The sequence below is a fragment of the Chrysemys picta genome, chromosome 23 (genome assembly GCF_011386835.1).
Source record: "Chrysemys picta bellii isolate R12L10 chromosome 23, ASM1138683v2, whole genome shotgun sequence".
Classification (NCBI taxonomy): Eukaryota; Metazoa; Chordata; order Testudines; family Emydidae; genus Chrysemys; species Chrysemys picta.
Genome location: NC_088813.1, coordinates 13245022 through 13453449, shown reverse-complemented (window position 1 = coordinate 13453449; position 208428 = coordinate 13245022). Strand labels below are relative to the sequence as shown.

Below are 208428 nucleotides of genomic sequence, written 5' to 3'. Positions count from 1 at the left end.
CTCACAATGTGGAGTGTCTTCTTAAAGGCCCAGGTTCTGGAATCATGCTATTGCATGATAATTTCAACTTTAATTTTTAAAGTACATTTCTAGCCCTCGTGCTTGCAGAGAAAAGCTTGAAAACGTGAAGCAAGGGATCCCTAAAGACCCAAAAGGCAAGAAAAGGGACCTAACATTTAATATATATATATATATATAAACCTCATGATTTTGAAAACAATCTCTCAATTTGTTATGGGCCAAGTTAATTATTTTTTCAATATTTGGGGTTGACAACACAGGGCTAATAATAAAAACATAAGAGGGGAAATCTATAAATAAGGGCATATGTGAAGTGAAATAAGGGTATATCTTTTTAATTTCAGTAGAAGGGGAGGACTTTTTGGAAGGACTAAATAAAAAGCTCTCATAGTGCTTTTTATCAGGAGATTTTAAAGGAGGTCAGTATCATTATTTCCACTTTAAAAATGAGGAAATGGAAGCTCAGAGATGTACAAGTGACTTATCTAAAGTCTCCTAGTAGAGTCAGAAATAGAACCTCTGCATTTCCTGAGTGCTAGTCTAGTATGTACACCTCTAGACCACATGTTTTTAGCTGCAGCTAGTCTGCTTTTTAAAATTGGGATTAAGGGCAGAGTATCGTCTGTGTCTATCCAACGTAGTGTTTTCTATAATGTTCATCTCTGTCACATCTAAGTGGAAAGGGGAAAGTATTGACTAGGGTTGGATATAGTCCATTTATGTCTTGCTGCCGTAGAGAGAACTAAGAAAATAATCAGGAGACAGGAAACATCCAAGATTTAGGAATCAGATTAAAGTCTCAATTTGAACCTTATTTCTCAAATTCTGTAATTGTCTGGATTTTAGGGTGTTCCATTCTATTCATAGATTATCAGGGTTGGAAGGGACCTCAGGAGGTCATCTAGTCCAACCCCCCCTGCTCAAAGCAGGACCAATCCCCAGACAGCTTTTTACCCCAGTTCCCTAAATGGCCCCTCAAGGATTGAGCTCACAATGCTGGGTTTAGCAGGCCACTGTTCAAACCACTGAGCTATCCCTCCCCGAAAAAAATTCATCTGATAATAGATTGCTCTGACTTGTAGACAAAATTTTTTATTCCTAGGTGTATTTACTTCCCTCAGATGTAGTATGTAGGGACACACAAACTTTAAAAAAACAGAGGCTTATGGATAATTTGCATAAAGTGGAGCCGCTAACAGTTTTTCGGCTCTCTCCTAGATGCAGTATGGAGACCTCAAATGTCTGATGCAGCACCTCATTAAAGAACATCTTGAAGCACTGCATGGTGGGGCCTCTAGTCTCTGCAGTGTAGTGCTGCACTATTTAAAAACTGCTTGGACTAACATGCAGCATTGCATACTGAGACCTAAAATATGTATGTGACCCATCTGTCTGTATTATATGAGCCATTACACACATTGAATCTATTTCCCCATGTTAAGTATCCTCACACCCACCTTCTTGTCAAACTGTCTGAAATGGGCCATCTTGATTATCACTACAAAAGTTTTTTTTTCTCCTGCTGATAAAAGCTTATCTAAATAATTAGCCTCTTAGAGTTGGTAGGGCAACTCCCACCTTTTCATGTTCTCTCTCTCTCTCTATATATATCTCCTTATTATATGTTCCATTCTATGCATCCAATGAAGTGGGCTGTAGCCCATGAAAGCCTATGCTCAAATAAATTTGTTAGTCTCTAAGGTGCCACAAGTACTCCTGTTCTTTTTGAGGATTCAGACTAACACGGCTGCTACTCTGAAACCTATTATAGATGAGTGGTTGTTCATTGCATATTCCTCCTTGGTGCACCTTAGCCAGTACATAACACAATATTACTCCTTATCATGGATCCACAGGATCCGTGCTACACTCCCAGTTTTGGAAGAGGGTCTTGGAGGAATCCCTGTGATCTGCGAGACCCCTAGGGGTCTCACTTGTTTCCCAGGGTAGGCCATGCATCCTTACCATCTCCTGAGACGGAACTTCTGGGGCTTCATCACTCCTGCTACACACTGAGTTCTGTTCAGCAAGTCCAACTGAGACAGGGTCCTGATAGAGACTTTTACTCTCTTCAGGGATTAGTGCACCTTATCAAGTAATTACACTGACACTAACAGCATTTTCAATACAGTAGGGTTTATTAGTCAACTGGAACACAGCACAGGAAGTCCTTAGGTTATCATACAGAAATTAAGATTAAAACATTCTGGTCAGCCCAGAGCACCAGTCAAGCAGTAGTGAAACCCATTTTCAGATTCTCTGTCTCTGACTTCATTCCTCAGTTCCCAGGTAACAGCGCTCCAAGCTTCTTCCAGAAGCCAACTCTTATGTCCCCACCTCACACCTCCCAGCCCTTTGTTCTCCAGTTTGGGTCTCTGCTCAGTTTCTCTGCTGAGAGGCAGGGACATCCTCCTCCATCTGGGTCATTCGTTGCTCGGTGTCAATGTCCTGGTGCGTGGGCTTTTCATTGTTTCCTGGATTTTCCATTCTCTGCCAGTCCTTTTTAATGACATTCATCTAGTCCACTGTGTGACACACACACACAGACACAGCTATGTCTTAGGCTATGTCTACACTATCATTTCTGTTGATATAATTTATATCGCTCATGGGTGTGAATAAGCCACCCCCCAAGCAACATAAGTTACACTGACATAAGCGCCAGTGTAGACAGGGCTATGTCAGCAGAAGAGCTTCTCCGACCAACATAGCTACTGCTGCTCGTTGTGGGTGGATTAAGTTGATGGGAGAGCTGTCTCCCATTGGCTTACAGTGGCATGGGTGCAGCTGTAAGCTCTCTAGTGTAGCCATAGCCTTAGCCTTCCCTGAGAGCAAACACAGTCCTTTCCCCCCATGGCCTCCACAGTATCACCTGCGGGATGGGGTGCAATCGCTGATCCCACTATCCAGGATGACCCCAACTAATGCATGCACATGGGGCTAGAACCTGACAGTCATAGAATATCAGGGTTGGAAGGGACCTCAGGAGGTATCTAGTCCAACCCCCTGCTCAAAGCAGGACCAATTCCCAACTAAATCATCCCAGCCAGGGCTTTGTGGAGTCTGTGGTGTCTGTATGCAAGTGGCCACTGACTGGTTACTGGCCCTTTAAGCAGACCTGGGCGAGGAACAGGGTCCATGCCGCCCTACGTTGGAAAATGGCGGCTCCCAGGGGAACTTCAGCAGCACCTTCGCCACCCACGTGATCGGAGAGCGCGCTCGCCGCCCTCTGGGCCCGCCCACCCGAGGTCGCCTCGGCGCTATGATTGGCAGCGGGGGCCCGGCAGCGGGTTGTGATTGGCGGCTGATGGCGCGAAGGGCGCGCGGCGCTGGAGCCGCACGCAGGGGGCAGGAAACAATAGAGCGGCGGCTGGCGGGGACGGAGGGAGGCGAGGAGCCGGCTGGCCGCACCGCCTGCACCGACGCCATGGCGGACAAGGAGGGTAGGCGAGAGCGCGGAGCCGACGCCCAGGCCCCGGCCGGCCTGGGGCCCTTCCCGCCTCTCTGGGGCGGAGGCCGCTCGGCCCCTTCCCCGGCCTGTGGCGAGCCTGCGCCGGGGGGAGGGGCCCTGCTCCCGGTCCTGGGGAGCTGCTCCGGGTCCCCCCCCCCCCTCCGCGCCCCGCCCGCCGTGTCTTCCACGGAGCCGGTCCCCTGGTGCGAGGCCGCCCTCCCCGGAAGGGCTGGGGGTGGGGCCACGCTCCCAGGCTGGCTGCTGTGGAGGCGGCCCCTGGGTCTGGGGGGCGGGGTCCGTCCGGGGGGGGGGGGGGGGTCAGGCTGCGGGCCCCTGTCCCTCGGAGGCACGAGCGGGCGTGTCCGCTGGGGGGGGCGCCTGCCCCCGTAGGGCGCCTTGTCTGGGGGCTCTCGGAGGTGCCCGTCTGGGGTTCGCCGCCGCCCTCGTACGGTCACTGCCGAGGTCCTGTCCCCGGGGATGTCAGGCCCTTCCGCACGCTCGGCGCCCTGCCCTCCCTCAACTGCTTCCCAGGGGCTGGGGGTGTCCAGGGGTGGGAGGGATTTCTTCCCTAGCCGCCTGCTCCTGTTTTCTGCCCGCATGGGAGCTGATTCTCTGGGGCGTGTTGGTCCATTGAAGAACTTCCTGCCATCTGCTTACAGGGGTTTATCATTTGTGATTCCCCAAATCGCCCTTATCTACTCGTTTAACCCTCAAGGCCCCCCCCCTCCCCAAACTCCTCTTCTACACAAATGGAAATACCTTTGCTCAGTCTGGATTCTAACCGTGTCTTTACTGCTGCATTTTCATAAGATTCCTGGGTTGCTCAAACCTAGCTAGTATGAAAGGAGGGAGATTTTGTTTTTAATGTTCAATGAAAACATATGAGAGAAAAATGCTATTCTAAATGGCAGAAAGCTTTGTGTTATTTTTAAAGCAATTTTTAGTGAAGGGTGAGTTGGTAAGCCAAGATTCAACTCACCTGTCACACAAGGAGATGCACAGGAATCTATTGGCTGACTTAGGGCTACATAGCCTTATTGGGGATATTTCTAGTATGAACTGAGCCTAGGCACTGCTCCTTCCTATTCCAGGCATATTTCATCTTTATTGCTTTCTACATCTGTGAGATGATGAATCTTTATGTATTGGTTCTGGGTTAGCCTTCTTTATCTGAAGAGAGGTGATTGCATGTGCTGCAGGGGATTTTTAATCCCATAGTTGTCTTTTCAGTAGAAGTACAGTCTATGTATCAGTAGCGTGACAGTGTAAGGCAGACAGCTAGTTGTTAAATGCCCACTCATTGTCTTGTTGCCAGCTTATAAATGTACTTGTCCATATTAATTTTGTGCATTTTTAAAAAAAAACTTTAGCAGCCTTTGATGATGCGGTGGAGGAGCGTGTGATCAATGAGGAATATAAAATTTGGAAAAAGAACACTCCTTTCCTGTATGATCTGGTAATGACCCATGCTCTGGAGTGGCCCAGCTTGACTGCTCAGTGGCTTCCTGATGTAACAAGGTAAATTGAGCCTCTTATTTTGAAGGAGGAGGGAGAAGGCAACAGAAGAACAAATTTGCTATCACATCTCATATTGCTGTGAGACTGTATAATTGCTGTCTTCCATGACCAGCTGTTTGTGCTCTTGCCTTATCAGTAGTGAGTTGAGGACTGTTATGGCGTGCAGAATGTTACTAATACCTCTGCTCCCCCTTTTTGAGTTAGAAACGAGCTTCTGACTGACATTTTTTTGCCTATATTCAAAATATTCTGTTGTTTTCTGCTCTTCCCCCTCCCCCCTACACCAGACAAAAGCTTCAGAGTAAAAGTAAACAGTTTACATATGTCCATTGCCTGCTTCCTTGTCTGCACACAACCACTGTCATCCCCTAAATTTCTGAGCCAATTTATTTTCCATCTGCTGCCTGCAGAAAGTGCTAATGAGCTTCAAGGTTTTTACTCCACTAGAAGCTCCTTGGGGGTATATCGGGGACACTATAGAGGGGCAAAGAAAACTAGTAGGCTTTGGTGCTGTGAGGACTCAGTATAGGATCTGGAAGCAACCTTGTTTGGAGTGAGGGGATTTCCTATCTGAGTAGGAGGGCAGGGACAATACTAAAATGAGTGGGTGGTTGTGTTGTTTATGATTTTGTTTTGTAAGGGATAACTTCCAGGCAATGGCTCATTCTGATGAACTGGTTACAGCTGGATCTCTCTCCCTTGATTCCTCATGTAGTAATTTGATTTTGTTGTAGACCCGAAGGCAAAGATTTCAGTATTCACCGACTAGTCCTGGGGACCCACACTTCAGATGAACAAAACCATCTTGTGATAGCCAGTGTTCAGCTGCCCAATGATGATGCACAGTTTGATGCTTCACACTATGATAGTGAGAAAGGAGGTAAGAGACAAATGAGATGAACAAAGTGGAGTTCTAACATTTTTCTCACTAGCTCTTGGCCTTTTCTTAGCTTTGGGTTCGTAAAGTACAGATATAAAATTAAAAACTCTTATACTATTTAATCATCAGGAAAGGATTCAGCTTCTCTTTCATGGATTTCTACACAGTACCTCTGTAATCCATATGCTACGCTGAATAAAATTTAATTTTTACTTACAAGAAAAAAGGGTTACATTTTACTAACAGTGATGAAAAGAAAGGGGGAAAGGTTTACTGCAAAATGGTGGGGTACAACTGTATATCCATTATGAGATGACTGAATTCTACAGGTTGTCTTTTACAGTGCATAAAGTATTCCTTTGTAGTGACTGTTTTCTTAACCTGGTGAAAGGGTCCTTTTCCCCTGCCCCAGAGGGGGTGTAATGTTTCAAATGTTCTCTTCAGTTTGAATCCTGCTGTCAATATTTGTGCCAGCCCCTTCAGAATAGAAAGGATGATTGTACTTTATCCAGTTAAATAGTCAAATACTTCGGGTTTGGATCGCATGTTTTCTGCAGCCTTGTTTGGCTGCCAGTGTGCCTACTTGTTATAAGGAATGGCTATTTTAGTCAGTTTAATCAATTGTTCTACATGACATAGAAAATTCCCAATCCCGTTGTTTGCTGTGCACTTTCTTGCTAGAAGCCAGGATTGTGCAATTGGCATTTTGATCTTTGGACTTCTCAGTATTGATCATGAACAGGATTCTATCTAATAAAATACTTTATTTTAGAATTTGTTTTCCAGAAATGTCAAATCTCAGTAATGCTGCTGCTTTTCTCCTTGGTATCTTAATACTTTTTGTTTTTCATGATGGGGGGGTGAATCACAATAAAATTGCAAGAAGTATTCAAATAATTGAGATGGGAAGTCTGTAGAAATCTCTTCACCCCAAAACCTTTAATCATGGTCCCAAAATGGTTTTCGTTTTAATGTAATGACTTTCACATTAGTGCCTCTTTCAAGGAATATGCCGCACAATACTTGCTCTCAATTTCATATTCAGATGCTAAACACAGCTTCAAAAAGGCTATCATTGAATTTTTTTTAGTCATCTGACTTTTTCTATAACCCTGATATACTTGTTACTTCTCATTCTTCCACATGAGGCAGTATGGTCTATTGAACTGAGCACTAGACTAGAAGCCAAGAACGATTGACCTAATCCTAGCTGTGGCAGTAATGAATGCCTTGTCTAAAGGCCCATGGCAAGGCCTCATTTTGTGGCCTTGGGCAGGTTGCTTAATATAACCTTTCTACCTCAGTTCCACTCTGTAAAACAGAAATCTGTTTTCTATTATTGTCCATTTATCTTCTATTTTAAGCATATTTTTATTAGTTGTAAATGAGAGGAGCATGAACAAGAACTTTGTTTAATTGATTACAAGAACATTGACAAGGAATGTGAACTTTTTTAGTTATTTTTAATGTCCCAGTACTGTAAAGTAAATTCATCACAAAAGAAAACCTTGCCATTTTACTGAGAGTTTCCTATCAACTGAACTATCAATTCACTAAAACTTATCTAAAAATTTTAAAATTTCTCTGAAAGTCTCATTTCTTACATTCATGGGCCAGATTCCAATGTGGTTTCATTATCATTCAGAAATGGAAGAGAAATCTACTGTGAATCCACTCATAGGAGTAGGTAGATTGATGCCAACACTGTGGAAGAGAGGTCAGGAACTCTGTCCAGGGATTCTGTCACTCTGACACCTTTCTCATCTCTGGTCCCTGCTGCCAGATCAATGGTGGTAGGTTCTATTCTCTTTCCTAGACTTGGGTTGCCTGCCAGATTTTTCCTACAAGGTCCTGTATCATCTTCAGGGAGCCTTGGGGGTAGGCTGAAGGCTGTATTGGTCCTGGCTGCAGAGGCAGGCTGAACTGTTGAACAAAATTGTGCTGTAGCTCCAGGCCTTAAAGGACAGTATTATGCTTTGTTAAACAAAGTTTGGTACCATCTAACTGGGCAAGACTCGAACTGTGTTGTGTTTAGGAACAGATGTGTTCTAATCGATCTCCCAACATACATGACCTATTTGTAGAACAGAGGCTCTTTTAAAACTTAGTCTTGCATCTTTACCAGTAATACGTTTGTCGTGAGTTTCTTAGCTGAAATAATTAGCAGAAGGTTTTAGTAATAAACTGTCTTGGGGGGGAGGGGGAGGGTTGGGAGCTAGTTAGAGCCCTGATGTGTGGATGTAACAACAACAAATATATTTCAAAATGCAGTATTTGAAAATCAGCTTCTCCTGGCTTATTTTTTGTGATTATTGCTTCAGAACGATGTATTGTCCTGTAATCCATGTGGCTATTTCTCTGGCCTTGTTGAGTCCTTGTATTCTGATTTGAATGACATGCTCAGTTCACTATTAACAGCTATCTGTTCCTTATTTCCAGAGTTTGGAGGCTTTGGATCTGTTAGTGGGAAAATCGAAATTGAAATAAAGATCAACCATGAAGGAGAAGTGAACAGAGCACGCTACATGCCCCAAAATCCATGCATCATTGCCACGAAGACTCCATCCAGCGATGTCCTGGTCTTTGACTACACCAAACACCCCTCTAAACCAGGTGTCTGTAGCTCTGTCTCTTACCATAGCTGAGCAAAGTTGAGCAAAATTCTAGTGGATAGGCCTTATGAGTCTTTTTTTGGGGGCGGGGGGGAGAAACAGCCCAATAGAAGCTTAAGGGTTTTTGTGGGATACATCTTAGAATTAAAACTAAGTTAAAAACGACTTTTGTTTCTTGCGTAGAAGATTTCTCCAAGGAACTAGTTGATGTGTGCCACCAGTGGCTGCCTCATTGCATTCTCTGTCATGCCTTGTTTAGAATCTAATTTTTAAATATTTATGTATTGGCTGAGTGCGGCACCACTAGCAGTTCCTCACTATAAGGCAGTATTGGGAATTCACCTGTTGTGGTAATGGAAGATGCTCAGTGGCCAGTTTTGTTTGCTAGGTGGCTGAGCTGCTGTCCTGGCTAACAGCAATGTAAAATTATCAGCAAACAGCCTAGGCAAAGTGGGGAGGAGTCGCCTTAAAAACTAGTTTGGGGCTCTCTTAGGAGAAGCAGAGGAAGATCATTGCTAATTACAAAATGAGTGGGTTTTGGGAACTTAATTGAAAACAGACCCTACTAATGCAGTAAGGAGAATGATCAGAATAGTAATTCTCCTGTGGGAATCCTGTTTAAAATGTGAAAGCAAAGCTTGAGAAAGCACCATAGAACTCTTGTCATCGTGCTTCATGATGGGCTTGCATTAGTGGAGTTGTTAGGAACTGAAGTTTTCTGACATTACCTTTGCAGACCCTTCTGGAGAATGTAACCCTGATCTGCGTCTTCGTGGACACCAAAAGGAAGGCTATGGACTATCATGGAATCCAAATCTGAGTGGGCATTTGCTTAGTGCTTCTGATGATCATGTGAGTATTGTATTGTAAATATATGTAAAATGCCAACTGTGCTTTAGTTGATTAACTATCGCTTTTTGGGGGGTGGGTGGGGGGAGGTGAGGAGAGTTCCTCTATCTTAAAGATACACTTTTTCTTTAAGACCATCTGCTTGTGGGATATTAGTGCTGTTCCGAAGGAAGGCAAAGTGGTGGATGCAAAGACCATCTTTACAGGGCATACAGCAGTAGTGGAAGATGTATCTTGGCACCTGCTCCACGAATCTCTTTTTGGATCTGTTGCTGATGATCAGAAGCTCATGATGTAAGTGGGTAGTATCTTTATTTGTAAAGTTGGGGACGTTCCCCCTTTCTCGTGACATTGGACAAGAAAAATTTATATCCCATCACGGTCCCTCTCTTTGTAGTTGGGACACCCGGTCAAACAACACCTCCAAACCTAGTCACTCTGTGGATGCTCACACAGCTGAAGTGAACTGCCTCTCTTTCAATCCTTATAGTGAGTTTATTCTGGCTACAGGATCAGCTGATAAGGTATGGTCTGTCTTGAATGTGGACAGATGACATCCCTTAAGCTCATGTTCACACAACTATATATTGCTAACTCTGCTAAAAGTAACTCTTGCCTTAATTTTATTTTTCCATCTTCCTGAATAGACGGTTGCTTTATGGGATCTGAGAAACCTAAAACTGAAGCTGCACTCCTTTGAATCTCATAAAGATGAAATATTTCAGGTACAGTAAAATGGTATCTTTTTTTTATGGAATTTCTTTGATTTTTTGTTTCCTGCAGTTGAGGCCTCCGAGACACTAACACCCTGCACAATGTTAAAATTAGTCCATTTAATTCCTTTCCTTCCACTGTTTTTCATACTAAGAATATTTGCATTAAAAACTCGTGGTGGTTTTTAGCTCATCTTTGTGATTCTCCCCACAGTAACTAGTTGCAGTGAGGAGCTCCATAATAGTGAGCCCTCTAAATGTGGGAGAATACCAAACCCTTAAGGGAGTTAATAAAATGATTGGGAGAATGGAACAGGTTAGATGAGAGGTAGCTTTAATGGCCATTCCTCATTATCACTAGAAGAGTGAAATTAAATTATTCATGGTGGTAGACAGAAACAAGGCAGTGTGCTGAAATGACTGCAGCATGTTCATCATCTGGATTTGTCCCTCAAGGAAAGCTGCACCTTCATAGAGTACAAACTGGTGACCAATAATGGGGATCTTCAGGATCAGCTAGAGACAGGGAGCAATTGGGAAAGCAGGACCCCTTTTTAGACAGACTAACATCTTCAGCATCAGAAGAGATGGCAGGTGAAGCTAATTGTCCAAGAGCAGCAAAATGGAAGACTGATTTGAAAGAAAAGAATATGCAGGGGTTTGTTGGGTAAGATGATTATCATTGAGAACTATAACTGCTTCTAAATAGAACACTTGATGGCTTTTACATGCAGTGTTGGAAGATATGTGCTTAGAACCCTACTCTCTTCCCTCGATCTCTGGCCCAGCTGCTGGATTCAGTAGTATTCCCAGGAATAGTTTGTTTTCCAGTTGGAGGCAGTAACTCTAGTATTTGGGCTGGTATAAACCGGATTGTGGGATTTATTCCTTTTCCCTCTGTTCTGCTTTTTTTTTGTGCTCCATGTAATCTTGCCTCCTATTTCACGAGTGCATGGTTTATTGTGTAAGTGTAACCCTTGGAGGATGCAGTGCTTTTCAGTAAGCATCCCACATGAGAAGGAAGATTGGGTGTTGCAGCTCCTTGGAGTCTGAGCACATCACCTCATTCATGCTTTAGGCATGCAGTCACGAGCCTCTCTTCCATGTAAAAGCATTTCAATGGAAAATTCATATTTTGAATTGATGCATTTACATCTCGAAGCTGGAAAACTGCATTCATGAGATAAAGCAGATGTCGCTCCACTAACTGTCTCACGCATCGCTTCTTAAGATTCATCTCCTTTCTGGTGTGCTTCTATTTGTGCAGGTTCAGTGGTCTCCTCATAATGAAACTATTTTGGCCTCCAGTGGTACTGACCGCAGGCTAAATGTCTGGGACTTGAGGTAAGTCCTAAACTGACAATGTTATCTGCTATTGTCTTTCCTGAATCAATTCCCTTGTGTCCTGTGAAAAATCTGCTTACATTTTGCTCTTGTTTCTACTACAGTAAAATTGGAGAAGAACAGTCCCCTGAAGATGCAGAGGATGGCCCACCGGAGCTGTTGGTAAGTTTCCCAAACCATAACACTGGATCTGACCTGCTCTCCATCTCTGCACTGTAGATCTGAATGCTGTCTCTTTTTTTTTTTTTTTTTTCTTTCCCCCAATACTAGTTTATTCATGGTGGTCACACTGCAAAGATATCTGATTTCTCCTGGAATCCCAATGAACCCTGGGTAATTTGTTCTGTATCAGAAGACAATATTATGCAAGTCTGGCAAATGGTAAGCTTCTTTGTGGTTTGTGTGTGCAGGAGTGTGTGTTGTTTGGTGGCTGTGTGGGGAAATGACACTGTCTCAGATCTATTGAGCAAAGTAGAATTCCCTGCTCTGATACAGACTTATTGTGCAGCCTTGGCCAAGGCCGCATGGAAATACTGAAGTTGGTTTAGGTTTTGTTTGATTTACAAACATTAAAGAAACTACTTCATGTCTCTCAATTCCAAAAATAAACATTCCCTTCCAGTATTTGTAACCCACACATTATATTAGTGTGTGAGAGCCAAAGGAGAAGTTGAAAACTGGTCATTGTCCAAAGTGAGTGAAATGCTTACAAATGGTAAAATAGAATAAATGGGGCTGGGGAAATTAATTTTATATTGTTTTACATAACACCAGTTAGAAGCATAGGAAAAGAAACTGGTGTTTAAGTGACTTATACGCTGACAGTTACTTTTTTTACCTCCTGTTTATCTACCCACAAATGGGTGGAATATCCACTTTGCAGGGGCTTTGGTATGATAGTGTTGAAGTGCTTTGAGATCTTCTGAAAGGCACTTACTGAGTGTAGAGTATGTGTGCTTTAAAAAAAAAAGATTATTTTCCATATATTTAATTTTCTTTAAAATACAGTGGGATTCTCCATGATCTTCACTTACAGTTAATACACAATTAGGGACCTGCCTCCTTATGTACAAACTACAGTCTTTATAATGAGCCTTTAAGGAAATACTGTGGAAAACATGACCATTATGAGACAGTTCAGTTGTATTTATAGTAACACTTCTGTAAATGCTAAATGGCCTTGAGGGATCTAGGGTGAGAGCTCAGTATGTGGAGATGAGCAACTGCTAAAACTGCAGTCCTTGGGAGTGTTCCGATTGAATCCCTTTAACTTGGATGAATGTTGTCCTGTTAAGTGTTTCTCCAATTCTCCATCCCCTATATCTGTCTTGCAGGCTGAGAACATATATAATGATGAAGACCCTGAAGGAAGTGTGGATCCAGAAGGTCAAGGGTCCTAGATGACTGACCTTTTACTGTTTTTAGTCCTCTTTCCCTCTCTTCCCTTCCAGCCCTGATATTGATTTAACACTGGTTTTGAGACACACATAGACTTTGTGTTCAGCCTTCCTTATGTAGATACCATCAACAATGCTTTTAACTCCAACAGTGAGGACTCTAACTTAAGGGCTTGGCCCAACTGAGCTGGTACTATGCTATAGCTCCTTGTTTAAATTTCCTACAAAGGCTTTGTGTGTATCGAGGGGGCCTAAGATGCCTTCATGAAGTGGAAAAAACCTCACTTTTTTTCCCCCCCCATTCTGCTTAAATGCTAAAGCTGCAGGTTTTCTGGCTAACTTTAACCAAGGTTTGGAGCCACCTAAGTGTGTGCCTGAGATGATGCGGTTCAGATGTTGCAAGGGGTTTTAATCTGTGAGCAGTTAAGTGGAGAGTGGAATCTCTTGTCCTCTGTTTGGTAAAACTCAGACTATCGGGATCCTTTTAGTCTGTGTGCCAGTATTTTCAAGTGCAGATTCTGACTTCAACCAGAACTAGAGTTCTTTCCTTAATTCTGGGTTTTCACTTTCTCTTCCCCCATCCCTCCCCTTCTGGTGGGCAACGCAGAATTTTGGATACAGTAGCTATTCCTGCAGATCACTATTCACCACCCATCTAGTTTGCTCTATTGTGTGTTCTTGAGCTGTGTTTTCATATTATATTTTCTTTCCTTTCTGTGAAATGGTTTTTAAAACTTGGGACCACCAAGTTGTAAAGTTGTATGTTTTTACCTGACTGATGTACCACAGATGGCATGCCCAGTAATCTGAAAACACCATTGATAGCTGGTATATGTAAAACAAAATATTAACTAAATGTGGATGACCTACTTTTTTTAGGAGTTAGTCCTTGACCACTAACTTCTGCACATCTCCCACTAGGGTGACCTGTTCCACCAGTAGGCTGTTACTCTCCATGACTAATTATGTGTAAGTGCTTCAAATGGAATAAATTGTTTTTCTACATAAATGGTGTACTGCTTTGATTTTTTGGCGAAGCTTATCTTCAGGAAAAGTGCATTCTCAAGGCAAAATTGTACCTCTTAGAATAGAGGTGCTTTCTGAGCAGTAGTATGTGGAGGTATACCCTCTAGGAGGTGCTTTAAAAGGTGTGACGTGCAAATGCTGCCAGGAGAATGCTGGTGTGTAGGAGGCAGGACCATGGCTTCTCCTCCACATCAACCTCTGGGGCTATTAGCATTGGCAGCAGTACCACATAGCATCTTCTGTGACCCCTTCAGCCAAAACGTGGCTGTGGTGATAGGGGAGGAATGAAGGGTGCTCTTGCCCATTCCTTCTAGAGTATATGTACAGAGCTATCCATAATTTAGCCTTTAGAAAGTTCTTCTGTTCACACCCTCTCAAGGACAAAGTTCTAATGGCGTGGCAGCGGTGGGCGGGGAGAGTCCAAAATCTTGATATCCATGAGGTCAAAAAATACAATTCAAGGTTACGTAGCATGGATTGCCTTTCTATATAAGGCTTTGTGGCTCTGATTCATTCAACATAAGGTAAAGTTTGGCTTTCAAGAAGTTGAGCAGACTGAGGTGTAATTCTGAAAAGGGGTTACTGTAGAGTCTGAATCTCGCCAGGTGCTTTGAGTGGGGCTGTGTTTACACTACAGATGCTGTGGTGCTGCTGCAGTGCCATGGTGTAGATACTTGCTACAGTGATGGAAGGGGGTTCTCTATGGCTGTAGTTAATTCACCCCTCCAACAGGCAGTAACTAGGTTGATAGAATAATTCTTCTGTTGACCAAACTGTGTCTACAGTGGGGCTTATAGGTGTAGTTGAGCCACCTTTAGGAGTGAATGTTTCACACCATTGCACAACATAGGTCAGCCTAAATTTTAGGTGTAGACCAGGCCTGGGTCTTAAACCCCCTACCGATTGTTAATAGGCTGTTAGCATGTAGACCTATGATGAACATTAAGGTGTGAACAAAACAGCTGTAAATTTGATTTGATCACATGAGCATGTTGCACTTTCCATGAGGCAGAATGTGCTTTGGGATATACAAGCAGCCTTTAAAACCTGAATCCTTATTTTCAAGGTGAAATTTTTATATAAAGTGGAAACCACTTATATGGGAACTCAGTTTATGGACCCTACTAGAACATGTCACAATACAGCAGTCATCTTTTGGGTTACAAAAGAAACAATCCTGTTTACCGTGCAACAACAGTAGTCCTTTGAAGTATGTTGTTTGAAACAAACAAAAAATTGGCTTTCTATATGATCCTTTCTGTGCAGGCTTATACGATCTACCTGCAAAGCAAGATCAGATATACTTTCCAAACACACAGCAAAACCTACATCTATCGTTCCTCTTTATAGGTTCGTTGTTTAGTGCAAGTGTACTCTTCTGTGCTCTCCTAGAGGACAGCAGCTTCATTCTTTCTACCATGCTAGAAGATCAACAGAGCAGCACCTCAAGAAATATAAACAAGCAAATGATTGTCTAGTAGTCCTGATTTTAAATAGCTGCTATGCATTATTTAGGAGGGGGTGAGCAGGGAGAGGGAAATGTAAGTGTCCACTGCGGATACCTCAGTCCTTCACATTGAGCGCCTCTGCATTTATTTTTTGACAGAATAAGGAAAGTCCATAAGTCAGTCTTGATCGACTTTTTCTGAGTTGCAAAGATGACCATAGATTTCTAAGCAGCCCCTGCAAGGGAATAAAGTAAATTTAGGCCACCAATTCTATGAAATAATGATCTGGAGAGTTACGGGAGGCGGACTTTATTTATGAAGAACATCCTAGTGCTGCAAGATGTGCAGGAATAGCACTGGATAGCAACCAGGTTGGCTGACTAAGCATGTAGAACTGTGAGATTTGCCTCTAGAATGCAGATCAACTTATCCTTAGCACAGAGTTTGACAAATGAAGAACTACTGCTATGGCAGAGAGAGGAAGGGTGTTGACATGCAGGCCACAGACAAAGGAGTAAACAACACACACTTTCAAATTTGGGTACCCACTTTTAGGTTTCTTATTTAGATGTCTCAAGCCATATTAAGTGGCCTAACTTTTAGTGGTGAACACCTGCGGCATGTGTAAGTATCCAGGAATTCTGACTATTGGGCAACTTTTATTTAGGTGCAAATACGGATTTTAGAGTCCAAAACTGACCATTCACATTTGAAAATGTTGGCCTTTGAAACCTGTGATTTAGAATAATCTGGCCTACATCTGTAGTGTCCTAAAGCAGGGGTTCTCAGACTTTTGTACTGGTGACCCCTTTCACACAGCAAGCCTCTGAGTATGACCCCCCCCCCCCTTATACATTAAAACACTTTTTTATATATTTAACACCATTATAAATGCTGGAGCCAAAGCAGGGTTTGGGGTGGAGGCTGACAGCTTGCGACCCCCCCCCCATGTAATAACCCCACGACCCCCTGAGGGGTCCCAACCCCCAGTTTGAGAAACCCTGTCCTAAAGTCTTTGCTACCTGATACCCATTCAGAAGGGTGGATAAAACTAACTCTTTGGCAGTCTTGGGAGAGGGACTAGAGATGAAATGGGCTAGGAGACTGAATTTCTCCCTCTTAAGGAAGGGGCGATTCCCTACTAATTGTTTTGAGGGAAGCATATCATCTCTCTCTGGAGTGAGGGACTATTTTCTGAAACTGTACAAAAGGAAAAAGTGTGGGGAAATGAATGCTACAGTAAAAAGAAAAATTACTAAACACCTCCAGAACCTGTACAGCCCAAGGAAGGGGTAAGATGCCCTGAAGTGCAAACTTTGATTTGCATCAGACCAATCATCGGTCTCGCTTCTCAATGTATTTTTGTTTGAAATTCTTGGCGTTGTGGAGCATTCCCATATCATGATGAGGCGTCCCCAGGAAAAATTAGCAGTAGTGGTATCTTGGCTAGAAGGGGAATTTTCCCCTTTGCTTGTGGTGATGGAGAATATCCACAGGTGCATTTCCCAAACTTTTCCAAAACTGGGGCCTTCTTCAAGAAAATTGTGCCCCCACTTCAATCCTTTTGTGTTGCTAAAGGTCTATCCATTTTAATTTCTATCCGTCTCATCCTGCTCTCTGGTAAATACTTATGAGTGCCAATCCCACCCTTTTCTGGCTGACACTAATGGAATTGTGCCTAGTTTGCACGGTAAGTGCTTTCCATCAAAATAGTACTGCTCTGGCCCCCTGCTTGTATAGGAACTAGGAGCCTTAGGCTCCTACTCAACCAACGTCTAAGGCTGCCCTTGAAAACTACTGAAAACAAGAGAAATAAACTGACTTGTAAATAGATAGCGCCTGGTGCAGGCTGGTCCTCAGCTCTTCCAATTCTTGGTTCTTACGGTGCTGAAGTTGGACCTCGTTTTTCAGTTCCCGTAGCCTCTCTTCCATCTCTTCCACCTGTTCCTGTGGACAAAGAAAATGTCAGATGTGTAACTCTTGAAACAGTGCCTGGGAGATGAAGGTTAACCAGCTCTTAGTGTTGTCTACATGGGGAGGAGTGGGAGGAAGACGATTTGCCCTGCTTGCAGCCATCAGTATAGCAGATCTGCCTGTTTACATTATGGGTTTGCACCATTGCAGCTATACTGGTGGCTAGCCCCACCCATTGATTAATTCCCTGGTATAGATAAGGAACCTAGTTTGCCAAGGGAGGAAGTTCTGCTCTTGGCTGAATGTGCTAATGCATGCTCGGTTGGCTCATCTGTACGTATGGGATGTTTCTCAGCTCCTAGTGCCTCAAGAAGCGATAACTGAAGTGTAATACAAACAGGAAAATTGTGTTTCAGAGAGATCTAATCTATATTTTTATCTTCATGTAAAATTGCCAGGAGGTAAAGAGGAAATTAATGGGGAAAGTACACCCTGAGTTCTTGTGTGCTGTGGAAATAGGGGGGAGATCTGAATCAATTTTCAGCAAACCCTGTCCATTCAGAGCGCTGAATGGGAAGAGAAATCTAAAATGAAAAGTTGATGTAAGACCATAAGCTGATCTGGACATAGATGGCTTGACCTCTTCATACAGCGCCTGCTGCATCTGTTACCTTCCTGCATGATCAGGGGAACTTGCCAAAAGCTTTTCAACAGTAGCGTTCAGAAAGGGTATAGGGATTGAAATCCAAGTCCAGTTTTAGAAGCCACTGACTGCCTTGGCTTGCTTTAACTTAGCTGAAAAGCTGTGGAGTGAAATGGGGATAAATGTGGTGGATCATCTTCACCTAAATGCACTCTGTAGGTATTTAATTGCTTTCCCTTTCACTACAAAATGGGGGAGAAATGCTTAACATTGGACATTTCTCTTGTCTTTATAGATAACCTCTGGCAAGGGAGGCAGCCCAACCCTGTGGCAGAGTATGAGAGACTGTTACTATTAATGCAGGAGGAAGTCAGCCAGACAGTGCTTTCACTGGGACCCAAAATGTTAGGGAAACAGCTGAACCAGGGCATTCAGAAAGGCTTTTACTTTTAAAGGAGCACCAACTTCATTTACTAGATAGCATAGACTCTATTAATAGCTGTGTTAAGAAAAGCAGAGAGAACAATTACTGAAAACAGTCTGCCATTATAGGCCTTGACTGTACATTCTCCCCTTTGAATTCTGTGGGTTCAGGTTTGGTCTCAAAAAGCATATTCTAGAAATAGAAAAAACTAGGGAAAGTGTTTAAAGACAGGGAAAGAATTTCTATAGGAAGAGAGATTAGAGCTGGACTATTATGTTTTAGAGAGGAGGTGAATGTGATAGAGGTATAGAAAAAGGGTCCGCTAGGGGGCTTCTGTTTATCCTCTGTCATAATACAAGAACAAGATAAAGGAAATGTAGCAGATTTTAAAATGGAAAAGGAAACTTACACAACTCCTTGAACTGTAGAACTCGCTGCTAAAAGAGAACGTGGCAAAGATTCAGAGAAGGAGTACTCATTTATCTGATTTATTAGAGCATAAGCTTTCGTGGACTACAGCCCACTTCTTCGGATGCATATAGAATGGAACATATATTGAGGAGATATATATACACATATACAGAGAATTCTATATGCATCCAAAGAAGTGGGCTGTAGTCCACGAAAGCTTATGCTCTAATAAATTTGTTAGTCTCTAAGGTGCCACAAGTACTCCTGTTCTTCTTTTTGCGGATACAGACTAACACGGCTGCTACTCTGAAACCTGTCATTTATCTGAGTAATATCTGCCATTACACCAACTGGGATAAAAAAATGTATAAGAGGCCTAAACCTTCACGTTTCAGGGCATAAACCAACCACTAGCTGCACTTGCTTAGAAAGAAATTCCCTCTCCTTTCCATCCTCTGAGCAGGCTATGGCATAAGTAGCCATGATGAAGGTTTAAAACTTTCTTTGAAGCTTCTGATGTTAGCCAGTGGAGGACACAGGATACCAGATTGGATGGACCATTGGTCTAATGCAGTATGGGAATTTGTAGAAAAATCATTTCTCTTTCTAGGGGGGAAAATAGCCCTACTTGAAACAATAGAGGGAGGTCTACAGCTCTTCCCATCAACATCAGTAGTTTGGTAATAACAGTGTATTTGGTTTAGGCATTTGTAATGGTGCCAAACATTTTCACAACTGGTGCTTTGTGTTACTCAAATCAGCTGCTAGTAAAGGCTTAAATTTTCAAGATAATATTTGACATCCACTCCCTGGCTTTGCCAATGATGCACCAGAGAGGACAATTCCAATGTGTCTTACACAGCAGTCTGAAGCTCCCCAAGTTAGCAGCCCAGTGTCCTGCCAACAAGGTGACAAGATAAATAACAGGCATAAACCATTTAAGACTTTATAAACTAACCAGCACCTGGAACTAATCCCAGAAGCAGACAGTACTCTGAACACTAGTGTCGTCGCAGAAGCTCGCTCGGTATAAGAGAAGCTGCTGTATTCAGCACAAAGTGAAGCTATTAGGTGCTTCTCGGGTAGCCCCAAGCAGAAATGTGATGTGCTGCAAGTTGGACTCTTTGGATACATCTCTCCTTCTCTCTCTCTCTTTGTTTATGAGGTGCTTATCTCTGTGGTATTTGAACATGCATGTCTCTAAGGCAGAAATAAATCTGCAGAGGTGTGTGTATTACATACCTGTTAAGCTAGTGTGTCTGTATATTGGATATGCAGTGTTGTTGTAGTCCTGTTGGTCCCACTTTATGCCTGTGTATCCAGTATACAGAGACATGTTCTCCAGGGACAAATCTAAATAGAGAGAGGGCCAGATCCTCCGGTGGTGCTAATTGGTGTCGCTTCATTGAAGTCAATGGAGTTTCACTGAATTATACAGAGGATCTGTTTCATTGTGTCTCATAGGTCAGTCAAAGCTTAGAGGCTTTTCAAAAAACAAAAACCTTTTAGCAGGACTTGTATTTGACATCCGATTTAAATGCAAATACATAAGACAACTGCTGCAGGTATAAAAATCAACAATGTTGGCACTACACTGCTTCACGGGCTTTAAACTAACGCCTTGACAATGAACATGCATGTGATAAGCTCATGTTGTTGCGCTTTAGGCCCTTAATTAAGATTTGCTTTTAAAGTAACGAAGCTAAAGTTATTGCTGCTCCACTGTGTTTCATACAGTGTGCGAGGTAGGGACTGGCTTTGTTATTTGGAGCGGTTATCTAGGTGCCTCACGTTTGAAGAGGAGATCAGTAACCGATCTGGTTAACCTAGAAGAATATTTCCTTTGGCTGTCCATGGTGGTGAATCTCTAGCAATATCGCCTAGTGTCCTCTTTATTTCTAACCTCTCTTTTCTGCCTACCTAGCAGCTCCCATTGCTTTGCCTTGCCTCCATCAAGGAGAGGGACATCTGTCGTTTCTGGGCTACTAAATGTATCAGCAAGTAGAAGATGTCTGACTTCCTATTACCCCTGTTATTCCCTGCCATCTTTTCCCTTGGCTCTGAGTGCAGTGTCTTCTATAGCCTAGTTTCCACAGGTTTCAGAGTAAGATTCCCAACTCTTGTGTGTAAGGTACTTGTCTAGCACCAATCACTGTAGTATGCTGTTACTGAATCCAGGAGCCAGACCACCTACATGGAAGCAGCAGAGACTAGGCCTAGACTAGAATGGTGTTTAAGCTATTTTATAGGCCCGTAAAACGTACCCTGTACTGGAGAACTTCTTCGTCCCGTTTTTGCTTCATGAGCATGATCTGTTCTTCCAGATTTCTGTTCTGCAGCCGTAGCCTGCTGGCCTCTCCCTGCAGGGGTCTCAGTGTCTCCTTCAGCCCCTGAATCTCTCCCTGTGTTTGTTGCAAAGCCTTAGCACTGGCTTCTCGCCTTTCTAAAAGGCACACGAGCTGCGGCTCATAGTGTTTCTCCAGGCCCTGGCGGCTCTCTGCCACAAAGCTCTCGAACTCCATGGAAAGCCTTCGGCTCTCCTGCAAGTAATGGCTATCCCCCCGGTACTGGGGCATCTCCAGACGCTGCCTGAACTGTTCCTTCTGCTTTTCACAAGTCTCTCTCAGCTGCGATATTTCCTCGGAAAGCTGGCTGACCCTGGTTTCCAGTTCAGCCCGATAGACCTCAAACTGGGCCATGTCACGCCGTCTGGTTTCCAGCTGGTACTGGCAAGCCACACACTCTCTGGTCACCTTGAATAGCTTCTGCTTGACTTGTCGGATCTCATTTCTCAGATTGTCCCGCTCCAGCTCCACCTTGGCCTGCAGTCTGTAGGCTGCCAGTATCTCCTCATGAGCTTGTCTGATTTCTTGAAGGGCAGGTTCCCGGAGCAGCGTGAGTTCCTGGATGAGGCTGTCCCTCTCCTCCTCCAGCTGCTCCACTGCCTCAATGCATTCCTGGAAATGCTCTCCCAGCTCCTCAATGCTCAGAGTCTGGGGTTCTGCAACATCTAAGTCCAAGGGAGCATCTGCGCCATCCACATGCTGCTCCAAGGGTGCGCCTTTGTTGTTCAGCTCCAGAGGGGCATTTGTGACATCCATACGTAGCTCCAAGGGGGCATGTGCAACTTCAGGCTCCAACAGGGCATCTGTAGCGTCTCCCTCGAGCTCTAAGCATGTACCTGCATCGTCCACGTGCAGCTCCAAAGGGGGTTCTGAATCTGCCATCAGGTCCCTGGAAATGAGAGATGAAGCGTGAATCAGAACAACATTCACTGAGAGTTTCCACCTTCCCTTTCCCTCGCCGAAGGGTTAAGGAATGGTTCCTCAAGCGGGTTCCCCTGAACCAGGAACATTAATGGTATGTCAAGCTAGCACCTGCTTCTGCTGCAGGGCCCCATCTCTGCTGCTCTTAGCTGCCTTTGCACACGTAAGACACCCTTCCTGTCCTTTACAAGAGACCATGCTCTCAAACGCACAAGCCGCTTCAAGCATGAAGGCTACAGTATTGGTTGGAATTGATGCATTGTGCATGGTCTTACACCAAGTTTGCCCTTAAAAAAATCGAAGAGGTTTAACAAATAAAAAGTGCCATTGGCTCGGATGGACGGGGAAGAAGAGATGTGTAGTAGTAATTTGAAAACCAGCTACAGTTCCAGTGGTACCCAGCCTCCCAGAACTGTAGAGCCACTTCATCCAGTGGAACTGCAGGGCGTTACAGAATAAACAGCCCAGGACAATACATTGCGAAGTTGCACTACCATGATTGGTCAGGTAGTAAAACTTCACTAATGATGCAAACCGTTATCCCATGGCAGGATGTGACCAGTGAGTGACTCTGCTGAAACCCTGGCACATAGACACTATGGGGACTGTTGCATTGTAAATACCAGGGTAGATGTATCCTTTTGTTTCCTGGCTGCTGGTAGTAAGACTGTTTCTGATCACTCCTTGTTGCCTCATAGGAAATAGACCAAATGGTCCTGATCTAGTTACTCATTGTTTCTTCACACTGTCTTGCGCCACAAGCACAGAGGATCCTACTGGAATGTCTGTGGGCATATGTACCCCGAGACCAACACTCGGCTACACTTTTTTGTTTGCATGAGTGAAGGTGTTTGCTGCTAGAGGTTGGGTGTGGAAACACATCTCTATTTTTCTGCTGTAGTTGGTACATGAGCTGGTAGCTAGATGCTGTAGGGATGGGTGCATTAAACATGCCTAGATTCATATTATTGCTTGTCAAACTGTATTTCTGTCAGGCTACGTCTACACTAGAAACTTCAAAGTGCTGCTGCGGGAGCGCTCCCACGGCAGCGCTTTGAAGTGTGAGCGTGGTCACACGCGAGCACTGGGCGAGAGCTCTCCCAGCGCTCCTGGCAATCCACCTCCATGAGGGGAATAACTCCGAGCTCTGGGAGCATGGCTCCCAGTGCTCGGAGCCTGTCCACACGAGCGCTTTAAAGCGCTCAAGCTTGCTGCGCTCAGGGGGGTGATTTTTCACCTCCCCGAGCCAGCAAGTTAGCGCGCTGTACAATGTAAGTGTAGACAAGCCTTGGTTAGGACGCTGAGGTGCTGCCGTACTACAAAATAATAATAATAGATGTGTCTTCCTGCCTCTCCCGTGTGCTGTGACTGGAATATATGTGCTAAGTCTGTATCTCTTTTATTTTTAGGAGAGAATTTACTACTCCGAATGATAGAAAGTCAAATGAAAGGCTTTTACTAGGTGCTGTTGCACCGAGAGCTTGTCTACAAAATGTCAGGCAGACAGCAATTCATACTGCCAAGTTATAGATTTTTTTTTCATTAAAACCTGCCTGGTTTTCTGCCATGCTGACACAGCCTCCGAGGGAGGGAATGTGCTGATCGAGTACATCCAGGCTCTCCAAGATGGCTGAGGATGGAATACAACATTTAACAGAGTGGAGAAGCTTCAGCTTTCCCAGGTGGGATTCTTAACTCGCCTCCGCAGCTGTGATCATTCATCCACTACAATCTATGTAAGTCCCTAATACATGTTATTGTTACAAAATGCTTCAGTCATATCTAGTCTAAACACGTGCTTTGGGGTCCTGAGGAGAGAATGATCTATTGCAAAAAGGCGTTTACATTGTCTTTTTTTTTTTAATACACCCTAGAATAGGTTCAGTGGGGAAGCTGCAACCACACCCAATTTGTAGTAGAGTTAGAGAGGAAGAAAGCATGCTCGCTGCCAGCATGGATCTGAGCTAACGTCTAGTCACCTAGAAATAAATTTGCGTAGGCTGGCACCATAACAGCGCTCCCCTCTGTTCGCTAAAACAGTTCTAAGATGAGAGAGAACAGATTATTTTCACGGATACGCTCCCTCTTTCCAAATAAGGCAGTTTTCTGAAATCATGACACATCCCTAGCCTCAGAAGCAGGGCGAGTGTCTCTTATTTCCTAAGGGAGAAGGGGAAAGATCATGAAAAGGTGAGGACAAAAGCAGAGCCCCTTTTCAGCTGGTACCATCAAATTTTTGGCTAATTGAACCTCTTGGTGCTCATCTGCATGTGTGGGACTAAAATCAGGAAATAACCCCTGCCGCACCTGTCCTGCTGTTACAGGATTTAATCCTGAAACTGATCAACTGCCTAAGACCACACACTGCAGTCCCACCCTTCCAGATCTGGGTTTAGAGATTCACACCCACTCACCATGCCACCCCTCTTCTCTCTCTCACACACTTACTTTTTTTTCCAGTTCACACAAGGAATCTCTTACCTGGCACGTAACATCCCTTCCTTATGGTCCCGTGCTGAAGTACAATACATTCTTCAGCACAGACTAGAATGGCTGGTAGTCTGACCTGCATGAATCGACTAAGGCAAACTCCTGGCAGATCTTGTAACCTTTTCAAATGAATGAAGCTGCTGCCTGCAGGAGCCCTGCTGCCCTACATTCTGAGCAGAGCTGCTGGACTTTCTGGGTTAATCCCAGCAAGAAGGGTGAAAGTGGCTCTGCTCAGGGAAGACCCCTCCACTTTTGCCCCCTTTACCCCATCTGGTCCCCGACGAGGGAAAAAGCACAGCCCCAATTTGCAATTGTTAGCTCTCACCTTTCTCTCCAGGAGCCCAGTTCCTCGTGTTCTGGACTGGACGTGGGTGTAGCATGGGAGTGTGTATTTGCTATTAATAAAGTGTTAGAAACCAGAGCCCCCTGGCCTCCAAGCAGCAATCTCCCTTTCTTTGCCTGGGAGCCAGCTGCAATGCCAGCTGCAGGCTGATCCCTCCCAGCGTGGTCAGGGAGGAGGAGGAGGGCGGAGAAAGGGAAAACTGGCTCCTTGCTCCAGATCATTTTTAGCAGGCGGCAAGTTACAGCAAATGAGGTTGGGTCCTTCCGGAAGTCGAAGGCAGGTTATGGGCCAGGACTCGGGAGCCTGGATCTAAAACATGCCCATCCTGGGAGGCATTTGCCAGGGAAGGTGGTGGCTGGAGTTACCCTGTTCGAGACTGAGCACAAGCTCTGGGTTGCTGTGCTCCTTTGATTTTGAGAAGGATTTTGAAGGGATGGTTTTCTTTGTGCAGCCTTAAGCCCGCCCCTTCCCTGCCCTTATTGGGCCCTCTTCCCTGACTGGCACAATGCCCTTACCATTCCCGGTCCAGCCATGGGGATACTTGCACAGAGAGGCAGCTGTCTGGTGAGCAGTCCATGGGAAAGCAGACAGAGTGGAATGGGTGGGATCAGTTGGAGGGTGGGGCGTAAGGGTTTGCGATGTTCGTTCTGAGTTCTTGGCCTGTGATTACCTTTAGTTAATTGAAATAGAAAATACTACAGAATTTACAAAAAAAAAAAAAAAAAAAAAAAGCAAATCACTTAAAAATACTTGAGATTAAATGGACTTTAGGGATGGGGCACTGCCCACTGCTGTGGCTAGGATACCGATCTGCGAGTCAGGCTCCTGGCTTCTACTCCTCCGTCTGCCCCAGACTCACTAGTTGAGCTAGAGCTAATCACTTTGGGTGAAATTTTCAAAAGCACCTAAATGATTTAGGAGCCTAAATTCCACTGACGTTCAGTGAGATGTGGGTCCCTAAATTCCTTGTGACGATGAGGCTATGTCTACACTACAGGCACAGCTACGGCACTGCCGCTCTGACACTGTGGTACAGTAGTCTAGAAGGAGGGATGGAAGGAGTGTAGTTAATCCAGCCCCTCAAGAGGTGGTAGCTAGGCAGTTTTTACACCGGGGCTTAGGCTGGGTTAACTACATCTCTGAGTGTGAATTTTTCACACCCCTGACCGATGTATCTAGTTGATCTAAGTTTTAGGCCTAGACCAGGTCTTAGACTTAGACTGTAGCCAGGTGTTAGTTAGGTTGACCCAGCTACGTCACTCGAGGATGTGAAAAATTTATACCTCTGAGCAACGTAGTTAAGCCGACCTAACACCAGGTGCAGACAGCATTACATCGACAGAAGAATTCTTCCATCAACCTAGCTACTGCCTCTCCGGGACGGGGATTAACTACGGCAATGGAGATCCCCTCCTGTTGCTGTGGTGGTGTCTGCATCAAAGTGGTGCAGCTGCAGTGTTCCTAGTGAAGACATAGCCTGTGTCTGCACTACAGACTTCTGCCAGCATAGCTCTGTTGGTCAGGAGTCTGAGATTCCCTGACTGACTGAGCTGTGTTGGCAAAAGTTTGTAGTGTGCATGCAGCTATACTAGTAAAATGATACTTTTATTGGGTTAGCTTGTTTTGCTCATGGGCGAGTGGATTTACCACACTGGTACAAAGCACAGTATAGCTGTGTCCACACTAGGTCTTCGCTGGGATAGCTTTGCTGGTATAGGATACTTGTATTCCTATACTGGTAAAGTGCTCCTAGTCTAGACATAATCTTAAACTCCTAAGTCACTTACACACTTCTGAAATTTCTATCCTTTACCTTTGTGTGCCTCTGTCCCCATGTGTAAACGGAATTAGAATAATGACCTTGGTAAAGCATTTTGAGATCTGCAGTTGAAAAGTGAATATATAAGTGCCAGGTGCTCTTATTATTAGGAATAATTAAATTATCTCTCTTTTGCCACTGCACTTCAGTCTTCCCCTCTCAGCTGGCACAAGACGGAGCTCAGTTGAGCTTCACTAATAAACCTGCCCACCCCTGCAGTGCTGCTCTGACAGTAACATTCTCCCTGTCCTTTGCAATGAGATGGGGCTGTGTTGTTTCAAGACTGCACCCTTTCAAATATATTCCCATTTATTAACATTTAATACCGATATACAAATGTGCTCCACTCATGCTTCGTCTCCTCTGAAATGTGGCTATTGTGAGTGTAATGCAGAGAGTGCAGAGGGGAGATGAGCCAAGCTGTGACCACCAGGTTCTGCTGCTGCCAATGCCCTTTCCTTTCCAGTGGTGGTAAATCTTAGCCTCAGTCCCTAACCTGGCAGCTGTCTCTCTCCCCCTCCAAGTTCTCAGGGCAGCCTTCGCCTTGTTCAATATACCAGCTGCAGAAAGTTCAGAAATGGAAGAAGATGCCAGCTACCTGCTAATGGTGATTACATAACCCTGTGATGATGATCTTCCCAGCATAAAGGACTGCAGTATAAAACCATCAATAAAGGAGTGGAAAGACATAAAACTATAGATGTATAAAGATTGTCACAAGGTAGAAGTAACCCCAGGAAGGAGATCTCTCATACAGTCAAGTCTATCAGAGGCCGGAGTTTACCCTTTGCATTTGCAGCCCCGACAAGTCTCGGAGTTTCTGCTTTTTTGGATTAATTTTAAGACCTTTTTAAAGACTCTCCCTCTTGCAATGAAGGGCTTTGTTGTGTTTCAGTGAGATGTTCACAGCCTCACAAATGACTTCTCGACACCTCCTTCACTGAGATTGTCAGGTCTTGACAACCCTGCGTTCCTATTGTACTGATAGGCCCTGCGATCTGCGCGCCTTTACATTAAAAAAATACAAATAATCTGTCAATCCAGCAATAATCTCTGGTGGGAACTAAACTAGACCTTACCTTTGCTGTAGCAGCCCTGTTCGTGCCCGGTCCTCGGCATCCTCCCGGGCAGTTACGGGCTGGCTCTGCTTATCTACCTACGGATTGCCAAGCAACACCCACCACTCTCTTGAAACATTCATAAATGTCAACGTAGTCCCAAACGTCAGCTTCCCCAGTCTTGCTAATCCTCCCTGGGCCAAACACTAGTGCAAGGATCAGGTTACCCATCCCTTGTTTGCCTTCAGGTTTCTAAGTTCCAGTGAAATCAGGGCTAAATCGGGCTTGCCAATATAAGCACTGAAGGAAACACAGCTTTCAGTGACAAATATTTTTGTTAAAAAAGATACTTTTTTCAGTACAGTCCACACTCCTCCTCCTCTTCTCCTCTCCCTCCCCCCCAGCTCCCCTATTTGTGGAGTGCCTTTTGACTCAATAGCATAGGAATGCTATTAACTTGAACAAGTTGTGTGTGTGTGTGAGTATAAATATATAACTGTCCAAAGCTGCCAGGGGGACAAAACCTGTGGGTCATGTGCGCTGGGTAGAAAAAGCCTTGTATGGGATGAAATTAAAAAAAGGTTACTTCTGAAGTGCCAACTTTACACCTCTTTCTGATTTATCCATTAAATATTTCAGGGGAGGGAGGAATGTGAAAAAGTTCAGCTGTGCTTTCCTTCTGGACTGGGTGAGTTTGCAGCTCGTCTCCTGTTGGGGATCTGTTTGTGAGTACAGCTAGGCAACAGTCAGCTAGGGTGTCATCAGGAGAGGAAGGGGCATTACATTTGATAGGCCCAGGGCTGCTAATACAATGCAGCTTGTTACAGCAAGTCCAGAGAAGAGAGCTCGGCAACATTGTGACCCCTCATAGCTGCAGAGAAATGATATCCCTTTTTGGATTTGGTTAAGCACGACTCCCCACATCTACTTCTCTTTGGTTAATTCAGGTCTGAAGGTTGGATGGATTCCTGTTTGTATGGGGCAATCTGAAAAAACGCTTGTGTGTGTGTGTGTGTGTGTGTGTGAACTAAAATAGTCTGTACTTTGCTCCTGTAAACAGCACCAGTGAAGGCTTATCAGGAACACTGCTAAAACCATGAAGGAGAAAAGAAAACATAGGAGCATATTGCAAAAACTAAATGTTCCTGCTTTTTTAAAAAACTGCAATGTCCCTGATTGTCCCTCTTGTTCTCTTGGGGTTACAGATTTTTCTGCTTTGAACCTGATGACCTACTAAAAATAGCTAAGCACCACAGAGCACAAAAGTAATACTGAGTTCACTCTCTCTCTGTCTGTCCCCCTCCCACTTTGCTGGGGTTCACGTTTTTTCCTTGGAATTATGCCTTTTTTCCCCCCTCTCCCTCTTCAAAAATTTCACATCTTCTCCAAATCCAATATCTGGGTAGTGGGTTTAATAAATGTTAGAATAGAGGAACATGGTTCTAGGCTCCTGGGTTCTGGACCCAGCTTTGCTACTGACTCACTGAAAGATCTTGAGTAAAGCATTTAACTGTCTGTATCTCAGTTTTTACCCATCTTTGTAATGGGGATAATACTTACCCCCACAGAAGTGTTAAGAGGTTTAATCAGTGTCTCCTCTTTTCTCCCTGGTGGGACCATTTATCTCACATGGTAAATACTATCCATATAAAGACATTCTGCCTAAGTTCTTTTCCATTGTCCTCCTTTCTTAGCTTAAGTTCATGTCCTCTGTCTGCTTCTTGTCTCTGACACTAACTTGAACAATTTTGCAGCACATAGCCTGTCTAGTCCCCACAGAATTTCATACTCCTCAGTGAGTTCTCCTCTAATGGCCTATCCTGCTCTCATTGGAGTTTCCCCATAGATTTAAATGGGAGCAGGATGGCTTTCTTTCACAAAAAATGCAGAGCTTTAAAGATCCCCTGTCAGCCATTGCCCTTCTCTCTGAATTGTCTCAATTTCTATGCTCTGCTTTCCCCAGTGTATCCAGAGGGGCAGAGAGTTTTACATGAGAGGCCTGGGTAATCCCTCAGGCAGGGATAGGATCATTTCCCCATCCCTGTATGTAACCTAGCATTTCTTTCGTTCTTTTACTGCATTCGCAGCCACTCCTGATTCTTCTGCTCCTCAGTGTTTTCTAGCATATCATCTTGAGGATCGGTTTATTCCCTTCCTTCCATTGTATGTCCCTAGCACCATTGCCGTGTTTGTTTCTATATTGAATAAGATCATCCGTAGTGTCCAGACCATTCTGAATTTTACTGAACTCTGCCTTTCTACTGAAAGCTCCCTTCCTCCCTCCCAGCCTTAACATCAGCAAATTCCACCAGCCAACTGCACTTTCCTTCTTCCAGGTCGTTAAAAAAAATTGATCCTTATTTACTAATCTCTGTGGCTCTGCACTAGCTAGCTGCCTCCATTCCCAACTGCTTCCCTGTGCTTCAGCTGTATGTGTTTGATAGCTAAACCTGTTCCTAATGATCTCAAGCAGAGATGCTCATTAACTAACTGTATGAATTAGTCTTTTGCAAGGTGCTGTCTCCAGAAATGGCCTAAACATTCCGGGAAAAGATGTCCACGGCTTCCTCCTCTCAACTCTTCCACCTTCCTTTTCAGACCTCACTCTCGGATCTCACTTTCTGAATTAATGTGGCCTGTTCTTATCCTATTAGTCCTTTCCTTGTCATGCCATTTGCTGAACTCAAATTCACTTTTCACTTTTGTGCATTTTCCTTCCACTTCCTTAATTCCATTCTGCCACCCTGTCCAATCCTCCTCTAGATCTCACAAAGAGACTCTTTAAAAGCTCTTGACGCTTTTATTGCTAGCTGGGACCCACCATCCTTTGGACGTAGCAATTCTGTCTGTGAAAACTTTCCGATTCTCCTCTGTGTCTTTCCTTCCATTGCTTCCTCTCGCTATCTTCAGCACATCCTGCATTCCTCACTATTATTATTTATTGCATTCTGGCTGAAACCACCATGTGCTAGGTGCTGTTCACTTGCACAGGAATATCCAGGGCATGATTCTCAGCTACAGCATTCCTAAACTGGGGACAGTGTAACTGACACTCAAATCCATACTCCCTGCCCCACACAGAATCATAGAATCTCAGGGTTGGACGGGACCTCAGGAGGTATCTAGTCCAACCCCCTGCTCAAAGCAGGACCAATCCCCAACTAAATCATCCCAGCCAGGGCTTTGTCAAGCCTGATCTTAAAAACCACTAAGGAAGGAGATTCCACCACCTCCCTAGGTAACCCATCCCAGTGCTTCACCATCCTCCTAGTGAAAAAGTTTTTCCTAAGATCCAACCTAAACCTCCCCCACTGCAACTTGAGACACAGCTCACAGTCTCTGCTGCAGTTTGCTCATGTTTGTGTTCCCCAGACTTTAGACCGCCTAACTTCATTGCTTAGGCCTGCAGCATTGCCATCTCCAGGGCATCCTGGCAGAATTTTGTCCGGGGCAGGAGCCAGTTACCTGGTGATGCAACCCTCCTAGCAAATTGGAGCCCTCTTTTTGGCTGTAACCCCACTTGCCTACCTTGCGGAGGAAGAACAACCAATAAAAGCTGCTGTGGGCAGTGCACTCTTTCTCACCCTGGCTTGGAAAGGCTGCAGTGGGGTCCCCTCCCCACTTCCAGGCAGGAGGGGGGCCAGCTCTAGGGGGTCTTCACCTCCCTCTGCACCTGGCCCTGTGCTACAGCTCTTCATTCCTTCTTCCCCTCCAGAGAGAAATGCTGAGCACAGGGGCAAAGGGAGGTGAGGAGCCCCTAGACTTACCCCACCCCACTGCAACCCCCCTAGGCCAGAGGGTGGGGTGAGGAATCCAGGAGGAGCAGAGATGAATCTTGGGGGTGGAGGGGCTGATCTGCTGGGTGGGGCCTGGGGTACAGGATTGATTGCTGGGCAGGGGACAGACAGACATGGGGGAGAGAGTTCTTGTAGCAGTGGCCAAATTATCTTAACCAATACATTTGGAAGTGTTGGCAATACTGATTGTCACACATAGACACCAGGTGCGGGGAGGGTGGGGGGATTCCAAAATCAAAAGACTGAAAAGAAACAGTATATCTATATTTTTTTAAATTGAGTTTTTTGAGGTGTGACTCATGATTTTTGATCTCTTGAGGTTGGCAACACTGGGCCTGTGGATTGTCGCTGACTCCTCATCCACATTGCTAGTAGTTCCTGGGTTGGGCTGGGCTGGGCTCGAAACGAGCACTTAGGATTTTTTAATCTGATTCTGTGGGGAAAATGTGAATCTTTGCTCCAGCCCTGCGTATATTTCCACGGAAGGCAGCACTCCATGGGAAGGATTGCTAAAAGGCTCTTTTGCATGATATCCAGGCTCCTGCATCTTTCTCCATGGGGATTTCCCCTTCTATGTCCCTGAACAAAAAGGCCCTCCACAGGTAGATCTTTCTGCCTTGGCAATGCTTGATGTAGTGTGTCATGGCAATGCAGGGGGACAGGAGTGAATTGATTTACTGTACTGGGATGTTCTGCAGCAGTTTAAGTTCATCCCTTTGGCCGCCAGAGGCCGCCCTGAATGCGAGTTACATTTGTGATTTGCCTGGACAGGAGGCAGGATTAAATATTACTCAGACTTCCAAGGGGGAGGGGCAGTGCTGGGCCTTGAGCCGTCTTATTTTCCAGTTAAAAATTACATAGGTTTGAGCTAATCACTGATAAATTAACTTCAGTTTCCCCTGCAGCTCTGCTCCCGCTGAGTGACACGCACTGTACTGCTCCCACCTGTTCCAGACCACTGGGCTCAACACAGCCATAAATCCCTAAGTGCTACCAGACATCGTCCGGACTCCCTTTCAGTCCTGACGGTGTTACATTCCAAGTGCCTAGCAGTTGTGGCAGGGATTTTCCAAACCAATGGGCCTTATCCCGCCCTCTGGCCATCTACAGGAGTCACTAGGAGTAAGGAACCGTAGAACTAGATTCCCTACTTCCCACCCCTCGGACAAACAGGCACTGCTAGGTACTAAGTGGGATTCTTGGGGGGTGCAGCGTGGCGTAATGCATATTCTAGAATCAGGACTACTGGGTTCTAGCTATCTACCTTATGGGTTTCTACAGCATTCATCGCCACAGTATCCATCCAGCTTGGCCACTGAACTGCTGTGTGACCTTGGGTGAGTTACTTCTGCTCTCTGTGCCTCGGTTTCCCCGTATATAACACAGAGATGGTTGAACTGCAAGTGCTTTGGTATCCTTGGATGCAAGGTGCTGTCGATGTGCAATGCGGCATTATTACTAGGAGAGAATGCCCCATCTGCTGAATTACCTACAGCAGCCATGGCTTGGCTCAGACAGCTACTCTCCTCCCACCCGCTTTCTTCTTCACTGACTCCTGCAGTGACACAACTGCTTTGTTGCATCTCCTCAGTCCTTCGGGGGGGGGGGAGGTGAGGAGGGGGCGGAATCTGGCTGAGATTTGATCAGAGCAGATGTCTGTAAACAACCAAATTACAACAAGCAGTTGGTCTGCAGCAGCACGTGCCTGAGGTATCCAAATGCTGTGCCGTGGTGCTGTCTGGAGAGCTCTGATCGGGAGTCTGGAAGGGCTGGCATTATCACCCTGCTTTGGTGATTTTTTGTCACCCCTCCACCTTCTGCTTTCTGTTGGTTCCTGCCCACAGAGTTAGTGTAACTGGAGGGTTAGCCACAGAAAACCAACAGTTCCAGCTTAGACATTGACACCCACATCCTAGCTGGAAGGGGAGAGAGGATGGGAGCAGGGTGGCAGATGTGACGATCACAATCCAGGTTTCAGAGGGGTATTCGGGTTAGTCTGTATCAGCAGAAACAACGAGGAGTCCTTGTGGCACCTTAGAGACTAACACATGTATTTGGGCATCAGCTTTCGTGGGCTAGAGCCCACTTCATCAGATGCACGGAGTGGAAAATACAGGAGCAGGTATAAATACAGGAAAGGATGGGGGTTGCTTTACCAAGTGTGAGGTCAGTCTAACGAGATAAATCACTTGACAGCAGGATACCAAGGGAGGAAAAATAACTTTTGAAGTGATAAGAGAGTGGCCCATTACAGACAGTTGACAAGAAGGTGTGAGTAACAGTAGGGAGAAATTAGTATTGGGGAAATTAGGTTTAGGTTTTGTAATGACCCAACCACTGCCAGTCTTTATTCAGGCCTAATCTGATGGTATCCAGTTTGCAAATTAATTCCAGTTGTGCAGCTTCAGGATGGAGTCTGTTTTTGAAGTTTTGTTGTTGAAGAATTGTCACTTTTAGGTCTGTTATTGAGTGACCAGAAAGATTGAAGTGTTCTCCTACTGGTTTTTGAATGTTATGATTCCTGACGTCAGACACCCCAAGGGGAGAAGAGGGGATCTGATCGTTATGAGTTATGTATACAGACTGTGGTTATGAACTTGGGGTAGATGGATTGGGGGAGACTCTGGAGTGGAAAGGCTGTTAGGATCACCCTGTCAGGAGTGACGAGGCTGGTGGAAGCCAGGGTGGGCCTGTTGGCTTGCTACTGGTGTCAGGGCTCTGAGCCATAGCATCAAGGCACCCAAAGTTACAAGGCAGGCGATTGCAGAACCCCTTACTGGTCTGGGTGATCCCCAAAATGTTACATGGGGCAAAGAGGCATTTTTATAGGTTCACGGGCGAAGCAGGGTTTCTGAGGACAGAGTACATTGAAAGCTGTCACATCTCATCAATTCCCTGAGTAAAAAAGCTTGTGAGTATGTTGTATTCAAGGCTTTATACTCCAGTAATAGCCTCTCTCAGCTGGAGAGAGAAAGGATGGCTCAGTGGTTAGGGTACTAGCCTGGGACTCAGAAGACCCTCATGACCTTGGGCAAGTAATTTAGGGCCAGATCTTCAAAGGTATTTAGGCATTTAGGTCCCAAGTTAGTCACCTAAATACCTTCAAGGATCTGTGCCCTAGGCTGATCTGCATTACAAAGTTTGCAAACAATGTCATGCCCTCTGTGATGTAATTAAGATGACCTGATCCCTGGTACAGACACCACTAGGTTGACAGAAGAAGTCTTCCTCAACCTAGATACCTTCTCTCAAGGCGGATTTATTACAGCGATGGAGGAACCCCTATACTACAGCGCTAAAACTGCACCACTGTAGCATTTCTAGTGTAGTCTTTTTGGGTCTCCCTTTCCCATCTGTACAATGGCGATAACAGCACTGCCCTACCTCACAGGAGTGTGGGGAGGATAAATACATCAAAGAGTGTGAGGTGCTCAGATACTATGGTGACAGATGCCAGAAAAGTACTTTAGCTAGTTAGAGGCATGACAGGAAGGGGCCAGAGCACTGGCTCTAAGGTATGTCTACACTTGTAAATTATGCCAGAATAACTTTGTCAGTTGGCGGGTGATTTTTACCTATTTAGTTATACCAGTAAAATCCCTAGTGTAGACACAATTATACTGGTATAAAAGTTATGCTGGTATAACTTATTCTGCCTCCGGAATTGAAATAAGCTAGATCGGTATAACTGCATCCACACTAGGTGGGGTTTGCCACTTTACCTCTACCAGTGTAGTTAAAGCAGTCCATCTTTTACTGCAGATAGAGCGTAAGGGATGTCACCGCGCTTCCGATCCTATTCTTCTACATCAAAAGTTCTGGCCGTAGGGGGTTCCCAGCTCCCCCAGGAGGAGTCACTCTGCAAAATGGTGTCGCTTCTCGCAGCAAGAAGCTGCAAGAGCAAAGGTGCCCCCAGCTAATCCCACCCCAGCCTTCTGTGGCAGCTGTCACTATATAGATCTATGCAGGAATGCAGGCTGGGGGGGGCTCTAGCTACCTCAGACTCCGCTTCTCCCTGCCGGAGTTAATGTAGGGAGTACTGTCAAAGGTGCTGGCTGTGGGGAGAACACATTCCCAGCCTCTGCTCTACCCCTCTTGATTAGGATTGATCTGTCTCCACTGAAATGTCATCCTAAACCCTGATGAAGTAGTAATGGAGAGAGAAGGCTTGAACATAATCTGTGAGAAAGCAAGGAACGGGTTAAGCTGGGGAAAGATTTATACGATAGGCAAAGCAAATATCCCAGAGAGGATGGGCTGTGGCTGTTGGCAGGGCCTGGCCAGGTCCAAAGGGGAAAAGCTTTCTGAGAGCAGATCAGGATCAAGACACTCTCCTCTTTGAAGACAGCTGGGGTGGGGCTCCGGAGAGGAAGGAGAAACTTACAATTTCACCAGCTTCCAAACATTACTTTCAGCCTTATTATTATTTATTATTTTATGTATTATGGTCGCTTCTGGAGCCTTAGTCGTGGGCTAGGGCCCCACTGTGCTGTACAAACACAGAACAAAGAGACAGTCCCTGTTGCTGCTTGTGGACACTGCAGGAATGCAGCTTCCACTGCTCTGGGATATTTGCTTTTCATATCTTCCTGCCTGGCACTGCCAGGGCACTACTGCCAGGAAGCTTGCAGCCCAGATGTCCTGCCTGGCACTGCTGGGCGGAAGCTGGTGTGTTGGCTGGAACTGTTAGAAAGCAGGCACTGCTGGAGCATAACCAGCCAGTTCAAATAAGCAGCTAGAGGCAGTGGTCTCCTCTGCACAGCAGGTTCCCTTTAACAGCAGCATGAATCTTTAGGCTCTGCTACTCTTGAATAACAGACAAGCATCCCAAGCTCTGCCCTCCTGACTCCTTGGCCTGGCATGTCACATCAGCCTCCCTACACAGGCGGTTCTTGCATTTTCAGTTCATTTCAGGCTCCATCCAGGGCACGTCACGCTCAGAGTTAAGAAACACCTGGCCAAGTGTTGCCATGTGGGCAGGCTGAACATTCCCTGTTCCTTTTGGGGGTGGGGGTGGCAGCTGGAATTCTACCTTCCCTGCACTTGCTTTCAAACCTGTCCTAAAATCCCTTCAGAAGAAGGCAGCCTGGTAGGCATGAAGGTTTCCGGCAGCTGGATGAGCGAGCGGTTGGAGGAGGAAGTGCGTGAAGTGATAGCTATTCGTTTGGAATCTTTCAAGGCCAGAGAGAGCGCATGCTGGCACCGACCCGGCGGGAAACTGGGAGCAGTCTGGGGAGGAGTCTGGCAGAGCTCAGCCACCTGGCAGAGAGGCAGCAGCTGGATACAGAGGCATCAAACCGTCAACCTAGGTTGGCTAGTTTATTCTGGAACAGGGAGCCATAATTCTCTTGCCACAGACTGACACTGTCCCTGCAGGGCTCTTGTAACCGGGGAAATCACTGTAGTACTAAACTGGCAATGACTGTATATGGGTCCCCATGCTCCATTTGGTTATTGCAGGGAGTCTCAGACTCTCTGGTCTGTGGGGTAAACTTGGGCAAGTCAGTTTCCTTCCCTGTGCCTCAGTTTCCTCATCTGTAAAAGGGGGTAATTATGCTGACTTCCTTTTTCAAGCATGTTGGGATCGATGTATAACTGGGTTAAGTAAAGAACTAGATAAGCTCATGGAGGACACCATCAATGGCTATTAGCCAAGATGGTCAGGGAAGTAACGCCATGTTCTGACTGCCCCGTAACATGTGACTGCCAGAAACTGGGCCTGGATGACAGGGGATGGATCACTGGATAAAGTGCCCTATTCTGTTCATTCCCTCTGAAGCATCTGGCACCAGCCACTGTCAGAGACAGGATACTGGCCTAGACGAACCATTGGTCTGACCCAGTATGGCTGTTCTTATGTAATGGATGGGAACTGCTTTATAAGAGATTCATTCTCAATCATCTGGACCCTTCCTATTTGCCAGTGCCTGGCTTTCCTTCCTGTCATGATCACCAGCCCCCCACCTCTCTTCCCTATTTGTGATCATGCAAGTCCTGCCCCCCTCCGTTCAGCATCTCACATCCTCCTTTGCTATTCATTATTGCCTGCTCCTACCTCTGCTCCCATTTGCCATCAGCTGGCCTTCACCTCCCTTCCCATTCAATCCCATCATAACCTCCTCATTCTGTCCCCCCTACTAGTGCTTTATGGCCCTGACCTGTGAGAAAGGAGATGGGGGTGCAGGCCCAGGCCTTTAGAGAGGGAATGAGACAGTCTGCTCCTTCTACAGGGAAGCTCTCCTTTAACCAGGCCTTCTTCTTCCCCAGTGAGCTCTTGTTTGAATAGTGCTCTGCAGGATTTCCCATTGGGCTGGACACTGTCTGTAACGCAACATGCCGGATGGGTTTAGAACTGCTACACTAAAGACCTCTTCCAGCAGGGGGAGCTGTCAGAGGATGGTATTTGAATACTGGTGGGAGGTGCTCACCGCTACACCAATCTCATCACTTTCCAGAAGGAGGCACTGTAGGGGGATGGTGTAGGAGCTCGAGCTATTGGAGAGCGGGCAGTGGCTCCCGTCCTAGCAGCAGGATCCCTCTAGGAAATGGTGCAGGCAGAGTGTGGTGGGTTCCACAGACTATGGCCGTTGGTGGGAGTGGGAAGCATCCAACAAAGACCAAGAAAAGAGACGGAGGTGGGGGGAAGAGAGTGTCCTCTCCTTCTACTGCGCAGAAAAGAAAACGGATGAGGTGTTCCCGAGGGCTCTTCAATGAAGTGTCCATTTGGGGCAGACGCTGCAGCGCTGACACAGCGGAGTGTGAGCCCTTTGCTTGCAAATACTTTCTGTCTTTAGCAACCGGGACATGTCCTCAGACAGTACTTGAAAACACAGGCCTTTCCCCGGACCCTGGGACATCCCAGCACCTCGGCAGGGTGGTTTTCATTTTAAAGGGCTCCTGCTTAGCAGTGCTTATGGGATGAGGGGAAACTGGGGAAGCAGAGTGGAGTCCTTTGCTTGCAGGAAACTCATTTCTACTCCTGACTGTCAGCCAGGCAGCTGGTACTACAGGAAGGCTTGTCGCAACCTGAGAACAGGGATGTCAGGGGTCTGATCCAGCCTCTCTCCAGTGCTCTGCATAGTCTGTGCCGTATTTGTGGTGCACCTTGTGCTTTGTGACACGTAAGAAGGGAACATTACTACCCCAAGGAGCTTACAATCGTTCTCACACTGCAGCTTCTTCTCCGGATGCCCATGGACATCACGTAAAGCTAAACTGCTGTCAGGGCAGTTTTTGGGACCAGGCTGCTAGTGGAGAGAGATTTCAGGAACGGGGCACCCCTGGACTTTGTCCGCTGCAGCAGCTCTCGCTTTGCTGAGGTTTGCTCTGACGCTGAGAGGGGAGAAAGATCCTTTTGCCAATCCTGACTCAATGCTGAGAAAAGACCAGTCAGCTAAATGGCTTCCCCCCGGGAATAACAACTCGGCACTTGGTATCAGCATGCCTGAGTGCATGACAGCTCCAGTGCTGGACACTTGTGTGTATGGATGTGTGAGCCCATGTCCTCCATTACTGTGTGTCTGTTTGTGTGTGTGAGAGAGAGAGAGCGCCCCTGACTCTGCCTGGGGTGCCTTGACCGTGGGTCACTTGTGTTTGTCTGGCACAGACTCAGTGTGTGATATTGACACTGTAGGTGGGAGGCCCTGTCTGTGTGTCTCCTTGCCTTGTGTGTGCCCTTTGTGTGTCGCTGTGGATCTCCTTGGCCATCTCTGTGTGTTTCCCTGTGCACCTCCCTGACTCTGTGTGAGTGTCTGTTTCCTACTTCTAGTTCAATGTGTTTCCTTGGTTCGCCGTGTGCTTTCCTGACTGATTCTGTGCATCTCCTTGACTGTGTATGTGTGTCTCCCTGACTGTATCTTTCTTGCTTCTCTGTGACCCGTCCCTATGTGTCTCCCTGCCTCTGTGTGTGTGTGTGTGTGTGTTTCCATGACACTCAGCCTGTGTTTCCATGACTGTTTGTGCGTCTCTGACTGTATGTGTGCATCTGGGCGTTTCCCTAGCTCTGGCTGTGTGTGTGGCCGCCTCTTTTCCTGCACTGATACCCGAGGTCTCCCAAGATCTCCTGGGGGAGTAGCTGAGTGATATGACTCAAATAGTGCAGCCCTTGTTCTTAATTCCAGGGTGTGGCCCTCATTTGCTCCTTTGTTCTCATTCTGTGTGTATTTCTCTTGGCATGAGAGTGACTTTGCTCTCCCAGTGCAATGCAATATCGCAACATCCGCTCTGCTGGCGAGGAAGCAAAGAGGAATGGAACAGTCCCAGCAAAGCCTTTAGCTGCTCACTGCTCTGTTCCAGACTCTTGTCTGGTACCCACCTTCTCTCCCCTGTTGTTACAGCCCCATTCCCATCCCCACATATGACCCTCTCTCCTGTTGCCTGCATCATCCTGATTTGCAGAGATTGGCCTATATGATCTATGACCCCTACCCCTGTACCAGTGTTGCCTTCTTCTGGTTGGCCCAGACATTACCTCCTGTGTTTAAAACAAACCCTTACAATTGCTACAGCTCTCAGCGTGGGCAGCCTGTCCCGGCCCTGCCCCTTTTGCCTGAGGCCCCACCCCCATCCCCCACTGGAGCCCAGAGTTCCCATCCCCCCCCGGCCACTAGTCCCCCCACCCCAGCCCCGAGCCCCGGAGCATCGGTCAGGTGAGTGGCATGGCTCCAGCCACCCCCCCTAGCCCCGGCTACAGGGAAAGAGTGCCCCTGGAGGCAGGAGGGGGCCTTGGGGCGGAGTGTGGGTGGGGCCACGCATGGCTGTTTGGGGAGGCTTAGCCACCCCTGGCCTGCAACTAGGGTGACAAATCGGGACGGGGGTGGGGGTAATAGGAGCCTATATAAGAAAAAGACCCAAAAATCAGGACTGTCCCTATAAAATCGGGACATCTGGTCACTCTACCTGTGACACCCTCTGCCCATGGCTCCCAGTATCTCACCTATCCTAGAGGCTACACTTCCGCTCACTGATCTGCAGGAGAGGAAAGTCCGAGGGTTCAGGAGAAAGTTTTTATAAAAGTCTCCATTTTAGAAAATCCATAGGGTTTGTTCCCATCACTCCCATCACCCCTTCCCCAGGGATTCTAGTGAGAGGGTGTGGCCAACCTTGTGTGAGCTTGTGGTAGGCATGAATCTTTAAAGACACCTTTTGTACATGTTCCAACATGTAAGTACCCATTGATGCTGAGTTCCGGCACTGATGGGTGCGCTGTGAACGAACACGGACGGATAGGCACGATTCGAAAGGAGGCAGTTTGCACATGTAGAACTCGTACGTACTAGAACTAGTTAATTCGTTTCAACTCTTTAACCCCCCCCAGGCAATCCCTGTACAAAGCAATATGGGCCAGGCTGATTCCTGGTGTAATTCCATTGCCTTCATTGTTACATCAGGGATGAATTGAGTCCAATATATTAAGGCTGTGCCGTGAGGAGGCAGCACACTGGCTCCTTACCTAATGCACCAAAATGAACCCTCGGGGGGCCCTTGCTGGGGGTGGAGGGTTTGTCTGAAGCATCACCTTGCCTGGATTTGTTGCTTCATGTCACAGACTCATCCTTATCTCATGGGTGTCATCCCATCCCTCTGTGCATGCGATGGGCATAATCGTGTTGTTGATTTGCTTTAATTTCATGCGATTTGCAGGAAGGGAATGTAAATGCAGTGTTGGGATGATGGGAGGTAATCACAGGAGCTGCAGCCCTCCCTGATTGCTCTAGAAAGGGGCCGGGGCAGGCTAACCAGACTAAGATAGGAAGGTATTTGGGCACCTCTGAGCAGAGCAAACCCTTTCCCAGGAAGCTTAGAACCAGCTGAGGTTAATTCATTGAGCAGGGCAGTGGTTATGTTCTAGGAGACAAGGGAGTGTGTTGTTTCCACGCTGCTCAGTCAGTGTAGCCCAGGGCTGAGGGGAACGCCTTGTCCTAGACTGAGTGAGAAGGCTGCGCAGCTCCCCTGTTCTTTCACCCCAGGACTCCTTTGTGAGGAGTGGGCCTTGTGGTTACAGCCTCGGCTTGGGAAGCGGGAACAGAGGTTCTGTTCCCAGCTCTGCCCCTCGCTCACTGCATGACCCTGGGCAAGTCATTTCCCAGCTCCGTGCCTCAGTTTCCCCATCTGTGAATAAGGGTGATGCTTGCCTCCCTCACTGGAGGGGTTGTTTGGGATTAAATCAGTAATGCCAGTAATAGACTTTGGGACCCCCCAACTGAAAGGGGTAAATAGGATTAATTGTGGTGAGGGCTGCACCAATGGTCCTTGTGTCTGCACCCTCTATAGCAGGTTGGGAGGACAGTTGTGTCCATGTTCACTCATGGGCATCTCCACCCCCCTGTGGCAATGTAGCCTGATGTGGATATTAAGGGGCCACGCTCTGGCTCCCCCACTGTGGTGCTGCTCCAGTGACTTGGAGCTGCCACCCCCCAGAGGAGCTCGCTCTCCACATTTAATCATAGAATTCATTCCCAGCAGCTGTTCTGAATTATGCCAAAAATCCAGAGGAGTCCTGTTGCCACTGGCTGGGCGAGTTGTTTGTAGCGGGTCTGCAGGAGGCTTCCTCTCCTGTCCTGGGGGTCTGGCATTCAACCCTTCACTAAAGAGACTTGCAACCCTGTTCAAAACATCCAGGGCTGTTTGTGCGATGTGGGAATCAGATCAAGAGCTCTCAGGCAGGCGCCTGGACGGAGAGACCGAGCGGATGGAGACACCAGGAGAAAGCTAGTGAGACTGGGGGGAGGAGGAGGAGGAAGGAGAAGAGGAGAAAATAGACTAAAAACTCATCTGGCCGTGGTGGTGGGGGGTGAAAGATGAAAGGGAAGAGGCCAAGGCTGCCAACCACCCACTATTTCCCATGTTCCTGAAGGAGCTTGGAACTTGTCTTTGTGCAGACAATAGAGTGACTGTGGGGAATGAGGCACCCGGAGCTGGGGCCCGCAGGGTGGTTACAATCGCTGGCAGTTTTTAGCTTCTCCCAGTTGCCTAGGCCCTTTCTGTCGGCCCTACTGGCTTAAAGGGAAGGGTGAAAAAGAGAAAAGCGGCTTTCTCATGACAGCAGTTGTCCCGTGGGAGAGTTGCCCCATGGGAGAGTGGGGGCTCAAGGTTAGGGTTACGGGGAGAGCTTCAGAGGAGGATAAAGGGGGCTCTGGGGTTTAAAGGGGCAGAGACAGCCCCCTGCCTGGGTGAGACAGGAGGGCTCGGGGGTGAGAATCACAGCATCAGCCCCTTCCCAGAGTAAAACAGGGGGATCTGGGGTTGAGAGGAGCAGAGCCAGCCCCCTCCCTCCTTGGAGGAGTAAATAAAATTTCCTATTGCTGCATTTGCCCAGCCTTCCTTCAGCCAAATCACCCTCCACCTCCACCTGCAGCGAGCTGTACTGGGAACCACCCCCACCTCCACGTGGCTGGACTGGGAAGCTCTTTCCAAGTTAGTGGCTGACGGAGAGAGCGAGCTATGAGATGACTCCAGGGGGGAACCCTAAGAGCACTGGGGCTAGGGCTAGGTGGGAGCCCACTTTGCAGCTCCTCTAGCCTGTTCTAGCTCCGTCTCGGCAAAGTGGAGGAGCGAAATCTGGCGTGAAGGGTTGGAGCCAGGTTTTTCTCCAAGAAAGGCAAAAAAGCTGCAGCAGGGAGAGGCTGACCCCCGACTGGTGCTAGAGTGGCAGCATGGTCCATTGGGTAGGACACTGGGTTGGGACTTAGGAGACCTGGGTTCTGTTCCTAACTCTGCTATTGACCTGCTGGGTAACCCTGTGGCAAGTCTCTTCTCCCATCCTTTGTCTATTTATGCTCTAAGCTCTTTGAGGTATAGACTCTCTCTCCCTCTCTATCTACACAGCACCGAACACAATGGGATGCTGATCTCAGCTGGGGGCCTCTCAGTGCTACTGTTATACAAATAATGATAATAGCCATCGTGGCTACACCACAGAACTCCTGTGTCTTCTGGGTGGGGGTCTGCTCACGCCGAGGCTCGGCAGAGCAAGCCCTGTTCCTTTCCCTTGTGCCACGAAGTATCCTCCAGACAATCCCTTTGCTTATGTCGGTGGCACTGATGCTCCGACTTCCCACTGCTTCCTTGTCCTGATGGCTCCACACACTTCTCAGAAGCAGGTTCAGGCACCAAACAGCGAAAGCCAAGCTGTGTTGTGAGGATGCTCCCAGTCCTGCAGAAAGAAGAGGCTGCAGGAGGCTGGGAATTGGCAATGTTTGACCCCCAAACACGTGGGAGAGAAACTTACCTCCTGTTTTAATTCTTATAGTTTTGCTTCAAAGCTGGGATGTCCAAAAATCAGCTACGGCCATGCACACGAGTTGAACTTCTATTCAGTGGATGACATTAAAGCTGGTAGGTCCAAAATCAAAAGGATGTGTTTTTTTTTTCCCTTTATTTCTCCCTGCAGAGTCTGTGTCATGTTCAGATCCTTTTGCAAAACGTTTGTCAGTGCTCTTTTGTCTAAAGCAGCCAAAACCTCAGTGCAATCTCTGGTACTACAACCCCAAGACCAGCCCTACAATAATAAATGTGAGCATGTGTGTGTGTGGCCCAGCAATCATGTACACCCCTACACTCATAAACACGTGTGTGCGTGCAGCTCAGCACGCATGAGCAACCCTACATGAACAAACTGCTGAAGACAGAGCCCAGCCCTTGATGATAACCCCACATTATTGACAACCCACTGTGCTCATGAGACGTGTGCATGGATGGAGCTAGCAAAGAGCTTTCAGGGTCATGCTGCTGAGGGGAAGTTTGTAACAACAATGCGCTGATTCTAAAATTATGAGCTGTCTTTTGACAATGTCCTCCTAATTGCCATTCAGTATTAATATTCACAGACACATTTCCCAAAGCTTTCTGATCCCTCCTCATCACTGCAGCTGCCTGTCTTTTGTATTGCAACTTGTGGTTTGCAGGAGTTTCAGACACGCTCACAGTTCCTTCCAAGGGCTCATGGGAGGGTCATTTGCATAAGCCATGTCCCAATGGCTGACCAGCTCCTGGCTGAAACCAAGTACTGCCTGATCAACACACCCCAGTCCTGATTCAGGTAGGGACTTCAATGCATTCTTAACTTTAAGCATGCAACTAAGTTCCATTGAAGACACCAGGGCATATGCCTTCAATGCTTAGGTGCTATCCTGGATAGGCATGTGTTCCTGCATCGGGGCCAGGCTGCACAGATGTCCACGTGGGCTGAATGACAGCAAGCCGGGGGCAGGTGCTAGGCAGCCCTGCTGCTTTGTCCGTCGTTCGGGAGCTGCACCTTCACCTAATTCAAACTCTCACGATTAGGCTGCAGACAACTTTACAAAGTGTAAACATGTGATGTGTCAACAATAGCGTGTTATCAAATCCCATGCCCATCAGATCCTTTAGCATCTAGATACTATAGTGATGGGCACACAGGAAATGCCTTAGACCAGTGGTTTTCAACCTGTGGTCTGCAGCCCCCTGAGGGTCCACAGACTATGTTTAAGGGGTCTGCGAAAGGATATCGTTACCATAGAACAGTGGTTTTCAACCTGGGGTCCACAGGCTATGTCTGAGATTTCCAAAGGGATCTGCAAATGAAAAAAGGTTGAAAACTCTGCCTTAGACGGACAGACAGCCCTACTAAAATGTCATGTACTTTTCTGTGTTTCCTGCCCCTTCTTTACTGACTTACAAGCTATTTGTGTGTAAACAGAAGCTGTGTCCTCTCTAATCTGCTCCCTTGGCCTGAACGATTCATGCAGCGATGATGCTATTCAGCAGCTGTGACAATACAATCACTTACCCGGCTATAAAGTGGGGCATCAGCAGCCCTGGCCCGCATATCACTGAATGGAGCAGTCTGATTAGAAAGGAAAAGGCTGCTGTTCACGCACTTACATCCTGGTGCAATCACTAGAGATGGGGAAGGAAATAAAACATTTAGCATTGATATGGTGCTTCTCATCCAGCGCTCCCAAAGCACCTTACCAGAGAGGGGCCATGTCATTATCCCTGTTTTACAAAGGAGCACAGACAATGCACATGGCAATTGAATGAGATGTTTTTCAAATGTTCTTTTCTAAAACATCTTTCTAAATTGCAAACTTTTATCTATCATTCCAAACCCCTGATGAATCCCTCCCTGTATGTTCATCACGAGTTACAGTGTGTTTGCTTTTTGAGCATTGTAATAAAAAAACCTGTTCTGCGCTTAGCGTGATTACGTAGGGATCTCGGCTAGTGTGCCTGGTGCTGTACAAAACCCAATGAAAGACACTGTCCCTGCCATAAGGGCCTTATGTCTCGCATAGACCACATACAACTTTCCTGAAACAAGAACGAGAGGCCACGATTCTTCGTTAGTCTGTCCCTGAACTGAGCACAGGAATAGAAAGTGGGGGTGGGTGAGGCAAAGGGGGCTTTAACTCTCCTTTACAATCCCTGTGTTTTTTATTTTTATAATGGAGATATCCATCTCCTAGAACTGGAAGGGACCTTGAAAGGTCATCGAGTCCAGCCCCCTGCCTTCACTAGCAGGACCAAGTACTGATTTTGCCCCAGATCCCTAAGTGGCCCCCTCAAGGACTGAACTCACAACGCTGTGGAGCCACTTGGGGACCATGCATCTTCCTCTGTATTTAGGGTCTTATGGGCCTTGGGAAGTCGAGAATAGCTGTAGCGCAGTGTGCTCCGCTTACCCCCGCCCTTCCTGACACCCCTGGGGCTGGGAGCTGGGCTAGCAAACAGCTGCTCCAGATGTTCCATGCTGGTGGCAGTGTTGCCACCATGAATCTCACGCAATTTGATGTTTGCCTTAAGGCCCCTGCTATTGGAGTGAGGTGAGTACATGAGTCGCAGCCTCCATTTAAAAAATAAACAGTAAGTTTCTAGTCCCTGTGGTCGCAGAGAAAAGCTTGAAAGTGTGACCCCAAGTGTGGCCTAAGGCCTCCAACACCAGAAGGCAAAAGGAAAAGAATTTATTATTTACCTGCTCTCAAAAACCCTCCTGAATTTGAAGTTAATCACATGATTTTGGTGGGGGCCTGACTCATGATTTTGGAATGCTTGGGAAAAACCCATTCAGATCAGAAGTTAGAATGGCCTTGGGGCAGCTCCAGTTTGTGCCAGCTGTTAATGACTCACAAAGGGCTGTTAGATCAGATGGGGCTCACCAGAGAGAGCAGCAGTGGTCTAAGCACTCCCCCTCCCTGTCCCCACTCCCCAACCCCGATATTAGTTTGGCCCTACTGCGGTGTGGAGTCCCTTTCACTGGGAATATTCCATTCCTGCCCCCGTTAGTGTCTCTGTGCCTTGCAGCATGGAGAATCGTCACCGGAGTTTGTAAAGCTTGCCCCAAGTGACAGTGGTTCTGTAGTACTAAGCTGACACATCTGTGATTGCTTAGTCAGGGGTAATCAATTCTTTTTTTGTCAAGGTCCAAGTTTCTTGGTCAAGGTATAGTCAAAGTTCCAGACTCCAGAGAAAATAATACAAAAATAGTAACAATAAAGATGATAATAAGTAAATAAAAAGATTTTGTGGTCTGTTCAAAAGCATCTGGCAGTCTAGATTTGGTTCCCGACCTACCTCTTGACTACCCCGGGCTTAGATTGTCAGTTCTTGGGGGAGGATCCGTCTTTTTGTTTTGTGTCTGTACTGCACCTAGCACAATGGGGTTCTGGCACTAATGCAGTACACTTAATAAATAATCTGTGACCGACTGAAAATGGAGTTTTTGGCCCTAATAAATTATACTGATTAATTGATTAGCATAAATTATTTAACTTCCATGCTCCTGTGAAGAATTATTGTTTCCATGTAACAAATGGGTAAACTGAGGCACGGCGCGAGTAAGTGGCTTATCCAAATCAGGGACAGAATTGAGAATAGAATCCAGGGATCCGACACCCAGGCCTCCTTGCTCTAACCATTAGACATTTCCCTTCCCAAACAGTTGCAATGATTCATGGATAGTCTGGGCTCAGCTAACATGGTCTCTGCGGGGCCTGAGTGCTTGCCTAAAAGGCTCTTGGCTAGGTTTTTCCATCTCTTGGGGCCACTGTGTTAGAGCAGATGCACAGACTGGACTGCTCCCGTCACTGCCAGGTTCCTTTCAGCAAAAAGTTTGTTCTCACAGCAGGCACAGAAGTGTCAGAAACACCTCTCAGGCTCTGGAAGTGGCCATGTCACTTTTGTTCCAGCCGGCACACCCAGCTGTGAAGGAGCCCAGAGCTAGCGCCTGTCTGGGCAGGACACAGATCAAGTTACACTTTCCACACACAGCTGGGTGAAGAGAGAAATACAGGTAAAAATTAACAGGAACCTTGGAGTGGATTCTTTCCAACTCCTGGGACTCTGTGAGTTACAGCTGCAAGGTGTTTGCTGTGACCTAGGAGATGAAAAGCTGAGGTGTCCTGAGCAGGTTAGTTAGGTGTGACTGCACAGGTCAGAGGGCAAGAACAACTGTGCCTTCTGATCTGAACAAGGCCCTTGTAATGCAGCCTCAGTGCAGGTTACAAAGAAGATGTTACTGGGTATTAATGAGGCTGAGATAGACAGAGGAGAGACAGGGCCCAGGGAGGATGGCCTCGCCGGTGTCCACATGAGGGAGGAAACCAGAGGCACAGAGAGTTCAGCATCTGAATGGGATTCATTTGAGGGTGGGCTGTTCTAAAAGCACATATTTAAAGGGGGAGCATCTAGACAGATGGAGGAGAGGGACTGCAAGACCAGATCTGGCTCATGCTATGGCCTCTTTTTGCCACCCTGGAGAAATCCATAGCTGCCCAGCTAATGTGGGGACAGGGGACAGTGAGGGGAGTGGTCAGAGCACTGCTGCTCTCTGGTGATTCCCATATGATCTAACAGCCCATTGGGGGCCATTACCAGCTGGCATAAGTTAGAGCTGCCCCGAGGCTGCTCTAACTCGTACAGGGGGATGAATTGGCCCCAGTGTCAGAGGAAGGGTATAAAGGTGACATAGTGACTTTTGCACCCCCATCCTGGCCAAGCACAGCTCAGCTGGACCTGTGGCCCAAGGGCACACACTCCCCACCCTGGACACTGGTTTAGCCTCCTATTTTTGCATTAATCAGGGAAATTTTGCGGAGCCAACTTCCACGGCAGTTGGCTCCCCCTGTTGGGAGTCTCAGAAGTGAGGCCAGGGGCAGGACTGCATAAGCCCCACGGGCTAAGTATACTGATTGAATAATGTTTGGGAAGCGAAGGGAGCCTGCGTGTGCTCTACGTGTTCTGTTGATAGAGGCCTTAGGCCAAATTTTTAAAGGTACCTAAGTGCCTGAAGATGCGGATAGGCAGCTACTGAGAATTACGAAAGCACCTGAGCAGGTTGGGCAAACTAATGGGAGTTAGGCACCGAGGTGCATTTTAAAATCCCTGCAGATGCTCACCTGCATCTTTAGATGCCTACATACCTTCAAAAATCTCACCCCTCGAGGTTCCAGAGCTGTCAGACCAGTATGAAATTCAGCTGCACATGCACAAAATGAAGACATTCAAATTCTGCCCATTGTTCCTATTCCTGTTGCTGCCGTTTCATTTTTGTCTCTTCACTAGCAAAGCTCTACTTGATTTGAAGATGATCCTTACCAGAGGGAGGAAATAACAGGAGCATTCAAGCTTCTGCAACGACCAGACCTGTCTCTTATTCCTGACGTAACATCTCAGATCAGCCAACACGTCAGAGGGCAACGTTCTCTGTTTAAAAATTGACCATAAGGCTCAAAGTACAATCCAGAAATGAAACCTCTCTTTGTCCAAATGTTTCATGGAAATTCTTACTCAGCAAATATCTCCTCTCAACCTTAATCTCTGCGGCTATGAGATTAGTGATTGGCAGGCAAGATCAGCGTTAATTTTGGGGCACTGGCTCTATGATAGGAAAGGAAATAGGGTCCAGTGGTTGGGGATCTAGTCTGGGAGTTGAGTCCCAGCTTCAGTGTTTATTCCACCTTACTCTCTATAACCTTGGGCAGATCACTCAGTCTCGCTGTGCTTTGGGGCCTCATCTTTAAAATGGGGATAATAATACTGTGGGTCTTGTGAAGATAAAGCCATTAAAGATTGCGAGGGGCTCAGAGACTGGGATAATGAGGGCCATAGTAGTACCTAAAATAGGTAATATAATGGGGGAAAGGAGCGTTAGAGGAAATGAGGGAACAAAACCCAGCAAAAAGCATCTGAACTTCATCTGTCTTAAGGTTTTCTATTGCCCCCCATCCCCCAATCACTATAGCTTCTTAAATGCTGCATAGGTCTTTTGGACCTGCACTGCAACAACTATAGTAAACTTCAGAGGATTCTGCTCTTTGCCTGTCCCAAGGTTAAGGACAGTTGGCTTGGGTGTGTCTGGAGTTTTAATAAGAGAGAAAACTTGCTGTTGTTGTGAGAAACCTGTGTCATTGAGGATCCTGCAATGTGTTTTGATGTCCTCTGATAGCTCAATCCATGGTCAAGCCCCCAGGGACAAGAATGCTTTTGCTTTTCCCCTCACACTCCTTGTCCTGGGTTTCGTCAGCTGCTTTGTCCCAGATGAAGTACTTTGGTCTTGGATGGCGATTTGGTCATTGATGTAGCTGGGTTCTGACCCACTGACGGTTTTGTAAATCAGACTCATTGCCTTGAACTGTCAGCAGAAACTGATTGGGAGCCAGTAGGGGGGGATTGGTGCACAGGGGTGATGTGCTGTCAGGGGCTGGTCTCACTGAGGGGTCGGGCTGCTGTATTCCGCACAAACTGGAGCCTATGCATTGCTTCCACTTTCAGCCCCAGATAGAGTAAGTTACAGAAATCCAGTCGGGGTAATAAATGCATGGATCATTGGGGAGGCCAGAAGATCCTCCTCTGAGGGGAAGGGCAATGTCCCCGCAAGCTGCCACTGGAAGGTTTTCCTTGACATTGTCACTGCCTGGTCAACCAGGGTTAGTGATGAGTCCAGCAGGACTTCAAGGCTTTGCACCACTGTAATAAATAGGGGGCAGATGCCTTTAGTGGGAGGGGAGGTCAGTGTCCTGACTCATGCCAGGAAACATTTTCCCCTCCCAACCAGCGTCACTTTGGTCTTGCTTGAGTTGAGTTTGAGCCAGCTTCTTTTTTTCCAGACACTGATCTCCTCTAGGCACTCTGACACCCTTGCAATGGTCTTGGCTGCATCTGCAGAAAATGAGTTACACAGCTGGGTATCATGAGTGCATTGCTGGCAGTGGAACCCACAGCATCACACCACCTCTCCAGCCGCGGCTTGTAAATACTGCAAATGACTAGGCAGGATAATCCTCATGGGACTCTGCAGGGCAGGGCTTTTGGGGAAGAACTGCGGTTGCCCCCCCCCCCACTCTCTGGGTCCTCTTGTAGTGTTGTGCTGACTACTCCAGCAGTAGAAGGTGGTCAGCAGTACCTATAGATCACTCCTCTAACCAGTGCCACGACTATAAAAGGAGACTGTTGAGTAGGACATTAACAATAGACTAGCTTGGGGGAGGGGAGAGGGGGGAGAGCCAAGCTGACCCTTGTGGAAAGGCCTGAGCAAAGTTAATACACCTTTACAGCACTTGGTCTCTTGCACAGCAATGAACAGCACTAATCACAGGGCTGGGTACAATTATTATAATATGGGATTCAGGCCATAACTATAAAATAAGACTGACGTAAGGGCTGCAGTTACTACATGGGCATTTTTGTCACCCTCTAGAAATCATCCCAGAAAGGGTGTTTTCATCCCTCATTTCCCTCCCTAGCACATCTAATGGGATAGATTTCCCTGCAGGCTAATGGTTATTCTCTTGCCTCTCTTTTCATAATTATTTGGACAACGCCCCATAACTGAGTGCAAAGATATTTTCAAACTGGTTCAGTTGCCACTTGAGGAGGGGAAAGAGGTGAAAAATACGATCACTTTGTGGAAGGCTCATGACTCATTAGCAGCCGGCAGCACAAAGTATAAAAAAAAAAAAAAAAAAAAAAAGCCCTAATTAGGGATTAGCTTTTCCCCTGCAAAGTTCAGTTATTTTTAAATTGGTCACATGCACTTTTCCTGACAAACACCACGTTTGTTCTGCTTGTATACCCCAGATCTGTGCAAGGTGGGGTTGGTGGAGCTTGTTCCCATGGGCCCACAGCAAAAGCTTTGCAGGTCGAGTTCCTCACAGCTGCTTCTCTCAGATGTGAATTTCACATATAATCATTGTTTCCTTTGGGACTGGGCTGCTCTTGGAGGGGCCAGGTTAGCCAGGAAATCCATCCTTCTGGAGCCATGTTGCAGTCCTAGGGGAATAGTGATGACTATGTCAAGGTTGCCACTCATACCACAGTAGTTAAGGTGGAACAAATTGCAACTGTTGCAGGGGTCAGTAACTAGGCCACAGACCTTTTGGTGTAAGGGAAGGAGAGATGAAAGGGGATGGGTGCAGTATTAGACCCTACTGAAGGGTGAGGGTAAAGACACCATAGCCCCTAGATAACATTAAACATACCATGGAGTAAACAGGCAAGCTGAGGAAAGGGCCAAAACCAGGAGCAATCGGAAAATATAGTTTACTTCAGTCATAGTTTAGATCTAAGTAAAGAAGTTTAAGAGGAGGGACGGTGTGGATGAAAGAAAATTGAAGTTTGGGGAATCAGAGCCCTGCTCATGGGGAAATCCAGGCTACACAGTATCCACATTTCCAGTCCAGAAGCCTTTTTGTTTATTTGTTAAGCAGCAGCAAGACACTCAGCATTGTACAAATCACAGAATATGCACCCTAAGAACGGACCATGTGAATGAAATAGATACAGTAAACAGATATGTGGATAGAAAATTTGTGTCCACATCCGATCAGCAATGTGCAAAAATGGTCCGCGGCTATCTACAGCTTTGCAGGGCTCTACAAACACGTACTAGGAAGCCCATAGGAGACAGGGGCTAGTTTCCAGAGACTGAGGTTTAAAATCCTTCTAGCCATTTCTAGAAGTTGGCAAAAAGTCATCCGTCTTTAGGCAGAGCGTTTTGAGCCTCTAAGAAAGGTTGCATTTTAAAGAGCAATCAGGCAGCCTACACAGTTAGAAAATACATCTGCACAATAACTTAAAACATGGGTAACTTGTTTGTCACATAGCACTGTAACACAGAAAATTAGCTTCTGCTTTCTTGCAAGGTTTGTAGCCCACCCCTTTGTTTTAACACAATAATATTGCAAGCGGCAGGCTGACAGGATGTATGGCTAGCCATTACAATGCATCATGTCAAAGATCTGCCAACTAATAGCTCTGACAAGATGCATAACAGCTCCTTCAGTGGCTTTAGGATGCATCATTAGGAGATGAATGGAATCTTGAGAGCAGAGGATGATTCAAGCTATCCTTCTGGCTCGCACACACAACACTCATACTGCAGCTATTTTGGCAGCCTGCTTTGACATTCCCCTTCCCCTAAAGGTTCTGTGTCTGTCTGGGAATGTTTGTGTTTCTCAGGCATAGGTGGATGCATGAGAGTTGTAAATTCGTCTGGGATTAAACACTATCTCCAGTAGCTTTGGATCCACTCACTTATAATTCTGACAGACATACACGAAGTATCAGAGTGTAGCCGGGTTAGTCTGTATCAGCAAAAAGAATGAGGAGTCCTTGGGGCACCTTAGAGACTAACAAATTTATTTGGGCATACGCTTTCATGGGCTAAAACCCACTTCATCATATGCATGCAGTGGGAAATACAGTAGGAAGATTGTGTGTATACACACACACACACACACACACACACACAGAGAGAACATGAAAAAATAGGGGTTGCCATACCAACTCTAAAAAGAATAATCAATTAAGGTAGGCTATTATCAGCAGGAGAAAAAAAAACTTTTGTCGTGATAATCAGGATGGCCCATTTCAAACATTTGACAAGAAGGTGTGAGTAACAGTAGAGGAAAAATTAGCATGGGGAAATAATAAATTTGTTAGTCTCTAAGGTGCCACAAGTACTCCTGTTCTTTTTGCGGATACAGACTGACACGGCTGCTATTCTGAAACCTGTCGGTTTTTAGTTTGTATAATGACCCATCCACTCCCAGTCTAAACTCTGCTCTGCTAGGTGTGGGCTTTTTGCACCTGACAGGCAGAACTTTTCTTCTCAAATTGTATCTTACATTTACTTGTTTTATAAATACAGACTAATAAAACTGCATCAAACAATTAAAGACCCAATATCTTTTTATTTTCCAATTGAGACTTATAAACAACAAGCCGGAGCTTGACACAAGGCATTTACTAGGAATGAATGACCAACAGAGGGTTAATGACCCTGGTCACATCCAGGCTATCAGTTCCCCAATTATGCTCAGGAAGTGTCCCCTTGATTAGCTTTGTCATCATTCATGAAACAATAAGACTGTGCTTTGCTTCCAGGATACATCAAGTTTCAGGACTTCAGTTCAAAGCACCACTGTGGTACCAGGCTACCTGCAATAAAAGGGGAAAAGAACAGTCATGAAATTGGAAGTAATCTCTCCCTTCTCATTCCGTTGCACTGACTTTATATTATTGTATATAACTTGCACCTCTTCTGAAGATCCTGTAAAGCCCTGAAAGGTGAGTGGTGAAGCTTAAAATGTTTTTACTTACCATTTTTCAGATAGTGAAACTGAGGCACGGACTTGCCCATGATCACACAAGAATTCAGGAGTGCTGATATCCCCATTGGCAGCAGATTAGATGGAACTCCCAATCTCTTGCTTTAACCATTAGACTATACTCCTGTCCAAGACCTCAGTAGTAGAACCTAGGAGTCCTAACCCCCAGTCCTCCAGATATAAGCTCATAGTGCCAGCTCTAACCAATAGACCCCACACTCACTTCCATTTTAAATGCTGTGACTGCTGGGGTTTTAGATTTAAAAAACTGACCAAACCCACCATGGCTAGAATAGGAGATTCGTTTTTTTACAAGGGATGCTGGAAATGCCCCCAGGCTCCCATGTGATGGGGCTCAGGAGCCAATTTTAATAAAATGCAAAGGGAAAGGTTCAATAAAAAGCGATAATTCTTTCGTTTAAAGATGACCCCGTAATCTCAATGCAGACACCCCCTCCTCCAAACACACACCAGGGCAAGCGCGTGGGGGAGGCAGAGGGGAAGGGAGAAAGCTGGGGGGGGGGGAATTACCCATCCTGCCCAGAGCCAGGCACTGCATCCTGCTGGTGTAATCCTCGCCCCACCGCTCCCCTCTAATCAGACAGTCACAATGGGGCCTCTCTCTCTCCAGCCTGCTCCCGGGCTCGGAGCCTCCGCAGAGCCAGGGGTGGTTGGCTCGGAAGCACGGTGCCCCTCCCCAGCCTGGAGGAGGAGATAACCCCCCCCCCCATTTTAACCTGCCCCCTGCTGCCCCCCACAATACAGCCCTCCTCTGGCCCACGCACCTCCCCTTCCTCAGGGGCAGCTCAGCTTCCTAGCCCCACACTCCCTACCCTCGGGGTCAGCCCCCTTCCTCCGCTAGGCATCTCCCCGAGGCCCTCCCACCGACCTATTCCGCCTAGGCCGCCGCCGGGGCTCCTACCTGCCGCCGCGCTCCCTGGCAGCGGGCCGGGATGGGTAGCTCAGCCCGGGCCCCTCTCCGGTGCGCCCTGCGCGGGCTAGGGAGCGCACTCTGCGGAGCGTTCGCGGAGCCCCGGGCCGGGGCCGGGCAGCCGGGGAGGCGGAGTGAGGGGCCGGGGGCAGAGCCTCTCCACACCCCAGCGCGCTCGGCAGGCCCCGCCCGCTCCACACACGCCCGCCCGCCCGTCCGGGAGAAACTTTCCCCGGCTGCTTCCTTGGCGCCTTGTGCAGCCGGGCGCAGAGCGGACCCGGAGCAGAACAGCCCCGGGGGGACGGGGAGCCTGGGCTGGGGCGCACGGGGAAGGGGGAACGCGGGGGGTGTCCCGGGGCAGGTGAGGGGGGCCCGGAGCCCTGGGCGCAGGGGAGAGGCGGGAGCCTGGCGGGCTGGGGCGCACGGGAGAGGAGGCTCCGGCGTGGGGCACGGGAGACTGGGAGGGGAGGCGCTTCACCCCACCCCGGATGGGGAGCTCGCGTCCTGCGGTGGCTCCCCCGGGCGGAGCGTAGCCGAGGCGAGCTCTCCCCGTGAAGCGGGGCTTTCGGCGACCCACCCTCCCCTGCCCGGAGATGTCCGGGAGGCGCTCGCAGGAGGCACCTGCGGCGGCTGAGGACACCTGGCTCCCCGCCGGCGGACAGGAAAAAGGGGACGTGCCTTCCGCGCAGGGGCCCCCGAGGAAGAAGAAGCCCAAGTCTGGCTCCTCCAGCCTGCGCTGGGCTTTCAGCTGGCTTCGGGGCAAGAGGAAGAAGAAGAAGAGCAGCGGCTCCAACGCCCACCATGGGGCGCCCCCAGCGGAGGGGGAGGCGCCCTCTAAGGGAAAGAAGCAGGAGGAGCGAGCCAAGAAGGGCAAAGGTAGGGCAGGGGCTGCCCCTGGAGGAGTGGGTGCCTGGGCATTGGGAAAGGGGCTGTTTGCTGGCTGGGTCTCTCCTCCCTCCCCTTCATGCCACCGAGACTTTCCCCTCTGCCCCCTGCGCTGGTGTGTGGCCAGCCTTGAGGAGCCCTGCGAGGGGACTAGCTGCTCGTTGCCCTCGCTCGTGTTATGGCTACTGCAGCAGGCCCGTTCCGGTTCCCTGTAATCGGGAATGCCAGGCGCCCTGTGTAATCTCATTCCTCCCCTAAGGGATGTTGCCGGTTCACTGGGTCTGTTCTCTCTCTGCTGAGTCAGAAGGTCACATAGACTGGAAGAAACCTGGAGCAAATCCAGATTCCTCCTCCTCAGCATGGTGTTCGCGGGAGTTGGGCTGCTCCAGGTGTGGCCTCTTGCTGGCGGCCTACTGCCAACATCCCCAGCCAGGCCGAGGTGCTGGCCTTGGTGACCTGGATGTAATTCCTCCCCACTACTTCAGGGTGGCGGTAGGGGCTGCTCTGCTGCTGGAGGCAGGCCTTCAAAGCCTGGATGTAAGATCATAGCTGAAAATGGCAAAGGCCTGTTAGATCAACAACTCCACCCTTCTGCAGGGCAGGATACGATCCCTCAGAGAGGGCACAGCTATCAAACCCATGCTATGCTCATACCCTCCACTGCTCCAGTGTGTGATGTTATGGGGTGCCATGCTACGAGGAGCTCAGCCCTTCATCCCAGGATTATACACCCGATTCCAGCCCTCACTGCTAGGTGATGCTGTGTTGCTGGAGGTGCTGTTCTTCTTAACATGGCCTTTCTCCATTTGCATATGGCCCAGTATACATGTAGTAAGAGCGAAGTACTGCTCGAGGTGTTGTCCCTTCTAATCTGGAGGTATTCTGCCAGTTCTGGGATGTGGTGTTAGGGACCCTATGTATGCTAGTGTCTCCGCCCACCTGTTAGGACATCAAAATGAAGTCTCTTCTGCCTGGCGTTTTGGAAAAGGGGATCTAGATTCCTGTGGTAATCCATCCAGAGGCGTGCCTCACACCATGATTCATTGTCCAGTATTACTGCCCTGGCTCCCTCGCTGGGCATTAATTAGTTTAATTTGCAGGTATCCATAATGTGGGGAGTTGCTGTTTTTATCAACACTCAGTTGCTCTTTTACTGGTCTGTCAGTTATTGCTTTCAAGAGCACACAGAGAGCTGTGCTAAGAGGGGACAGCCATGGAAATGCAAGTTGCTCTTTCAAAGAGATCTTTGGAAGGTGGCTGAGTTTTCACCTAACAGTCTCATAAGAACAGGTTTCAGAGTAGCAGCTGTGTTAGTCTGTATCCGCAAAAAGAAGAACAGGAGTACTTATATGCATCCGAAGAAGTGGGCTGTAGTCCACGAAAGCTTATGCTCTAATAAATTTGTTAGTCTCTAAGGTGCCACAAGTATTCCTAGTCTCATAAGATGCTACCAGCACGTCCCGTCAGACATGTCTGGCTGCAGCTTTCCCCTCATGCTAGGTGCTCAGATTCCAGGCTGATGGGCAAAGCATAAGAACCTGAATATAATAGTCCACCCAGTGTGATATTCCTCACTGCGGTGCCCCACCAATACTGGCATCAATTCCATTCCTAATTTTCAAAACAGGGCCTATACAACCAGTCATTGCCAGAGTTGGGATCAGAACATAAGAGACCCTGGCTCTCATTTTACTAGACATGCACCTTTCTTATGGACACTGGCCGTGTGTTGTTAATGCCAGCTAGGAGTCCAGCATTATGCTTCCAACATCACTGGCCAGCTCTTTGACAAGTGTAAACTGGATATCTGCTCTGTGCCCACTCAAACTGCTTTAAATGCCCCACTTCCCGAGACCTGTAAACTAGCTGCATGCCTTGCTCTGCTCTGCTATGAGTATGAAACCATCTCCCTTTTGCGTGGGAGGCTGCAGGCCGTGTATGTGTGTGCCATGGAGCATGTACACCGGGCTTAGAGTTCCTTGCCATGTTTCCGTAGTGCAGCCATTTCTTGGTGTGACGGGGAGAGAGGTGTGGATTGGTAGAAACAACATGCATATGAAATGATTGCAGTTTGCGTGCCCGATTCAATCACTTTGTCTGTTCTAATAACATGCTCGCTTCCAAAATGCAAAACATGAAGGGACCACACCCTGTTTAACCCTTCCTATCCCAGCTGCTTTGCCATTTGCATTCTAATGATGTGGCCATGAAGGCAGCATGGACCAGGGGACTAAGCACTGGGCTGCAAGGTAGGAAGCCCGGTCCATTACTGACTTCTTATGTGACCTTGGGCATGTCACGGTGTGTGTTTCAATGTCGTAGTCCTCTGTAAAATGAGGGGAGTAAACACTTCCCTACGTCACTGAGGGGCTGCTGTGCAGATTCTTCAATAATGTTTGGGCAGCGCTTTGAAGATGGAAAGAGTGACAGCTATCAAAGTGCTAAGTTATTGATTAGTTTCTTATGTGCACTGGAGTCAGGTAACACTCAGCTGCCACTGCCTGAAATACTGACTGGTATGGAGGCTAGGTCTGCCTTTAGCTGATGACAGGGGTGGACCTATCAGTAATATGTTTTGCCTGAGCCTGTGAATTTTCCAGTTACCAAGCAGGAGGCGACAGGCCAGGACTGATGGAGGAACAGTCTGGAGTTAGGCAGGTCTGGGTTGGCCTCTAGGGTTCTGATTGTACAGGTTGCTGGTGGTGTCTGCTGATCTTTTTATATTTCTCTGGTTTGGGGAGGTACTTCAGGCCCTTCCAAAGATCAGCCTGGAATCCTGGGAAGTACCATGTCCTGCAGCAGAAATGCAACCCAGGGTTGTGACTCTTCATCTTTGCCTCGCATGCCCTTGCCCATTATGAAGACTTAGATTTGGTTATGGAAGGGGTGGCTGGGATGCATGTGGAAACATTTCCTCCTGTGTCCACGCTGGGGTAAGAGCCCTTCTCCCCTGGGGAGGGGGTGCAGACATAGGTTAGAAAATGGCAGGAGTGTACAGGGTCTGAAGAGTGAACAAATCATTCCAGTGAAGTCAAGGGGAGGCATGGGTCAGGGCTGGGTCAGGATCTAGTTCCCCTGAGCTTTGGTCTCTGTTCAGGATTTGGGTGTAAACTAGGGCTGGGTGACTGAGCACTGAAATAACCAGAATGTAAAAATGGAGGAAGTCCCATAATGGAGAACTCAGTGATCCGTCTAGTCAAATATTCTGACTCTGACTGGCCAGTACCAGCTGAGCTGCGTCAGAGAAAGGTGAAATTAATTCTGCAGTAGGCAGTTCTTGGATCACCGACCCATGGGGAAGCTTTCTTCCTTTCCCCCCCATGAGTCAGAGGTGGCCTTGTGCCTTGAAGTAGGTGGGTATTAGATCCCTTCCAAAAGTGGTGTTTTTTTTTTAAATCCTCTCTTTTGTATCCCTGGATGTTCTAATTATCCATCAAAACGTCCAAACTTTAACCAAAAAAAGAAAGAATCCTGCTAAGCTCTTGGCTGCTATGATACCTTGTTGCAAGGAGCTCACAAGCTAACTCTGTGTTGCATGAAAGGTATTTCCTTCTGCTGGTTTGAAACTTGCAACCCTGGTGTGTTTGACTCCCTGGCTTGAGGTACCTTCTTCCCCTATTCTCCTCTGACTGCTGCTGTTTTATTGCTTTACCAGCTCAGGCCTTGTGCTATGGGAGCCCCTCCCTGTCCCTACAAAGTACTATTACCCCTACTGTTACTTTTAAACAGCAAAATCTTCCATACAGCTGCTTGGCCAAGTTCCTCTCTCCTGTTTATTCAAAGAAATAAATCTTATCACTGAAATCTCTGTTGGCACCTGGAGAATGGAAGGGTACAGTGAGTCTAGTTAACCCGTAAGGGTTACTACAGTATTAGAAGGATACAATCTAGTGAAGGGGACTCCATCACCACGCTTCTGTCTGAAAATAATTTACCTACTGTTGTTACAAATAACGACTAAGATCACGGGAAATGAGACGAACCAATCATATTTCTTTTTATTCAGTTTGTTGATCCCATCTAATCTATCTATCTTAGGTACTTATATGGCCTCCGTTACTGTGGCGTTTGAGCATTTCAGTCTTTCATGTGTTCGTCTGCACAACACTGCTGTGTGGTAGGACAGTGTTGTTATCCCCAGTTTTGAGCTGGGGAGCTGAAGCATGGAGAAATGAAGTGACAAGATATCTATGATGAAGCAAGGAATTGCCCTCAAGTGCCACGCTAGTGTCCGAACCACTGAACCCTTGTGCATTTGACTGTACTTTGGGTGTAGTCAGAGTCACTGTTTCCTGTGGGTAGTCAGTAACAGAGGGTCCTGTGGCACCTTTAAGACTAACAGAAGTATAGGGAGCATAAGCTTTCGTGGGTAAGAACCTCACTTCTTCAGATGCAAGTAATGGAAATTTCCAGAGGCAGGTATAAATCAGTATGGAGATAACGAGGTTAGCTCAATCAGGGAGGGTGAGTTGCTCTGCTAGCAGTTGAGGTGTGAACGCCAAGGGAGGAGAAACTGCTTCTGTAGTTGGATAGCCATTCACAGTCTTTGTTTAATCCTGATCTGATGGTGTCAAATTTGCAAATGAACTGGAGCTCAGCAGTTTCTCTTTGGAGTCTGGTCCTGAAGTTTTTTTGCTGTAAGATGGCTACCTTTACATCTGCTATTGTGTGGCCAGGGAGGTTGAAGTGTTCTCCTACAGGTTTTTGTATATTGCCATTCCTGATATCTGGATTGTGTCCATTTATCCTCTTGCGTAGTGACTGTCCAGTTTGGCCAATGTACATAGCAGAGGGGCATTGCTGGCATATGATGGCATATATAACATTGGTGGACGTGCAGGTGAATGAGCCGGTGATGTTGTAGCTGATCTGGTTAGGTCCTGTGATGGTGTTGCTGGTGGTTGTGGGTAGTCAGTTTCTCCAGGGGTTGTGTGGGGGTTTTCACTTGGGGACGAGAAAGAAGAAAAGCATTTAAAAAAAAAGTTGTGATTGCAAATCCACCCCAATAGTTAAGGTGTCCCTTTAACACTTTAGTACCGCTGTGAAAGTGCATGTGCACCAGCACCACATTTTAGGAGGACCATTTGACTAGAACGTCATTGAGGAATGATGTCCTAGTGCTTTTGCCCCATCTTTTGGGGGGTTGATATAGGTTTCACAATATTACTTCTGAAGGGTTTTAAGAATGAAGGAGTTGATGTTCCAAACATTTTCAGTTACTAATTTTTTTGTATTAATTTGGCCCAACAGCATATAGACTCCTCACTGTGTTGTTAAAAATAAAATACTAAATACACTCAATGAGAGAGAGCTTGTTGGAAATTACATATGATTTGGTTTGTTGTTTGCCATGGTGAGCCAATGTAACCTAATTATATTGGAGGATCCCTGGTGCAGGGTTGTGATATAGCAGAAGTGATGCTGTTATCCCTGTGCTGGAGATTCCTGGGTGCTAGACTACCATATATCAGTGAAGATGCAGTTGTGAGTTGCTATAATATAATCGAGACATTCTAGTTCTCTGTAGATGCAGCAGTTGTATCCTAGTGCTAAGGGTTCAGAGTTCTGCAGCCATGTGGACATTCCTGCATGCTGCCTCGGAGTCTCTCATTCAGGGGAATTGTTTCGGTGTATTTGGTAATGAACTTGTTAATCTGCAGAGAGCAAAGAGTGACATTTCAGAAAATCTGAACAACAGGAATCCACTGGCTGGTCTGAGCTGGAAACTGTAAGCTTCTCTGCTGAACAAAGAGAGGTGTGTCTGCCAGCCACAGCCATTCCACCTGGAGACAACTGGAAGAATTACTCTTGCAAATAATGTTCCATAAGATCCGATAAAACTATTTTGCTGGAGTCGGGTTTCTCTTCATAAGGACGGTTTTATTTCATAAGACAATATGATCATTGACTATGACTCCAGCACCGAAAGAAACAGAAACCTCTGAAAGGTGAAGAGCCGAGCAAACTGTCTACCTGCCAAACTGGAGTTCATGCCGTTGGGTTTTGTGTGTCTGCTGCTACAGGTGATGAGCACCTGAACACCTCAGCTGGAGCAGGGGGGAACCCACCTCTTTGGGTGCTAGTTCTGCCATCAGTCATAGCAACACACACACATAAACCTGGGGGCCTGGATTGGGGCTTTGCAGGACATGAGTGGAAACCCTTCTGGTTATTTTTTTCTGTTAAAGGTTTGGGATCTTAAACATTTTTTGTGTTACCTTTTTTCCTTCTGAGTTCCATTTCCCCTTTAAGAGATCATCCTAGTAGCCCAGATCATGCTCTGTGTCTGTTCATTTGCATATCGAGGGTAGAAAATTGTAGGGCTGGCTTTTCTGCTCCTTCTGCCCAGAGAGAAGGGTCCCATCACTGTAGGACTTTGACTCATTGGTATAATGGGGCAAAAGCTAGGCTACAATGACTGTGGAGATTGTGACCTTTCTCTGCACAGTAAGGAGGAGAGCCCTATAGGTTGAGGGACTAGTACTAAAACCTCAAATTGTGCACTTTGATGCAGAGTTTTGGACTGGAAAGGTGCCAGATTGGCAGCCCTGGGAACTGAAGATGTTTGTTTAGCCACAGAACAGGTCTGGCCTAGGCTTGGTGGGGCGAGCTTTCCTGCTCGTTGCCCAATCAGTGGGCTTCAGTTCTGACTGGAAGGAAACAGCTGTGGGGGTGAAGAGGGCAGCTCAATCTCCAATTCTCCGTGAGGCCTTTGGCCATCCTCCAGGGTGCCCAGTTGGTGTCAGGTCTGTGATATGGACGCTTACAGGAACTGGACTGAGACCATCAACTCATCTCACGTAGGCCACTAAACTGCCATCAGCAGGGAACTACTGGCCGCTAGGGCCCCAAGCTGTGTTCGAACTGGTCACCGAGTGGTGAAAGGCTCTCACCACCAACCCCCGAACCATTTGGTTCCCTGGATGAATAACTAGGGGGTTTCTTCCACAGCACATGCTAGAGGCAGAAAGGCCCCGGGCGCTGCATCCCCATCCTTGCTGTCACCTGGTTTTGTAGCAATGTGAGTGTGCTTCCTTGATGTGAATGACATGGTGGGAGAGGCTGTGATGCTTCCGGGCTGCCGGAGTGTGTTCTGAGAGGACTCTAGAGTGCAATGTGGTCAAATCGGAGTCCAGAAGGCAGAGATGGACGTGGCCAGCGGCAGCTAGTGTGCAGACGTGACTGTGCTGGGGGCTTTGCCGTGGATCTTGTGACAGGGTCTGTTCCAGTGCAAACAGTAAGCAGTTGGGTAATGAGCTGCTCTCAGTGGGTAGGTAGGTGGTGGGGCTCCTGGCTGATCTGGATTATAACGAAGAGTGACACTCATACACTAAATAGAAGGGGCCATAGAGGCAGCAAGGTCTGAAACTAGTGAGGTCAGCAGCTCCCTGGGCTCAGCAGATTGTCTGTATGTGGCATCTAAACCAAGCCAACCCAGGGGCCCCACTGTCCTTAATCCCAGCCAACACAGACTCAGTCCAGCGCCGAGGCTTCCGCACCCCTGCGGGGCCTTCTGTGCCTCAGAGCTTTATGTGCAGGTCCTGAGCCTCGTGGACATGCCCATGCCCATACCCTGATCACTGGGATCAGAGGCAGTGACGTCTGGGTGCTGTGCAGTGTCGGAGCCAAGGGCTCGGGGTCCTGGGGGAGCACATGTTCCTGGTCTGGGCACTGACGGGTTTCTGTCTTGGGGGCAGGAAGGGAAGATTCAGGCTGTATCCAGACCAGCTGGTCCTTTTCATGGCAAGAGAGGAGCAAATGTGTCATGTGGAAAATCTGTTGCATGCAACGTCCTTTTTGCACTCTGCTATGGAGTGCCCTACTCTGTCATGCGGAGGAGAGGGGGGAGTCTGGAGTGGAGAGGTTCCTTTCTTTTGCCACAGTGAAGCCACTGCGTGAGGACACCTCCTTTACTGGGGTCAGATCCTGCGAACCTGCAGGGGAGAGGCTGCGGCCAGGGCAGCCCTTTCCGTCCTTTCGTCGTGGAGATTCAAGAATGCGGTGCAAGCATGTGACTCTAGCCTGAGCGCCCCCTCCCCAGCTGGTGTGACCTTGCAATCTGGTGAGAAGTCTGTGTTGTAAACTAGGGTGTAGTGAGCAAAGGGATCACAGAGGCTGAGCTGTTGCCCACCAATCCTCTCACATCCCCAGCATCTTCCAAGGCAGAACTGCCACCAGACAGACTGACATTTTGGGTGCAGCTGCTGTTAGTTATTTGTATTACAGCAGCAACACCTAGAGGTCCCGGCCCCATGGTGCTAGGTCCTTGCCCCATAGAACTTTCAGTCTAAGCTGTGTGTGGAAGAAAGGAGGAGGAATCCTCTCCATTGAACTGTGGGGAGCTGAAGGCTCAGAGATGGTGATTTTCCCAAGGTCGCACAGTGTGTCTGTGGCAGATTTGGGAATTTAACCTACAGCCCCTGATTCCCAGGCCTGTGCCTTAGCCACAAAGCCGCCCTTCCTCCTTAGCAGAATGTTTGATTAATCACATAAACATTGTCCTTAGGGAGTGCATCTTGTGTGCCCATGACTCTGACCAGCTGACCCCTCCCTGCCCTGACACCATCTCATTTTCAAATTCAAAGAAGAGGAGAAAGCTACATTTCAGCCAGGCCTTGAATCTGACATGCTGCTTTTCTGGATTAGTACCCTTCACAATCTCCTGTCTCAGGGCTTCTCTGCAGAGAGGTTACCCCGGGTTAACTCTTGAATCGGTTCATTCAAACCAGTGCAGCTGTGTGTGTGGACACTCTTATTGCACTGTCAACCTAGTTCACATTGTTTTAATTTGCACCACTGGATGACACGAGCCAGGCAGGCGGCGATGTAAGTGTCCGTGCACAAAGTGACATCCATTTAATCTGTCTCAAATCCCCCCTCGATTTGTATTGCTGTAGCTTCATGTGAAGAGCGGGCTGTGGAGGGCAAGTGGGCTGTATGTGTGCTCTCCTAGATGGGAGTCTGTATTGAGACCTGTTTGCCTGTCTTGGGTACTTATGTGGTCCCCATCTCCATAGTATCTGAGTGCCTCACGGCCTTTAATGTATTTATCATCTCAGCCCTCCTGTGTGCCCATTGTACAGATGGGGAACTGAGGCACAGAAAGACTAAGTGACTTGCTTTCAAGGACCCTTCCGCTATCGCCCTCACCTGGCTCTGCTGCTGCTTCTGCTAGAGCGGTGAGGGTGGGCTGGATGGGTGTGTGATTGCCGGAGCGGTGACCCCACCCTGGCTGATGGGGGTGAGGGGACGTTCATGGGGAACGGTCCCAGCTGTAATGTGAGCCTGGGGGCTGTGCTGCACACCGGTGGGGGCAGGATCCCCAGGAGCCACCTCGTTGCGGGCCCACCGAATCCTAAAGCCAATCCTGCCCATCACCCACTTTGTATCCCACTCCCTGGCAGAGCCATGGATTCTACAACCAACCTGACGGGGAGGGGGCGGGGTGTGGGCAGAGAGAGAGAAGGCAGCAGAGCTGCAGGGGCAGAGAGAGGGAGGGTGAGAGAGGACAACCCATCCCAGCTATTCTCCTGGAGGCCCCTCCTCTGTGTCAGCCGTGATTGGCTCCGGGGCTGAGGGAGAGCACAGCCTGTGGAAAGCTGAGGGCTTGACGGTCGCTGGAGGGATGGGAACCGGAGCTGAGCGCCGGCTCTCTGGAGCTGGAAGCAGGCCAAGGTGAAGCCTGTTTGGTGCAGTCATGTAGCACCCCGTGCTTCCTCCACCCAGGAGAGGGGGAGGGAAAGTGCCGCTTGCACACTCTGGCACCATGGGCAACATGCACCACAAGAGGAACCCCCCGCATGCCAAGGTCAGGTCCTTCTGGCATTTTGGCCGCACAGGGAAGCTGAAGACAGGTAGGCGCCTGAAGCAGGGGCCCAGCCAGGGTGTGGGTGGGAGAGGGCGGGACTCTGTCGATGGCAGCTCCAGCAGGGCTGGTATGGCTCACGCACAGTACAACAGTATTCTGCAGTCACGAGCCACAGCCTGTTGCTGGCAGGATGGGCGCTCAGGCTCTGGGGCTGGCACTTTGGGCACAGTCCCTCCTATGTGCCCAGAAAGTTTGTGCCCATGCCCTTGTACCCAAGATTGGGCTGCTGTGGGTAGGCGGCGGTGTCTGTATTGCTGCTGTGCGATGTGGGGGCTTCGTGCAGGTACCCAAGGATTCTTTTAGCAAGGCTGGAAGGAGCCTGGGTGGGTCTGAGGTTCCCGGAGCTCTGCAATCTGCCACGGTTACTGGGGGCTGGGTCTCGGAGCGCTGGAGCTGAAAAGATCCTAATCTGCTTTGGGACTGGTGAAATTCTCACCGTGTTCTCTCCCAGAGACCCGGGCTTTTCAGCATTGTCAGTGCAATTAACATCCACCGAGTTAGTTACCGATTTGTTTTTCTCTCTTCTCAGCTAGTCGATGGCCCCAGTGGTTAGGGCCGGCGGTAGGGAGCCAAAACTCCTGGGTTGTATTCCCACCTTTGCCATTACCTTGCTATGTGGTCTTGAGCAAGTTCCTTTCCTCTCTCTGTGCCTCAGTTTCCCTATTTGTAAAACTGCACCGGGTTTAATGACTGTCTGCAAAGTGTCTTGAGATCCTTGTATGAAAGTGACTTGCTGTGAATGGGCTGTTTACAGGCACAATGTTCTTACCTGGACTTTTCATTCTCCCTGGTTAAGCACAATATTGATTTCCATTTTTGTTCTCCCAATGTCTCTGTCCAGCCCACACCATGAGAAGTGGGGAGGGAAAGGAGTGGATTTTCCTTTGATTTATGCTTTCCCCCTCGTTCCATGCTGGGAAGACACCTCCACTGCAGGAGGCTGCAATATAAAGGCAGAAAGTAAAACTCAGAACAATACCCCGTTATTGTTGGCTGGCTGTGGGGGGTACAAATTCCACTGCTTTCTCTGCTCTGGTTCCGTGGATTCAGAGTGTGAAAAGTTTAAGAACTCCAGAAGTGAGGGCAGGGGTGGTGAATGGGCCATCTCCCTCCTTGCTGGATTTGGGTATCAGGGGAGACAGGGGCTTGATTCCTTGCCAGTTGAACATGTGTTTCAGAGGTACCAGACCTCCTAGGGTACCCCCTCCCCCACGAAGATTCCCCCATCAGTTCAGTAGCTGAACTGGAGCAAGCTGGAAATCTATGAAATTAAAGTTCTTGTGATAGTTTTGTCCTGGTTCAGCCACTGAAACTGGCCCATCCTTTTAGATGTTGCTACATTTGCAATTGTTCCCTCAGCCCTGTGTGTGTGTGTGTGTGTGTATGTGTGTAAGTAACAGGGGAATGGGGTGGGGGTCAGTCTGTGCTTGAGTAGGAATCTAGGCTGGAAATCAGAAGATGATTTCTAACCATCAGAAAAGGGAATCATGGGGGGTAAACCAATGGGAGTCGTGGGGGGCAAACAACCTGACTAGTTTTAAGGAGGAGCATGATAAGGTTATGAACAGGATGACATGATGGAGTTGCTTGAGGTGGCAGGGGACTGGGCTTGAAGGCGTGGGAGGTCCCTCCCAGTCCTATGTTCCTGGGTTTGGCAAAAGCCCCCAGAAGTGGGGCCCTCTTGTCTAACGGATCAGGGTGGGTTTAGCCAGGAAACCTGGCTTCTTGTGCTGCTTCTGACGCTGCCTCGCTGTGAGAGACCTCACTCCTCCTCTTTGCCCCAGAGTTTCCCCATTGTGGTACAATGCTGTGAGAGCTCTGCATAGAGAAGTGCCATGCACATGCAGAGTCTGAGAGTTGGGCTTTATCCCCCTTCTAATGATCACCGAAACAGGGAGACTCCCCACTGGGAAAGACCATCTGGCCCGAACAGACCTGTGTGTGGGGACTGACAAACTGAGCTCCTCTCCTACTTGCTGCTTTTTACATTTCATACCCAAGTACGATCCAAGCAAATGAGCAATAATATCCAATGCCTGCAATATACCAGTGCAGCCCCAGCCTCCTGGAGGCCAGTGAGTGAGACCTGGCTTGGAAGGACCCTCTGGGAGCTGCCCTGAATCCCAAATTGTGTGCTTTGTGAGAGCAAAGCGGTCCCCCCTTTCAGCGTGTGCACTTCTCTGCACACTCTGATCCATTAGACAAGAGCGCCCCACTTCTGGGGGCTTTTGCCAAACCCAGGAACATAGGACTGGGAGGGACCTCCCACGCCTTCAAGCCCAGTCCCCTGCCACCTCAAGCAACTCCATCATGTCATCCTGTTCATAACCTTATTATGCTCCTCCTTAAAACTAGTCAGGTTGTTTGCCCCCCACGACTCCCATTGGGAGGTTGTTCCAGAACCTCCCTTTTCTGATGGTTAGAAACCTTCTGCTTGGGGCATTTTAAAATTAGATTCGTTCAAACATCAGAGCAGTGATTCTTGGGACCAGTCCTGTATTGGCTGAGGAGAGGGAAGAGGGCATAGATGGGATCTAATATGTCTTTTCCATCTGTCATTTCTCTGCTTCTCTCAGAGGATCAGGTTCTCCCATGCACAGCTCTGGTTGCTCAGAGAGCACCAGTTGTACCCTACAAAGTCTTTGTAGGGAGAGAGTTTGGATTCTCCCATGCACATAAACACTCCCCAAGATGTATCCAGAAGGGGAGTGTGTCTCCTATTGGCCATGTGGGTGAATTTTCTAGCCAGTGCCTGGGTGTGTTACCCTGCCCTGCTCACACCTGAATGCTTTGCTGGTTCAGACAGTGTGTTTTGGGGGGAGACACGGATGATAAGGGGGCTCCTGCTGATAGGCCCTGCTGGAATCACACACTGTCTGACAACACTTGATCCCCCTGCTTCGTTCTTTCTTTACTGTCAGCATGTTGCACAGGTGTGGCTGGAATGGGCTAACTAGACTGTCCGCAAGGTAAACATGCACTGGGCCCGGATTCAAAATCTTCAGCGTAGGCTTAGGGAGTGACCAAACAAAGCAAAACTACTCACTGGGCATGGCTTAAAGGTGACCTGCAAAGGGCTCAGAAAGAATGGGGCAGTGCCCTTCCCTGCTGCTTTGTGGGGGAGAACGAAGACTTGTGAGGTTTTTGGCTTGTACCTTAGAAATATCAGGAAGGTCAAGTCAGGTTTAGCAGGGGCACCTCTGGGCGGCCTCAGGGATGTTAATCTGGAGCCTTAACTCCTTAATTGAAGGGGGAGGGTTGTTGAATCTGTAACAAAGGCTGCCTTTATCCAAACCATTAATTATTTGTTGAAGTTAAATGGGTATTAACCAAAGCAAACAACCCCCAAAGAGTCTGTTTGGGAATGCCTTCGCCCTCGACTGTCATTCATAAAGAAGCAAAAAAAGAGCAGAAGCCCCAGCGTTGTTTCTCTTTGGAGCTCACCTTGAAGGAGAGCAGAGAGGGGCCAGGAGCCACCTGGGGGAGCAAAGGCAGGCCGGAGGAATAACAGTTCTTAGCACTTGCTCACATCATAGAGCAGTGACTCAGTAACCCTCAAACTCACAGGGGAGACAAGTTGGTGTCTTGCAGATGGGGAAACTGACAGAGAGATCAAGTGAGTGGCCCAAGGTCATACAGGGAGTCAGTGGCAGAGCCAGGATTGGACTCCAGGAATTGCTGGTGTTGTGCATTGGCCTCTAGATTGTGAGTTCTCAAATAGCTTCCCTTCTTTATGGCTGCTTGGGGACCCCCAAAACTATCTTCTGTTATAAGACAGGGTTACACCATGGAAGAGGTTGAGAAGCACCACTCTAAACTACACTGACTAACAGTATGGATACTCTTCTGCGTCAGTCTGTTTTCAGCCTAGCTGGGCTGTATTTCCATTGTCCTGTATTTCTCTTCTGAGAGGCTGCAAGCCAGATCTCGCAGTAACATGCAAAAGTGGAGGGTTACCCGTTGGTAAGGGGACATATCTTGTGGGGTGATTTCTATTCTGAGTGGCTAGAAGTAGGTGTAAAGTCATAGATTGTAAAGCCAGAAGGGCCATATGACTTCCCTGAACTAATTTCAGTTGAAATAGAGCATCCCATCTTGATTTAAAAATTCCCAGTGATGGAGAATCCACCACGACCCCTGGGAAGTTGTTCAATGACCCTCGCTGATCAATTAAAATTTTTAACAATTGAAGTGCAGCCCCTCTCATGTGCTTTAGCTTCGTCCCTCCTGTGAGCTGCTTTCTCTGCTTTACCCCTCTCATCTGGCCCCGCAAGGTGGAAGAGCTTGTTTACCTGAGAAGGTTTTTTCAGTATGTGCTTTTCTGCTGTAACTTTATAGATGTAACTCTCCCAAAAGAGGGGGCACCCATGCCACTTTGTTTATGCTGGTTTAAGCCATTTCCCCTGTGAATCGTTGCATCCACACAGCCCTGATTATTTTTCGAAATAACGGCACAACATTCTGCACAGAGCCTATGGTGCAATGTTCCTCCCCTACGCTCTGTGCATTCTGGGTTTTTTTCCTCGCAGTGCACTGTGGGATACTACCAGAATCCATTGGCATTCTGGGACTTGGGGATCAAACTAACACATCCCCAGCACTGACTCTAAGACCCATTCACCAATCGGTCACTCACACCATCTGAATTTGCCTGGATCTGCCACATCTCAGTTTCCACTTGCCATTGTAACTCCTCAGTGCAGGCTGCAGGGGGAATTTTGCGAGGCTGGGACTGGCTGTGGGATGATCCCACAAAGCTTTGCAATGAGGAAGGATTGTGGCAAACTCTTTCTGTGCCAGGGCTGCCCTCCTCGTCCAGTGTTGGAGGTGAGGGTTAGCCCATGATTAGGTCTTTGTAGGTAACTGACTTGGGGGAGTGCCTGGTGCAGACAGCAGTGCGGAGTTGCCCGGGGCTGTTGGCTGGGATCATCCAGAATAGTGAATGCAGAGTGAAGTTGAGTGGTACTGGACTGGTCAAGTGGTGCGGACAGGTTTATGGGTACCGGGAGTGGGTTCCAGTTTTCCCATTAGTATGGGAGGATCTGGAAATCAGAGTTGCGAGGCATAAAACAGGTCTAGGGGAGTGGAGGCAAGAACTTGGCCAGCTGGTGTGAGACTTGGGGAAGGCAGGGAGAGGAGTGTCTGGGCCTTGCAGTCTGGGGCCTGGGGGTGGGTATGGGGAGGGTGGTTGGACCTGGCTGTATGGGGTGGGTCGTCAGGCCTTCCTGGGAGAAAACTTTCTGCCCCTCTTGGATCTCTCTTGCCTGGCTTGGGACCTTCATTATTTCTTGGTGACGGTGTGGGGCAGAGGGCTGTGATGTGCACCCAACCCCTCTCCAAGTGAGCAGCAGTTGTTGGAGGGGCACTGTACCGGAATAGTCTTGGGGGAGTCGTGAGGGGAGAGACCAACTCACATGGGAACGTCCACCACCAACCTTGGCCCCCTCACTCCCCTAGGATATGAAGGCTGACCAATTTCCAGGCAGAGCCCTTCCCTCATTGGATTCAAGTTCTTCCTAGCTGGATCCCTGGGCCTGGAACATGAGTCTGGTGGGCGATGTCACCTTGCTACCTTCCTCGCTGAGAATATCAGACATGCTCCCCCGGGGGGGCTCTGTGCGATGCGTCTAGGGGAGCCAGCTCCTCTGCTGTTGCCTAGGTGCTAGGGTGATGGGCACTCCATGAATGTCTGGCTGAGATCCTGCTGGGCATGGGGGAAAGTGTGCACGAACAGGCTTTCACTTAGCTGGTGCAGCAGGACCGCGAACACGAGCTTTTCTGCTGGCATCCCTTTGGGTCACCATAAAGGAGGCGCTCGCTGTTACAGTGATGGGGACATTACAAATGCAGGGATGAGAGGAGAAGGAGAGTGAACAGGGGTAGGGAGGGAGAGAGGAAGAAGAGGGGGAAGGGCATTGGGCAGAAGGTGCTGAGAAAACATAGAATGAGTTCTGTTTGTTCTCTGCCCCGGCTCCATGGGAACGGAACAGAGGCCACGAAGCGAAAGAATTTGCATTGTGTTGCTTCAGCATTTTGCAGTGCGTGTGGCTGGGATCAATAGGCTGGGGGCAGGGTGTGTTTGGGGAGCGGCACGAGGAAGACCCAGAGGGAGCAGGCCAGGTTGCAGAGGCACCCTCTCTCCTTCTGCAGAGGGAGGGTGCGGTCTCTGGGGCCAGGGATTCTGCCCTGTTGAGGAGCAGTGGACACACACCGGTGTGGGGCACTACATGAGTGCAGAGGGTGGATTCCTCCCTTCCCTGGATAGGGGGTTAAACACATTCTCTGTTTGTGTGGTCAGGGAATTCCTTCCCCCCCCCAGCCCCATTCGTGGTCTTTCAATGTGGGCAGGGAGGTGGATCTGGGTTTCAGTTACCAGGCTGGCTAATGATCACTGAAGATTGGACCAGTAGCCGAATAAATTGGAGAGAATCTTCCCCTCAACATTAAATGTCTAAACGGTCTTCCATTCCGCTAGCCCTGTACCTCTGCCATTCTCCCCCTCCCCCAACCTTGTGCTTCGCTCCCTCTTTGGCTCAGCCTTTTCTCCTTCCTTCGGGCAGGGAGGGTGTTTGGGACAGGACGTTCCCATCATCTCCCCCTCTTCTCATTCCCCACCCCATAGCTTGTGCATGGCAGGAGACCTGGACACTGCTCCCTCCACGGTTACGGCTGCAGATATTTCAGCTGCGCTGGCAAATGCTGAGTGGTTCTCACTCCCCAAGGCTCACAGCCCCTGTGAGTCTGTGGACAGAGGGTCCAAATTCAGTCCCCAATCCATGCAGCTGCTGCACCAACCAATGCAGCTCCCACTCCCCTCTTGCACTTTGGTGCATCCCTCCTCCTTTCCATGGATTTTCTTCTCTCTTCACCACCTTTCCTCTCCTGATTTCTCTCTCTCCTCCTCCTCGCCCTTCCTCCCTCCTCCCCTTCTGGTTTCCTTCTCTCCCCCTGGATGGATACCAGCGCTGCCTGCTCCTGGACACGGCGCTTGTGATGCCACGCCGGGGCCAGAAGGAAGCTGTTGGGAGAAGCTAGTCAGTTTCACTTTGCTGTGTGCCAATGCTCAGGGCAGGGGAGGCTCAGGCCCTGCTGTGCAGCCCGGGGCAGAAGCAGCAAAGGCTGCTCGTACATTTGCGGCTGCCATGAACGCTTCCCCAGCAGGGCATCTATTTCCCTCTGATCCCCACGGGCAGGGGCAACCGCAGGGGAATTCCTACAACGGAGGGAAAAGTGGGCAGGAGATGGGGTCACTCAAGATGAGGATGAGGCTGAATCAGAAGCCCAGAATGCTCCCGCTCCCTCCCAGGAGATGGGGGCAGGGCATCCCTTTGGGTTGATTCCTTGGGCTGTACCTGCCCTGCCGGTCACCTGGAACCTGATCCTTCTCTCCCCCACCTGACACCATGTTTGTTGTTGGACGCTGTGTTCTCATAACCCAGCCCCACCCCGGGCTGGCCATACCCAACAAGTTACAAACTCTTATGTCTCCCTGGAAACAACCCCCCTCCCCTGCCCATGCTGGATCAAACTCTGCCCACCCTGCCCTGGGATGAATCCCACTCCTCGCCCCACAGGGTTTGCGGCCCCTTATCCCCTTGCTCCCTCCGGAAGGGCCTTTGCAGTCCTTGAACTCCATGGAGACCAGAGTTCTTTATCTCGTCTTTATCAGCAGGGGCACGCCAGGTGCTCACTGAGTCATGGCAGCGGAACGTGGCCTGTGGCCAAACTGCACCCAGCAGAAACAAGACGGCCAGTGGAGCCAACTGCCGCTGGGTCGCCGCTGTCACCGGCGCTGGGTTCGCGTTCACACCGCTTCCTTCTTGGCACCATCCACAGCTGAGCCTTCCCCCCCCCACAGCACGGCAGACTCTGGAGGAATGGCCCAATGCTGAGGGCAGCCGGTGATTGCCCCACGATGCTTGTTGGGGTCCCCGGTGTTTAAAATAGTCTGAAAGAACTGGATCATCTGTTGTCATCTGGGAGGAGCAGCTTTGGTCAGACAGCGCTGTGGAGTGTGCCCCTCAGCGACCTGGCTCGATGGTTCATTATTTTGTTTGCCAGGTCTGTGACCCCTTGTGACCCTTCCCCCACACATTTGGGGCAGTGTCCTGAACCCTGCTGGGTGGAGACAGCTGAGCATGTGAAGCAGGTAGCTAGTAACTCTGCTTTGTAAAAGCAAGTGAACAGATTGACCGTCACAGCTTAGTGGGTTCAGTCTGTTTCCCGTAGGGAACCAACATCAGCGTCTGATGAAGTGGGCATTCACCCACGAAAGCTCATGCTCCCAATACTTCTGTTAGTCTTAAAGGTGCCACAGGACCCTCTGTTGCTTTCAACATCAGATTGGACACTGCAGTCTGTGTAGAGAGGCCTGGGCTGAATGGGTCACAGAGACAGAACCATCCTCTCCCTCCCTCGCCTCCTGGGTAGGTAATTCAGCTGCAGCCGCTGTGTGGCTGGAGGAGTTCAGTCTGTAGGGCTGCCCGGTCCAACCCCTTTCATCAGCACAGAAGTAATTTTCTTCAAAATGGCTCAGCCCAGTGGCTGGATCTGTGTTCCCTGGAGGCTACGCTGCCTTCAAAAATCCCCCAGGCTGCAGAGTTTGGAGAAATGAGGTGGATTCCTGCCACCACGACCCCAGTAGCCCACGCCAGCAGCTTCTCCGTTATCCAGGGGGCTGTTCAGTGTTGCCCTTTGGTAGCCCACACTAAGGAGGAGCTATGTGATGCTTATGGTCAGATCCTTTCCTAGCCTTGGAGAGGGAGGGCATGGTGCTTCCTGGGTCGGATGTTTGTGAGGGGACCGTCCTATGGTCTGGGTCTAGAAGGCCAGATGCTTACGGGCCCGCCTCTGAATGGTTTATTGAGGAAGCCAGCCCAGATGTAGTGATTCTTTCTAGCCTAGCCAGCTGTGTTCACACAGCCAGGTGCACTAAGTCAGTGAGAGACAATCGCAGAATCTGGGCTGGGTCTGTGGATAAACCGCAACTCGATAAGAGGGGGCCCAACCCTCAACCGCCGCGGAATGTGTTTGTCATGATAGGTACAGGTGCTCCCTCTGGGCACTAGAATCCTGGGGCTCGCCTTGGGGAGACGCCTGGCCTGCCGCACTGGGTGACCAGGACCTCGGCCAACAATGGCTAAAACCACTTCTCCTCCCCCATACCAACTCATGCTCTTGGGATAGATCTGCAGAGATGGTAATGATGAATGGGGCTCCTCTCGCAGTAGAGCCATCTCCAGGATTTAGCTCTGACAGGCTGGGTCCTGCCCAGGGGGCACCTCCTCCTTCTTTCCAGAGAGGGGTGGGAGGGGACTCCCCATTTAACAGCTTCACAAAGCTTCTCCTGTGGGAAGCCCTGTGGTGGAAGCAGCCCCTCTGCGCTGTGCCTGGCAGCTCCCCATTGCTAGCCTCCCTCACTTCCTCCCTCTGCTTTGCTCCCACTTCCTGTCCTACCACCAGCTGGTTCCATAAGGAGAAATGGGTTGAGACTAGGGTTGCCATCCTTCTGGGATTGTCTTGCAGTCTCCCGGAATTAACGATTAATCTTTAATTAAAGCTGATGTCATGTGATGAAACCTCCAGGAATATGTCCAACCAAAATTGGCAACCCTAGTAGAGACAGCCTGTTCTTGCACTTCTCCACTGTCTCTGTCCTATCTCTCTCTTGCTGGCAGGGACAGCAGCCAGCTGCTGCAATGGTGAAGGTTCTTGTTCTCCACTGGGAGAAGGCTAGAGCCTGGGTGAAGCTGCCGAGGAGGGCTGTAAAGCTGGCATCATAGGTCTTGTTCCTCTTGGGTAAGAGAGAGCAGGAGCCACCACCTCAAATAATAATCTCCCCCCCCCCCCCCCCCCAACTCTGCAATATCTGACCCAGTGTGAGAACATGTGGGATGGGGTTGATGTGCCTATAGCAGGGCCTTTTGTGTGGCAGGACATATGTGATAAGCATGTGGGCACGGGCGCATGTGTGAAGGGCAGCAGGGTGTGCAAGGAGGTGAGTGATGGCGTCCTGATTGCATATTGGCTCAATGCATAGGGAGCACATGTGGTTGCTGCTGGCTGCATGGTAAAGTACCTGCACACGGAAGGATGTGCTCGGTCATGTGCTCATGTCAGTAATCTGCCTCCCTCCCTCCCTGTGAGAATCAGGATCAGGAAATCAAATAGCTGAGGTTTCACATTAGTATTTGATATTTACAGAGCAGCTTTAATTCCTCCAAATGGAATATGACTTGTCTCACCTGGAGCTGAAATCCAGCCAGCTGTGGCAGTGAAATGCAGTGTGCTGCAGCACTTCAGAAGTTTAGGACAGGAAGTGAAGAAGAACAATGCATCCAATTGAAAATGAAACAGGGATATAGGTAGGCAGTGGGCATTAGCCTTGGTGTGTTGGCCACATGTACCTCACCCCTAGAAAAAAGTATTATGGAATCTCTCCTATCTCCGGGGCTCATGACCTCGTCAGCACCTCCAGCAACACAGCATCCTCTGGCACCATGCTGGTGCCTTGGTTCAATCCTGACTCAGCATGTGCAACACCCTGGGTTTTCCTTGGCCGTCTCAGCCCCATCTGTGCTCTGACCTGAGCCGACCCTGTACAGCTCTTGACAAGATCCCAGTCTGAAGTGGTCTGCTTGCTGATTGCCACCTCTTCAGTCTCCTTATGCCTGCACCGCTCTGCTCTCCAGGGCCTGGGCTCCTCCTGCTTGGTTCTGGCTCCAGAGGAAATCTGTATTTACCTTAAAACCTGTTAGGTGGCTTTTCTCAGGAGGGCAGGCAGAGGCCCGGGGCAGAGGGGTGGGGATTGTTAGGAGGAGGAGGAATGAGGCTGAGGTTATTGATGGAATGGAACAGCTATATCAGGGGAGCAGAGACCAAGATTTTACAGCTGTTCTAAACCCAGTGCTGGAGTGATGAAGAATGTGGAGTGATGCCCTAAATCTGAAAGGCTGAGTCGTTGTGTTACTGCAGGTGCTCCGTCTTCCCTTGGGGCCTGATCCCGACTCCCACTGGAGCTTTGCCTCAGTAAGGACTGTTGGATCAGGCCCTGGAGTTACACTTAGAACATAAGAATGGCCAGACTGGGTGTGACCAAAGGTCCATCCAGCCCAGTCCTGTCTACCGACCGTGGTCAATGCCAGGTGTCCCAGAGGGAGTGAATCTAACAGGTAATGATCAATTGATCTCTCTCCTGCCATCCATCTCCACCCTCTGACAAACAGAGGCTAGGGACACCATTCCTTACTCATCCTGGCTAATAGCCATTAATGGACTTAACCTCCATGAATTTATCCAGTTCTCTTTTAAACCCTGTTCTAGTCCTGGCCTTCACAAGCTCCTCAGGCTTCTGTGCCTCAACATTTCCTGCTTTTAATGTGCGTTGATGCCAGGCCTTATGTGGAGACCGTAGAGCTGGCCGAAGTCATTACTGCTTATTGGTGCTGTGGTCATGGACTTATTTTATTCAGCATGTAATTAATTGGTGGAAGTTCGCCGTACAATGTAGAAATACTCACAGGGAGGACAGCATTGTCTAGTGGCCAGAGCATGCAACTGGACTTCAGGAAACCAGGCTTCTGACGTTTGTGTCACTTCGAGCAAGTGACTTAGCATCTCCGTTCTTGTCTCCACCTCGTTCAGTAAATTGGGTATAATAATGTGACTACATACTTCTCAGATGTGTTGTGAAGATTGATCCCTAAATATTAGTAAAGTGCTTTTAGAGCTTTCCAGGGGAGCTGGCAGAGAATTGCTAAATATTGTGATAAGAATGACATCTGCAGTTGGATGAAATTCCAAGGGGCCACCAATCCTCAGGCTTCAGGGCACATGTTGCTCACTAACTGGGGTCAGGAAGGAATTTTCTCTGATGAGCCAGTATTGCACAAAAAGGTGTGTTCCCTTCTTTTAAAGCAGCTAGTACAAGCCATTGCTGGAGGCAGGTTGCTAGACCGGATGGACCACCAGTCTTTTCCAATATAGTAATTCCTATAGTGGATTGCATCAAGGCTTATTCCTTTGTGGATCTTTGCCTGGTTACAATCTAGTGGGCCAAGGCTGTAGCTTTCCATGTGTGCAGGAGGAACTGCTTGGAGAAAACAAAATACCCAGGTTGTTTTTCCACTTAGGGGCCATTTCCAGAGCGGGTGTATGTGTTGCAATAGCTTTATATTTCCCTCTGCATGTTGAATCCTAATTGGGGTTAGAAATGGGAACCTGGATTATTTATTCCTTGTTAGAAGATTTCCTGGGCTGAGGTGTGGGGCTCTGAACCTCTCAGCCCAGCGAGGTGTTTAAGACAGGTTGCAACCCCTGGAAAATAATGGGTTTGGAAAGGGACTGCCAATAGTCTCTGTAACTGCAAGGGGTGCTGCTGCTACGCCATCAGAAATATTGTTGCACTTTTCCTCTGGCCTTGAAAGAGCTTGTTGCTGTTGTGTGCCAGAGGGATGCACATCCGGATACAAGACTCACAGAACAACAAGGGCTTGGATTTCAGACAACTTCCTTTAGCAAATAGAAGAGAATGTTTAAAAAGGGGGAAAAATGTGTTTGTCATTCATCCCCTTAGTTCTGATACTGGGCTAAGCCTTGTGCTCCTAACCTAGGAACCTGGCTCCTTACTTGGTTTTTACTCTTGTTGAAGCCTAAGTAGGAACGGAGTAAAAACTGGCTAAGCATGGCAGGACTGGGCCACAGGCAGGATGGATTTGATTTAAATCACTAGTCAGGAAGACTTGATTTAATGATGGATTTCTACATAAAAGTGCATTCTTGTTGATTGTTATAACCTTAATACGTATTCCTCACAACTCAGAGATAGATGTAGGTTTCATTTTTAGAAGGTACACACTATACATTTTAAAAGTGATTTATTTTGAAAACTTTTCAGATTAGTTTTACAGCTATATCAGAAAATGAATGATTGTTTGGTTATTTCATTTACCAAGGTAATTGAAGCAGATATTTATGAACTCATTGGGAGGTGAACTAGCTCCAATTCAACAGGTTAATCATTAATTGGAGGATTTTCTTGCCATGCTGTACTAGGAGGAGAACATCACCAGACAGACATTAAAATTCTTTTATTTAACTAAAACAACAACGTTATGTATTCTGAATTGTTTCTTTAACAGCAAACATATAATATTTTAACAAAACAAGCATATGAATTTTTGAATTTAGTTAAACATTCAAGTTTTTTAATATCAGGTTTGTTTTTGTTAAAATTGTTATAATTAAAATAGTTAAATGAAATATTAAAAACAAACAAACCCAAAATTAAATCGACTGTGTCAGTCAGGTCAACATGAGAAACTTAAAATATTGGCTTCTGCAGCTAAGTCAGTCGTCTTCACCTTCACTTTCCTGTTTGTTCATAATCTGGAAAAGAAAAACAAGCTTTCCTGCTTTTTCAGGTCCCAAACCATTTCTCAGTTTGGAATGAATTAGTCCAAAGGAAGAAAATATTCTTTCTACACTGGCAGAAGAAGCTACTGCTGTTTAAAGTGAGATTATCACTTCAACAGTCTCTGAATCCAAGTGCTTAAGTGACTTCCACCAGTTCACTGGTGTGATTTTCTTTAAAACATCATCAGTAAACATATATTTCTTGAATGGTTCTTATTCCCAAACTGGGTCTCTTTTACGCCTGCTGCCATTATAGGTTTTCCCTTCTAGTGAGAGAATGGAATGGTAGATCTCAAATCAATGAAGGCTACACTCAGAAAGATCTCAAGACTTGTTGAATATGCTGCTCAGTTTCACTTTTGTTTCTACTGCCTGTCCCTCCCTTCTCACATTTTTTTCCAGACTTCTTCTCCTTGTCCAGATCTATTCCGCCCCCAACAATCTTCTATTCATTGAACTTTCTGAAACTTTGCACTTTTAGAAAGAGGTAAGGGATTGACTATGTGTACACAAATTTGCAGAGGGACAATAGGGTTGACGTCTGTTATTTCTCACCTCTATATATTTATTTATTTTAAAACATTTTTGCTGTTAACAAGCATGTTATCTCTGGAGACACAAATCCACAGTTTGAGAACTGCAAAACTAAGCATCTCTGATGGTATCTTCTAGACTGAGCACTGAGTCCCATTGGGTAGATAGAAAGATTAACCTAAATAATCTATACAGAAGCCTGTGGAACCCCATAAAATTGGGTCCCTAATCCATGAATTATTGGAACTCATTTACAAAACTTTCTTAAACATGACATGAATATATTGTCTCATACTATAGAATTAGATTTTATAATCCCTATTCCATGATGAGATATCTTTGAGCTATAATGTATAGGGTTACCATATCTCATAAATAAAAAAAGAGGACCCTCCATGGGCCCTGGCCCCGCCCATTTCCCCACCCCTAGCCCCGCCCCAGCCCTGCCCCTTCCCCGCCCTAACTCCGCCCCCTCCTCCCTCCCACTCCCAGCCAGGGGGAAAGGGCTGCCCCAGCGCTACCGGCTTCAGGGTTTGCCGGGCAGCCCCCAGACCCTGCGCCCCCAGCCGGCGCTTCCCCAGCGCAGCTGGAGCCCGGGAGGGGAAGCGTCCAGCCGGGGGCGCAGGGTCTGGAGGCTGCCCGGCAAACCGTGAAGCCGGTAGCGCTCGGGCTTTGGGCAGCCCCTATGCCTCCGGACCCTGCGCCCCCAGCCGGGCACTTCCCCTCCCGGGCTCCGGCAGCGCAGGGTCCGGAGGCACGGGGGCTGCCCAAAGCCGGTAGCGCTCGGGCAGCCCGGCTCTTAAACAGAGCCGAAGAGTCAGGGAGGAGCAGAGCTGCCATTTTCCTGGACATGTTCGGCTTTTTGGCAATTCCCCCGGACGGGGGTTTGACTGCCGAAAAGCCGGACATGTCCGGGAAAAAGAGGACGTATGGTAACCCTAATAATGTATCTTAATTAAAACTATCTTTAGATAGGTTTTTTCCTCAAAAAGAATGTTATAAAAAAAATCCGATTTAAATAAAAAAAAAAGTATTGATTTTTATCCACCCTGGCCACAGGTCATTGTAAAATAGCCTCCTTCACTGCCCATTGCAGCCAATGGGATCTGAGAGCGGTCAGTGCCTCTGCGTATTAGGCCCTAGATGTCTCCAGTGGACACTCAAAATTAGCAGTTTTTGAACATTTAAGCCTAAGTGAAGTGAGGCGGCAGGTAATAGAACCCAGGAGTCCTGGCTCCCAGGCCTGTCCTGTGCTCCAGCCATTAGACCACCTTGCTAGATAAGGATATGAAAATCTTTTCAAGTAAGTGATGTCCTTCTGAAGGTTGCCTTGGAGTGCCCGGTGTGTGCTGTAGAGGAGAAGGTGTGTTTGGGTGAGGCGGTGAGCAGGGGCAGGTAGAGAAGCGAAGGTGTGACGGGTGAGGAAGTGGAGGCGCTCTCGGGGGCGGCTGGCCTGTGCTATCCCAGAGTATGACTCGTGGGTGAGTGGATCACCCCTAGAGGAGATGACGTGGACAGGTGAGAGGTGAGCAGACTCAGCGTGTGTGTTGCCTGAAAGAATCCGCGTCATTCCCAGTGTGGAAGGAGCTTGTTAGGGCAGCTAACTCTGCCTAAGCCACCTAACTGGTTATTTAACCGGCTCTAATGAGAGGCACAATGCTGGGAGCTTAATCTTTGTGCAGTGTGGGCCCTTCCTAGCCAGCAAGTGCCGTGCGAGGAGCCATGAGGATGAAGCTCCCAGAGCCCCCTCAGTCTCCTTGGAGCCTCTGGCCTTTGGTCCACTTCTGGTCGTGGGACCTGCCTTGCGGCTGCGCCCAGTGCAGAAGGGAGGAGAGGGTTTCACACAAGATTGCTTGAGCTGCTTCGAAACAGGGTCTTGGACAAACACGGGGGGTCGGATGCCCCGGTGGCACGGTTTCAAGTCTCAGCAGGGGTGTCTCCACCCTTCTCCTGCTAGAAATAGGTGGAGTCCCAGACCGTTTGCTCTGAGACATTTAACAACTCAGGTCAGATCCCATGGTGTTTATCCATGGCCAGAATCTGCCCCCTCCACCACTGCCGCACAGCATGCCTTCCACTAGCCCTCCAGCTGGCTGCCTCCTCTACCCAAGAAGTGGCTGCATTTTGGTGTGCTATATAGGCTAAGGGCTTTGGGATCCCCCTCGTAATGTAAAATACACGTCTACGGGGATGTTCAGAGAAGCACTTGCAAACTTGAGCTAATTAGCTTTCCAGCCGCCCTATGTAAATGCACATGGCTTGGGACCAAATGCTGTCTGAGAAGAGCTAGAGGAATGGAAGACCCCAGAAGCAGCTGCATTTCAGGGGTGGGTGGAATTATTCCTGTTGTTGGTACAATCAGTAAAGTGCATTCTGTCTGAGAAGAGCTAGAGGAATGGAAGACTCTTCTCTTCCTCCCGTCACCATTTTGAGAGAGAGAGACCTGGGTTGTGATGGGAGCACCAGCTTTGCCCTTTGCCAGGAAACGGCTTGGAGCACTGGAGCAGGTGGCAGCACAAGTTCCAGGCCCTAAACAGGGACTTGCTCACCTTGCCTCTGTTGTAACTTGTGAAAGATCCTCAAAAGATGCTACAGTATGCCTGGAGGGAAATGATGATATCCCCATTTTACAGAAGGGGAAACTGAGGTACAGAGGGTGACGTCTCCAAGACCAGGTGGCGGGTCAGTATGTGAGCTGGAAATAGAGGAAATTGCATGGAGCAGGGTTTTGCTGAAAGCCCTGCTCTAAGACACTCTTTATTGGAGCTATTCCTTTACTCTTGTAGCAAACACCTCCAGTGTAGCCCCTAGGCCAGTTAGACAGCACATTTCTCGAGAGGATTTCTACTTCTCTAGCTTTATTCAGATTTACAGCTGGGTTTTCTGCAGGATCCAAAGGGGATCACCAATTCAGTTGCAGCAAGGAGGCTGCAGGAGGAAGACAGAGACAGACAAATGCACACACCCTGGCTGGGTGTACATGTGAGCACATCTGCATGCTCTTGGTCGGTGTCCTGATGCATGCTGCAGAAACAAGCCCACGAGGGATTGTGTGTGAGCAACAGCCTATCTGGAGACCCTGCAGGTTGCATGCAGCATCTCACGTCCTGGACTGAGATTGAAGGGAGAGACCTGGTTGTGTGTGGCGAGCCCCAAGGCTCCCAGGACTGAGCATTGCAGAGAAAGATAAACTGGCTTTTCCTCTCCTTTAATCTCTCTGCTCCTTGCTGCTCCCCATCTCCACCCCCTTTGACTAGCTTCCCCCACAACCCCTGCTTCTCATTTTTCTCCTGTGAGTCAGTGGGGGTGGAAGGGGGCTGACTGAACTGGGTGTTTCCCTGCCTCCTGCTGCAGGATCCTTTGCAGAGGGAGCAGGCAAGTTGAGGCATTGCTGTGGAGATGATTGAAATGGATGTTTGCAGGCTCCTCCAAAAGCCGAGTGCACAGAGAGCTCTGGCCTGAAACGCAGAGTGTGGGGCTGCCTTGCTGAAGAAACACCCAGCGAGCCCTTGTGTTTAGTTAGTCCTGAGCTAGTAGCACCGTCCCAAGATAGGCAAACTCCGGGCAGGCAACTGCCGGCTTCCACCATGCAGCTGTGGGACTGGGTGGAGCGAGCCCCTCCCTGAGCAGTGCCTGCTCCTGACTCCGCACCCTTTGCTGCTCCAGACCTGGCCCCTCACCGTTCTGCAGAGGCTCCTAACCTGCACCTACTTCAGTCTTGGATCCCTCCTGCAGCCGCAGCTCTGCCAATGGCCCTCAGTTTTGATCAGCACCTTCTCCTGTTACTGCCCTGCTCCTCCCAGCGCCCTGCCAGGGCGCTTCAGTTCTGACCTGCAGCCCCCGTCTGTCCTGGCTCTGGGTCTCTCTGGAGCAGATCCTGCCAAGCCCCAACTCTCTCTCTTGTGAGCTTAGGCTCCTGGAAGTGAAAGGCTGGGATGCTCCGTCCCCAGGGGTGATCAGCAGAGACCTGGAGAGGTCTCTTCATCCTGCTGTGTGGGGTGCACCCCCTAAACCCCGCTGCTGTTGGCCTGGGTCTGCAGTGGCTAGAATCCATGGCACCCTTTTGCTTTACTCCATGCCTGGTAGGTAGCTGCTGTGTGCTGTGTGGTACTGGCAGGTAGGGAGCTGGAATGCAGCTGCCTCTGCCCCAGTCGGAGTGAACAGAGCAGAGTGAGGTTGATGTGTTTGGGTCAGGCCCCACGATGCTGGCGGCTGTCTGCTCTGTGTCCGCACCAATTGATTTGCACTGAATAGCAACTCGGCTGCAGATCCGGCTGTGTCTCATTGTGACAACATGGCACTGAGTAGTGTTGGGCACCCCCCGTCAGTGGGGCCATCTGGACGCCTCTCAAACCAACCTGCAGCCTCTGCTCTGCGCTTTCTTAGCCTAGGCCTGTGCCACAAGGGAGAAATGGCCGGGAAATAGAATTTCCTCTATATTCTTCAGTGAACTTTGCGTTCAGGAATTGCTTAGGGTTAGAGTCAGTGCAGGGCTCCTGGCAGGCATTTGGATGCCTGAGTGGCACATGCACATGGTACTGTCCTGCTGCTGTCGTTGTGCATTCTGTGTAGCTATGAAAATCAAATTCCCCCTACCATTTCAACTTGATACAGGATTCTTCTTTACTTCAGGCCCTAAACTGTATTGTTGTGTTACTGTGAGCTGTGGACCAGCTGCCATGCTCCACCCCAGAAGCAGCTGCATTTCAGGGGTGGGTGGAATTATTCCTGTTGTTGGTACAATCAGTAAAGTGCATTCTGTCTGAGAAGAGCTAGAGGAATGGAACACTCTTCTCTTTCTCCCGTCAGCAGTCCAAACCAATCATTTCTGTGTGATCTCTTCCCAGCTGTTGAGGGGATTTAGGCAAAATTTCCCTCCTTTAATATTTTGGGTTATTTTATGAAATAACCTCTTTTTTAAAACAATACTTAAGATTTCCCCAGTTTTTCTGATGCTGTACTCCTGGGCAAAGCCTTAGTTAACACGAAGGTAGGGTTGAGAATGTATTAACCTGAGTGTTACGTTTTCCAAACACAAAGACCAAATGCAGACTTTCAGCCTGAATATCTTTTGTTTTAGATGAAGCATAACCCCGAACAAGAAAGAACAAAAGTAAAAGCCTCCAGGAGAGAGCCCAATGTGTGTGTGCGCCTTTGTGACAATCTGCACTGGACTGAACACAAAATGGCTGCCTGCCACAGTAGAGTCCTTAGAGATGTAAAGGTGCAGCTCGGGTGGGTGCATGGGCACGGTGGGCTCTGTGGCCTGCAGATGGGTGAATGGCGATGTTTGGGGCCTGTATGGGCAGCTGAGATCTAAGAAGTTGGAATCTCTTGAATCTTTAAGTTTGGGCCTGCACTTCCGTTGGTTGAGAAGCGAGAGCCAAAGTCCCAGGTTAGGAGGGAATATTAGGGTTTGTGGCTGGGTCTATCAGAGTTGTTGCAAAGTTGGCTTTTAAAACCAGCTTATTGGTGCTCTCTTCTCTGGAGAAAACCACCGTGGGGAGGGTGTAGAGTGCTTCTATCTCTTTACTTTGGGGTGGGGCCAGATCCCAAAGTCCTTCTCAAGCCAAGCTCTTGCTGCAGTCTGTAGTTGTTTGCCTGAGCTAATGGCCTCTGGATCCACTCCAGGAGGCTGTGCCCGAGATACCTCCCAGCATGGGGAGGCCAAGGTTTCCTCATCCAGAAGGATTTCTCTTTCTGCTCCTTCGCTTCCAGTCTGGGAGCTCATGCGAACCAGACACATGGTTCTCTGAACTGGACCTTACTTAGTGTATCCAGCGGTGTGTACTGGCTGGGATGAGCAAATCCAGGGCAATTCACCAAGGACATATGGAGAGTGAGATGTCAGTTACATCTGGACATGTTGCTACCAGCACAGGCTGCAGCTGGATTAAATTCCTCAGCTGTGAAAATCAGCAGCTTCCACTAAAGGCTCAGACTTCTGTCTGTCTGTCTGTCTTCCCTTTCAGCTGAGTTTGTGCTGTCTTGCTGGTCCATTTCCTAGGTGAGCCCAAGCCCGTGTGGGTATTGCAGAGGGGGGATTCTACCCTGCAGTATTTCTAGCTGTGCTGTACGTAAATACAGGGCGCTGGTAGGGCCATGCCTACAACCCTTGTTTTTTCTGGGAATGGAGTACTGGGGGTTGTAGAAAGGGCAGCTGTGGCCGTATTAGACTCTAGCAGCCACGTAAGGTACCGAGAGAGAACCAGAAACCCATGCTTTGAGCATCCCCTGTCCAACAAGATGTCAACCCAAGGGCCTGACCTTTTGTGGTTATTAGCGATCTCATGGCTCTGCGTATGAGGAAAGGGGCGTTGGCGCCGGTGTCCTGGCCACATGACAATTTGGATAATTATATCCTGCCTGCGCAATTTCAAGTGGCTACAGACCTCTCCTTCGCTTCCTGCCCTAAGCTGCTGCCGGTCACTTGCCTGTAGCTGCCATGCTCCACTCTAGAGTTGGCTGCGTTCCCGAGATCAGGGATGGGATTCCTGCGACGTGTGTCGAGTAACGTTTGCAAAGCGCTATGGATCCCTGGGCGTGCATGGGGCTGCCTAAACTTAAGATCAATGTCCATGGTCTGTGTATGTGCATGGAGGAATATCCTTCTAGGAGCTACAGACCCGATTCAACACAGCACTTCCGGGCATTCCCCTGAATCAGACGGAACTGCTCGGGTGAGCATGTGCTTAAGTGCCTTGCTGGACTGGGGGGCCTATGTGGGAGAGCGAGAGGTGGTAAACATGGGGATGGGTTTGTGAGTCATGCAGCTCCTTCCTCCCGTAGCAAGGGAGAGTAGGTTGGACCCTAAAGTGGAACGTGTTCTCTGTGCCGCTGACACAGTGGGCTGTGGTTGTCAAAGTTGCTCCCCGGCGTGGCAGCCAGCCGGTGAGCTTGGTTTTCCCGTTCAGTCGGTGCAGGGCGAGCGGAACTCTTCCGCTGTGGCTCAATGGGACGGGAGGCCCTTTTCCCAAGCAGGGATGCCCTTCTGCTTCCCTGCAGCACTGGATGGGACCCGGGGCAGCATCTCCTTTGGCAGCAATGCCCGCTGTTCGCCGTGGCTGACGTGATGACTCATGATGTGTTGCAACAGCAGCATAAGGAGAGGAGCAGGGCAGCGTTCAACGCCGCACGTGGCTCCTCGCTTTGTGCATTATCAGCCCTTTTAATTATAGTGCATTCCACTTGGGCTGTGAAAACAACCCGCAGCTAATGCCGTCCCTTTGTGTAAGTGTTCATTTAGCAGGGCCTGATCCTGCACACGCTGACGTTCGAGGGTGTCCGGCTTTTGGCTTTGACAGGAGCGGGGCGGAGGGATAGTGAGCTCAGAGAGAGGGAAACTTGTTGGAGAGCGCAATGCAATGTACCAGCACCAGCGTGGGTTCTGCCTAGAAGTTGGGGACGTTTTTCTATGCAAGATGCCGCTTGGCTGGGGGTAGCTCCGGCTGTGTGTTTGCTGGTGGCATGCACAATGTGCAAGGTGCTGTCCATATGGGAGGGAAACACAGTCCCTGCCCCACAGAGCGGCAAAGCTAAGGGCTGTGTGGGAGGGGAGAGCTGCCTGTTCACACTGTCCACCTACACATGGATTCCGGTGCAAAGCTCCGCATCTGCTTTGGGTAACTCCTTTCAGTCTGCAGCGGTGTCTCACTGGGGTAATTAAATGGCACACGCCAGAGAGCGTGTTTGGACTCAGGAACCGGCAGGGGTGGGGAAATGGGAGGTGTTGGAGGGTCTTCTCCCTGGAGGGGAAGCGAAGTGAGAGTTTGGGGAATCTCCTCCCACAGAAAAAAATATTTGGAAACTGCCTGCCGCTTGGTGCAAAGCATCGTCATGAACCAGAGATCAGACACCTTCTGGCTGGGGTGGTTTAGGAAGATCCAAAGAGGCCAGGGGTGAGCCCCAGCAAAGGCAGGGAAATCTATCCCTCCTACCCCACTTTGAACACTGCCAAGGGAGAACCCAGCCGCCCCCGTGCACTGAGCTGAGTGCATCCTGATGCTCTGCAGGAGATGCCAGTGCTCTGTTCTCGTTGGCCGTCCGCATTCCCATTACAGCTTGGGTGGAAATCAAAAGAATTCCCCACGCTTTCCAAGGGATCAGCCCTTTCTTGAGCTCTGTAATCATCCCGCTCCGCTCCCCTCCCCGGTCACTGCCCGCCACCTGCGTCTGACAAGGGCTGTGCCGCAGAAGGTGCTGTCCCCAAGACAGAATGGCGTTTTTGCATGTTTGAAAATAACCAAGCTTTACTAGAGTGTGTGTGGGAGGGAGGACAACTGGAATGTGTGTTGGCATGGACCTTTCAGTTAAAACTATCGTTTCGCAGGGAGTTCCATTTTCTGGGGATGTGCCGTTAATAACAATAATGCACAGCTCTTATAGCGCTGTTCATCAGCAGATCTCCAAGGGCTTTACAAAGGAGGTCAGTGTCATTATCCCCACTTTCCTGATGGGGAAACCAAGGCACAGAGAGGGGAAGTGACATGCCCATGGTCAGCCAGCAGACCAGTGGCAGAGCCAAGAATAGAACCCAGGTCTCTTGGGTCCCAGCTCTATCCACTAGGGTACATTGCCTGTCCCACTAGGCCTCAGAGGCGCTTTAGATTCAGATTCACTTGGAAGGACAGGGAATTAAACCCGTAAACAGGAGTGAAGCCCTTGTAGTAATAGTAGTGTGATGCGCTGGCTTATTTGCGCATGCCATTGTCTTCTAGTAGTGGATGTAATTCAAAGTGCTCCGCTGTGTGTCATAGCCCTGTACTGTGAACAGCTGATGGAGATTCTTTAGCTCATTGTAGGGGCCTGGTTTCCATTGGCATGAGGTTCCCAGTGGCCATGGTGTGTACCATATTGACAACACGTTCCTAGGGAACGTGAATTTGCTGATACTTGGCACTTTACATTGTGTGACCATCAGTCAATCCCACTGCCCCGGGGGTCACTGATTACTGTCATCACCTCCCATTTTACACATGGGAAACCAAGGCACAGAGTGGTTAGGTGACTTGCCCAAGGTCGTGCTGCAGGTTGGCAGCAGAGCCAGGGGTAGGACTCGGGAACCTGACCCTGATTCCCTGCCCCATTCTCAAACCACTAGCTAATGCTGCCTCTCTCGTTACCCCGCTATGTGAGCTAACCCCAAGGCAATGGGGATCCCCACCACCTGGGTAACAGGTGTCTCTTCCTACCTTGGCCCAGTGCCTTCTGGGTGAAGTTTCAGCTCCATCCCCCGCTCCTGATAACTTCGGAGCACGTCCTTCGCTCCCTACAGTGTGATCCTGCTGGAGCACGAGCTGTATGTTGGACATATGGGGTCATCACGCAGACTAGGCTCTGGCTGGAAGATAGTGCTGGGTCGAGGCAGAGTGAAGCAGCCACGTGGTTAATGTAGCTACCTCAAGGACACATGCTCCTGGCAAGGATCCAGCTTGTCTGATGCGGTCAACCTCTGTCCTTCCTCCGAACACTGAACAGGACGGAGCCATCGGTGAGACGTGTACAAACAGCCCCATGTGCTCCCGGTCGGGGACGTGTGCCTGACCCATCTGGCAGTGCTGAGGAATCCCACAGGAGCACGTCTGTAAGGTCTGCAGGGAAGGCCCTCTGAGCCCTGCGTCTAAGGGCTGGGGGCAGCAGGGAGCGGTCACCCCAGGGTGCAGAGACAACTTACGTACCAGGACTTACAAAATGAGCCTCCGAACTGGGGCTGAGGATGACTCTAGTGGGATCGGAGCTGAAGCCTGTGCAGGGTGGGGCTGTGGGGTACCCCGGGGGAGAGAAGGGGCACACAGAGCCCTCTGCTCCCTTCCTGCCCTGGGCTCCTCTCCCACCCCGTAGTCCCCCATCCCTGGTGCCTGGCCCTCCGGCCCCCTCCTCCTCAGCGCTCTCTGATCCCAGCTGCCTGGTGTCCTCCCCGCACCCTGTCAGGCATTGTTTCCCCCCGGATGAGGGACACTGCAAGGGAGAATTAGCAGACTCCCCTTCTGTCTCTCCGCACTGCAGCTGCAGCCAGCCTCTTGCACTTTTCCTTGGGTTGTGCCACAGACCCGGCCCGGACCTCCCCGCATGCCAGATGGTGCTGGCCTGCCCTTCCCGGGGATCCTCTCTCCAGAGTCCTGATGAATATTCAGCAGTGAGAGGCAGAGGTTCAGCTCCTCAGAAGAGCAGGAGCGGTAGGGGGAGGGCCATGCCAGCCAGCAGGAATGAACTGTGATGCCCATGGAATGGGAGGGGAGCAGAGCTTGAGAGGAAGGGACCCCAGTGCTGGAGAGGGACCGAGATGAATGCTGACAAGTGAGGGGCATGCACCGTTGTAGGGGGGAGGTGTGGGGAGTGTGGTCTGGATTGGTTGCCAAGACCTCTGGGTTCTATTCCTGGCTCTGCCAGGCTCCGTGTCACTCCCTGGGCAAGTTACAGCCCCTTGCTATGCCTCAGTTTCCCCTTCTGGAAAATGAGGATAATCCTGATCTGCCTCTCAGGGGGCTGTGAGGCTCAGGCCAGGTCCACACGAGAAATGTTTGCTGATCTAGTCGTGTCAGCTGGGCGGTGGCTGGTTTTTGTATGGCATTTCTAAACTGTCCAAGATCCCAGGGCAGGCGCAGTTCTACTGGCACAAAAGTGCTTTGGTGGATACAGATTATGTCGCTCAGGGAACCAGTATAAACTATACCAGCAGAAGCACGCTTTTGCCGGTATAATCTGTGTCTTCACTTGGAGAGCTTACCAGTATAACCCTGCCAGCAAAGCTTTCTAGTGTAGCCCTGGCCTTAGCGCCACGTGTGTCTGTGTTAGTGACCCTTCGCACTTCCCTACCACTTTGCAAGCCTTCATTAGTTCTGAGAGGAGACAGGTCAGCATCAATTTCCAGATGGGGAAACTGAGGCACAACGTGGGGCTGTGGCTCACCCAGGGTCCCAGGGAGTGAGTGGCAGAGCCAGGAATAGTCGAGTCACTCAACAGGCTCCCCCCTGCATAGGTGTTTCTGTAGTACCCACGGGGTCTGCGACCCACAGGGGTTTGGCGGGGGGATGGTTATCAGACCGTCGGGCTGCTAGCTGGTTGATGCTAATTCCCCAGCTCCCTCTCCCCCCCGAGCCTTCCAGACTCCCTGGCCAGTGCGTTCATGGGTCGTGCCCTCCCTGGAGTACCGCTGGTCACTTGGGTGGGACAGACCCCGGGTGACAGGAGTGGGGGTGGAGGGATGTCCTGCTCAGCTGGGTGATGAGGTCTCTTGCACACACCCCTCCCCAGTCAAAGAGAAGTCAGCCCCGTATCCGAAGGGATGTTGCTCTGCAGACTCGGCACATGGGGAGGGAGCTGCCTGGGCCACTCTCCTCCCTCCTGAGCTAGTCGGTTAGATCTGCTTTGGGGTCGCTTTTCTGTATGGTCCCCCTCCCTCAGCGGTATCCGAGAACTGGGGGGAGGGGATGATCGTGCCAACCAGGGTGAAACTGCCTAGTGCTCTGGGAACAACCGTCCATCTCCCTGCTGACTGCGTGTGTGTGTCCGTCCGTCCGTCTGTCCGAGCCTGGGGATAGTTACTCCTGAACTGTCTCTGCCTCATCGCCCTGGTCTGTCCCAAAGGCTCGCCCTTAGTCCAGGAAAAGCCCCTGCTACCCCGGACGCCAGAGTGGAAGTTCCAGCTGAAAATCTGCTAGCTCCTGACAGCTGCCAACTCGGGTTTGGGAGAGAGCAACAGGTCTGCTCCCTCCAGCAGGGCCCAGCGAAAGGGCTCACTGGAATTTCCACGTGCACAGGCCGACGGCTCCCCGGGGTTTCCCAGGCTGGCTCCCTCTTGCCTTTGCCCTGCGGCCCATACAGGCTGTATCGCTCCAGGCAGCTGCTCTGGATTTCGTTTCCTGGAAGCCGGGCGGGTGGGAAGCGTTTGCTGAACTCTTCCCGCTCTGGATGCAGCATCTGTGCTCGGGGCCAGACACTGGGCCTGGGGGAGTGCAGGGGAGGGGCTGCTTTTCTTTTTCAATGAATGGACTGTGCAGTTGGAACAGCTGGGGGCTGGTATTCACTCCCCTGCTGGCCTCCAAGGAGATGCAGAGACCCAGGGAGATGAGATCCCTCCCCCCACTGCGCCCCGCTCCTCTCCCTGTCCTTGAGTTCACACTTCTCCAGCCCCGCTCTCTGTATGGAGGCTGCTGCACCAGCAGCGTCTCTGTGCGGCTGGTTTTGTGCATCTTCCTGCCGGATCCCGAGGCACAGATGAGCGTGAAGGAGAGAGGCAGCAGAAAGCGCCGGGGATGCTGAATGCTGGGGGGCAGCTGGATAAAGGCAACAGCCTGAGCTGGGACCCTGGTGTGGCAGGAGTTCTTGGCTGCATAGCCCCATCTCCGGAGGGTCCCTTGGCGCCAGAGCCTACCTGCCGCTGGGATGGTGGTTTTCCTTGGCAGAAACCTCCCCTCCCTCCTGACTCTGTTTAAGAAGAAAGGTGAGTACAGCCTTGGTGGGACGATCCCTTGTCCTTCTGCATCCCTGGCCACTGGCGACCTCCAAGCATGAAGCCTCCCTGCCCCCCTTGTGTTGTAGGGCTGGGCTGGCTCCCCGGCGTGGTGCGAGAAGGATCCCATTCTAGCTGGCTGCCTCTCTGGGTCGGGTAGGGAAAGGTCACCCCAGCAGCGGCTGCTCTTGTTAGGAAGTTAACGGAATAAACCAGGGAGCTGCTTCCTGCCTGAAGATGACTCGCAGAGTGTTCCCGGGCTGGGGGAGTGATGGTGTTGAACTCACAGCAGTAAAGGGCTTGGTTGGGGTTTGCACGGTCCTATGGGGGTGGACCGGGGTCCTGGATGAAGGCATTGGCCCTGGTGGGGTGTGAGAGAGAGCTCCTGGGTCCCATAAACTGGGTTGTGTGTGCTTTGTGGTCCCCACCCCAACTTATCCTGGACGCTTTGGCCCTGCTGTTTCTGCCCATGTCCGACCCTGCGGCTGGCTGGCTGCAGATGCTGCCTGGCTGGGAGACAATCTCTTTTTCTGTGCGGCTTAGCAGGGTGGAATCCTGTCTATTGTCCTGTGTCCTTTCCCCATTGTGCAGATCTGGAGCTGCTGCAACAGTCGGTATTTCATCTGCCTGGCTTTTAATCTGAGTGCATCCATGGGGGGTGTGCAGCAGTGGCAGAGATGCTGTGGAGGAGGGGTGGTTCTCTAGCTATTTGGGCTAGAGGCCCTGTGTGTGTGTGTGTGGCCTGCCGACTGGGCGATTGGCAAAGAAGGCCCTGGGAAGTGTGTGCAGGGGGACGGTCGGTGCCTCTGGGGTGATTCCACGGCCTCTGTCTGCTACTCATCCTCTCCCGTCCTTGCTTCAGCACAAAGTTGTTTTTCTCTCCACTGCTGCAGGGCAGCTAGACTGAGATGAGCTGTAATGGGCAGGAAACATAGGCTGAAGGCGGGGAGCCTGCCGAGCTAACTCTGCACCCGCCTATCTCCCAGGGTGGACAGTGGGAAGCGTGACCCCCCCCCCACAGAACTCATCCAGGAGATCCTGGAGCCCCGGGGCAGCTGGTGAGAGCCAGCTACTGATGCCTCCGTCCACTGAGCAGCTGTGTGCACGGAGGCTGTTCTGAGCTGAGAACCTAGCGTGCTACCACAAGGAAAGGGATGATTTCACTGGAATGGGGTAGGAATGCCCAATAGATAAAGGAGGGGACTGGAAGTTAGGAGATCTGGGTTCTGCTCCCGGCTCGACTGGGTGCGCCAGTCGCAGCCTCCCTCTGTGCCTCAGTTTCCCTATTTTAAAAAACTGGGTAAATACTTCCCTGCCTCACAGGGGGATTGTGGGGATCAGTTAATTCCTGTGTTTGAGGGCTTTGAGACACTTGGTTGGAGTGCTGTAAGGGGGGTAAATGCTGAGGTGGGAGGAGAATCTTCTGCTTTATTTACTTGTTTCGCTTCAGACTCCCACCCCCTCCCCTGCCACTTATCTCCTTTGCTGGTGGCAAACCTGCGTCCAATGTACCAACTCGCTTTCCCTGGACAGAGATGCTGGTAGACGGATGGGCCCAGGGTCTGCACCCCCAGCTTTGTCCTTCTCAGGCAAGGGAGGATGAAACCTCCCCTGTGTGGGCAGCGCTTGGGAAACCTGTCTCCACTGTATCGATCCGTTGCTAAGCTGAGAGAAGGCAGGTGGGGTGAGCTGTTCCAGGGCAGCCTGGGGTTGGCATGTAGAAGGCTTCAGTGCACTAGTAACTAGTGAAGTGGGGCAATAGCCTGGGCTAAGAACCAGCCTGGACTCCTGGGTTCTTTTTCCAGCTCTGCCACTGATTGGCTGGGACACCTCATTCAGAGATGAATTGATTCCAAGGCCAGAAGGGACCATGAGATCATGTTGTCTGACCCCCTGCGGAGAACAGGCCAGAGAACTTCCCCCAGGTCCCCCTACGTTGGGCCTTGTAACCTGTGTTTGACCAGAGCATCTCTTCCAAAAAGAGAGTTTTGCTCTGAAGATGACATCGGGGCAAGTCCCTTCACCTCTCTGTGGCTTGGGATAATAATCCTCCCCTCCCTCTGACAGGGTCTGAGGGTGAACTATGGTTCGAAGGTATAAGTGCTACCTGCCTGGAGAGAAGAGGTGCAAAGCTCAGGGAAAGTGTGAGATCGTGGACAGAAAGGGGAATGTGGGAGGAAGGCCTCGTGGAATGGGAAGGAGAGAGCCAGTTCGGAAGGTGTGTGGCTGGGGTGGGATCTGATCTCCAACCACAGAGTTTGGTAGGTCCCAGTTATTGTCCTGGTCATCAACCCTTTCCCTCCTTCATCTCGGCTGGCTGTGAGAAGCCCAGGGAGAATACGCTGAAGCCAGTGCTTCCTCCTTCTTGCTGGTCTGTGGGCAGAAGAAATGAATGCAAATTTCTGGTGTGGATAAGTAAAGCCTTGTCTATGCACACAAGTTGTACTGCTGTAGCCATAGTGGGATAGTTACAGCAATACCAGCCCTCTAGGGTGGATGGAGATCTACTGGTATAAAGGTGCTTTTACCGTGTACCGGTCCCTTCCTGTACGGGAATAGCTATACTGGTAAAATTGGGCTTGCACTGGTATAACTACTGATAGAAAATCACACCCCTAACCGACAGTTATACTGGTACAAAATCTGTGTAGCCCCGGCAAAGCAAGTAATGCCCAGTGACGAGAGCAGGGGGTTGGGACTCAAAGCCCCTAGGCTCTGTTCCTGGCTCTTCCACTGACTCACTGTGTGACTCTGGGCAAGTGATTTGTGCCTCAGTTTCCCCATCTGTGAAATGGGGATAATTATCTGGGAATAAATCTCACTGTAGCCAGTTAGTGACAACTTTGAATCCTGTACTAAACCCTGCAGCTGCTCAGAACTTCACAGAGACCGTGGGGATAGAAAATTGGTCCTCCTGTTTCATTTCAAATCCACAGGCCACTGCCACTTGAATGTAAGGAGATTCTCTTTTAGTTATTATCCACATAGGGGCTATGACTCAGTTGAGCTATTCTGATTCCACCTAGTGGAAGACAATGATGCCCCCAAAAGCTAGTTTATTACAATATATAGCAACTTCATGGGGAAGAGAGGCAATTATGATGCTTAATTAGAGTTTGTAATGTGCTTTGAGATCCTCAGATGAAAGGGGCTGTATAATAAGGACAACGTATTAGTCATTTATTGGCTCGAAGTTGGGCTATAAATAGCACGTCAGTACTATTATTAGGGATGTATTTAAGGGCCTGACTGTTTCTCAAGGTATTTTGATCACTAGGGCAGCAATAAATCAGCCGGCAATTACCCTCTCGCTCTGAGATTATGCCAAACAGCCCCCTGGTCCCATCCTGCAAGGCACTGGGCACCCTCTGCTCCCATTGGGTTAGGATTGGCTCCTTAGTCCCTGAGGTGAAGTTGGAGGCGTTGGGGCTCTGTGGAGGGCTCTCCCCTGGGCTGGTGTGGCCTGTCCCTTTAAGCTGCCCTGAACTGCTGGCTCATTTGGTCTGTGTGCAAGGTGCACGGATATTTCTGGTATCAGTCATGTGATACACCCTGGGGAGCTTTCACTTATTCAGTGCATTCATTTTAAAGGCACAGGACCCTCTTCCGAAAGAGCGGAGTCAGACCTGCAGCCTCCCGCTGCCAAAGCCAGGGGCTGGAGGGGAAGGTATTAGATCACCTCTGCCAGTGCAGGGCTGTAAGAGGAGCTGACTGGGAAGGGTTCTGCTGCAATGGAGACAGGAAATGCAAAAGCCCTGGACTCGCCTAGCTGGCTTGTTGATTCCTGCTAGCATCGCAGAGTCAGAAACGCCAGGCCGTGGGGATACAGACTCCAGCAGAGGGGACGCCAAGGGGATGGTTCCTAGAGCAGAGACTGCGGCCAGGTCCACACTATAAACGTACATCGGTATAAGGACGTCGCTCAGAGGTGTGAAAAATCCACCCCCCGAAGCACCGCCCTTTTACCGACCTAACCCCCGGTGTGGGCAGCGCAAGGGCGATGGGAGGGCTTCTCCCGTCGGCATAGCTACCGCCTCTCCCGTCGGCATAGCTACCGCCTCTCCCGTCGGCATAGCTACCGCCTCTCCCGTCGGCATAGCTACTGCACCATAGTAGTGTCTTCACTAACATGCAGCAGCGGCAGCTTTTTAAGTGTAGACCTGCCCTGAGCACTGACCTTCCCCAGCAGGGCCAGGCCTTCAGCTGTCTAGCTTTGCCCCTAGCTTCGTCAGGGAAAGCTAGTTAACCCCGGCCTTGCCCCCCAAGGGTGATGGAGATCCTCCTAATGCTTAGGAAGGACGGTCCAGTGACCAGGGCACCGAGCAGGCACTTGGGAGAGCTGGAGTCAGTTCCCGGCTCTGCCACAAGTTGCTGTATGATGCACTGGATCCACCCTGGGCCTCAGCTCCTGTCTGTACGGAATGGGATGGCCCCTCCCTACCTGCGGCTCGCATGGCGCGATGGGCACTGGGTAGAGCCCTGGGGCTGAAGCAGGAGTCGTTGGCATCCCACTGGTGTGGCCGGGGGGATGTGTGAGCAGGACCAGGTGGGAGCGAGAGAGCCAAAGCTGCCAGTGAGTCCAGGGAACTCACGCGTGCTGCTTCCCCAGAAGTCCTCCGGTGTCCCCCCGTTGCACACCTGCTTCTGTTCAGGCTCCCCCCCACTTTCTGTGATGCACTCTCCCCTCCCACCCCCCAAACACCTGCTATCTGTGCAAGCTGTTGATGGGAACCATGCAACCAAGGGGAATTTCCCACGGCCTTTAGCAGGGCTGGAAGCCAGTCGCCCAGCGCTGCCCTTCACCCTTTCTGAGCCTCATGCAGCCTAAACGATAATGCATCAGTCCCCCCCTGTACCCAGCTGGGCCCGGTGCCCCCTCCCCCACGCGCCGGGGCACCAGGATTCCTGCAGGCCAGGTGGCTGCACTGCTCTGCTTCCATCTCGCTGACAGAGTCAGTCAGCCCGGAGCGAGGATAGGAGCAAATATTTGTCCCTCGCGATGCTGGCCGGGAAGCTGTGAGTGTGAGGGCTGCTCCGCACTGGTTGGGGGAGGGAGGGAGCCCAGGCCTGGAGCTGCCTCTTGCTGTCTCCTCCCCATCCCACTGGAGGGCGCCAGGAGCCCCCACGGCAGGGGCTGGGATGTGGGGGTGCTAGGCTGATTCCTTCTGCCTTCCCAGGCTCTGCCAAGGCTGAGAACAACAAGAGGCTGAATGTCCAGTACAAGGCGGGAGAGGAGCGGCCCGACAATGTCTTCTTCCCCAGCAGCCGCCCGCCGCACCTGGAAGAGCTGCACAACCAGGCTCAGGCAGGACTCAAATCTCTGCAGCACCAAGGTACGCACCGTCCCAGGGGGCTGCTTGTCCACTCCCAGTACTCTGCACCTGCTTCCCCCTGAGCATGCACCCAGGGGAGAGGGTCTCCCAGGGGGTGGGGCAGGCCTGGTGCTCCCTGAGGATACAAATGGGGCACATGTCTTGGTGGGAGGCGAGCGTCAGAGGAGGCAGCCCTGGTGCAGCCCACACACTGAAGGGGAGGAAACGCCAAAGCAGGAGGGGGTCACATAAATCTGACACTCTTTTCCCCCCCCCCTCGAATCTCACTCTCTCACACAGGCCCAGTATGTATGTTCCACCAGCCTGCACCCACCCACGCTGCCCCTGCTCGTCGGTCGGACAGGCAGGGGGCTGTGGGTGGGCTGTTTGTGTCTGACCAGAGGTCCAGTTACTGTGGGGCTGGCAGAGAAGGTGGAGTGGTTGCGGCGGGGTGTGTGTGGGGGAGGGGGGTGTATTGATCTGCAGGACACACAGGGCCAGCATCACCTGCTGTCCCCCAGCCCTGCTCTGGGCTGCTCCGTTCCTGCGCCCCCGGGCCATGGCCTCCAAGCACAGCGGTTCTGCCAGCCCGCAGTTTGATGGGACTCCTCCTCTCTTACATTTTCCTTAGGGATTTTTTTCCATCTTTCCTCTTCCAGAAAAACAAAAACAGACCAGAAGCGGCTGGGACCACGGAGACAGCAACAGCATCCAGGTGGGTGACTGCCCTCACCCCTGCCTCTCTGGGCTAGGGTGCTGGCTGGCATGCCGCGCACTCTGCTGAGGCACATGGCAGTCATTGCCCCTGCAGTGGGGCAGGTACAGCGTTGGGCGGTGAATGTTCCTGGCTGCTCCCCAGCCCCCAGCATGGGGAAGGCCTGGGCATCCCCGAGACGTTCTCTCTCGGGCGCCTTCCCGCTCACGCTGGATCTGAAGGAGCATCCTGGCAAGCAGCTTCTCGGGGCGATGGCCGGGGAAGGGAAACCCTGGGGGAACACGAGGAGCTGAGAGATGCAATCAGATGCTGTGACGCTAAGAAGCAGCAGGACGTAGGAGCGGATTGGGCTGAGTCAGGGCCATGTGGTTCTTAGGTGGCTCTGCGGCGGATCAGGGAGAACGGAGCCCGGTGCTGCTGATTGTGCTGGGGAAAGGCAGGCCCTGCAAACAAGCAGCCGCATGGAGCTGGTGTCCTGGCGCATGGTATTCCCTTCACTGCAGTTATTCCCTTCGGTTTATCTTGGCAGTAACGAGCGGTGGGGAGGGCCTGCCCAACTGTGACCCACTCGGCTCATGTCCACAGTCCCTCCCCCGTCTCTAACAGCCAAGAAATGCTGACCCCTTTAGCCAAAGCTTGGTTTCGGCCAGTCTCTGGGCCTCTGGCCCTCCTCCGCCCACGCCCTTCTCTCCCCTAGAGCACTGGGTGTATTTGCTCAAACAGCTAACTGTCTGGTTTTTTGCCTCTGTAACTCAGTAGGGCAGACAAAGCCACCAGGGAAGGCAAACCCGAGACCTGAGACCTCTGTCCTACACAGTACCTCATCTAGAGCCCTGTGGGGCAGGTTCTGAACTCCTCAGTATCAAATGTTAGAGAATTCAGAGAAGAGCAGCAACTGTGATTCATAGGCTGGCGTGGTTCATCTAAATGTATCCAGCTGGGCTGAGGCTAAGCGGAGGATACACTCGAATGCTTGCTATGCCTTGTGAGACAGGGATTATCATCTCTGCTTTGCAAAATGGGGAAACGGAGGCAGAAAGCAGCTAAGTGACTTGGCCAAGGCCACCCAACAAGTCACTGGGGATGGAGCCCAGATCTCGTGACTCCCAGTCCAGTGCTTGAACCACAAGACTATTCGTGTTGGCTGCAGACACCCCAGCTGCAGACCATTGATTCGGTGGCCATAATATCAAGCAAGGAAACTGTAGGTTGGATGTCAGGACGGATTCCCCACTGATAGGGTCTGATGGGCTTTGAAACGGTCTCTCAAGGGAATATGGGGGAGCCCCAGAGCTGGCGCTGTTGAAAATGAGACTGGCCAAAGCTCTAGCAAAGGAGTAGAGCAGCGCCAGGCCGCAAGCGAGCAGCCTTAATGCTTGTGAGTGTGTAGACGGGGGGAGGGAGGAGGCACAGAGGAGAGGTGGGGAAGATGGGCAGTGTGGTGGTTTTCAGAGAGAGGCAGCAGAAATAAACTGCAGGGTATTGCTGGCAAACGCAGCTGCCCATTTGTCGGCTACGATTTTGTGCTGCTGTTTCACCCAGGGAGGGGGCTCTGGGGTCCCGCTGCAGCAAATCGCAGTCCCACCACTGTGCGATTGTTTGCATCCTTCCCAGTGCCCTTCCTAATCATCTACAGGCCGCTCCCTCATTCCCATCGGGCATGTTCGAGCGGCGCTCCCTCCCTTGGGGAGAATGAGATGAAATCCTGGTAGCGCAGGGCATGTGTAGACACATGCAGTGGTGCAGAGGGCTGCGTGGAACCCTCATGCTGGTTCACACCAGGGTTACGCCGGTTTGGCTGCACTCGCTTGGGAGCCAGATTAAATTCAGCCGCAATCCGTGCATCCCCAGTCAGACAACTGCAGCTGGCCACTCGCTGAGAAGGGTACGTGAAGTAGGCAGCGCCATCTGGTGCCAGGTCAGGTCACTGCTGGGCATTCATTCCCTCTGGCTGGGTCTCCTGTCAAGGGGGCCCAGAGGCTGGCTGAACACGCCTTAGGACAGGGGGCTTTCCCGCCTGCACTCTCCGGCCCCGTTTCCTAGTTGAGGGGGTTCTGCCTGCATGCAGATGGGGCTGGGCCTCCGAGAAGTTTTATGTCTTCAAAGTGTGGAGCTGTTGAGTTGCTTTCTGGCTGAGAAGGGACCCCGTTGGGGGACTCTGACACTGGGGAGCGGCTTGCAGACGGAGGGAGGCATCTGTCCCTATAGGGCTCGGGACTTCTTTGAACCCGTTCTCCTCCCCACGCAGTCTTCCCACACCTCTGCGGAGGACGATGAGATTTCCTTCCGAAGCAGGACCCAGTCATGCACGACAGAGAATGCCTCCGAGGACGCCCTCTCTATCCGCTCAGAGATGATCCAGAGGAAAGGTACCAGCCGCGGGCGGGATGGGAGTTTTGGGGAGGGTGAGCCATCTGGACGGCGTGAGAATCCAGCCGAGCTGTGTGAGCTGGGGTTTGAGTGGCCTGAGGACTGCTGGGTGATTCCACAAGGGACATCAAGCCTGTCCTTTGGGCCAGAGCTTGCAGCTGAGATGGGGGGAGGGACTGTTCCGGGGTTAGGGCGGGGAGGGGTAAGTACTCTTCCAAGCTCTGCCCAGGGCAGCTGCCGCTCACAATAGATGGTGCAGATGCTCACGCAGCTATCAGGGCTCCGCTGGTCGTCCTGAGCCTGGCTCCCCCGCACTGGGGCTGGATTGTGCTCTAGGGCAGGGGCAGGGAGAACTCCTGGCAGAGTGACAGTGGAACGGTGGGCGAGGCAGTGGGAGATCATTTCCCTGGTCGCTTTGCCAAGGTTTACCAGGCCTCGGTTTCCACAGGCATTCCTTTGTTAGCCCCCACGGCTACTGGGTGTTGATTCCATCCAAAGCATCAATATAAGCATATACGGCCTTATATTCGATACCCAGCTACAGTCCAGTTGTAAGCATTGCCCAAAAGCCGGTTCAGACCTGGGAGACGCCTTCCCATCATGGCATGGCTCCAGAGGGGTAAGGAAAGCTCTGACTAGCAGCCCTAGAACACGGGACATTTTGTGCTCTGTAACAAACAAGCGACGGCATTGCTGGTTATTGGACCTTCACTAAACTCAACTGTAGCAGCTGAGAGCTGCACTCTGCTTTCTCCAAGGTTTCCTTATCTCACTTTGCTGTGTTTTCCCCTAGCTACTGGACTAAGCATTTTCTACCAATTACTCAGTGCACCTGGTGCCCAATTACCCATGTTTTCTTTATTTCTAGTGCTTGGCCCAACCCTTAAATAAGATAACTGGTATTTCCAGGGTCGCTACAAGTTTACCACAAACAGTTCCCCTTTCTCATGGTCTCGGTCTGGGGCCTCTCACTCACGGTAAAATCCAACCTCCATTTAAAACCATCGTTTACTTAGGTCTGATGCGGCTGGTCCCCGTTTGCCAGCCTGGGACTTTATTTCATCTTAACTGCATTTCAGGTTCCACCTTCCGGCCTCACGACTCCTTCCCCAAATCCTCAGAGAAGGCAGGGAAGAGAAGGAAGGAGAGGAGGACAACGGTTCTGGGCATCCCCCAGCATGTCCAGAAGGAGCTGGGTAAGGAGGGCAGATGGGCCTTGCTGGAGGGAGAGCTCAGGGACAGCAGCCGCTCCGTGTGCACGAGTGAGCCAGAGTTCTCGCCCTGCTCAGAGATCGGCTCCGGGCTCAGGCTAGGAGCTGGCTTGTTCCTGGAGGTCCCCGTGCCACCCCTTTAGCCGTGGAGTGTCCAAGGGGCAGTGGGGAGGCGTCAGAGCGTAAGGCAAAAGGGACCACCAGAGCCCCCGGTCTGACCTCCTGTGTAGCAGAGGCCGTCACCCCACCCAGCCACTTCACACCCTGACAGCCAGACTCAGACCATGGTATTACAGCCCTCAGGAGTCTGATCTACTGGGTGTCACAGGGAGAGAACAGGCAGGACTGAGCTGCACTGAGGCCCCGGCCATGGCCAGCGTTGATTTAAGTGAGCCCTGCCAGCCCCTAGTAAGCCCTGTCTGCAATCAGCGAGGGCTGCCTGCCCGCCAGGATCGGTTTATAATGATACTGGATTTTGCTCCTATCCACCCTCAGGTCTGAGAAACAGTCACGAGCCGAGGAAACGCCCTGGCAGCGTTTCCCCCAGAGATGGCCCCAGGCCGGCTGGGAGCCCCCACAGCCCGGCATCCCTGCCCGTGGTGAATGGCGGCGAGGCCGACGGTGACATGATCCATGTCCCCACCATCAATGGAAACCTGCAGCCCCCGCCGGCCCCCAAGGGCGGCGCCCGTGTATCCCTGCAAGCCCTGGAGGAGGCAGAGTCAGACGCAGCCATCCAGAGGCACATCAACCGTGTCTACTACGATGACTCGCTGCTGGGGAGGAGGACGGCAGCCAAGCTGTCTCCCTTGCTGAGGCCGAAGTCACTGGCTGTGCCGGGCATGACCACCAACCCCAGCCCTCCCCCGGAAATGCTGGGCCCGGTTATGTCCATTTCCCCCCAGGCCACCTACATGTCCAAGATCATTCCCAACGCCGTCCTGCCCCCCATGGTGGACGTCATCGCGCTGAGCAGGAGCAGCGTGCGGACGCTGAGCCGCTGCAGCCTGGTTTCCTCCAGCCCGGCCTCAGTCCGCTCCCTCGCCCGCTTCTCGGAGCCCAGTGCCCGCAGCCGGGAGCACTCCTCCTCCAGCGACAACTGGAGCCACTCCCAGTCCACGGAGACCATCGTGTCCGACAGCTCCACTATCTCCTCGCAGGGCGGCTCCGACAGCAGGAAGGGGGAGGCCGGGCCACCCAGCGAGGCGGATACGGCAGGCCGGTCCGACACAGACCAGCTCAGCGTCTACAGTGCGGTGAGCTGCACCAACTCCTGTTCCAAGGCCAGGCCTGTCTACACGGCCCACGGCCTGCTGGCAGTGGGGCCGGGGGGCAGCAGCGGCAGGGCCTCACCAGCGTACAGCACCAGCAGCATGGCGGACGGCTCGGACACCGTGAGCGTGAGGAGCGACCGCTCTTCCACACGCAGCGTATCCCTCAGGAAGATGAAGAAGCCGCCGGCGCCCCCCAGGAGGACCCACTCCCTGCACCAAAAGGCTCAGCAGAGGCAGCAGGTGGTGGGCGAGGGGGGACAGAAAGTCCTGGGCCTGCCCCCTAAGCCAGATCCCAGACACCAGCGTGAGCCGTGGACGCCGCGCCTGGAGAATCAGAGCCCCCTGGCCGAGGACGAGGTTTTCTCGCCCTGCTCGCTGAGCGAGACGAGCAGCATCCGCTCCGACAGCCTGGCCTACTCGGCCGACGCCAGCTCCCCCGACGTGTCCCAGTGCAGTCCGGTGCCGGGGGAGAAGCTCCGTAGGGAGGTGGAGGGGGTGGCCGTCATCCTCAGGGAGCAGCAGGCCACCCCCAGGCAGAGCTCCCCCGAGGGATTCAAGCGCACCATGTCGCCCTCCAGTGGCTACTCGAGTCAGAGCGGCACCCCCACCCTCCCCACCAAAGGGCTTGGCCCTCACGCCTCATCTCCAGGAAAGAGGAGGCCCCAGCCAAAGAAACCGGAGAGGGTCTGCTCGCTGCAGTCTCCTGCGCTGTCCATCTCCTCCTCACTGACATCCTTATCTTCCTCCACCTCCGACCCAGCCCCTGCAGAGACCGTGGCACCCCCAGCTGGCCCGGCCCTTTCCTGGCAGAGTAGAATGGACAGGTTTATTATTCCTCCTCACCCCAAGGTGCCGGCCCCTATCTCCCCCCCGCCCACCAAGCCCCGGCAGGCAGCGCCTTCTGCCAGCCCCGCTGTCTCCTCCCCTGCCCCAAGCACGGCCAGCCAGAAGTCCAGCAGCAGGTCACCCCCTCCATCTCCTCCACCTCCCTACCATCCTCCTCCACCACCAGTGAAAAAGGCTGAGACAAGTCCAGAAGCCCCCCACTCAGAGACTACCCGGGAGGCGCCTCAGGACCCTTCGTGGCCCCCACCTCCTCCCCCAGCGCTGGACGAACAGGATCTGTCCATGGCGGACTTCCCTCCCCCAGACGAGGCCGGCTTCTCCACCCTGCCGGAGCCGCTCCCAGTCACCGGAACCGCAGTGTCTTCTTCCGTTGCAGCCCAGCCAGTGCCCGCGGGCTCAGAGCAGCCAACCAGCCCCAAAGCAGCACCCACAGGGGATGGTCCAGGGGCAGCCTCGCTCGCATTCTCCGCCAAAGTCTCCTCAAGGACTCAGCAGCAACAGGGCCCCTTGGCTGGGTCAACACTGCCAGCTCCCGCCGCGGAGTTGCCCACACCCCCCGCCATGCCCCCATCAGCCCCGCCTCCCGCACCTGCAGCTCCAGCCCCGCCCACAACTCTCCAGCCTCAAGCAAGCCTTAAGAAGACAGTGAATGGCTCCCGGCTGGATCCTAAGAAGGAGCCTGTCTCTCGCAGTAAGAGCAACCCCACGCCAAAGGAGGATGCAAACCTCCCCATCGTCACTCCCTCCCTGCTGCAGATGGTGCGCCTGCGCTCGGTCAACGTGGATGGGCATGCGCCGGCCGGCCCGGGCAAGCAGCCGCCTGGCCAGAACGGACAGGGCGCCGATGGCGTAGGGAAGCAGCCTCAGCAGGTCCCCCAGAAACCCATCCGCAAGTCCCTGTCCCTGCGGCAGTCCCCTTCTTCCAAAGACACCGTGCCTTTGAACCAGCTGCAAAATGCCGTACGGCTGAAGACTTCCCCCTTGTCCTCCAGAGACGCCCCGACCTCCAGACTGGCGGACTGGACCAACGGCAACAAGCTGACTCTCCCAGGCCACGCGGCCTCTAGCTCGGAGCCCACCGCTGGGGATGCCAAGGACGGCCAGGTGTCCCCCATCCACAAATCACCTGCCTCCACCGCCAGCTTCATCTTCGCCAAGAGCTCCAAGAAGCTGGTCATAGAGACCCCATCTTCCCCAGAGGCCCAGGCCGACCTGAAGAGGAACTTGGTAGCTGAGCTGATGAATTTTGCCGGGCAGCGCTCTACAGTCCCAACAATGTCCCAGCAGGGCCAGGTGCTCCCTGGCAAGCCACAAGCACAGAGGAAGTCCAGCAAGGTCCCACCTCCCATAGCCAGGAAGCCTTCGCTTGGCATGGGGCAGCCTCCGTCACCTATGAGCCCAAAGTCGCAGGGGGAGGAAGTGCTGAACTGTTCCCTACCAGACTGTAAAGCAAAGGCTCCCTCGGCAGAAGAGAACAGGACTAAGAGTGAACTGTCTGTGAACGCGGCCCCCCAAGCCGACAGCAGCAGAGCCGGGCACCTGGCAGGCCCAGAGACTCCCCCTGCATAAGGTACAGAGGGATGGAGGGGGGGAGGTAGTTCCCGATAGAAAACACAGGGTGTAACAGGGTACTGTAGGTGCCAGTGCACCCCACTCCTGACCTGCAGCCCTTCCCTACTGCAGCCCTGCCAGTGCACCCCACTCCTGACCTGCAGCCCCCCCCCTTGCAGCTCTGCCAATGCACTCCAGTCCTAACCTACAGGCCCCGCCGCCCCCCACTGCAGCTCTCCTCGGGCATAACTCTTCCACTGCCCTGCACTCACCCTGCCTCTACCCAGGAGCGGCGCCAGGATTTTTGCCGCCCTAGGTGGCAGCGCTGCTCCTCTAAGCATTCAGGGGGCCTGGGGTCTTCGGTGGCGGGGGTCCTTCCGCTCCGCATCTTTGGGGCACTTCGGCGGTGGGTCCTGGAGCAAGTGAAGGACCCGCCGCCGAATTTCCACCAAAGATCCGGAGTGGAAGGACCCCCCGCCGCCGAATTTCCGCCGAGGGTGGCAAAATGCCACCCCCCAAATTCTGCCGCCCTAGGCGACCGCCTCTAGTCACCTAGTGGAAGCACCAGCCCTGTCTCTACCGGCGGAAACAGGGCTAGAAGACAGACACAGGATGATGACGGAACCCTCTAAAGAACAGCTCAGTGCTAGGCAGGGATGGTGGGGAGAATTGTGACTCTGACCTGTCTCCTGCTGCCTGAATCAAAGGGAGACGAGGAACAAACGTAGCCCTGTTAGGATCCCCACTAGCGCTGGCTGTTTGGCCTAGTTTGACCCCATCCCTCTGTCTAAACACCAGTCAGTCCAGAAACAACCTGGCTCAAAGCTGCTCGGAAAAGGCTGATGTGCTGGGAGGTAACTCCGCCTCTTGGGGCGTTAAACCGTGGCTGGAGGGTTTGCACAAGCCCAGGCTGTATCAGTTCAGGCTCTACAGCTTTAGAAACCAGCAGTGAGTGTCAGGTGATGGCTGACACCAAGATCGAACCAGGGCCTTCCAGAGCTACCAGCATGGGCGAGTGCCCCCAGCTCTGTAACAGGCTCAGCCACGGGGTGCCTGTAACGCACACTGCCTGGTGGGTCAGCTATTACCGTGCCGGGCTCAGGATAATCTAACGGGAATCGCTCTCCTGTTCCTGCAGACAAACGGGAAGAGACAGCCTGAAGGATGAAGCTGCGTGCTTGTGCCCCGACCTACAGGAATACAAATCTCTCTCAGGGACCTGAGCAGGTGAAAGGATGAGCGTGGAGCTGGCACGACTGACTGAGTAAAAGGAAGCAAACAGCCTTAGCCTCTGATGGCCTTGATGATATTTATGCAAAAACTGGTGTTGGTTTCACTTTCTTCAATAATACAGCTTTATTTTGCATTTAAAAACAAACAAACCACCGAAGCCCAGTCCTGGAGTCCGGCGCCTTGCCCTTCACCTGTTGGATTTGCCGGTTGTGTTTGTGCAGGAGGGAAGGCTGCAGAGAAGCCGCTGCGAGGAATGTGGGGCGGTGTTCTTATAAGACCACGCTGCACCACCTGAAGCACGGCCTCTTGGCCGGGACGGGGGGCAGCCTGGGTGGGGAGAAGACCTGGCTGTGGGCTTGTTTTTCTACAGCGTGGAGGATTGGCTCTATTCTGTACACCTGAGACGGTACAAAATCAAAGCACTTCTTACAAAGAAGCTGAAGGCGCGTCCCGAATGCTATGGACTTCATGGCTGACGCATGGCTGGCTGGCCAAGGAGTTCCTCTGCCGGCTTTGCTGCATGGGCTCTTCTCTCGGGTTCCAGGACACGCACCGTGCAGTGCTAGATATGCCCCTGACTGGCTTTGGAAAGGCACAGCACCAGGCCTGAGGCACATGGAGGCTGGCAGCAGCTTGGCCTAGGTGCAGTAAAGGCCTCTGTCTTGCTGGGTGCCCGCCCCGGGCTCAAGGACCACTTCAGTGACAATGTGCAGGGGGGTGAGTCTGTGCTGAATAGGCCCTGGCTGCGAGTGGAGGGGAAATGGGGCCCAGGCTGCTAACGACCTCAGAGCTGTTACAGCAGACAAGTCAGGTAGCCCAGGCCAAGCCCCCTCCTGCGTCAGGCTGCCTGCTGTCCCCTCTCTCTCTAGGGCTGTTACAGGACAGTGGGCATGTGAGGCCATGATGCGTGAGCCAGGCCGCCTGTGCTCGGGAGTGGGGGCTCCCCACCTCTACTGCTCTGGCAGGGGAGGTGTTCATTCCCTGGGGCCCGTGGTAGTGCGTAAGCACCACAAGGGACTGCCCCCTGCCAGACAAGCCTCCTGCCCCCCCCCTGCAGCTGGGCAAAGGAGCTACCCGAAGGCAGTACTGGGACCCTGCCTGATGGGCTCTACTGGCAGGGCAGTCCCTTGGTGGTGCTGGGCTCTGAGAACAGGGGAGGGGAAGGCCAGCAAGGGCTCCTTGGGAAGTTCTTTTTGAGGGCAGGGAGAAGCAGGGCTTAGGAGGATCCCTCGGCCAGTCCTGGGGGTGCTGAACAAGTCAGGCTCACGCTGCCTCATGTTACATGCTGCTGCGGCCCAAGCTACAGTGTTACTAGCCGAGGAGCTGGAAAGGGATTTACAGCCACCTACCCTGTTTCCCCGAAAATAAGACATCCTCCGAAAATAAGGCCTACTTACAGTTTTGCCTCTCGTTGTAATATAAGGCATCCCCCCGATAATAAGACCTCCCCAATAATAAGGCATCCACCGATAATAAGGCATTTTTCATTTCTGAAAAATAAGACATCCCCTGAAAATAAGACCTAGCGCATCTTTGGGAGCAAAAATTAATATAAGACACTGTCTTATTTTCGGGGAAACAGGGTAGCAGCCAAGCAAGCGGTTAATCGGGCCGGCAGCCTGCAGTGCCCCTGCCTCAGGGCCCAGCAAAGTGGCTATTAGCCACAAGTGGCCCCTGAGGTGAGCGTTCAGCCCCTTTTTCTTTGGCCTGTTTGAAAGCACAAGCCCCAAGCCGCTGCCCTGTGAGTCCGGGGTGCTAGGCAGGAATCAGTCACTGCCTGTGCTTACCCTTGAGCTGCAACCAGCCAGGATCTGCCTGGGACAGGAGGAAGGGCTTCCCCCCACCTTGCCAGCCTTCTGGATCCCAGGGAGGAGAATCTGGACTCTGAGGCCAGGCCATAGGGGTCGCTCCAAGCTCCATAACCTCCCCCCTGAGAGATTCCACTCCCCTCATGCTCTGTAATTTCAGAGCTGTGCCCTCATCCCAGCCAGGCCCTGTGTGTACACAGACAGCCCGTGGGAGGGAGGAGAGGTGAGACGCTTTTCAGATGCCCTGTAGCAGGGAATGACACTGGATGCAGCATTAAATGAGACCAAAAGCCTGAGTTTTACATTCATCCCTGGTCCCTAGAGCCAGGCACCTTGATTTCTCTTTCTTTAAACGTGGGGTCATGCTTTGATTTCCTTGATTGTAAAAACCGTCTGCCTTGAGAAGATGCAGAGTAACCGTTACAAGCTCTGTGTCTTTGGTTAAAGATGATGATTGAAACTGGCTGTCTCCTTTGCTTCTTGGCTAACAGCTGGGGGTTTCCCTCCTCCAGGATGGCTGGAGTGATAACAGTGAGGCCCCCTCTTTACACAACTCCCCCCAAAGCCTGGAACAGATGAGTCACCCGGATAGACACAAGCTGTTTAGTTTTTCACCCTACCGAGGGAGAAGTGCCAGAACCTCACTGGAGCCTACTAGGGCCTCAGCCATTGCTTTTACATGGAAGGAGCCCAGATACCCCACTGCAGCATGGCAGCGTAAACCCAGAGAGATCAGAGGGATGTTTAACCTCACCTGAGGCAGGGATCAACCAGCTGGCAGGAGACAACTGCCTTGCCCCTCCCAGCTGTCCAAGGGGTTAACCCTCTCACTGCTGAAACCTGTTCACAGATGGACAAATTGCCCACTCCATGCTCATTCGGGAGGTGTTGCGGCCATTCACACGGCTACCCCTTCTGCTCTGCACTGGGTAAGAGACCTTAAGATCCAAGGGTTGTCATGCCGCTGTGACCATGCGGAAGAAGGAGCAGGCTCTAGCGTCTCCCCAGGCAAACAAACAAACCCACTCAGGGCTCAGGAACAGGCTCTAGGCCTGAAAGGTAGTACCAGGGGAGGGGAGCCTGGGGAAGGTCAGTGAGTGCTACAGGACAGGTGTCTACAGCACTAAGACACCAGCTCAGCTGGCAACATCTGCCTTGCAGCTGAGCTGAGCTATGGTTCAGCAGAGGGAAAGAAGTGGCTAGAACTCCCCTCCTCCTCTAGAGGCAGGCCCCTTCCTGGCCTGGCACCTTCACCCAGCTCTACACGCAGGAGTGAGGCTGGCAGGGGTGCTCAGCGCAGTTAATCCTGCCCGCACGTTCTAAGATCCGGTTGTTGGCTCCAGCGAGACAGTCCCATCCCCCAATCACACACGCCTCGGTCAGTTTCACACTTTATTGGGGTTTTTAACAAGGAGGGATGATTTCATATTCAACACCTGCAGCTCCATGGGCTGAGCTCCACGAGCCTGTCCCTGGGCTTGCAGAGCAGCCATGAGTGTCTGGAGAGCCTTGCGTGCCCTCCATAGGCCCAGCCCCCTCGGCTTCGCAGTTCAAGCCCCTCACAGAGCACGTGGGGGGGCTGAGGCAGATATAGGGTGACTGTATTTACACAGGATGTCATGCAGTCCCTGTTACGAACGACACAGGTTTGAATGACCATTCTTCCCTGAAATACTTGCATTTAAAATAAGCAAAGCTTTCCAACAGCGGCAGCTTCCAGCCGGCTTGAGTGCAACCTTCAAAGCCGCTGGAATCCACCCACAGAAAGTCAGGGGAAATAGGTGACAGCCTGTACTGGTACAAATCACAACTTCACCCCGGCTTCGGACACTTCAGGAGAGCTGCATGTAGGAGGACTCACAGGGGAAAACAGACAACAGGTTGCAGTCCTCGCTCCTGCTGGGGGCTTAGGAGCTACATGGTCCCCCTGAGTCATGCTTGGCCTTCTCCAGAGATCAGCTGGGTGGGAACAGGTCAATGGCAGCTTGAAGGGAAACCGGCTGCTTCTGGAGGCGGGTTCTCCACCAAATCTGCCCAAGGTCAGTTGCAAGGTGTGTACCATCTACTGCATTTCGCACATTCAGCCTCGAGCCCCAGGTGCTTTGGGCTGAATCTCCCTCACTTAGAGGCATGCTGCAGTGGGGTGAGCGTGGCCCTGCGGCGATCGTGGTGGAGGTTGGGGGAACAGAACCCAAAATGGAGCAGTGGATGGCAACAGGTGAGGAGAGGACAAGGTGGACGGGCTGGCACTTGTTAACTGATGTTCCCGCCCTTCAGTGTTTTACACGAGACATTCCCCAGTCTGGTCATGAAATTCTTCTGCTTCCACTGGGCGACAAAGTCCTCCGAGATCCGGAAGTCAGTCTGGGGAGAGGCAGGTGGGGTGACGTGTCAGACTGGCTAGCCGGGGTGACGTGTCAGACTGGCTAGCCAATGCCTGTTCACCATAATCACACCTGCAGCACATGGCCTTGGGGCTAGGTATCCTTGTTTGAGGCCCTCACCACCTCCCAAATCCCTTGGCACAGGCACACTGCTCCTGGCAGGCCTTCCTGGGGCCTGCCAGCTAAAGGTCTAACAGGGAATGCTGCCATGTAACTCACATTAAGGGCAAAGGGGGCCCTTAACCCTCACTATAGGCACCAATGGTGAAGCAAAGTGGGGGCACAGGCAGACCCTGCTGTAACACCGCTCTCCCGCTGTTTTCACCAGATGATCCCCGAGTGCTTTCCAAGCAATGCGAGTAGCCTCCTAACCTCCCTACAAGATATCCCGCTCCTCATTTTACATTGGGGAAACTGAGGTACACAGCTGGAATGTGACTTGCCCAAAGCCATGCAGCAAGTAAGTGGCAGAGCAGAAAACAGAACCCAGGAGTCCTGACTCCCACTCGCCCTCTCTGACCACTGGACACTGCCCTTAAGTGGTGACAGCCTGCCAGCTGCTAGGTAACAAGACCCCACTGAGATGGACTGGGTCTACACAGGTCTCTGCCAATAGCTGCCTTCTTGGCCTACCCAGGGAGTACAATCACCCCAGCCCCACTGCCAGTTAACTGACAGCTGGCAGATGCCTGGCTAGCCAGTGTTGTGCCAGCTGTGTTCATCTGCTCCCCAGGCAGGGGGGATAGAGCACAGGACTGGAAATTCCAGTTCTAGGCTCTGCTCTGCCCTCTGTGTGACCTCACGTGAGTCACTTTCACGCAGTGTGCCTCAGTCTCCCCACCTGGAAAGAGGGGCGACATCCCCATCTCACACAGGGGCCATAGAGCACTTTGAGAGCCTGAAGCCGTGACAGGGCTGGTGTAGGCTCTGACTGTAGAGATGGGCCCTGGCCCCAGCAACAGCCAGTCCCATCGTGGGCAAGAAGCTTCCCCCTCTTACCTGCAACTTCTCGAAGACTCTCTTCTTGGGTTTGAGCTCGTCGTCAGGCTGCCCGCTCTCGTAGCCTTCCACGTAGACACGCTCCCCTGGGCAGGAGCCTGCCGGCGGGTCCAGGGGCTCCACCTGACGGGGCTCCCCCAAGCTGCGGAGAAACACAGAGAGAGGGGGAGGGAGTGACCAGCTAGGACCTCAAAGAAGGGGCCTGTCCTAATCCTCCCCCCAGGTAGGAGAGCAAAAAGCCAGGGATCAACAGGCAGCCTGGATGTTGTGAGTGGTGATGGGGGACTAGGCTGTATTCTCCCCTCCTGCCCCAGATGGGAAACAAGCTGAAATCCAGCCTCATCACCCCTGCTATCCCTGCCCCCTGCACGCCCTCACCTGGAAGCACACAGCAGCATGCCCTGGGACTCCACTCCCCTCATCTTCTGGGGCTTCAGGTTGCACAGCAGCACCACCATCCTGTCCTGCAGCTGCTCCTTCGGCACGAACTGCACCAGGCCGCTGATCACCGTCCGGGGCTCGGGCTCACCCACGTCAATCTTCTCCAGGTACAGGCTGTCGGCATCAGGGTGCTGCCAATGCAAATGCCAATGCAGGTACAGCTGAGAAGCTGGGAACGGTCATCCCTCGGGAAGGGGGGCTGAGAGCACACATGGGCAGGAAGGCACCCATGCGATTTACATACGCACTCCAAGCGAGTGCTTGAGTCACTCCATGAGGAAACAAGCCCCCCAGAGCAGCCTCCACTTCTGGATGATTCAAATCCTCGCCCCCATTGCTCTTCACTGGCTGCCTCCCTCCTCATCTCAGGCTAGGAGGAGGCAACTGACAGTGCCAAGAGGGAGAATTTCCCCGGGGGCAATTTCCTCGATAGCTGCTCACCAGCAAATGAGATTAACAGGAGAATGTAACAACTAGCTCATCTAGTCCAGGACCTTAACAGGGACTGACTGCCTTTGGGGATAAGTCCCCTCTCTACAATACTATCCCACTAATGAAAAGTTTTGGGGAGCAGCGAATTTCTTCCTGACCCCAGCAGGTGATCACTCGAGGCACTGAAACATCATGATCACTGGCCCCGGTAATTTGCTTTGGTTAGTCCTGTGCTGTGTGACTGCAGTGATGTTTTCATTCGTTAAAGCATCTGATCTTTTTGTTTAAACTAAAGTTATTCGCCTCAAAGTCTTGCAGAAGTGAGTTCCACAGGTTAGCCTTGCTGTGTTAATAGTACAGAGCTGTTTAAAGGAAAGCGTGCCGTCTGGTGGCAGCTCTCACCCCCCACACCATCTTTGCTCAAACACTCCTCCAATTCAGACACAGCAGTGATCATTTCTAGATCCCCACCCGCCTCGCTCAGCTGAGCTGCAGAGCATGACCACCACTAACGAAAGGTAAGGCCCATTTCCCAGCACCTGGTGAGCTCATTAAGCCTTGATAATTAAACAGCTCTGTGGAGAAAAACTGTTGTCTAATATGTTACCAAACCACTGCCTCCTATTCTGGTACCAAGCAGCCCAGAGACGCCATTTTGGGGTCAGGGCTCCTGGTGGACAGGACCCAGTTACTAATCTCATTGCTTCCCAAGCCTAGTTCCTCCTGTATGGGGACTTCCCAGGCACAGGACTCTCAGAAACCTCAGGGAAGAATTGCTCCAAGGTGCTGCTCCTGCAAAGCAAGCCTAGAGCTAAGCATGCAGAGAGACCCAACCCTTTCTGACAAGCTTGGAAGGATTTACTTTCCTTGCAAACCACTGTCTGTCCCCCCCCCTTTCTTTGCCATCCCTGCTCTCCCATCACAGGATCCTTGTTAAAGCACCAGTACCTTTTCCACGCTGATCACTTTGCCAACACGGATGTCCAGCTGGGATGGGACCACGACCTCAGGGTTTGAATTCTTGGTGGAGTTTTTCACTGAAGCCTCTGCAAAAGAAAGAGAGAGTGAGTGAAACCAGCCTGCCCTGAGAAGAGTCGTGCCCAGCCACGAGTGAAGGTGCATTTGTGGAAGGGGTGCAGGGACTAGGAGAACCTGAACTCTGTCCAGACAAGGGTCACTGTCGCTGGTTTGCCGGAAGCAACCAATTCATACACAAATCAAGCAAATTGCAGCCACCCTCATCTCTAATACAGCCTGTGCAGACCACAGATCCCAGCATGCACTGTTCCAGCTTGACTACAGCGCCAATAGAAATGGAGCACTGCATGCTGGGATCTGTAGTTTCTGGGGTAGGCACATGGCCCATAGGCCACTCATAGAATCATAGAATATCAGGGTTGGAAGGGACCTCAGGAGGTCATCTAGTCCAACCCCCTGCTCAAAGTAGGACCAATCCTCAGACAGATTTTTACACCAGTTCCCTAAACGGCCCCCTCAAGGATTGAACTCACAACCCTGGGTTTAGCAGGCCCATGCTCAAACCACTGAGCTATCCCTCCCATCAGCCCTCATTGCTGGGGGCAATCCAAGTCAGATGTGACAGATGCTGGCCAAAGAGAGGCAGGAAGAAGAGGTGTATCAGGCAGCGAGGCCAAGGCCCGTATCACCCAGACTCTGAGCCACCTGTGGACATCGCTGGCAGAATTCAAGTTCCAGAATTTCTTCTGTTTGTTCTTAGCCCCACCGGGAGGACTCATCTCCCTGGCCCAGGCCTTCGTAACAAGATTCCCCTCCCTTGGAAGCTCATGGCATGCGCTTACTGGCTTTAGACAGGTCAGGATACGCCGCACTGGTCAATTTCTTAAGTTCTGGGGTGTTGAACTTCTCTCTGATGGGGTCGAGCAGCTTGTTCAGAGCCACTTCCACCGAGCTCTTCAGGTCCCCCGGGTGCACGACCTGCCACGTGAATAAAGAAAAGGGTTTGTGGAGGAGATTTTCTCTGGGGCACGGGGAGAAGTGGACTGGAAGGGAGGAGCAGTTTCGTATGACTGTGCCCATTTAGACAAATACGTCACTGAAAGCTGTTAGGTGGGGCAGCCACAGTGACTTATGCTGAGAGAGGCTGGGTCACTAGCTGGATGGGAGACCCGCCCCCCAGAGGAATAGCTGGAAGCTGCAGGATATGGGGTGGTGTCTCAGCCATGCTCGCCTGTGAGTCAGTGCCGCACCCAATGCTCGTTTGTGGTGCTAGGAGGCGCTGTGGCACTGGAAATGTAAAACTGAAATCCTCACCATTGTAGTTAGAGATCTCATGGCATTTTCCCCTCCGCTGCCAGCAAAGAGCAGAGACATTACCCCATCACCCTGGTCAAATTCCAGCTTTGCTAATGACATTCCATCTCCCTCAAACTTCCCCGAGGCTTAAACCGGAAACAGATTCTTCTCCACTTGTTATCCTAAATTCTTGGGCAGAGTTGCTCTGCGCTGTTGAACAGCCAACGTTTTCCCACCCAGAGATGGCTGCATTTCCCTGGGGGTGATCTGTGTATTGCTAAATTTGTAGGGTTCATAGAGATGAAAGGCACGGCCAGAAATGGAAGATCATTAACAACTAGATCTACAGACTGAGGATACTGCACCAGCCACTGATTGTCTGGCTGCTCCTGGGCGTATCTGACTCACACCATCATGGCACCTGCGCTCACTGGGCCAGAATCTGCCCTTACTGATGCCCCACATGTAAGTCTGTAGGGTTGCATGGGGCAAGAGATCAACACTGACCCCACTACTCAAAGCCTGTGGCAGAGGAAACAGCATGGGCCTCTCTGCATGCTCCAGGGGGGTTTCCATGCACACAGCAGTGTGGGCATGAGGGAGGTGGATAGCGAACCCCCGCCCCACGTTACCTCAGTCGCAAAGTCCTTTTCCAGCTCTTCGTAAGTCGTGTAGGTTTTGTTTCCTCCCCATTTTGCGTCTCTCAATATCACAAACTCTGTGACACAAGCCGGGTTTAGAGGGTCAGATTAACCAAGATGAAGACAAATCGCTGAAGCACTGTCCCCACTGGCAACTCTAATAACCCCCACTCCAAACTACCACCACTGCCTCCCCCTCCCCCAACAACTGATGAGGGGTATCGCAGCAGGGACCAGAAAAGGGCATGTCATTGCTATGAGTGGACGGTGTCTCCTTTCTGGCTCTGGGAGAGGTGGAGGCAGTGCCAGGTTCTTGGTGCCTTGCATTAGGATGCAGAGAAACACATGCTCGCTTTCCTGCCTCTTGCCTACATTTAAGCAGCCGTCGCCCAGCAAAGGCTCCTGATGAAAGACACCCCCCCCAACCTCTCCAGGGCATGGAGACAGTCACCTGACTTCAGTGGGAAGAGGACGTGCTTGATGAACGACAGAATGCCGTTGTTCTCCACGTTCCCCGGCTCACAAAATGCCTTCTTCAGTTTCTTCTTTACGTCCTCCTTCCGATCCAGAAGGTCGATCTTCGATTCCTAGGATGTGGGAGGAGAAGAGGAGACCTGTGAGCTGAAACCAGAAGCAGGCAGTGCAGCCACTCAGGATCCTGCTCTAATTTAGTATCACCCTGGACGCAGAGGAGTTTTACTTTAGCCCAGTTGTAGGGTTCAGCGCTCCATAGCCAAGCTACCTGCAATGAAACTGAGGGCACCTGTCTCTGTTCTGGGGCTCTCAGCATCTTTCCCTACCTCCGCCCTAGGAGAGGCAGGGTGTGCTGGAGTTGGGACCACCTCTCTCAAGCTACCAACAACAGTAAGAAGAGAGGAGGGCTCCTTTCTCAGCCAGTGGAGTTCCAGGACTTCGCCTACCAGCCCCAAAGGGTTAGACTCCTCGCCCTGCAGGATTGCTGCATAGACTGATGCGGTTCATCAACCTACCTCTTCCGAAGAGCTCATCTTGGTGCCGGTCAGCCCCGGAACCATCGGGTTCATCAAATGGAGGCGCTTGGTATAGCCCAAGGAGGGCAGGTACTAGAGAAGGAAAAGGAGTTAAAAGTCTTTAAGCATCCTCATCTGAGGAGCAGCTTTCACCATCACTCCCCAGTGCCTTCTTCCTCCCTAGCATCTGGGCTCAAGACATCCCCCAATGCAGAAAACTGGGCTCAAAACATATTGCTGAATCCCAAGCCCCTCTGCTTGGAGGAGGCTCCATTCTTCAGGCAGCCCAGACCCACTCCCAGCACACACCAGTGGGCAAACTGCAGGGGGCAGCGAGCGACAGCCACCACCAGGTGCTGAGAGGGGAAGGAGAAGCCGTGTCACTGTCACCCCTGCATGGGGCAGGGCCCGAGCAGCAAACATTGACCTGGCAGTGCAGCCCCGCGAACAGCTACAGCAGCAGCCACAGTGCACCGACGGGCAGCAGCAGGACCCTGAAGAGAGGTCTGGGTGACCTCACAGATACTCTGCGTAAAGCAACGCTGCCATCCAGCTGCAGGCAGAGTTCAAACACAGAGACCTGGAACCAGCCGCCTGGGGGAGCCTCTTGCATTTCTCCCCAGTTCTAACCTTTTCTGCAAAGGTGAAAATCTTCCTCTGATCCACTCCTCCAAACTGAGCATCAACCTTCAAGTACTCCTCATCCAGGGCCTGTGGGGAGAACATACCCACGAGCGTGACGCTGCAGCACGAGGACTCCCACACCCCAGCTGACAACAGACTTTCAGCGTTCACCCCCTAGAAATCCACCCAGCTCTCAGGGCTGGGAATCCAACACCCATCCTGGCTACCTAGGGATATTGTGCAACTGGTACAAACACCAGTGAAAACAACCAACCAAACCTCCACCATATCCATGCACTGCACCGACACCAGGTGAAGTCCTCGAGATTTGGGCTGCACATCAGATACTCATGCTGATTCGCGTGAAAGAAAATCTGCCCTAATCAGCAGTAGGGGGAGGGGGATTGTGATCAGCCTGGCGCATACATTGCAGCCTTCCAGGGGACGGGGATGTGTTCCAGCAGGGTGGCTGCCACCCTCCCCGAAGGTACCTGCAGTCCTGGGTAGAGCAGACCGCTCAGCAAGGGATGCTCCACTTGCTTCACCACCTCCGCTCCAGCTTTCTTGGCATCGTGCTGGGTGACTAGCGAGGAGAGCCTGTAGACGTCCAGCGTGTATTCCCTGGGGGGAGAGAACAGGTCAATACTGCTGCTGAAGCCAGACAAATGGAAGCTTCAAACCTTCCTCTGCTATAGCCACCGCACGCAAAGGGGGACACTGGTGGGAACGGAGAGAAGTCGGGCATGTGGCTATCTTACGCCCCGCCCCCCTCCCCTCCTTTCCTGATGACATGCTCAGAACAGACAGATCCCCCAGCTGGTTCAATATCCCACTTGTCTCCCCCACCCCCGGATTCCTTTGTGGAGCTGGTCAGCACGTGAGATAGCCGAGGCTCCCTCCTTCCATGCCACTTGTGCCCTCTCCTTCGTAGTAGCCATCAAATCCCACCGCCAGGCAATAGAGGGAACACTCCCTGTGAGAGGAGCAGGCTCCCGCAAGCTCACTTGCTGAGCTGGTAGTCAGTGCCCCGGATGAATTTCAGCTTGTCGAGAGGCACGCCGATGCTCTCCAGCATGGCCTTGATCACGGTCTCGTAGTATTGCGTGCGCAACTCCAGCAGCTCCCACGGCGCCTTCATGTTGTCTAGGTACGCGTGGAGGTCAGCGAACAGGATCGTCACCTGGCACAGAACGGGAGGGGGAGTTGGGCACGTCACGCTGGGTGTTACACAGATAAGAGGCGTTACGGTTCCTTTCTGCCACCCAGCATGGAGTTGAAGGTATCCCATGCTCCTGACCTCTTTGGGTCTGAAGCTCCCCTTCTCTCCCTTTGGCCTCCCCAAGATCTCAGCATCTAGAGTAGAGCAGGTACCTCACATCCAGCCTTCAGGAAGTCTGCAATCTTGGACATTGGTACGAAGTAAGCTACGTGAGGCTTGCCGGTCGTGGCTGTCCCCCAGTACACCTTCAGATCTCGCTCTTTCAGGATGGGCATCAGCTTATCCTCCCCGAGAACCTCCTGCAAGGAAACCAGAGGCTGCATGTTACACAGCACAACAGACTCAGTATGCCTACTGACCCAGCAGAGACCACGACAGTCATGGGAGAAGGAAAGCAATACACTGGGCTTGTATCTCCAGGAGAGGAAGGATGGTGTCGTGGTCAATTTAGGGGCTCGTCCGGGATCACTCGACCTCCCACTGGACCGGAGGACCGTGGACCGCTTCCACTCCGATCCCAGGCGCCAGGTAAGAGACCCTTGTCTCTATTTGGGCTTCGGTGGGGAGCTGCCCATAGGCTCTGGGTTCAGGTAAGGGCGCGCTGTGATCCGAACCTTTTAAGGCTAGACTCATTTGCCTGACGCCTGTTCGTTTTGTGTGTGTCCGTTCTGTAACTTGTCTGTTTAATTTCTTGCATCATGCTGCGCTCTATCATTGTTTACTTAGGCTATAAATTGGGGCGGGGGGGCATAGGGGACTGTCTGTTTTGTGGTGTGTACACGAGGGTCTTAGACCCAACGGTTTCCTTGGAACAGCCTCGGTGAAATTACTGGGACATCCGTCTGGCAGTTAAACACTTCTAGAGTGCCAGCCCAGTATACAAACAAGTTTCGGATGACAGGAGATTATTCAGGCAGGAACAGAGGCTGAATAGGCTGGGTGGTCTCTCTGGGACATAAAGGAAACCATCACTGACTCCAGAACTGAGTGGCCCGAGGACTAGGGGTAAACAACTGAAAGGGAGACATTTAATGCCTTCTCCCTATGTCCGGGCATAGCTCACTATCCTATTAAGGGGGAGGCTGTGCACGGACAGCGTGAGAGAGTGTAGATTGAGGTTTCTGGTCTCGATAAGAGCAAGAAGTACACCAAGCTCCTATGCTTTGCCTTTATAGCTTTCTACTTTGTCTTAGTCAGCTTTGTGGCTCTCACCCTTTGGGGAGTGGTTCCCCCAGAAGGTGAAGGACAGGCTGCTGAGGAACCCCGGGAAAGTGGACCCCATAGTGAGTAAGGGGGCGGAATCCACTCCCTGGAGCCTACTGCGTGAGGGCGGAGTCCAGGGAATACCGGAGCAGCCGAAGGGGTTGGCAGGGCTCCCACCAGCAATAGGCTGTGTGGCCGGGTAGGACTGTTATAGCAAAGATCCCGAATTAGGTGTGCGTGTGATTGTGGGTTGTAAGAGGTCCCCATCCTTTCCTGTCCGTTAAGTGACGATTGCGTCCCTCCTTGCTCCGAGAGCAAGGAGGCCCCGGGAAACCGCCCACGTACTCCTGGACAGTAGAGTAACCCATCCCGTTCTCTTGAAGGCGGGCCGGTGCTCTCTGCCCGAGGAGGGGTGTGCGGGGACCAAGCCTTTCCTAACCTGTGTGACTGACCTGCGGCCGAAACCTTTCCCCAAATCTTCCTCTTGGAGCCTGGACTTGCGTATGGAGTGGGCTCCCTCCCCTTGCTCAGAGAGAGGGGGAATCCCTGAAAATCGCCCGTCGTGCCGGAGGCAATAGAGTATCCTACCCTGTTCCTTTACAGGGCGGGCTGGTGCTCTTTGCAGGAAGGGGTGTGTGCGAGGACCTCCCTTACAAACCTCCCCATTGGTGTGAATGTTGAGAAGCTAGCCTCACCTGAGAATTGAGAGGGGCTTGGGAATTGGCCTCGCCTAAATGAGGAGGCCTGGGCTTACTGCAGTGCTCTAGTGTTGTTGTGTTGTTTCACCATTCTTTGTGTATAATAGCAATTGCTTTGTTAAATAATTAATCCTTTCCTACAAGGGGGGTTAGCCAATAAAAGCCCACCCTCCTTGCTGAATTGGTAGTAAAAGTATGCCTGTGCCCATGGAGAAAGAAAAAAAAGAAAAGAAAAGAAAAAAAAAGAAAGCAAGATTGGGCCCAAACGGGCAGGCAACCGCAGTTTAAGAAAGTTAAAAGAAAGAAAGTAAGAAGTTAACTCTCTAATTACTGGTGGAAATTAAGCAGTGAAATGATGTATAAATGTTAAAAGAAAAAATTCTTGGTTTCTTTGCAGCCATTCCTTTGGGAGTGTCTGTAAATAATCCAGGCAAGAGGTTATATAGGTAAAATCATTTGACTATAAAAAAGTTAGTTGAATTTGTAAAAAAAAAAAAAAAAAAAAAAAAAAAAAACCACACTCCTGGTGTGTATATTTTTTGTTTTATAAGTTTAAAATAAATTAATGTTGTTTTGGGGTTATAAAACAAACAAACAAACAAAAAAACACTTTTGCCAAACAAAGTAAACTAGTGTTGTTTAGTTTTGGTATTTAGCATTTAATCCTTAAAGCCTTAAAGTAACTTAATGCTTTACAAAATTTAAATAAACCAAAGTTGTGGCTGCAGCAGGGTAGTCAAAGCCAGGAGAATGGAAGATTTTAAATCTGTTTTGGTAACAAATAGCAAATAAAAGCGAATATCAACTAAAAAGCCACAAATTGTTCTTGAAGTGTTGCTGGGTACACCTTATCCCCTGATCACCTTTGGCGCTCCCTGGACGGTTGCGCTTCAGGTGCTCTGGCCCTATTTGCTCATGTGCATCACCGGATGATCGTGCACCATTGATTGCTGCAGTTAAATAGGACTTTTCCTCTGTGGCCCAGCACTACTGCCAGCCACATAATGATTAGGCAGGCAGCACTTTTCCCTCTTCGGGAACTTTTTCTAAATATTTGGATTAGTTTTATTCAAACGTTTCAATGTTATAATTGTAAGTCTGTGTTAGTTTTAGTGATGTATTTTCTTGTAAAAAGGGCAAATGCAAAAACTGTTGTAAAACTTTTGCTTAAGGATTTTGTATCACACTCTGGCATATCTGGACTGATTATAAAAGAGCTGTGTGCAGCTTCACAGATCCAGTATGGCCAAATGCCCTTTAAAGGCCACTCCCAATCAAAAAACCAGATTCAGCCCTCATAACGTTTTTACCAGGGCACCCAATGCAACTACCGGCAGTGCCCTGCTGGCCCTGGCTCAAATAAACAGTCATGTAATAAATTACACAATAGTCAGGCACTAACAAAATGTGTTAGGTCTTTTTATATACAGCATCCTGCCACTCACTGAAACCAGAAGATTGGGTCTACATAAAGGTCCATCAGCAAAGAACTGCCCTGGCCCCATGCTAAGGGACTCTTATCAAGCCCTGTTAATTATCAACACGGCTGTAAAGTACTGAGAATTGACTACCCGCCCATGTTTCTCACTGAAACGGCTCTTCAACTGATTGGTCTATCTTTCCTTCTCCTCCTTCCGGACAACAGAGGTGAAGGAAGGGGGAAAGGTTACCAGCTTTTTGCCTTGTCCTTCACTTCTGGGTGGAAGGCTGGTGACCTCTCCTTTGTCCACTGACAAATCCACTAAGCCTTTGGATCTTGCTAAGAAAACAACTTCTCCACCTGAGGCCATAATAAAGCCTCCAACCAAGCAAGGTGATTGTGCTAGTAACCCCTCCCTTGCAGCCTCATTGCCGGACAGCTAAGTGAACTAAGACTACGAAATCTCGAAGAAGAGCTTGCGGAAGCTAGCCAAAACTACCTGAAGATAAAACTTTTAATATTCCTCAGCCTCTCCTCCTTAACAAACTTGGGGTGGGGAGGGAAAAAGTAATATTTTTCTAAATCTTGGCCAATCAGTAGCCTCCGATTTAGCCTGTACCATCAATATACCCCTACTCTAACATGACTGCCTCCTAGCCCATCGTTATAATCCCCACTCTCCAGCTACTCCCCCTCATATCTTCTCCAATTCCCATACAAATCTGTCTGGCCGTGGCCTCAGAAAAATTCAGGTCTCAGACCAACAAATGTGGTATAGCGCAGCCTACCGACGGGATTATCGCTTCCAATGGTGGATTGTGCTAAATGCTACTATGGGAACCACTACTCTCTCATTTCCCCTCTCTGCCTTCCAAATAACTACTCAATACCCCAATTGTACCCAGGGAACGGCCATTCGGTTAGCCCGGCTTGTGCAGTGGGAAAGTTTCCACTGAGGGAAAAGAGTCGTAGTAGAAGGGGTCTTGCATGGTCTAACTGGAGCAGCTGCTATCTGAACAATAAACAAGGCCCAAGACCACGAACAACGCCTGAAAAATTTGAAAAGGGCATCAGGCCTCCTTGCTAAGGCAGGGTTAACCAGCACCCACTCAAATATAAAACCCTCCATGCCCTGTCAGGACTGGGAACCACAACCCAAACCCTCTTAACAAAATTAATAAACACCCTCGTTTTAATAGGAAAAAACACTGGTTGGGATTCAGCTTGCAGCCAAATGCAGGATTTCTTTAATGTCTCTTAGCAAAAACGTGGAGCAATGTCCTCAGTCAGCGTTGGCCCAAAGCCCTTAACACCACTGCAGGAGTGCCACCCGAGCTGTGGAAATGAGGCATACGTGAACGTTATCAGGATGGGCCTGTAACTCCTTAACATGCTCCTTCCAAGCTTCGGGACCTCTTAATGGCACCTGGGCCCCAGTGCACTTACTTATGCCTGGACCCTGGGTGGGTGTCTATGGGACTGGGTTATCAGCCGGCAGGTATGGGAAGTCAAGCCACCCCACGGACCTAGCCGTTTTATCACCACTCCCCATGGTTTCGCTGCTCAACACGTCTGGGTGGGAATCAGAACCTTGTGTCGTTGTGGCCCTTGAAACCCCCCCAGTTATTTTGTCCCTGTAAGTTACACCCTGGGGAATTATTGAACATTTTTAATACAGTTTGTTAAAAAGGAGATGCTATAGGTAAGGACCCAAAAGAAAAATTGCTATTTAATAAAAAGGATGGTTGCGCCCTGCCATCAAATCCCCACATCCCTCTCCCCTTTCACCTTAACTTGACCACTGCACAAGGTAGCCGCTTTATCACATGGCCTGCTAATCCCCAAATCTCTGTATCCCTCCACCCAGTCGTCCCTCTTACCTTATTAAGTCTAAATGCTGCACTATGGCCGCTTTAGCAAATTACAATAATGATACCTACATGGCATCAGAGGAGGGAAATTGTGGGGAAATAGAACTGGGGGGCCTTCCTTTTAATAACCAAAGTGATTCTAAAGGCCCAAATTCAGACCCTCTGACAGAGCTCTGTTATGCTGACTGCCTTTACACAGAGCAGCACAGGCCTGGGCCTGAACAAGTTGTACAATTCCCTGCCAAACTCAGTCAAGGGTTGTGACCAGAGGAGGGAGGGGGAGTGAACAATGCAAGAGACCTCTGCACATAATAACCGCATGTTTATGAAATATAATAACCGCATGACTGAAGAAATTGATTTTGCAAAAAAGCAAGCTTCTCCTGCAGTTCCAGCTATCTGCAAAATCAGCCAATCATAGATCTTCCCTGAGCGTCCTGTGTTAACCCCCTATGCCAATAACCGTAAAACCCCGAAAAAATAATGTGTACCCCGACGAGAAATACCCCTAAACTGGTGCCAAGTAACACCCTTAACGGAAAAAACACCAAAAGGCCCTTACCTAATAGGCACCCAATTCTCGTAAAATAATAAGGAAGGTGCCGGGAATAGGGAGGCAGGTCCCAACTTTAATTTTTCCATGACGTATGATTTTTCCACGGTGCCTGCGGTTTGACGGAATAAAGCAGCCTGCAAGCTGCTGCTAGGTGTGTCAGTCTTCGGACTGCACCCCAGTGCACTGGTATGTGTGTCAATAAACTGGCCTCAGGCTTGAGTCTGTAAACTAAAATCAATGTATGGGTGTCTTTGACCACGACAATGGTCATCTGGTTAGAACTCTGGATCAGAGGATCTAGGTTTTATACCTGGCTCTCTCTAGCCTTGGGTGAGTTGTTCAGTTTCTCTGTGCCTCAGTTTCCCCTCTCCAGAATGGGGACAATGATCTTTATCGATCTCACTGAGCTGCTGAGTTGATAAATCCATTAGTGACTGTGAGGCCCTTGATGAGCATTATGGAAGAGCCAAGAGACAAAGAAAAACCTCTGCAAGGCAGCTCAGTATTCTCCCTATACTGCGGCTGGGGAAATGGAGGCACAAAGAGGTTAAGGGGCTTCCCAAGATCACAGTACGGCAGAGGTAGGAACCACGCCAAGAAGCACGGTTACAACAGAAACTCCACAACCGTCTAGGGAGGGGTGCACAAGGGGCACCCCAATCCTCAGGACACTTCTTAGATCGGGGGCTTTCCGGGGCAGGGACTGGCTTTGTGTCTGTACAGCCCCTGGTGCAGTGGGGTCCTGGGCACTACCGCAACACAAGTAATACTAATTAGATAAGTAGAGCAAAGTACGTATCCCTTTGTATTTCTCGTCTCAGTAACTGGGCAGAGAAGGGCCCCACCCCACAAGTACCTGTAGGTTCCGGGTGATCAGGTGGCATTTCTCTCTCGGGGTCAGCTCACCCCCCATCGCGTCAGCCTTTGACCAGTCAAGCCGTTACAAACTGTAATTAAACAGAAGACACGTCACGGGAGGGAGGGGAACCCTCCTGATAGTCATAGGGGGAGGACTCCTGTTGTGGTTTCCAGTACAGCCAGGGCACAGATCCCACTGCCCCTGCACACAGGGAGAGGCACACACCCTGCTGGCCTTGTGTAGTGGGAGGGGAAGCTGTGTGGGGCTCACCCCCCTTGCTGGTCTCTTGGCACAGCTCACTAGAGGGAATGGGCATGGCACCCACCCTGGGGCGGTTCAGACTCTGTTAAATATCTATAACTACCCTATAACCCTGGCAGAGAGGCATCTCTCCCCCCTCACAGACTGGGGGCAGGCAGGGCTGGGTAGTGGGGCACAGAGACTTTCACTCCCCAGCCACCGGTTTGAACCCATAGATTCCAAGGTCATCTAGTCTGACCCCCGGGTACAGTACAGGCCATAGAACTTCCCTAAAATCATACCTAGAGCAGAGCTTTTAGAAACCCCCCCCAATCTTGGTTTAAAAATTTGTCAGCGATGGTGAATCCATCACGACCCTGGGTGAAATGTTCCAATGGCTAATGACTCTCACTGTTAACAATTTACACCTTATTTCCAGTCTGAATTTGTCTAGCTCCAACTTCTAGCCATTGGATCATGTTAGACTGAAGAGCCCATTATTAAACATTTGTTCCCCATGTAGATAATTACAGACTGTGATCAAGTCTTCCCATAACCTGCTCTTTGTTAAGCGAAGTAGATGGAGCTCCTTGAGTCTATCACTACAAGGCAGATTTTCCAATCCTTTAATCGTTCTTGTGGCTCTTTTCTGAACCTTCTCCAATTTATCAACATCCTTCTTGAATTGCGGACCCCAGACCTGGGCGCAGGATTCCAGCAGCGGTCACACCAGTGCCAAATACAGATGCAAAATAACCCCTCCACTCCTACTTGAGAGTCCCCCGTTTATGCATCCCAGGATTGCATCAGCTCTTTTGGCCACAGCTTCAGGCTGGGAGCTCATATCCAGCTGATTATCCACCATGACCCTCAAATCTCTTTCAGAGTCACTGCTTCCTGGGATAGAGTTTCCCATCCTGGAATGTGGCCTACATTCTTTGTTCCTAGATATAGACATTTACATTTAGCTGCATTAAAACGCACATTGTTTGCTTGTGCCCAGTTTACCAAGCGACCCGGATTGCTCTGAATCAGTGACCTGCCCTCTTCATTATTTACCGCTCCCCCAATGTGTGTGTCGTTTCATTGATAATGTTAACTAGCATAAGGCCAAGAACCAATCCCTGAAGGACCCTACTGGAAACACACCCCCTTGATGATGATTCCCTGTTTATAATTACATTTTGAAACCTATCACAGTTAGCCAGTTTTTACTCCATTTAATGTGTGCCACGCTAACTTTATATCATTCTAGGTTTTTTAATTCAAAATATTGTAGGGTGCCAAGTCAAACACCTTACAGAAGTCTAAGTATCCTGCGTCAACATTATTACCTTTGTCAACCAAACTTGTAATCTCATTAAAAAAAGATATCAAGTTACTTTGACAGGCTCTATTTTCCATAAATCCATTGCTGATTTACATTAATTACATGACTCACTCAATAAAGAATTAAAGGAGAGTAATGTGTCAGCGACTCCATTACCTTGCCCAGGATCAAGGTCAGGCTGACAAGCCTACAATTACCCAGGTCATCCCATTTACCCTTTTTAAAAACTGGCACAACATTAGATTTCTTCCCGTCTTCTGGAACTTCCCCAATGCCCCAAGACTTATTAAAAATCAACATGAACAGTCCAGGGAGAGCCTCCGGAAGCTCTTGGATGCAAGATATCTGGACATGCAGATTTAAAAGTGTCTATCCTCCACCGAAACTAATGGAATGCAAAGAGTGTTAGCATCACCAGATGATGAGAGTATAAGCATCTGTTTCTCTCTCCCCCGCCCCCCAACTACAGAACAGGAATGTTTATTGCCTTTTCTGCATTATTATTGAGAATTCTACCATTTCCATCCAGTAATGGACCAATACCATTGTCAGGATTCTTTTTGTTCCTAATATATTTTAAAAACTTCTCCTTATTGTCCTTAACTTGGCTAGTCATAGATTTCTCCTTGTATCCCTTTACTTTCCTAATCAATTTTGTACAGTTCCCAACTTCTGAATTATATTCATTACTATCAACTTCCCCTTTCTTCTATTTTTTTTTTTTTTACACCTGCCTTTACTTCCCCTCTAAACCAGGTTTTTGCTCTTAACCCACTATGGCCTTCTTTCTAGATTATGGATTTTTGGACATCTAGTAAGGTCTTCTTATATGATTCCCAATTATCATTCACTTTTTTTCTGATTAAATTCTTCCTTACAGCTGATTTGGCTCATAACTGTTTTCAGCTTTGTGATATTGGTCCTATTAAAGTACCAATTATATATATTCCTGGTCTGGACTTTATTCTATTTGCACATTATACATGTGATCAAGTCAAGATTGCTTGTACTTAAGCCACCATTACTTTTTAGTTCTGTGATCAGAACTAAATCTGTTCACAGCTTTATCTGGTGTGGTCAGATGTTTGGCTACGTGTGTGTTCTCTCTGTGTGCTGCCCCAGCCGGCACAGCAGACCTCGAGCGAACCACCCAATGACCACAAGATCTGTTAATATTTACGAAGGTGCCAGGCCAGGTTTATTGTTGACAAAGCGCAGTAATAGCACCTGGCAGACGCTACAAGGATACTAAGACATGTATGCCCATGACAATGGGCACAGCTCAGTCAATGGCAGGACTTTCCATTCCCCCCTCGGCTGGCCAGAGATACTCCTTCTGAGATAAATCTTTATACCCTGATATAAACAGGTTACGTACTGTCATCCTGATCTTATCTTTTAGGAGGGGTCAGTGTGTTCCTGTTATCCTTGGGGAATGTTTTTGTACCATCCTTGATATCGGGATGTTCTGGTACTGCGTGATATCGGAATGTGTTTGTCTGAGTACTCTGTGACTATCACTTTTTAGGAATGTGTATTTCTGCAATATCAGCCCTGTTCTTGCCAGATTCTGTGAACGGTCTTGCCTGACACCAGGCCTCTGATACAAGGGCGTATGTTTCTACTACCTCTGGTAAAGCAAGATCTAATAAAGAATTCCTCTGTATTGGCTTCAACACTTCTTCAGTTATTAAACTGTCATATATAGTTTTTAGAAATTCCAATGATGCTTTAATACTGGTAGAATGAGACCAGCCCATATGTCACTCAAACTGAAATCCCCCATGATCACACAGCTTTTCCCCCCCCACTACACATTATAGATATGGGCTGTCCTCCTGTTCCCTTGGGCTATTTGGTGGTCTGTAGCAAACATCAACTAATATCCCACATCGTGCTTTATCTGTTAGAACACTGACCCATGAGCATTTAAAATCATTTTCTTCCGAGTTACCAGGGTCCCGGAAACAGCTGATGCCATTTTTGACAGGGAGTGCCCCTCCCTTTCCAGCCTTCCTAAATAGGTTACCACCATGGAAACCAAACATGCCAGTAACCTGAATCATCGCTCCAGATGTTCAGTAACACCACCTACAGTAATTCCAATGCCTTGTGTTTGTCACCCAGGCTTAGGGTGACCAGATGTCCCAATTTTATAGGGACATTCCTGATTTTGGGGTTTTTTTCTTATATAGGCACTTATTACCCCCCCCCCCCCGCCAGTCCCGATATTTCACACTTGCTGTCTGGTCACCCTATCCAGGCTCCTAACATTGGAGGAGGGGGGGCATTATTTCTTCCCTTCCTGTCCTGTAGCTCCTTGATCAATGTTGCTCTCACCATATCAACGCTGTGCGGAGTGCTCCTCTCTTCCCTCCTACTCCCACCCCCCTTCTGCTATTACCTCAACGCCCCCCTGACAGCTCCCGCCAGCCTGTCCCCGCGGGGGCTGGTCCCGTCCCCACTACTCAGCCCCTCCCCCCAGAGAAGGGGCCACAGCCCCCCACCCCCCGCCGGCGGGGCAGGGCCTGGCGGGAGAGGAGCAGCAGGGCCGGCCCCACGGGGGGGCTGGCCAGGCCGCTACGCGCGGGAAGGGGTAGGCCGGGGGGGGGGGCGGGGAGGGCAGACCCCCCCCCCACGGGCGGGGGGCGCTAGGGAGGTGGGGGGGCTTGAACAGCCCCGGTGTAACCCCCCCGCCCTTACCGTGACCCGACCCGCTGCTCACCGGCGAGGCGCCCCCGCTGCCCTTCTCCAGTCGCCGGCGCCGGGTTGCATCAGCTTCGCGCTGCGACTCAAGCGCCCCGGCCGGACACCGCTTCCGCTGCGGGGACAGGGCGGCGAGTCAAGCCCAGAGCGCGTCGATTGGGGGGCGTGGCCTCGCGGCGGGCGGGGGCGGAGCCTGTGATGCCCTTCCCACCTCCCGACCAGGAGCTCGCGTTAGTTAGTCGCGACTCGAGCCCCGGGGTCGCGTCTGGATTGGCGGCGGGTGAGTGAGTCTCCCCCGAGTGGGGGCAGAGCGAGCGAGTTCTGACGGGGGGGGGGCCCTGCCCCCAACTGCCCCTGTCCCCCACGTGGGCTGAGACGGGGGGGCCCTGACTCCAACTGCCCCTGCCCCCCCCCCCCACGTGGGCTGAGACGGGGCTCCCTGCCCCCAACTCCCCTGCCCCCCCCACGTGGGCTGAGACGGGGGGGCCCTGACTCCAACTGCCCCTGCCCCCCCCCGTGGGCTGTGACCCCAACTGCCCCCCCGGTGGGCTGAGACGGGGGGCCCTGACTCCAACTGCCCCTCCCTCCGGGTGGGCTGTGACTGGGCAGGGTCCTGACCCCAATTCTCCCCCCCCCCCCCCCAGTGGGCTGTGACTGGGCAGGGTCCTGACCCCAATTCTCCCCCCCCCCCCCAGTGGGCTGTGACTGGGCAGGGTCCTGACCCCAATTCCCCCCCCCCCCCCCAGTGGGCTGTGACTGGGCAGGGTCCTGACCCCAATTCCCCCCCCCCCCCGGTGGGCTGTGACTGGGCAGGGTCCTGACCCCAATTCCCCCCCCCCCCCCCAGTGGGCTGTGACTGGGCAGGGTCCTGACCCCAACTGCCTACCTTCCCCTGCCCGCCCCCCCTCCCTTGGTGGGCTGTGACTGGTTCCAGGAGGTGGAGGAGCCTATGGCTTAACCCCGAAAGAGAGTGGACCCCCCAAGAAGGGCTGTCGCACTGAAGGGGTTCCTCCCAGGGACTGTGGGGAGCTGAGAGAGCACAGGCCTGTGAGTCCGGGACCACTTGGGAACAGCGTGGAGATGGTGTATGGCCATCTCCTGAAGAAGCAACAAAGAGTCTGGTGGCACCTTATAGACTAACAGATTTATTGGAGCATAAGCTTTCGTGGGTGAATACCCGCTTCATCAGACGCATGTAATGGAAATTTCCAGAGGCAGGTATAAATATGCAGACAAGAGTCAGTCTGGAGGTGAGCTCAATCAGGGAGGGTGAGGCCCTCTTCTAGCAGTTGAGGTGTGAACTTTGGTGTTCACACCTCAACTGCTAGAAGAGGGCCTCACCCTCCCTGATTGAACTAACCTCGTTCTCTGCAGACTGACTCTTGCCTGCATATTTATTTATATATTTATACCTGCCTCTGGAAATTTCCATTACATGCGTCTGACGAGTGGGCATTCACCCACGAAAGCTTATGTTCCAATACATCTGTTAGTCTATAAGGTGCCACAGGACTCTTAGTCTGGATCTGTAAAAAGCAACAAACATGGCTACCCCTCTGATACTTGACTCCTTAAGGACATTGTAGAGCTGTGCAGAGAGAGGGGCCAGGCAGCTGGAAGCGAGTTCCTCTGGGCTGGCTTGAGGCACAGGGGGAGGGCCAGAGCCCTGGCTCTGGGCTCCCCTCCCCCCAAGATGGACTTGGCTGAATGTCACTGATTTCTGTGCTAACAAGTTCTGTTCTACACTGTGTTTCTGTCGACTAATAAACCTTCTGTGTTATCGGCTGGCTGAGAGTCACGTCTGACTGCAGAGTTGGGGTGCTGGGCCCTCTGGCTTCCTGCAGGAGTGGGCTGTGACCGGGGGGCCCTGACCCCAGCTGGCCCTCCCAGGTTGGATGTGATGAGGGTTCCCGATCACAACTGCCCCCTCCAGATGGGCTGTAATGGGGGAGAAAGGGGGTCCTGACCCCTTGTCCCCTACTGAGGTGAACTTTGGGTGGGAGGGTGCAGCCAAGAATAATACATATTAAGTATATTTAAGTTATAGTCTGAAATATAAATATTAATTAATGTTGGGTCACGGGGCCTACAAGTTGAGGCCTGTCACATTTTCTTAGCCATATTAGTCCTCAGGCCTTAGGAGGGTTGGCGTAAGTAGGTGACCCAGGAATAACCCTGTACCAGTGAAATTACAAGGTTACTGTAAAGAATGTGCCAGTGGGGGGTGATAGGGAAAATATACCACAGTGTACTTGTCTAGACCGTGAGGCACCCAATTGTAACATCATGAGAAATTCTGCAGGTTACCATGGGAACTAGTTTACAGAGATGCATAATGAGAGTAAGGGGAACTAAGGGATAGCCAATGAGAAATGAGGTGCCCCTAAATTAGTGGGATGTGGAAGTATGGATGAGGAAAAAGGGGTTGGAACCCTTATGCATATGTATGAGCCTTCGTGTGTGTAAGCATAAAAGGTGAGCCAAAGAAGAGGCGAGACGCTAGGATGGCAACCACTGGTGGTGGTGGTAGTAGTTGCTAGTCATAGGGCTAAACACTTCACACTTTTTCTCTGCCTGTTGTATTTTAGTGTTTGTGGGATTGTTCATTTGCTTAGTGGACTTGTTAATGAAGGGACTTGTAATAAATTGCAGTTGTTTCTTATGTGCTTCTAGCATCATTTATTCTAATGATACTCATGATAATATTCCTGATGCTGTAGCCCTCAGGAGACCAAACCTTCATTGACCATTGTGGTCTAAGTGATTGATTAATATAAATTGATTAACCACCAGTCCATTAATAAGGCTACAAGATGCCCTGCCCACTCCCCAGTCAGATCCCACCTCTAAAGGGCTCTGACTGGGGCGGTACTGCCTCCTGGTACTCCCTCTCCCTTCCTGATTGCCCCCAAATGCCCATTTCTTTAGGGTCTGGCTTGAAGGAAGACTCCTCTCCCTCTACCTTGTAAGTGGGGAGTTGCCCCTCACAGCAGAGATTGCCTGTGAGGATGGGAAGCACTGCCCACCTAAGTAGGTAGGTGATCAACCCACTGGTGCCCTCCTCCAGTGGGGTGTTATCCATCAAGTGTGGTTCGGCCTCTGGCACCAACTGCCACATACACTTAGAGAGGAAGGGGGGTAGAGAGCTGAACATTCTTCTGAATTCCCTGCCTAATGAGAGAGCCCCCAAAATGGAGTAGCAGAGGAATTTCCCCATCCCCTGATATTAGTGTAGGCGATACAGATTTCCCTTTAAAGGGGTGAAGAGGGAGCTGGGGTGGGAGATGTACAAGCCAACAATTGCCTAGTTATCCCAGCACTGGAAGTGAGTGGAAACTGGTTGTGTGCGTGGGGGGAGGTGTCCTTTTTTGTGAATTTCTGCGTAAGAAATGGATTCGGTAATGTAAGAGAGAGGTGTTCCCTTGGGTGGACTCTAGAAACAGGAAATAAACATGAATGTGATATGTATACCTTGAGGCTGCCTTTAGAAATGAGAATAAAGCTGGCAGAAGGAGAGGTGGAAAACCAGGTATTTCATGGGAAGAAGTCAGAGGAAAGGCTCAACAAAAATGAGTGATGACGAAGTAGGTGCTGTTCAGGTGAAAGGAAAACTAAAAAGGGAGAAGATGTAGTCTATAAAATGTGCTAGGTTAAAAAATAAGTAGAAATTAGGCTAAATATGGAGGAGTATGAAAAATAGAGCTTGTTAGTGTGAGTAAAAGTTAGAGATAAGTTGGAGATAGTAAGATGGGGAAAATGGAAAGTAGCAAGGACATGACCTAGGGTTATGTTGTGGTTATAACTGATTTTAGCAGCCATTTTTAATGGGTGTTTTTGAGACTTTGGAATGTTTTGTTAAAATGCTATCTATACTGATAGCATGGGAAGGAAATTGGTGCAGGTATTTATTTAAATAATCTGTAATGTAAAGAGCATACCAGAGGCAAGGCTGGTCCTTTGTCTCATACCAGGTTATCAAGGAAGGGTGTGAGTAAAATAATCAAAAGCTTTATAGTGTATAATATCTCATGTATCTCTAGAACAATGTCATTGCCTTTGTAACTCTGATTATTTTACCATTTGATTACTGTTTGATTACTATTCCATTTATCGCAATAAAAATCTTTAAAGCTACATTTGTCTCAGTGTGAGCGTCCTTGTCGTACATCCCAAGTGTCCTTGCAAACTCTGTGTAGCCTGACTCTGGGACAAGAACCTTATTGTCTTCTGATCAGATTAATTGGTGAGCCTATAACCCATATTATCTAAAATAAGAGTATTACTTCCTTAAATCAGGCAACATTGTCTACCATCCATCTTGGGCACTGAGAAACCTGGACCATCAGACTCATTTGGCATGCCAGAGGCAGGGCTGGTCCTTTGTCTTTCACCACCAGGTCTTAAGGAAGGGCGTAAGTATGCGAATCAAGAATGATATCGCAGATATCCCCCATACTGGATTATTCCTGTTTGATTACGTGGCTCAGAGCTTTTCTGGCTTTATTACTGATCCTAATAAAAATCACTGCTTTGCTTTGACCTCCGTGTGAGTGTCTTGGCTATACCCCTTGAGATTCCTGACAAGAAATTGAACTCATTGGTTTTAGTTCCGTGTAGCCTGATTCTGGGACAAGAACCTTAGTACTTCTGATCAACTGAACAAGTATTATTACCTATTAATAGGATCAGGTAACATTATAATATTATATTTAACCTTTTTGTTTGTCTGTTTTCTTATTTAAAAATGGTATAATGCTATCTCACTGGAGAGGGAGGAAAGGTTTGAGGCTTCATTCAATATGCAAACTGCTCTATGATCCTTGAATGAAAGAAGCTATGAAAACATACAATATTTCTTTATGCAGTCTTTTGAGGGGTGTCTTATACTGATTCATGTCAACAGCTTCAAAGAAAACAGCATGCAGTGGTCACTGTGTTCATGATTTAGACTCTATTAGTGCTGGCTAATATAGCTGTAGAAATTAGACCTCTGACTTGTGAGCCCTCTCGATGTGGGGGATTGCTCATTAGCATGTCTGGCTTACTGGTTCTAATTCTCTAGCTGACGTTTGAGTAGCTTGAGCAGACTCACTCTGTTAGAACCTTTAATAACGTTTATTTAAGTCAGAATAGCCAGGAGTGAAGGCCATGGAAGCCAGGTATCTTCAGACATTGGGCCACTTGCTCCAAGGGTGGATGCTGATAGGCTCTTCCCTTGCTGCTGCGTCAGGAAGGACTAAATTTAAGAGAAACAACAGAGGCAAAATATGTACGACACTTTTCTTTAAAGGTGAGGCAGCAGAATGCCCTAGATTTCAAAGTGACTAGTATTTCTAAAGTGGATCAGTCACAGGACAAGTGTAAGCTATCTTGGACCAAGTGAAAATCCAGCACCTCACTTGCCCAGGGAGGAGAGGTGTACATCTCTCTTTCCAGAGAAGGACAGAGGGGACTGAGAAGGAAGTTGCTGAGAGACATTCTTTTAGTTCACTTATGTTGTTTTCTCTTTGCAGGCAAGTGGGATCCATCCTGTGACTGACTGACTTTCTGGAAGAGTGAAGCATGTTATAGGCTGATTAGAGGCTCAGCAAACACTGGTACCTGTTCTGCCCTGGCTTCTAGTGACCAAGCAGAAGCAGCGAGGTCACTTAATATAGAGACCAACGGCCTCATGGAAGACAGCTCTCCGCATTCCTTTGGGCTTGGTGTATATCATAATCATAAAGTGACTCTTGTTAACGATACAATCCCCAGGACTAAAAGGCCCTTAGACTTGCTAGAGGAGGATGAGCCCCTGCAATCAGATGCTAAGAAACGGCGCCACTTGAGTCATTATTGTAGCACTCCATGTCCATCCAAGAAACTATCACTGTGCTCCCCAGACTCTGCCTGCTTCCTGGGCTCCTCTGGTTGTCTGGATGATACTGAGCTGGAGAACATTGTCATCCGAGTTAGTCTTCCAGAAGACAGTGTGGTAGCCCTTTCTGTGAATACAGCCCGATGTTTTGATGATAGTGAGCCCGATGACTCTTTGCTGGAACCCTCAGATGATGAACAAGGGAACTCTCCCTTCAATTACACTGAGGAAGAGTGTAGGGAAATGTTAGCAGATGATTGCTTAGGAGATGACCAGAACTCCACTGGAGAGAGTGCTTTAGTGAATCAAGAGGTATGGGGACAAAGTGAGAAGGAAGTGAGTAGCAACTGTAATTTGGCATCAGTCCCCCCGGAAGGCACAGAGACATCATTCAGGACCATAGATGAGTTAGTAAGTAACGAGTCTCTATCTCAGACTGGCTCTTCAGTTAATCCTGGATATTTTCAAATTCTTGAGGATGAAACAGCTAATTCTGAGGGTGAAGAATGCTTGAATGTGGACTGCTTGAAATCAAATCAAGTCACTTGTACACTTGACTGTGATCTTCAGGGGCCTCTAAATCTTTCCCCAACTGATGCAGATTCAATAGATCCGCCAAAGGGGGATGATGGCTTGGAGGAAACTGGTGAGAAAGCTTCACAAGTAATAAGAGATGACCATCTACAAAATGCAAGCAAACAAAGTATAGAGTATGATGAAATCAGTTCTAATAGCTTGGTTGTTGAAGAGTCCCTTGAGTGCCTGGCTTCTAAAGAGCACCACAGTGGGGGCCTGGATAGTGTGGAAAAGCTGCCATCAGAAATCAAAGAGTCATCTCCCTTCTCTGATGCACACATTAAAACTTCTACATACTGTCCTGACCCTGCCTGTGGTCAAAGTAAGGACAAAGTGGAGAATCCAGCACCTGTACTGCTACTGCATTCGGAAACCTCTAATGTCGTCTTAAATCAGGACCCTTCCAGAGGAACAGACAATGGATTATCAGGGACCTTTGGCTCCCAAAAGGAAGATTTGAGCCAGCAATCCACATCTGTTGAAGAATCGTCAGACAATCTTAAAGTAACAACACACACCTCTGTCTCTTTACTCTTATAAAGCAGCCTTGGCTAAGTATTTTTAAAAGTATTTTGTTTAAAAGTGAAATGTTTATCTTTCAACAAAGCCATAAGCGTGTGAAGCAGACCAAATGGACAGTAGGGTGGATGGGTCAGACATGTTTTTATTTAAACATTATAATTCAGTTGTCGGTAGCGCTATCAGGGTGCATACATGGGTTTGCAGCCTTGCACAGTAAGTAAGCTTTTCTAGAGGAAAATAATGCATCTTAATGGACACAGGAGTGTCTTTTTGTCAGGCTAATCCTCTTTCTCCTCCTCCTCTCCAGTTAAACTCTGTAGTGTTAGACCAGAACTGTGGGGAAGACCGTACCTGTGGGAAGAAGCTAGGCAAAGTCATTCCCGTGCCACAGGTGGAAGAAAGGTAACATGTTCTGCATACTTTAGCTCAGCAGTGCTCACACCGGACTGTGAAGCACTTGCTGGGGATCTAGAGAGCTGGCTGCTCACGTGGTAATACACGTCTCATTTCCACTTGCTAAATTGCAAGTAAATTTATGTAATGCCCTGTTAGGTAACATTTTCCATGTAAGCGATTGCTGTAGTTGTCACAAGGGTTACTTGTGAATGGGAGGGGAGGTGATCCAAGCTGTCCTGAGTCTGTGAGGGCATGTCTGAGACACTATTAGGATGTAGTTCATATTATGAATGTGTGAGAACCCCTGGTGTGGTCACTGTTCCCCTTTATCCCTGTGGTTTCCAGCAGATGGCAGCAACAATACAGCCGACCAAAGATAGGGAAGCATGTTAATTGTCAAAGCGGGCAGCATGCAGTGCTGTTGTAGCCCTGTCGGTCCCAGGATATTAGAGACAAGGTGGGCGAGAGAATATTTTTTTATTTAGCAGAGTTGGTCCAATAAAAAGATATTACCTCACCCACCTTGTCTCTTTAAAGCAGGCAGTCTGTGAGATGGGGAAAGATGCTGACATGATCTTCTCTTACTCCTAGATTTGCTACTCCCTTCCCTCCACCTGCTTCAGCTCTGAGTCTCACTCCAATCAGACTTTGTGGTGATTCCTGCCATTGTCATTCCTCAACTTTCCATATTTTCACTGCTCAGGGACAAGCATCCCCTCCTCCCACAGGCTGAGAGCAGACTCGTCAGCTATCCTGCTCCTAGGAGTGGCTTGCCAGATCTCCTTCTTACAACTAGTGTGTCCAAAAGAATAGTGCTATAAGGAACTTCTGTCTGTATTCACCACACAGGGAATCATGGTGCTGTTTGTTACATGGAGCCTTGCTTGACAGGTGCTTCAGAAAAATTAACTTTCTTTTTCTTTTTTTAAAGACCAAAACAACGGATATGCATTTCTGAAGCAGAACTTGAGCAAAAGAAGCATATTTATATCCAATGTGTGCGTGCCCATGTAAAGAATTCCACGGATCCTACACCAGGTAACCTACAGGAAGGATTGGGATGGGGTGTTGGGAAGAGGGGAAGGCACAGACCAAATCAAAAGGGCCAAATTTTGTTAGTTTGCATTCAGCAAAGTTGTTTCAGATATTATAATTTTTTAGGCAGCAATAAGAATGTCGCCTGCTCCACTTATGGAGACTATGGGGTCCAATCAGTGTTCCCTCTAATTTTTCCCACGGATGTGCAGAATTTTATGTGCACTGATATGGAGGTGATGTGTGACACATCATCTCCATATTGGTGCACATAACAAAATTCATGTGGCGGGGGTGGGGCTGTGGGGTTTGGAGTGTGGGAGGGGCTCAGTGCTGGGGCAGAGGGTTGGGGTGCGGGGTGTGTGGGAGGGGTCCAGCTGGGGGTGCAGGCTCAGGGGTGGGGCCGGGGATGAGGGGTTTGGGGTGCAGGCTGCCCTGGGGCTACGGTAGGGAGAGAGACTCCTCCCAGCCCTCTCTCCCCACAGCAGCACTTGGGCTGGGGGGAGAGGCGCCCCTCCTCGCCGTGGCAGATCCGAGGCTGGGGCCTCAAGCCCTGGCGCCTCTCCCCCAGCTGTGGCAGATCCAGGTTGGGGCTGGGGGAGAGGCATCTCTTCCCCTGAGCTCCTGCACGGTGCTTAATAGGCCACTGCATGGCCGCGCAGCTTAGAGGGAATTTAGGGTCCAATATGTAACCACCCCTGCTTTGGGACTACCTCAGAAGCAGTTTCTCTGCCTGTAATAGCTGGGATAGACAAGGAGTTTGAGGCACATGCTGAAAGTTGTGTGGTAAATGCAGGTACACTGTCAAAAATTGGCACTTTGGGCAGTGAGGGCATTGCACTTATAAATTGGCCATAAAATGCAAAATGAGAGAGGTAGACCTGGGCTCTTGTCTCTGGTGGTGCTTAGGATGGGAGGCCATTCTTTCCAGCCGGCAGCATAGAACTTAAAATTGTGAAACCTTTAACTTCCGTGTCAAGTAGTAAGACTTGAAATTCCTGCTAATACCTTCCAGGCCTCTTAGGCTGTGCCCCTCTCAGATCAATCCTACAAAAGCTCTTGCTGACAGAGGTTCAAGGAGAATCTCCACATAAAGAGCAAACATAATATTAGATGAAGAGCCACACCTGAAGGAATTGTGGGTGGAACTGAGAAACTCGGAGGTTAAAGATGGCCCTAGCGGCTTACAAAGATGGCCTCCAACTGTGTTCATTTGTCAGGCTTTTCACGGGTTTGGTAACTGTCCTTTCTTGAGAGTTTCAAGAAACTGACAGTTGTGCCGCTGCTCACATGGAGACGCCGCTTCTCTGGGCAGTGCAAACAGCTGCATAGCCACGGGGCTGCTTTCCAGTCTATGAATATAGCATAAGTAATGCAGAGGGGACTATGCGAGGAAAGCTAATTACGACCCGTTTTCTCCTCCTTTCAAATTAAAAATGCGAGGCATATGTTCTGAGTTGGAGCAAATCAGGCAGGGGCCTGGTGAACGAGGCTGGCGGGTGAAATGGAAGATCCGTTTCACTGAGGAAGAACGTTATGTGTGATCTTTTTGCTTCTTAGTGGAAATGTCTATTGTTCCCAATAACTTTAGGCTTGGAATGTAGCGTGACAGGTAGGAGGGTTTTTTCCAGTTGGGTCACATAAAAAGCTTCTCAGTTGATTGGGTTTAATTCTGAGTGGTGCCTTTCTCCATGCACCTATTATCCCCGTGAGAATTTATAATCCAACCCTGTCAAGGAGCCACCAGCACACGTATTATAGCTGTGAGTAATTCTTCCAGGAATCTAGGCCAGAAAGCCCACCAGCTCTGTGCCTGTCCACTGCCCCTTGCTGGGAAGGGGTAACAAAACAGGTGACTGAAAGTAATACCTCGTTATGCCACCACTTTGGTTAGCCTTTTTTTTGTATTGTAGGCTGTCACTTGACTTGGGTAGCATAGCATTTAACTTCATTTTCACACTCTTCTGCATAATCTCCCCCACACTTCTCTGTGGTAGCATATCCCGTATCATTCGTATGTTGCCTGTTTTGATTGTAAGCTAGTTTGGGGCAGGGACCTTGTCTTTTTACCTGTCTGTATAGCACCTAGCACAATATTATACAAATACAACTTTTCTATGCTCATGTTGGTGGCTTTTGTGGGCTAAACCACTTAAAGGTAACAGCTGCACTAACTGCCAACCATTCAGTCTTTATGGATATTGGATAGTTTGGAAGGAGTCCATTTTCTGAGCGAACTTTCCCCTGTCTGGCAAAGTGAACTGACCCAGGGCAGAATAAACCTGTGGCTTTGGGTGTATGCATATCCTCCAAGAAGTAGGGAATAGAATATTTCCGATGAAATAGATTTGTTTCCAGCTTCCCACATGAATCTAAATGCTGCAGAGGCTGTGTTCTAGCGGATGTAAAATTGCGATGTGATTTGAACATCTGTTTCCAAATGACTGGTTGAAACGGTCCATAATTGACCACAAAGAAATTTGCCAGCTGACCGCTAGCTTAGTATTCAAACTTCATATTGCTCTTCATTCAACCATAAATAGAATCAAATCCTTCTTGATGAGAGCCTCGTGGATTCTGTTTGGTCCAGAATCATTTGTCACTAGTGATGAGGCTCCCTATTTTCATAACCGGAAGTGACTGTTATTGTGGCTCTTGGCATTGAATGTTCACCCAGTATTGTTACTTCGTCTTGGTCTAGGAGAGAGAGAATACAGAATAGCTGAGAACCCCTATTTTTTTTTTTTAAGGGCAGGTGAAGAACAAATTTAGTGGGGAGTTTTTTCCTCTCCCTCTATATATCCTTCTCTTGCTTTTTGCAACATTGTTCACTAAATGTGCCTTTGCAGGATATTGACATCATAATTGTGCATATTGAATAGTGCTTGCACCACCTGCAGCGCAGACAACTTTCATGGCATCATGTGGACTCTCTTCAGACTTGTGAGCTGTTTGGTACCTGGAAAGCAATACTAGCTCTTCCAATTGGGTATCTAATAGCTTCTTTCCTTAAGAGCTCCTCTGCTAATAAAACTGTACCAGGAGTTCTGTCCAAGGGCAGATTGACACAGCATGTTAGATATACAGGGCTGCCTCCACTTGGAGGTGATCTGTTTATCTCCTCTCTAGAAATGCATAATTTGCATTGTAATGCCTCCCAACTCGATCATGCCATTGGCAGCCTGGCAAAGACGTGATGAAGCTGGATCCTCTGGGGCAGAGAGAGAGGAGGCAACTTGTGAAGTGCCACAGGGAACTGTGAAGACCTGCTTTTATTTAATACCTTTAATTTATGAAGGTTAACTATCTTTATTAAATAAAGTGTTGCAGACAAGGAGGATTAAGTAATCCAAGGGACCTAAGGGCAGAGGTTAAGTGGGTTCTTCTGATTTCCCTGATGCTCTTGGATATAAAGTATGGGGGAGTGGCCTTCTAGGGAGAGCATCTATGGTGTGGGCTGAGCTTTCCTGAAGGAGGAATCCTAATCACAACCACATCTGGGAAGAAGGCTTGAACTGGTTCTTTCAAACAACAAAACCCCACCCAAACCCATAATAAATTCAGATCCTGGGAAGGGGGATGAGTTTGGACTTGTATGGGGTCTGTTTGTACAGCAGGTTGGGAAAAGTGCCTGCTCACAATGAGACTTAGATGGTGTTTGGGGTAGGGGAAGCTTCTGGGAGTCAGTGTTCAATGGTAGCATCACCTCCATCCCTCCTCTCCCCTCCCCCAAGCCAATGCCAGTGTGAAAGCAGAGGCTTCTCTAGTGGGAAGCCAAATGCAACAAATAAGGGGGCGGGATGGATAGATATATATATTATTTTTAAAGGGAAGTTTAAGACTAGTGACCAGACTTTCAAAAGAGCTCAACACCCAGAAGCTCCCATTGAGAACAGTTGGAGATTCTTGGTATCTAAATGAGAGCTCGGCTCTTACAAAAATCTGAAAGTAAATGTATATCTTCTCCCTGTCTTGCTATTCTGGGGGGATGGGAATATATCTGTGGGCGAAGGAAAATAACTCCGTGGTCAGGGAACAGACCTGGGAGTTGAGATCCAAGTTTTATTCTTGACTCTCATGCAGACTGACCATGGCAAGTCACTTCATCTCTGTGCCTCCCTTCCCCTTTCTCCGTCTGTAGATAGTGATAACAATTTTTATTGTTGAGATCATTGGATTAAATAGTGCTAGAAGCGCCAAGTATTTGAAGAGTCCAAAAATTCCAAGGAGACCAGATGCTGCTAAAGAGGTGCAAGGGATTATTTCTACTGTACAGCATTGGTTCTCCACTGTGATCTAAGAACCATTGGTAGTCTGGAGAATTGCCAAGTTATATGGTGTTGGCTCTCATTTTCAGCGGCTAAAAGCAGCTACAAATCTTAATGTTACTCTTCTAGGGAAACAATTGCTGTGGTTGCCAATGGAAAGGGAAGTAGCTTATGTTTTTGTAAATGGGTGGGAGAAATGTCCATAAAACATCTTAAAATGTGCTCCACGCTATGACACTTTTGAGATGCTCTGCTGTAGGGAAAAACCCTGCACTGGCCCTGAGGGAGTGAGGGATGGACGGAAGAACCTTATGGAAAAGATCAATCACCAAGTTCTGTCTTATAAATAAAACTGCGGTCCTGATTCTGACCTTTTCTTCTGGCTTTACATCACGCTGGGGTAAAGCAGATGGGAAGCCAGCTGAACAGACTATTGCATTCCCCTAATCTGTGGCTGGTGTGCAGAAGACTTAACAGCTCTACACCAGTCTTCTGTTACTGCCCCAATGTACTAGGGCTTTCGACGGGTAGGGAGATCTGGCCAGAGTGCCTCTGCGCTCTGTCCCCAGCAGCTGAGAAGAGAAAACAGATCTAAGTTACATCAGCCCTACTGGCACAAGGTTTGGGGTTGGGGGATGGCATAAAGCTGGCATGACTGAAATTGTCAGGTGCCCTGGTGTAGAAAAAGTAAGAACTTGTGGGAAGTTGCTAAAGATAGATAAACTGGAAGAAACCACAACTCTTCCAGTGACTTCTAATCTAAATGGATTGAAAGGATGAGTTGCCGTCTGGACTGAACAGTTCTGCAACATGTTCGTAGTGGGTATCTGCATGTTGTTAGCCCTCTTGATGCTTTGCGTTTCTCCCTAAACAGTAATGGCTGAACACAGACCGTGGACTTTCAAATAGTCATCTTTAGGAAGTGTGCTGTAAAACTGAATGGCCTCTTGTCAGACTCTGAACTGGTCACTTCAGACAGAAACTGATGCTCCAGTGGGTGAAGGAGAGGTGCGGCCAGTCTACATAGATGCACTCAGTAGGCAGTCACTTCCTGTGGAATGAAGAAGTGTCTCACGTAGAACCACTCCTAGTGTTAGCAACATGACTTCAGTAGCAAGATGGAAGAATACCTGCATTCATGTTGGTTGAGGAGGGGCACTGTTTTCTGTTGGTAGCAACATCGTAACAATGGACTTCTGCTGTAGTGTGCATCACAAGTAGTGTGCAGTATGGAGTCTCAGCCTGCATTACCAGATACTGAAGTGAGGAGTGGGCAAGAGTATAAGCATTGCAGATATGATCTGAGCTATTTTGTGACCTGGACACAAAGACTCATGTATCTTGCCAAACCATCCGTTGCATTTTCTTGCCAAGGATTCATGGTGTGAGGCCTTTGGAGAACTACTGTATCTACTGAAAGGGCTTGTTCTGTGCAGTAGGTAACACTGCTGTATGATAATGTTACATCCTTTTCAGATGTAAGTGATTGTGGACAAGGATGTCTCTTGCTACACTCTGATTATAGACATGGGCAAATGGATCCTTGCAGTGGGCCGTCACTGCAGTGAGGAGCTGAGTCTGCTACTTGGAAAGCATCATAGCAAGTAATATCCTACTCATGTCAGTAGCAGGTGTCTGCTTCCAGGGAAATGTTGCATAAGTGTCCCTGAAAATGGACATGTGTAGACCTCTTGTCTTTCTGGTAGACTCTGTTTGTCCCTTGGTGTAAGATCTGTCTTGAGGACCAGGAGCAACATTAAGAGCTGAGGCCAGAGTTCCCATGCTGCTGCTGTCTTTTTTCCAGCCTCACGTAGCATGCTTGATCTCCCATTAACTACTTACTTTGCTGAATTGCAGATGCATTAAATGAGTTGTACGCTCTGATGAATAAGGTTGCCAGCAGGGAGTACCGAACCCAGGACCGCAGATGGCAACATCCATCAGACCTCACCATGAGGTATGGTATCAAATGTTTGTAAGGAGGGAAGGGAGCAGAGGAAAGCCCCTTTTACAATGGAAAATGAAACCGACTATACAAAGTAACTTGTTCAGGACCTTATTTCTGTTGGAGGTGTTTTGTTTTGTCTTTTTTTTTAATTCACTGTAAGAATATGAAGTAGCTAAGGCCTGAACACTGACCTTTGTTTGAAATTGTTATAACTTGAGAAGGAAGGTCTCCTGGATTCTAAATATCTATTCAGAATGTAATGCTCACCAAAAGTGCCTGGCTGACACTGTTGGAAACAAAGCTTCAAGCCAAATCAAGGTGACAGCACAAGTGTCTGGTAACACTGTTTCTGTGTTATCTTGCCAGTGTAACACTTACTTTGAATTTTGTCCTCCCTAGAGGAGTTCTCTTCCCTCCTCCCCCCCCCCCCCCCCCCCCCCCCCATCTCCAACTCTTCAGAGAGGCTCCTAACACAGGAGCGAGTTGTGATGGTGACCTGTAATATGGACACCAGTCTTTGAGGACTGAAACTGCCAGGCCACGTTGCTGTTTTAGGCCTGTTTAATCACGATAACTTGTGTTGAACCACTGTTGTAGAACTGAAAAGCTGTTGGTGTGAATTTCCGGAGGCAGACAGATGCTCCTTCTCCTAAATAACTATATTGATAGTTAATTTTTTTGTAAGCGTGACCCCCACCCAGTGTCTCATGGTTCCCCAGATGGCTCTGCAGTTAATAAATATTATTTCCTAGCTATGTTGATATATCTGCCCAGACCAAATGAAAAGACTCAAGAGAAGCCAACTCTGCTATGTGCAGAAGGGGGAAGGCAGCATCTGACAGCTAATATGGAAAAGCTTTGTTTTCCTGCATCTGAAAGTGTGTTGCAAACAAGTTAACGAAAATGGAATTGGGTTGTGGGAATTTTTTTGGTTTGTTTTATTTTAAGCCATTGTAGGAAGTATTTTTGAGGGTTTTTGTTTGAACAAAGCCAGCAGTTTTTTCAGAATGTGCTAGAGCCAAGAAATGGCAATATTTGCATGACAACAGCTCCTTCTGTGGGAATTTACTTCTCATTTAACTGTCATGAACTGAGCAACCTTCAGACTTCTCTGGCAGGCCATGGAGAGACCGATCTCGGCAAGGAGGGTAACAGAAAGCACTAGATAATGCTCCTAGAAGGACTCTTCTTGTACTCTACTACTGTACTTACCATGGCAGCATGGCAAGATAATTTTATTTTAAAAATTTTGGCAATAGAAAAGTGTCTGCAGACTGCAAGTGCCATGGGACAAGGGAAGGCGTTTGCAAAATAGCCACTGTTCCTGCTGCTCTTGTATGCATGCTCCTACACACCATATTTGCCTTAATTATTCTGTTACCTTTATTCCCCTTCTGTTCTTGCAGAAAATACCCAAGGTTCTCCAAGAAACCCACCCAAAAGTGCAGCCTTAAGCAATGGGTGAGCCGGAACTTGGCCCACCACCGTCGCTTCCGGGACATTCCTGACCACTTCCAGCGTAGCTCTGTCACAGCATCCTCCAATGTCTGAGCTACTCGTTACTGAGGGAGTGTGCTCTGTTTTTTCTCCATTTAATGTTAGTTTTTAATTGTCCTGTAGCTTAGCTGTTTGTCTCTTGATTGTTTGATCTATGGATTGTTCTGTTTTTTAATAAGGCCAGTTTGAGGATTTTGCGTGTCTTTATTTTGGAGACCTTCAGAACCTCCTTTTAAATACAGGTTAAATATGTGATCTGTTCGGTACAGGTAACTCTTTGTAGCATTTCTTATCAGTATTTTCCTTTGAAACAAAAGCAAGCTTTCCAGAGAGCAGCTGACAAGCAAAGGTATCCCCACTCTGCAAAAGGAAGTCACGCCTAACAAGAAATCTAATGGATATACTGTTCAGTTACAGGAGATGGATGATGCAATTTAGAATGGAAATCTTTTTGCCAGAGCCTGAGCTCAGAACAAAGCTTTTAAGTTTTTTTAGAGCAACTGCTAGGTTCCCTTTGGACACCATTCATGTTGGAATTAGCTGTGTGGTCGGTGTCCTTTTTATGAAGGTTGACAAAGGCAGTGTTCTGGGTTGACACGTCAAGTTGGCATAAATTAAGAGGCAATTGGAGAACAGCCTGTTTTTCCCCATTCCTCAAATTTACGTGCCTCCCTTGTTTGTCATCTTCAGTTATAGCTTTTCTTTGTAAAACGTTACATGTAGATTTGCACTTTGTTGATAGTGTTTATAAATAATTTGCACTTTCTAAATGTCTCTTGTTTTTGATGCTACCGTGTGTGTGTGTGTGTGTGTGTGTGTGTGTGAGCAGACCCTTTCCTGTCCCCTGCCCTTTCTTGCAATGTAGTTTCCTACCCATGTTTTAGGAATAACAGCAACTGTAACTAAATGAGCCAACGTGCTCTAGTTGGAGAGCTGGTCTGATGCTCTGAAGTGAAGACAGTAGAGAGATCGGAACCAACAGCAAGGAGAGAACTTGTAGCTTCCGCCATATATTGACTAGCAGCCTTGATGTGAATGCTTCCTTAGTCACTTACCTATTTTCTGGTGAGTCCATACCAGCTCTTCTGCCCGCGGCCTTTCTTGGACCCCATCAACAGTTAAGTGGGTGTGTTCTGGTCTCGTGTCCCCTTACGATAAACAAATTCTTCAAGGAGGCTTTTTATTTTTTTTAAAGGGCATGTTAACCAAGATAGCCTGGGTCACTGCAGTGAAGAAAGCTGAAGCTTTCATGACCACCCTATCTAGCAAGTGCCGGAACAAAGGGCTGCTGGACTGGCACCTCCCTTCCTTGTAGGATGAGGCGAAGTGAACGATTAACAACGGCCTCCTTACCTGCTCTTGGCTCATCAGTTATCTCCGTGTAAATAGCAGATTTGCTTATTGCTTTGCATGGTGTAGTTCTAACCTAGTCCCTGGGGCAGAACACCACCACATTGTAAAATCGACAAGTGAAAAATGAAGATCATTTATTGAACTGAATACATTTATTATTTCCATCTAGGTATTTATAGAAATTTAAAGTGACACGTATCTCATACAAACTACTTCAGGGACTTTAAAAAGCTTAACAAACAAATGTGGAGCAGCTGGCAGAGCAGCTCTCTGTGCCTCAGGAGTAGGACTTCATATTGCCTTATTTGTTGTCTCAGTATGGTATACGGGGACTAAGGAGGGGCCCGGGCTTAGCTAGCATCACTTATCGCCATTCCTCCACAAAAGACCTGTCTTGTAGTAGCTGTGGATTGAGGAATGGGACTTATTCCATAATTTGTCAGTTGTGTGGTAGTAAGTACATACGTAGGAATCCCATTGTCACTAGGCACTCCCCGTAGTTCTCTGTAGCTTTGGCAGCTTAACTAGGAGGAGGAGGAAAAGTAGTTCCTTGTAGCTAAAATCAACTTCCCTGAGAAGGAGCAACTCAACCACTGCAATGTTAGATTCTCTCAGTGGACTCTCTAGCCTCAAACACATACTCAAACTGCCTTTAAACCTCCACCTATGCTTGCTCTTCTTGTTCTTGCTAGTTACTTACCCCTCTAAACAAAAACTCGACTGTTGTGTGAGTGGGTGGGGAGACCATCCTTTTATAAAACTCCTAATGGAAGAGATCACCTCAAATATGCAAGAGTACACTTCTGTTCCACATCCCTTAACCCATGTTTGTCCAGCCATGAGTGTTTGCTTCAAGCAGGTTTTCTTTCTTTTAGTTACATGGAAGATGCTGAATGAAAACTAGAATTTGTGAATACATTTTAAATGAGAAAATATCAGTGTAATCCGTGGTAGCTTTGTGTGTTACAGTAGTTCTTTTCTACTGTATTAAAGGACCATTAAGCACAGGCTGTATAACTGTTTCACCTAAATGCTCTATGTAAAGCATTTACAAAGCAATCCATCAACAATGGGTGACAAAATGTTTCTTGAGTACAGTACATGGAGTAATAGCAACATGGAGTCAACTTCACGCCCTGATTTTCTCTGGCAGCTGACAGGAAAAATGACAAGAGCGAAGCATTGAACAAGTCGGAACCATTTGGCAAATCTCACAAGGGCTCTCCCCTTTTATCAGATTTTCTCGTGGCAGCTTTGGCTAATGTAATTTTAAAAAATAGCCCTGTGCCCAGGTTTTCTTTTTCAGTGTCTCTCTGTGTTCATGTACTATATTTTACCCTTGTGTCGCACCTTTCAATTTTGGATCTCTAGGAGCTTAACAGTTTACTCACCTTAGTAATCATTGTTTTATAAGTGCAGTGACTGTGGCACAGAGAGGTTGTCACACCGTGAGTCAACAGTGGAGCTCGGAATGGGACCTAGGGTTGCCTGACTCCTAGCCCCCTGCTCTAACTTCTATATACTGCATTTGTTAATGAAAGAGACCATTTTGCCTGCCAGTCCCAGGAAGGCTATTATAAGGGTGTGTCAATTTGCCACTAGTCTGTAAATGCTGAGGTGGGTGTGTGCCCAATTTTTAAGGCTATGTCAACGGCTGAAATACGCATCTTTTAGAAAACCTCTCCAATCAGAAGTATCCCAAAACCAAAATAGCATCTCTTGTGATTTTAGCACTCTAAATCCTACTTGTTGGGAGCCTTGCATAGAATGGGAAAGTAATATCACTTGGCAGCTACTGATTGGGGAGGCGAGATTGTTAGCACCATTCTTACAGTGGCCATTGTCTTGTAAGCCGGTGAGTCCCAGGTATTTATTTGGCTGTGCATCTCGAAAGGGAGTTATTTGTGCATGGTCCTAAAAGACATCCCTGTGCTGAGGATTTTGTCGCTAAAGCCTACCTGTTCCTATTACTTGTATAATAAAGAAGGGGCAGGGGCTCTCGGATTAATCTTTTTCTAGGGTGTTTGGAAAAGAAAGCAAGAGGAAGTAGTGTCCATAGTAATACGAGTTAAATTGCAGAGCGCATTCCCTTTGCAAAGGCACGTCCGCTAATACTACTTCCCCCAAAAGGCTAAGAAGTAGCGTTGGGTTAGCCGATGTTGTTGGAGTCAGGCTGAGACTGGCACAGCTGGGATGCTTCCGCCCCATCTCAACAAGTGATTGATAGTCACTAACAATCAGCCATGGCACTTCAGAGCTGGGGCAGGGGGTGGGAAGGACCTAAGCCGTTCTGTTAGACAGTGGATGATTAGATGCTGTGCTCTTTTATGCGTAAAGATTTCCAAAAAGATTTTTCATGCTAGCCCTCTTAGGTTTCATGTTTCTCTTGTAAAGCAGCTATTAAACTATACACAGCAGTCAGGAGACTATTTATATTAGCCTTTTCTTAAAGCAGTGATTCTATTACCAGTTAGCCATGCTGAGAACATGAAATGGCTCTGAACAAGAAACACACTGCAAGGTCTTTCACTTGAGAAGATGGTGGTGTCTGTACAGTATGTGCTGTGTCTAGGGCTGGCTCTGCTGGGCTGGAGAAGAGTAGGTGGATGTGGGGACTTCCTTCTGAATCTGTGTTTTGTGATCTTAATGTTTCTCCCACATGCACTGGAGCTGCCACAGGGCAGCTTTGCATTTTCTACAGACTCCAGGTTCACAGACAGTCTTATTGCTAAAGATTTCATTCTTCAACATAACTGTACATACTGTACCTCAGAGGTGCTGCAAGGGCAGAAAAAGAGAGATTGTATATGTAATGCTCATGGCAGGACAAATTACATATTCACTTCTGGAATATAGGTAGGGACCTTATTACTGTCTATTTCCACTGTGGTAGTGCCCAGTAGCCTCAATGAGGATTGGAGTAGTCCATTGTGCTAGCCCTCCCCCCCCCCCCCCGCCCCAAAAGATCTGAGCCCTGTGATTAAATGTTTTACAACTTCAATTCTAGTAAGAGTATTCACCATTGTGTTGCACTCTTAATAGCAAAAGCAAGACAATAATGACCCCAAAAGCTAACTAACTACAAGTTCTATCCGTTCTCTTCTCTCTCAGCAGTTGATCGGAGCTTCCTGCCAAATCTTTTTGGCTGCAGTGTAATTTTAAAAGGACAGGCATAAAATGTGCACTAGAACCTGACGTAAAAGTTGATAAATTCCCTCCTTTAACCACTCACTTCCCTATAGTTTAAAAGTCAAGGGAATCTGATCTGATTTAAGGGCACGTACTGTAATGTCAGTTACAGCAGCTGAGAAAGGGGTATTGTTGATATAAATACATTGTTTAACAATTGGTTGCATCAAGTGAGTTTCTCCTTATCAGTTTAAAAGGACAGTGATATGCTGAAAAGTGTAAAATGGCATCACGAGGTTCCGTCATTGTGTGTCTCTGTGGCTCCACATCAGACTCATTCAGCTTGAAAGGAAAAAGATGGCTGTTCTAGTTGCCAGCCCTGTGACTCCATCTGGGATCCGAAATTCAAGCTGTGCCTTTCCTGGCTCTGTCGCTAATTATAAAGGTTCTGCAGTTGGAACTTAGTTAAACAGAACTGATGGTGATGCCTGAGCCAGAATGGAGTCCAGCTCACTTTCTCATAGGTGGGTGGGCTAAGAGAACTAAACAGTAAGGAAATGCTTATTTTAGTCTGTATGGTCAGTGGATATGACTGAATTCACAGCAGGGGGAGAGCCATGGAGAAAGTAGATGACTTTTTAATATCGTGATTTTGTCGATCAGAATGTTGCTTTAACAAACAAGGAAAATTCACCACATGTAGATAGTTTGCCTGTCTGTTAGTGGTCTCTATACAGGCAAATCGATGATAGTTTAGGACATTGTGATAGTAAGCCTTATTGCAAATCTGGAGGAAATTACTTACGGCACAACACGCAGAATAAACTCCATTCCCTCTGTCTGCTAGGAACTGAAATCTGACGATACATACAAGTGCCCACATCGTATATATCTGAAATGCGTGTGCTGCTGTGATATACACTTTTGAATGACTTGACCTTTAATATCTTAGGCAAATACTAGAATTAACAATCTGTTTCTCCCCATTCACATCTCCTCCAGGAAGTTACCAGCAGCTGAGATTCTACAAACACTTTCAGGCATGTAGGTGTGTTCTCCTCTAATTCACTGTCTGTTTAAAATGCATAAATGTTCTAATTTTTCTTAAAGGAATGAGGGAACCGAGTTTGTGCTGTTTCTTAGCGTATGGGGGAAGTCACTGAGAAGTTGATGGCAGTTACGGTTGTGAATTGGAAGGACGCCCTGCATTGAAGTGTTTATTCCACATCGCCCTCTGTGGTACAGTTTCACGGAACCTCATGTGGGGGAATATATTGACTAAATTAGTGCCTATAAGCACAGGGTTATTGTGCTTTTAAGAAATAAAGCAAGTGGTGCTTAACTTTAGACATACGCTGGCCCGGAGGTAGTTTTCTCTTATTCCTTTATTGTGCACTTCGACTATGCATAGTTGGTTCCTGGAAATCAGTTGAATTAGTCTCCAGCGACTGCACACCATCCGCAGAGCCATTTGGATGTTTGTTTTGTTTTTTATGTTTAGTGGAAAATCACTTATTGCGGGGCTCTTTAGAATCCCTTCACTCTAGTGCACGCCGGCTTGCTCCTTAGTATACCGCAAAAACAACACTTTGCAAGCAAAATCACACTGGAAAATCTGCGCATCCTTTAAGTGATTGCAGATCATACACTTCTTTTTTGTTTAATGCTTGTTTGTTTCTTAATGCAATGTCTTTCCTGATTAAGAGTAAAATTTTCAATAGTGCCTGAGTGACTTAGATGCCTACATTCCATTTTCAACAGTGACAAGTGCTTAGGAGCCTAAATTACATTGAATGAGACTTGGGCTTCTAAGCCCCTAAGTTGCTTTTGAAAATGGGTAAAATTTTCAAAAGGGCCTATATGTCTGTCTCTCTCTCTCTCTCTCTCCCCCTTCCTTATGTAGCACCTCTTTAGATAAAGTATATTCTTATTAAATCCTTTCGGTTGATAGATGTTTTCAGGAACTGCATTAAGAGAGTCAGCTGCATTGGATAGCTTGGAATTCCTTTCTGGTACGAGTGGATTTGCTTCCTAGCCTACATTTGTTTTTCTCGCTAATAGCATTATTACCTTACCTTTAAAGCCTGCAGTTATGGAGCATAATGATACACTCCTTTTGCCAGCTGCCATATCATGGCTTGAATACTTAACTGTGAACAAGCATCTATGCCTCACATTTTAATTTCTCCATCTCTTAAAGAACAACAAGTGCATCACTGTTGGAATAGAAATAGCTTAAAAACCTGTCACTAGGAAACAATAACAATTACTTTCAAAAATGGGGAATGTTCTCTGCATTCCCAGAAACATTTTTTGTATAAAAAAACATCACCCTGATAAATTACCCAGGCTGAATTTCCGCAGCAGCAGCTAGGTTAGAGTTTAGGGCCTTATTTGCTTGTCTGCACTAAGATTATGACAGAACATCTCTTATCATTTTGCACATGCCATACCATCTGTTCTAAGTCTTCCTTTATAGGTAGGCGATGGATTCTGAATGACGTTTCTTTCTCATAAGATGCGTACTAAGCCTGAGACATTCCCGTAGACATCTACTGACTAAGTGGCTCTACTTACGTTGTAGCTTCTTGCTCACCTTAGCCCACAGCCTAATCAAAGTTAACCCCCCATTGAACCTTTACTGCTGCCTGCAACCAGGGAGAGGGAGAAAACCGCTAAACTCATGATCCCTCAGATCTGGGTAGAAGGTCCCCACCTTCTATTTCATGCATTTTGCCCCAGTGTAGGCCAAGAGGAATCATCCCTAAACTCAGGTATTTACAAGGAAAGATGTGCCTTGAATCTTTTATTGTACATTAAAAAGTGGTTATTGCTCCAACTGTATCAGAGGTATTGACCTCTCCCTCGTGGTGGTGGGGAGTAGCTTTTGGCTAAGGATCCAATTTAGAAAACTATGGGTGGGGCTGGCCCCCTCCCTGAAACTGGCAGTGGGGAAGCCCTTGTTTATAAAATGCCTCTGCATGCAAACCTCCCAGTGCCTTTCTCTTGGACTGATTACTTGAGAAAGGCTAATGGATATCAAAGGGGAAAGAGGTCTAAACTCAGTGACTACCAAGCTGTTTCTTTGCAGTGGCTTTTGAATCATTGTCTTGCCTGAATGCAAATTTGTTTGCAATGGGAGGATTTAAATCCGATTTGGGCCAACCCATCTTAATATTTGATGGAATGAGTAGGATCCCATGTTATCCCCCAGCATGTATGGAATGGCCTTGTAGAGTAATTAAACAAATACATATAAAAGCCTGCTGGCAAAGCTCTGATAGTAAATCTCTTCCATTTGATGACCTCTCACCTACCAGCCTCAAAACATTGCAAGTCACAGGGAACTTGTCAACTTATGAACATAAAACAGTTATTAAACTAGAGGAGACTCCTCCCTTCCCTCCCCACATTTCTGGAGGAGTTAGGAAGGACTCTTAACAAACACCTGGCAATACAGGGTCAAGATGAATAGTGGAGACACGAAGTGGAAGAAGAACCAGATCCACTCACTGGAACCCCAGTAAAAGAAGTATCTAGTTAAGGAGTGTCCTTGGCCATCATTGGGCAGGGATCCCTTGGAAGTGAATGGGATAGCTGTCAGCACTAGAAACCTAGTATCCTTGCATAGCAACCATTATCATCATGACTTTGTTTTTTGTTTTTTTCCCCCCACTAACTGGCTACATTTTGTAAGGCCCATTTGTTACACTACAGGTGGAATCAGTCAGGCCCAGTCGTAAATATCATAAAGAAATGGTCCAAGTTCTCCTGGAACCAAAACAACGGTTGGCTTCTTGTCTCTGTTGGTCTGTGCCCCACAGTGTTTTGAATTCCACCCTGCTTACCTAAGGTGGATTACAGCATTGGAGAATAGGAGAGATGGCAAAAATAGAGACAAGTGCTGCAGATCTCAACTGGAGAGCAGCCGGCAAAGTGGTGACCATCCAGATGGAAACTGTAATGTGCCTTTGTTAAAAACAAACATACAAAAAAATCCCACCTGCAAAACGTATTACACGCCACACATGAGTGCTATGGAGTGAGATTAGAGTACACCGCAGCCACCATCCTTTTCTCTGCCACTGTCTAGTGTTTCTTTCTCGTTTCTCTGAAGAGAAGTGGCAAATGCAGCCTGAGCCCATGTTGATGCTGTCAACACGCGGCGACCGTGAAGCAAAATACAATGAAATTGTGTGATCTCCAAAGAGAGGCAAATCGCTCCAGGAGAGAGAGGCGGCGGGAGGGTGGAAGATGAGTCTGTTGGGATTTGTTGCAGCCTGGGTGAATTGTGAGTCCGATACAGAATCGCCTGAGGCATCGGTTTCACAGAAGCTTTTCCTTCTCAGACAGTGACTTATGTGGGGTTTTTTTTTTTTCAGGGTTTTTTCTCTCTCTCCAGTTGTCTTTTGCAGAGCAAGGGCAAGGAGATTTATGCCAGAACTTGACAACCAGTAGGTCTCTCCAAACCGCTCCAACAGTATTTCACTTCCCCAGTCATCAGGGCTCAGAAGCAGAGAGGGAGAGCGAGAAATGGAGTCCATCTAGCGGATGGCAGGCTGTCATGCTTCGATGATATTCACTGAAGGCTTGTTTTTTGGAAACTAGGAGAGGGGGAAAAGAGGGAGAAATGTAGAGCTTGTTAAGGAAAAGCCATCAGAGATTTGTTCCATGCAGTGGTGAATTTGTAAATGGTCCTGTCGCCTGCTGCATAATGAAAATGGGGTGGTGCTGGTGTTAACACTGGCTATAACTGCTGGGCAAAGAAACACTCTGAGTACTTGACTCTGGACTTTAGAGGCCCAATTTATTATCAGCCTGCACCTGGTGCAACTGTTTACACCAGTGCAAAATGCTATAATTCTGCTTTCTTAGCATTTCCTCCCACTGTGCACAAAGGTAATTGATTACACAAGGGGTAGAACAATGATAAACTGGCCCCTAGTAATCCAGGGGTATGTTATGGTGATGGTGTGACTTAGTATCATGAGCATTGTTTCTGAAATACATAGACTGCCTGGAACCTCAAATTCAGATACGCCAGTGTTACTCCAGCAAATGGAGATCAGAATTTTATCCTATTTCTTTGGGCAGCCTGTTGCCCAGTTATGGTGCACAACCCACCCAGGGAAAGCCAAGGGTTCACAACTGCAAAATCCACACAGGCTAGTTGGGTCTACTGCTTGCTCAATGTTGCTGGGGCAAATGTTTGATCCCAAGGGATTGTGGGTGGCTACGGAAGGATTGTGAAACATAGAGCTAAGGCTGTCACTCTGTCGTAAATTGCCCCTGCACTGGGCAGGATGAAGGAACAGTGACAGGAGTAATGCCAACAACAGCAGAGTTAACAAAATATTGAGCACCTTTTCTTAAACTGTACCAGTTCATCACCAAGAAAGGCAGTCTGCCAGAGCTGGAAATAAAGCGTCATCAAAATTCGTAGAGCCAAGGGGACAGAAAGTGTTAGGCAGCTTGGCTGCATCCCTAGCCCTTTCCTTCTCTCTCTGGAATTAAACACGGAGCTGCTGCTCACTTTCCAAACCATGGGTATCCCCACCAATCATCCTGGAGATCCAGGACTATAGAAATTAAAGTAGAGGGAAGCATTTGAATCTGGAAGAAAGTGGCATATTTGAACTGGCAGCTCACAGAGAGAGCCCTGCTATTGTTTTGTTAAGCCCTGATCCTGCAAGTTACTGGCTGTGGAGGGATTCCTCTGCCCACACAGAACCCCACTGATTTCAGTATTGCTCTGTGTGAGCCCCGCACAGTCAGTTGCGGGATCCGAGCCTTGACCTGTTGCTTGTTGAGTTATCCTCAGTCTCTAGGCTTTGCCCATGCCATATTAACTGATCCTGGTGAGGTTCTGCATAACCTGTTTCAAAGAATTAGCAGGAACAGCTTCTTTTGACACAGGCCTCTTCATATTGTGATGTAAAATCTAAGTCTCGTTTTCAACAGTGGTGCCAATAAATATAAATATGTAAGCTTTCAGATTTGATTATATCTCATGGGAAATCAGGGTTGTGCTTAGTGCTGGGTGAATAGTTAAAAGAAAAATAAAATTTTTAATTATTTGTATTGCGGTAGTGCCTACGAGCTATGGATCAGGACCCCACTGTGCAAGGTGCTGTACAAACACAACAAAAAGACAGTCCTGCTGTGCTAAAATTCTCTTAAAATTCCAATTCTTGTTGGCTGTGTTCAAGCCACTTCTGCATCCACTTTCTGACGACATCCTAGCAAGTGTCTTTATTGCCAGAAATGTTCATGGGATGGCTGTTGTAGAAGATTTGTGCAGAGTTTTGAATTCGTAACCATCCATATTCACGTCTCACAGCTGCTTCTACAGAGTTTCACCCATCCAATGAGGGAATAGGGAATGTCTCATGTGACCCATGTGCCTAATCAGAAGTAACTAACACAGCTTGAACTCTGAATGCTCACAATGAACTCCTCAAAAATGAGCAGGAATGGGAATTAGTGAATAATTTCAAATAATGAATGAATGAAAGACAATTAGGATCAGCTCCTGAACAATTTGGAAACAGGAAAAAAAAGTTAAATTAATTGAATAAATGATTTGGTGCAAATTACTTGCCCAGCTCTAGTTACATTATAGATGTCATTTGCCACAACATATCTTAAACCTTATAGCAGCTCCTTCTCTTAAACAGCTGATAAGCTGTTATCTGAGAACAGCCATAACATCCCCTCTGCCACTAGCATTCTGACCTGTAATCGCTGCTGTGGGGTTCGGAACATAGCAGTTTTGGCTTCCCCCTTTCTGATTATAGTCCATCACCCAAATACAGCACTTTTCATCCAAAGATCTCAAAATGCTTTACAAATGCGGGTTGATATTATTACCCTAATTTCACTGAGGGGGAAACTGAGGCACGGAGATTAAGTGATTTGGCCAAGGCCACCTAGTGAGTGCTAGAGTTGGGAATGAAACCCAGGATCCTGACTTGCAGTTGTACTTTCAAGCCATGCTGTTTCCCTTGTCAGGGGGGCCCCACTTCTACACATTGGCCCAATAGAGAGAATGTTATAGCTGGGATCCTTAACAGAAGGTTGGTTTTCAGGTTAATTCGGCGGAAGCCCAGCGGGAAATTGATTGGCTGCCTCATCCCCCACTGTGTGCCGACAGCGTCTTACCTTGCTGCGCAGGAGCCCTCCGCTCTGGTGCTCCGGAGTGCTGCTCTCAGACGCACTCTTGGCTTTCTCCTTGTTGTTATTTGGTTCGTTATCTTTGATGATGTCATACTGCCTGCAAAACAGGGCGATCACTCCTAACAGGAAAAAGTGTTAGAGGTCACATGAATGAGCCAGGGCTTTGGAACCTGCAGTGATCAGAGCCCATTCGCCTGCTGCTGTGCGCCTTGTGGCAGAGACCTCAGCAGCATTGACACCAAGTCCCAAAGATCCTTTTCTAATCCGACGCGGCGGGCTCTGGCTGCTTCCTTCACAGTGCCAAATTCCACTCTCACCCAGTCAGACAAGGTCAGGAGATTACTCGTCCTCCCATTTCCCTTTCATTAAACAGGACAAATGTTTTAAGCTTCCCATTTGGATAGCCGTTTACACGGACCATGGCAGGAGGTTTAGTGGGACCTTTGCTTTGCAAGCACAGGGGCATCTGGGAATTCCCATTAGTTGGAAATGCGCCCTCAAAGCTTTCTTTTTCTGAAGCAAAGAGCGGTGCAGTTGAGCTGGAGGTTGTGATGAATGACCTGTGTCTGCCTGCTGATGAAACAAACCAGGGTCTCCTGCTCAGCAGGACAAGATCTGCAAATTTATGACAGCTACAGCAGGACGAGCTGCCAGCGGAAATGTCCTCCCACACATTTAGGGGTGTGGAGAACAAAGCAGGGGCAGCCATGACAAATGAAGAGAGTGAACATGTCTTTCACAGCGGCTTTTGTGTTATGTTCTGACCAAATAACCACCTTTCTACCTGCCGGTTTCCAACGCAAAGTAACAGAGGTGGCAGGAAGGGCAACGGATAAGGTCGTTGCTTCTTGCCTACTGGAAAAGGATCCAACTCACATAACAATAATACTCTGAATGTATATAGAGTTTTCCATCTGTCAGTCACAAAGCACTTAACAGTGATAGGTGTTGTTATGGGAGTTGTCGCCAGGTAGTGCTGTTATACAAGTTCTTTCTTGCATGCAAGTAAATTGTCAGCCGTGAGAAGATGGTTGCATAAAAGTATCATCGTCCTCATTTTCAGATGAGAGATGCAGGCAAAGTGAGCAAAGCCAGTACTAGAACCCGGGTCTTGACACCAAATCATGCCCCCTGCACTGGTCATCAGAGAAGCTTAGTGTAGAAAGTGAACATGTATGTACATTCAGATGAACTGTAGTTCCCATTCACCAATAATTCCACACTTGAGTCTCAGATGGCTCTGCCACAGGGCTCGGAAAAGTCATGGTCAGAATGAAACTTTGTAAATAGTTCATCCGCTCCAGTGAGATTTTCTTTACCCACCCACGTTTGGTAAATGGCAGTCGTTTGTCTAGAAGGGGAATTTACAAGCCTCTTTCAGGATGTTGGACAATTCTGTGCTCACATTATGAGTTGAGTTTCGGAAGATGAAGCTTAATTACTTGTCTAGATTAACCCTTTTTAGCTACCTCGTTTAATTATTTTACCCCCCAAATGATTTTTACAGGGTAGGAGATTTAGCTCTTCATGTGCAGAGACAGTAACTTCTTTATCTAACTATTTTAAAGGATCAGGGATTGGAGACAGTGACTGGAACCCAATCTAACCCTGTGGAAAGCAGGTACCAATGCATGGTGAACTCAAGATTTTTCCAGTGGTAAAAAATTATCTATGACTCTTATCTGGTTGCTGCTAGTCCCTCTGGATTCACTTACAGTTGGAAAGAATCCGGGGGAACAAGACAGGACACCATTAAGCCCCCTGCCCTTTTATTTAAACTATTAACCACCAAAATTTGTTGTCAGATCTCAGATTTGTGACTGGATTTCATCTCCTCCTATCTCGGGGGCGGGGAAGGGGAATCCCATCTCAGCTGAGTTTAGCATAAATGGGCCAGATCCTCTGCTGGTGTAAATTTGACCCCAGCTGCACTGAAGTCAGCAATTTACACCGCAGAGATTTAAGCCCACTGTCTCTTGAGGACACGATTTAACCCTTCAAACCCTATCAATCTTCAGGGCTTTATTAATAAATAAGAAACTACACGCGCACACAAAATTATGAGAATGTTAAGGTGGTTAGTCTTACAAAAGCCAGGCAACGATCCGGATCCTGCTCAAGTCGTGCAAAGGGGCTGTAAAGTCAGCAATCAGTCGAGGATTCCCCCAGCATGAGGAAATCCAAGGGTGGCACAGAACTGACATAGCAGACTATGCCACCCCCTTTTCCAGCTACGGGCATAGGGAGCATGTTGATGGCATGGCTAGGGGGAAGGGGTTTCAGCTCTCACGATCCCTGACTGAATGGAGCTCAAGCACAGCTGAAGAATGAACCCATTGTCCAGAATCCCTATTTCATAGGGAAAGTCTCCAGCCTTCAACAGTTAAGGGACAGAACTATCACACATTGCTCTAACACCTGAGCAAAAGGGAGACACGTTTTACCCTCTCCTGTGAGCCCCCTGGCATGTTCTTGAAAGAGAGCTGGGGATTGTCCCCTCAACCACACAGCTCTAGCTTTGGTTGGCTTCTTTCCAACCGTCGCAGTTTTTCTGCACACACAATGTACGTAGACTGTTCCTATGCTCAGGACAATGGGAGTAAATACCAACTGTATTTCGTGGGTTATATAAGCTACTTTACCGTAAATGTCCTTGCATGCCAGTTCCCTTGTTTCACCTGAAATATCTTCCCCCAACCAATGTGACTGTGTGGCTCACGAGTAAAACATCGTGCTGTTTCATGAATGTTTTATGTTGCAGCAGCAGCAGAAGCAGCTGCTGAACGGAGGCCAGAGGAAGCTGGCGCTCTATACAGAAAACAAACGAGCACAAACTTTCTTTTCCATTCACTCATGGCAGCCTGAGCCCAACCTGGGCAAGCCATAGTGCTGGCGGCTGATCAGAGGAGTAAGGGTGCACTCTCCTTATACATTTGCGAGATTAAAACAGATGGGCCTGCTCCTCCTCTGGTATAAACCGATGTAGCTCAAAGGGGTGATGCCAGTTTACACCAGGAGAAGATCTGATCTCAAACTCATCATGGGGAATTCTTTGCTTTCCTGAGCTCCCTGGGTGGTTTATTTCTTTTTTTAAATTGTATGGAAGGATTTTGATGCCAGGGTGGAGTTTGCAGATGACACTAAGCTGGGGGGAGAGGTAGATATGCTGGAGGGAAGGGACAGGGTCCAGAGTGACCTAGACAAATTGGAGGATTTAGCCAAAAGAAAGCTGATGAGGTTCAACAAGGACAAGTGTGGAGTCGTGCACTTAGGACAGAAGAATCCCATGCAACGCTACAGGCTGGGGACCGACTGGCTAAGCAGCAGTTCTTCAGAAAAGGACCTGAGGATTACAGTGGATGAGAAGCTGGATATGAGTCAAGAGTGTGCACTTGTTGCCAAGAAGGCCAATGGCATATTGGGCTGCATTAGTAGGAGCATTGCCAGCAGATCGAGGGAAGTGATTATTCCCCTCTATTTAGCACTGATGAGGCCACATCTAGAGTATTGCATTCCAGTTTTGGGCCCTCCACTACAGGAAGGGTGGGGACAAATTGGAGACAGTCCAGCGGAGGGCAGTGAAAATGATTAGGGGGCTGGGGCACATGATTTATGAGGAGAGGATGAGGGAACTGGGCTTATTTAGTCTGCAGGAGAGAAGAGTGAGGGGGGATTTGATAGCAGCCTTCAACTACCTGAAAGGGGGTTCCAAAGAGGATGGAGCTCAGCTGTTCTCAGAGGTACCAGATGACAGAACAAGGATCAATGGTCTCAAGTTGCAGTGGGGGAGGTCCAGGTTGGATATTAGGAAAAACTATTTCAGTAGGAGGGTGGTGAAGCACTGGAATGGGTTACCTAGGGAGGTGGTGGAATCTCCATCCTTAGAGGTTTTTAAGGCGCGGCTTGACAAAGCCCTGGCTGGGATGATTTAGTTGGGATTGGTCATGCTTTGAGCAGGGGGTTGGACTAGATGACCTCCTGAGGTGTCTTCCAACTCTAATCTTCTATGATTTATTGACCCACCTGTTAGCGGCCCCTTCCAAGCCTCTATTGTCTAAGGAAATCCCGTGGGCAATCCTACTGCAAAGTGCTCCAGGATTGAAAAAGTGCAGAGGGGATCTTTGCTCCATCCTGCCACAGCACCAAGCGCTCTTCAGCCACAGCTGTGGGTCTGACCCTCCAGTATTACCGTTTAAATCAGATGGGCCCCGAACCTGTAGCCCTGATGCAGCAAAGCTCCCATTGAATCAATGGGATTTTTGGTTGCATGAGGTCTGCAAGATCAAGCCACGATTTTCAAAAATGGGTTTAGGTTCCTAAGTCCACGTTTAGGTAAAACACATGGCTGGGCTTTAAAAAGTGCTGTGCACTCAGCAGCTACATTTGGCATTTAGCTCGCTTGTCGTTGCTACAAATTTACCCTTTTCCTCCCTTGCCCTTGGCCTGTCCCACCCATAGGTTCATACGTTTTAAGACCAGAAGGGACCATTAAATCATCTAATTTAGGCTGATGTCACTGGAGCGCTGTAGTGTGACTCTCTCTCTCTCTCTCTCTCACACACACACACTCTCTCTCTCTCTCTCTCTCCCCCCCCCTTTCCATAGCCTCATCGATAATAGTACAGAGTTGACCAGTTTTGCTCTCAGATGTGTGGGAAATTTGCCCTGTAAACAATTCTTTTTATTCTTATACCAGATTTTAAAAGGATTCAGGTTCATTCCTGACCTGATATTTTATGTTTGAATGTTCCAGATCATTTGTTCTTTTAACAGTTCAATCATTGTACTAGATCTCAAACGTGGGGTTTAGTAAATATAGAATGACGGATGCTTGAGAGTGAGACAGGAGGCTGTAACTCACTCTTGATTTGTGATGTTTGTCTTTAGAATATTGCCACACCTCTTCAGAAGAATTATTGGCTTGTGTGTGACCTGCAGGCATGTAATGGGCCAGATATAGTGACAGTGGCACACTTCAATTGGGCTGCGTTATGTTAATGAAACAGAAGGGGCTGGATTCTGGTGTGGGGTTAAGGGGATTACCATCAATTTTTTTTCTGGAAGGATTGAGAATGTAGGATTTGCCGCAGCAGATCAGACAATTGATTCATTAAGTGCATTATACTACCTCCTGCTGTACTAAATGAGACTACTTCAGCCAGTCCAGTATCCTGCCTCCAGCAGTCGCCATTACCTGATGCTACAGAGGAAGGTGAAATGCACTTCTATCCAAATGTGCAATGCTGTATACAGGGGGCCGGGGTAGGGATTACTCTGCATATCTCTTCCTGGCCATCATGGGTGTATATTCTCACACACATACACCCACACACATGACTCTGGGACATTACATGCCTTCGTCAGAGGGACTGCTACCAACCTGCCCACATGAATAACACCACGACAATGATGAGAATTTCCCCAGCTCGCAGCTGTTGGTTCTTCCCCATCTCCTTCATCGTCACCTCATCTGCACAGGGGAGAGAGAGACAATGAGTTCCATTTGTGCCATGAGTTCAGTCAGACTCTGCCTGCTCCTTTCACATGCTCCTTCCCCTCCCCCCAAACTCACCGATATTTAGTGAGCAAAACTGGGTGGCTGCAGATCTGAAAACCCCTTGGAAGATTTGGAAATATAACCCCCAACTGACCACATTAAAATCTCTCACTGGACACCCGGTGAACTATGTGCCCCAGCTTGGACGGTGAGTGCACAAGGTTCAAAAGTAGCATGAATTGTTCAGAGTCATCACGCCTCAGTCAGCTGTTAGCATCCCCGTTCCTTTCTCTCTCCGTTGGAGTTTTCTGCGCACCCATCACTGGAGTATCTCCACACTGTGTATTCTAGCCATCGCATCACTATTCTGGGCAGAATTCCTGCCCGCCCAGCTCAGGATTTATGCCCTGTAGTAGGCAGGGTCGGCATAATCTTTTTCAGCAGAGCTGCGGGATGCAGGAATGAGTAGTACCTCTTCACAAGCCGTAATGGACAGCCCTGGCCTCGAAGGACCAAGAAGATTGCAGTTCAGATCTCCCGGGAAGCAAACAATGCTCTTCTCAGTCTTTTCAGATGAACAGCAATTCACTATTGACAGGCTCTGAATCATTTCAGCAGAAAGAGTCAAGAACTCACAGCATCCTAGGAACCGTGGATGAGAACCCTGCAATACAATCTGGCCTAACCTAATCATCTAGTAACCCTTTAGAACCTGGACTCCTGCTCCTCCCTGACCCCTGTTCATTAGGGCGCCTTGCTGCTGCAGAACATCTCTTTGACTTGCCTTGGCACCATCTGATTTTGGCTGGATGTCTGCTCAGAAGGGACAAATTAAAAAGCACTTCCCTGACTGGCAGTAGCTGATTTGGCAGAAACATTTCAGCTTTTAAAAAAGCAGGATATCCATTGGTGTCTCTTAGAATCCAAGTGCAGGGAGGTTTCGTGAGTCTCCCACAGCCTCATCTTAATGCTGCTGCAGCATCCCTGGCATGGATCCCCAGGAGTTCTGTCCCAAACTGCGTGCAGAGTCGGACCAAGGCACTCTTCATTTGCTAGGCTGATTGGCATGCTCCTGCCGGACACTAGTCCTGAGAACAGTCCTCATTCCCTCTGCCTCTAAGCTGCCCCCTGAGGAAAGAGCAATGGAGATTCAGGTGCTGGCAGCACTAGTGGCTGGGGGTCTAGGCATTAGTTTACTGAAACAGGCCGGTCTTGCTGTGGTTAATGTGATATACAAAAGTCACATTACCAGCAAGGATTCTTGTGTCCTTACCATTAGGGAGTACCCCAGTCTGGACACTAGTATGGTCTCAGACTGCAGTCTGAGATGTGTAGCTGGTATGCGTTAGATTCCGTTACACTCATTTAAACTCTCTTAGTGCTGCTTATCCCACTTACTGGTGTGAGTTTAAGGGAGTCTAGGCTGCGGGAACTGGCTTGCCCAGCAGCTGGAAGATGCAATAAGAAAGTAGGGACGGCCTCCTTTAATTTACACATCCGTATTCCGCCCTGTCAGTTGCTTTCCATGCTGCACACCTCACTGCTGGCTTCTTGACATGAGTTACACCAGCTTAGCCTCTCTGAGATGCATTCACACTCAGGTAGACCCAGTGCATTGACTCAGAGGTGATGTAAGGGGGGGGGGTGAATTGCACACCAGTGGGAGGGGCTGAGTCTGAAGGAACATAAATTGGTGTAACATGCACATTTAGGGAGCCAACTGAAGGTATAACATTGCCATCACTCCCCGTAGGCTCAGTCTCACCTCAGAATTTGGCCTTTCAGGTATAGGGGACTGAATGGCCTGAGGCAGTGGGATGAAAGAAGGAGGATTTTCCCGCTACATCCCGGTTTCCAATCTGACCCTTGTTAGTTTCCTCTAGAACACCCCACCCCAGTCATGGGGAGAGAGTGAGAGATCAGCAGAAGCTGCCAGTGACTTCAGGGGGCAGGTGAGGCCAGGAGCAGTCCTGCGGCTGACCCCATCATGTCATCTTCAGGCACTTTCACTAACACGGGCACCCGTGAATTGTTCGGTTTTTTGTTTGTTCCCCAGCATTTGTGCAGCGTCTGAATAAACAATGAGGGCCAGGTCCTCCACTGGTGAAAACTGGCATAGCTCCAAGTCAGCTGAGTCACACCAACGTTCACCGGCTGAGGATTAGGCCGAGATCTCATCTCTGTATTGGTGTTTTTCACTGACGTTCCATTTTTGCCTCAGGGAGCTGAACCTACCAGAGATCAGGTCTTGTCACAGTATTTCCACCATCCGAGAACTCCCAACGCCTGAGCCTTAGCCTGGGTCTCATAAACGTTTCTATGGGCCAGTAACAAACACCCATGGAGAATGTAAACAGAAATTCTAGAACCTGTGTGTAACATGCAGGCTAAGAGCGTCCCAGGACACTACACACTTGGCCGACGTGTTACGTCTGCACATCCCCCATGCCCAGGCCTGTGTGTAGTTACACGGGTCTGAGCCCACTGACTACAATGGGACTGCATCAAGGAATTTAGTCCTGCCTGCATTTAGCTCGGCTGGTCTTATTTTTGAATGCAACAGGCACTGTTTCCCACTTTGCTAGGCAACACTGCCCTGCCTCTGGAGCAGCCCATGGGGCCATGCAAGAACTCGCCCACACTTGCCTTTATTCTTTGAAGCCAGCTTCTCGGCTTCCCTGGGGGTCTTGAAGAGGACGGGTTCACTGGCTGGACTCTGGCCCTGGATGCTGATGGACTGGACGTGCACAATGTACTCGGTGTCCTCCTCCAGGTCCCAGAGGGCGCACGAGCGGGTGGTGGTGTTCACCTCTTGGATAAAGCGCAGCATCCGCACATCCTTCTTCTGCAAGCCCAAGGCAGGAAAGCACAGGAGCTCAGAGGTGACGGACGCCTTGCTACATAGACGCGTTCCACTGCTCCCCAGGGCCCCTGACAGCACCTTAGTGCTGCCATTTAAAGTCCCCCTAGCCTGTGCGTAGGAGGAAAGACATGTGCCCTAATCTGATCACAGGCTTCTCAAGCAGTGAGAGCAGCTACAGCTGCTTTTATGCAAGCGGGTGCAGGTGACAGCCACTCGCTCATCCAACTTGCCAGAAACAGTGGGCCCAGCCCTCCGCCCACTGACATCACTGACACAAGTGTAACTCCACTGACTTCAATGGAGACACTCCTGATTGATACTGGCCCAGTACTTGTAGCAGGTGACCTGGTAAAGGCTTGGTGGAGGGGGCTGGTTCCATTTCCCCTGAGGTTCAGAGCCAGTTGGATGAATGGTTCAGACTCTGGATGCTCTAGTATTTATCCGTACCCTAAGGGCACGGGCGTGCAAGGCCCATATCACCTGGTAACACGCGCCATCTCCCAGGAGCTCGCTCACTAGCTTGAGCTTGTACAACGTCACGTCGGAGCCGAAGCCACAAATTCCACTCAAAGCATCCGGAGCTTCTGGGCGAAATCCATCCTGTGCAGAGCCCAGCACAAGGCTTCTAGTGTCCCCGGCTCCTCGGAGATGTCGTGGTGCCGATGTTTTGTGCTGGCCTCTGCACGGGTGAATCTCATCCTCTATGAATGAAATGGCAACCTCCCAGTGCTGGCTTTAAAGAGATGTGCTCTCATCTTCCCCAGGGAGAAGCTTCTCATTGTTCTAGCCCTGTTGTCACTTACCCACTGGGCAGAGCTATTGCTGACATTTGGGGCTGATGCTAGCCCTGTCAGGTTGCATTTTCTGCCTAGTCACCTTTGGGCCCTGGAAGCGTGAAGGCATTAAATCGTTCTGGCCTGCTCCTTCTCTCACTGAAGTCAGCAGCAAAACTCCCAGGGACATGCCTGGGAGCAGCCTCAGGCCCTGAGCCGATTTGTGTGCAGAGCTATAACTGCTTTCCCTGCCATGAGATGTAACTAAGAGCTGGGTGGGGCGTGAGGTGGAGATGGATAGGGGAGTCCTTCAAACTCGCCCTTCTCCAGTCTCCCGAACCACTGAATCCCCTAAGGGCATTTCGCCGATGGATCAATTCCCCTGCTCAGCCCCTTTGCTGTGAAGACCATGAGTTGCTTTGCACGGTCACCCCTGTTCCTGGGGGTAATCACCCTGGTTGATGCTAACTTGTCTACTCCCCTGTCAGTGTGTAGTTCTTCTCTGTCCCCAGGATTATACATTTGGGGCATGTCCTAAATCCAAACCCACGGAAATGGGTTAAGGTGAAGGAAGAGGCTGATTCTGTATCAGAGCTCTGCAAGAGCCTGGTGAGAGCTGTAGGCAGTGCGGGCTGCACCATTATAAATCCAGAGTTTGCCCTTTCTTCCCTGCTCCTAAGGCCCAAAGCAGGTGGGGTAGAGCTGAGGGGGACCCAGCACATGTGGAGAGGAGGGGGGCCATATGGTGAGGATACCTGCTGGGAGATTGCAAATCCAATAACAACTTCATCCTCCAGAACATCCCAGGTCACAACAGCCGAGTTGGCCTTCAGATGTTTGACTGTGACATTGACTGGGGCGGATGGGCTGTCTGCAAGGAGACAAAACACAAGCTTTATGGCAAAGTCACTGATGCAGGCAGGAGACAGGGAAGGAGCTAGAGAGGAGGAGCAGTCGATTCCTGTAGGGCATCAGACATGGTTTCCTGCAATAAGAGGAAACAGGATTTAACCCAGGTCAGCCACTGCCCCTCAGCTAGGGGAGTTTGGGGGCTGCAGATGCCTTGCACCTGTGTAGTGGCTCCAGGTGTGTGGAACTTTGAGACATAGACACACCATGTTTTTGGGGGCCGTTAAATTCTCCAGCCCCCTTGGATGATTTAGAGTGGCATTAAACCTGCATGTAAAATATTTAACCCTTTAGACACTGCATCCCAAACTCACGCTGATAAAGCTTTTACGCCACACAACGCCATCACGTGCTCTTCATCTAGCTAGTCTATCACACGCACCCCTGCTTTCTCCGTGAGAGCTTGCCCGGACTGCAGTGAGAGTGAAAAGCAAACAGCACCCTGCCTGGGTACTCAGCGTGTCGCCGAGGGTGGTGCTGGTGCCCTAGTTAACGCCCTGGGGGATTTGAAACCCACATGCAGTGAAGAGGGGGATGTTTCTTTTATTTTTATTTCCCTGCTGCTTTGAAATGCTGATGCTTTACAAGCCCCCTGGTGGTGCCACAAGGCCAGGGTGGGCAGAAGTTAGGTCTCCTATGATTTATTTATTTTAAATGGCCACATTTATAAGGCTGATGAGCAGACAGTTGACAGGCTGACTGATCAGAGCTCTTCAAAGTGAGGGACTGGCTGAACTTCCAACCAACCCTTCTGGCTTCGAACGAACAGGAAAGCAATGACCCTGTGCCCCCTTCCAAACAACACTCTCTGTCAAGCCTGGGAGCGTCCATTGCCAGCGGGTGTGATCATGCTCCAAAAGCTCCAGGAATCAGTAACGAGGCAATTAGGAATGGGAGGGTCTAGACAAGGCATCGGGCCTGGATGGGTTCCAGACCACAGTCCTTCAGGAAGCAAAAAAGGACAATAAGAAAGTCCCTGGCCCAGATTGTTGGAATCTCACAAAAGGCTGGGCAGGGGCTTGACATGGAGCAGTAACTAATGATCGGTGGCTCAAAGAGTTTGCAGAGGGAAGATCCTTTATTGGATCAGGTCAGCATCAATCAGAAATTGTTGCCATCTGTTCCGTGGCCCAGGTGAAACGCATTTGTGATCCCAGCAGCAAAAAAAAATCCCTTTCATTATGGTCAGTAAATGAGCCCCTGGTTGGCAGCCTCATCAGAGAGGCCAAGGACAGGATGGGCCATTGGCCAGTGCTCCTTTCTCACCCCTAGCCCAGTCCCTTCTGGACTCGGCTGAGGCAGCAAGAGAGGACTTTGGTCTCCAGGGATGTCAGTCCAGCACTTTCCTCTATTACTTAAACCCCCTTTAAAAACCCAATTGCAAATCAGAGTAGGGTCTTATTTTAGTAAGGGGCAGTTTGCAGAGCTTCATACAGGGAAGGTCTGTGAGTCATGCCTGATGAATGTGCTAGAATGTGTTGAGGCTATGACTGAGCTGAGAGGTGGGGGCAAGGGGGGGTGCAGCAGACAAAACAGGCTCTGATTGCAGCATGGTAATGGTGCTTTGAGCGAGGTGTCTACCCCCTTCTGATCTACAGCCATGCAGCTAAATCCCTGCCCGTTGTGCTTTCCCAGATGTTGTTGAGAGAGGCTACCACAGCATGGGGTGATTTATACCGCCTGGGATTGGGAAGGTTATTGAAACAATCGAATTACAGAGAAACAGAGTGTGTGGGTAAAAGAGCATTCAGGATGGGGAGAAGGAATATGTGGGCGGCACCAACACTGGCATCTGAATCCAGCAGGGATATTAATGACCTTGAGGAAAGGATAATATCAAAAATGCCTAAATTTTCTGATGACATAAAACGTGGGGGAGGTGGGAAGAGCCAGCAGATACGGAGAAGGAGCGCAAACACCTTCAACATTAGTAGGTTAAATAAGGCTGCGAGATTGACACGTGATAGTGAAGTGCACTGCAAGGTTGCAGCCCGAATGTTTCCACAGAGATGGGAGCCTATAAAGCAGGAGTCACAATGCAGACCAGGAGAGAGAGCTGGTGGGGAGGGGGATTAAGGATACTTCACTACCTCCAGCTGCACAATAGAAACCCCAAGAGATGGATGGTAAAGGGAGATGCACTAAAATCAAACGCAATGGGCTCGAGTCTGTTCTCCTTTTACCCCACTGTAAATCAGGAAGCACGCCTGAAATCAATGGAGTTAATCCAGGATAAGAGTGATGTGAGAGGAGAATTAGACCCAGCATTTGCAGAAATGTGAAGCGAGGCAAGTAAGTTCTCCACGGACAGAGCTGAGTGAATAATTTGCAACGAAGGTCCTGGAAGATCCAGGATGAGATTGGGACTCCCTTGAATCCATTTGCTGTTTGGATTTATTCCGTGAACTAACTTACTCTCTGGGTCGATCACACTTTCTTTGGAATTCCAGTTGCGTTGTGATTAGATAGATGAGATCCAGTTTCTGGTCTCTGAGTGGCTGTGTGTGAGCATTTTCAGCACAAATGCTTAGGTGGACACATAAATGTTGAATTCCCTGATACCGTGCGTGCAGCTCTGAATTTTGCTTTCTGAGAATGCTTATGTCAGTAAAACTCAAACCGTTACCAGAAAGTGACCCCAGAGGCAGAGGGGGTAATGTTCGTCTGAACTGATTTCAACATGCAGGCAGGATATCTGGGGAACATTCCATGCAACAGTCACCCAGCACTCCCCAGGCACATTAATTCCCGATGCACTAGGGAGGGCTGCATCAGCCTTTTAGTCAATAATAGACCATATGTTCCAGGGTTTGTGATTTAGCTATTTAACTTCATTCCAACTCATAGACCATAACCCCACCGGAGCAAATTCCTTTCTCAAAACTGAAAGAGCATCTGTTTGGCGGAGTTTGAGTTAGCGACATGCATGCACATGAAAAGCTGTTCTCCTTTTTGTGCAGGGGAACTCACGGCCCCATTTGTTTGGTTAAAATAAAATCATGCCGGTTTCTCACAGGCAATGGCTGCTGTGAAACAAACCATGATCACTCTTTTGTTTCTTCCAGCAGGGAGCTTTCACAAGGTGGACCCTAGCCCTGCATCCCCCAGGCGCTGTGTGTCATAGCCATACCTCACACCTGCATATTCTGGGCCCTTTTGGAGAACGCAGGGCATAGCCTTCTCCACGCAGCAAGGAGGCACAAGCCGTGAAGATTACCATGAATATGCTCTTTGCCTCTCATTAAATGCTCTGCTGATTATTAAGCAGCTTTTTTTCTTTAAAGAGAGAGAAAACATTTATGGCTTTGGACTGATTTGTCGCTGGCCTCTCATCTTACCCGGTGTCAGGAGCAGGAGGCCTGTAGGATGGGAAGCTCCCTACCTGCCTGTTAGGTTGCTGTTGCACAGGGGTTGATATCACAGCCCTTGCTGGTGTCAACCAATAATCACCCAGCACATCTATTCGTTGGGGAGATTGACTAAAAACTACACCATGAATAGTATGTAGAGTACCCTGCCAATCCATACCCAGTGCTAGAGTGGTACCCAACCTATGCCTACTAGCTCATATCTATCTATGGATCTGTACCTAGAGGTACTCCTATGCCTAACCAATATCTGATCTATACCTAATACCCTATATATCATCACTATCGGATCTATATTCAATACCCTATGTACAGTATACCCAATATAGTACCTGACCTATATCTGATTGACTATGCCTACCTCGTATCAGAGGGGTAGCCGTGTTAGTCTGAATCTGTAAAAAGCAACAGAGGGTCCTGTGGCACCTTTGAGACTAACAAAGTATGTTAGTATGAAGTATGCTCCCTATACTTCTGTTAGTCTCAAAGGTGCCACAGGACCCTCTGTTGCTTTATACCTACCTCATACCTCCTATCTAGCATATCTGATCTATATTCAATGTCATCTCTATATATTATGCAATATGTATATTTAGTGCTAGGTACAGTATACAGTATATAATCTGTACTTAATAGCTTATGGCTCTCTAATACTTTAACTGAACCTAATGCCCTATTTATAAATGATACAGTGGAGCCGATACAAGAGACCATCCTTGTCAGCCAGCATCTTGCCTTTAGAGTCTGGCCTAGAGTAGCCTTGGATACTGTGAGTGTAGTTCTGCTCTATCAAACTGATTTTTCTTGGTCCCCTGGATAGTTGCTTAAGAAAGGTACCAGACCCACCCAAAGCCCTGTGCCTGCTGCCCATGTAAGCTGAGAGCTCAATCAGGTATCCACTTCTGGCCTGGCCTCAGCTACAGGTCTCCCAGACACTCTTCTGTCTTCTCTCTGCCCTAAGAGGGGAGATGTCTTATGCCTACTTCAGCACAAGTTCCTGAAGGATTTCCCCCTCAGAGTCTGATCCCTTTGTCTTCAGCTTGGATCAGTTTCCATTCCATCTCAACCCATGCACTGCGATGCAACAGCAGCTTTCTGCAGTGTCACCCCCTCCTTAATGCCTGCTAAATTTCCTTGAGCCTAGGGTGACCAGACAGCAAATGTGAAAAATCAGGACAGGGGTGGGGGGTAATAGGAGCCTATATAAGAAAAAGACCCAAAAATCAGGACTGTCTCTATAAAATCGGGACATCTGGTCACCCTACTTGAGCCCTGGCTGCTAAAGTCTGGGGTTTCCAACAGCTCCCAAGTGACTTAGAAGCACAAGTCTCACTGTAAATCAATGGTAGCTGCATTCCTACGCTGCTTTTGAAAATCCAACCTTCCACTAGCTTCCTTGCAAGGGAGACACCAGGCACTTTTTGACCAAAGATCAGATGTGGTATGTTGGACTCTTTAGATGCTGGGTAAGAAATGTACAAAATAAGAATTGCGCTCTAGCCAGAAGACACAGGGGTTCATTTCTTAAAGCTCACACTTGCTTTCTGTAACGGGAGTTTTTGGAATAGGGATGTCTGCTTTTGGGAATTCCTAGCCTTCCTACAAGAGTCACAAAAGCGGTGTGAATTCCCAAGAGTTCACACGCTGTGCAGTACTAGCCTCTCTAAGGGAAGGCAGGTTCAAACTGTTTACCGGCTCCTATGGGATCCACCCGGAGAAGGGAATAGGCCCCAACACAGTTAATAAACTAATCAGTCCCTTACTGTTCCTTGGATAGTATGTAGGTATTTCATTCCCATTGCACAGATGGACAAACTGAGGCAGACATTAAATGAGGTGCCCAAGGACACAAGGAGAGTCAGTGTTAGGGGCTCACTTTGCTCAGGAATTCCTGGCTCCTCTGCTTGAACCACAACTCTTGCTGTTGCAGATCTTTCTTTGGAAGCCACTCACAGTTAGCGATGCCCCCTGTTTAGCAGTGAGCCTTTATTGTGCAGTTGAGAGTACAAGCGAATTTCGTGTCCCCTTGCCATGCAAGCTGCAGGAAGAAGTAATTAAACAATGGACGTGAGGATCTGTGGTACTATCACATCCTTTGAGGTCACTTCCACTGGCTGAGTCATCTGTTCAGAAGGTGGGTACAGTATTGGCACCCCTTTCTAAGTTTAGTCTCCCCTGGTTTGGGGTGCAAAGGTGAGAAACCTCCCAAGCAATCTGTTTGCTTTGATCTCAGCTCCTTCCGAAGCTGCAACCAGGTCTGTGACTGTACGTGAAAGCAGATAGAGTAGAGTGAACTCTCTTCCCACTCTAACATGGCTTGCACGGGGACCACGGGTAATTTCTGAGTTGCTTCGTTCCTATTCAGCAGGCAGCTCCTTTACGGCTGTGAAAGACTTAGGCCTCCGGCAAGAGCGCCAGGAACCTAAGCCACAGCCAAGGCTCTGAAATGGATCAATCTTTCCCATCACTACCTGGTCCCTTCATTGCATCCTTGAGCCCAAGCAGGACCTACCAGCTGCATATCCTTTCCTAGGGGAAGCGGTAAATGTCAGGATTAAATCACCCTGGCTTTTTGTTCCCTCTGCCATGACCTTTACGGCAGAAGCAAGTGGCATAAGAACATGACCTGCAGGGGAAGGAGCTGTTGTTAAATCTTCTGAACAATGTTCTCTCCAAGGCACTGAAGCACACCCCCTCTCCCTTCGAGGGCTGTGGGGGTCCTTTCTCTCCAAAGTGGAGAGATGTGTGTGAAAGGAATTGCTTTAGTTCCATCTCAGAGCCCTTTCTTTGCTCTCACAGTGGGATTTTCTTCAGCAGGTATAATTGCTTGTCAACTTTATGGGGTATTTAGCAAGGGCTGAAGCAGTCGTCAGCTTTCTGGAGTGTTTTAATGATGGAAGCCTGCAGGGGAGTGGGAGGGAGCATGGACCCGTCCACCACAGCCATTCAGGCTCTGAGTCACATGAGAGAAATGAAATCAGACAGTTTCAAAGAACAAAAAGCCCAACTGGTGATTCTTTAGTGCTAGAAAGGAGTCAGTTATTTCCTGCAAACCACCCACCCCCTGACAAAATGCTACAGTCATGGTCCAAACTCCACAGCCCCCACTCACCAACTCCATGGGGAGCCGTGAGTATATGTGAAGGCATTGGACCAGATTCTCAGTTAGGACTAGGTCATTTTGTGCCATTCAGGCAGCACAAAGGAGCTGGATTCTGGCCATAACTGGCCAGATGAGAATTGCACTGGTGGGAGGAGCTGGCGGAGCTGATCTTCAGCTGGTGTATAAGTTAGAGTAGCTTCTTAGCTGCAGTAACTCACCGCAGGGCTGCCATACACCACCCCCAGTCCCTGATGCCCCCCAATCTCCTGAACTGAGTGGCTCTCAGTCGCAGGAGACACTCTTCCCCAGCATCTGGCTTGCAGAGTGCAATCAAGCAGATCCTTCTTTGAAGTGAGCATTGATAATGACTGAAGGATTGGGCCCTAGCCTAATGTTTCAGATCGTTATGCTCCAGTATTTGTTTAACCTGATTAAATCCTAGAGACGGAAAGAAATGGGGATGGTCTGGGTTTTAGTTTTGCAATCCGAGGGCCAGATCCGGGGGCCAATTTAATCCAGAGTCCACACACTCAGCATGTTTCGGGTAAAAAGTTCTGGTTTATGGCCCCTCTCTGTCTGCGGCTATGTATCATGAGAGAAATGTTCTTAGCAAGCTGGAGAGTGTAATAAACTACTTGCTCTTTTACATTTAGAGACCAGGGGACAAATAATCACGAGAGCCAAGACACCGATACAGAACAAGCTGATTATAGTGGTAGAATTACCAGCCCTTACTGATACACAAGTGACTCCACTGCCCTTTAATATTTACATGGTTGGAAAGGAATAGCATGTCTCTAATTAACTCCATATCTCACTTTTTTAATAACATGCACAGGGTCAGTTTCCATATTTTAGCAGTTGGATGCCAGCCCCGGATTCACTAGACTCCAAACTGCAGCAACTCCTCTTTGATTAGGTTAGGCCTCAGCTGGAGGACTGTGTCCAATTTTGGTCACCAATGTATAGAAAGGATGCAGAGAAACTGGAAAGGCTCCAGAGGCGAGCAACAAAGATGATCAGAGGGATGGAACACAAGCCATATGAGCAAAGGCTAAAGGAACTGGGTACGTTTAGTTTGGAAAAGAGGAGATTGAGGGGGGACATGACAACGGTCTTCAAATACTTGAATGGCTGCCATAAAAAAGATGGAGAAAAGTTGTTCTCTCTTGCAACAGAGGGCAGGACAAGAGGCAGTGGGTTCAAACAACAGAATAGCACAGGGGTGGGCAACCTACAGCCCGCAAACCGCGTCTGGCCCGTCAGACCTTTTAATCCGGCCCTCGAGCTGCTGCCGGGGAGCGGGGTCAGAGGCTTGCCCCGCTCCGCCTGCCCAGCACTCCGCAGCCCCCAACTCACAGTTCCTCGAGGAGCACCATCTTCCCGCATGCAGAGCCAACAGTGCAGGCGCAACCGGCACCGCTTACCCATACTTCACCGCGCTATTTCCGGGATCAGAACCCCGCCCCTACGCAGCAGTACTCCCAATCCCCGAAGCGCCAGCCTCCTTGCGCCAACCTCCACCCAATGATCAAGGCCAGCAGCATCGCAGGATACAGCCCCTAATCGGAACCGCGAGCTCCTTCATCGACCAATTCCTGAGGCACCGCTCCTCCGAGAGACTCGCCTCATTCCTCATCAGCCTGTCATCACAGCCCGGACCCTCCCAGTCTCCTACGGCCCCTTCCCTTGAGACTCTCAACCGCCCGGGACCGCACCCGTCCCAGCTAGGGTGCCTCCGCCCTTGGCGCTGCCTGGTAGGGCTGCCTTGGTGTCACTGCTGGTAGGGCCCCTACGAGTCCCCGGTACGGCCCCTGTAGAGCCCCACCCCTCATGCCACACCCCATGAGTCCCCCTCCCCCCACCTCGGTAATTTCATGAGCATTCATGGCCTGCCTGCCATACAATTTCCATACCCAGATGTGGCCCTCGGGCCAAAAAGTTTGCCCACCCCAGCACAGCAGATTTAGATTAAATCTCAGGAAAAGCTTCCTAACTGTAAGAACAATAGGACAGTGGAACAGACGCCTCGGGAGGTGGTGGAAGCTCCTTCACTGGAGGTTTTCAAAAGGAGGCTGGAGCCATCTGTCTTGGAGGGTTTAGACACAACAAATCCTGCATCTTGGCAGGGGGTTAGACTAGATGACCCAACCATTACTGTCCCTTCTAACTCTATGATTCTATGATTTCCTTCTGTTTGGGGTGGATGCAGGTTATTGGCTCTGAAGACCTTTTCCTTTTTAGTAGTAGAGTCATAGAATATCAGGGTTGGAAGGGACCTCAGGAGGTCATCTAGTCCAACCCCCTACTCAAAGCAGGACCAATCCCCAGACAGATTTGTGCCAGCCACGTTAACCATTTTCATATTAAATTGGGTGTTTTCTTCCAATTAATTGATTCAAACTCTCCGTTCCAGAAGGTCAGTGCTATTTGGCAAAAGAGGTTAATTTGCACAGTCTACATCTGTGCTAGTCCAAAGCACATGCAGTGGTTTATGGGATCAGAATGGTCTCCTCTCTAACCCAGGGAAAAAAACCTCCACCCATTCTTATTCCTTGCCCAGAGAAACCATTGTCCTTCCTGTGTAAACTCCCTGACCAGCTGCCACTGCAGAGGAAACTCAGCATCCAGGAGATTTGTCAGCTGAAAATAAGAGCATTTGACAGGCAGGGAGTGTTGACTAATACAGTTACCCGATAGAATACAAGTCCGTGAGAAAAAGGATCTGGATTCTATTCTAGCTCTGCCTCTGAAGTATGGTGTCCTGGGGCAAACCACGTGGGGCTAGAGTTTCACATGCTCAGCACCCATGTTTGCATCCAGATTTTCAGAAGAGATCTGCTCCCCCCTAGGCACCTGAATAAAGACCAGATTTTTAGCTGTGCAGCGCTCCCAGCAGCCCACATTGTGCCATTTATGGCCAGGTTTTTCCAAAGAGAGCAGCACCCAATATGCTGAGCTCTTCTGAAAATCTGTCCCCAGTCGTGGGGATGCTGAGCCCTGCGGAACATTCTGACTGTGAACTTCTGTGTGCTTCTGTTTCCCCATCTGTAAAATGGGGATAATCCACCGGCCTCCCAAGGGGGTTGTGCCTAAAGATTATTTGAAATCCACTATAGAAGGGCAAAGACTTACATGACAAACCTGAAAGCTTGTGCTCTAATGTAGTGTTTGGCTACTGTTGCTTCTTTCACATACTTGTTTGCCCCCATAAGAGCTAGTTAGGTTTGTTGGTTTGTTTTTTAATATACCTGTGATAGAAGATTTGTATCTTAGCACTTAAGATACAAATCACCCGGCGAGCATAGCAAACGCTCTGTGCTGCTACTGCACAACAAAGAATGGAAGTACTACAAGGCTGAGGTGTTCAAAGATACCTAGGGGATTTGGATACCCGGTCTCATTCATTTGAATGGGAAATCCTGATTCCTTAGGCAGCTTTGAAAAGCTCAGCCTCAGGGTTCAAGTTGTCCGTTTGTGGTATATTCTCTCAAAGCATCTGCATAATTCCCAAGAAAGATCCCACCCTGCATTCCTTGCGCACCTAACTTGACTTTGGTAGTAGCTCCGAGTCAGCAAGCCATGCAGAATTGCCCTAAAATGGACACCACATGCAGTACTTATACAGATGAGTTTGTCCAGCAACTAGCACAAGGGGGCCCTGGCCCATGCCCGGGGCTCCTAAGTGCTACTGCAATACAAATCATAAATAACAAACAAACAAATAAATAAATAATAGTAATTCCCAGATCACTGTAAGTGAACTAACCTAATCAACTAACATTTACAGCTAAACTGGACAAGGCACTAAAAGATGCATTATAGGGAACATTGCTGCCCTGATCCTCAAAGCTGTGGACTGGGGCGGGGGGGCGGTCATAGGATTTCTCTGCCTCTGGCTTCTATTCTTTCAGCTTTGATTTGCTAAGAAGTAGCCAACTGGCATTTTTCAGCACATTTTCATGACGTCACAATTCAGTGTTCCATCACAACAACACTGAGCAGTTATGCAAATGGCACAGTCCGCTGGCCAATCACTTGTACGAACAATAACCAGCCCTGGGAAGTAGGTAAGACTTACGATTGTGGTTTGACAGATGGAGAAATAAAGACACAGACAGGTTAAATGATTAGCCCAAGACCACACAGGGTATGTCTATACTGCAATTAAACACCCACGGCTGGCCCATGTGGGCTGACGGGACTTGGACTGCAGGGCTATAAAATTGCAGTGTAGACATTCGGGGTTGAGCTGAAGCCCAAGCTCTGGAACCCTCCCCCCTTGTACCTACACAATGAATGGTTATGCTGCAGCTACTTGATGTCAGTATCTGATGCATGATAGGGATCTTTTCTATATAGATCTGAAACAGGTTTGTTCCACTATCAGACACTCAGAGCTTCACTAAGCATATAAAATTTGCATGCTTCGGTTCTCAGTAAATGTATTCTTTTAACTGAATTATTCTTGTGTCAGGCATTAATTTGGCTTCTGGGTACTTCATGAAATAGGAGATTCTTACTTGACAACCAGTAGTAAAAGTACTGGGTCAAATTCAGCACCAAAGTGGGTGCAACTCCATTGAAGGTGCTTATGCAAGCAGTGATAGTGTGTGTGTGTGTGTGTGTGTGTGTGTGTGTGTGTGTGTGTGTGTGTGTGTGTGTGTGTGTGTGTGTGTAAGAGGGGTTAATATGGGTGTGAACGGCGCCTGTCCATCTGTGGAATGAATCCCCATTTGTCACATGTATGTTCTCATAAAGAGGTGGTGCTTGGAACATATGAAAACCTTGGCTGCTTCGGATAATATGTTCCCTGCTTAGAGGCTGAGGTTAGAAATCTCGGCACTTCAGTTAAATCTCATTCATGCCAAATGTAGAAATCAATAGAGTGCTTATGGAGTCCATCAGTTGGCCAGGAAACGCCAAGGCAGCAATGAGATGGGGGCAGGCTCAGGTGGGTCGCTTTGCCATCTGTAATCTGACATGTCAGACTGCCAACCGCTTTCTAGTGCATTCCTCCTTTCACTGCTCACTTCAGGTTCTGATAATGGGCCTGACCCTGCAAGGTGCTGCGTGCCCTCGGCTCCCATTGGCTTCAGCGGGAGTTCGGAGTGCTCAGCACCTCACAGGATCGGGGCTGGTTACCAAGATCCACACCTGCCCTCAGCTGCATCTCTTCTGCCCCCTTGTAGTCAGTGGGGCTGCATGGGCAGACAAAAGCTCTTAGGAATAGCTAAAGGACGCTATAAGTGTCTGGGGATGTTGAGAACACTGAGCTGCCTTGAAGCAGGAAGAGAGCCCAGAATCCAGCCAGATGTTCTTTGACAGGGGAAGTGGATGGCAAAGAGAGCCTGACGCCCTGAATTTACAGGACTGGGGGCCCTGTCCAGCTCCCATTGAAGTCAATGAAAGTTTTGCTATTGACTTCAGTAGGAGCAGGCCCTTAGTTATGCTGCAGGGTGGCTCTGTGTAGCCCTCTGAGAAGTGCTGTATCTTTCCCCTCTGCCTCCTAGGGATAAACCGGACTTGAAATGCACTGTGTATAGCAGATGGCAGGAGAGCTGTTTGCACTGGGAAGTTGTAATGGCCTTGGCCTATTTTGAAGTCTTTTATCATCTTTGCATAGCATCCCCCTGTTGCTCCGGCAGTCCATAATGGCAGCCCTGTGACTCCATGTTCTGCACAGCTCACTTCCCTCTTTCATTACCTCTGAGTGATGAGGAACGGGCCGATGGCAGCTCAGGGACTAACAGGCCAGGCAGAGCAGACCATTCAGGTTCAAAGCTGAGTGCTGGTATGAAGCTAAAGCATATTTCAGACCCACTAAATGACTTAAATATTTTCTCAGTGATCCCCCTGTGCAGACAGCTATTGAAATTAGTTGGAGGGCTTTGCTAATGCAATTGCTGGCCTGAACCTGACAGCTGTCCAACAGCATTACAGTTCAGAGACTATTTTACACATCCACCTTTTCCTTTCAATTCTATTCCTCTTTTCCAGTCATCTCTGCAGTTCTCCTCTTGCTGTAGCTTTCTGATCATACAACAAAATAGACCTGATTTGCAGAATGCCACATGCAAAGAATCCCCTACACAGACATACCTATGTGTGCATTACAGGGCCCCTGCCCCAGGCCATGCCACACTATGCTTGATTGCTACATTAGTAGGGGATGTTTGCAATACTATTCTCCAGTCCTTTGCCATGAAAGAGTGTTTTTAAATTGTCTGCGTGAACCTGGACCCCAAGGACAGGTTCTTTTTGTGTCCACATCCATTGGCAGGGCCTGGCATTGGCATTGCCATGAAGCCATTCCCAAAGGATTGTGCCAACCAGTTCCTGCCCATGTGAGGGGGTGAGGTATTTATACTAATTCAGAGAAACAAAATCCCTGTAATTTAACAAACGTCTCTCTTTTTTCACACAGGCATGCACACCCACACCCACCTCTTTCTCTTTGCTGAAGCACACATAGGATTTCACAGGGGATGTATTTTCTGAGGAGTGTTAGAATCCATCGGCTCACCTGACCGAGTAAACTCCGAACCCATTAATAAATATATGAACGCTCTACCTTTCTCTCACACCTTTCATCTGAGGATCTCAAAGCACTTTGCAGACAGTAATAGGTTTATCTTTAGGAGTCTCCTGTGAGACAAGGAAATGGCATCATCTCCATTTTACAGATGGAGAAGCCAAGGCTGGGGAGGAAGGATGATCTTGTGGTTATGGCTTGGGAAACGGAGGTTCAATTCCGAGCTGTCACAGACTCTCTGTGTGACCTTGGGTAAATCTCTTCATCTCTTTGTGGCCTCGGTTCCATTTCTGCAAAATGAGGATGGTGTGAGAACAAACCCAATAATGTCTGTGAAGGGCTCAGATACTGTGAGGACAGGGGCCATATCAATAGACGTCACAGAGGTGAAGTTAGTTGCTCAAGGTCAGAAAGCTGAAAATAGAACCCAGATCTCCTGCTTTCCTGGTCTGTGCTTTAACCACGAGATCATGCTGCTATCTTCATATACCTACCCCCTCTTCCAGTGACTCCTAGGCACTTTACAATACACAAAACAATGACAACAACAGACACAGTTAAAACAAACAAGCCAAAAAAAAATTACGACAGGACAAAACCCCTTGTTTATTCCCAGTTGGCTGACTCAGTTGGCTCTAGGATAAGAAGAAGGAGAGGAGATTGTCCCAGTTTACAAGAAACTGGGAAGGATATTTCAATTGCAAATGTCTTCATTGTGCTGTGTGTATTTTCCCCATTGTTTCATTCTCTTAGGAATATTTTTAATAAATCCCACCATGTCTCCCAGCCTCTAATTTGCAAAGTGGTAACTTCAGGATTTCAGTGTCTTCTGGCAACATGAACAATGGCCAAGGACAATTGTATCAAAACCAAAGGCACATTTTTGAGGTCACTTCTGTCCCAGCACAAATAGGACAAGGACACTCAGAACTACAGCCACTAACCAGTCTGGATCGGATACAGGAATTTTCACTTCCTGGAACTGGACGTCACCAATAAATGTGTACAGAATACTGGAGTGCAAGATCTTCTTGCAATCCACATTTTGTAAATCAAGGCAGCTGGTTTGCCAAAGCCATATTACCTGCAATGTAATGAGTGAGTGCGACAGTCCTTTGTATGAGTACATAGAATCCTTTGATTGTGTCTGGACTTGTAACGATTCTTTTAAAATGTAACTGTGTGGTGTGTGGGCCGTACATATGAGGGTCCAGAGCAAAATGACACCTACAGGCCTGTTTATGGGGTGAAAACACAGAGAAAGCTCTGCAGAGAAGGGGGGCATATCTGAGGACACATCAGCCCTTTTAAAAAAATTAGAACTAATTATGTGGTGACCTCTTCCTTTCAGAAAGCTTCTTCCTCCACACCCCAAACAAAACAGCCACTAAAAGCACTTCAGATAATAGGGGCCTGGTTATTATGTGGTCAAGGCACAATGTACCGCAGCAAGTAGCCAAAACAGCTTTTCTCATTCTCTTAAAGCCCATACGGCTTCCAGGAGCGGGGTGTCTTCAGGGCTCCTTGAATAGGCTGGTAGGTGTAGAGGGGAAGGAGCTACAGTTAACAGAGCATGACATGAACAAGGTGGACCTGGTTTTACCGTTTCGGTTGTGGTTCAGGCTGTTAATTGGAGACGGCACCTTTCTTAGGGGAGATAACACTCTCCGCCGTGGCAGTGTCCTCACTAGTGAGTGTCCAAAGAATGGGTCCGACGTTCTGCACTTCTCTTATGACTGCTTCATGCCACATGGTTATTACTCTGACCTACATTGTCAAGAGACTAGTGACTTTGGGTGCCCAGTTGGAGACACGTTAAAGGGCCCTGCTTTTCAGAAGGCAGGTGTTCAGCACGTGACTAAAAACCAGGCTCCTTTATGGGGTCACAAGTTGGGCCTCTAAAATCACTAGCCCTTACTTGGCTGGGGCGGGGGAGGAGTCAGAGTCAGTGATAAATGAAAACTGTTTCCCATTCACACAGATATAGTCCTTGATCTCTAGTGCTCAGAGTAGCCCACACAGCATACCTCCTGCCCTCGCACACAGGATCCACACACCCCCCCTGCAGACTCTGGACACGGCTTCATTTTCTCCTATGTTATTATTAAATCATCTTTTTAGTGAGTCTACCCAGCATCCCCTCCCCTCCAGCCCCAACCCTCTTCCCCCCACCCCCGCCCAGGCCCCTCTTTCTCTCTCCAGGTTGGCAGGAGAAGGCCAGGAGTTGTTAGCTTGCCTGCGCTGCGTGTGCAAAGCAGTGAAGTTACACTTCAGTGACCTGGACCTGTCCCCAACTCCCATTCCAGGACACTGAGTCACGGCACCAACAGTGTCTCTCAAATGTGTTAACGCCCAGGAGGACCCTGGAGAACCCAGCACCCACTGGAAGTTTATGAGCATCTCTCTGCCGGGAAATGACACCTGCTTGGGGGGAAGAGCTTTACAAAGGGCGCGGGGGCTTTGCAATTTCCAGCATGCAGAGAGAAAAGCAGGAGACTCCGATGAGCCCCGCTAACCCCCCCAGGCTCCCCGCCAGGTATTGTCTGCTCCTTACCTGCCTCCACGAGGAACAGGCTGGCATAGCTAAAATAAAACAACAGGGCTGCGTTGATGTAGATGAAAAAGTGATCCATCCTCCAGAGCGGGTGCATCCTGCATCCCTGTGCCGACGGCTCAGGCCCCGGGCTCCAGCGGCCGCGCAGGGGGGACAGACCCTGCCGCACCGGTTCAGGGGGGGCAGCGGGAGCCCAGCGCCTCTTCCCGCAGACAGGGACCCGGCGCGGGCATCTCAGGACCGCGGACAGTTCCCCGGCGCTGCGGCTCCACGATCCATCGCTCCGCCCGGGGCGGGAGGGGGCTGCCTCGCTGCTCCGCCGCTCAGGGCTGGCTCCTGTCCTCCGGCTCCCGGGGCAGGGCGGCGGGGCGGCGGCCGGGCTGCGGGGAGGGAAGAGCGGAGGGGCTGAGCTCCATGGGGCTGCTACGCGCCGCGAGCCGCTGCTGCAGCGGGGGGACGTGCCCCGGCCGCCAGCTCCATTCATGGGAAAAGGCTCCCCCCCAACCCGCTCCCAGCCCCGTCAGCGCGTCATCAGCAACCTGCATGCCCCTCCCAGCCGCTGCTCGGACCCCCCGGCCAGCTCCGGGGGACCCGCTGCCCCTGCCCCGCAGCCGCCCCCCTCCCCCCAGTCTCGGAGGCAGGAACCAGAAACAGCCTGGGCAAAAGATGAAGAGCCCCCCCCCCCGAGCTCGCAGCCCGGCCCTCCGTGGGCTCGCAGCCTGGCCCCCCTCCGGGCTCGCAGCCCGGCCTCCCGTGGGCTCGCAGCCCGGCCTCCCGTGGGCTCGCAGCCCCCCCCTCGCCCCCGGGCTCGCAGCCCGGCCTCCCGTGGGCTCGCAGCCTGGCCCCCCTCCGGGCTCGCAGCCCCCCCCCGCCCCCGGGCTCGCAGCCCGGCCTCCCGTGGGCTCGCAGCCAGGGCCCCCCTCTGGGCTCGGAGCCCAGCCCCCCTATGGGCTCGCAGCCCGCCCTCCCCAGGCTCGCAGCCCGGCCCCCCTCTGGGCTCGCAGCCCGCCGTCCCCCGAGCTCGCAGCCCGGCCCCCCTCTGGGCTCGCAGCCCGCCGTCCCCCGGGCTCGCAGCCTGGCCCCGCTCTGGGCTTGCAGCCCGACGTCCCCCGGGCTCGCAGCCCGGCCCCCCTCTGGGCTTGCAGCCCGCCGTCCCCCGGGCTCGCAGCCCGGCCCCCCTCTGGGCTCGCAGCCCGCCCTCCCCAGGCTCGCAGCCCGGCCCCCCTCTGGGCTTGCAGCCCGCCGTCCCCCGGGCTCGCAGCCCGGCCCCGCTCTGGGCTTGCAGCCCGCCGTCCCCCGGGCTCGCAGCCCGGCCCCCCGCAGGGCAATGCGATGGGAGCGAGCCGGAGTAATCACTTGTGTAATCACAGCCCTGCACAACCCGGGGATTAACCCCGCGGCGCTGGCTGCTTCCCAGCCTCCTCCCCAGGCTGCACCTAATTCTGGGGCTGGGGGCCCAGCGCGATGCTCCAGTCCAAGAAAGGTCAGTGTTCAGAGGGTCTGGAAAATTCTCCGGAAGGCTCCCGCTACTAACTGTGGTGTGTGGCTTAATCAGAGGACTGGAGGGTAGCTAATGTAACAGGGTTTTTTTAAAAAGCCTCCGGAGGATTCTGACAATGACAGACCAGCCTAACTTCATTACCAGGCAAATTGGTTGGAACTATAAAGAACAGAATGGCCAGACACATAGATGAACATGGTATGTTGGGGAAAAGTTCCCATGGCTTGTGTAAAGGGAAATCATACCTCACCAATCTATTAGAATTCTTTGAGGAGGTCAACAAGCATGTGGACAAGGGTGAACCAATGAATACAGTGTACGTGGACTTTCAGAAAGCCTTTGGCAAGGTCCCTCAGTTAATGAGATATAAAAACCAAGGTCCTAACTAAGAAGAGGGGGGTTAATCCTGCTGTCCTGGCCAAATTCAGTTTGGGGTCACTACCTTCTGTCTCCTTAAACTTTCCCCTGCAGTGTCATTCAGGTGGGATATCCATTTCCCATCTTAAACTGCTGTGCCTAGTTAAGCAGATGTAGTGTTTCATCCCAGGGGTAGTTGCATTTAAGAGGTGGGTAAGGTGACCCCGGCCTATGGTTTGGAATGCAGTAAGAATGATTATGGATTTACCTCTACTATTTCCTGGTCTTCTCCCCTTTTCTGAGGACAGTTGGTGCAATCCGAATTTGTAATGAGGGAAATAATCAATTGCTGAGTCCCCTCCACCTGAATTTAGCCCAGAAAACTGTGACTCTACCAGAAATGTCTGGGCTTATGAAAACTTTATGATGACTATTCTCGCCACCCCAGCAGCAAAATCCTGCAGCACAATCAAGAATAACGCCAGCAAACTCTCCGTAAAGTAAACATAACCTTCCCCCAGCAGATGCCTAAAGCCATGGTCCAGAGCAGGGGAGTGGAACATCTACCTGAGAACTGCAAGTGAAGATGGACCAGCTGGTCTTTCTTTCCCTCCCCTGTTGGCCAGAAGAAGTAGAATTGTTTAGCCAGCTCCCAGCTGGCGTGTAAGCTCGACGTACTCTTCTCCTTGTGCTTTGGGGGATTGTTTGTGAGGGTACTGGGGAGATGGCTGGGTGCAGAATCAGCTATGGAGCTGAGCTGAGTAAATCAAATGGATACCATCCCCCACCACCACACACACACTGGCATGACTGTGCCAGTCCTTCTCGCGGGCTTCATTTCACATATCATTTATTTCATGTACCATGGTCCTGTGGACTGGGCACCGGACTAGGAATCTTCTATTTCAAACTCTGCCATTCACCTGCTGCGTGAACTTGGGCAAGTCACTCCCTCTCTGTGTGCCTCTGTTGCTCCTCCCACCCTTTGTCTTCTTGCCTGTTCAGACAGTAAGCCCTTTGGGGCAGGGGATGTCTCTTACTCTGTGTATGTACAGCACCTAGCACAATGGGGCCCCAATCTCGATTCAGGCCTCTGGGCACTACTCTCACCCAAATAACAATAATGAATTCCAAATCCATTCCTGGTGAAACTCCACAGACTCCAGCAGAGTTACACCAGAATTGCATTTGGCCTATTGCGGCACAAGTTGTTGCAATGGGATTTTCTGGTTTGCTCCTGTGCCCCCAATGGTTAGCTATAAGGTGCCCTAGCACCTAGGGACGATTGGCGCGCAGTGGTGGTGACACTTTATTATCAAGGATTAATTTAGCCAATACAATTAGCTGGGCTCTAAATTCAGAGCTTACGAGTATTAGATGCGACACTAGAATTAAATGTGCATTTAGGTTAATGAAGCTGGCAGCGTTCTGATTTATGGTAACTAGTTGACGGGAGCAGAGGCAATTTTCCAAACTTGTATAGAGCCTGTCAGCAATATGTCACTGAATAGGCAGACCCAGCGCTTGGCAGTTATGGCAGGTACTGTAGCAACCTCAGGAGGTTGACAAAAATGAATCCTTCAGACTCTGTTAATCTCATATGCTGAGCCCAGCTGAAGACAAGATTTACAGCCTGTAGCAGCAGGCATCCTAGAAAGAGGAGCAGACGTTCTGTTCATATTCATGTGGACCTGCAGGCTTTCAGACCCCGGCGTAACGTTGTCATGCCTGTGTGGGCAAGTGGTTATAAGTGGGGTGGTCAACACATGGTCTAACGCTGCTTATGGAGTTACCCAAAGTAGCCCTCTGGCCAGATTAATTTTCAGTGCAGAGTGGCAGCTTGCAGAGACTACAGGTCCCACCATGCAATGCTCCATCTTGGGCAGAAGCCAGACTGCACTGCATGCTGGGACTTGCAGGTTCTGTGGACCACATCTCTGGACAGCTGCAATCAGCGGCTTTCTATCTGTCTGTCTAAGGTAGGTATATATAGCACCAGTCACTACAATATCTTGACACTGTTGCAAATTAAATGTGGCTCTCAGGCTCCTGGCAAGTTGTCAGTCTAGACCTCTCTGTTAGATAAAGTTCACGTTATGGGCCAGTAGCTCTTCTCAGTTACACCCGTGCAATGGAGTTCCCCAGTGACAAGCAAACTGGGCCCTAAGAAAGCAGGTGTGCCACGGTCTCTGCTGCTTTCCTCCCTCTGCAGCCTTTCAGACTGGAGGTGAGAATTGCACTAGGGACTACATGTCTGGGAAAGATGCTACAAATAGCACTGTATTGCAATTCACCGTATTGGATTCGTATTTGTTATTTGTAATGAAATAGCATCTAGATTGGGCACATTATGCTCGACACTATACATGCACTTAGTAAGTGACAGTCCCTGCTTCAAAGAGCTTACAGTCTCCAGAGAGAAAAGGGAAAGTTATCCACTTCCTACAGATGGGAAACCAAAGCACAGAGAGATTAAGTGATTTGCACAAAGTCTCTGGCAGAGCCAGGAAACAAACCCAGATCTCCTATCCCAGGCCATCGGACCATCCTTCCTCAACTTTAAATGATTATTTCCAATGCCTACTCCAAGCTTTGAGTCTGCATTCATTCACTAGCGCTGTACCCCGACAATCAGCAACACTCACACCCCCTCCTCCTTTGGGAGCTGGGTTCTGCATGGGCGAGTCTCTCTCCACCTGGTAGGTTTGTGAAGGATCATATCCCAGAAGAGCCTTTAATCGCTGCAAGGAAACGTATCTCCCTCCACACACTCCTGTCTGATTCACAGCTGTGCAGAGGTGCTCGGCGCCTTTCAGAAGCTCTGAGACTGATTGTGCTGCAATTACGCCTTTCATCTCCTGGCTGATAACAGATTAAACGTTCAGTGCTCCAGACAAAGAGAAGGCATTAAGGAAAGCAAGGAAGGGATGGCGGAAGAGAGTGAATGAATGTAAGACATGTCTGAGGGTCAATTTCTGACGGTGCTCCACTCAGTCTGGATGTGCTATATGTCCATTGTTACTCTTTAAGGGCTTCTGAGGGCTTCAACCCCTACTGAAGTCAATAGGGGTTGAGGGCACTTAGCCCCTGGCAGGATGAGTCTCTAAGAGATAGATTTTTTATTACAAAGTGGTTCCCAAGGTTACCTGCTCCTTATAGTTGGGGGAGGGATAGTGTGACCCTAGTAGGACCACTGGCCTCTGAATTCCACCTGCTCCAATCTTTGCCCCTGCTAGAGATAAGGCACCCGACAAGATCATTGATGGTACATTAAACATACATCCCAACAAATCCATAGCTGCTTAGGAATGTCAGAATTGTCACGATGCTGTGCACCACGACTGCTGGGAACTTGATGGCGATTGCTAGGACTAGTACTCAATGCCTTCACCCTGCACTGAAAGGACAGGCACCTGCCAAACAAGCTAAAGGAGAACCTCCACACTCTGTTAGCAGTGCAGAGCCTATGACACACAGCTGCACAGTTTGGATTCTGTCCAGTCGTGGTTAGTGGTGTACACACACACACACACACACACTCATTACACTACACATTTATTTAAATCTAATTCTACCGAGATCTTTGTAAGCCTCATAATCTTGCACCTCCCCAGATCTCGCTCATGTGGACAGCAGCCTGACTAGAGAAAAAGTGCCTAGACCAGTGCTACTTGTGAACACCTCTTTATGCTCCCAGCTCCATTATCCATCCCAGAAGTAGCCCGAAGCCAAGCCACTTACTACCTCGCATTTCAATGTGTCATAGGAAAGACTGAAAGCATAATTAAAACCACCCCCAACTAGCGCTGACAATTAAAACTTAAAACCAATTTAGGTCACCCAGCACAATGTACGTCCAATATTTCTGACAGAAGCCCTTCAGTGGCCCGCCCACTGCCTCTCTTGAGGTGGAATTGTAAATCCAGTATTAATTGCAAGATGTATCTTTTGGATTCCTGTGATTGTCAGACAAAGCTTTTATATGACAGCTGAGCCGAATGGAAGCGTATAACTCTGGTGTTTACCTAGTGACGAGTGAGCAGGGCTCAGTCAGGCACACCCAGGCATGGAAGATTCACAAGTGCGTAGGACCAGGAAGGCCGATGACTTATTCCAAAAGGCGAGTTCATGAGGATTCAAGCCAGGTTGGCATCGGGGTTTGGAAGGGCTGTGGCTACTTATTGCCACAGGTCAGGAGGAGAAAAATAACAACCCCAGATTGCATCACCAAAAGAAGGGCCTTACCTTGTAAACGCAGGCTGCTTCCTTCCTTCTGCCTTGTGATCCACATCATTTTGCATGGATGATAGTGTAAAGGCACAGGGTCAGTAACAGCACTGCAAGCCTCACTGAGATCGCAGGGATGGGACTGAAAGCATGGGCCCTCCCTTAGGCCCCAGTTCAGGAAGGTATTTAAGCATGTGCTTAACTTTAGGTGCCCAGGTAATCCCACTGAAGTCAATGAGAGTGTTCAGGCACTTAAGAGATAGGCACAGACTTAAGTGCCTTGCTGAATATGGGCCTTAAGCACCAATCGGTGAGAGTGAGGCTTGGCGAATCTGGCCATATAGTCTATGTGCTGAGTTTACTAGATTCCCCAGCGGTGAGGATATAGCAGAGTCTCATAGGCCGTTTTGGCAATCAGGAGTCCAGTCTTTCCAGCTGCGTGGCCCAGAAGAGTAGATGTTTGGGGACCTCAGGTATGTGAGCTGGGCTCTGTGGGGAGGTGTGCCCAGTGCCCAAAGCCCGGCCCCATGCCAGGCGGCCAGGAGAAACAGCTGGGGCCCTCAGCGGAAGCGCTCATGTCAGGGCTCCCACGGGTAGTCTCCGAGAGGCAGAGAGATGGGGATCCTCCGGGCAGATGCGTTTGCGGGAAACTAGCGACACATGCACATGGTAGCAGCCCAGATCTGCCTTCTCAGGCAGATGGAGGGATCTAGCCCTGCCCTTCCTGGCTGTGTTAACAGAGAGCTGCAGAGGGGCTGAGATGAGGAGCTGGCAGAGCAGCTGATGAGTGGGTCTGGCAACAAGGACTTCCAGATGGCAGCTGCTAAGGCTTCTGGTGAGAACCAGCTCAGCTGTCATGTGGTTAAAAATGACCCATTTGCTCTCCCTAAGGCCCGACCACGGAGTCCCCCTCTGTCTGGCAGACACCTCCCAAGAAGCTGTTCCCTGGCTGCTCAAAGGCTCCATCAAATGTCTCTTTCCCTGCTGGTCCCCAATTGGAGTCTGTTGCCTCTGATCCGCAGAGCAGAACACCCTTTCTCCCAGTGATCCAGAAACAGAGAGGCTCAAATAGGTCAAACTCATCTGTGGTGTAACTCCACTGAAACCCTCTGGGGTGTAAATTCAGGGCAGAAGGTGATTAATTGAAGTCAGGGATTAATTTGATCCACTCCAGGACTTTCTCCATCCCTTCCCTTGCCCTACCCCACCAAGTCCTGGATCACTTACTGACGGGCAGGAACGAATTTCTCAGCAACTGGTGTGGGGATCACAAGGGAACCGTGGTGGACTTTATGCTTCTTCTGTCACCTTTTTTGTGGGGGTGTGGGAAGTTCCTTATGGAAACCTTCTGAACCCTCTCCCTGTGGGACTGATTCTGTAATCGATCTCAGTGGGTTTCTCCAGAGGAAACAAGCAGATCTGCTGACCCACAGCTCCGTCACGGCACAGACAGCTCTGGGCTGTGTCATTAGGAATCATGGGAGTGTGTATAGGACAGGGCAGGAGACCAAGAGTAATACTTGGTTCTTCTCCCTCAGACTACACCCAAAGGTCTTAACGCGCTTTGCAGACACCATGGATCAGCCCCAAGAACACCCCTGGAGGTGGGTTAGATTGTCCCCCTTGTACAAATGGGGAAACTGAGGCATGGAAAGGCACAATGACTTGTCTGAAGGCATGCCCTGAGTCAGCATGGCAGAGCTGGGACCTGATCCCAGATCTTCTGATTCTCAGTCTCATTCTTGGGGACCACATCTCCCAAAGGGTGGTGGAAGCTATTGGAGACCTAACTCCCTGGAATTTGTCATTGGACCCGATTCACAGAGGTGCAGCCTACCCACAATTCCAGTGGGGAGCTGTAAGAGCTTAGCACCTCTGTAAACCAGGGCCATCCCAGACCGTCCCCTAGAGCATGGCTCCCTCTGGTCCCCGGGCAGCTGGTGAGCCTAGATCTGCTCCCTCCAGCTCCTCCAAGGGGGCTGGGCTGCACGGTATCTGCTGGGAGCAGCACAGGCAGCGCTGGAGTGCCAAGGCCACTTCATTATGACATTAAAAAGCGAGAGTAAATCATTTTTATGGTCTAAGACAATTAGGATCCTTCCCTTTTTGGCCCAGGCTGCCTCACACGCAGAGCATTAAAGAAATGGATGAAGTGCATGTAGATGGCACAGTTACTGTTCTCTCTGCTCGTCGCTGGGATCCTACGTTCAAATCCTGATTAGCCCAAAGGGGGTGAACGCCTCATCCTAAACCATCCTCCTGGGTATTTATCCGCATCACAAAACAAAGTGACAGGGACAGCAGACGCTGCGGCAGGTTGGGATGCATGGGCATTGGCAGAGCTGTGGGTGTGAGCCCGGGGCTGGAATATCACAGGGTGCTGCTGGCTGGGACTTAGGGGCATTGTCCAAGCCACGTGTCGGAGGTTCAAGACTAGAAGAGCAGGAGGAAGTGCAGGTCAGGACCAAGCTGTGTTAGCAGAGCACTTGGAGGAGTCTTGCACAACAGCTGCGCGCTCCCTGGCTAGAACCAGCGCAGGTCTGGTAGCCCTTCACTCTGGTGAGCGCTAAACCCAGCTCCAGAAATCCAGTGAGAAAAATACCAAACCTGGAGGGACGTTGGCGAAAGGAAAGTGGGTTTAGCTTTGTGTCTTAACTATGCAATTGGCTGGCGCAGGCACAGGGAGGTTGCTGACACAAACATGATTTCCAGAGACACACATGTTCCCTCCCTGTCTGCGGGAAGGCCGAGTTCAGCCTGCGGGGGTTTATGAGAATTCACGACCGATTGTTCTCGGGAGATTGCAGAGAAAGAAGATGCTCTGAACACACAGCAACAGACCCAGTCGCCCCCACCTCCTCCTGTCTCCCTTCCCTAACCACTGAGCAAGGAGCCTGCAGCCCCAGGACTGATAGCTCTGTCTCACAATGCAGTGAGGCACAATTAATCGAGACTTGAAGGCTGCCTCTACCATGGAGTGAACAGGACTGATACACACAACTGGCAGTTCCCACTCGTCTCCTGGCAGTTTTATGATAATTGGAAGGAGAAACAGAAGTAATTAACAGGCACCTGACACAGGGAGAATTAAATACTTGGGCCTTTTCCCCTTCAGTCATACTTAATCCTAAAGACTCAGTAGAATGTCCAACTCAAACAGCCCAGAGAAAGAAAGAACTGCTCTTCAGCCATCCTCCCCACTGTCTGCACAGCCACAGCCTACACACACACACACACTCTGCATGCCACACCCACCCTGCACGCACACACACACAAACAGCCACCAGGCACACTCTACTCAGACACCCAACCAGCACACTACACGCCGTGCACACTCTATCCCCACACACACACACACACACCTCTATTCCGCATGTGCTCCCACCAGCCAGACCCTGCCCCCACCACACTACACACTACATATATCCTATGTACATACACCTCCCCCACAATCCTACATTTGCACACCCTGTATAAACACCCTCCCAGGCACACCCGGTGTATACACACACACCCTACGTGCACACACCCTGTGCAACACACACACATACACCACGTGGATCCACATGCACATAGCTTTGATCAACACTTACCAGGACCTAGCTCTGGAAGAGAATGAGCTTCCACAGAGCTCTGACAAGAGAGAACTGTCCCCATTCATTCATTCATTCATTCATTCATTCATTCCAGCTAGAGGACTCAGAGAGCCCAGGCTGCCTGGCCAGGAGTCCCTGCATGACAGCTGCTCCCTGATCTACCAGCTGCTGGAGACATCTCTGCCCTTCCAAAGCCCTTGGAGAAAAACTGCCCTCAGAGGTCCTTCCCCCCCTTCTACAAGGGGGCATTGGGAGTGGAGGTGGAATGCTGGGGAAGAGGTGGGCCATGGGGTGGCTTTATTCCTCTGATATTTCAGCTGCCTGGGGATTTCCCTTTATGTTTATGGCACCAGCTTTGGGGATGGGGATGAGTCTAACGCAGCCAGAGCTCCTTGGGCAGAGAGGCCAGGCCAGTTCCAGCTCGGGCCTGTTATACTCTAAAGACTTCAGTAGAGTTACCCCAGCCCTGAACATGGCCCAGTGTTTTCATAGACTATCAGGGTTGGAAGGGACCTCAGGAGGTCATCTAGTCCAACCCTCTGCTCAAAGCAGGACCAATCCCCAGACAAATTTTTGCTCCAGATCCCTAAATGCCCCCTCAAGGATTGATCTCACAACCCTGGGTTTAGCAGGCCAATGTTCAAACCACTGAGCTATCCTTCCCCCTCCTTTAGCCCCAACAACTCATCAGTACAAGAGAAGAAGAGATGGGACATTACAGGAGAGGTCCCCCTGGCTCCTGGGGCTCCTCCATTCATCTCCTTCCCCCCGGTTGTGGGAAGCGTATGCAGGCAAAGAGCAGAGAGAAAGGAGGCCCCAGAGCTCCCAGTCCAGACTCACCTCCCTGCCTCTTCACACACCTGCTTTCAACAACACTGCTGAGCCTAGATTGTGCTGGTGGCTCTTCTGCCTTCCAGGTGGAGAAGGGAAGCTCGGCGGCCTCTGCCTCCCTCTTTCGCTGGCAGGGTCCCCCTGTCGCACCCAGAGCTGCTGGTCTCTATCCTGAGCTGCATTTCCTCTCATCCAGGGGCAAGCGGCACTGTGGGGGGCACGACTCCACCCTTGCTGACATTCCTCCCCACCCCCTGCAAAGCCCAGCTGCCACTGCCCAGAAAGGAAAGTGACACCAGACACTTCCCTTGGAATGCCATGGGGCCTCCTGGATGAGACAATCCCTTGCAAGCTGCTCAGCTGTCCTTTCCTTCACCAGGCCCTGAGCTCCCTCCGCCCCACACCAGCTCTCTGTGGGATCAGCTTTCCCGGGCCTGAGAGAGGAGGAGTGTTGGGGTAACAAGGGAGCTCTAAAAAAAAAAAAGAATCTGAGACTCCTAGGACAGACAAAGCAGGAGGGCTGGACAACACGTCTCCAACCAGCCCTACAAGAGGTTAGCAAGGGAACCACTGAGCTCCTGGCAAACCTCCGGGCCAGTTCAGGCCTATCTGGGGAACCCAGCAAAGACATCCAATAGGGCATCCCCAAACTGCAAGCCCCAAGACTCAGTGTGAGACAAACTCCTGTCCCAGGCATCTGGGCATGCTCAGTCCCAAAGGAAGCTGGTTCTAACAGAAGCAGACGAAAGGGAGCCCCAGGTGGACAACTCCGCCGGGAAGGAGGTGGGGTGAAGTAGCACAGGCATCTGTGCTAAAAGCTCTACCCAACATTGTGATTTGTACAAGGGTTTGGGGTCAGACCAAACGAGGAAACCCACAGTCAGACGCAAAGGGGTCTGGGATAGTCCGGGTGATTGGGCCAGCAGAGGTGAGGAGCCAAGGGAGGAACGCTTTCTCCAGGGATGCAGGAAGTTGGAGAGCACCAGAAGGCAAGAGGTTAAAGAAAAACGGGCTTGGCAATCTTTACCCTGCTGGAGGGGAGTAGCTGCTGTCAGGGTCGATATAGAGCTTCCATTTCTTTCAATAGGAGTTAGGTGCCTAAACACCTCAGGCTCTGGGCCTTCACCGTCTTGCAGGAGAGGCTCATGGTTTTAGCGCTGAAGGTCTCCGGTTCAAACCCTGCTCTGGGCCAGTCACACAAACCCCAGTAAACAGTACTGGCTACAGAATGCCCCAGGCTATGACTTGGTCTCTGTGATACAGCCTCCGGCGGGTAGAAAGCCAGGCAGACACTGAAGCAGGTGGGCCTGGGAACAGCGGGCCTTAGCTGAGTGCTGGGGCCAGAGATGGCTGTGACAGGACGTGGGTGGAATAAGGCCAGCTGAGGAGGGAGCTGGGCTCTGTTCTAGCCAGGAGGGGAATTTTCCTGTTGCTGTGTGCCCCCCACGCCGCCCCACAAAGGCAGCTGTGTTGGGGCCTTTTGGGTTTGATGGACTGATGCGGACACATGCCCACTCACATAGCCAGACTCCTGCCATCTGGAGAGAGCTGGGTTTCACTCGATGGCTTTAAAGCTTCTGCTTTTATTGTTTTACCAATTGCAAAGGTCAGTCGATAATGCATCGACCGCTTTGTCATTTGCCAGAGACTCTGCTCCAGAGGCCTTTCAGTGCTTTGGTCCTTGCAGCTGCTGCTGCCCCTGGCTGTTCATTACTCTTTGGATCGGGAAGGTTGGTATTTCTGAGCGGTGGAGGGCACCAGGGACGCGGCAGCTGGGCAAGATGCCGGGAGGGTGTGAAGTGCATTGACCTAAGCAAGACAGACGTGAGGTAACAGGATGGTCAGTGCTGCAGCCTCTGATGCCTACGTCAGCCCCTGGTTGGGTGCCTTGAGCTGAACTGCAGAGGGAGACAGGGCCAGAGGGGAGACGGCCAAGGAGACCCGAGCAGTCCAAGAGTGGCTTCGTTGTTAACACAGATCTGACATGGAATGGGACGGGAAAACAGCTTTCCCTGTTCTGCACAGACAGTGCTTGGCTGGGGCTGCATCGGAACAGAAGCCAGTGGTCTTTGCTAGCTGGGGTACAGTGTGTCCACCTTCCAGCTGGATAAAGCATAGTGAGGTGGATAATTTGATTGTACCACGAAACCTCACAGCCTTCCCCGGTAAAGGGGCCCCAAGACTCCACAGCGAGCCCCACTGGAATGTGTGGAGGGGTTGGCAGCCAGCAAATGCCTGATCCTCTCCCTGGCTGCCAAAACCTTCCAAGGTTCATTCGCTCCTCCCTCCACCCCCCCTAGCCCCGTGTGCTGCCTCCTGCTCCATTCAGCATGTGTGTTTGCAGCATGGCGACAGTGACTGGAATGTGGATGTGGGAGGCGCCCTGGGCGAGTGCGTCAGAGCTTGGCACGCTGGTCACTTCCCCTGGCTGTGCGCACACATGCAGCCGAGTGATGCAGCCCAGCAGAGAGGCAGTGCAGAGCGATACCAATACCCGTCTCTTGCGCAGCACCTCCCGGGGAGGATCTCAACCCCCTCCCCAGACAGGGCTGAACTCAGCCTCAGAACCCCTCAAGTAGGCAGCTCAGAATCATTATCCCCATTTTATAGAGTAGGGGGATGGGCTGGGGTAAGGTCACGCAATGAGACAGCAGCAGAGCTGGGACTAGAACCCACCTAGTCCTGACGCCCAGAGCGGCCCACTAATGCCCCAAGCCATGCGCCCTCCCCTGGGCTAACACCGTGTTCGTGTGATGGTTGCTGACGTGAGGCCTTCCCCTTCCCCCAGCAAGTGCTGCTCATGGGAGGGATGGGGGTGCCTTGTCCTGACTGACTCCTGTCCTTCCTTCAATGGGCCTCTGCGTGGCACCTGGCATAGTCGAGATGGGGCCTCGACTCCCCGGGAGTGAGCAGGGGGCACCGTGTGATTAAAACACCTGCCTTTGTTCCAGAGCCCTGCCCAGCGGGAATGAGTGGTAGGAATTTGCTGCCATCTGCTGTCACTGTTGTGTAATTGCAGCTCTCATGCCAAGTTTGCTTTAGATGGTTTTCACGCACTAAGGAAAACAATAGGGAGTCCGGTGGCACCTTAAAGACTAACAGATTTATTTGGGCTTCAGCTTTGGTGGGTAAAAAACCTCACTTCTTCAGGAAAGCTGATGCCCAAATAAATCTGTTAGTCTTTAAGGTGCCACCGGACGCCTTGTTGTTTTTGTGGATACAGACTAACCCGGCTACCCCGATACTCACTAAGGAGTAACTAATGGTTCTCACTCACTACGCCACACGAGCAGGAAGCCCTGTGAACACGGTTTGTGCCAGTCATGCCCCTGCAGGCTGGCTGCTCGGGCCGCAGCTGCACAGAGGCTGAGCAAATGTAAAATGTACCACATCCCTCCGATCCCAGCTATGCCAGCCGGAGCCACCAAAGGGGCACTGATCCCAGCCGGGCACACACCAGCACCCAACCGTGCTCATACCTCTCCCAAGGGAGGCCCGTGGAGAGCCCAATAGGCAGGGGCTTGATGCCGCTCTTTGCTTTTAGGACAGGCAAAGCAATATGGCAGCCAAGCCTGTGGGCACAGCTAAGGCAGTCCCCTGAAAATGTGACCCTTAAAGCCCGGCCCATCTTGAGAGTGGAACAAGGTTGTTCAGATTCATTCTTGTGCCCCACGGGTTGCCTTGCTGAGGGGAGTCTGGCATCACTGCAGCCGCCGAGCGTCCTGTCGCCTCCCGCGTCCCTCTCCTGCACCCACTGCATCCTCTTGCTTTGCTCTTTGCCTGGGACAAGTGTTAGAACAGCCCCGGGGGAGCCAGGTGCGTCCTGAGCAGTAGTTGATACACCATCGCTTCGTGCTCACGGAGGCAGCACAGTTCAGCTGGGGAGAGCAGTTCTCCAGGGGACCCACGAAGGGAGGCTGCCGAGGCGATAGATGGAATGACCTAGCCATGCCCCCTGCCCCACCCCTTTTGGGGCTGGGCTGGATATCTGCAGGCCCCGTTGCATCTGCTTCTTTCTGCCAGAGCTTCCCTGCAGTGGGGATCCTGCTGCCAGGGCCCAAGGCCTGCAGGGGTAAATCTGACTCACAGGCCACAAGCACCCTAGAGCTGACACTATGGGCCTGTCTCCCCCATCCCTTTCCCCGATGTAGCTCGGCTCACTGCAGCGGGGAGACTCCGGATTTGCACTGGGGTGAGTGAGAGCAGGCCCCATCAGCACTTACACAGGGCAGGGGGAGGAACAATCATGTCTTCAGTCTGTCTGAGCAAGGCGAGAATAAAGGGAGAAAGGCTTTCCAGGGGCTCAGTCATGCACCTCAGAGTAAGCGAACAGTGCCGCCAACTCAGGACCCTTCCCAAGGACTGTTCTTGAGCAGTGGGCTTGTTTTCAGAGAGGCCGGCCACTCCCAAATCCCACTGAAGTGACTGGCAGCTGCCGGGGCCCAGCTCTTTGGCAATCAGGGCACTAGGGGGCTGAGCTCCTCCGCCCTGCAGCCCAGCTGGATAACAACCACAGCACGCTCCTTTTGCAACACAGCGAGTCCTGTGCCCTCCGCCCCACCCCAGCGCCCAGCTGGGACCATGGCCCGCAGCGGAAAGGAGACAAGAAGGGACTCCCATCTTTTTGTAAACACAAGCCCCAAACCCTTGAAGTTCCCTGAGCTGCCAGAAGGAGGAGCCCTGAGCTCACAGCTCCTGAGGGAGTGGTGGCATTTAACCTCGCTGCTTTCTTCTGAGCGTGTAAGGGGGCTGGGGGTCTTGCCCGGGTTACTTCATTTCCATGCAGGCTCCTGGGAACATGCAGCTGCTCCCAGGGCAGGAGACGGGAGGCTGAGAACCAATTTTCCTTAAGCCAATGGCAGGTGCTGCAGGCACCGTTCACTGAGCTTGCACAGAATCCATTCCCTAGAGGGCGGGGGGCAGGAGGGGATGAATATTGGAGCCTATACAGCCCCACATCAGGAGAGGACAGGGCCTCTGCCTGGGGTCACCAGGATCCACTAAACTACCTCACCGAGGTATCTGGCCAGCACCTGTCCCCCCTGCTGTGTGAGCACCAGGAAGTATTGGGACCTGGTTCCCCTCCTGGGGTAGCCACGTGCACCAGTGCAAACCGGATGTGCTACAGCAGTGTCAATGGGGAGTCACGTCTCTGGAGTTACACCGCCGTAATCAGGAGTGACTCTGGCGCTCACAGCCATGTGTCAGGCCCTGGCTGGCTGTTTTCTTCTGCTTCTGTTTATTAGGTTCTTCTTTCCAAAAAATAAGTTAAAAAAATTACACAAAAGAAAAAAAGGGCAAGCGCAATGGGCTAGCCCAACGCTGGGTGGGGCCCTCCCGACGCCCAGCTCAGGGCTCAGGCTGGACTCTGGAGGGCTGTCTGTGCCCATGTCTCTCTGCAGAGCTTTGTCGTGCAGAATCTGCATGTCACACTCGTCCTGCTGTAACGCGTTGCGGGCTCGCTTCCGTCCCGACCTGGGCTGTGTGTGTTTAAAGCAGGGCCGCCCAGAGGATTCAGGGGGCCTGGGGCAAAGCAATTTCGGGGGCCCCTTCCATAAAAAAAAGTTGCAATACTATAGAATACTATATTCTCGTGGGGGCCCCTGCGGGGCCCAGGGCAAATTGCCCCACTCCCCCCCCACCCCCCCGGCACCCCTGGTTTAAAGGGGATGGGCAGCATTCACATTTGGGGTAAGAACTCCCCTGCCCTCACCAGCCCAATTCAGCCCTCTTTGGGAGGGGAGCACAGCCCCTGAAAGCTCCTGGGACCACGGCCCGCACTGTGCCACTGCAGCCAAGCCAGCATCTGGGCAGCCGCCAGCACAGGGTTCTCAGCCTCTGAACTCAGTTGAACTTTGCACTGTCGACATAAGCAGGATTGATCAGCAAGAGGTGATGAATGTCTCAGCTATAGATGATCAGCCTCTAATTTACAACAAAAAATGGTTCTGTCCCGCTCCCAGCCCCACGTGTTCCAGTGCCGTTGGAGGGCACCTTCCCTATTGCCTCCCCATATCCCTGGTTCCTGCGCTGATGAGCTTGGGAGAGGGGAACAGAGGCAGCTGCTATGAAAATAACTACAAGGAGCTCCTTCAACCCAGGCGCTGAGGGCCAGATTCTGTGCTGTCTCTCTGCCGCTCAGAATAGCCTCCAGCCTTGCCTCTTCCTGCTCTCAGCACGGCCCCCTCCCGCCCCCTCCATGTTCCACACCAGTAGCTGCGCAGGATGGTGGGATCGGGCTGCCTATGCTGCCCCTACACCACCCCGTTTCCTTGGGGGAATTCCTCGGAGGGCTGCTTTGGTGCCTTTACACCCCCAACGCTATTAAAGTGGCCGCCATGGGTCTCAGACTGTGGCCCTGAGTTTAGCTAGTGAGCTTTATTGATCAGAGCTTCAGTGCACCCACAGAGCACTTCCTGGACTCCTGAGACTCGTCTGAGCATGTACTGGACTTGGATGGGTTCTCCGGGTGGAGCTGGTCTCCTCTTCACCTGTTCCACATCCCTGCTGTGACCCAGACAATCATGATATCTGCCCACAGGCGCTCTAGGCCACCCTGTTATGGGGCAGGGCAGATTCAATGGGCTACTGCAGTAGGCAGCATGAAAGGATCATACCACATCCTCCCTGGCCAGCCCTCCCCAGGCACTGAGACAAGATTGGTGAGGACGTCTGAACCCCCGAATCACCATCCATGAATGACAGGGTCTCAGAATCCGGCGTGTCCGGGGTAGCCTCCAGCAGGCTCCCTATGTCGGCACAACAGATGCAGGCGAGGCACGCTTCCAAGCCAGCATCCCACGCCTTCCTTCCTCTGAGCCCACTTGCCTTGTGTTGTTAGCTCACCGTGTTTTTCTTTTGCTAGAGTCCTTATCCAGAGCTATGCCCATATTACAGTTGGGGGGATGGGCCCCTAACGCCCTTTGGCACCAGGCCCTGTGAAGCGGAGCCGCTCATGTCTGCCCAGCAGAATGCAGATTCAAGCAGCACCGTTAGCTGGTGCGTTGCAGAGCAGAGGCTGCATTGTGGCACGAGGCTGCTCTAGGAAACAGCTTGGTCTGCTAGGCACAAAGGCCCAGATCTTCAAAGGTATTTAGGCACCTAACTCCCCATGGATCTGGGCCAAAATGGCTTCCTTCCCCCCCCCCCCCCACACCCATAATGTACTTGTTGGTGTCCAGCTTCTTTATCCCTTTAGCGGAGAGACATTTCTAAGAGCCTTCCTGGAGCGCTGGCTAGAGCTTGATGTGATGCATAGGAAATGCACAGACTCCTGCAGTGCACCACGCCTTGACAGACAACGTGCTTCTCTTGCACACTCACGCAGTACACGTGTACACGCGTGCTTGCCCACCTGCTCACCTACGCACCTTGGGCTTTCAGTACCTGAGAGGGGGTTGTGGCAACTTCCATTGATTGGCTTTCCGGTTCCACACCGTGGCCCCATTGCCAACATTCCCAGGGACTTCCGCAAGGCCAGGATTCGCCCTGGTGAGTTTTAGGTGTTTGTGAGTGGGACAGGAACACTCCAAGTCAATGCAAAGTTCCTTCACATTCTAAAAGCAAGGCATGTGTGTGCAGGGGGGTGGGGGGTGGCATGTGCTGTTGTATGCATGACCGCATATGCACAGGCGCCAACAGGCATGTACCTGTAATACTCACAGGAGTACATGCCCATGTGTGTAAACATGCATACACACATCCGTAGACACGTACACTCAGGCTCTTGCACCCTTTTAGAACTGGGCTCTCTGATTTCCTCCCTAGATGTATTAACGGCTCAGTCCTCCCTTTATCCTGGGGCTTTCCAAGCTGGGGAGCAAGGGGGGGTTTCCTGCAGCCGTTTGAAGGATCCCCATCTCCGTGCCCAGCACCCTGTCTCTGTCTGACCTCAGCCTTCCCCGCAAGGTGAGCTTTAAGCATTTTTAATGCTCCAAAGTGTGTCGGGGGTGAGGGATGGAATTGTTCATTATTAAATGGCCCTCCCTTCCCTCCAGTGCTAAATCTAGATTTAGTGGGAGTACAGCTTCCATTACCGATGAGAACAGGGACATCACAAAGGGCTTTGTATTCCAGGAAGCCTCATTAGAGATTTAAATTATACAAATGGGCTTTTTCCCAGAGATCCTCATTATCTGGGCATTTGCGTTTAATCCCTCGCTCTTCCACTAGCCCCTCTCCCTGTCATCCCCCGTCCCCCTCCAAGGCAGGCTGCATTCTACACAACATGGCATCGGAGTCCTGTTTACCTTGACGTAGTCCCTGGGCTTCGTGGGGCCGTGTGCAGTGGAGCAAAAGCACATGAAGAAAAAAGGGGGGATTTGGGAGAGGGGCTGGGGGTGGAAGGGTGCTGGGGTGAGAGCATAGGGGTCTCTCAGCCCTGACCAACGAGATCACCCCCAGGGATTCTGCACAATTTTCCTATCTTCTGTTTCAAAGACAAAAGGCTAATCTGAGTCTCCCCTGGGAACAGCCGGAGGAGTCACCGGGGATTGGTGGATCTCTTACTAAGATTGGTTCTTGCAGGTTCTTTTCAAGCCTCATAGCGTGAAATACAAGCACAGGCCTATTCACTAGCACCTGCCACACACACCTATTCACTAGTACCTGCCGCACACACCTATTCACTAGTATCCGCTACACACACACCCAACTGCCAGTGCATGTGATGCTCACAAGATCAGCCTCCTGTCAAACAGCTCCTGTTCAGAACACATCCGGCAAACATGATGTGCCCGGAGCTCTGTTCACCTGCCCAGGCAGGACATTGCAGGCACACCCAGGCCTAGCCACTACTGGTCTGATTTGCACACGTATTGAGCTCCTGCTGTTCCCAATAATGTTACGGGGAGTTGGTGTCTCGTAGCTGGTAGACCTGGATCTCAGCTTCAAGTCAGGAATTCCTGGATCCCAGCCCCATGCTCGGTTCTTTAGGCCACGCACACTTTCTCACAAACATAGAGACACGCAGTGCACGCACACACACGCACCCCTGTTCATGGATCCATGCACACACATGTGCAGAGGCGGGTTAAAGTTTCATGGGGCCCTGGGGCAGAGCAAGTGGGGGCCCCCTCCCCACACCTTCCGCCTGTGGCCTCGCCCCCGTTCCCCCCCTTCCGCCTGTGCCCCCACCCACGGCCTCACCCCATTCTGCCCCTTCGCCCTGCGGCCCCTCCTCTGTTCCACCCACAGTCCCGACCCATTCCACCCCCCCCACACTGTGACCCCCATTTGCTCCTTTCTGCCCCCCCACTGCAGCCGCAAGACCAGAAAAGCTCTGTCCCCCCACAACCCCTGCCAGGGCCCCAGGGCCGCAGCAAGGAGTGAGAGCTCCCCCAGCCCTGAGGCCATGGCAGGGAGCCAGCGCTCATCCATCCCGGCGCCGCAGCTGGGGTCCGGGCGCTGTGGATTTCCCCCGCCCGCCGGGTGCAGCTGCTGGGGAGCGGAGAGGGGTCAGGGTGTGGGGGTTTGCCTCGTCCTGCCCCGGTGCATGTCTACTGGGGGTGGGGCGCACATTTTTTCAGGGCCTCCCAATTGGCCGGGGCCCCAAGGCGAGGGCCCTCTGGGCCCATTGGCTAATCTGCCACTGCACATGCACACCTACACATGGACTTTTTGTGTGCACTATTCTGCTCCCTGTGTTCAGGTTCACGCCTCAGCCTCCTGGCTCCCCCAGGTTCATTGATGGGCACTGTGCAGCCCGGAGACACCGGAGACCTGCCCCCTTCAGAAATTCTTGCTGCTGGGGAGAATCTGGAGCAAAGCGGCTCCCTGCCTCAAATGCTTCGCTGCTGCCATGGCAACTGAGGAAATACCTGCAGATTTCCCTGGTGAGGGGGAGAGGGAGACGCCTCAGCATCCCCCAGGGCCCTACCGGGCACCTCGCCTCCCTCCTGCAGTCACTAGGGCAAAACAAGCCCGAAGGAGAGATTCTCCCAGGAGATGGAGAGGCAGAAAAAAGCAGAAGTGACAGGATCAGGCATCTGGACTGACTGAGTCTGAGCAGAACATGGAGGATGCAGCCCAACCCTGGGCCTCCCTCATGGTGTCTCTGCTAATGTCCCCTACCCCCAGAGAAGCCCCAAGCCTGAGCTCCCTGCTTGACATTGACTCTGGCCACAATTGGCCAGCACCTGCTGAAAACTGAGAGACCTGATTCCGAGCTTCGTTGAGCTCCCAAGCAGCCTGCCAGGGTCAGCAGGTGTCAACTGCTCTCTGAGCAAGTGGATGCACCTTGACAGGGCACTGCTGGGAGGAAGCTCACACCGATGGGGCCTGGCCGGTACCGACAGGGCACTGCTGGGAGGAAGCTCACACCAATGGGGCCCGGCCGCCACCGACAGGGCACTGCTGGGAGGAAGCTCACACCGATGGGGCCCGGCCGGCACTGACAGGACACTGCTGGGAGGAAGCTCACACCGATGGAGCCTGGCCAGCACCGACAGGGCACTGCTGAGCGGAAGCTCACACTGATGGGGCCCGGCCGGCACCGACAGGGCACTGCTGGGAGGAAGCTCACACCGATGGGGCCCAGCCAGCACCGACAGGGCACTGCTGAGAGGAAGCTCACACCGATGGGGCCCGGCTGGCACCGACAGGACACTGCTAGGAGGAAGCTCACACCGATGGAGCCCGGCCGGCACCGACAGGGCACTGCTGAGAGGAAGCTCACACCGATGGGGCCCGGCTGGCACCGACAGGACACTGCTAGGAGGAAGTTCACACTGATGGAGTCCGGCCGGCACCGACAGGACAATGCTGAGAGGAAGCTCACGCCGCTGGGGCCCAGCCGGCACTGACAGGGCACTGCTGAGAGAAAGCTCACACCGATGGGGCCCGGCCGGCACTGACAGGGCACTGCTGGGAGGAAGCTCACACCGATGGGGCCCAGCTGGGAGACTGAGAGCAGTGCCGAGGCCTGTTTTTTCCCAGAGAGCCTTGCAGTAAAGAGAGGCAGAGCAGAAAGGGGGACATGGGGGAGGAGGGGACATTCTGTATCCAAGCGTCTCGGCTTCAGTGCCCAGGGGGCTGTGTAAATCACTTAGCATTTTATGGAACAATAAAGTCCTGCGTATCTGAGTCTTTGTGTCCCGCATCCCGTATTATCCTCCTGGCAGAAAGCTCCATCTCCCTCCTGAAATCCATTCCAGCGCAGGGGATTAGCATGGTTTTAGGGAAGGGTTTTGAATCGGAAATGGGTTGCTTTCAAATCATTCTGCGTCAGCTGTGGCTCTGTCACTCATGCAACCGTGGATTAAAACAGATATGAAGATTATTACGGGGTGTGTGGGGGGGGAAATCACCTTCTTGGTGAGCTGCACTCTCAGTCCATGCAGGTCTTATTCCTCGCCTCCGGCCAAGCGGCAGACGCTCCTTCCAGAGGGCTAGCAGATCCTTAGACCAATTTTCAAGTGCAAACCTAATCCACATGGCATGAGACTCCCCAGCACTGTCATTAGCAACTCCAGCCCTTCAGGTTGCTTTTAGTCACAGACGAGATGATACTAATCTCTCCCAATCTATTTTAAAATCCTCGGCAGTCCTTGCCCTTTTTACCCACATCAAGTGCGCCCGACCCTCAATCTAGGTTGGGTTTTAACCCCTCATAAGTATTTTCCTTTCTATAGGTGGTCTGTGAAGGGGGGGAGGGAGGAATGGCTCTAGGTCTCTTTGAGCTGCTTTATGGGCTTGAAAAAAGGCCTGACAGATTTTTGCTTGTTCTTTATGTTACCAGTCCCAGGTACCGATTTCCCTGTTTTGCAGCATTGCTCCTTGGAGAACTAGAGCGATTCTGACCTCAGGAGAGCTTGGCTCCTGAAACATACAATTTAAAGCTTTTAGGCTGATATTTCCAAACCTGCCACTTGGATTTAGATGCCTAATTTCCATGAGAACTAGGTACCTAAATCCTTAGGTGCTTTTGATTCCCCCCCCCCCCCCCGGCTTGTTTTTATTAAGCATCTATTATTATACTTGGATTATAAGCTCTTCAGGGCAGAGGCCATCTCTTTGTTCTGTGTCTGTACAGTGCCTGGCACAATGGGGCCCTGCTCCATGACTGGGGATCCTAGGAACTACTGCAGTAAAGGTGATAATATTTAAGTCAAACACCTAACAAACACTTGGGAGAAAAGTTCACTATGTAAAAGATTCAGACCCTTCAACTGAGGGCCAAGAACGCTCCTACTCTAGATCTCTAGACATCCAAGGAGTTCTCCAGTGAAAAACAGGGAGGACAAGATACTTGCATTTCTAGGGGGATTTAAAACAATCGGGAGAAAAAAACACTTAATAAATTCCAACCTTAGGACTTTTCTACACAGGAAAATTGCCTGGCATAGCTATAGCAGAATAATAATTAATTATCTGTGCGGCCCATGGGGGGTGAGTAGGAAAGCGGCGGCTGAGGGAGGGGGGCTGAGGAAGCGAGCGGGTGGGTAGTGGTAGGGGGGCAGGTGAGCCGGCGTCTGAGGAGGCAAGCGAGCGAGGGGCGTGAGTAGGCGAGCCGGAGCAGTGGGGGGCTGAAGAGGCGAGCGGGTGGGCAGTGGCGGGGGGTGAGTAGGCAAGCCAGGAGGGGATGGGGGGCTGAGCAGGCAAGCGGGCAGGCAGTGGCAGGGGGTGAGGAGGCGAATCGGGGGGCAGTGGGGGACTGAGGAGGTGAGCGGGTGGGCAGTGGCAGGGGGTGAGTAGGCGAGCCGAGGGGGTGAAGGGCTGAGGAGGCGGGCAGTGGCGGGGGGGGGGGGCAGGTGAGCCGGCGGTTGAGGAGGTGAGCGGGCGGGCAGTGGCAGGGGGTGAGTAGGCGAGCCAAGGGGGTGAAGGGCTGAGGAGGCGGGCAGTGGCGGGGGGGGGGCAGGTAAGCCGGCGGTTGAGGAGGTGAGCGGGCGGGCAGTGGCGGGGGGGGGGCTGAGGAGGCGAGCGGTGAGTTGGTGGCTGACCTGTTCTACTGATCTGGTCTGGCTCCCATCCCCTCTCCAAGGGTTGCATCTGTCTGGAAGTGCTGCCTTCTATGCCTTCCTCATTCACACCTCATTCATTCAACAGGGCAATTGATTACAAAGTGGGGGGAAGATCTTATTCTACTTCTAGCGAAAAGACATTTTTCTTTTACCTTAATTATACTACCTTAGGGGCCCACTATAACATATTACCAAGATTCAATACCGCTGTTTTGGCAGGACCGTGCTGGGGAAGAAGGGTTTGTTTCCATGGGGCGGGCGGCGCTAGAGGGGTTATTTCGGGGGGGCTTGGTGGTGCTGGGGGGGTTTGTTTCCATGGGGCGGGCGGCGCTAGAGGGGTTATTTCGGGGGGGCTTGGCGGTGCTTGGGGGGGGTTGTTTCCATGGGGTGGGCGGCGCTGGGGGGAGCGTGTTTTGGCGGGGCCGGGGGAATTCGGCCCTTAGCTGTTTTCTTTGGAGTAATATGGCCCTCGACACTTTACGCGTTGTGCAGGGCTGCCTTAGAGGCTTTCTCTGTATGCTACAGTTAAAGAGGGCACAAGTCATTTGTTCTCTTTGTAGGGCACCTTTAAGGCTGTTTTGATGTTCCATGCCCCACCTTTGTACCATCCCCTGATTAAATCATCCTCAAGCAGTTACCAGAAAAACAGGCCCCTTCATGTATGACAGATACACAAATGCACCGTGGGATGAATAAGTTATGGTCAAAAGACATATTCCCACCTGCTCCTCTGGTGTCTGCACGCCTGCAGCTTGTTGGCAAGGGCCTGCGTTGTCACAAGTGACGAGTGATTTGTGAATGCCTTGGTGTTTGGGTGTCCAGCTGAGAGACACGGCAAAGGGGTCTGATTTTTCAGAGGGCTGGGGCTCAGCGCTTTCCAAAATCCAGGCCCTTTAAGGTGTCCCACATTGGACACCCAAAATCACTAGTCACTTTTGAAGATGGCTCTTAGCTGTAGGGCAGAGACTCTCCAGTTCAAAGCAGTTGCTGGCTCAGTTAGCGTCAGAGGAGAAAAAGAGCGAAACGGTCTGTTTGCATTTGTCATGGACGTTGCTCTTCATATTAGCCATGTCACTTTGCGACAGAACCTCTCTTGCCTCCTTCAACTATGGTCAATATAAAACAAACTCAAAGAGATGCTAGGCGTATGGGTGTTGTCAGATCACTAGGAAGGCCAGGTGGCCTGTCATCTATATGCAGGTCAGTTCAGGGGACTGGGAGGTAGGACTCCTGGGTCCTAGCTCTGGTCCTGATGCTCCTAAAGACCTTTGAGGATCTGGGCCTCGTCGGGGCTGGCTTTCACAGGTGCCGAGCACCTGCAGCTCCCCATGAGTTGCGGGCACTCAGCACCTGCCAGACTCCAATGGTGAATTAGCTTTCCCTGGTTCCTGGAGTTCCTTGACAAGAGTGCCAATGGTGAATTTACTTGCCCCCTGCCCCTTCATTGTTTTACCAAGAATTAAAAAATGGGGCTGTGATTTTAATCACTTTATAAATGTTTGTTTGTGTAATTTAGAGCGAGAATGCCTCTTCCTCCCATCTGTCTGGGCCATCTGCTCCCTTCATTATTTCTAAGCAATCCTGGACTTTGTAAAGTGATTGAGTTGGTGCAGAAATGTAGGGAAACCTGCTGTGGATATCACCTTGTTATAAGAAGCATCTGTTTGGACAGGCGCCTTTTCCGGGTCTGTGATATACGGTGGATGGTGAAAGCTATCTTATAATGATTGATGACTATATGGAGCATTGACCTCTGGACTGCTGGCTGTCCAGAGCGCTGACCATCTGGGGAGCCTGATTGTTCTGGCCACTCACCACCAGATGTAAAAATGTCCCTCTCTAGGTTACACACATTGCTGGGCAAAACTTTTCAACCCCAACTTTTTGGTGAAAAATGCAAATTCAGTGACTGAAATATTTTGAAAATTCAAGTTGATTTGGCTGAATTGGTTCAGTTGGGGGGGAAAAAAACCTACTGAAAAAAATTGAAACATTTGGCTTTGATGGTTTTTAACTGAAACATTTTGATTTGGTTGGTTTGAAATGACTTTTTGTTTCAATTTTTCCTTTACATTTATTTGTTTTAAATCAAAATGTTTTAAAAAATGGTTGAAATCAAACAAAATATTTTAATTTTTGTCAAAAGGAAACATTGCATTCAACCGAAAATGATTTTTTTTCGACTTGTCGATTCACTGAAATTTTTTTTAAAAATTTGTTTTGGTTAGAACCAAAACAATATTATTTCTGAATTTTCACAATTGCCAGTGAACCAAAAAAGCCATTATTTGCCCCACTGT

At 49.9% G+C, this 208428-nt stretch overlaps 6 protein-coding genes and 2 long non-coding RNA genes across 24 annotated transcripts; 3 read left to right on the top strand and 5 right to left on the bottom strand.

Annotated features, from left to right (window-relative positions):
- Positions 1-3241: 3241 nt before the first annotated feature.
- Positions 3242-13794, top strand: RBBP4 (RB binding protein 4, chromatin remodeling factor). 4 transcript variants are annotated; one of them, XM_005302156.4, is made up of 12 exons: positions 3242-3464; positions 4843-4990; positions 5725-5870; positions 8310-8483; positions 9219-9334; positions 9465-9625; positions 9729-9855; positions 9979-10056; positions 11312-11388; positions 11493-11550; positions 11659-11769; positions 12723-13794. In XM_005302156.4, the coding sequence occupies exons 1-12, from the start codon at positions 3284-3286 to the stop codon at positions 12786-12788; spliced, it is 1443 nt and encodes a 480-aa protein (XP_005302213.3). In that variant the 5' UTR covers positions 3242-3283; the 3' UTR covers positions 12789-13794. The 4 variants fall into 4 exon arrangements, with proteins under 4 accessions (XP_005302213.3, XP_023963476.2, XP_023963477.2 ...); XM_024107708.3 differs by having other exon boundaries at positions 3272-3464; positions 9447-9625; XM_024107709.3 differs by having other exon boundaries at positions 3276-3464; positions 4846-4990; positions 9447-9625.
- Positions 13083-27924, bottom strand: SYNC (syncoilin, intermediate filament protein). 4 transcript variants are annotated; one of them, XM_065577124.1, is made up of 5 exons: positions 27649-27924; positions 25266-25420; positions 20916-21885; positions 17082-17206; positions 13083-15494 (listed from the first exon to the last, which is right to left on the bottom strand). In XM_065577124.1, exons 2-5 carry the CDS (start codon positions 25325-25327, stop codon positions 15437-15439), a joined length of 1215 nt encoding a protein of 404 aa, XP_065433196.1. In that variant the 5' UTR covers positions 25328-25420; positions 27649-27924; the 3' UTR covers positions 13083-15436. The 4 variants fall into 4 exon arrangements, with proteins under 4 accessions (XP_065433196.1, XP_023963475.2, XP_065433195.1 ...); XM_024107707.3 differs by lacking the exon at positions 25266-25420 and having other exon boundaries at positions 27649-27862; XM_065577123.1 differs by lacking the exons at positions 25266-25420; positions 27649-27924 and adding an exon at positions 24733-25226.
- A 12209-nt stretch (positions 27925-40133) lies between these two features.
- Positions 40134-51328, bottom strand: LOC122172624 (uncharacterized). 2 transcript variants are annotated; one of them, XR_006173105.2, is made up of 3 exons: positions 48824-51328; positions 45193-45302; positions 40134-43578 (listed from the first exon to the last, which is right to left on the bottom strand). It is a non-coding gene; the product is annotated as an uncharacterized LOC122172624 (long non-coding RNA). The 2 variants fall into 2 exon arrangements; XR_010594664.1 differs by having other exon boundaries at positions 48999-51328.
- Positions 51329-53573: 2245 nt separating this feature from the next.
- Positions 53574-55703, bottom strand: LOC101933347 (uncharacterized). The gene is made up of 2 exons (XR_010594663.1): positions 55563-55703; positions 53574-53840 (listed from the first exon to the last, which is right to left on the bottom strand). It is a non-coding gene; the product is annotated as an uncharacterized LOC101933347 (long non-coding RNA).
- On the top strand, positions 54914-108872 carry NHSL3 (NHS like 3). 3 transcript variants are annotated; one of them, XM_065577119.1, is made up of 7 exons: positions 54914-55817; positions 97270-97425; positions 98064-98119; positions 100368-100488; positions 101569-101685; positions 102196-105390; positions 106510-108872. In XM_065577119.1, exons 1-6 carry the CDS (start codon positions 55535-55537, stop codon positions 105387-105389), a joined length of 3927 nt encoding a protein of 1308 aa, XP_065433191.1. In that variant the 5' UTR covers positions 54914-55534; the 3' UTR covers position 105390; positions 106510-108872. The 3 variants fall into 3 exon arrangements, with proteins under 3 accessions (XP_065433191.1, XP_065433192.1, XP_065433193.1); XM_065577120.1 differs by lacking the exon at positions 54914-55817 and adding an exon at positions 65364-65680; XM_065577121.1 differs by lacking the exon at positions 54914-55817 and adding an exon at positions 89978-92083.
- A 919-nt stretch (positions 108873-109791) lies between these two features.
- Positions 109792-129452, bottom strand: YARS1 (tyrosyl-tRNA synthetase 1). Of its 3 annotated transcripts, none has more exons than XM_005302152.5 (14): positions 129318-129452; positions 125020-125110; positions 118568-118714; positions 118201-118376; positions 117688-117817; positions 117203-117283; positions 116573-116665; positions 116035-116170; positions 115575-115660; positions 114489-114624; positions 113617-113714; positions 112174-112367; positions 111796-111937; positions 109792-110776 (listed from the first exon to the last, which is right to left on the bottom strand). In XM_005302152.5, the coding sequence occupies exons 2-14, from the start codon at positions 125074-125076 to the stop codon at positions 110666-110668; spliced, it is 1587 nt and encodes a 528-aa protein (XP_005302209.2). In that variant the 5' UTR covers positions 125077-125110; positions 129318-129452; the 3' UTR covers positions 109792-110665. The 3 variants fall into 3 exon arrangements, with proteins under 3 accessions (XP_005302209.2, XP_005302208.2, XP_042700665.2); XM_005302151.5 differs by having other exon boundaries at positions 129296-129440; XM_042844731.2 differs by lacking the exon at positions 117203-117283 and having other exon boundaries at positions 129296-129440.
- On the top strand, positions 129433-155873 carry S100PBP (S100P binding protein). Of its 5 annotated transcripts, XM_024107703.3 has the most exons (7): positions 129499-129578; positions 133595-133710; positions 134812-136235; positions 136561-136655; positions 137581-137687; positions 143810-143909; positions 145307-146167. In XM_024107703.3, exons 3-7 carry the CDS (start codon positions 134970-134972, stop codon positions 145449-145451), a joined length of 1713 nt encoding a protein of 570 aa, XP_023963471.1. In that variant the 5' UTR covers positions 129499-129578; positions 133595-133710; positions 134812-134969; the 3' UTR covers positions 145452-146167. The 5 variants fall into 5 exon arrangements, with proteins under 5 accessions (XP_065433194.1, XP_005302206.1, XP_042700664.1 ...); XM_065577122.1 differs by lacking the exons at positions 133595-133710; positions 145307-146167 and adding an exon at positions 154262-155873 and having other exon boundaries at positions 129433-129578; XM_005302149.4 differs by lacking the exons at positions 133595-133710; positions 145307-146167 and adding an exon at positions 150990-151236 and having other exon boundaries at positions 129433-129578.
- On the bottom strand, positions 152673-193381 carry FNDC5 (fibronectin type III domain containing 5). Of its 2 annotated transcripts, none has more exons than XM_005302147.5 (7): positions 193179-193381; positions 182658-183037; positions 166944-167059; positions 165199-165397; positions 162436-162525; positions 157041-157174; positions 152673-154483 (listed from the first exon to the last, which is right to left on the bottom strand). In XM_005302147.5, exons 2-7 carry the CDS (start codon positions 182752-182754, stop codon positions 154442-154444), a joined length of 678 nt encoding a protein of 225 aa, XP_005302204.1. In that variant the 5' UTR covers positions 182755-183037; positions 193179-193381; the 3' UTR covers positions 152673-154441. The 2 variants fall into 2 exon arrangements, with proteins under 2 accessions (XP_005302204.1, XP_042700667.1); XM_042844733.2 differs by having other exon boundaries at positions 193199-193381.
- Between the last annotated feature and the right edge of the window lie 15047 nt (positions 193382-208428).

Excerpts from the sequence above, each read along its gene's own strand:
- RBBP4 (XM_024107708.3), top strand. The coding sequence starts at position 3,284 with ATGATTGGCAGCGGGGGCCCGGCAGCGGGTTGTGATTGGCGGCTGATG. Across the intron at positions 3,465-4,842 it reads CGCCATGGCGGACAAGGAGG|CAGCCTTTGATGATGCGGTG; the intron begins GTAGGCGAGAGC and ends AAAAAACTTTAG. Across the intron at positions 9,856-9,978 it reads CTACAGGATCAGCTGATAAG|ACGGTTGCTTTATGGGATCT; the intron begins GTATGGTCTGTC and ends CTTCCTGAATAG.
- SYNC (XM_065577123.1), bottom strand. The coding sequence starts at position 24,971 with ATGATCTGGAGCAAGGAGCCAGTTTTCCCTTTCTCCGCCCTCCTCCTC. Across the intron at positions 21,886-24,732 it reads CTGGGCTCCTGGAGAGAAAG|GGACCTGATGGCAGATTCAG; the intron begins GTGAGAGCTAAC and ends TCTCATTTCCAG. Across the intron at positions 15,495-17,081 it reads CAGGCGCTATCTATTTACAA|GGGCTGCTTAGAAATCTATG; the intron begins GTCAGTTTATTT and ends ATTCCCTTGCAG.
- NHSL3 (XM_065577119.1), top strand. The coding sequence starts at position 55,535 with ATGTCCGGGAGGCGCTCGCAGGAGGCACCTGCGGCGGCTGAGGACACC. Across the intron at positions 100,489-101,568 it reads AGAGATGATCCAGAGGAAAG|GTTCCACCTTCCGGCCTCAC; the intron begins GTACCAGCCGCG and ends ACTGCATTTCAG. Across the intron at positions 101,686-102,195 it reads GCATGTCCAGAAGGAGCTGG|GTCTGAGAAACAGTCACGAG; the intron begins GTAAGGAGGGCA and ends ATCCACCCTCAG.
- YARS1 (XM_005302152.5), bottom strand. The coding sequence starts at position 125,076 with ATGGGGGGTGAGCTGACCCCGAGAGAGAAATGCCACCTGATCACCCGG. Across the intron at positions 117,284-117,687 it reads TGCTCTACCCAGGACTGCAG|GCCCTGGATGAGGAGTACTT; the intron begins GTACCTTCGGGG and ends TTCTCCCCACAG. Across the intron at positions 116,666-117,202 it reads TTTTCACCTTTGCAGAAAAG|TACCTGCCCTCCTTGGGCTA; the intron begins GTTAGAACTGGG and ends TTCCTTCTCTAG.
- S100PBP (XM_005302148.4), top strand. The coding sequence starts at position 134,970 with ATGGAAGACAGCTCTCCGCATTCCTTTGGGCTTGGTGTATATCATAAT. Across the intron at positions 136,656-137,580 it reads GTGCCACAGGTGGAAGAAAG|ACCAAAACAACGGATATGCA; the intron begins GTAACATGTTCT and ends CTTTTTTTAAAG. Across the intron at positions 143,910-145,306 it reads CCATCAGACCTCACCATGAG|AAAATACCCAAGGTTCTCCA; the intron begins GTATGGTATCAA and ends CTGTTCTTGCAG.
- FNDC5 (XM_005302147.5), bottom strand. The coding sequence starts at position 182,754 with ATGCACCCGCTCTGGAGGATGGATCACTTTTTCATCTACATCAACGCA. Across the intron at positions 165,398-166,943 it reads GATTTGCAATCTCCCAGCAG|AAGAAGGATGTGCGGATGCT; the intron begins GTATCCTCACCA and ends TTGGGCTTGCAG. Across the intron at positions 157,175-162,435 it reads GGTGTTATTCATGTGGGCAG|GAGTGATCGCCCTGTTTTGC; the intron begins GTTGGTAGCAGT and ends TTTTCCTGTTAG.